A 288,358-nucleotide genomic window follows, 5' to 3' on the forward strand; every position below is an offset into this window, starting at 1 on the left:
TTAAATTTGACTCTTGTTTTAAGTGACTATGATTTGTGCATATTTATTAACCCATGATGTTAGGTTCACTGACCAGCTAGGAATAGCCATGTCTATACACTGTGTCATTGATTATGTTTTAGAAACACAGGGGCATATTATCAAAGACAGGCGATACATTATCGCCGCTTTTATCGGCAGGAAACTGCTGATAAAGCGGCGATAATGGCCTTGATAATATGCTCTATGAATTCCAATCGAAGCCCATGTTAGATGTGGACACATCTAACATGGGCTTTGAAACTTACTTAAGAACTATGCATCAATAATTATGAAAACTTTTTTGTTTAATTTATTAAAAGTAATTTAACTATATTTTTTATAAAATGTTTTGTTATGCTAATGTTGAAATGGAAAACTATCTTACAAATATTTTATGAATTAAAATATGTAAAATGTTTATAAATTATACTAAATATTAAATTATAATCATTTATATTTTTAACTATTTTTAATAATTTAATTTAACATTGTTTTCTATGCTGTTTTATTTAAAGACCTTAACTCCATTATTTTCTATGAAAGGGGGTTGTAATTCGAGTAATTAGACATGTTTATTGCTAGATTTACTCTAGTTCTAGTCTCCAAAATAACATCATCAGGGTCACCAACTTGTCAGTCACACGCCCATGTAAGCCCAACGAGCACGCCTTAACTTGTGTCCTACTGAATGCCAGATCACTCCCTAAAAAACAAATACGAACTCGCCGACTTCTTTGATCAACATAAGCTGGACATCATGTTTCTTACCGAGACATGGACTAATAGTTCCTCCGAACCTGACTTGAATATTGCTATAGCAACAGGCTACTATCTGTTCAAAATTGATAGAGAAGGACAACAAGGTGGGGGGTTGGCTTTTGCATATTGCTTAAATATTAAACCTGCATTTCAGATATTCCCCAACTGAAGGAAGAAGCCATTTTGTTTACTTTTAAATGCAACAATACAACAGCTTTTAATGGGCTACTAATCTATTGACCACCCGGTCCTAGGAATCCCTTCATTTCCTCCATACTGTCTGTTATGGAGTCTTGTATGGAATACCCCAATTTCTCCATACTGGTGGATTTTAACTTTCACCTAGATTCCACCGAAAGTCGCGACACCATCAACTTAACTGATGGGTTAAAGAGTTTAGACCTAAACCAAGTTATCACTGAGCACACTCATATTGGTAAACATACTTTGGACAGTAGCTTTACCAATTATGCACAGATTAAATTCAGCAGGACGCTACCTATGAAATGGACAGATCATAGTGCTGTTTTCTTTGAATTATTTCCCATTGGACCGCCCATTAGAGAAACTAATAATGACAGGATGGGCGCATCGCGCCAATGGCGGCAAATAAATACCCCGGACCTGGAATTTTCTTTACGATCCCATAGTCTCTGTATAGATACTGAACCAGATTCCGCAGCCCTGAATTTCAATGGCTGGATCAACTCTGCAGCAAAGAAACTAGCCCCAGAGGCGCACACAGGCACTGGCAGAAGACTACCATCAGCCCCATCGTACACCTCACATATTTCAAAAAACATCTGAAAACTCATTTATTTAGGCAAGCCCTGTAGACCATCGGCTTTTATTTTTAGCTGACATCTGAATCCTCTCTCGCGCCAGGACAGTCTCGACTAACAGTGCGCGCTACAAGTAACTATATAACATAACATAACATAACATTGCTGAGTTAAAAGAACTAAAGAAAAAATGCAGAGCTAAAGAACGAGTTTGGAGGAAGGAATACTCTGAAATAGAAAAAAACACTATAAAGAGGCACTAATAAAGTATAAAGAGTCTATAATCTCGGCAAAATCACGTGTCTTCATCGAGAAAATGAGTGCTGCTAAAAATACAGCTAGAGAACTTTTTAAAACAGTCTCTGCCTTAGGCAAGTTTGGTAATAGCATACAGTCTAGTCCTAATACACAGTTCTTCGACAAATTAGCAGAGTTCTTTCACGATAAAGTGAAAAAGGTTTACGATGAGTTCTCTAACGTCAAGGCCGGAGTCAATCTAGATGGGCCTAACAAAGATGGGGTGACCATATAGGTCTATTTACAAAAATTTAACTCCTTAACGCCAGAACGAGTCGAGAATCTCATAATGTCAACAAAATCGCGATCTCCATTGGATCCTTGTCCTGTTACGGTCCTTCATACGGTCCCTAGCATAGTTGCTGACCATTTAGCACCCCTTCTTAATAACATTTTGGTCGCAGGACACTTCCCTATTATCTGGAAAAAATCCCTGGTCATGCCTATCTTGAAAAAACCATCCCTTGATCCTATGGAGGTTAGCAATTATCGGCCCATCTCCTGCCTACCATGTCCATCTAAAATCCTTGAAAAAGCTCTTAATGTAGAATTGCTTTCTTTCCTAGAGGCAAACAATAAACTTGACCCGGCGCAATACGGATTCCGGCCCTTTCAAAGCACAGAATCTGCCCTGATTGCCGCCGCTGAGGAGATACGTGTCCAACTTGGCGAGGGATGGACTGCTATACTGATTTTGCCCGACCTCTCGGCCACATTTGACATGGTTGGTCATCAAATACTCATCCAGCACCTGTCCAAAATAGGGATTGTAGGCAAAGCCTCAGATATTCTTAGATCCTACCTAATTGACAGAGAACAAACTATAGTGACGGAAGAACACAAATCTCACCCCTACACTCTGCCATGCAGGGTGCCCCAGGGATCCTCACACTCTCCTACTCAGTTTAATGTTTATGTCACCCCATTGGACAAACTCATACGTTCTCATGGCTTCACTGCCATTTGTTATGTGGATGACACGCAAATAGTCAGGTCTTTATCGTCTAAGACGGAGGATGTGGCAATACATTTTAATGACTGCGTGAGTCATATTATTAGGTAGATGCTAGATAACTGCCTGAAGTTAAATACCGATAAAACCGAAGTGGTTATGTTTGGTAGGGATACCTCCCTCTGGAGCTTTTCCTGGTGGCCATAAGCAGCTGGGTACTGTCCGCGGCCTGTAAAAAGGTCAAAAACCTTGGGGTCATGCTAGATGACCACCTATCATTATCTGATCAGGTCAACAGCATCACTTCATTGTGTTTCTTCACGTTAAAGACCCTAAGAACATTTTTACCTTTTATTCCTATGGCCCTCAGGAAAACAGTCATCATTGCCCTGGTGATATCTAAAATTGATTATTGTAACGCGCTCTACCTAGGAGCAAAAGAAAAGTACTATACGCAAGCTGAAAACACTACAAAATGCATATATATATATATAGGAAGACTATGCTGTTAGGGGAGAGGGCCCTGCACATATAGGTGGAGGAGTAAACTCTACACCTAGATTTGTGTAAGGTTATGTGTATTTGTAAAGTGCACAATCACCTGTGAAGGTATCCTGGCGCTGCGCAGATGTGAGTTCCTAGACTTGCCTCTAGTAGGTTGGCTAATTGAAAAGCCATGTCTTCAGCTTCTTGCAGAATTCAAGAAGAGAGGAGGAGGCTCTAATGTGCAGTGGGAGGCCATTCCACACTTTGGGAGCGATGTAAGAGATCGCCTGTCACAGATAACTTGCACTGCCCTGTCCCATGGAGCACTTACTGTATATCTGATTTAATGCATACTCAATGAACAGCATTCAATGCAAACTGTACTTATAAAACGTATTCCTTTGTATGTTTGCTCAAGTATTACCACATGTTTGGCCCGGATCACTGAAATAATATCGACTACCAAAATATCGACTACCCAAAATATCGAGGAAAAAATATCTACAACCAAAATATCGAGTTTGTATGTACAAACAGGTAAGTACAAAAATATTGAGTACAAAATATCGTTTACAAAAATATCGTTGTAAAAAATATCGACTTTACTAAAAACAATGTTTAATTACATTAATATAAAAAATTAATTACTTAAATATAATTAACAATACTTAAAATAACTTTTAATAATTAAATACTTAATGAAAGTAAAAAAATAATATTTTTTTAATCATATTTCTTAAAACATATATATATATATAGTAACAAAATTTAATTAAATAATAGGCAATATTGTATATGTACCCCAAAAACCCAAAAATGACCCTGAACCCTAAAAATACCCCTTTACCCAAAAACTAAAAACTGACCCTGAACCCTAAAAATACCCCTTTACCCAAAAACTAAAAACTGACCCTGAACCCTAAAAATACCCCTTTACCCAAAAACTAAAAACTGACCCTGAACCCTAAAAATACCCCTTTACCCAAAAACTAAAAACTGACCCTGAACCCTAAAAATACCCCTTTACCCAAAAACCCAAAACTGACCCTGAACCCTAAAAATACCCCTTTACCCAAAAACTAAAAACTGACCCTGAACCCTAAAAATACCCCTTTAATTTAACATAATTAGCAATCAATTAAAATAAAGTAATTACCAATTACATTTTAATTAATTAACAAATATTTTTTCATTAACAATTAATTAAATATTACTACCAAATATTAAATTTACATATTTAATTAATTATAATTAAATTACTTCCCACCCTATTCCCCTATAAACCCACAACCCGCTACAGAAAATACATTATTTTAATTTACATAATTAGCAATTAATCAATTAAATTAAATTAATTACCAATTAAATTTTAAATAATTAACATATATTATTTAATTACCAATTAATTAATTATTACTACCAATTAATACATTTACATATTTAATTAATTATAATTAAATTACTTCCCACCCTATTCCCCTATAAACCCACAACCCGCTACAGAATAAAATTACACAATAATTTAAAAAAATCATTAATTAAAAATAATTATAAAATAAAATGACACTTTTCACACATATTATAACATAAAAACACTATAAATAATTAAATATTATTTAAAAAACTATATTTTTTACTATCTAGATTATATACTTGGATATTTTCACTGTCTATATTATTTACAGTCGATATTACTTCACTTACCTTAAAAACGATATTTTGGCTGTCGATATTCTGTCTAGTCGATATTTTCTCCAAACGATATTTAAAACTCGATATTCTGTCCAAACGATATTTTGGAGTCGATATTATGTCTGTGCACCGTTTGGCCCCTATTGAAACTATTTAATATCACATTCAGCTAATCATAGAAAACCAACGTTGGTTTTCATTACACATCCATTCCTCAAGTCAGCACTAATGCCACACGTCTGTTAGGCATGACCCATACAAATATCTGTTTGGGGAGGTAAAGCCTTCTTTGGTGTTCTGCCCGACTCCCTCTGAACATTTTGCTCTGTCCCTGAGCATGAGCTTGCCCTGTTCCCCCTCAGATTACTGTCCTTTTCTGCCCCTTCAGTGCATTTAATAATTTTCCTTCACTGTCGCTGGGACTACTGTGGCTGTGACACATGTAATTAATAAGACTTCTCAAAACCATTGTAGTGACATATTACCCTGAATAAACCTTTCTTTTGAGCCTACAGTTTGCTCAGCTCCCATTTGGATTTTGCATTATAGATCAGAATCTAGAGGAGAATCTACTGGCAGTTATATTCTAGATGTACTACTTCCCTCAGAAATGGAGGATTTTCTATTACAGTCAAGCCTTAATGCAAGTTTCTAATAGATTCACTATCACAATACCTGCTTACTTCGATACTGTGAAACATTTGCGGTACTATCATTTATGTAATTTGCAGGACGTTTTACTTGTGGATGTAATACCATAGTTGATCTTTATTAACTTTTCTGTAAACAATGACTAGTTAGGATATGCTCCACTGTTCATTACATCCATGTATGTAATGCACACAATAATGTAAAAGTAACAACCAGAAATGAAGAAACCCACTTTCAAATATTAATTTGAGTTTGCAGCTTTATATAAGAATGGATAAGGCATGTAGTCTATCAACACAACTCTCACAACATGGTGACTGAAGATGAAAACATAAATATATAACTTAACAATCATACAAACAGATTTCTGTCTTGAGTATAAAAGCATATGCACATCTTAATCAATTAAACAAAAACATTAAAATAACTCAAAAGCATTATTTAAAAAGAGATTCTAGTTAGGTAAACATAGTTAGATTGTTCATTGATAACACTGTTAAATGCATGTACTCACACAAGCAATGTGTACTGGTATGGATGCAAAGATACAGATTTATAACACTGTCATAATCATTTCGCATCATACACTATGCAGTTTGTGCTTTTGAAACTATTGCCTTTTTTCTCACCGAGAGACGATTATATGGTGATTATATTTTTCAGTACTAAAATACTTTACATTCACTTCAATAAAACACAGACAAATAATTCTATTAATATTGTACAATGTTTCTGAAGACACAATGAAAATAGTTTGAACTGTAACTAAGGCTGCCTGGGTATGTACTGAATGTGAAAGACAAAGTTTGTATTTTGCACTTTTAACGGCACCAGCTGCCTACTGCCAAAATAAGAGATTACAGTTAATTTCTAAGGGTGCAACCTACTTAAAAAGAGAGTGGTTGAGTATTGTACAAGAAGTCATGAATAGATTTTTCATTAAATTGACAACTACTACCTCATTAGACATTACCTTGAAAAAATGACATCTTCTACCACTTTGTTGTTTGTCATTAATATACATAATGCCATTACATCAACTCCATCACCTTGGTCATAATTTTACCTCATCCAGTTCCATCAGCCCTGTCTGAACTATTACGTGAATAGTACCCCCAATAATCCCTTAAGGCATAGGGGATATCACATAAACATATACACTTAAAAAGCTGCTAGCCTATTTAATTACTACCCCACCATTATTTTAAAAAACTAAATATTTTATGATTTTGATTTGTTCATAGAACAGTCACGACAGTAATTTACACTGACTTTATTGATATGTACATTAAATATGATTACAATTACAACTTTTTATCATATTAATTTCATCAAATGAGAAAAAGAATAAGTTAAAACAAACCCCAACCAATTGAAAATCCATACCAACAGCGCAAAGCACATACTCCAAACACTACTCCCTCCCCTTCCAGAAATCCTCATAATAATACAAAGAGGATACCCCTCCTCTGTTTTCCATCAATGGTAGCCCCTGGCCAAGGCACATTGATGGAAGACTGAGGAGGGTTCTCCTCTTTGTGTTATTAGGATGATTTCTCATGGGGGATTTGATGAAATTCTGATGATGAAAAATTGTATTTTTAATCTTATTGAATGTGCATATCAATGAGGTCAGTGTATATTGATGTCAGAAATTGTATGTGAACAAATCAAAATCATGAAATAGAAAGTATTTTTGAGCTAATGGTGGGTTAGTAACGATCAAAGATTGATTATTTGTAGGCTTGCTGGTTTTTTAATGTACATTCCCATTAGCCCTGTCTACCTGTACTCATGAGGACACTGATGAACTATTAGCACCTAGGGTTGACGCATCATAACTAACATGAACAGAATCTATACATAAAAACTGCTTCAAATCGATCTTTCTAAACTGTTGGAATTTTGTTTAGAAATAACTGGGTCTTTTTTTTTACTGTATTTGAAATACATTGCATTACCCAGTTGAAACATTCACCACTGCCCCGCCTTCACTGTTTCTAACTCCACAATTTCAATCATCCTTCTCTTGCAATTTTTAGCCAGTACAATGTTGAAATTAATAGTGCTAGAACATAATAATAGCCTTTAAAGATAATTGTTGTATTTCTCTATGTTTACAGGACATTTTATTCTGAGTGTCACATAACTGTTGTCAAAGCCCAGTAATAAAACCTATTTAAATTAATTACATGTTTCCTTCGGAAACCATGTCTTTGTTTGATATATGCCCAGTCCCAAATGGAACACAGGGGCGCTCTGTCACATATCTAATTACCTAAACAGCATTTTGCTGGTCAATAACTTAACCCTTACTTTAACACTGCTAATTTTGCTTACCCGAAACATTTGCTATACTCATAACATAATGTATACCTGTCACTTACTTTAAACCTTATGCTTAATCTAAACCTGTTTATTACCCTAACACCTTCTCTGATAGTGCCTTCTACTTAGTAACATTAGTATCTTAATGATAAGGAAATGGTGTAAGGAAAAAGGTAATTGACAAGATGCAATTTTATGTAAGTGTAATAGAAATGAGGTTTAGGGTGCAGATAAATTACTACTCTGGATGCAGAAAATGTAACTTAAAAAATTCATAATAGGACACAATTTGTCATCTTCATCTTTAAGGTCTGCGTTTTTATAATAGAGTTGTTTCAGTTGTTTTCATACTTGGTGGATGCTTTTGAACTATTTAAAAATATCCTTGACAGTCATACCTGCTTTTTTAATCATCTTACATGTGGCCTTATGGATTGCAAATAAATTAATACAGTGCTATTTGACTGTCTGTTTATTTTGTTGTAAATCAAATATGTAATAGCTTGTACATTTGGAGTGAATGATTACTTAAAAAATAACAATTATTATTCAAATCTGTGATATGATAGAACTTGGTGTATTGTTCAATTATCTAATTAAAGTGCTTTGGCAAGTCACGGATTTAGCTTTGGTGAGATGCCAGGCAATTTTATAATGAAAATGTGAAACACAAACATGTTTAATTCATTCCTTTACACTAAAGTTGATGGGCAAATGACACAGATGGCATGGCAGCTTGCTGTCCCTACTCTTAAGTGGCATGAAGGCAGCACAGAAACTGAATTGTAATTAGGATCTTTGAGTTCTGTTCACTTTCTGTAGTTTCCAATTGTTGTCCTTTCCAGAGAGCCTAGGCCAAACTTAATAGGCGATTGGGGTCTAAGTGCGGGCCAAGCAGTGAACCCTGTAATTCCACTAGGAGTCAAAGCTTAAACAATATCCTTTCTGAAACCCTAGCATTTTGGTAAATCCACAATCATGATCGCACATGGTACAAATGTCTGCCTTTTAAGTATCATGTATGTACTTTCCATAACTTAAAGAGTCACCTCTTTTTTCTACTCTTTGTGTGACTGGAAGATCATAACTTGGTTTGGAGACCAAATAATCCCTTTGCATATTTAAAAACGTCCTGCATCTTTCATTTCTTTATTTATTTAAGACGTGTTCTATAAAACTGTCTTGATGGTTGTCTCAAACCCTAGACCACTAGTTATCAGTTACATTTATATAAAGGCTTGTTGTTTTCCAGTGTTTTTTTTACAGGTAGTGGACCCAATTTAAAAAGAAATGAGTGGCAGACGTATGCTTATAATTTTTCCAAAGTTCCTACTTTTTGTGGAATTCACCAAATTCTCATAACTAATGCACATATTATATGACAATTCTAAACCAGACAATGTTGTGCTTGAAGAATGTTTTCCAGTGTAGTTATGAATAAGAAATGTACCTTAACAATTGCTTCTTTTTTACCCACGTGGATTTTTTTTTAGGTAAAGAAAACACATTACCTGAAGCTAAAGTCTTTGATATGCTATTTGCAGTTATTCCAGTTTTTGATGGCACTATGAGCTGATTTAGTGATTTTTTCAGTTGAATTTCAATCCACTATTGTGGCAGATCTAAGCCCTTTCCTACACTGGCAAAGGGAAAGCATCTGGGCTGCAGAGGTTTCACCATCAAACTGGCTGTCTCTGCAAAAGGAGGAATGGTTTGGGTGGAAATCATTGATGCAAGTTCTGCTAATTCTGTGTAAGGTGCTGGAAATGTAACCACTTGGCATGGACCCTGAAATTGGATGATACCAGTTTAGAATCCTCATATCTTGCAGTGAGTGCTTCCTAGCATGTCAGAGCCACAATATGTACCTTTCCATGAAATCACCAACATTTTGCATGGCAGACTTTCATGGTATTAACTGCACCAAAACATGATGGTAGGTCTGCTACGGTTGATGGAATGGCTTAGCCACCACCACCATCACCACATTTGGCGGGGCTAGAAGTGTACATTGGTGCACCTGATGATGAAACTTAAAGTGTCTCAGTCAGTGGAACGTCTATTATGAAAGGACTGCTAAACTGGAGAGCTAAGCAACTGGTGGCAAGCACGGTGGAAAAACTACGTTTTTTGGTATGTTTTCTGTTATTGCCATTCTCTGAATGAGCCCTGCATATAGGAAAACACATTGTACGGGAATTCGCACAAGGAAGGTTTGTGAATTTGCATATAGGCCAGAGTTAGGGATGGTTTATGGGAAGGTGTAAGAGAAGGTGTTATGGTAAGGTATGGAATAAGGGCTACTGTTAAGATTAGGCTAAACATTTTGATTATAGTATGGAATTGGGTTAAAGTTAGGCTAAGTTGATAGCATGGGTAAGGGTTAGAGTTCTCGAAGATGTGAATTTTGGTATATGGATACTGCCAGAAGAAGGAGTAGGAGAAAGGGAGGCACCCAAGATGGTATGAGAATAATAGGAAGTATCACACCATAAAAAGGTAGAAACAACTTGGTGTAAGAGAAGTTAAAGTTATGGATAGGGCTAACAGGTTGGGGTTAGGTTATGGGTTAATGTTTGTCTATATACAATTCAAATTTATAGTGGTAAAAACATGACTATTTTACCTCTATATTTTTGTACTTCCCATTGACATGTCTATTTACCACTACATTTTATGTTCACTTCTTCACCCCCCTGATATTCATTTGAATTTTTCACATACAGTCAGTTTCCTATAGTCTTAAGTCCGATCTGTGAAATGCTCAATGATCTCGTGTCAGTGAATCTTGCTCTATGATTTGCCTCCACAAATAGGGTCTTTTGATCACCTAAAATGAGCTTACCATACAAAACGTGCTGTGAATAACGCTACATTAATCTTTAACAATGTAAAGACTTGATTGAATTAATTCTGGCTATGGTAAAGATTCATTTGACAGCGTGAATGACCAAGAAGGAAAAGTGAAGTTTCTGAATGTGGTGTACTTTGGTGTTCAACAATTGCTGTAACTCATACCCACAGTTTTACAGAAATACGTATCTTTAGTATAATTATTGCTTTCCTGTATGTTTCATATTGCATCACAACGGTAAAACTTTGTAAAACATTAATAATAATAATAATAATCATAATAAAACATATTAACTTAGTTTAATATAGCACACTTTTTGTTGCCAATAACAAGTGTTCCGCCTTTTTTCTCGTCTTAAGAGATCCACTAAAGTACTCATTTGGGCATAGTTCATAAGGAAATTTGCACCTCAAAGTTGACCTTTTCTGTGCAAAATGCACAGGCCTTTAACACAGAACACTGTGTTAAAGACAACAATATTTACAAGGCAGCATTAAGCCAAAAAAAGTGGCTTAGTACTACCAGGTAAATGGATCAGGCTCCTGCGCCACCGGTGCGTCACTTTTTGTGACGCTCCGGTGGCGCAGGGGACTTATAAATAAGCCTCTGTGTTTGTTAAAGCACATTTGCAAGACAATTACATGTTAAATATTCCACGTGCTGCTATTTCCAAAAAATGTCAATAATATACATTGTTATACAACAGTTGATCTTTGATTGTGACAGATCTGCTGCATTACGCTTGTGATTCTTTGTGAATTTGATGTGCAAATAATCGAGGGTCAATTTGAGCCACAAACAGTCAGCTGTCCAACCCCAAAGTCAAAATATTTCTACAAACTAAGAGCCCGGTGACAAGGGTAGATGTATACAGAGATGGTCATTGACGTTCCTCCCCCTTCTTCCCACCTACATCAGAACAGTCGCCCAGCCTTCCATATCACAGGATATGCAGACATTGAAAATTTCCCCCCCCACTCTGGGAGCACATTTCCAGTGTTCCATTGGAGGTTTAACACCCTAGGTATCTCAAACAGACACTTTGGCAGGAAAACCCCAACAGCTATGGTGGCAAACCTACAATGCTGCAGGACTTCCATTGACAGTATCACAGGCGACCAAGATCTGCCAGCGAAACTCTAAACCAGCTGAAGAGTTCACCTTCACATGCTCTAATTTAGCTGATGGATACATAGAAGATATTGACTAATACAATCAAGGATGAAGCATGTTAACATGTTTTGTATTCAGGTTTCTAACTAGGATATAATAAAAAGAGAGAGTATACTACTTCTTTCAGGGGTGGCTCCTCCGCAATGGCAGAGGATCTTTGCACCATTGGCAGAGCCAGCAGCTAAAAAATAAAGCGATATTTGATTATCATTTTATTTTTAAGCAGCTGGCTCTGCCAGCGTGTACAGGGAGGGGTGGGGAGGGAGCAGTAGGAGGAGTGTTATGTGCACTCTCTAAGTGCAAATGTGTGTTTGGCCGGCCATCTCAGGCTGACCAAAACACACATGCGCACTTAGGTTTCTCCGGCCTGGCTGCATTGAGCAGCGGGCTGGAGAAACCCCACAGACTCCCCGGTCTGACCAGTGTGTCTTGGACAGGGAGTCTGATTCAGCCCAAGTGCCTGCTGGGACATGAAGAGGAAGCATCCGGGGCAACGCTGGATGCAGCCGTCAACTTAAGGTAAGTATTATTTTATTTTTAATCCCCCCCTCGCTCCTTCTCCCGCGCATCCCACTTCCCCACCACACTGCCTTTTCTTTGTGGAGGCCGCCACTGACCTCTTTCTACCTTGTAATATTTTCATACTTTACTGCCCACAGTTTTTTTAAATGCACTCATATGACGCATTCACTATTTTCAAATACGTATTTCTTTGTCCCTGTTTGCTTCAAGAATGTGTTTTAGGCATAGAGGTCACTGAGACAACATTGGTATCACTTCTGTGGGCGCCAATAGAAGTTGGGAAGTAATTCCATTCCAGCCAATTATTTTTGGAATTACAAGCTGATACATTTTATTCATCAACAATGATCCCTGTAGAAGCTGGGCACACAGCCACTTGCCAAAAGCCCAGTAACTGGGCCAGTATTGGGAGAAAAATGCATACACAGGTGTGGTGATGTTTGAACCCCATGTTATTCTCCATTCCGGGTCAAAAACATGTAAGTGCATGGCAATAGAGTGGTGATACCACAAGGAAAGTGTAATTTTGGGTGTAGATTTATCTCCAACAACTCGAATTGGGTTCTATGTGTGTAATGAACGTGGTACACAAATAAAATGGTGCTAAAGGGGGGCACATTGATATTTCTCCTCTGATTTTTATTCTCTATTTAATTACAGGTTTAGAAATAATTTGTAGGTTTGAATTACTCTTTTTACTTCTGTACTCTCTTTAACTTCTTCCCTATACTAAGATATCCACATAAATTTAAAATACCATGCATGTTGCCATGCACAAAATATAAATCATCTAGCTGTTTAAAACTGAGAATAAATGTACCTGTTAATGAAACTCCAAATGAATACTAGCAGTTTGGACTGTTAAACTATTATAAAGAAATATTCTACTTATTGCATATCAAACCAATCTTTATATGTGGGGACGTTAACACGTCTGTACTATCTGCTTCTGTACATCTACTCTTGGAAAATGGTTTTAGGAAAATGAGGGAAATTAAAAGTAGTTTTATATTTCATGAAAGACAAGTGTGCTTATGCAACCTTGAACATAGTGATTTTGTTTACGAGTGTTAGCCTTCTGGGCCATGAAAATACATTTGCTATAAATTTAAAAATAATAAATCTGCGGGCATCTTAAACAGGGAATTTAAGTATATACTTATCCAATGTGATGTTCTAGTCCACCAAGTCTAGCACTGTTAACACGTTATCCACAGTGCGGTAAACACTCTTACTGTGAAACATATTTCTTGCTAACATGTTTTACTCTAAACTCTGTATTAAAATAAAAACTATGGCTGGCCCATATCTGTGCTAAATTATAATTCAGAACCAAAAGTGCTAAGCATAGAATCTATTATGCAATGACTTTCTTATGGGCTGCACCATTTCTTCTGAGTATTTCCCCATGGATGTCCAATATGGCTGACAGCAGCTGCAGTCTGTGGAAGCAGATCCTAGCTTTTCTCTGCAATGATGCACCAGTTTCCATGATCATAGCAGGAACTCAATATCTGGAGTTCTGGTACACATTCTTGAAGCAGAAAAGAGAGTTCACCTTCCCGAAAGACATGGTAGTAGCGCATGAACGCGTTACTGTCCAACATGTTGTCCCCTTCCTCTCCAACTGCCACAGCTGCATCCAAAATGGAGTCGTTGGAGTCTGTGGTAGAAGTTCTTTTCAAAATTTTACCTCCAGTGGATGTATCTGCTTCCCTATTGTGCGGGCAGGTATCTTCCACTCGCTGACACTGAAAGGAAACATTGTCACCGCTGGTTCGAATTATAGCATGGTGACTTCCGTTTAAACTTCGTATGCCCTCGGCGGCCAGGACCCACTGTGTCTTTTTCTGAGCCGTATTTTCCATAAACACCTCATCATCGTCTAAACTTTGTTCTTTAAACAAGGAGCCATGACGCCCCAAATCCAAGCTGCAATGCCTGCCAGGTTGGGTGGACACAGTGTTGCTTGCCCACTCTCCTATGTTTTTCAAAGGTTTCATCTTGTCAATTTGTCTCCTCAAGGCAGATTCATCGAGGGATCGGGAGAAGAACCACGACCGAAAAGACCTACCCAACGCACTGTAAAATTTATTTTCCTCATCTGAAATTTTCAGGCAGCAGCTCTCAGATGGTCCATAGTTGTTAGTGCTCTGAGACCGGTTGGATTGAACTTCCGGGTCGACGTCGTGCATGTTGATAGGTTCTGAATTGATGGCTGGCTGCAGGAATACATCTTGTACTCTAGTATTCTGCCCACCTTTGCCCTTACCTCCTGGCTGACTGCTTTCAGAAGAATGCCTGGAGAACAAGGCTCTGTTCCACGGCACAAACACATCTTGTTTTTCAAAACGTCTATTTTTTTGTTCCATTGCCCAAACATACAGCATTATCTGCCCGCCAGGCTTCAGAACTCTTGACATTTCTCTTATTGCTTGTATTCTTCTCTGCTTGGTAGAAAAATGATGAATCACTGTAAAAAGAAGCAAGAAAAAAAAACAGTGTTAACATTCCTGGAACCTTCAGATCACATCTGTCTATATCATTTTTTCCAATTCTCATTGTTTGCCTGCCAGTAAATTACGAAGATGGCAGAAAAGTCGTGCTACAAACTATTACAGAGCATGACCCCTATTAGACTTACAGAGGCTTGTATGGGTGGTGCACTTGCATTATTATGAAATGACCTAAGAATTAAAGAACAAATTAAAAGTAAGGGAACCTTGAAAATAACATACGTTCTACTTGCTGGTAGGGGTGGTGGACTTGCATTATTATGAAATAAAATAAGAATTAAAGACCAAATGAAAAGTGAGGGAACCTTGGAAACAGAATACTTTCTACTTGATTTCTGAAGTGTGCATCATACGCAAGTGATAGAGAGTTAACAAATGAACGTGGGATGGGAGTTGCTGAAACCAAGAAAGAGAGACATTGTTTGGCTACGTAACTAAGCTTTAGCATCAATTCTTTTTTTAGAAAGCAAAAGTTACTTCAAGAAAAATGCGGTAAGAAGCACAACAATATTCACAGATAGACAGTACACATTTAAATAAACTGAGCACACACTTCACATATGTGTACAGGCCAGAGTTACTTGTGCTTTGCGGCAGGTCTTTGAGTGTTATGCTGAGATTCACTATCTGACACAAATGAGAATTTATTTTGGATAGTTTCACAAAGTTTCACAAAGTTTGCTATTTACTTTGCATCAAGGGGTGTTCTGTGGGTGGAAAATGGTCGTTTCCATACAACCTCCCATGGGTTTTGACGCCAATCGCTACATACAAACATTTGTAAACAGCGATTTGCGTAAAACTCTTATGCTGCCTCAAGGCAGGTGGAATGAGGATAAATGTTTTTATCTCTCCTCGTTTTTGATACTTTGTATGCATGATATATACAAATATACAAAGCAGGAATAGTGTTAAAGGATAGTTTTTGTACTGGAAGTGACATTATGCTGATGAGAAGGAGACTTTCCTGAGGGCACCACTGACCTTGAGTGGCGAGAATTTTGATGTGGGCCCTGCAGTCTGTGAGGGATGCTTCTGCGTAGTCACCTTCTGAAAGTGTTAGACCAGGCATCCTTAGGGTGGTCTTCCCCCATACTTTTTGCTTTTCACTTCCACGTTTTACTGTCTTTTTTGTTGACCGTATGACTCTGAGTACTTTACCACTGCTAATCAGTGCTAAAGTGCATGTGCTTCTCCCATAAACATGTGTGTAGTTGATGTTACCCGAATAATATATTCAAATTACCTTTAAGTTCCTTGTAAAGTGGTATACCAAACCCAGGGCCTGTAAGTTACTTTCAACTAGTAGGCTGCAGAACTGATTGTGCCACCCACATAAGTAGCCTTCCAAACCGGTCTCAGACCAGCCACTGCCTAGGTGTGCAGTTTACTGACACTTCGACTTGGCATTTAAACTACTTGCCAAGCCCTTAAACTCCCCTTTTATTACATATTTCACCCCTAAGGTAGGCCCTATGTAGCCATAAGAGCTGAGTACTATGCAAGTAAAAGGTAGGACTTATACTGTTGCGTTTGCATGTCCTGGTGGTGAAAACAGCCTATTTAGTTTTTCACAACTGTGAGGCTTACCCCTCTAAAAGGTTAGCACCGGAAATTCCCTTATATCTTTTTAAGTGGTAGTCCCTGTTCAGAGAGGATTAGCTTTTTCATGTTTTATATTTTTGGCTTGGTAATGATAAATCCTCTTTGCTGATCAATTTGTATTTGACCTTACTGTTTTAGAAATTACACTTTTATAAAGTGTACATTTCACTTGACTTACTGCTCTGTGTGCCTGACAGCCTGTCTCAAAAACATGGCTGGGCTAGGTGACAGCTACATTTGGGCATTTCCTGCCACAATACAGGACACTCAACTGCGTCTACATTCACAAGCATCCTGATAGGTCTTCCTGTGCAGGGAGGTATGGGAGGGGCTCACACTCCACTTAAATAGGTAATCTCCTGCCTACACACAAAGGACTGATCACCCACCTCCCCCAGATTGAAAGGGGTCCTTGTGCACTTCAGAGGGCTCATTTGAAACCACCCCCTACATCAAAGTCACTTTGGGGTATAAGTACTGGGGTTCTGACCCCTTCAAATCAGACACTCTTTGGACCTGTAACAAGACAGTGCTGGATCTACATCTGCACATTGCCAGAAGGACTGTTGTGCTGCCAGGAGGGACTGCCATTCTGCTAACTGCACTGCTGTGTTGACCTGCTGCTTTTGTGCTGCAGAAGGGACTGCCACTTTGCTACCTGCCTTGTTGTGCTTGGCTGCTGCCTGCTACAGTTTGATGTGTTGAACTAAGCTAATCGTTATCCTAGCGGGCCAAGTTTACATAAAGCATAGTGGTCTAGAGGTACTGAGCGTAGAATTATCCTGTTTTGGGTGCTTCAAAATTCAGCACATCTATTTATTGATCTCCAACTGGGATCTTTACAACTGCACTCAATTTACCGTAAATAATTTTATATAAGTGAATGTGTTCAGTTCTGTATTTCCCTCTGTGCAATGTGCATAACTCGCAAAGTATTTAATGGGATCTTTACTGTATTTGGTCTTTTGTTATCCTGTGTGGAGTATTTTTGTGGAGTATTCATTGTGTTACTGCATGTGTGTTGCAATTGTCTTGCTGATTTGTGCCAAGCTTTTAGGGGGTGAGCACAAGTTATCTCAGCTGAATATCTAGCTTACTCTGACTAGAGTGGTGGGTTCTGGCTGAGCTGGGTGCATACATTAGCGGACCAGAAACCCCATTTCGAACACTGAGGTTCTAGAAATGACCTAACAGTAACAAGTTCTTCTGGTTTCACACCTTCATTTTGTGTTGAGCACTGGGATCTTCCACCACTAGACCTTCCCATTCCCCAGTTACTTGTCACCATTGTTTGGAAACACATTCCTGCAGCAGGTGCATGTGCAACCATGCTTTAGAGACCAATCGACATAGCCGTCTTGCCTACCAGTTTGATTATCAACCTCACTATAATAGGATGCGACGTCTGGTAAAAAGGAAGTGACCTTTGAAAATCCAACACTCGTTCCTGACTGGGGTCAGTATTGCCCAATACTGAAATAAAAGTTGCTCAGAAAATCGTTTGGGTCAGACTGGAGCAAAGGTGTTACTTTTTTTATATTGTTGAAAATACCAAATGATGGAAAAGGAGGACTATCTGTTTTGTGTTGGTTTAAGAAAATGGGATTGACTCACCCTTTTACCAGCTAGACATCTGGATAAGGCACAACATTAATTTGGCAGTGATGTAGATACCCTGCAACCACAGCTTAACCGTTTATAAAAAAAGCATGATTCTGTAATGGCCCCGTAAGGTAAAAGTTTAAACTGAGAACATTTTCCCGCTTACTACATAATTCAAGGACTGGCCTAGCTGGAAGTACAGGAATGTGGATGAAGGCATCCTTGACAGTGAGTGTGGTCATGTAGTCTCCCATGCACAGAAGTGGGAGGGTGTCTTGCAGAGCTCTCGTTTTGAAATAGTTGGACTTAATATGTACTGTTGATTAAATGTCAAGTCAAGTCAAAAGGCTTTATTTCGATAAAAACATATCATAAAAGCATCACATTATATATAAAAAAAAGCACATTATACAGTTAAAAACACAAATTAATCTATTTACACCAGGATTTTTACACCAGGGTTTTTCCCCTCTATTATGTCTGGTATTTACAAGTAGATAGCACATTAAAATACCGAAAATTTAAGAATCGAATTAAACATTTCATTTCATTTAAGCCTTTTGTTTCTGAGATACCATGCCCATGAAAGGAATTTTGACAGACTGCAAGCATAGAGTGGGCGTGGATCTGACGTTAAGATGCGCAATGCGACAATATGAGACCTAGTGCCTAGTGACCGACACAAAGGTTTTAGCCACCTAGTTCTTGGGTTCGTATACACTGGACATTCAAACAAAAAATGCGCTATGGTTTCTGGTCTAGTTGGGCAGAAAGGACAGAATACTGTAGTCTGGGCCGGAGGTTTCCAGCAAGCTGTTAGGGCACGTACTGGAAGAACACCGACCCTAAATTTAAAGTAAAGAGCCCTATCGAAAGGCTTCCATATAATATCCAAGTAGAGTTAGCGGATCGGCAGATCCTTGAACTGCAGGAAGTCATTCGTGAGCCTGCCCAAGGCATGGTCGGCGCTAGTTCTAGACGCAATCTAGTTCCAATAAAGATTCTTTAGAGTGGCCTTAGGGGGAGAGGACCTGCCAACCCATGCCTCGCTAAGACCCAGGTCCCCAAGCAACATTTTTACATTTCTTAGCCACTTTACTTTATACCAACCAGGTGAAGCCATGACTTCAGTTAGCCCCTTAGCATATTTGGCCAGTTCAGGAGTTCGCCATATCCGGGCCCATAGGAGCAATGGTCTGAACTTGGCCAAATCCCCAATCGGACGACAGCCTAGGTCAAGCAATAAAGGTGCCATTGGGGTGCTTTGAGGAAGCGACATAAGGTCCCTAAAGAATTTATTTTCGGACCGTGTTAAGTTAACTGTGCTGGTGGTGCCCCATAGCTCTGCCCCGTAAAGAGCAGAGCTAACGCCCTTAGCTTTGTAGATATCGATAACGGGGGCTATTGGTCTTATCGAACAGGATCGCTGTTCCCTAAGCAATGCCCCAGCTACCCTCTTGTGATTTAGGAGCGTTTTGCAAAGGTGGGCAGTCCACTGCATAGTATGCGATATGCGTATGCCTAAGTAATCAAACACTGTGACCCTTTCTAAGTGCACGGAATTCAATGTAGGTGGGCTAGAAAGTTTTTTCGGGGGATTCATCACCAGGTACTTTGTTTTTTCAGTGTTAATTATTAAGCCCCGCTGCGAGCAAAAAGCCTGGAAGTTGTTGAGAAGCTTTTGGAGGCCCATAGGGGACTTAGATATTAGGAGCGTGTCATCCGCAAATAGGAGGGTAGGTATTCGCTCGCCCGCCAGGGATGGTTCATCAGAAGGCTCTTTTAGCAGGTGCTCTACCACACCGTTCACGTATAGTGAAAAAAGGATGGGAGCGAGAACACATCCCTGGCGGACCTCTCTCTCTACCGGGATTCTGCTGGTTTTCTCGCCCTCTGTGCCCCATCTTATTTGGGCAAAGTTCCCTTCATGGAGCCTGACCAATATTGACAATAAGTAACGCGGGATCCCCAAATCCGCGAGCACCTCCAAAGGGTGCCTCTGGGCACAAGGTCAAAGGCAGTCTTTAGGTCCATAAACGCGAGATAAAGACTGCCTTTGCCTATAACCACCACCTTCCAATAAATGAGCATTAATCTAAACGCCTGCTCAACTGTGCCAGTGCCAGCCCTGAACCCTGCTTGGTAGTCAGAGAGGACATTGTTTTCATTGATCCATTGCAGTATTCTCACCAACAGCACCTTCCCTGCCACCTTCTGGGTTGAATCTAACAGGCTTATAGGCCGATAGTTTGAAGGATTATCTCTCAGGCCCTTTTTAAAAATGGGCACATATTCAGCCCCTTTCCAGGATTCAGGGATGGCAGCGCCTCTATCAATTGCAGTAAGCAGGGAATGGACCAACTTTCCCCATTTCAGTCTGTCCGAGCGAAGAAGGTCCCCAGGAATGCCATCTGGGCCAGCTGCTTTTTGGGGCACAATTGTGCTGATAGCATACTCAACTTCCTTAATTGTAAACGGAAAGTCATTAGGGTCACCTTGCAGAGGGCAAAAGCTAGATGAGGCCCAAGAGCTAGTCTCATATTGGCAGGTGTACAATTTAGAGAAATGGTCAAACCATACTTGGCTAGTGATGTTACATGTAATGAGCTCGCTATCTGGTCTATTTCTAGCTCTTATTGTGTCCCAGAAGCGCCTAGCATCCTTACTGGAACTAGCCTCTTTTAAGGGTTTGCCAGTATTGATCTTCTCACTCCTTCTTTGCGTGTGTTATGGCCTGCTTGTACTCTCTTCGGGCGCTCTGTACCACAGGTTGTGATTTCCCTTTTATGGCCTTGATCAAAGCTAGCTTTTTGAGTCTGCAAGTAGGAGTAAACCAATCGTGGGCGCCCTTTGGCTTCTGAGGGCCTATGATCTTATCCCCCGTGTCTGTTTCCAAAATAGTTTTCCTATGGTTTTGATGGTATCCTGGAAAGCAATTGTGACTCTACCAGGGAGCGGGTGAGCTAAGATGGTGTCTAAATCCCCTTGTAGGGTTGTTAGTGCTGCATCAATAGCTTCTAGCTTTGCTTGATCCAAGACTACTTTGGACCACTTGAGACGTCTCCCACAGTCTGATGGGTAAGGTTTGGGGGCAAGTTCCAGATTACTTGGTATTGTCTCTCTTTTTTTACCTGGCCATACACTCTTGAGGGTTAAGGAGAGTGGGTTATGGTCACTATCTACAGTGGGCAAGACAGCCATGTCCTGAACAAATTTCCAAAGGGTAAGATCGAGAAGCATGTAGTCAATCCTTGACGTCTTATTTACCCTGTTGAATGTATCAGTACCCATGGAGTCCGAGTCAGTACGGCCATTAGCAGCTCTTAACCCAAACTCCATGGTTAGAGCATTCAGCTGGATCACCCTGTTGATTAAATGGTAAAGTGATGAAGTGCTGCTGCACCTCTCTGTGAAAACCTGAAATCCGCAGTCAAGTATTGTGATGGAATAGCACACTGGTTTTTACTTGCCTGTAAGCAATGTCTGCTGTGTCTCACGAGTATTTAATCTTACAATTAGATTTAAACCTTCCTTCCTGCATGATGACTTGTGTTTGGATAAGTGTTAGACGTACGCTGCAGAAATTCTTTCAGTTCCTCCCACTAGTATCTGTCCTATTTTGACAGCAAAGCTACTGAGTTGGTGAATTACTAGTGCATTATTGTTCTGACAGCAACTTGCTTCCCAGAAGTGTCAATTCTTTTACTTTCTTTATCAGGAGGCACGGTGTCTCCAGAGCCTTTCTTTCTATGTGTGTGGACGGCCAGTAAAGTTGTGAGTACCACAGATGAACATAGATCCGGGGTGCAGGCTTGAATTTGTTCTTAACCTGTAGCCCAACTATCCGTATATACAGGGTCCTTGAGATTTATGACTGAAGACTAGCTTGGACTTAAACATGGGCATGTATTGATTCGATCTCTCAGTTTGAGAGAGTGTCTCGATTGATGAGGATGTCATCCTCCTCCTCTTCTCTTGAGAGGTAGAGTGTGGTGTTGTGAAGTGTTCAGTATGACTGTGTGGTATGCTGGACAAGGGGGCAGTGGGACAGCAGAAACATCGCAGTTTGAGTCAGAAAGTGAGTGCAGGGATGGAGATGGTGATAAGGCAGCAGTGTGTCAGTGATTGCAGCCTTTATCTTTTTAGCAAATGAGACAGCTTAGACTTCCTCTGAAATAGCTCCCTCAGAAGTTAAGTCCATGCTCTATCTTTGCTGGCTATGTGTGTTGTGGAGGACAGACAAGAATATGGCCTGTGACAGAATCAATGCGGAGGGTGCCTTGTCAAATGTCCTGTTGTGGTGTCTGAGGGAAATGAGTGCCTTCTGCACTATGCATAGAAACGTTATCTGTCCTCAGTGTCAATGACCTTTTTCGACTTTGAGGCTGACTTTGGTGCTGATGAAGAGTTAGAGGTATTTTGGCCTCGTGGTTCCTCCAGAGTCAAGGCTTGGGTTCACTGGCAAGCAGTGTTGGGATCTACATTTGATCCAACTGCATGGGTCAAGCTATTTTGAGAAGGGTTACCTCCATTAAGGCATGGCCATGTTCTGAAGTCAATTCCTTTGGATGGATTTGAAATTGTTTTGAGGCTGATTCTCAGAGGGGTAGTGTTCAGGTACAGTGTCCTTTCAAGGCTGGTGGAGTTCTATGCGATCCTTGGTGTTGAGGTATATTCATAATACTTGGTGCAAGATTTACTGGGTCCCTGAAAAAGTTGGTCTTGTACCAGGGGTGGCTCTAGGCTCATGGTGGCCCTGGGCAGGGAGCGTAGGTAGGAGGCCCCGGAAGAGGGGGTCCGAGCGGGGCGGAGCGCGGAGGCCAGTAAAGAGGGGTGGTTCAAGGTGTTTGGAAGTGGAAAAGAGCCGGAGGCCGCCAAATCTTAGCCAGGGGCCGCCACGCAAATATGTATCCATCCTCAGAGGATTATTATATTAAGGATATATATTGGCGTGGTGGCCCCTGGGGTTTGGTGGCCCTGTGCAGGTGCACAGCTTGCTCATGCCTAAGGCCGCCCCTGCTTGTACGTTTGAATCCGCCAGTCAGAGATGTGAAGGATTGTAATACTTTTGGGCCTCAGGACTGCTGGATGTGCTCCCACACTGTCGTCAGACTCACATCCTTCACTCTCTTTGGTAACATCATCAATTACAGACTCATTAAAGTCTTGATGTAGCATGCCTTTATGAGGCATATGTCTTCTATCTCTTCAGTGTTAAATAGTCTTTTGTGTTGCATGCCGAACAGACGTCACTGTAGTCCCTCAGATAAATGAAGTGCTTTCCATAGCCTATTCTGTAATGACTTATTTTCATCTCAACTGTCTTCTTGCTCTTTAGCGAGATTTCTTCTCAGTAGGTGCTGATCTTCAGACTTATATTTTTCAAGGTGCAGTATTTCCCGCAGCATTTGAAACACATCATAATAAAATTGTGTAAAAGACATGTAGGTGAAATATGTGCCCTGGTGCATTGTGGCTTTAATGAGAGGCACCAGTGGTCTGAAAGAGCTTCTTTGAAGAAAATTCCAAGCCAGCATTAGATGGCACAAGTGAGAACAGCATGTCATATACAGGTCTACAACAACAGTTGAGGAACATGAAATGTGTGCAATAATGCAACTGAATGGACCAAAGGTACAATTTCCAAATTATGAACAAGAGATTGAGAAGAGGTTGCAATTTAGCAGATGTAGTTTCAAATAATTTTAAAGTAATTATGCAATGCCTGAAGACAAGTTTTATTCAAGCTTGCTCAGGAGGGTGGAGGAGTTTTCCACTGGGTAGAGGAGAGGGTGACAGTTCCCTAGACAATCATTGAGAGCTCTCTCAAAAGAAGAATATACAAGACATCCAGTAAAGCAAGACCAGGACAGTAAAAAAATAGTCCATGGGGAGAAAACGTGGAACAAATGATGAATTGGGCATAGCTGGGAAATTAAACAGAAAAGTTGTGAATGACTTGTGACAGGGTGGGCATGAGGGGATATAGTAGAGGACCGGTCCCTCCATGCACTATAGTGGCAACCACCCACTCTGCTTTGCTTACTGCAACCTCATCTCCATATCTCACCAACCTAGCTCCGTGTTGTAGCTCTGCCCAAGGATTACTGCTTCCTCCTGTATGGTTCTCTGTAGTGACTCTATGGACTGCAAAAACACATCTACTCAGAATACGTTGAGGTGCTGGACTAGTGAGTTTGACTTCAGTATGCAGGCATGCCAAATTAAAACATGTATTGTGTTGGATAATGCAAATTGACTTCATAGAAGCATGGACAGACAGTAAGTGACGTCCATCTCCCCACTGCATCACATTACGCTGAGAGCCTGGGCAGAATGGAAGACACAGATGTTCAAAGCTAGCCAGGCTCAAGACGTCAGACACACTCTGGGGCCTGATGCTCAAGTGTGTACTCTCTCTATTCTCTTTGCCTTGTGTGCTGTCACCATCACCACTCATGCCTAACTGTGGGCAGCATGCTCCATGTAGTCCATAGTATGGTTCACCATGTCACCCAACGAATTACAGGCTCATTTTTTATGTTTACATTTATGGCTTATCATGCTGTGGGTTTGTGACATCCTCAGAGATGCCGACATGCTGCATACGTCCCCAGGGGCTGTGACAATCCAAACATGCAGAGAGCCCAAGTCACACTGTGACAACAACTTCCAGGTCACTCCTACCTGCTCCTGACCAACTTTCTCATTGGCTCCTGCCTAAATTGTCATTTGCCAGTGAATTAGGTGGGGTGCTACTAGTAGATTGATGGAGAATGGGCGGTTGAGCATTTCTGAAGGTGATCTATGCATTTGACTAGAATGTTATTTACTGGACATAACATGTATTTTATATTTAGAGCCCGTTGTTGCATCAGATTGGGGGATAAAACATATTTGGTGAGAAAGTACACTTTGCTGCAAGACTGTCAGATGGGTAGAGTGACAAGATAGTGGCGCAGGTGATGATGGGTTTAGGGCACAAACCAGCCAATTGCAGATTGTCACGTGCTACACATTCAGTCATATCTGGATTTTTATCCAATAGGTTTTTACAGTATGGGACTGAAGTTTTGCACAGCAGAAGTATTGAGCTAACTGTGTCAGCATGTAACGTGTTGTATGGCTCAAATGTACCAGGAGCCCTGTATCCTCTCCATATGATTTTTTCAAACTGTAAACATTGTTAACATCTCAGACCTGACTCCAGGTAAGGTGTCACACATGACCCCATACCCCTGGGAGTCTTTCAATCATTCCCCATTTCTTAGCAAATTATGTTTTGCTTCCTGGGCCTTGTAGATTTCTTAAACAACTCATTATGTTTGACCTAAATGCCTCAGCATCCAAAGTGCTATTGGCTAAATCCAGGGATTACAGAATAGATCCCACATGACATGGGGGAGTTGACAGCTTTGCCAACAATGATAGGGGTCTGTGCATCCTACCCTATTCTGTATATTCTGTTCGGGGCACCACAAAATGGCCAAAGGAGGATATTTGCCCACTGGCCAAATCAGAACAAGATGGATGTAAATACCATAGAAGCAAGACAGGGACTCTGGGCCTCGGATTTATATCAGACCATAGCAATACCATACAAGAGATACCTTTGTCTTCATCTGGCATTTGTGGAGTACACACTGTTGGCCCAACAGATAGGACCAGAGGATGGGCAATAACAGCTCCACAAAATGTAGGTCTTTTTTAATGTGGGTGGAGGAAGGAAATAACAGAATGTGCTGAATGATTTCAGCATGCTAAGGCACAAGCTTCACATAACCCTTTCTTCTCTGGGGCATCTGGTATGGTTCAGTGTTCCTTTTTTGAATGCAGGTAGAGGGCAGCAAAAGTAGGCACACACTTCCGTGGGTTTAATTTGAAAATCCTATTTCTGATATCAAAAGGGATTTTTTTTGTTAAACCTTTTTTGCGAAGATAGAGCATCACTACAATTAAAGATTGTTTACACCTGGAAAAAGCTTATAAAATCCCTTGGCTAAAGTATGTGATTTCAACCTTTAACGACTTGTTTGATATGGATGTGGATAAAGATCCTGCATGTACTATCACTTTGTCCAAACATGAGATTAAAGCTGAATTTCTGAGGGCTAAATCCAACAGGCGAAAAGCAGAATCAAGAGAATATACAACTCATGTTTTCTATTATTCTCTTAGAGACGATGCTTTAGGTATACCGATGTACCTTAATGCCATCAGCCGACGGTCCCATCAATTTGTCTTGACAAGACTTAGACTGGGCATTGTACACAATTTGGTGGCATTCCCCACAATGAAATGTCATTCTACTGTCCCCTGTTCGTGTGACGGTTTCACTAAACAAAGCACCTTGCATTTTCTGTTATTTTGCCCATTGTATAAAGCTCTGCGTATTTATTACCTTAAACCATTGTTTCTGAAATATATTACGTACACTACAGGAAACACTATGAAATTATTATTCTCACTTGCTAGCCCGGACCTTTGTTTTTTCACTGCAACTTTTATTTTAAAATCTATTACAGCAAGAAAAAGTATGGTTTTCAATTAAAATGTTAAGATCAGATTTATTTAACACTATATGCACCCATTAAGCTAACGGTATGGCATGTACTTCCCCTGTTGTTTGTAACTTTTATACGTGCAATGTTTTTACTTGTATACTTTTATGATGTTTTTCTACAACTATCGAATAAAGTTTATGAAACTGAAACTGAAACTGCATCACTACAGAAAAAGTGGTGGTTTTTATCAACCCACAGAAATCTAGAGGACCTTCCAGAGTAACCTTCAGGGGTATCCAACAATATCAACTATTGCAGGTAATATTCTATCAAAGCAACACTGACCATACTGTATTTCTATCACTAACTACAACATACTTTTGAAAAGAATGCTAACCCTGGCAGGGACACATATATTCCTAACCCCGTAGATTAGAACACTTCTATAAACATAGTAGTGATTCCTCTGCTGCATCTGCATTAGTAGCTTATAATGTGGAATTTATATTTGAGATTCTCAGCAATAACTACACTAGAGAAGAGAAATTCCTAATTACTTACCCCACCGGCCTAAAGAATTACCACCACATCGCGCTGCTATCTTTCCCAGCCAAAGTTCTAGAGAGAGCCATCAAACTCCAGCTCACCGAACACCTGAAATGAAACAACCTATTTGACACCTCTCAATTCGCCTTTTGCGCCAATCACAGCACTGAAACCCCCGCCCTGGATGCTGCAACCGACAACATCAGAGCCTCCTCGACCAAGGAGACAGCAAGGCTGATCCTGCTTGACCTCTCAGTGGCAGTCAACTCAGTATCCCACCACACCCTCATCAGACTCCACCACATTGACATCCAGCGAGACACTCTCAAATGGATCTCCTCCTTCCTCACAGGATGCACACAGAGATTACGCTTCGCGACCTTAACCTCCAAGCCCAAGAGCATCATCTGCGCTATCCCCCAAGGCTCCTCCCTCAACCCCACCTTGTATGTATATGTATGTATATGTATGTATGTATACATTGTTTTGTAACACGCACTGTTACTTGGGAGTATCCTGGCGCGGAGGGGAAAGGCAAAGATAGACGGGCAAGAAACATCTCATATACTGCTACTAAACAAGTGAGTTTTTACATTTTTCTTAAATTGGACAATGGATTGACTAGACCGCAAATGGAGGGGAAGATCATTCCAGGCTCGAGCCGCAACCACTACAACAGACTGTCCACCAAGTCTAGTACGCTTGAACCGGGGATGGTTCATTTTGAATAGAGAGGATGACCTAAGTGCCCTTACAGGAGCATAGAGAGTAAATCTCTTCATGAGATAGGCAGGACCTTGGTCGTGAATGGCTCTAAACGCAAGTACTAAAGCTTTAAAAAGAATGCGTTGGGATACTGGGAGCCAGTGGAGGCTGGACATATGAGACCGAACGCTCTGCCATCTAGGAACGTTAAAAAGAAGGCGAACCGCGGCATTCTGAATAACCAGGAGACGTTTAATCAGGTAAGCCGGAATGCCGCTGAACAAAGAATTCGCATAGTCCAGCCTTGCTAAGATGAGTGCCCGGGCAACAGTCTCTCTCGCCTCTCTAGGGAGCAGTGGAAAAAATTTCCTGAGCATTCTCAAGGTGGCGAAACACGTCCCAGTTAATTTCTTTATATGGACCTCAAATTTTAGATCTTCCCCGAACCAAATCCCAAGATTCTTCGCCGGACCACCCATTTCATTGGGGCATGGGATATTGGGGGGCCACAATGAGTTTTTAAAACTAAGAGGGAAGGAGCCATCAAAGAGGACCTCCGATTTGGCCTCGTTACATTTTTATTGGGCCAGGGTTAGCCACCGAAAGACTGAGGATAGGCAGAGATGGACCTTTGCGGTGTCCAGCTGATCATCAGGCCAGGTGAAGAGCAGCTGTGTGGCATCAGCATACCCTATAATCTTAGCCCCATACTGTTCCGCAAGGTATACCAAAGGGGTAATATAAATGTTGAACTGTAGGGGGCTAAGAGTGGATCCTTGTGGAACCCCCGTAAGGAGTGGTTTTGATTCAGAGGCATGAGGTGGCATCCAGACCTGTTGTGACCTGCCCGAAAGAAAACTCCTACATGATCCTGCTGTCTGACATTGTGTGCACACACAGACTCAACATCATATCCTATGCAGACAACACCCAACACCAGAACCAACTTTCGGAACGTCATAACTAACGTCTCCGACTGGTTGAGGTCCATCTGCCTGATACTGAACACGGGCAAGACGGCAGTTGTCATCTTTGAGAGGAACACCTCACCGTGGGGTGACACCTGGTGGCCCACATGCCTGGACCCACACAGACCCAAAAAGACAACATCCGCAACCTCTGCATCATGCTGGACAGCAAACCCACTATGAAGCACCAGGTCAATGCAGTATCCATCTCCTGCTTCTACACCCACCACATGCTTTGAAAGATCTTCATATGATCCCGATCAACACCAGGAAAACAGTCATGCAAGCCTTAGTCACCAGCCGACTGGACTACGTAAATTTACTCTACACTGGAACCGCCCAACTCCTCAACCGACTCCAGACCATACAGAACACTGCAGCAAGGCTCATCCTCAACCTTCACAAATGGACCAACTCATCCCCAACCTCAGAAGCCTCCACTGACCTCCCATTTCAGAAGAGATATCAGTTCAAGATGCTAACAGATGCCTTCAAAGCCCTCCACAGCCAGGGACCTGCCTACATTAACCATCAACTGACCTTCCACCAACCCGCCAGACAACTGCGCTCTTCCTCGCCCACAGCCGCACATCCGCCAAAGCTACAGCAGAGGTCATTTCTTTTCCTACCTTTCCCCAAGTCCTGGAGTGACATCCACCTCCGAACTTCACCTTCACTCGCAGGCTTCAGAAAGGGACTCAAGACCTGGCTCTTCAACTAAATATCTGCTAGACCAAAGCGCCTGGATACCCCTAGGGGTGTTTAGCCATGTTATATAAATACAGTTTGATTTAATTTGATAATGCTGAACCTGTTTATCACTATCTCGTTTGCAACTAGCCTCTAATTTCTATTAGGTTGTTGTCTTTCTTGTAGGTTTTTCAAGTCATTTTTCTAGAGAACACTTTTTTATTAATTCACTCAATCATCAGGCTATATGGACACATTTGTTAAGGCTGGGTGGTAGAACATATTTTAAAGCAGTTTCCTTAAAATAAAAAAAAAATGCATTGGTTGCTACACCAAAGTTGCCTTTGATCATGGTATATTACGTCTTCTTAATTCTATAATACTGCCTTATCACCTAATGATTCAAAGTCCCCATCACATTTTCCAATAGTCAAGAAGGTCTCCTCTTTTTTAATACTTTTCTATAGTGAGTTTTACTCTGCCCTCTTGAGCACTGACATGTTTTCAAATATGAGGCACTATAGCAACACGTGCCCTGCATTAAGTATTTAATATATGCATTAATTTGTTCAATCGTTTTTCTTTTCTTCTTTTATTTTAATTTGTCTTTCTTTGTTTCGTTACTCCTTTCTTTAGCTCCTTATTAGCATCTTTCTTTTTTCTTTCTCACTCTCTTTTTAACTAGCACTGAATACATTGTTCATTCATTCAGCACTGTCTAACCTCCATGTGACATTAATTACGTTCTTTTACCCAATACAATACAAACTATAATAATAGACACAACTAGGTTAATCAATTTCCAGTTCCAGGATAAGCACATTAAAAGTAGGCCCCTTTTTATCTTACCTCCAATTGAGATAATAGTGTCAAAGCACTGATTCCTGAAGGGAAGATTAAGGTTGTCACATACCATCACTTCAAGTTCATTATTTCTTGCAATGTCTACCAAAGGCGCACAGTAATCACAGCCTACAGTATACACGTCATTGTTCACACCAAGATACTTCCCAGTTCCACAACCTATAAAACAATGAAAAAATAAGCAATTTTAGAACATTCATTTCATTCTCGTGGTGTCATTCCGTGGTATCAATCTTCAGTATAGACAATATCCCATTAACTTTCATGAGATTATCTATAAAATCAAAATACATTAAAACATTATTGATACAATATGAATCAAATATACAAAGACAGTACACAACAAATATTTGTAGAGAGACAGAACTTGAATATAATCAAAAGTAACTTTTTTAGCTGAGATTTCTGGCCTATGGGGAAGATCCACTCTTCTCTATAACCAGGTGCAGATACAATCCCTTTTCTGCAATCAACATAAGCATTACGTATTGACATGGTAGACCAGTTGGTAGAGCCATACACTTTAACCCAGTTGTATTTTATCAGTTAGAGGTGTATGATTAGTTTGGGATTTTGAGCGATTTTAGTATCCCCATGTAATTACTGCATCTTGTTGGTAGAACCGCCAACACCCCCTATTCCTATCTTTGAGTCCCACAGTCTAAATGCTCGGCAAGAAGTGACTGTTGTTTTACCATTTTCCATTTACTTTTATACCATCAGGTATCAGAACTCCCTGGAATTACCCACCACAGCTGCACCATAGCTACCAGTCAGCTCTAAATGAATCCTGTGTGTACTTTTAAAACCTCTTGTTTGGGTTTAGAACCTTCTGGGGTACCTGCTGAATGTTTCCCTGTATAGTTCTCAACTAATATCTTATCTACCCAAGATACATTTTAAAATAGGGGAGTAACTAGTCCAGTTTCTAAAACCTTAGGAAAAATCTAGATGGTAGTGGAGGACAAATCGATTCAAGTGCTGAGACATTAAACAGTTGAATTTACTTGCACTCAGACAAAAAAGTAAATTATGCAGTCACTGAAGAAACTCTAGACCTTTATTGTATTGGAGTAAACAGCAAATGTCTACTCGGGCTATTGTAGCATGCATTACATTTTAATGTATTTCATTGCACATTCCTCAAGCGAGCGAAATGTATCCCTGTATCAGGCCTGCACTCCATTGCGGTCAGCCTGAATGTTTGATTTTGTCCTGGTCCAATGCAACTAGATATCCCAAGTAACACTTCTTGCTTCTAAGTGCTATTTCACAGCTTATTCTTCAAAAATTCATAACTCTAGTATACTTATTTTTGTTGTTTTGGTCTTATTTTATTTATCAAATTAAGTACTATTTTTCTAACCTGTTGTGGAATCTTTTTGAGAGCTGCTTTCACTGTTTTACTGTTTGAAATGTTGCATAAATACTTTACACATTGCCCCTAAGTTAAGCCTGACTGTTCTGTGCCAAGCTACCAGAGGGTGAGCCACGGTTAATTTAGGGTTTGCCTGATCTTACTCTGATTAGGATTGTGCTTGCTGCTTGACTAGGGCTTATACCCCAGTCTACCTACAACCCAATTTCTAACACTGGTTCAACTAGCAGGGGACATAAATAGATGCATGAAAAATAATTCAAACACAGTATACCTTAATCTGCACAAAATGCAAGTTGCAACCCACCAAATGATTAGTTTGAAAAAAGGTTCTGCACCTTTACCGTGGCTGACAATGTGACAGAGCAAAGGCTGCGGGTGTCTCTGTAAAGATAAGAATTATACATATTGTGCATGGATCTCACCAGGATTATTATTAGCAGGAGCTCAAATGGACATCATCTCCATAAACAGGGTGCAAAGTCAAAGAACGATATATCTCCTGTGTGTCTTTGGAGTGTTTTCCACTTAGCAAGGCAAAGGCGTTTTGGAAGAGTCATTGGGGGGTAATTTGGCAAGAGAGACAGACTCCTTTTGCAAGGTTTCCTTACCTATACTTATGGAAGCAACACTGAACTTTCTATTCAACAAGTAAAGGTGGTACCAGTGTAAATGGGAGGTTACTATCTAGAGTCCCTTGTTGTAGAACTTAAGAGTAATGGAGGCTGCATCTTCCACTGATTGTTATCTTCATTGAGTTTTACTCTGTACCGAAGGTAGAAGTCGATCTTGAATTCCATCAAGAAACACTCCCACTACGAATAAGTGACTGACTTAAGGTTGCAGCACAACAAAGTCAATGGATGCATGAGGCTGGTTGGGAGAGACCGAATGACCCATACATGGTTCTGGCAACCAGCTAGTTCAATTGGTTGAGGGACATATCATTAAGTCACAAACATAATGTAATATAACATACAATGATACACATTTGTAGAGCACAGCTTCACCCAGAGTTTTCTCCTGATGCTATTGACAGATGACAGATGTATAGTGTTATTTATCTGAATTTGCACTCATTTTAATGGCTATGGAAGAAAAAAAGACAAAGTGTACAATTCAGCATTTAAACTTAGGATCATGGATAAAACACTTGCTTTTTGAATGTGTAAGTACGTCCATTACCAGCTTTATGCCACCCGATTCATTCATACATCTTGATTTATACATATTTAACACTCAAACTTTTTTCAAACAATCACTGGATGATGTCATCAGTGATGTCATCAGTGATGTCATTTGAGATGTCATCAGTGATGTCACTGACCACATCATGAGTGACGTAATATATGACTTCTTTTCACATATGCAGTTACTCACCCATATACCACTGGGAAATCCATTCACTCACCGACACAGCCATACGCACACTCACTCTCCCATACAGCCCCTCACAGACGCACTCATGAACCCATATACCCAGGGATTCACCCACTCATACATCCATGCAGGGAGTCACACACACCCTCACCCACCCATACAAACACTCAGACACCCACACAGGTTCTCAGACAACTAACCAATAACCCATATAGACACTCATGTACCTAATCACCAATCCATGCAGCCACTTACACACCAACTGACAGGCTGATACACACATTCACACTGATTAGTTCCTCACCCATACATTCACTAAGACATGTTTAATCATTCACTTATACAGTCAGTCATGCAAACAAGGAACCTAAAAGGTATCCCCCCAGATGCTCTCCAATCTAAACTCCAAGCTCAACTCCTTCTCATTTCCGACTCACAAAATGCAAATGGGCTCACTGAACTCATCAATAATACTGTCACTGGTATTCTTGACGAACTGGCCCCGCCTCAACTCAAAAACCAAAGAAACACCCCCTCAAACTCTTGGCTTAATACTGAGTTAAATAGTGATAGACGGGCACTCAGACTAGCGGAAAGAACTTGGAGACACCAGCCCTCTCCCTCCCATCTGGCTCAACTTAGACGTGTTAGATCCACGTAGAAAAAACACATCTTCAATCAAAAGGCATCCTTCTTCCGCACTCAACTAGATTGTGCCAAAAACAGACATCAGGGAACTCTTCAATATAATTCGTAATCAAACTTCCCCAGCACCTCCTAATATGACAGCCTCCTCAGCCAGATGCGACGAAATGGGCCATTTCTTCTCGGAAAAAATTGCCAAAATTGATCAATCCTTCCTTCCCACACAACCGCCCCCCAACCCGCTCCATTACGACCCCTCTGACCCTCCCACTTCTCTACACCCCCCCAACCACTTCACTTGCCTCCCTCCTACCACTTCACCGGCTACCAACTCCCCTAACTCACAAATAAAGAAAAATGCATCCAAGCTCAACTTCCTCCAGTCACAGAGCTAGAAGTCCTCAAAATAATTGGCAATCTTAAACTGTCCTCCCACACAAAAGAGCCTGTACCCTCCAATCTTGTCCCCACCCTTAAACAGATCATCGCCCCATTCTGGACAAAAATGATCAACACCTCTCTCTCCACGGGCTGTGTCCCCACCTCCCTTCAACTTGGACAAATCTCACCCATAATTAAAAATCCTAATGCTGACCCAAATGACCTAAACAATCTCTGCCCTATCACCAACCTCCCCCTTCTCTCAAAGGTCCTTGAAAAATGTGTCCTACTACAACTTGCCAAACACATCGAAAACTTAAACCTACTCGACCCCCTTCAGTCTGGCTTCAGGAAAGGCTGCAGCACCGAAACAGCAATGCTCAATGTCATTGATGACATCCATCAATCACTTGATAATGGCGAGACCTGCCTTCTTATCCTCCTTGATCTCTCTGCAGCGTTCGATACAGTCAACCATTCAGCCTTACTCAATGTTCTTAGGACCCGTTTCAGCCTTAACGACACCTCCCTCAAATTGTTCACCTCATACCGTCAACACCGAACTCAGCAAATAAAAAATCATAATTGTCTCTCTAACCCCTCTCCTGTCTCCCTTGGAGTCCCCCAAGGATTGATTCTCTCCCCTTCAGTCTTTAACCTCTTTATGGAACCCCTCACTCTCATTCTTAAACAAGCAGGCATCAACTACCACCTATACGCTGATGACACCCAAATCTATAACAAGATTAAAACTCACGCTGACATCTTACACCTGAAAAACTCCCTTCACAAGATTCAATCCTGGTTCCAGTCAAATCATCTCAAACTAAACCCAAATAACACTGAAATCATCCTCTTCTTCCCTAAAAAGAACCGTATCCCCTTTCAATCATGGATTTCAGACCTTAACGCACTCAACTGCTTACTCACACTGTCCAACTCTGTCAAATCTCTAGGCATTACTATCGACAACACCCTCACCCTTAACGTTCACATCAGAAACTCTGCCAAAGGAGCCCTCTTCACTCTCCGTCACCTCAAGAAAAATCAAACCATTCTTACCCATCGATAATTTTAAACTTGCAGTTCAATCACTGGTTCTTTCACGTATTGACTATGGCAATGCCATCCTCAACGGAATCCCCAAGGTCCACCTTGCTCCAATTAAAGCTGTGCTCAACCTTGCAGCCAGGCTCATCACAGACTGCAAACGCTTCGATCATATCTCCCCAGTTCTCAAATCTCTTAAATGGCTCCCTATCGAAGGGAGATCAACTTACAAAACGGCCTGCATTACTCATAAAGCCCTCCACCAAAACACTACGCAGTACCTATCCAAGAAACTCCTCATCGCTGGTACCACTCGTCCTCTGAGAAGCACCAATGCTCTCCTCCTAATCCCACCTCTGCATAAAAAGAAAACCACACAATCTTGCTCTTTCTCTGGCAATCCCCCTACTATCTGGAATACTCTCCCGAAAAACCCCTCTTACGCCAGCTTCAAAAAAGACCTCAAAACCCACCTCCTTAACCACTACTCGGGATCCTAACCTGTGCCCGACTCCTGATCCCTTTCTCTATACCATATTCGTCTCAGTAATATATGGCCCTCTTCCTGTACCCCACTCTACCTATATTACCTGTATTGTATTGCTCCAACTCCTGTTTCATGCCTCCTGATTTTGAAATTATGTTGCATTTTTACTTTGTTATTATGCTTTTTACACCATGTTTGCCTTAAACTATCCTGATCATGTAAAGCGTCCTGATACCTCTGGGTCTAGCCAGCGCTATATAAAACTTTTAAAATAAAAATAGGTATATATATATATATATATATATATATATATATATATATAAGTATATATATATATATATATATATATATATATATATATATATATATATATATATATATGTGTATGTATGTATATGTATATATATATATATATATATATATATATATATTCACTGAAAAAACCATAGGTTATAGACCATATATAGTTAGGAATTAGCATTTACAAAACCTTATTTTACTCACACAAAACCATTGAAATTCCATATATAGTTAGTTGCACTAACTATATATCGCGCACCCGCAATCCACTGCTGATGATGTCACATATTACATCATTCATGACATGGTCAGTGACATCACTGATGACATCACTGATGACATCATCTAGTGTCTGTGTGTTTTTGTAAAGTTTAAATACGTTTTACATATTGAAGAATGACTGGATGGATGGAAGACTGAGTGTGTGTGTGGCTGGCTGGGAGGTGTGTGACTCTGTGCATATCAATGTGTACTTGTATCAGTGATTGTATAAGAGAGTAAGTATGTGTTAGTATATGTGTGAAAAAGTATGGTGTTCTGTGTTTAACTGTATAGATGAGGAAATCGAAGTGTGATTGATTCTTCACAGGACTGACTAGGTGTATGAGTGCATATGATAGTGTTGTAATAATGAGTGACTGTATGTATGAGTGATTGTATGGGTGAATGAGTGAATGTGTGTGTAGACGTAGGAATCAGTGAGTGCGTATGTAGTAACTGGTATTGGTGTGTCATGATGTCATCAGTGATGTCATTTGAGATGTCATCAGTGATGTCATTTGAGGTGTCATCAGTGATGTCATCAGTGATGTCACTGAAGTATGGTGTTCTGTGTTTAACTGTATAGATGAGGAAATGGAAGTGTGATTGATTCTTTACAGGACTGACTAGGTGTGTGAGTAACTCCATGGATGAGTGGCAGTGTGTGAGTGTCTGCATAGGTGTATGAGTGCATATGATAGTGTTGTAATAATGAGTGACTGTATGTATGAGTGATTGTATGGGTGAATGAGTGAATGTGTGTGTAGACATAGGAATCAGTGAGTGCGTATGTAGTAACTGGTATTGGTGTGTCATGATGTCATCAGTGATGTCATTTGAGATGTCATCAGTGATGTCATCAGTGATGTCATTTGAGATGTCATCAGTGATGTCATCAGTGATGTCACTGACCATGTCATGAATGATGTAATATGTGACATCATCAGCAGTGGATTGCGGGTGCGCGATATATAGTTAGTGCAACTAACTATATATGGAATTTCAATGGTTTTGTGTGAGTAAAATAAGGTTTTGTAAATGCTAATTCCTAACTATATATGGTCTATAACCTATGGTTTTTTCAGTGAATTTTCAAGGTTTTGTAAATGCTAATTCCTAACTATATATGGTCTATAACCTATGGTTTTTTCAGTGAATTTCATTGGTTTTTTTACAGCTAATATCTGTAGCTGTAAAATGTATTTTTCTTTAAATCCAAAAATATATTTTATATGTTTATGAATAATTTTTTTTTAAAATATTTTTTTTTCTTCGTTCCCGCTTCGCGAATCGGGAAGCTTCCCGTTAGCTGACCTTGATGCCGCGAAATAGACCGCGAGCCGGTAAACGTTTCTTTACCGCAACTGCCGCGTTAGAAAACAACATCGTGACGCCTCCCGTCCGCATGACGTTTCGCGTTGTCGCGTGATACGTCATATGACGTGCTACGTTAGCGAACTGGTACGCGAAGCGAGTCGCAAAGCGCAGGTTTCTGGAAGCAAACCGGGAGGCCCTGCAAAGCGCTTAACGTAAACACAGCAGGTCATGTGACTTGGTAATAACACTTTTCATTGGTTCATTTCACTTTTGGTTTCCTAATGATGTAAGACTAGGTCATATAATCTAAAATGAACACTTTTCATTGGTTGAGAACTCTTGTTTTTCCCAAATGATGAAAATCCCTCCTTCTTTCCTCACTCTGACTTTCATCATTGTGAGAGAAAGACCCTTTGTGATCACTGAGCAATGGCTTCTTTAGTAGCTTCAGCTGGTGCTTCCCCACCACCTCCACCACATCCAAGGAAGAGTGGACCACCTGCTCAAGTTATAATTCAACAAGAAGAGGAAGAAGAGGAACAGGACGACGAGCACGAAGAGAGGCAGTTTTTGCCTGAGCAGCCCAGGACGTCTCACCGGAAAGAAAACTTAATTTGGCAATTTTTTAAAATTCCCAAAGGTCAGAAAAAAGTAAATGCAAGATACGTAACTTGCCTTATATGTCAAGATAGACTGTCCAGAGGAACCGAGAAAAAATACAGTTTCGGAAACTACACAATGCATCGCCATATGACTAGGTGGCATCCTAACAACTACAGTGCTGCACAGTTTCGGAACGACCTAGATAATCTCCCTATTATGGCCAGAAGATCTGTTGTACCGGAAGTAACGGGACCAGAGGGCAGGGAGATGGTGCCAAATATACAAATGAAATTTGGTGAAGTAAAACACATCTGCGTATTTTGCGATGGATTCATTTGCTACGGAGAAAGAAGCATCACTCTGATCAACAGAGCTATTGACTATCATATGCAAGTTTGTACGAAACGCCCAAAATAATAAATACTTTTTTTTTGTTTTGTTGCTCCTGTTGAGCCCTTTACAATGAATCGTTTTCATTGCCCCCTCCAAGAAAAACCCAAAAAAATATAAAACTGTTCAGAAAAATTCAAAAAAAGTAAAAAAATGTTCCGAAAAATAATAAAAAAAATATAAAACAACAAAAACAATAAAAAAAAAAGTTCTTTTCAGAACTACCTCCCCGTTATTAAAAAATTGGTACAATATTTGGAACTGTGCCAACCTCTATTTCTCTTAGTTCGCTTCCCAGTTCGCTCGCCGGTACGCGAACCGGAAGCGAACCAAAAACAGTAAGTATAAGGGAAGGAAACAGACACTTATGTTAAAAGAAAGACAGCTATAGGGGAGTAAACTAGAGATACTATTACCCGTAATCCACTGCTGATGATGTCACATATTACATCATTCATGACATGCTCAGTGACATCATCAGCAGAGGATTGCGGGTTTTTTGGCAACGTGCCTTATCCACGGTTTAATAACGCTGCCTTTTGCTTTATATAAGTTTTCAAATTGTATGAAATATATACCAATAGGTCGTTATGAACCTTTAGGTAGTGCTTTTCTTCATGAGGTCTGGTCGCTTCCATACACATACAGATGTTTCAAAGATGATCAAGAAGTTTATCTGAATGGAGAGGAATGCACTGAGACGCCAGATCATTCACTAATGTGTAGGCACATACAGTTACACGGTTCATGCAACAAACACCGACCAAATATGGCTTGCGTGTTGCAAGGCACGCCAGTTCCTGCTATCATCCCCACGTTCAAGTTGTTGGAAAATGGTAGTTATTTGATGCTCAATAATGAAGATTGTTCTGGGTTAATTAAAAGTATTCCTTTTATCGTAACAGTAAGTGAACGGGTTATTTGCTGCAGAAATGTTCTATTTCCTCCCACACATAAACATAGGGAGTTTTCAATCTCGCCACAAATACCAACCTTGGGAGCAGATTTCAACGGCATGACAAGAATAAGAGCTCTTTTGTCTCAGAGAGAGGTGGCCTTGAGTTCGGCCCGTGAAACTTTCGTGCTTCACATAGCGAACACCCGTACAGAGGTGCAGACCCTTTTCAATTCAGATTTGCCTTTCCATTTCAGCAAGATGGTTCGGACTATCTCTAACGCATCCTCCACAAAGGCCCTGGCGCACTTTTTTAAAGTTGTTACCAGTGGTCTCGTGACTTCATTTGAGAAAATCTTTGGAGTCATCCCTGCTTTCTTTCATTGTATTTTTTCCACTCTGCTTCGTGGATTGCCATTTTTACTTGCATTACCAGCGGACGCTCTTGTGCTTCTTTACATTTTTAAATATGGATGTCCCTCCTATGCAACCTCCCGCCCTGCAGCTGCTGACACTGTTCCGCAATCGCATGCTAGAATATTATGGCACAATGCCGTTGGCGATATTAAGCACGGCATATGGATTATCTTTTCGATTCTCCTACTTCACCTGTGTCCAGCCTGTATTTCACTGCCTGACCTGTGATTTCGATTGGGCCATTGATTTGTGTCTCTGCGGACCGGTTTCTCCTGACGTCGACTTTAATCAGCTGATGACTCCTATCATTACTCACGAGTTGGTTTGTCCTGGCGAACGGATTATGGCTGTGGCATTGATGCATGGACTAATTGGTCCCTGGAATTTACTGGCGGCAACACAGTCTTTCTTGGAACAGAGCTTTCTTGAAAACCCACCGAGCTGTCCTCTGATGGTGATAGAGGATCCGGTGCTGGGAGAGCACGTATGTTCTTTTCCGCTTTTAAATTGGATGGCTGAACTGTTTTCGGATGAAGACGGTGACTTCCTATTGGAGGCTGTTGCAGCTTATTTTGCATACACAGTTATGTCATAGACCTTTTTCATGTTTGATATGCTGAGTACTAGCATTTCATTGACAATTCATTGACTTATTTGTCAAGTTTTTATTATTTACCTTGCCTATTGGCTTAAGACTCGATAAAGTACTTGGCTGTTTTATTTTTCTTTAGCATTAAATTTTCCTAGTTTTTAATGCTTTACCTTGCGGACCGTCCACATATAAACTTGCAATCTGCTCTCATGAGATGGCACTTCTATTATCTTATTCAGTTCGTTTCCGGATCATGGGGAGGTGTCATCTAGGTCCTGGATATCTTTACACCGTGTTAAGTTAGCATGGGCTCATTACCGGTTTAAACGCCATTTTTCCTTTTTTGCAACTTCTGCACACGACACTTAGTTGTTGCTTTAGCTTTCAACCTAGTAGTTCATCGTGGTTTACATGAGAATAATATGTTATTGCTCTACTATCTGCTTTGCTTGTTAAACTATATCTGTACAGCGAGTGCTAAAGTTTCAAGAACAACACGATACAGAATTGTTATGAGGTCTGATCTCCACGACTTCATACTCATAACATAAGTGCAACTTCTGCCAATTCTGGGCATGAGGCGGGTTTTATATTGCTTTGCCGAACACACATACACAACACTTGATGCGGTTCACATGAAGAGAGAGCTGGTGTATGCTGATGTGATTCCTTCAAATCTAAGACACTAAAGTATGGGCACGCCCTAAACCAACACAAAGAGACCTTCTTAGCAAATAATATAATATGTGTATTAGGGAGGGTGAGATATAAGCAGCCGCGGGCCGTGGAGGGAGTTACGGTGAGGCAGGGAGGCGGGGAGGGGGAGAAGCAGGGAGGAGCCCTCTCCACCCTGCCCCTCCCCCTCCCCGCCTCCCTGCCCCACCGTAACTCCCTCCACGGCCCGCGGCTGCTTATAAGTGTTGCTAACTCTTATTCATTTACAGCATGTTAACATACTGTCACCATTCGCTTTTTATGTACTAGTAACTATGCTGGTAATTTTGCTACTGATAATATGTGTACTTGTATTATCTAAGATACTACGCCTGAGAAGACGGCATTAGTAAATAAACATTTCAAATACACATGTGTTCTTCTTAACTCCATGTTCTGGTTTCTAAGAAATATATAACGACCGACTGTTCATGAGTTCCACGTATCCTGAGGTACTATAAGTTCATATTCTGGATTGTCTAAACATTGAGAGTTTGTTATATCCAATGTGACACTGTACCTAGCTTGCTAAGGGGTTTTTGATTACTAAGGTGAGTTTTGGGACACCCTAATTCGCCGAGGTTCCAATCCTCTGTCCACAGTTCTGTGTGAGAACAGAAACCCTGCGACAGGGGCACCCCCGACCCTTGCTGGAGCTTCATCACACTTGCGATACAACTCCAGCAATGCGCCACCTTTACGGCACAGATACATCACGCATCTGTGCTGTTTTTGCCCCATGATGCGCCGCATTGTAAATGCAGCACACCATAGGTGACGGAACAGCGGCACAGAATGACTAACACATCCCTGGTGATGCGCCAGTCATCATAAATCTATCCCTATGCTTCTTATCTTGTTAGAGATGAACCGCCATATGTATCATCAAAGTTTTTTGCATTTCCTAAATAGCGAACTTTAAGGAATAAATAGCGATTCTTTACCATTCCTAGTTTGCGATGAGCTATTTGCTAATTACAAATTACCCATTCATTTCCTTCATTTCCATAGGGCGGTTGGACTCACTTTTAGCTCGAACGGCTGAATGGATTTCCACGAAACTTGGCAAAATTGTAGGGACTGGTAGCCCGATGTGCCTTTGCTATGTCTCAAGATATATGCTCCAGTGGTTTTTACGAAAATTAACTTTGAAAAATATATATTGGGCTACATTGGCCTATATATATGTTGGAGCCCAAATGTAGCCCAATGTAGCCCAATGAAGCCCAATGAAGCCCAATGTAGCCCAATGTAGCCCAAAGATGGCCGCCAGAGACGAAAAAAAACAAATGTAGCCCAAATATCAGCCAGATGTAGCCCAACTATAGCCCAGTGACAGAATGACCAATCAGCGTCGCAAACCTCCGTTACGCGAAGCGGAGCGCTGTTACAGATATATATCTTTTTTTGAACGTTAATTTCTCAAAATCCACTGGAGCACATATATTGAGACCTAGCAAAGGCACATCGGGCTACCAGTCCCTAATATTTTACCAAGTTTCGTGCAAATCCATTCAGCCGTTCGATTATTATTATTATTTTTTTTTTTTTTGCCCCGCGGGGCCCTTTTAAAACCTCCACATCAAACCTAGGGGGTCAGCGAGGATCTACTATTCCCCCTTATGGTCATTTGCCCCTTCGCTTTCGCCTCCTCTTGTCTCTCGATCCTACCGAGAGACAAGATGGCGGCCGCTACGGACTGTTTGGAATGTTGACAGACGCCAGAGAACCAATCAGCTTCGCTTCACAAAGCTCCGTTGCGCGAAAAGTACGCGTCCTGGAGCGCTGCCCGGTCCGCTGTTACAGATATATATCTTTTTTTAAACGTTAATTTCTCAAAATCCACTGTAGCACATATATTGAGACCTACAAAAGGCACATCGGGCTACCAGTCCCTACAATTTTGCCAAGTTTCATGCAAATCCATTCAGCCGTTCGGGCTAAAAGTGAGGCCAACCGCCCTATAGAAAACTCAATGTTAAAAACACGTTTTGGGACCCCCCTTTTTTCTCGGCCCCCCCTTGACGAACCCCCCCCAAATTTTCAAGGGCTGCTCAGAAACAAAATGTGCCATTTTCCTGAAAATTTCAGCCAATTCCGTCCACAAACGCCAAAGTTATTAGACATCGAATTTTCAAAAATCCCATAGAGAAAAAATCCTAACTATATATACCTACTGGCGACCGCCAGTAGGTAATATATATATATATATATATATATATATATATATATATATATATATATATATATATATATGAGTCAAATGAAGGGACTGCCAGTATTTAACCACATGTTTCTCTGGGATTGGCATGTGATCAAGTCCGGGTTCCCCGGACGAAACGCGTCATGTTGCCGTTCCCATCGATGGAATAAAGCACTTCACTTTGACTACGAAAACCCTCGTTGTGGTCTGTACCTGGTTTTGTGTTGGAGCCGTTGCCTGGTTGCTTGCACTGCAGGATTGTGGAATCCATATATATATATATATATATATATATATATATATATATATATATATATATATATATATATGAAAACCAAATCCTTTCTGCAAAGCACACGCAATTCTCCGCGCTGCCACACCTTCAGGAACGGACCACAACAAAGGTAGTTTATAAAGTGCAATTTATTCCATAAGTCACAACATGACGCGTTTCGGCCAGGTTACCCCAGCCTTGATCACATGACATGTCAGAAAAAACCATGCCCTTAAATCTCATTTTGTCTGCTCACAGTCCTCCCATTAGTAATAAACAGTGAAAAAAGACACAATCTGAAAGTGCAAGTGCTCACATTTCCGAGTATAAAAAACTGTCATCATTATTGTGATTAACAATTTAGACAGTTTCATAAATGTAAACTCCTATAATCAATTTAGAAAAAATCCAGGGCAAGTGCCCAATTTCTGTTTGAAAAGGAGAAATTTAAGCATTTTCATACTGCACTAAAATAAAATGGGAAAGAGCAGTCCTCATAATGAGTACACCCAGTGTAGTGTTAATGAAGCATTGCTAAATAATTAGCCTAACTTCTATTAAAACAATTTAAAAGAACGGATGCGACTATACTATAGTAATTGAAACAGAGATATAGAAGCATGACATAGCCTGCCCACAGAAATATCTTTAGTCAAGATATAAACTAAAGGATCAAACACATTAAATTTGAAAGATGAACAACATATATGTATCAAGAAATAGATTAATCCCAGTTTAGTGTATTATTAAATATCTATTAATTCATGAAGTTTATCAAACAAATTACCCTTCCTGATGAAAAATTCAAATAGTAAAACCAGAAAAACTAGTAAGACCAATAAATAATTCCTCAATATATAAGGTTTCTCTAAAATCCATTAACTACAATAAATAGATACAAAAAAAACCAAAAATGTAATTTCATATATATACACATATCCACAATAGGATTCATTAATTAATTCACCAATCATAATGAGTAATCGTAGCAGCATAAGAGAACAAAGTAGACAAAGATTAGTAAAAATATTAGTAAAAATATTATTTTCATCCGCATATATATCGAGATACAAATTATTGTTCAGAAAAAAACAACTATTTACAAGAAATGAACCAAATCTTCCCCTGTATTGAGTCCATTCGGTATTTTAGTATTGAGACGAATTATGTATTGACTCTCCAGTTGGCGTACTTTTTTCCCTCTATCACCACCACGAATAGATTTTGGAACAGAGTCAATAACATAATATTTCAGATCCTCCAATTTGTTCTGATGCACTAGTTTAAAGTGACGGGCAACCGGATAAGTTGGATCCGAATTCACGATTGCCCGCAAGTGCTGGAGGATCCTATTAAAAACAGGGAGTTTTGTACTGCCAACATAGGCAAGTTGACAGGTGCACTCTAATATATAGACCGCATAGTCTGTTTTGCATGTGTAATAACCATTTATTTTATTGGGCATGTTAGAAAAGGGGTCAACAAAATATTGTCTGTTGGCTCCAAACTTACATGCCCTACATGAAGTACACTTTACAAAACCTTTCTTATCTGTCAACCAATTTTTCTTATTGGTCACTTCTGGACTAGTTTTTACCAAAGCATCCCTCATTGAGGGTGCTCTTCTAAATGTAATAGTCGGTTGGTTTTGCAGCTTGGGGGATAGTGTGATATCAGTATGTAGGATGGGCCAATGCTTACTGACAATTTTCCTAATTGCCTGATCCTGATTACTAAAAGTAGTAATCAGTCTCACTGTAGGTTTTACCGTTATATTTTCCAAAGCCACATCTGGTGTCCCACTATCATTTAAAAGATTATCCTTGTTTAGTTTATCCATGGCAGCTTGTAAATCTTTTTGATTATATCCTCGCGCCCTGAATCTCTCCTTAGATTCGTCTAGACAAACCTCTAGATCCTGTTTCCTACTGCAGATTCTCTGAATACGGAGAAACTCCCCATAAGGAATACTCCTAATAAGGTGTTTAGGGTGGGCACTGCTCGCATGGAGAATTGAATTACCTGCTGTATTTCTCCGATGTAATTTAGTACAAATGGTCTTATTCTCCACAAAAATTTCCACGTCCAAAATTCTACCCTACTGTCGTCACTGACTTGTACTGTAAATTCCAAATTCAGAGAATTGATATTAAGTCTGTTGACAAATTCAAGTGCCGACTCTTTTGTGCCTTTCCATATAACGAACACGTCATCAATTAACCTCCACCATTTGATGACATGTTCAGAAACATCTTCCGCATGAGTCCGCATGAGGACGTGCTTCTCCCACCATCCAACGTGCAAGCACGCATAACTGGGGGAGAAGCACGCCCCCATCGCAACACCCCGGAGTTGATGATAAAGTTCTTTATTAAAAATAAAGAAATTGTTCGTTAGGCATAATTCAGTCATACGGAGCAACATTTTATTGTGTTCGTTATAGCAAATGTTTCTGTCAGACAAAAAATACTCGATAGCATTCAGGCCATCCTTGTGATTTATGCTGGTGTATAGGGAACAGATGTCCATCACCAATAAATGATAGCCATCCTCCCAAATCACTTCTTCAAGTTTCTCCAAAAAATGGCCTGTATCTCTGATGAATGAAGGCAAGTTTGCAACATAATCATGGAGGAAAAAGTCTATGTATTTGGACATTGGTTCAAGTAGGCTGCCTTGGGCGGAAATAATTGGACGTCCTGGTACTGGGGTAACCTGCTTGTGCACCTTAGGCAGTAAATATAAGGTTGGAATGATGGGGTAATCTGTTCTTAAAAAGTTGTACTCGTCTTTGTCTATTAAACATTCTCTTTTCCACTGAGATAATTCCTTAAATATCTGATCTTTAACCTTTAGTAGAATGAGAAAAGCTACCTGCTTGTAGCATAAAGTGTCTCTTAGCTGTTTATTCGCTTCCTCAAGATATGCATCACGTGGCCAAAGAACAATATTCCCGCCTTTATCGGCCTTGTTAATGATAATATTCTTTTCTTTGCCCAATTTATCAATCAGGCGGGAATATTGTTGCTCTCTATAGTCTCCCTTCCTGTTTGTAGAGATGCATTTTTTGTGGAGGGTTTTTAAATCACTAATAACACAATCCCCAAAAATGTCAATGGCATCCCTTGCCATAATTGGCATAAATGTAGATGGTGCGCGAAAAGGAGTAAGGGCAGCACTAGAACTTGAAATACCCATGCTTAACAAATCATCTTGTGTATTAAGAACAATATCATCATTTAAATCTGCCAGAACATTTGCTGTGCGTAGCGAACTCACATCAGCGACCTGAAATAAAGAACTTGGTTTGTTAACTGCAGTAATAGAAATCGCTTTTGAACTTGCTTTTTTAAGTTTGTGGAACTTGACTAATTTTAACTTTCTGATAAATTTAAAAATGTCAATACGAGACTGAACATACTTATAATTACTTTTTGGACAGAAAGAAAGTCCCAACGACAAAAGTTGAAGTTCTGCAGTTTTTAATTCAAGTTCTGTCATATTCATAACAGTATTAGCTGTTGATGCGTGCGCCGTTTCTGACTGACTTTTTGGAGTCACTAATTCCTTTTGTTGAAGCCTCCGCGCTTTCCTCCTCTCTTTGCGTTGTTGGTTGCGCCTCCGACATTTTGGGGTTGTATTTGGGGCACTCTCTGGGGTACCCTCGGCCTCAGGGTTTGACGGCGATCCTCTACCATAAACCCCAATTCTTCCGAGGGAGTGAAGCTCTGGGGTTCTTGCAAGTTTAAATGCTGATCAGTTTCAACAGAGTTGGATTCCACACTGCTGGATTGCACACTTTCGCCTGAAATAGATGCAGCACCATCATCCATATTTTGATTGATTGAGATTAAAGGAGGCTGAACCTTATTACCTGCTAGTTTTTTTTACATTGTCAAATCGTTTAGCAAACGTAAAAATACGTCCAGTCTCATAGTCGCGTTTGTCACTCGCAAATTTGGTTATTTTTCTATTCATTATTGTATTTTCTTGTTTATCGAGACGCTTTTGAATTTCATCTCTTCCTTTCTTTACCACATCCTTTTGGTCAAGTGCATCCAATTCTATGATTAATAACTCAATTTCCGCCGCAATCTCAACTCTGTCAATTTCAGCGTACTTAACCAGCATCGTAACCATATTCATTGAGCATTCCAAATTATTTACTGCCCACTCCTTAAGCATCAAGGGATTAGGTTTATCAAATGAAGGAGCTATCAATACACGCAAGCCCCTTGGCACCCTTCCAGCTTCTTTATGATTTTCGCTCCCACCACTTAGTGAGTTCATTTCTTTGTAGTTTTTCCAATTTCTTAAGCAGGCTTTTGACATCCTTCTCATCTGCTACTTGTGTTAATTGTTGTTGGCCGGTTCCAACATTAACCGGCATACTCGCAAACATCGCATCCGCGCGTTCATCATGGCTTCTGAGCACATCAGTTGTGGACGCCATAGCGTATTAAATGGGGAAATTACAGCTATGCACAGTTTATATATATAGAGGACAGGAGATCCCTTGGCAGCGCACGCTTGATCCCAAGCGCACCAACTATACAAACAGGAATCTCCCGCTCATCTTTAATCTTCACACTCGCTAATCCAAAGGCAAATACAGACTCCTTCAGCACTCGGAGTGCACCGCGGCTCACCTGATCAGAAAGCCGACCAGGCTCGCGGAAACAAAGACACCGCGATCCACACGGCTCCCTCGCACCGGCTTACCGCTCACTCTCCCTGTGCTCGGAGTTGCCTCGCTTTCCGCCTTGCGGGGAGCTGGACGAAAATACCACTTCCGGGTCAAAAGAGATTATCGCAAAGCGATAGTAGCCGCCATAATCCAGCCTCCACCGTGAAGAGGGTCCGTTGAACACGCCGACAGCCACAGCGTGTTGAAATCAATGAAAACCAAATCCTTTCGGCAAAGCACACGCAATTCTCCACGCTGCCACACCTTCAGGAACGGACCACAACAAAGGTAGTTTATAAAGTGCAATTTATTCCATAAGTCACAACATGACGCGTTTCGGCCAGGTTACCCCAGCCTTGATCACATAACATGTCAGAAAAAAACACCCCCTTAAATCTCATTTTGTCTGCTCACAGTCCTCCTTAGTAATAAACAGTGAAAAAAGACACAATCTGAAAGTGCAAGTGCTCACATTTTCGAATATAAAAAACTGTCATCATTATTGTGATTAACAATTTAGACAGTTTTATAAATGTAAACTCCTATAATCAATTTAGGCAGGCATCAACTACCACCTATACGCTGATGACACCCAAATCTATAACAAGATTAAAACTCACGCTGACATCTTACACCTGAACAACTCCCTTCACAAGATTCAATCCTGGTTCCAGTCAAATCATCTCAAACTAAACCCAAATAAAACTGAAATCATCCTCTTCTTCCCTAAAAAGAACCGTATCCCCATTCAATCATGGATTTCAGACCTTAACGCACTCAACTGCTCACTCACACTGTCCAACTCTGTCAAATCTCTAGGCATTACTATCGACAACACCCTCACCCTTAATGTTCACATCAGAAACTCTGCCAAAGGAGCCCTCTTCACTCTCCGTCACCTCAAGAAAAATCAAACCATTCTTACCCATCGATAATTTTAAACTTGCAGTTCAATCACTGGTTCTTTCACGTATTGACTATGGCAATGCCATCCTCAACGGAATCCCCAAGGTCCACCTTCCTCCAATTAAAGCTGTGCTCAACCTTGCAGCCAGGCTCATCACAGACTGCAAACGCTTCGATCATATCTCCCCAGTTCTCAAATCTCTTAAATGGCTCCCTATCGAAGGGAGATCAACTTACAAAACGGCCTGCATTACTCATAAAGCCCTCCACCAAAACACTACGCAGTACCTATCCAAGAAACTCCTCATCGCTGGTACCACTCGTCCTCTGAGAAGCACCAATGCTCTCCTCCTAATCCCACCTCTGCATAAAAAGAAAACCACACAATTTTGCTCTTTCTCTGGCAATCCCCCGACTATCTGGAATACTCTCCCGAAAAACCTGCGTTGTAACCCCTCTTACGCCAGCTTCAAAAAAGACCTCAAAACCGACCTCCTTAACCACTACTCGGGATCATAACCTGTGCCCGACTCCTGATCCCTTTCTCTATACCATATTCGTCTCAGTAATATATGGCCCTCATCCTGTACCCCACTCTACCTATATTACCTGTATTGTATTGCTCCAACTCCTGTTTCATTCCTCCTTGATTTTGAAATTATGTTGCATTTTTACTTTGTTATTATGCTTTTTACACCATGTTTGCCTTAAACTATCCTGATCATGTAAAGCGCTCTGATACCTCTGGGTCTAGCCAGCGCTATATAAAACTTTTAAAATAAAAGTAAGTAAATATATATATATATATATATATATATATATATATATATTACCTACTGGCGGTCGCCAGTAGGTATATATAGTTAGGATTTTTTCTCTATGGGATTTTTGAAAATTCTATGTCTAATAACTTTGGCGTTTGTGGACGGAATTGGCTGAAATTTTCAGGAAAATGGCACATTTTGTTTCTGAGCAGCCCTTGAAAATTTGGGGGGGGTTCGTCAAGGGGGGGCCGAGAAAAAAGGGGGGTCCCAAAACGTGTTTTTAACATTGAGTTTTCCATAGGGCGGTTGGCCTCACTTTTAGCCCGAACGGCTGAATGGATTTGCACGAAACTTGGCAAAATTGTAGGGACTGGTAGCCCGATGTGCCTTTTGTAGGTCTCAATATATGTGCTCCAGTGGATTTTGAGAAATTAACGTTTAAAAAAAGATATATATCTGTAACAGCGGACCGGGCAGCGCTCCAGTACGCGTACTTTTCGCGCAACGGAGCTTTGTGAAGCGAAGCTGATTGGTTCTCCGGCGTCTGTAAACATTCCAAACAGTCCGTAGCGGCCGCCATCTTGTCTCTCGGTAGGATCGAGAGACAAGCGGAGGCCAAACCGAAGGGGCAAATGACCATAAGGGGGCATAGTAGATCCTCCCTGACCGTTTAGGTTTGATGTGGAGGTTTTAAAAGGGCCCCGCGGGGCAAAAAAAAATAAAAATAATAATAATCGAACAGCTGAATGGATTTGAACGAAACTTGGCAAAATTGTAGGGACTGGTAGCCCGATGTGCCTTTGCTAGATCTCAATATATGTGCTCCAGTGGATTTTGAGAAATTAACGTTCAAAAAAAGATATATATCTGTAACAGCGCACCGCTTCGCGTACTTTTCGCGTTACGGAGCTTTGGGAAGCGAAGCTGATTGGCTCTCCGGTGTCTGTAAACATTCCAAACAGTCCGTAGCGGCCGCCATCTTGTCTCTCGGTAGGATCGAGAGACAAGAGGAGGCCAAAGCGAAGGGGCAAATGACCATAAGGGGGCATAGTAGATCCTTGCTGACCCCCTAGGTTTGATGTGGAGGTTTTAAAAGGGCCCCGCGGGGCAAAAAAAAAAATAATAATAATAATCGAACGGCTGAATGGATTTGCACGAAACTTGGTAAAATATTAGGGACTGGTAGCCCGATGTGCCTTTGCTAGGTCTCAATATATGTGCTTCAGTGCATTTTGAGAAATTAACGTTCAAAAACAAGATATATATCTGTAACAGCGCTCCGCTTCGCGGAGATAAAATTATATCTGTATTACCTAGCTGTTGCTAACACCAGTTAGCGACGGCTAGTAGGAGATAGCGATCATCTTGGGCCCCACTTTGCATGTGAGTGATATTTATCACTAATGACATGCAAAGTGGGCATGCCAAGATGTTAGCGACTGGAAACAGTCGCTAACATCGCTATCTCCTATTATCAACTTTTGGAAATATTCGAGATAAGCGCGAATATCTCCAAAAGCTAGCACCTGCCCTGAGCAGTTCTTAGCCATGTTATCCAATGGGAGGTGGATAACATGGCTAAGAGCATTAGCTCGGTAATGCATGAATATCGCTGAGTTTTCAGCGATATTAATGCATTGCGGTAGTTTTTTATCGTATTTGCGATAAACCTTGATAATAGCAAGGTTTATCTGCGATAATTTCTGACGGTAAAAAAATCGTTGCTAAGCATCGTTAGGGATAAATATCGCTTAACTTTGGTAATATGCCCCAACGTCTGTTAACGTTCGATTCGAAGGAAATCAGGAAGTGTTGAAAAACATTGTCTGCGCCATCTTGTCTTTTTTCAAATGCCACACTTTTGTCGTGCACGGCAGCCATTTTAGATGCCTTGACCAGACCCACTCTGTGCACGCTGTCGATCCTTAGCATGGCTCCCCACCCTCGCAAGCATCTCCCCCAGGCAGTGGTCACCCCCGCTCTCTGTCTTATGCATGGGTAATAAACCTCCCCCCATCTGCGCTGCTCTTCCCTGAGAATCACACCCTGTGCCCGCCCGACACCTCCCTTTCGCCCTATTCACTACCGCACCCTCTGACACTCCTTTTCCTCTGTGTCCGATTGTCCAGGCTGGTCCTAGGGTATCAGCTAGCCCTGCAGATGTAGTTTATGGCCACAGCTGTAAAGAATCACCCCTCTTCAAAGGAGTTATAGTAGATCAAGGCCCACACTCGATGAGATCCGTCACAGCAGAAGCGTTGCTATTATCTGAAAACCATCCTGTATTGTGATTGGGGAGGGGACCGAGCCTGAAGCGGAAGATTCCAGGGATGACTCTTTGTACATCAAAGTTTTTACAATTATGTGTCACATTAAAAATATATAGCACTCCGACAAAGTAGTAAGATTATAAAACTTTAATAATTTATAAATATATACAAGAAAACAAAAATAGTAATAACATATAAACATTTTTAGGGAAAAACAACGAAGTAGCGGTCGGCTGTGCGAATAGTCCCAACGCAGCACAACGTCCAGATTTCCGGCGTGGGGCGTCGCGGGGGGTGGGTCATCAGTAGCAAACTGTTGTGCGAATAGTTCCAAGGCAGCAGAACGCGTTGAAATCTAGATGACACGAAAGTGATGTCTAGTAAGTTGCCACCCAGCAAATAACGGCGTGGGGCGTCGCGGGGGGTGGGTCATCAGTAGCAAACTGTTGTGCGAATAGTTCCAAGGCAGCAGAACGATGGCACCAAGGTGATGTCCAGTAAGTTGCCGCACTGGTTTTGGTATCCTACAATGCTGCTCCGAATAACGGCGTGGGGCGCCCCGGGGGAGGCGGCGTGAACGGGCCTCTCCAGGTGGAGTGTCATCTGTTGTAGTGGGGCGCCCCTTTACCGTTTCAGTTGCCATTCCGTCCGTTTTTGGTCCACAGTGTCAAAAGCCGCAATTCAGCTGAGTTGCGCCCACTCTTGCGGTGCAGCGATAGGCGGCTGTCACAGGACTCTCAAAATGGCGGCAGGCTGTTTCCTTTTTGGGCCTGGTCCACTGAAATGGCCCTGGGACACCTTGGAAATCGGACGCTTGTCTGCTAGGTCTTGGACCCCATTCTCGAAAGCGTCCCCTCCGCCTTGAGAATTCATCAAAAGTTTTGGGAGCCCCGACTCCCGCAGGCTTCCGGTGGGGAGCGGCTGCCATGATTGCTCGCGGAATGACCACGACGGAGCCACGAGATGGTGGTGCTCTCATGCTGACGCCAGCTTCAGTCTGAAACATCCAGAAACAAGGTGGGGCTTTCATCGTTTGGGAAAAAAAAAAAGTTTTCATCCAATGAAAAGTGTTGTTTTTAGGTCATATGATCAAGCCTTCCATCATTAGGAAGCCAAAAGTAAAATGAACCAATGAAAAGTTTTATAAACAAGTCACATGACCTGTTATGCGGCATAGGGTATAAAATGCGGAGAAAATACGTTGGCACGTGAGGCGGCGTCAGTAGCGGACCGATGTGCGAATAGGCCGAAGGCAATACAACGCGCCAAGATCCGGATGGCACCGAGGTGGTGTCCAGCAAGTTGCAGCACTGGTGTGGCCATCCTACAATGCTGAAAGTCGGCGTGGGGCGCCCCGTTGGCCTGTGAGTTTGCGTCAGTAGCGGACCGATGTGCGAATAGGCCGAAGGCAGCACAACGCGCCAAGATCCGGATGGCACCGAGGTGGTGTCTAGTAAGTTGCCGCACTGGTGTGGCCATCCAACAATGCTGAAAGTCGGCGTGGGGCGCCCCGTTGGCCTGTGAGTTTGCGTCAGTAGCGGACCGATGTGCGAATAGGCCAAAGGCAGCACAACGCGCCAAGATCCGGATGGCACCGAGGTGGTGTCTAGTAAGTTGCCGCACTGGTGTGGCCATCCTACAATGCTGAAAGTCGGCGTGGGGCGCCCCGTTGGGCTGTGAGATGGCGTCAGTAGCGGACCGATGTGTGAATGGGGCCGAAGGCAGCGCAACAATATTTTCGGAATAGAAGACACCACTAGGCGCTGAGATGCCAAGATCCGGATGGCACCGAGGTGGTGTGTAGCAAGTTGCCGCACTGGTGTGGCCATCCTACAATGCTGAAAGTCGGCGTGGGGCGCCCCGTTGGCCTGTGAGTTTGCGTCAGTAGCGGACCGATGTGCGAATGGGGCCAAAGGCAGCGCAACAATAGTTTCTGACTGACACCACAAGGCGCTGAGATGCCAAGATCCGGATGGCACCGAGGTGGTGTCATAGTTGAGAGTTCTGAGCAGCGGTTGTAACACTGTCTGAAGCTTATTTGCAGCTGCTGCAGCTTCACTACGCGTCAAGATCCGGATGGCACCTAGGTGGTGTCTAGTAAGGTGCACTGGTGTGGCCATCCTACAATGCTGAAAGTCGGCGTGGGGCGCCCCGTTGGCCTGTGAGTTTGCGTCAGTAGCGGACCGATGTGCGAATAGGCCGAAGGCAGCACAACGCGCCAAGATCCGGATGGCACCGAGGTGGTGTCTAGTAAGTTGTCGCACTTCTGTGGCCATCCTACAATGTTGAAAGTCGGCGTGGGGCGCCCCGTTGGCCTGTGAGATGGCGTCAGTAGCGGACCGATGTGCGAATGGGGCCAAAGGCAGCGCAACAATATTTTCTGATTTGAAGACACCACAAGGCGCTGAGATGCCAAGATCCGGATGGCACCGAGGTGGTGTCTAGCAAGTTGTGGCACTGGTGTGGCCATCGTACAATGGTAAAAGTCGGCGTGGGGCGCCCTGTTGGCCTGTGAGATGGTGTCAGTAGCGGACTGATGTGCGAATGGGGCCAAAGGCAGCGCAACAATATTTTCTGACTGACACCACAAGGCGCTGAGATGCCAAGATCCGGATGGCACCGAGGTGATGTCTAAGTTGCGGACTGATGTGCGAATGGGGCCAAAGGCAGCGTAACAATATTTTCTGTATGGAAGATACCACTAGGCGTTGAGATGCCAAGATTCGGATGGCACCGAGGTGATGTCTAGCAAGTTGCTGTACTGGTGTGGTCATCCTACAATGCTGAAACTCGGCGTGGGTCGCCCCATTAGCCTGTGAGATGGCGTCAGTAGCGGACCGATGTGCGAATAGGCCGAAGGCAGCACAACGCGCCAAGATCCGGATGTCACCGTGGTGGTTTCATAGTTGAGAGGCACTTCATCTGCAGTGGGGCGCCGAGATCCGGATGGCACCGAGGTGATGTCTAGCAAGTTGCTGTACTGGTGTGGTCATCCTACAATGCTGAAAGTCGGCGTGGGGCGCCCCATTAGCCTGTGAGATGGCGTCAGTAGCGGACTGATGTGCGAATGGGGCCAAAGGCAGCGCAACAATATTTTCTGAAGAGAAGACACCAAAAGGCGCTGACATTCCAAGATCCGGATGGCACCGAGGTGGTGTCTAGCAAGCTATGCAGTTGAGTTGTGTGCGCACTTGCGGCGAATAGGTCGAAGGCAGCATAACAATGTTTTCTGAATAGAAGACACCACAAGGCGTTGAGATTCGGTTACCACCGAGGTGATGTCTAGCAAGTTGCCACACTGGTGTGGCCATCCTACAATACTGCTCCGAATAACGGCGTGGGGTGCCCGAAGGGGGGGGGGGGGGAGCCGGCGTGAATGGGCCTTCCTAGGTGGAGGCTCGTCTGCTGTAGTGGGGCGCCCCTTTACCGTTTCAGTTGCCATTCAGCTGAGTTTCGGCTGGTCTTGATGCTACAGCGACAGGCGGCTGCAAGAGGACTCTCAAAATGGCGGCCTGTTCTTTGGATTTGGGCCTGGTCCACTAAAATGGCCCTGGGACACCTTAGAACTCGGACGCTCGATTTTATTTTCCTTTCCTGTACATGCAAAAAAAGGTAAATGCCCGGTACGTTACACGCTTCATCTGCCACGATGAACTCTCCAGAGGAACCGAAAAAAAATATAGTTGTGGTAACTATACCATGCATCGTCATATGGAGAGGTGGCACCAATTAATTATAGTGCTGCATAAAAGAGAGATTTGGAGGAGAACCCCTGACCTGCTAGTACATTCATCAAAGAAGTGGCACTGAGAGCTTCAGAGGCAAGGGAAACGGTCCCAAATATTTAGAAGAACTTTGGAAAGATTAAAATGACATGTTTAGATTGTGGCAAATTAATTTCATGTGGACAGATGAGTGTTACTCTAATAAATACAGCATATGAACATCATCATAGTCGATGGTTGGTAGAGACATTTTGACTATATCCTGGACCTGCCCGTCCTCGCCCAAAATGGCGCCGGAATAAATGGGACTCGTAACTCCTTGTTGTGTACTGGTTGCAGAACCTTGAAATCACGAGATACGTATGCAGTTTTGAAGCACATGGCGGGCGGGGACGAGAATTGATTGAATATTTCGACATCCCTATTGATATTAAGTTCTGATGTGTTATTGATTACTGTACTGTTGAAAGTTCGAATTAACGTCACCCATGGTACTTGCCCGCAAATGTATATCTAGATAATTTTATTGTAACTGGCCCTGTCGTATTTTAATTATAAAATGTACGTCCACCGATTCCGTAACTGTTAGACACCTTAGTTCTTGCAACCTAATGGCCCGCCCGTTACGTTCCTCTACAGTGTAAATGTCTATTCATCATATATGATTACAGTTTGCTCCGTGGCAGGCCCACGTGGTTATAGGCTCGTATTTGTATAATGAAATTTTCACAATAAAGGTTTTTAAAAGAAAACATGGTAGTAGTATATACATTGGTAAAGTTTTTAATAATAGTCACTGTTTTAGAATCATTAAAAGGCAAGTGAAATAAAGCAGACCAATTACATGAAGGGTAAAAGGTATAATACGAAGGAACGCAGTAAAGATAAATGGTCAAGGGCTGTTGTGTTTTCTATTCCTGCAACATAAAGTGATCGATAAGAATCTCATATTCAGGCGTATCGGCGACTAAGACAGCAGGTCGACCCTCTTTTGCTCAACGGCTCCGTCATGGGACGAAGAAACGCTCTTTTTCTCGAAAAAAGAATATATTTTACTTGCAGGACAGTTGTAAAATTTCCGGGAAAGTACATTAGCCTGGAACATTATAACATATATTTAAGAAAAAATAATGTTCGGAAGTAATGAAAAGCGTAATTTTTAGGTCATATGACCAAGCCTTTCATCATTACAATAAGAAAAGTAAAATGAACCAATGAAAAGTTTTATTAACAAGTCACATGACTTGTTATGCTTACGTTACGCGCTGCGCGCCCCGGATGACTTCCGGATGCGCTAACGCGGCGCGTCATATGACGCATTACGCGACAACGCAGGTCCAGAATATAGTCAAAATGTCTCCACCAACCAGCGGTCGGAACACAACCCCTTTCAGCAGGCTAAATAGTTCTGTTAAATGACAACAGAAGGGACAGGCAACAAGAACCATCAGTCAAAGAGGGGAGGGCTAGTTCTTCTCTACCGGGTTACATTGGGGCGCTACCGGAACTGATCGAATCGGTAGTCTACAGTGTTTCTGGATGTTTCAGACTGAAGCTGGGGTTAGCATGAGAGCAGCACCATTTCGTAGCTCCGTCGTGGCCATTCCGCAACCAATCATGGCAGCCGCTCTTTATCGTTATTTTGGGCAGGGTGGGTGGCGGAGCCGAGCTGTTTTGCAGCCATCATTGTGTGGAGTTCAGTTCATCTCACTAGTTTTGTATTTGTCATGAGGGGTTGTTCCTAATGTTTCTATTTTAGCGAGGTCAAAAAGAGATCCCATTAGTGGCCTACTGATTTTGCTCGATTCCTTTTCTTTTTTTTTACACGATTTTTCGTTATCTGCAAAGACTAAACAGAGTATTGCGACTCTGTGTTTGTTTGTAAATAGAGAATGAACCAAAGAGAACTAATTCTAAAACAGTAAATACTTGGATAACAATCAATCAAATGGAGAGAGAAGCAGGCACGACGGATTACAACGGGGGCAAAGGCCTGCGTTAACTACCTTTCACTATCTGCAAAGAGAGAGTACTCCTAATAGAAATGAGGGGGGGGGGGCACCATTCAAAGCAGATCAGTGTGCATAAACACGAAAATGTTTTCACTTACCACGTACTTGACATTCGACAGCTTATGATATTTGCTATTAAAAAACCATTGAAATTCACTGAAAAAACCATAGGTTATAGACCATATATAGTTAGGAATTAGCATTTACAAAACCTTGAAAATTCACTGAAAAAACCATAGGTTATAGACCATATATAGTTAGGAATTAGCATTTAAAAAACCTTATTTTACTCACACAAAACCATTGAAATTCCATATATAGTTAGTTGCACTAACTATATATCGCGCACCCGCAATCCACTGCTGATCATGTCACATATTACATCATTCATGACATGGTCAGTGACATCACTGATGACATCACTGATGACATCACTGATGACATCACTGATGACGTCTCATTTGACATCATTCTTGTGCTAATACGATAAACCTCTTCAGACTCTAATATAACCTTAGATACACTCAGTGTATACAGACACTCACACACTGCCACTCATCCATGGAGTTACTCACACACCCAGTCAGTCATGCAAAGAAACAATCTCACCTCCATTTCTTCAACTATACAGTTATACACACCTTACTTATTGAAACATATACTAACACATATTTACTCTCTTATACAATCCCTGATACAAGTTCACAATGATCGATACAACCACTCACTCATTCAGTGGCTCTCATGCACAGTTATTTATATATGCCAACTCTCACATGTACTGTGTTTTACATATGTACTTACTATGACATGTAGCATTGAGATATCCATTCACTCATCAATACACTCATGCACACAGCCAACTGCCCATGTAGCTGTTTCCACATGCACTCTTGAACTCATACACCTAGTGAATAAACTGCTCACACATCTATGCACAGAGTCACACACCTTCCAGCCACCCCCACACAAACTCAATCTCCCATAGAAATACTTGGGCAACCAATTAATAACACATATAGCCTCTCGTATAGCTAATGATCAACACATGTAGCAGTTTACATCACAACAGACATAATGATGCACAAATTAAGACAGTTTAGTCACTAACCCATGCATTCAGTGAGACACATTTAATCACTCACTCATACAGTCAGTCACGCACCTACTAAATCCTTCATCCAGACACTTATACATCCACTCATTCTTCAATATGTAAGACATATTTTAACTTTACAGAAACATACAGTCACTGGATGTTGTCATCAGTGATGTCATCAGTGATGTCATTTGAGATGTCATCAGTGATGTCATCAGTGATGTCACTGACCATGTCATGAATGATGTAATATGTGACATGATCAGCAGTGGATTGCGGGTGCGCGATATATAGTTAGTGCAACTAACTATATATGGAATTTCAATGGTTTTGTGTGAGTAAAATAAGGTTTTTTAAATGCTAATTCCTAACTATATATGGTCTATAACCTATGGTTTTTTCAGTGAATATATATATATATATATATATATATATATATATATATGTATATGTATATATATATATGAGTCAAATGAAGGGACTGCCAGTATTTAACCACATGTTTCTCTGGGATTGTCATGTGATCAAGTCCAGGTTCCCCGGACGAAACGCGTCATGTTGCCGTTCCCATCGATGGAATAAAGCACTTCACTTTGACTACGAAAACCCTCGTTGTGGTCTGTACCTGGTTTTGTGTTGGAGCCGTTGCCTGGTTGCTTGCACTGCAGGATTGTGGAATCCATACATATATATATATATATATAGAGTGTTCAGTGGAGTTTTGCCAATATCTACACTGGAGCCCGGTAATGTGTATGGGACAGGTGAGGAGGATTCTGGTAATTGCAGTCTCAAAGAACAGAACGAATGAGACCAGGCTGCAAAGGTAACCTTACATGAATGAATATTGTGCAAAGCGTTACTATGAACAATTGAACAAGGAAGGTACTAACCTCTGCAGCAGAGACAAACTGTGGAAATTTAAACCATCACGAACTTTGATGCCTGTCCCCTTTAAACCGGAACATTAAAGACTGTGGTCCCTCTTCAGTGTTTTAAGCTACGTTTTTTTAAAAATCAGTAACGAACCCATTGCTGGAGCTGTTGGCATTTGATGAAGAGTCAAGAGACTCGAAACGCGTTATGCCTAAACTTTACCTTGAATAAAATCCATTTGGACGAGTATTGCTGGTGTGGCCTGGATTGCGTCGCAGAAGCAGCGCGTGATGTTGTATGCATATATATATATATATATATATATATATATGAAGCTTTCGGGCATTTGTTGGGACAGTAATTGCACGGCGGCCCTGCCGTGGGAAGCTGCACCATCCACAAGATTAAAAGGAGGCTGCGTGGTGGGAATTGAGCTACTGAAGGGAATGAGTTTGTTTGGGACAAGACTACAGATCCCAGGAATCATTGTGAGCACTAGGCATGGCCCACTAATGGGCGGTATTTAACTGTTAATCAGTTTGATTCAAAACTCCCTGCGCAACATGCATACTTACAGGTGACCTTTGAAAAAGAGAGGAACTCTCTAAACGCGTCAGGTCAAGGAACATTTACCCAGGAATTAGGATGCAAATTTTCTGCTTTGAAAATCAAAACTGTCTGATTTTCATCTGCTGTTGTGCGTGCTTCTGAAGCTTTCGGGCATTTGTTGGGACATATATATATATATATTACCTACTGGCGGTCGCCAGTAGGTATATATAGTTAGGATTTTTTTCCTATGGGATTTTTGAAAATTCTATGTTGAATAACTTTGGCGTTTGAGGACGGAATTGGCTGAAATTTTCTGGAAAATGGAACATTTTGTTTCTGAGCAGCCCCTGAAAAAGTGTTTTTAACATTGAGTTTTCCATAGGGCGGTTGGACTCACTTTTAGCTCGATCGGCTGAATGGATTTCCACGAAACTTGGCAAAATTGTAGGGACTGGTAGCCCGATGTGCCTTTGCTATGTCTCAAGATATATGCTCAAGTGGTTTTTACGAAAATTAACTTTGAAAAATATATATTGGGCTACATTGGGCTATATATATGTTGGAGCCCAAATGTAGCCCAATGTAGCCCAATGAAGCCCAATGAAGCCCAATGTAGCCCAAAGATGGCCGCCAGAGACAAAAAAAAACAAATGTAGCCCAAATATCAGCCAGATGTAGCCCAACTATAGCCCAGTGACAGAATGTCCCAGAGTGTTTTAAAGAACAACTAGAACGCTAACAGTCTTACTTATGACAAAAGTATGGCACACCTGAAGTCATCTTGATTGGAATAAAGTGGTAACACTTAATACATTTAATTTGAAAAGGAACAAAGTAAGGGGTTTCATTTTGCCATAGAAATGTTATATATATATATATATATATATATATATATATATATATAATATATATATATATATATATATATATTACCTACTGGCGGTCGCCAGTAGGTATATATAGTTAGGATTTTTTTCCTATGGGATTTTTGAAAATTCTATGTTGAATAACGTTGGCGTTTGAGGACGGAATTGGCTGAAATTTTCTGGAAAATTGAACATTTTGTTTCTGAGCAGCCCCTGAAAATTTGGGGGGGTTCGTCAAGCGGGGGCCGAGAAAAAAAGGGGGTCCCAAAACGTGTTTTTAACATTGAGTTTTCCATAGGGCGGTTGGACTCACTTTTAGCTCGAACGGCTGAATGGATTTCCACGAAACTTGGCAAAATTGTAGGGACTGGTAGCCCGATGTGCCTTTGCTATGTCTCAAGATATATGCTCCAGTGGTTTTTACGAAAATTAACTTTGAAAAATATATATTGGGCTACATTGGGCTATATATATGTTGGAGCCCAAATGTAGCCCAATGTAGCCCAATGAAGCCCAATGAAGCCCAATGTAGCCCAAGGATGGCCGCCAGAGACAAAAAAAAACAAATGTAGCCCAAATATCAGCCAGATGTAGCCCAACTATAGCCCAGTGACAGAATGTCCCAGAGTGTTTTAAAGAACAACTAGAACGCTAACAGTCTTACTTATGACAAAAGTATGGCACACCTGAAGTCATCTTGATTGGAATAAAGTGGTAACACTTAATACATTTAATTTGAAAAGGAACAAAATAAGGGGTTTCATTTTGCCATAGAAATGTTATATATATATATATATATATAAATATATATATATATATATATATATATATATATATATATATTCACTGAAAAAAACATAGGTTATAGACCATATATAGTTAGGAATTAGCATTTACAAAACCTTGAAAATTCACTGAAAAAACCATAGGTTATAAACCATATATAGTTAGGAATTAGCATTTAAAAAACCTTACTTTACTCACACAAAACCATTGAAATTCCATATATAGTTAGTTGTACTAACTATATATCGCGCACCCGCAATCCACTGCTGATCATGTCACATATTACATCATTCATGACATGGTCAGTGACATCACTGATGACATCACTGATGACATCTCAAATGACATCACTGATGACATCACTGATGACATCTCAAATGACATCACTGATGACATCACTGATGACAACATCCAGTGACTGTATGTTTCTGTAAAGTTAAAATATGTCTTACATATTGAAGAATGAGTGGATGTAGAAGTGTCTGAACAAAGGATTTAGTAGGTGCATGACTGACTGTATGAGTGAGTGATTAAATGTGTCTCACTGAGTGCATGGGTTAGTGACTAAACTGTCTTAATTTGTGCATCATTATGTCTGTTGTTCTGTAAACTGCTGCATGTGTTGATCAGTAGCTATATGATTAACTATATGGGTTATTGATTGGTTGCCCAAGTATTTGTATGGGAGACTGAGAGTGTGTATGGGTGGCTGGGAGGTGTATGACTCTCTGCATAGATGTATGGGTTCAAAAGTGCATGTGGAAACAGCTGTATGGGCGGTTGACTGTGTGCATGACTGTATTGGTGAGTGAATAGATATCTCATTGCTACATGACAAAGTAAGTACATATGTAAAATACAGTACATGTGAGAGTTGACATATATAAATAACTGTGCATAAGAGCCAGTGAATGTGTGAGTGGCTGTATGGATCATTGTGAACTTGTATCCAGGATTGTATAAGTGAGTAAATATGTTTTAGTATATGTTTGAATAAGTAAGGTGTGTTTAACTGTATAGTTAAGGAAATGGAGGTGTGATTGATTGTTTGCATGACTGACTAGGTGTGTGTGTAACTTCATGGATGAGTGACAATCTGTGAGTCTGTGTTTACACTGAGTGTATCTAAGGTTATATTAGAGTCTGAAGAGGTTCATCGTATTATCACATGAATGATGTCATCAGTGATGTGATCAGTAATGTCAAATGAGATGTCATCAGTGATGTCATCAGTGATGTCATTTGAGATGTCATCAGTGATGTCATCAGTGATGTCATTTGAGATGTCATCAGTGATGTCATCAGTGATGTCACTGACCATGTCATGAATGATGTAATATGTGACATGATCAGCAGTGGATTGCGGGTGCGCGATATATAGTTAGTACAACTAACTATATATGGAATTTCAATGGTTTTGTGTGAGTAAAGTAAGGTTTTTTAAATGCTAATTCCTAACTATATATGGTTTATAACCTATGGTTTTTTCAGTGAATATATATATATATATATATATATATGATATTACCTACTGGCGGTCGCCAGTAGGTAGTTATAGTTAGGATTGTTTTCCATAGGGAAATCACAATATTCTATTGGGAATAACTTTGGCGCCGGTTGAGGAATCTGCCTGAAATTCTCCTAATTTGCCTCGCGGCTCTCCGCTCCTTCCCTGAAAGTTTGGGGGGGATTCGTCAATCGGGGGCTGAGATAAAAGGGGGGTCCCAAAACGTGTTTTCCCCATGTTAATTTACATAGGGCGGTTGGACTCACTTTTAGCTCGAACGGCTGAATGGATTTTCACCAAACTTGGCAAAATTGTAGGGACTGGTAGCCCGATGAGCCTTTGCTATGTCTCAAGATATGTGCTCCAGAGGATTTTGAGTAATTTAGGTTAAAAAAATATATATATCTATAAGCCCGCCCCGGTACGCGCACCAGGGCGCTTACCAGCGCGCTACGCGAGTTCGCGTGCGGAAAGCTGATTGGCTCTCGGGTGTCTGTAAACATTCCAAACAGTCCGGAGCGGCCGCCATCTTGTGTCTCGGTAGGATCGAGACACAAGAGGTGGCAAAAACAAAGGGGGAAATGACCATAAGGGGGCAGGGTAGACCCCCCTGACCCCCTAGGTTTGATGTGGGGGCCATAAAAAGGCCCCGCGGGGCAAAAATAAAAAATAACATTTTTTTCGATTTTCGCGTGGGGAGCGCCCGGTACGCGCACCGGGGAGCGTACCAGGAAGCGTACCACGGGGGAAACCAAGTGAAACAGTAAAATAATAATTGAAAGTGCTTAGAGGTAGGGTAGCTCTGCATAGAGTTGCTGTGTTGTGTGGGTGATATAAGTACCAGCATGTAGGTACCAATGCAGAGTTTTAAATTCAATGTAGACTGTCTCCTCTGTAGATAATTTGCATGTTGTTATAGAAGTTATTGTGGTATATGGAATCTATACTATAGTCTGTCAGGAAAGCAGAAACAACATGGAGGCAGGAGATGAAAAAGAGATGTCAAATACACATTGGAGATAATAAAGTGGGAGAAAGGAAGTAACTATGAGCAAAATTACTATGTAACACAAAAAAGTTGCACAGTATACTATAAGTCTCACTTTATATTATAATCATTTTGGTACTATTTCATGAATTACATATAAAAATGAATAATGTCTCGAACAATTTTTGATTATTAAATATAAATTTATTTTTCTGATTCTTTTTCAAAATTTAATAAAACTTCTAACAATATATTGTCTGGAATGTCCTCATTTTCATTCTGTGATTCTATTGCTTCCACACACTCAAGTAATTCATGGTCCAGAGACTCATCCATAAAGTCAAAGTCATCATTCTCAGAAATATTTTCTTCAGCCCAGTGGATGTAGCTATGTCCAATAATCCAGACAGAATACATGGTAAGAGGAGGTTCTGGTGCAGTCAGATGAAGTGTGGGAATGAAATGGCAGTTGGAACAGTAGGAGTTTGCAAAAAAAAAATACCTGTGGAGTTTCAGTGCTGTTGAATCACAAGCAATGATTGGTGGATTCAGATAGTTGAAAACTGAAAGTTAGGGTGCATGGTTCTGTTTTGTGAAAGAAGCAATTTGAATGGTTAAGAAAAAGTCATTTAAAGAAACATTGCACTGGATAAGCTGGGGTATTGAGAGGTCAAACATCCTTGCTAAGTTCAATTGCAACATTGTAGAATAAACTTTTAAACCTGAGAGCTGAGTGAGGAGGGAGTTGCTATGGTAACAGGTAGAAAGGGCTGAGGGGGAAGGGTGTTGATTTGAAAATAGAGAGGGAAGAGTTTTGATTGGTTACCATGAGGAATATGTGTGTAGAATTAGAGGTTATCTGTGCCATTCATGGTTGCAGTGCCTGGAGTACATACCTTTTGCTCTGCTAAAGAAATATTGGTGTGTGTGTCTGACACTGTTCTCAATCTCCCAAAGCATTTGTAAAGGTAAGTAATGATTTATTTAATTTAGATAGAGAGTTGTATACTGTATGGAGAATATTTGGAAGCATATTGTGGTTTTTAAATGTTGTTTGTGTCATGCTTTTTGATAATGCTTGGTAAAAGGTTTGTAGTGCATAGAGGAATTGTATTTTGTAAAATTGTGAAGTTTCAGTAGTGACATGGAATGCTTGTACATAGGACCTGTGCTGTGTTTCTTAAATGTGATGTCAAAAACGATTTTGGGGAAAATGAATGGCTTTTACATTTTTTAGAAGGAATAAATAGTGTCTGCATGCTGAAAGAAATAAATTTGACCTTTTCACAATGATGTTACCTGTGTTAACTCAGTGTAGGAAGCACATTGAGTTTCTTTGCATAGAGGAATTGTATTTTGTAAAATTGTGAAGTTTTAGTAGTGACATGGAATGCTTGTACATAGGACCTGTGCTGTGTTTCTTAAATGTGATGTCAAAAACGATTTTGGGGGAAATGAATGGCTTTTACATTTTTGAGAAGGAATAAATAGTGTCTGCATGCTTAAAGAAATACATTTGACCCTTTCACAATGATGTTACTTGTGTTAACTCAGAGTAGGAAGCACATTGAGTTTCTTTGCTGTTGGTTTGTGTCATGTTTTTTCAGAATGGTTGAAGTTTCAGTAGTGACATGGAATGCTTGTACATAGGACCTGTGCTGTGTTTCTTAAATGTGATGTGAAAAACGATTTTGGGGGAAATGAATGGCTTTTACATTTTTGAGAAGGAATAAATAGTGTCTGCATGATTAAAGAAATATATTTCAACCTTTCACAATAATGTCACCTGTGTTACCTTAGATTAGGAAGTAGATTGTGCAGATGAGGTGAGGCATGTCCAGAGGGACAGAGGAGGTGAGGCCTGTGTTCAAGACTGTAGTGGGAGAGAGGCCTTTCCTGGGGAGCGTAGGTGGTGAGGCCTGTGTCTAAGAGTGCAGTGGACTAGGCTTCATGAAGCCTATCACCCACTGCACTCTTAGACACAGGTCTCACCTTCTTTGTACCCGTGGACAGACCTCTCTTCCACTACACTCTTCAATACAGGCCTCACCTCTTCTGCACCCCTAGACATTCCTCACCTCATCTGCAACCCTGAATAGACTTCAACTAATCTGCATCCTTAGACAGGCTTCAGCTTATTTACACCCTTGGACATGCGTCACCTCATCTGCACCCAGTTACCATCAATTATACTCAATACATTGAGGCCTGTCCAGAGGACACAGATGAGGTAAGGCTTGTCCAAGGGTCAGAGGAGGTCAGTCCTCTCCACTGTAGTCATGGACACTGAATGCTTGTACATAGGACCTGCACTGTGTGTCTAAAATGTTATTTAAAAAAGGATTTTGGGGCAAATCAATGACTTTTAGATTTTTGAGAAGGAATAAATAGTGTCTGCATGATTAAATAAATATATTTCAACTTTTAACAATGATGTCACCTGTGTTATGTCAGATTAGGAAGTAGATTGTGCAGATGAGGTGAGGCATGTCCAGAGGTACAGAGGAGGTGAGGCCTATGTTCAAGACTGTAGTGGGAGAGAGGCCTTTCCTGGGAAGCATAGGTGGTGAAGCCTGTGTGTAAGAGTGCAGTGGACTAGACTTCATGAAGCCTATCCCCTACCGCACTCTTAGACACAGGTCTCACCTTCTTTGTACCAGTGGACAGACCTCTCTTCCACTACACTCTTCAATACAGGCCATACCTCTTCTGCACCCCTAGACAATCCTCACCTCATCTGCAAGCCTGAGTAGACTTCAACTAATCTGCATGCTTAGACAGGCCTCAGCTTATTTACACCCTTGGACATGCGCCACCTTATCTGCACCCAGTTACCATCAATTATACTCAATACATTGAGGCCTGTCCAGAGGACACAGATGAGGTAAGGCTTGTCCAAGGGTCAGAGGAGGTCAGTCCTCTTCACTGTACTCATGGACACTGAATGCTTGTACATAGTACCTGCACTGTGTGTCTAAACTGTTATTTAAAAAACGATTTTGGTGCAAATCAATGACTTTTAGATTTTTGAGAAGGAATAAATAGTGTCTGCATGATTAAATAAATATATTTCAACCTTTCACAATAATGTCACCTGTGTTACCTCAGATTAGGAAGTAGATTGTGCAGTTGAGGTGAGGCATGTCCAGAGGGACAGAGGAGGTGAGGTCTGTGTTCAAGACTGTAGTGGGAGAGAGGCCTTTCCTGGAGAGCGTAGGTGGTGAGGCCTGTGTCTAAGAGTGCAGTAGACTAGGCTTCATGAAGCCTATCCCCCACTGCAGTCTTAGACACAGGCCTCACCTTCTTTGTACCCCTGGACAGACCTCTGTTCCACTACACTCTTCAATACAGGACTCACCTCCTCTGCACCCCTGGACAATCCTCACCTCATCTGCAACCCTGAATAGACTTCAACTAATCTGCATCCTTAGACAGGCCTCAGCTTATTTACACCCTTGGACATGCGTCACCTCATCTGCACCCAGTTACCATCAATTATACTAAATACATTGAGGCCTGTCCAGAGGACACAGATGAGGTAAGGCTTGTCCAGGGGTCAGAGGAGGTCAGTCCTCTCCACTGTACTCATGGACACTGAATGCTTGTACATACCACCTGCACTGTGTGTCTAAAATGTTATTTAAAAATCGATTTTGGGGCAAATCAATGATTTTTAGATTTTTGAGAAGGAATAAACAGTGTCTGCATGATTAAATAAATTTATTTCAACTTTTCACAATGATGTCACCTGTGTTATGTCAGATTAGGAAGTAGATTGTGCAGATGAGGTGAGGCCTATGTTCAAGACTGTAGTGGGAGAGAGGCCTTTCCTGGGAAGCATAGGTGGTGAAGCTTGTGTGTAAGAGTGCAGTGGACTAGACTTCATGAAGCCTATCCCCCACTGCACTCTTAGACACAGGTCTCACCTTCTTTGTACCTGTGGACAGACCTCTCTTCCACTACACTCTTCAATACAGGTCTCACCTCTTCTGCACCCCTGGAGAATCCTCACCTGATCTGTAACCCTGAATAGACCGTTTGCTTTTTGTCATTGCTTTGTTGTTTGGTAATAGTGGTCTATAATGTGCTATTTTTTTCTTTAACACAGATTGAAATCAAGATTTCAAGAGTAAGGGAAGATGCCCTCAAGGCAAAGGAGAAGGAAAGATGATAAGCGGAAAAAATCAAAAACAGCAACGGAATTACAGCACTCCTCCACAACAAATGCTTCAAAAAACAGGAAAAAAGCTCCTGGTAAGACAACTAAGTCTTTCTTACGGAACATATGTAGATTAAAATAAAATGTTGGACAGCATGTAGAAAAAGAGAAGGAGAGAGCAAATTTGAAAAGGAAGGAGAGGCCCTCAAAAAATCTTACTACTGGAGCAGGAGAGAATAATATGTATAGGAATAGAAGGCAGAATCAGTTTAGAGACATTCGTAAACGAATGTTTCGCAATAGGGTGGTTTTAAATGTGTTAAAAAACATTAGTAAAGGTAAACAGAGAGCTGCTTTTTATAAGAAAAAGAAAAGTGTAGAGAAGATTGTTGATCAGGCTTTTGAAGTTAAGAAAAAATTATGTATTTTAATAATCAATAGAATTAGGACACTTAACAAGACAATTGATGTTTTCAAATCAAACAGTAGATGGAAAAGAGTAATTAATTGGACTCATTTCTGTAAAGTTTTTTCAGGAGAATGGATGCACAGTTCAAGTTGTGAGCCATTTTTTAATGAGGAGAGTTACTTCCAGGAGAATGATTTAGTGCATGCAGTTGACACCAGTGGTCGAGCATATGAGGTGAAAGACGGTTGTCCGATTGAAAAAGAGAAACTTGTGCCTAGAGAACCAGAAGAGGTGTTAACTGATGAAGTTTTAGGGAGACGTACTAAGGGTCCAGTGTACACTTGGAAGTGTAGTCGTATTTGTAGTGTGCGACAGGAATCAATTGATTTGTTTTGTAATTTCTTACGTACATATAGTAAGAAAAGTCTAAAACAGAAAATGAAGTTGTTGCAAGACTTAGATCCTTCCAGAGTGAGAGAAAACACAGGTTTGCAAGGGCATTCACTGGCTTGTCTTTCTAGAAAAGTCTGTCAGAGTGTTTTTCATCATTTTAGGATGTTAGCAGTGCATCACACCAAAATGAGGAAATTAGTGAGAATGTTGTATTATGCAAAAAGTCCAGCACTTAAGCTTAAACAATTAAACAGTGCTCTTTTGCATGGAACTGACTTAGATGTGAAGAAGATTTGTGAAGAAATTGAGATTTCTTATTTTGGTGAAAAAGAGGACAGTGTAGAAATTGACACAGAAATTCAAGGTAATGTGGAAGATAATGTACAGATTTCAAGTACAGAAAAGTTTGACCAGGAAATTACCAGGTTTAAGGTGAAATCAAGTGAAAGGCCAAATTTTACTTGTGTGTGTTGTCGACGAACTCATTATAAGCATCAAACTAGATTAGTTGATTTATACGTAAAAAGTGAAAAGATAAATAATTATGAGTGGATGGATTTTGCAACTTATTTGTGGGTGGAGAATTGTTTTGATTTGAGTTCTGATCAGCGTATTTGTAAATATTGTTATGATAAATTAAATCAAAACAGAATGCCTGCTAGAGCTGTTCATACTGAAGTACTGGGTTTTTCGGAACCCAGCGGTGCCAGGGACAACACCCTAAGACTTCGAGTTCTTCCTGTTTCAGACTACAGAAACACAGAGTCTTCTAGGTGTCAAAGATCGAATTTATTGGCTGCAGCCAGTAACAGGTATCCTAGAAGTACAACACGGTGTATATTCTCAGGAGACTGCTCAAACTTACAAAGCCAGCCTTCTCTTTTATATAAAATATTATGCTTTAGGCAAACATTCCTTATTTTACAGTTGACCATTCACATATTTTCACTACAAAGAAAAAGCAGATTTATGATGACAAGCCCAAATTTCAGTTCGTCCAGCCCACAATCAATTACCCGGCAAGGCCCAGTATTTTCATCAGATATCGACGGACCCCCAATAAAAACGGGCACCTCCTCCTCGTAAAGCAAGTCATAAAGAAAGAAACAGGGACAGGTGTGTGTAAGATTAGGCATGGTTCGTGTGCGATGAAAGGTTTATGGCATGTTGTGCCTTGATACTATCTCGATCGGCCACTGGGAGTGGAACTGACCGAACAGGTTTTGCCTTGGGCAGTGGAGTCAGCTTGCCCAGGTCGTGCAGGAGTCAGCAAAGGTGTATGTGTCCTTCAGACTCGTTTTTGGCCTTAGTCATCGGCCTATGTGAGGGCAACACACAAAATGGCTGCCATACACAAAATGGAATCCGAGGGTTCAGGACGAAAACTATGATTACAGGGTGATTTCGTCACTCGAACATAAAGAAAATGTTTGTGCTTAGTCTACTAGTCATTCTCGGTCTGCTGATATCAAAATCGTCATGATACGACGTTGTGTATGGCACGGGTCAGAATTTTCAGTACCACAATAATAATCTGGAGTTGGTAGACATCCCTCTTGAATTGATGGATTTAAATACATATGAGTCTATTTTGAATCAATGTGTCCATCCTTTTCAGGCTATTGTTCGCATGGAGCCTAAGATAGGGAAATTGCCTCCTTCAGATTTACAGAGAGGATTAAAGGGAAGAGTTTTTTATTTGCCTCTAGATTTCAAGAAAACTATTGATACCATTGGTGTAGAGAAAGTGGAAGAGGAACCTCTGGTTATTCTAGTTAATGGGGTTCCGACAAAGAGTAAGAAAATCTGGCAGGATTTAGTGGATGTTAGGAATGTCAAAAAGGCAACGTTGTATTTGGTCAAAAACAATGAGTACTACAAACATGTATGTGTTGAAGCAGAGGAAACAGCTGCAGATGAAGAGAGTGATTGTTCAGCTGGCCAAATTGAAAAAGTTGATGTGTCTAGAAGTGAAGAAATATATGAACATTATACTGTTCATCCTTTGCATTCCAAAGAAGTGATGGGGAATGCAATTGACTTATTTCAAATGTAAGCAGCAAAAGGAAGTCCCATTAGTGTATTGGAAGAAAGTTTGGAAGCTCGTTGTTTTCCACATTTATTTCCGAACAGGTCGAGGTGGACGATATGACGATCGACCACTTCAAATTCCTGCATCTGAATATCGAACTGTAAGATTATATGCTGAAGATCCAAGGTTTCGTCAATGCATTCCCTATTTGTTTCATCTACTGTATGAAAGTGACTTGTCTGGGCTTTCTTATGCAGTAAACCATATACTGAAAAGTGGAGCACATCTGCAAAATGTTTCGGCGAGGGACTTTATGGAGAAAGTGAATCTGCAAGATAATATTTTGGAATCTCATTTAATCAATCTCATGGCATGTCAGCGTGGTACAATTGAGTATTGGTACCGTTGTCATGGGGAATTGAAATGTATGCTAAGAAACTTAGGAACTCCTACATGGTTCCTCACTCTTAGCTGTGCCGAGTATGCATGGGACGACTTACTTCAATTTCTACGAGAGGCAAATGCAAATATACAAAATATAGAATTCAAAACTGCTGGATAACTGTGTTCTTTGGATCCAGTGAATGTTTGCAGATATTTCAATCATAGATTTGAAGCTATGATGTCTTTTATTACCAACAAAAAAAATCCTCCCCTTGGAGAGGTTTTGGATTTCTTTTGGAGAAAGGAGTATCAAGCGAGAGGTGCTCCTCACATACATATGTTGTTGTGGATTAAAGATGCACCCAAATTTGTAACAGATTCGGATGAGACAGTGATGAGGTTCATTGAAGAGTATTCAACATGTGCTGTCCCGAAAACTACCGAAGAAAACAGTTTAAGGCAACAAGTTTTACGCTTTCAATCCCATCGTTGTGGAAAGTACTGTCGTCGAAAATTCTGAAACAAGGACAAGTTCTATACAAAATGTCGTTTCGGGTTTTCACGACCAGTGATTTCTAAAGGAAGAGTAAATAATTTGATGTCTTCTCTGTGACATACTGTGACGAGGAAATCACCAAAAAATACATACAATTTAAAAAGAAACGAAGAGTCCAAGTACATCAACGACTACAACCCAGTGATTTTGTCCATGTGGAATGCTAACATGGATATTCAGTTCGTTGCTGACAACTCTTTTGCTGTGGCTCGATATGTGACGTCTTACATCACAAAAAAAGAAAAGACAGAACTGAAGGAAATGTGGGAGGACATTTCACATGAAAAGAGTATAAGCAAGAAATTATACAGTTTCAGTTTGAAGATGTTGTCGCATCGAGAAATTGGAGCATATGAATGTTCTGATCGGTTATCATCACCAAGTCTCTACGCCAAGTCTAGAACAATTATTTGGGTGAGTCTAGGTCTTGCTGCAACACGAAACTGAGTTTTGAAATCTGTACAAGAAATTGAGTATTTGGCGGAGAAAGAACCAAACAGTACAGATATTTTGAAGACAAACATGTTGGATACCTACTATCCAAATAGAAGTAGTCATCTTGAGAACAGTTGTTTGTATGAAGTTCTGCAAAACTATATTTATAAGAGGACCATCAGAGAAGATATCAACAATGGAATATATGCTATCATTGGGTGTGAAGGATGTCTAGTGAAGCAGAGAAAAGGCCATTTGATTAATCATCGAAAAATGAGTTGCGAAAATCCAGAGAAAAGGGAATTTTACTATTTAGCTATTTTGCAACTCTTTAAGCCATGGCGTACAGAAGACGAACTACTTGGAGATTTTCTCTGTTACGAAGATTCTTTTAATGCAACCAAGGATACCATAGAATGTCCTGTTTTTCCAAATTATCTGCAAATGTTGAACGAAGAAATAGAGCAAGAAGCCACAATTGCTGTAGAGATTTCTAGAGACAGTTCTCAAGACAGTCAGAGTTCTGCCTCATTGAGTCAGGATCCACTAGGGGGACCAATTATCCAAAATGAAGCTCCCACTGCCATGGATGAGGTGGAAAGAGCTATGGAACAAGCTCAAGATGATGTAGTTAACTTAGAAGATTTAGTGAAACAACTAAACATTGAGCAGAAACAGATATATGACGAAGTCACAGAACAGATTGAACATGGATTCAATCATGAGAAAAAAGAGTGCTCATGTACATCATTTAAGCCTGTTCAACTGTACGTGAGTGGAGAAGCGGGAACTGGAAAAAGTTTTCTGATTAAAGCAATTGCAACTTATCTGCAGAAAAGGACTGAATCACCGCTGTCTTGTGTTGTTACCGCTCTAACTGGGCTGGCAGCACATAATATTAAAGGGATTACTTTACATCGTTTACTGATGCTGCCAGTGGAGCATGATAACAAATTGCAATACCACAAGCTATCTGGAGATGCGCGAAGTTACCAGAGTCCTGAAGAAAATGAAACTTCTTATCATTGATGAAGTAAGCATGGTCTCAAATCTAATGCTTGCTTTTGTGCATTTGAGAATGCAAGAAATTATTAGAACAGAGTATGATGTGTTATTTGGAGGGAAACACATTATTGTTTTGGGAGATTACTGCAGTTGACTCCAGTGAAAGGACAACCAGTGTTTAAAATGGTCACGCATGAAGATACCAGGAAGTGCCAAGGAAGCATTGGAAACGTTAATATATGGTTAAATTTCAAATATGCAGAACTGCTCCAAAATATGCGGCAGGCAAAGGATGAAGATTATAAAAATATTCTACAAGATGTAAGAATCGGAAAAGTAAGTCAGCATGGGAAAGAAGCTTTACATGGACGATTAATTTCAAATTTGTACCCAAATGAAAACATCCTTCCAGAAAATATTTTTAAGAAAATTAACGAGAAGAAATCTGGGATATGTTTGATGCCAACTCTGAAAGAATGTTCCTTGTTCAACAACAAAATGTTAAAGTTAGAAAATGAAGAGATAGTGAAACTGGAAGCTATAGATAAAATAGAGCATATGGGAGCAACAATTATTTTGTCAGAAAATTTGAAATCAAAATTGGATTCATTAGAGAAGACTATATCTAAAACTGCTAGTTTTGAAAAGACTCTGACTGTGTGTTTAAATTGTCGTATCATTTTGAGAAGGAATTTAAATGTTGAAAGAGGTCTGGTAAATGGAGCAATGGGTCATGTTGTTGGTTTTGTGAATTACAAAAATAGAGATGGAATTGAAAATTTAAAAATTAAATTTGATGGCATTGACGAAATAGAACAAATTTGTCGTTGTTCAGCTGGATTTTTGCTTGTGAAAGACTTATGTTCGCCGAAAACAGTTTCCTGTTTGTTTGGCATATGCGGTGACAATCCATAAATCTCAAGGTTTAAGTGTAGATAGCGCTTTGGTGAACATTGGAAGTTCTGTGTTTAAAGAGGGTATGACATATGTGGCATTATCACGAGTCAGAACTTTATCAGGATGTACTCGATTGAGTGTGATGAAACAAAGATTTGTGCTGATCTAGATTGTGTTAAAGAATACAATAGGTTAAGAAGAGAGTATGCTCCACATTTGCCTCAATATCCTCTGTTTGAAAAACGTGTGGTAAGCCGAAAAAGAAGAAATGAGAATAATTGCAGTGAGGTAGTAGCAAAAAGACAAAAAGTAGATGAAACTGTAATTGTAAGCAGAAAGAAAAAGGATTCTGTTGAAGATGTTGTTGGATTTGAGTTTGAAAACAGTTCTGGTGTCAACTGCTATGCTAATGTAGTGGTTAATGTTGTTTTTTTTCTTCAAAATTTACAAGAACAGATTATTGAAAATTGGGATCAAACATTCTGCAGTTTATTGAATTCTGTGTTTGAGAAATGTAGCAGTGATAGAGCAAAAATAGAAAGTGTTTCAGAAATTCGAAATCTTCCAGACATATGTTCTGGTCAAAATCAATTTTCACAGAATATTCAGCAGGATTGTCAGGAATTTTAATGTATATGTTTGATGTTTTGGAAGATGAAGGTGTAGATATAAAAAATCTTTTTAGCCTTTCTTATCAATGGCAGCATGACTGCGACAACTGTAGTTTATCAAGTAGTACTACAATAGACACTGAAAGATTTATATATTTGACTTTACCAGACTGCAAATCAGTGTCTTTTAATAATCTAGTTAAAGCAGCTGATCACAATATGGTGTGTACCCAATGTAAGTCTGCAATGCTGTCCACATTATTTTTACAAACTTATGGTAAATATGTGATTTTAATGTTCCAACGATGTAGACCTGATGGAAGTAAATTGTCAACTTCTATTAAAATTTTTGTGGCTTCTCAGTTATCAATTTCAGGAAGAACCTTTGCAGCTCTAGCTATTATTTATCATGACGGTCCTTCAACAACATCAGGGCATTACACATGCTATTTAAAAAGTCGTAAAGGTTGGACCCAGTGTAATGACACTCATTTGACTTTCAAACAACGTTTGCCTTTTGACTTAAAAAATTCATACCTAGTGTTTTTAGAACCAAAATTTAAGTAAAGGTAATTGGCCTATGAAGACGGGAGCAGTTAATAAAGGTTAGTTTGCTGTTTAAAATTATATTCTGAGTAAAAGTGATCAAGATAATATAAAAAATTGACTTGTCATATAGGTACTGTAAGTGGATCTCATAGTAAGTGATATCAGTATTATACAAAATGATGAACATGAGTGAGTCAGAGATGGTTTTACGAATATTTAAATATTGTGAATATGTTGTATGAGCCTTTCTTTCAAAACATCGGACAAACGGTAAATTCACAGTTTCTTTTAATTAATTTGAAAATATACTCATACATCTGACACTATTTGGCCTTAAGGAAAAGTAAAGGAATGAGCAAAGAGTCATGACTGAAAAAAAGGAGTATATGAAAATAATGAAAATATTTCTGATGTTCTTGGAGCTTTTCTTCTAGAAAGTCGATGAAATGGATGTTTTAATAAACAGCAAAATACTTTCCAACGAAAAGGACCTTCATGATATACTATTTGGCCTAAAGGAAAAGTAAGTGAATGAAGGATTAGTGTACATTTGTGATTTTTAAGTTTCTAAGGGTTTTTTTAAAACACAATCTTTTAGATTGTGGTTTTTTTTCCCGCTGTCATATGATGAGTAGTTTGAACTCACTGTTTTAAGTGAAATTCAATATATTCTGAGAACAGCAAAAATAAACTATGTAACATGTTGTACAAGTTATTCTATAGTTTGTATTCTGTAATTTAAATTGTATTCCCATTGTCTCACACTCACTTTCCTTTTTCCACCCTCTTTCAGCTCTTTTTACTCACTTATAATGTCTTTCTCTCACTCTCTTTCACCCCCGTTCCTTTACTCCTCTTCTTTCACAACCCCTCATTCTCCTTTCAACTGTCTGCATCCCTTCTCTCCCTTGCATAACTATTCAGCTTTCAGTCTCTCTGCTTTACTTCCCTTTTCCGTCTTTTCCTCCTTTGCTCTTTTAGTAATTCCTCTTTACTCACTCAGCAGTATTGTCACACTCTGTCACTATAAATCACCCACTCTTATCTTTGTTTGCTCCTTTCTTTTGACCTCTTCTCTCTATTTTCCATTCACTACCTCAATGTCCTTAGTCCCTCACTCTCCTTGTGTTATGTTCACTTGTGTTTATCTACCTTCTATCATTTCTCTTACAAAAACTTCACTGCTCCTCTCTCATCGTTCTTCATTCCATTTCTTTTACTCTGGTTCCATTACTATCCCTCATTTCCTATCTTTCAGTGTCCTTCTCTTTACTTTCATCACCGAATAATTTTCTCTCAGTACCACTGTTTTAGTCCTCTTCTCCTCTCTTTCCTTTTTTTGCTCCCTTACTCATTTCCTTTCCTCACTCATTGTACTCCACTTCACTCAGTTTTTCTCTTAGTCTCTCTGTCTACTAACTTCCTCACTCCTTTTCCCTCAATCCTTCTATATTATCCTCTCTCCTTCATCCCTTCACTCTATGACTGTTCTTCACTTACTCTCAGTTATTTTCCATTCCTCATTGTTCTAAATGCATCCTTAATTAGACTCTTTTCCGTCTCAGTCATTATCTTTTTACTTACTACTGTTTCCTGATTTAGTTTTGCTAACTCACATTCTTTTAGTATCTTTCTTACCTTCAGTTCATTTCTCTGTTCTTCTCTTCCTCTCTGTCAGTGAATCTATATGCCTTACTCTTAGTAATTTGCTCTCCTTCTATTTCTTTTTCTCTCTTTTTGTCCTTCTACCTTACTTTATTTCTCTTTCTGTGTCCTTCACTCTTACTTTATTTCTAAATACACTGTTATGATTTTTAACCTCTTCATTTGTATCTTTTATTTTAAAATAGATATTTTACTAATTATAACTTATTTTTCTTCTCTCTTTCACAGATACAAAGTGTAGTAAAAAAATGTAATAAAAGTTACATTTATTATATGGTAAGTGTGACTAAAAAAATGTAGTTTGTCATCACCCTTTGCTTTAACCTCACTAATATTTTCTCAACCAACCTCACTCCTGTTTCTTTACTCTGCTTCCGTCACTTATTCTTATTCTCTATGTTTACTCCCCTTTCCCTATTTTCCCTCTCACATTCAACTTCTTTCAGTCCCCATTCTTTAGTTCACTTACCCTCTGTTCCCTTCCTTTGCTCCCTCACTAATTCTCTTTTTCTTAATTATTTACTTTACTCCTACACACAGACCTCATCCCCCCAACACATACACATACCTCTGACATACACCTCACACACACACCACACATACACCTCACACACACACACGCACCCCCACACACACTCCACACACACACACATCCCACACACATCCCACACACACACACACATCCCACACACATACCCCCCACACCCACACACCCCCCACACATATCTCACACACCCACACCTCCACCCACACCGAAACACCCCACACACCCACACACACACCTTACACACCCACACCCCCACCTACACCCACTGACTCCCTATAAGTCACCCACACTGCCTTACTTACCTTTCTTTGCTGTTTCACTCAGACCCTTTCAGGCACTGTTTTGTTTAGTCTCTCTGTCCTTTCTCTTTGTCACTCCCCATGTCTTATCCTAATTCAATTTTTTCACCCTCTTTCACCCCTCTTTACTTACACTCACTGCTCTTTTCTCACCCTCCCTCACCGTTGTTCATTTATCCCGGTTCCGTCACTACCCTTCATTCCTCATTTTTTACTGTCCTTTCTTTTTCTTTCAACACCCACTCACATCCTCCCACTACCTCTACTTTAGTCTTCTTCCTCTCTCTTCCCTTCTTTCGCTCCCTTATTCATTTTACTTTTCTCACTTTCACCCTATTACACCTTCTCTGTTTTTTGCTATGTAATAAACAATTTCTCTGTGTTGCTCCCTCTAGCTCTCTTTCTCTTAACATTACTCTCTCTGTGTTCTTCCCTCATGCTAACTCCTTCATTAATTTTTTTTTTCTTTTTTTAAGGTGCGCGCCCCGGTGCGCGTACCCTAAGGAAAAAAGATTGACAGAGATTCTTTAAAAATATAGGTTTATTTTTATAAATTAAAGGTAGTTCTAAAAAGAACTGTTTTTTTATTCTTTTTGTTGTTTTATATTTTTTTATTGTTTTTTTGAACATTTTTTATTTTTTTTGGCTTTTCTGAACAGTTTTCTATTTTTTTTGTATTTTTTATGGGGAGAAACAAAAAACAGGGAATTGTAAATGGCTCAACTGGAGCAAAAAAAAATCAGGAAAAAATTAGGTGTTTTTCGGGCACTTGTGGTTATCACCAGCACAGAGGAAAGTTTTAGACTTTGCTCACCATAGCAAAGTGTCTTCCCACAAAATTAGCACACGATTTGAAAATCACCAAACTTGGGTTGAATTACAGACATTGTCTCTCTTGCCTCTGGATCCGATGGAGTGGGTTGCTTTCTTTGGGAGGTGCTTGGTGAAGATCGTGAAGGGTTTCTGGCCATTTCTTGGACCTCTGCCCTAGCATAGTTGTTGGGATGCTTCCGCTCCATATGCCGAATCATGGTGTAATTACCAAATGAATATTTCCTATTAGGGTTCCCCCTTGAAAGTTCCATGCCACAGATTAGGCAAGTCACCTTTGGTGCATTGACTTTCTTTTTGCCCTCTGGAATGGAAAAAAACTCCCATACTATGTGCTCCTTTGGCCTATATGGGGTATTGTCTTCTGGGAGGTATGTCCTTCTACGCTCCTCGTCCTCCTCCTCCTCTTCTTCTTCTTGACCACCAATGTGATGTTGTGGTGGTCCTCTTGGTGGTGGTGGTGGTGGTGCAGATGCTCCAGCTGCTGCTGCTACTGTAGCCATTTTAAAGTAGAAAAGATTAGAGACAGATCTCCAAACAGGTCTTCCTCAGTCAAAGGACAAAGTCAGAATAAAGAAAAAAGGTGGGGGCTTTCATGATTTGGAAAACAAAACTGTTCTGGACCAATGAAAAGTGCTATTTTCAAGTCACATGATCCAGGCTTTCATCATTTGGAAACCAAAACTGATCTGCACCAATGAAAAGTGTTATTTTCAGATCACATGACCCGACGCGCTTACGCTACGCGCCCCGGGGCGTGCCCATAGTCGCGCGCTGGGGCGCGCCCCGGGGCGAGTAGCGTAAGCGCGTCGGGACCTTGCGCGATCGTATTCGCTCGCGTGCTTCCGGGAGCGCTTACGCAGTGCGTGATATGACGCATCACGCGGCTACGCGATACGTCACGATGTTGTTTTCGTCCGCGAAAATAAAGCTAACAGGACGCTCACCGGTACGGGCCCCGGGAGCGCATCGGTACGCCGGGAGCGCTCCGGGGCAAAAATTTTTTTTACAAAAAATTATATAATTATACAATATAAAATTCGGTATAAAAAATATTACTTTTCATACCTATAGAGATTTGCTATTAAAAAACCATTGAAATTCACTGAAAAAACCATAGGTTTCACACCAGTTATAGTTAGGAATTAGCATTTAAAAAACCTATTAAATTCACAGAAAAAAACATAGGTTTCACACCAGTTATAGTTAGCTGGAAGTTTTACTCGCATAAAACCATTGAAATTCCCACGTTATAGTTAGTTGGACTCACTATAACTTGCGCGTGCAATGCACTGCTGATGACGTCACATATTACATCACTCATGACATGGTCAGTGACATCACTCATGACATCACTGATGACACCATCCTTGTGACAGAGTGACAGACCTCCTTTCACTGTAATGTAACCCTTGAAACACATATTCAAAAATAGAAACTAAAATTTTCAAAAAAATGGAGATACCCATACCACTTCAACAACCAATTCAATAACTCTACCATCTATATACACATGCACTAATTCACCAACAGTTCTATATAGTCACTCATACATATACTCACTTATCATATGTAGTGATACACATATACATCCTGTTACACACCGACAGGCATCCAAAAGGTACTCACACACATACTCACACATGCAAATAAACTATTAAACATCCATTTATTTGCATATACAGTTATACACACACTACCACTTTACTTCTAAGGAAACTTACACATTCTTAATCTCTTAAGCAATCACTTATAGAAGCACATACTAATTTAAACAGGAACTCTTAAAATCCCTCACGCTCACATATACTCACTTATATACATTAATATTCACATATACTAGATTAAAACATATGTAATTACTGATAAAGACACTAGTGAGATAATCATTCACTCACTAACACACACATATACACACTCATCCCCCCATACAGTCCTGCACATATGCTGTCTTCAAAACACATACAAAGAGAGTCAGTCATTCATGCATCCATGTGCTAAGTAATACCCCCACCAAACCATACAGACACTCATACTGATACTAAGAAAAACATCTAATAACCCATATACATACACATGTACCTACTCACCAACCCATGGAGCCACTTATACAGAAAGTGAAACAATAATACATATATTTAAATATTTAAACAATACTCACTAATATTTATTTTTCAGAAAGACACACATTCACTGGATGGTGTCATCAGTGATGTCATGAGTGATGTCACTGACCATGTCATGAGTGATGTAATATGTGACGTCATCAGCAGTGCATTGCACGCGCAAGTTATAGTGAGTCCAACTAATTATAACGTGGGAATTTCAATGGTTTTATGCGAGTAAAACTTCCAGCTAACTATAACTGGTGTGAAACCTATGGTTTTTTCAGTGAATATATATATATATGTATATGGCATAACATTTCCTCGAAGAAGTAATCAGAAGCCAGAGGGGTTTCCAGGGTCAACAAACAGCTTTATTCTTTCTGTTTACAGTGGCGGCGAATGCATTTCGGCAGTGGTGCCTTCTTCAGCGCCCTGCGCTGTAACGAGTCCATCACCTGAGTGCTGCTTCCTGTGTGTGGTCTGTGTTAGCACTGGTGCCCCTCCCCCTGATGCAACGGCACACCTGCGGTAGTTCATGGGGTAGCAAGGAACTACCAATCCCAGAGTGCACTGTAAAGGCGCTGCTGAGTTAGTGGCATGGGTGAGTGGGACAGACGGTAGGTCCGTGCTGACAAACAGGTAAGTGGTGTGGGTTTTCTCAGTCCAAATTGAAGTCCACATCTGTGTCCCTGGGTCCCCTCGTGCCGCTCGACCAGTCCTCACAGGTCCGCTCATGGGTGGGGGCTGCCAAGTAGAGACATCACGCCCCAGCGAGGTAAAATACCTCAGTCCATCTATACAAGCCTGCAACTTCTGGCGGTCACCGGAATAATCGTTACCACGATCTGTAGCGCTGTAAACAGCCGAATGCCAAGGAGATTCCGGGACACTTGATGAAGCAGGGCCTTCCGTATTGCGCCCCTGACCAGCGCAAAATATGTGGCATAACATTTCCTCGAAGAAGAAATCGGAGGCCAGAGGGGTTTCCAGGGTCAACAAACAGCTTTATTCTTTCTGCTTACAGTGGCGGCGAATGCATTTCGGCAGTGGTGCCTTCTTCAGCGCCCTGCGCTGTAAGGAGTCCATCACCTGAGTGCTGCTTCCTGTGTGTGGTCTGTGTTAGCACTGGTGCCCCTCCCCCTGATGCAATCGGCACACCTGCGGTAGTTCATGTATATATATATATATATATATATATATATATATATATATATATATATATATATATATCCGAGCAACAATCCTACTGGATCGGCAATGGAAACCAACAATCCACGTGTAGGTACAGACCACAAGATAGCGCTGATTTACTTAGAAAAGAGGTTTAATGTTCGTCTGTCCCCAGCATGACGCGTTTCGGCTGCGCCACGGCAGCCTTGATCACATGACCTCAAGAACCAATGAGTGCATTAAATACTGTGTGAGCCCCACTTCTGAAAACGTCAGCAATACATAGATATAAAGGAAATACTAGTGGAAAGGAGCTATTATTTACAACCACATACTAGTTAATCTAATTGTCGAAGGAACATGTTAAATTGATAATTATTAAATTATTAAATTTTACAAAAAATATCAAACAGACTGTTTACCTTATACTTTTTAGACAAAACCCAAAAAATATGTCAATGAATATATGTACAGCCATTGGTCCTTCTTTTATCTGTTAGTCAGAGATGAGCATAATTTAACTCTTCATAATCTGACTAGTCAAATAATCACAAATATTGCCAGCGTTTCAAAAGAATTGTTATCGGACAAGTGCTCATGTTTAAACTATATAAAGTGCTAAATTAGTGCGCAAAGTGCTATAAGTGAATTAAAATCAAAAGAATGCTATTTCATATGAACATGGGAATGCATTGGTGATGGCATGCTAAATACAATCTCTATTTATGAAGAGTTACATGCCAGCATTACTCCAGAAGCAACTGTACTATGAGTAAATCATAACTGAAACCCAATCAGATCACGACAGTGCCAAGTCACAGGCTAAACATTGTGGCATAGTGCCCTTATTTCTATACTGAAAAACAAAAAAACAAAAAAACAAAACAACCTCAAGAATACTGCCCAATAAGGACCCATTATTCTTATTAACTCATGAAACAACCCTAGAATACTGCTGGGGATGTAAATCATAAACATTAATAGAAGCTAAATACTGCTATATACTAGAATATACCAGACCCAGCCATTCGGACAATCATTTTACTAACTTACTGAACTGTGAGAACACTCCTAGATGGAGATGAAACAGAAGGGTGTCCTAAAAAATGGATGATAATCTACCCCATTAAAGGAAACAATGGAGATCTTCCCCTGTATTTAATCCATTAGGGATCCTGGTATCCAATAGCAGAATGTATTTGGTTTCAAGCTGTCTTAAAGCCTTCTCCCTGTTGCCCCCCTGATGTTTTTGGGTACGGCATCAATGATAAAATACCTCAAGTCATTAAGATTCTTGTTATGGATTAATTCAAAATGCCGGGCGACAGGATAGTTGACATCTGAATTTACCACGGCACGGAGATGCTGAAGGATGCGGTTAAAGGCCTGTAGTTTGGTACTCCCAACGTACCTGAGCCCACAGGTACATTGGAGCACATAAACCGCAAAATCTGTGCGGCAGGTGAAGTGTTCCTTAATCTTAATAGGATTGGGATCAAAAGCCGACAAATACTCACTGGTATTCACGCCGAACTTGCAGGCTCTGCACGAGATGCATTTAAAAAAGCCACACTTGTTGGAAATCCGTTGAGGTTTAATTACCACCTCAGGACTAGATTTAACCAAAACGTCCCTCATGGACGGGGCTCTTCTAAAGACCACTGAAGGCTCTTCTGATACTAGAGGAGCTATGGTGATATCAGTTTTTAAAAGTGGCCAATGCTTTTTCAAAATCCCCCTCACCTTTTTATGATCACCATTGAATGTGGTAATTTGGCTGATGTCCCTACTAACTGTCTCAATCTCCCTGTTGTCAGGGCTTACAGTCAAATCAGTGTTAATTGAGGAGAGATAAGCCTCCCTGTCCAAACAATTAGCTTTTTCCTTGGCATTAAACAACAAGGAGGTGTCATACCCTCTAGCCTGAAATCTAACAAAGGCCTCATTTTGACAGTGCTCAAGACCTGCTGTGGTGCTACATATCCTCCTCATCCTTAAAAACTCACCATAGGGGATGCTTCTAATCAGATGGTTTGGATGGGAGCTACTGGCGTGCAAAATAGCATTGCCCGCTGTGGTTTTCCTATGCAAGCGGGTATGTAGCCTCCCCTCCCCTCCCCTATATAGATCTCCACATCCAGAAATTGAATGAGATGTGTGCTAATCTGGGAGGTAAAACATAGGTTCAGACTGTTGCTGTTGATCTTGTCGACAAATTAATTCGCTGATTCCACTGAACCCCTCCAAATCATGCAGATGTCATCAATAAATCTCCAATAGTGTATCATACAATTAGGGAAAAATTCATCGAGTGTACTCTTGAGGACATGCTCCTCCCACCACCCTACATGTAAACATGCATAGGTAGGAGAGAAGCATGCCCCCATTGCCACTCCTCTCAATTGTTGATAAACCTCCCTGTTATACAGAAAGAAATTGTTGTTAAGACACAGTTCTAACATTTTCAACAACATGGTGCTATGTTGACTGTAAGAAATACTGCGTTTGCTCAAATAGTATCTAACTGCATTTAGTCCATCCGCATGCGAAATACTAGTGTACAATGAATTAATGTCTAAGGCGATGAGTACATAGTCTCTCTCCCAATTGATGCCATTGATTTTAGACAGACAGGAAATGGCCAGTGTCCATGATGAAAGATGGTAAGGCCTCTACATATTCATGCAGGAATTAATTCACATATCTGGAGATAGATTCTAACAAACTCCCCTGGGCAGAGATGATGGGTCGCCCAGGTACCGGAGATATTTGTTTGTGGATCTTCGGAATTAGATAGAAGAACGGTGTGACAGGGAATTCATTCTTTCGGAAATATATATGTATATACAAACACAATGGGGCTTGCCGGTAATCGTATTTCAAAATCTTTTCGCAAAATTCGTACATACGCTCTCAGGAAAATGAGTCCAAACCCACAAATGCTGGAACACAGGTTTATTCCACACAACGCGTTTCACCTTGCGGCTTGTTCACGTTTCAGAATGTTGTATATATATGTATATATATATATATATCCAACCAAAGATGCCCCTAGCATTGAGGACGCCACTCCGCAACCTTGAAAAGCTGCTGTTTTAAATAAAGGGATTTGTTAATCCATCTTGTGCGGAGTGGCGTCCTCAATGCTAGGGGCATCTTTGGTTGGATATATATATATATATATATATATTACCTACTGGCGGTCGCCAGTAGGTATATATAGTTAGGATTTTTTCTCTATGGGTTTTTTGAAAATTCTATGCCTAATAACTTTGGCGTTTGTGGACGGAATTGGCTGAAATTTTCAGGAAAATGGCACATTTTGTTTCTGAGCAGCCCTTGAAAATTTGGGGGGGTTCGTCAAGGGGGGGCCGAGAAAAAAGGGGGGTCCCAAAACGTGTTTTTAACATTGAGTTTTCCATAGGGCGGTTGGCCTCACTTTTAGCCCGAACGGCTGAATGGATTTGCACGAAACTTGGCAAAATTGTAGGGACTGGTAGCCCGATGTGCCTTTTGTAGGTCTCAATATATGTGCTCCAGTGGATTTTGAGAAATTAACGTTTAAAAAAAGATATATATCTGTAACAGCGGACCGGGCAGCGCTCTGGTTCGCGGACTTTTCGCGCAACGGAGCTTTGTGAAGCGAAGCTGATTGGTTCTCCGGCGTCTGTCAACATTCCAAACAGTCCGTAGCGGCCGCCATCTTGTCTCTCGGTAGGATCGAGAGACAAGAGGAGGTCAAAACAAAGGGGGAAATAACTATAAGGGGGCATAGTAGATCCTCGCTGACCCCCTAGGTTTGATGTGGAGGTTTTAAAAGGGCCCCGCGGGGCAAAAAAAAATAATAATAATAATAATCGAACGGCTGAATGGATTTGCACGAAACTTGGCAAAATTGTAGGGACTGGTAGCCCGATGTGCCTTTGCTAGGTCTCAATATATGTGCTTCAGTGGATTTTGAGAAATTAACGTTCAAAAAAAGATATATATCTGTAACAGCGCACCGCTTCGCGTACTTTTCGCGTTACGGAGCTTTGCGAAGCGAAGCTGATTGGCTCTCCGGTGTCTGTAAACATTCCAAACAGTACGTAGCGGCCGCCATCTTGTCTCTCGGTAGGATCGAGAGACAAGAGGAGGCCAAAGCGAAGGGGCAAATGACCATAAGGGGGCATAGTAGATCCTCGCTGACCCCCTAGGTTTGATGTGGAGGTTTTAAAAGGGCCCCGCGGGGCAAAAAAAAAAAATAATAATAATAATCGAACGGCTGAATGGATTTGCACGAAACTTGGTAAAATATTAGGGACTGGTAGCCCGATGTGCCTTTGCTATGTCTCAATATATGTGCTTCAGTGCATTTTGAGAAATTAACGTTCAAAAACAAGATATATATCTGTAACAGCGCTCCGCTTCGCGGAGATAAAATTATATCTGTATTACCTAGCTGTTGCTAACACCAGTTAGCGACGGCTAGTAGGAGATAGCGACCATCTTGGGTCCCACTTTGCATGTGAGTGATATTTATCACTAATGACATGCAAAGTGGGCATGCCAAGATGTTAGCGACTGGAAACAGTCGCTAACATCGCTATCTCCTATTATCAACTTTTGGAAATATTCGAGATAAGCGCGAATATCTCCAAAAAGTAACAGCTGCCCTGAGCAGTTCTTAGCCATGTTATCCAATGGGAGGTGGATAACATGGCTAAGAGCATTAGCTCGGTAATGCATGAATATCGCGGAGTTTTCAGCGATATTAATGCATTGCGCTCGTTTTTTATCGTATTTGCGATAAACCTTGATAATAGCAAGGTTTATCTGCGATAATTTCTGACGGTAAAAAAATCTTTGCAATGCATCGTTAGGGATAAATATCGCTTAACTTTGGTAATATGCCCCAACGTCTGTTAACGTTCGATTCGAAGGAAATCAGGAATTGTTGAAAAACATTGTGTGCGCCATCTTGTCTTTTTTCAAATGCCACACTTTTGTCGTGCACGGCAGCCATTTTAGATGCCTTGACCAGACCCACTCTGTGCACGCTGTCGATCCTTAGCATGGCTCCCCACCCTCGCAAGCATCTCACCCAGGCAGTGGTCACCCCCGCTCTCTGTCTTATGCATGGGTAATAAACCTCCCCCCATCTGCGCTGCTCTTCCCTGAGAATCACACCCTGTGCCCGCCCGACACCTCCCTTTCGCCCTATTCACTACCGCACCCTCTGACACTCCTTTTCCTCTGTGTCCGATTGTCCAGGCCGGTCCTAGGCTATCAGCTAGCCCTGCAGATGTAGTTTATGGCCACAGCTGTAAAGAATCACCCCTCTTCAAAGGAGTTATAGTAGATCAAGGCCCACACTCGATGAGATCCGTCACAGCAGAAGCGTTGCTATTATCTGAAAACCATCCTGTATTGTGATTGGGGAGGGGACCGAGCGTGAAGCGGAAGATTCCAGGGATGACTCTTTGTACATCAAAGTTTTTACAATTATGTGTCACATTAAAAATATATAGCACTCCGACAAAGTAGTAAGATTATAAAACTTTAATAATTTATAAATATATACAAGAAAACAAAAATAGTAATAACATATAAACATTTTTAGAGAAAAACAACGAAGTAGCGGTCGGCTGTGCGAATAGTCCCAACGCAGCACAACGTCCAGATTTCCGGCGTGGGGCGTCGCGGGGGGTGGGTCATCAGTAGCAAACTGTTGTGCGAATAGTTCCAAGGCAGCAGAACGCGCCGAAATCTAGATGACACGAAAGTGATGTCTAGTAAGTTGCCACCCAGCAAATAACGGCGTGGGGCGTCGCGGGGGGTGGGTCATCAGTAGCAAACTGTTGTGCGAATAGTTCCAAGGCAGCAGAACGATGGCACCAAGGTGATGTCCAGTAAGTTGCCGCACTGGTTTTGGTATCCTACAATGCTGCTCCGAATAACGGCGTGGAGCGCCCCGGGGGAGGCGGCGTGAACGGGCCTCTCCAGGTGGAGTCTCATCTGTTTTAGTGGGGCGCCCCTTTACCGTTTCAGTTGCCATTCCGTCCGCTTTTGGTCCACTGTGTCAAAATCCGCCATTCAGCTGAGTTGCACCCACTCTTGCGGTGCAGCGATAGGCGGCTGCCACAGGACTCTCAAAATGGCGGCAGGCTCTTTCCTTTTTGGGCGTGGTCCACTGAAATGGCCCTGGGACACCTTGGAAATCGGACGCTTGTCTGCTAGGTCTTGGACCCCATTCTCGAAAGCGTCCCCTCCGCCTTGAGAATTCATCAAAAGTTTTGGGGGCCCCGACTCCTGCAGGCTTCTGGTGGGGAGCGGCTGCCATGATTGCTCGCGGAATGACCACGACGGAGCTACGAGATGGTGGTGCTCTCATGCTGACGCCAGTTTAGTCTGAAACATCCAGAAACAAGGTGGGGTTTTCATCGTTTGGGGGAAAAAAAAAGTTTTCATCCAATGAAAAGTGTTGTTTTTAGGTCATATGATCAAGCCTTCCATCATTCGGAAACCAAAAGTAAAATGAACCAATGAAAAGTTTTATAAACAAGTCACATGACCTGTTATGCGGCATAGGGTATAAAATGCGGAGAAAATACGTTGGCACGTGAGGCGGCGTCAGTAGCGGACCGATGTGCGAATAGGCCGAAGGCAATACAACGCGCCAAGATCCGGATGGCAACGAGGTGGTGTCATAGTTGAGAGTTCTGAGCAGCGGTTGTAACACTGTGGAAGCTTATTTGCAGCTGCTGCAGCTTCACTACGCGCCAAGATCCGGATGGCACCGAGGTGGTGTGTAGCAAGTTGCCGCACTGGTGTGGCCATCCTACAATGCTGAAAGTCGGCGTGGGGCGCCCCGTTGGCCTGTGAGTTTGCGTCAGTAGCGGACCGATGTGCGAATAGGCCGAAGGCAGCACAACGCGCCAAGATCCAGATGGCACCGAGGTGGTGTCTAGTAAGTTGTCGCACTTCTGTGGCCATCCTACAATGTTGAAAGTCGGCGTGGGGCGCCCCGTTGGCCTGTGAGATGGCGTCAGTAGCGGACCGATGTGCGAATAGGCCGAAGGCAGCACAACAATATTTTCTGACTGACACCACAAGGCGCTGAGATGCCAAGATCCGGATGGCACCGAGGTGATGTCTAAGTTGCGGACTGATGTGCGAATGGGGCCAAAGGCAGCGTAACAATATTTTTTGTATGGAAGATACCACTAGGCGTTGAGATGCCAAGATTCGGATGGCACTGAGGTGATGTCTAGCAAGTTGGTGTGGTCATCCTACAATGCTGAAACTCGGCGTGGGTCGCCCCATTAGCCTGTGAGATGGCGTCAGTAGCGGACCGATGTGCGAATAGGCCGAAGGCAGCACAACGCGCCAAGATCCGGATGTCACCGTGGTGGTTTCATAGTTGAGAGGCACTTCATCTGCAGTGGGGCGCCGAGATCCGGATGGCACCGAGGTGATGTCTAGCAAGTTGCTGTACTGGTGTGGTCATCCTACAATGCTGAAACTCGGCGTGGGTCGCCCCATTAGCCTGTGAGATGGCGTCAGTAGCGGACCGATGTGCGAATAGGCCGAAGGCAGCACAACGCGCCAAGATCCGGATGTCACCGTGGTGGTTTCATAGTTGAGAGGCACTTCATCTGCAGTGGGGCGCCGAGATCCGGATGGCACCGAGGTGATGTCTAGCAAGTTGCTGTACTGGTGTGGTCATCCTACAATGCTGAAACTCGGCGTGGGTCGCCCCATTAGCCTGTGAGATGGCGTCAGTTGCGGACCGATGTGCGAATAGGCCGAAGGCAGCACAACGCGCCAAGATCCGGATGTCACCGTGGTGGTTTCATAGTTGAGAGGCACTTCATCTGCAGTGGGGCGCCGAGATCCGGATGGCACCGAGGTGATGTCTAGCAAGTTGCTGTACTTGTGTGGTCATCCTACAATGCTGAAACTCGGCGTGGGTCGCCCAATTAGCCTGTGAGATGGCTGTTCTTTGGATTTGGGCCTGGTCCACCAAAATGGCCCTGGGACACCTTAGAACTCGGACGCTCGATTTTTTTTTCCTTTCCTGTACATGCAAAAAAAGGTAAATGCCCGGTACGTTACACGCTTCATCTGCCACGATGAACTCTCCAGAGGAACCGAAAAAAAATATAGTTGTGGTAACTATACCATGCATCGTCATATGGAGAGGTGGCACCAATTAATTATAGTGCTGCATAAAAGAGAGATTTGGAGGAGAACCCCTGACCTGCTAGTACATTCATCAAAGAAGTGGCACTGAGAGCTTCAGAGGCAAGGGAAACGGTCCCAAATATTTAGAAGAACTTTGGAAAGATTAAAATGACATGTTTAGATTGTGGCAAATTAATTTCATGTGGACAGATGAGTGTTACTCTAATAAATACAGCATATGAACATCATCATAGTCGATGGTTGGTAGAGACATTTTGACTATATCCTGGACCTGCCCGTCCTCGCCCAAAATGGCGCCGGAATAAATGGGACTCGTAACTCCTTGTTGTGTACTGGTTGCAGAACCTTGAAATCACGAGATACGTATGCAGTTTTGAAGCACATGGCGGGCGGGGACGAGAATTGATTGAATATTTCGACATCCCTATTGATATTAAGTTCTGATGCGTTATTGATTACTGTACTGTTGAAAGTTCGAATTAACGTCACCCATGGTACTTGCCCGCAAATGTATATCTAGATAATTTTATTGTAAGTGGCCCTGTCGTATTTTAATTATAAAATGTACGTCCACCGATTCCGTAACTGTTAGACACCTTAGTTCTTGCAACCTAATGGCCCGCCCGTTACGTTCCTCTACAGTGTAAATGTCTATTCATCATATACGATTACAGTTTGCTCTGTGGCAGGCCCACGTGGTTATAGGCTCGTATTTGTATAATGAAATTTTCACAATAAAGGTTTTTAAAAGAAAACATGGTAGTAGTATATACATTGGTAAAGTTTTTAATAATAGTGACTGTTTTAGAATCATTAAAAGGCAAGTGAAATAAAGCAGACCAATTACATGAAGGGTAAAAGGTATAATACGAAGGAACGCAGTAAAGATAAATGGTCAAGGGCTGTTGTGTTTTCTATTCCTGCAACATAAAGTGATCGATAAGAATCTCATATTCAGGCGTATCGGCGACTAAGACAGCAGGTCGACCCTCTTTTGCTCAACGGCTCCGTCATGGGACGAAGAAACGCTCTTTTTCTCGAAAAAAGAATATATTTTACTTGCAGGACAGTTGTAAAATTTCCGGGAAAGTACATTAGCCTGGAACATTATAACATATATTTAAGAAAAAATAATGTTCGGAAGTAATGAAAAGCGTAATTTTTAGGTCATATGACCAAGCCTTTCATCATTACAATAAGAAAAGTAAAATGAACCAATGAAAAGTTTTATTAACAAGTCACATGACTTGTTATGCTTACGTTACGCGCTGCGCGCCCCGGATGACTTCCGGATGCGCTAACGCGGCGCGTCATATGACGCATTACGCGACAACGCAGGTACAGAATATAGTCAAAATGTCTCCACCAACCAGCGGTCGGAACACAACCCCTTTCAGCAGGCTAAATAGTTCTGTTAAATGACAACAGAAGGGACAGGCAACAAGAACCATCAGTCAAAGAGGGGAGAGCTAGTTCTTCTCTACCGGGTTACATTGGGGCGCTACCGGAACTGATCGAATTGGTAGTCTACAGTGTTTCTGGATGTTTCAGACTGAAGCTGGGGTTAGCATGAGAGCAGCACCATTTCGTAGCTCCGTCGTGGTCATTCCGCAACCAATCATGGCAGCCGTTCTTTATCGTTATTTTGGGCGGGGTGGGTGGCGGAGCCGAGCTGTTTTGCAGCCATCATTGTGTGGAGTTCAGTTCATCTCACTAGTTTTGTATTTGTCATGAGGGGTTGTTCCTAATGTTTCTATTTTAGCGAGGTCAAAAAGAGATCCCATTAGTGGCCTACTGATTTTGCTCGATTCCTTTTCTTTTTTTTTTACACGATTTTTCGTTATCTGCAAAGACTAAACAGAGTATTGCGACTCTGTGTTTGTTTGTAAATAGAGAATGAACCAAAGAGAACTAATTCTAAAACAGTAAATACTTGGATAACAATCAATCAAATGGAGAGAGAAGCAGGCACGACGGATTACAATGGGGGCAAAGACCTGCGTTAACTACCTTTCACTATCTGCAAAGAGAGAGTACTCCTAATAGAAATGAGGGGGGGGGGGGGCACCATTCAAAGCAGATCAGTGTGCATAAACACGAAAATGTTTTCACTTACCACGTACTTGACATTCGACAGCTTATGATATTTGCTATTAAAAAACCATTGAAATTCACTGAAAAAACCATAGGTTATAGACCATATATAGTTAGGAATTAGCATTTACAAAACCTTGAAAATTCACTGAAAAAACCATAGGTTATAGACCATATATAGTTAGGAATTAGCATTTAAAAAACCTTATTTTACTCACACAAAACCATTGAAATTCCATATATAGTTAGTTGCACTAACTATATATCGCGCACCTGCAATCCACTGCTGATCATGTCACATATTACATCATTCATGACATGGTCAGTGACATCACTGATGACATCACTGATGACATCTCAAATGACATCACTGATGACATCACTGATGACATCTCAAATGACATCACTGATGAGATCACTGATGACATCTCATTTGACATCAATCACCACATCACTGATGATATCATTCATGTGACAATACAATGCATCTCCTCACATTTTAATATAACCTCTGTTTCACCCAGTGTTAAATACAGAGTATAATTTTTGAAACCATTGACACACCAATACTAGTTACTACATACGTACTCACTGATTCCTACGTCTACACACACATTCACTCATTCACCCATACAATCATTCATACATACAATCACTCATCTTTACAACACTATCATATGCACTCATACACCTATACAGACACTCACACTCTGCCACTCATCCATGGGGTTACTCACACACCTAGTCAGTCCTGTAAAGAATCAATCACACTTCCATTTTTTTTGTCTATACAGTTAAACATAGAGCACCTTACATTTTCAAACATATACTAACACATACTTACTTTCTTATACAATCATTGATACAAGTACACATTGATCTGCACAGAGTCACACACCTCCCAGCCAGCCACACACACACTCAGTCTCCCATACAAATACTTAGACAATCAATCAATAACCCATATAGTTAATCATATAGCTACTGATCAACACATGCAGCAGTTTACAGAACAACAGACATAATGATGCACAAATTAAGACAGTTTAGTCACTAACCCATGCACTCAGTGCGACACATTTAATCACTCACTCATACATTCAGTCATGCACCTAGTAAATCCTTCGTCCAGACACTTATACATCTACTCATTCTTCAATATGTAAAACATATTTAAACTTTACAGAAACACACAGTCACTGGATGATGTCATCAGTGATGTCATTTGAGATGTCATCAGTGATGTCATCAGTGATGTCATTTGAGATGTCATCAGTGATGTCATCAGTGATGTCACTGACCATGTCATGAATGATGTAATATGTGACATGATCAGCAGTGGATTGCAGGTGCGCGATATATAGTTAGTGCAACTAACTATATATGGAATTTCAATGGTTTTGTGTGAGTAAAATAAGGTTTTTTAAATGCTAATTCCTAACTATATATGGTCTATAACCTATGGTTTTTTCAGTGAATTTTCAAGGTTTTGTAAATGCTAATTCCTAACTATATATGGTCTATAACCTATGGTTTTTTCCACTGCTGATGATGTCACATATTACATCATTCATGACATGGTCAGTGACATCACTGATGACATCACTGATGACATCTCAAATGACATCACTGATGACATCACTGATGACATCATCCAGTGACTGTGTGTTTCTGTAAAGTTTAAGTATGTTTTACATATTGAAGAATGAGTAGATGTATAAGTGTCTGGACGAAGGATTTAGTAGGTGCATGACTGAATGTATAAGTGAGTGATTAAATGTGTCTCACTGAGTGCATGGGTTAGTGACTAAACTGTCTTAATTTGTGCATCATTATGTCTGTTGTTCTGTAAACTGCTGCATGTGTTGATCAGTAGCTATATGATTAACTATATGGGTTATTGATTGATTGTCCAAGTATTTGTATGGGAGACTGAGTGTGTGTGTGGCTGGCTGGGAGGTGTGTGACTCTGTGCAGATCAATGTGTACTTGTATCAATGATTGTATAAGAAAGTAAGTATGTGTTAGTATATGTTTGAAAATGTAAGGTGCTCTATGTTTAACTGTATAGACAAGAAAATGGAAGTGTGATTGATTCTTTACAGGACTGACTAGGTGTGTGAGTAACTCCATGGATGAGTGGCAGAGTGTGAGTGTCTGTATAGGTGTATGAGTGCATATGATAGTGTTGTAAAGATGAGTGATTGTATGTATGAATGATTGTATGGGTGAATGAGTGAATGTGTGTGTAGACGTAGGAATCAGTGAGTGCGTATGTAGTAACTAGTATTGGTGTGTCAATGGTTTCAAAAATTATACTCTGTATTTAACACTGGGTGAAACAGAGGTTATATTAAAATGTGAGGAGATGCATTGTATTGTCACATGAATGATATCATCAGTGATGTGGTCATTGATGTCAAATGAGATGTCATCAGTGATGTCATTTGAGATGTCATCAGTGATGTCATCAGTGATGTCACTGACCATGTCATGAATGATGTAATATGTGACATCATCAGCAGTGGATTGCGGGTGCGCGATATATAGTTAGTGCAACTAACTATATATGGAATTTCAATGGTTTTGTGTGAGTAAAATAAGGTTTTTTAAATGCTAATTCCTAACTATATATGGTCTATAACCTATGGTTTTTTCAGTGAATTTTCAAGGTTTTGTAAATGCTAATTCCTAACTATATATGGTCTATAACCTATGGTTTTTTCAGTGAATTTCAATGGTTTTTTAATAGCAAATATCATAAGCTGTCGAATGTCAAGTACGTGGTAAGTGAAAACATTTTCGTGTTTATGCACACTGATCTGCTTTGAATGGTGCCCCCCCCCCTCATTTCTATTAGGAGTACTCTCTCTTTGCAGATAGTGAAAGGTAGTTAACGCAGGCCTTTGCCCCCGTTGTAATACGTCGTGCCTGCTTCTCTCTCCATTTGATTGATTGTTATCCAAGCATTTACTGTTTTAGAATTGGTTCTCTTTGGTTCATTCTCTATTTACAAACAAACACAGAGTCGCAATACTCTGTTTAGTCTTTGCAGATAACGAAAAATCGTGTAAAAAAAAAAGAAAAGGAATCGAGCAAAATCAGTAGGCCACTAATGGGATCTCTTTTTGACCTCGCTAAAATAGAAACATTAGGAACAACCCCTCATGACAAATACAAAACTAGTGAGATGAACTGAACTCCACACAATGATGGCTGCAAAACAGCTCGGCTCCGCCACCCACCCCGCCCAAAATAACGATAAAGAGCGGCTGCCATGATTGGTTGCGGAATGGCCACGACGGAGCTACGAAATGGTGGTGCTCTCATGCTAACCCCAGCTTCAGTCTGAAACATCCAGAAACACTGTAGACTACCAATTCGATCAGTTCCGGTAGCGCCCCAATGTAACCCGGTAGAGAAGAACTAGCCCTCCCCTCTTTGACTGATGGTTCTTGTTGCCTGTCCCTTCTGTTGTCATTTAACAGAACTATTTAGCCTGCTGAAAGGGGTTGTGTTCCGACCGCTGGTTGGTGGAGACATTTTGACTATATTCTGGACCTGCGTTGTCGCGTAATGCGTCATATGACGCGCCGCGTTAGCGCATCCGGAAGTCATCCGGGGCGCGACGCGCAGCGCGTAACGTAAGCATAACAAGTCATGTGACTTGTTAATAAAACTTTTCATTGGTTCATTTTACTTTTCTTATTCTAATGATGAAAGGCTTGGTCATATGACCTAAAAATTACGCTTTTTATTACTTCCGAACATTATTTTTTCTTAAATATATGTTATAATGTTCCAGGCTAATGTACTGTCCCGGAAAATGTACAACTGTCCTGCAAGTAAAATATATTCTTTTTTCGAGAAAAAGAGCGTTTCTTCGTCCCATGACGGAGCCGTTGAGCAAAAGAGGGTCGACCTGCTGTCTTAGTCGCCGATACGCCTGAATATGAGATTCTTATCGATCACTTTATGTTGCAGGAGTAGAAAACACAACAGCCCATGACCATTTATCTTTACTGCGTTCCTGCGTATTATACCTTTTACCCTTCATGTAATTGGTCTGCTTTATTTCACTTGCCTTTTAATGATTCTAAAACAGTGACTATTATTAAAAACTTTACCAATGTATATACTACTACCATGTTTTCTTTTAAAAACCTTTATTGTGAAAGGAATATGCTACTTACCAGTATGCATCTGTTCTTGGCATAGAGGGCTGCAGAGTGGTACATTTATGAATAGATCGCCATCTGGTGTTGGGCTCGGATGATTGCACTTTGTTTTTCTTCTGGAGAAGTCTTTGTCGTCATAGGTGACTCCTCCTCTCAGTGTTAGTGCGCATGGGCATCGGCTCCATCCTTAGATTGTTTTGCCATAGTAGGGTTAGATGGAGTAGTGTAGTGTAGTACATAAAGATATGCCCATGTAAATGTATCTAAATAAGATAATGTTGGGACAGACACAGGTTTCCGGGGAGGCAGGGAGGGCATGTACCACTCTGCAGCCCTCTATGCCAAGAACAGATGCATACTGGTAAGTAGCATATTCCGTTCGAGGCATATGGGCTGCAGATGGTACATTTATGAATAGATTGTACAGCAGTTACCTCCCTAGCGGTGGTCACCAGTGTCTGTCGCAACTGTCTGAAATAGAGTTTTTAATACAGCTTGGCCCACTCTGGCTTGTTGTGCAGCCTGTACATCAACACAGTAGTGCTTTGTGAATGTATGTGGTGTAGACCAAGTTGCTGCTCTACATATGTCATCTAGGGGAATGTTCCCTAAGAATGCCATAGATGCTCCTAGTTTTCTTGTGGAATGAGCTCTAGGAGGAACAGTTAATGTTCTCTTTGCTTTAATGTAACATATTTGTATGCATCTTACAATCCATCTTGCGATGCCTGCTTTAGAGATAGGATTGCCCTTATGTGTTGGGGAAAATGCTACAAATAGTTGTTTAGTTTTCCTGAAACCTTGTGTTCTTTCTATGTAGTATGAAATGGCTCTTTTAACATCTAGTGTATGTAGAGCCCTTTCTGCCACCGTCTGTGGCTTTGGAAAGAAGACTGGTAATTCCACTGGCTGATTGATGTGGAATGCTGAAATTACTTTAGGCAAGAACCTTGGGTTTGTTCTAAGAACCACTTTATTCTGGTGTATCTGTAGGAATGGTTCTTGTATTGTTAATGCCTGTAACTCGCTTACTCTTCTGAGTGAGGTAATGGCTATAAGGAATGCCACCTTCCATGTAAGGAATTGTATTTCGCACCTATGCATAGGTTCGAAGGGTGGCCCCATTAGTCTGGTGAGTACTACGTTGAGGTTCCAGACTGGGGTAGGTGGTAATCTTGGTGGAATGACTCTTTTAAGACCTTCCATGAATGCTTTTATCGCTGGTACTCTGAACAGTGATATGCGCTGCCTGTTTTGTAGGTATGCTGCTATAGCTGCTAGATGTACTCTGATAGATGTGTACGCTAGATTACATTGCTGCAAGTGTAACAAGTAGCAAATAATCTCCCTTGTTGATACGTCTAGAGGGTTGATATTGTTATTAGTGCAGTGTATAGCAAACCTCTTCCACTTAGCTGCATAGCATGCTCTGGTGGTTGGACGTCTCGCTTGTTTAATTATTTCCATGCAATTTGGGGGGAGATTTAAGTACCCAAATTCTAGGATTTCAGGAGCCAGATCGCTAAGTTCAATTGAGTTGGATCTGGGTGCATTATCTCTCCATGGTTCTGTGTAAGGTGCATGGGTAGAATTCGTAGCTTTTGATGTGGCACTTGTGAGAGTTGCAGGAGCGTGGTGAACCACGGCTGTCTTGCCCACGTGGGTGCTACTAGTATCATTGTCATTGAATGTTGTTGCAATTTCCTGACCACTAATGGGATTAGTGGGAGAGGGGGAAAAGCGTATGCAAATTTGTTGGACCAATTTATCCATAACGCATTGCCCTGCGACAGGTGATGTGGGTACCTGGACGCGAAGCTTTGGCATTTTGCGTTCTGATGCGTGGCAAATAGGTCTATCTCTGGTTGTCCCCATCTTTGGAAGAATGGCTGCAGTATTTGTTGGTGCAGTTCCCATTCGTGTATTTGTTCCGACTGTCTGCTTAAGATGTCTGCTATCTGGTTTTGAACTCCTGGTAGGTGTTCGGCTAACAGATAGATGTTTTGAGGAATGGCCCATCTCCAAATCTCCTGTGCCAGTCTGGATAATTGGAGAGAGTGCGTCCCCCCCTGTTTTTGAATATAATACATGGCTGTCATGTTGTCTGTTCTGATCAGGACTGCTTTGTGGATAACATGTATCTGAAAGGCTTTCAATGCTAGAAACACTGCCAGTAGTTCTAGATAGTTGATGTGCAGTGTCTTTTCCTGCACACTCCACCTTCCTTGTACTGTGTATTTGTCCATATGTGCTCCCCATCCGGTGAGCGATGCGTCTGCTGTTATTGTCACCTGTGGAATTGGCTCTAGGAACGACCGCCCCTTGGTAATGTTTGTTCTGTTCCACCACTTCAGAGAGCGGTGTGTGCGGTCGTCTACCAACACCAGATCCGTAATCTGTCCTTGAGCCTGATTCCACTGTGTCGCTAAGCATTCTTGTAGCGGACGCATTTGTAGTTTTGCATATGGTATTAGCAGTATGCAGGATGACATCATGCCTAGTAGCTGCATGAACACTCTCGCTGTTAGTGAGTGTTGTGGCTGAAATCTCTGAATGATTGTAAGCATTGCTTGGACTCTTATTGCGTTGGGGTACACTTTGGCTTTTTCTGTGTCTATGGTAGCCCCCAGATATTGTTGAACTTTGTTTGGTTGTAGGTGTGACTTTGTGTAGTTCACCGTGAACCCTAGCTGGTGTAGTAGCTGAATTGTCTTTTGTGTGTGTTGCAGACACTCCTCTTGCGACCTGGCTTTTATTAGCCAGTCGTCCAAGTATGGGAAGACATGAATTTGTTGTCTTCTTAGGTGAGCTGCTACCACTGCCAGGCATTTTGTGAACACTCTTGGTGCCGTCGTGACACCAAATGGGAGGACTTTGAACTGATAGTGTTGTCCTTCTACCACAAACCTGAGGTATTTCCTGTGGGCTTTGTGAATAGGGATATGAAAGTAAGCGTCTTTTAGATCCAGTGTAGAAAGAAAGTCCCCTTTCTTCAGTAAAGGAAGTACTTGTTGGAGCGTGACCATGTGGAAATGTTCCGAATTTATGTATGCGTTGAGAGGTCTTAGGTCCAGTATTGGCCTTAGAGACCCATCCTTTTTGGGGATTAGGAAGTATAGTGAGTATACTCCTGTTCCCTGTTGGTGCTGTGGAACCTTCTCTATGGCATGCTTTCCTAGCAGTGATATTACTTCCTGTTTTAACAGTGTCAGGTGATCTTGTTTCATTGGACGCTGTTTGGGGGGGATGTTTGGTGGGGTAGCTGTAAGTTCTAGGCAATAACCATGTTGGATAATTTGTCTTACCCACTTGTCTGATGTGATGTTTTCCCAGACAGGTAGGAACTGTGATAGGCGTCCCCCTACCGGTGTTATATGGTCTGGGGGAAGCTCTATGAAGTCACTGTTTTGGGGTTGGAGAGTTGCGGTTGTTGTTGTTTCCGCGACCTCTACCCTTGTTGTTGTTACCCCTGTATCCACCTCTAGAATTACCTCTGGGTGATGTAGGTGTAAAAGAGGTTTGCTGTTGGTTTGTACCTGTACTTTTGGATCCTCCTCTATAGGTGGATCTACGAAAGGAACCTCTTTGTGTCGGCTGCTGCAATGCTCCCATTGATTTAGCCGTTTCTGTATCTTTTTTCATTTTTTCTAGGGCCTCATCTGTCCCTGTGCCAAAAAGTGTTTTCCCATCAAAAGGTTGATTAAGTAACGAGGTTTGTACCTCTTGTTTGAATCCTGACACTCTGAGCCATGCATGTCTCCTTAGCATGATGCTTGTATTTGTCGACCTTGCCGCAGTTTCTGCCGCGTCTAGGGCGCACTTTATTGAAGTGTTAGTAATTAACTTCCCTTCTTGTATAAGTTGATCAGCTCTCTTTTGATGTTCTTTAGGGAGATGTTTGATGAGTGTTTCTAACTCATCATAATGCGCTCTGTCATACCTTGCAAGTAGTGCTTGCGTATTAGCTATGCGCCAACTGTTTGCCGCTTGAGATGCTACTCTCTTGCCAGAGGCATCTATTAGTTTAGACTCCTTGTCAGGAGGTGGCGCTTCTCCCGTAGATAAAGAGTTTGCTCTCTTGCGAGCGTTTGTGACCACTAGTGAGTCTAGAGGAATTTGTCCCTTAATGTATATTGGGTCCTTTGGAGCTGCCCTATATTTTTTATCAATTCTTGGGTTCAATACCCTAGCCCTCACTGGGTCTTTGAATATCTCTGATGTATGACTGAGAAGGCCTTTTAGCATTGGTAGTGTTCCTGATGTTCTTTGTGCAGTAGGTAGTGTCTCTAATAAGAAGTCCTGTACTAGAGGTTCTGTATGTAGGTCTACCTTATGAAATGTTGCTGCTCTAGTAATGAGTTGTGCAAACCCAGTATTGTCATCAGGAGGTGAAGGTTTTGAGGGATATGACTCAAGGTCGGTATCATTACCTGATCCCACATTATACTCCTCCCATGGGTCTGCCTCCTCTGGGATTGTGTCCTCATCATCCCCAGGGTGTCCCCCCTCCCCTGTGTCACTTTCTCCATCTGTTGTAGGTGTAGATGGACGTGTGGGAGGAATATCTGGCCTATTGTGAGGAATAGGCGGAGATGGTGTGTGAGGTTTGGGAGAAGGGGGAGGAGTTGTATTCGTCCCCATTGTTCTCTTCTTTGGATGAGCCTTGTCGTCCAAATGTTCCTGTTTCCTCTTTTTAGGTAGCTCTGTGACTACCTTGCCAGTCTTTGGGTCAATAAACAAAGTCTTTTGTTTAGGATCCGTTCCGTGTTCCTGTGTCGGTACCGCAGTTTTCGGTTCCGAAAGGTGTTTTTTCTTTGAAATGTCCATTTGTATTTTCGGTGCCGAAGTTTTGTTCGGATCCGACTTCTTCGGTATCGAAGATGTCCCTTGTGTCGAGGGTGTTTTCGGCGCCGAAGCGTGCTTCGGTGTCGACATGGACTGCTTCGACTTCGAGCTTTCCTTTACTTGGTGCTTCGGTGTCGATGTGGTTGGTTTATCGGAACCGGAACCACTATGATGGGGGACCGAGTGTTTCGGTTTCTGTTTCGTTGCCGGGCTCGAAGGCGGGGCGTTGGAAACTTTTTTCGGTTGTCTGACCGGGCTCGAGGGCGGGGTCGACACCGTGCGGGGTTTGTTTTTCGGTAAAGGGACGTCGTCACTCACGGTTTGTTGGACGTCGATTTCCTCGACGTCGGACTCGTCCGCTTCTGACCCCGCCTCGTCGGCCTCTTCTTCCTCCTCTTCTGGTTGCTGGTCCTCGAACAGCTCCGGGATTGCTTGTGACTGCATTCTCGATACCTCGTGTCTTCGGGCTCGACGGTTTCTAATCGTCGACTTTGACGAGAATGCTGCACAGGCCTCACAGTCCCTGGATTCGTGTTCAGGGGACAAGCAGAGGTTGCACACTTCGTGTAGGTCCTTGTGTGGGAACTTAGCACCACACGTTGGACATTTTTTGAATGGAGTCCTTTCCATGGACCCCGGGCTGGACTACGTCGAGTTTCTCGTAGTCGTCGTCCTTCGAATCGCGTCGGTATGGGGTGCAGTCGCGTTCGATAACAATACCGTCGATTTGGAAAGGAATACGCGCCGGTTATAACCTTCTTTGTTGAAGTCGGTCCGGAGCGCTTCGATCCTCATCCGAACCCGATGGCGGAAAAAAACAATCTAAGGATGGAGCCGATGCCCATGCGCACTAACACTGAGAGGAGGAGTCACCTATGACGACAAAGACTTCTCCAGAAGAAAAACAAAGTGCAATCATCCGAGCCCAACACCAGATGGCGATCTATTCATAAATGTACCATCTGCAGCCCATATGCCTCGAACATTTCATTATACAAATACGAGCCTATAACCACGTGGGCCGGCCACGGAGCAAACTGTAATCGTATATGAGGAGTAGACATTTACACTGTAGAGGAACGTAACGGGCGGGCCATTAGGTTGCAAGAACTAAGGTGTCTAACAGTTGCGGAATCGGTGGACGTACATTTTATAATTAAAATACGACAGGGCCAGTTACAATAAAATTATCTAGATATACATTTGCGGGCAAGTACCATGGGTGACGTTAATTCGAACTTTCAATAGTACAGTAATCAATAACACATCAGAACTTAATATCAATAGGGATGTCGAAATATTCAATCAATTCTCGTCCCCGCCTGCCATATGCTTCAAAACTGCATACGTATCTCGTGATTTCAAGGTTCTGCAACCAGTACACAACAAGGAGTTACGAGTCCCATTTATTCCGGCGCCATTTTGGGCGAGGACGGGCAGGTCCAGGATATAGTCAAAATGTCTCTACCGACCATCGACTATGATGATGTTCATATGCTGTATTTATTAGAGTAACACTCATCTGTCCACATGAAATTAATTTGCCACAATCTAAACATGTCATTTTAATCTTTCCAAAGTTCTAAATATTTGGGACCATTTCCCTTGCCTCTGATGCTGTCAGTGCCACTTCTTTGATGAATGTACTGGCAGGTCGGGGGTTCTCCTCCAAATCTCTCTTTTATGCAGCACTATAATTAATTGGTGCCACCTCTCCATATGACGATGCATGGTATAGTTACCATAACTATATTTTTTTTCGGTTCCTCTGGAGAGTACATCGTGGCAGATGAAGCGTGTAACGTACCGGGAATTTACCTTTTTTTGCATGTACAGGAAAGGAAAAAATAAAATCGAGCGTCCGAGTTCTAAAGTGTCCCAGGGCCATTTTAGTAGACCAGGCCCAAATCCAAAGAACAGGCCGCCATTTTGAGAGTCCTGTTGCAGCCGCCTGTCGCTGTAGCATCAAGAGCGGCCGAAACTCAGCTGAATGGCAACTGAAACGGTAAAGGGGCGCCCCACTACAGCAGACGAGCCTCCACCTAGGAAGGCCCGTTCACGCCGCCTCCCCCCCCCCCCTTCGGGCACCCCACGCCGTTATTCGGAGCAGTATTGTAGGATGGCCACACCAGTGCGGCAACTTGCTAGACATCACCTCGGTGGTAACCGAATCTCAGCGCCTTGTGGTGTCTTCTATTCAGAAAATATTCTTGCGCTACCTTTGCCCCATTCGCACATCGGTCCGCTACTGACGCCATCTCACAGGCTAATGGGGCGCCCCACGCCGAGTTTCAGCATTGTAGGATGACCACACCAGTACAGCAACTTGCTAGACATCACCTCGGTGCCATCCGGATCTCGGCGCCCCACTGCAGATTAAGTGCCTCTCAACTATGAAACCACCACGGTGCCATCCGGATCTTGGCGCCTTGTGCTGGTTCCGGCCTATTCACACATCGGTCCGCTACTGACGCCACCTCACAGGCCAACGGGGCGCCCCACGCCGAGTTTCAGCATTGTAGGATGGCCACACCAGTACAGCAACTTGCTAGACATCACCTCGGTGCCATCCGGATCTTGGCATCTCAACGCCTAGTGGTATCTTCCATACAGAAAATATTGTTGCGCTGCCTTTGGCCCCATTCGCACATCGGTCCGCTACTGACGCCATCTCACAGGCCAACGGGGCGCCCCACGCCGACTTTCAACATTGTAGGATGGCCACACCAGTGCGACAACTTGCTAGACACCACCTCGGTGCCATCCGGATCTTGGCGCGTTGTGCTGCCTTCGGCCTATTCGCACATCGGTCCGCTACTGACGCGAACTCACAGGCCAACAGGGCGCCCCACGCCGACTTTCAGCATTGTAGGATGGCCACACCAGTGCTGCAACTTGCTGGACACCACCTCGGTGCCATCCGGATTTTGGCGCGTTGTGTTGCCTTCGGCCTTTCGCACATCGGTCCGCTACTGACGCCGCCTCACGTGCCAACGTATTTTCGCCGCATTTTATACCCTATGCCGCATAACAGGTCATGTGACTTGTTTATAAAACTTTTCATTGGTTCATTTTACTTTTGGTTTCCTAATGATGGAAGGCTTGATCATATGACCTAAAAACAACACTTTTCATTGGATGAAAACTTTTTTTTTTCCCCAAACGATGAAAGCCCCACCTTGTTTCTGGATGTTTCAGACTGAAGCTGGCGTCACCATGAAAGCACCACCATCTCGTGGCTCCGTCGTAGTCATTCCGCGAGCAATCATGGCAGCCGCTCCCCACCAGAAGCCTGCAGGAGTCGGGGGCCCCCAAAACTTTTGATGAATCCTCAAGGCGGAGGGGACGCTTTCGAGAATGGGGTCCAAGACCTAGCAGACAAGCGTCCGATTTCCAAGGTGTCCCAGGGCCATTTCAGTGGACCAGGCCAAAAAAGGAAACAGCCTGCCGCCATTTTGAGAGTCCTGTGACAGCCGCCTATCGCTGCACCGCAAGAGTGGGCGCAACTCAGCTGAATTGCGGCTTTTGACACAGTGGACCAAAAGCGGACGGAATGGCAACTGAAACGGTAAAGGGGCGCCCCACTACAACAGACGAGACTCCACCTGGAGAGGCCCGTTCACGCCGCCTCCCCCGGGGCGCCCCACGCCGTTATTCGGAGCAGCATTGTAGGATACCAAAACCAGTGCGGCAACTTACTGGTCATCACCTTGGTGCCATCGTTCTGCTGCCTTGGAACTATTCGCACAACAGTTTGCTACTGATGACCCACCCCCCGCGACGCCCCACGCCGGATGCCGAAATCAGTGAAATCTGGACGTTGTGCTGCGTTGGGACTATTCGCACAGCCGACCGCTACTTCGTTGTTTTTCCCTAAAAATGTTTATATGTTATTACTGTTTTTGTTTTCTTGTATATATTTATAAGTTATTAAAGTTTTATAATCTTACTACTTTGTTGGAGTGCTATATATTTTTAATGTGACACATAATTGTCAAAACTTTGATGTACAAAGAGTCATCCCTGGAATCTTCCGCTTCAGGCTCGGTCCCCTCCCCAATCACAATACAGGATGGTTTTCAGATAATAGGAACGCGTCTGCTGTGACGGATCTCATCGAGTGTGGGCCTTGATCTACTATAACTCCTTTGAAGAGGGGTGATTCTTTACAGCTGGGGCCATAAACTACATCTGCAGGGCTAGCTGATACCCTAGGACCGGCCTGGACAATCGGACACAGAGGAAAAGGAGTGTCAGAGGGTGCGGTAGTGAATAGGGCGAAAGGGAGGTGTCGGGCGGGCACAGGGTGTGATTCTCAGTGAAGAGCAGCGCAGATGGGGGGTGGTTTATTACCCATGCATAAGACAGAGAGCGGGGGTGACCACTGCCTGGGGGAGATGCTTGCGAGGGTGGGGAGCCATGCTAAGGATCGACAGCGTGCAGAGAGTGGGTCTGGTCAAGGCATCTAAAATGACTGCCGTGCACGACAAAAGTGTGGCATTTGAAAAAAGGCAAGATGGCGCAGACAATGTTTTTCAACACTTCCTGATTTCCTTCGAATCGAACGTTAACAGACGTTGGGGCATATTACCAAAGTTAAGCGATATTTATCCCTAACGATGCTTAGCAACGAATTTTTTACCGCTAAGCATCTTCAGAAATTATCGCAGATAAACCTTGCTATTATCAAGGTTTATCGCAAATACGATAAAAAACGACCGCAATGCATTAATATCGCTGAAAACTCAGCGATATTCATGCATTACCGAGCTAATGCTCTTAGCCATGTTATCCACCTGCCATTGGATAACATGGCTAAGAACTGCTCAGGGCAGGTGGTAGCTTTTGGAGATATTCGCGCTTATCGCGAATATTTCCAAAAGTTGGTAATAGGAGATAGCGATGTTAGCGACTGTTTCCAGTCGCTAACATCTTGGCATGCCCACTTTGCATGTCATTAGTGATAAATATCACTCACATGCAAAGTGGGGCCCAAGATGGTCGCTATCTCCTACTAGCCGTCGCTAACTGGTGTTAGCAACAGCTAGGTAATACAGAGATAATTTTATCTCCGCGAAGCGGAGCGCTGTTACAGATATATATCTTGTTTTTGAACGTTAATTTCTCAAAATCCACTGAAGCACATATATTGAGACCTAGCAAAGGCACATCGAGCTACCAGTCCCTACAATTTTGCCAAGTTTCGTGCAAATCCATTCAGCCGTTCGATTATTATTATTATTATTTTTTTTGCCCCGCGGGGCCCTTTTAAAACCTCCACATCAAACCTAAGAGGTCAAGGAGGATCTACTATGCCCCCTTATGGTCATTTGCCCCTTCGCTTTGGCCTCCTCTTGTCTCTCGATCCTACCGAGAGACAAGATGGCGGCCGCTACGGACTGTTTGCAATGTTTACAGACGCCGGAGAACCAATCAGCTTCGCAAACCTCCGTTACGCGAAGCGGAGCGCTGTTACAGATATATATCTTTTTTTGAACGATAATTTCTCAAAATCCACTGGAGCACATATATTGAGACCTAGCAAAGGCACATCGGGCTACCAGTCCCTAATATTTTACCAAGTTTCGTGCAAATCCATTCAGCCGTTCGATTATTATTATTATTTTTTTTTTTTGCCCCGCGGGGCCCTTTTAAAACCTCCACATCAAACCTAGAGGGTCAGGGAGGATCTACTATGCCCCCTTATGGTCATTTGCCCCTTCGCTTTGGCCTCCGCTTGTCTCTCGATCCTACCGAGAGACAAGATGGCGGCCGCTACGGACTGTTTGGAATGTTCCCAGACGCCAGAGAACCAATCAGCTTCGCTTCACAAAGCTCCGTAACGCGTAAAGTCCGCGAACCGGAGCGCTGCCCGGTCCGCTGTTACAGATATATATCTTTTTTTGAACGTTAATTTCTCAAAATCCACTGAAGCACATATATTGAGACCTAGCAAAGGCACATCGGGCTACCAGTCCCTACAATTTTGCCAAGTTTCGTGCAAATCCATTCAGCCGTTCGGGCTAAAAGTGAGGCCAACCGCCCTATGGAAAACTCAATGTTAAAAACACGTTTTGGGACCCCCCTTTTTTCTCGGACCCCCCTTGACGAAGCCGCCCCAAATTTTCAAGGGCTGCTCAGAAACAAAATGTGCCATTTTCCTGAAAAATTCAGCCAATTCCGTCCACAAACGCCAAAGTTATTAGACATAGAATTTTCAAAAATCCCATAGAGAAAAAATCCTAACTATATATACCTACTGGCGACCGCCAGTAGGTAATATATATATATATATATATATATATATATATATACAACATTCTGAAACGTTTTAGAAACACTCAGTAACTGGATGATGTCATCAGTGATGTCATCATTGATGTCATTTGCGATTTGATCAGTGATGTCACTGACCATGTCATGAGTGATGTAATATGTGACATCATCAGCAGTGCATTGCCAGGGCGCGTGTTATAGTTAGCTCAGCTAACTATAACAGCTGAATTTCTCTCATTTTGTATGAGTGAAATGTCAGCCGAACTATAACGTTCCTGAAACCTGTGTTTTTTCCCGTGAATATCTAAGGTTTTTTAAATGCTAATGTCTAACTATAACATCCATGAAACCTCTGTTTTTTCACTGAAAATAAATATAAATATATATATGTATATATATACACACACACACAAAACAAATTGTATTTACCTGTAAATTGTAAAGAAGACTTATGTCTTTAGCATGCATTTCTTTACCACGAAAATGCAAGTATTTTATAGGGAAATATAAACCTATTATGTATATATATAAAGGTTTTATCCTTACATGTAAAATATTTTCAAACGCAACCTTGATCACGTATATGCCTTTACCATTCATGCCTGTGCAGTGAAATATGTTGTAAAGGCATTCGTTCTAAAGGCATATGTGTGGTAACATTTTGAATTGTAATGGTAATGTGTTTTAACAGTACTTGCATTGTTACAACCGTGTTGAAATGGCATGCATTGTAATGGCATGCATTGTGACGTTATACATTTGTCTGCTGTAAAGTCATTGATCCACTGAAATAATTCAGTTACAGAAAGCGCTGCCAATAAACCTCTGCCAACCCTTCCTCCAGAAAGCTCTGCAGTTGCGCCGTGTCAAAGGGTTGCCTTCTGTTTCCATTCAAATAGCTCTGCCGATCCACCTCCTACACAAGACATTACTACAAAAATTGCGATGCTCTCATCTTAATTCCGGTAGGCTGGACTGCTAATTGCTTTCGACTACTCACACCAAGACCACACTCTGAAAGGCTGCGACATTCCTCTCTGTCTGTAGCAGCATGTGTGTGATCTGAGGGAAATACAAAAGTTGTCTGAAACCTCTACCCATGAAAATACACCCCAGCAATGCAGATATACAGGTGGGGGGACGGGGCAAACAACAATGCAGGAGGGGGTGGTAGGGATAGGCAAGTAAAGATGACATGGCAAGCAATGCATGGGGTAGCAGAAGGAACGTGACAAGCAGCAACACAGGAGGGTTGAGGGAGGGACGGGGCAAGCAACACAGTGGAGTGAGATGGTCTGCAAACACATGCACACTTATAGAGTGCTGCAAGCAAAAGAAAAAGTAGCTCCAGAAGCGCGAGTAGTGGAAGGACACTGGGCAAGGAAACAGTTCTTGGGCCATGCTTAAGGGAAGGGACAAACATATGAAGAATAAATGCAGCTGGCACACATTGACCAAAGAGAAGAGAGGACATTTGAGTGACAATGACTCAAACCAATGGTAAGCAATGGGCAGGCTCTAAGCTCTCTGAAAGTAAACAAAATGTCTTGTAAATGAAAGTGCATGTGCAGCCCCAGGCAAGACCTGAGAAGAGACTTATTTGGAGTTTGGCGGATGCAGGAAATGTGCTAAAAACCAGTCAATGACCGGTCTGCCCAATTTAGATTGTAAATCGCGTCTATGCACTCAAAATATGGCAGATTGCACATCGGCCAAACTCTCAGTTAAAGCCGCAAAGAACCAAGAAAAATGTTATGTCCTTTTCAGACAGGTATCATTGTTTATAATGGAGGTTTGTTCTGTGTACTTTACAATTCAACTGTAAGGCATCTGCATGGTACATGACTTACATTAAGGTTATAAAAGTATAAGTTGCTCCTGCTCGTCTAGTACTGAAGTGCTTGTGTGTCTTACAGTAAGTGCAGTTTAGCCAGCTGTTTTACTCAATTATTTGAATATATTCTGATTTGGTCTGCCTTTACTCCTTCAATATGCCATTATCATTTCCTTTTTTGCATTGGTAAGTACCTATTTTGGACCGCACTCACTAGAAACTTTCACATTTAATCACAGAAAATAAATTTATGCATGGAAACATTCTGACAGTTTTTCACACACATAGGTTTGGATTTCTGCATAAATACACTATTTTATCCTTAATTGTGAATCTTTTAAATGCTGACACTGTATACCTTCCATGAGTATATTATAATGGAATTTGTTCACAGCTCCTCAGACATTTGTGTCTTAGGCTCAAATGTAAGTGTATTTTCGTCATTCAAATGAAATGCTATGAATCATCTGAAGTCCTTGACACCATTTTATGTAAAGAAGCAAGCACTGACAGAGTCAGTAGGTCCAGCTTATAATTCATTGATGAATATCGGTGGTATTGTGGACAGGAGAGAGAGCAAGAATGAGTCAATGGGTGGATAAATGGATGCATGACGTCAAGGTTCGGACCACACATTTCCATCTCCAGTGGAGCAAGTAAAGGATGGGATGGTGGGATGGGGTGGGGTAATAGAGGTTATAATCCATGAACTGAACCTAACCATCACAATTGTGCGTCTTTTTTCACGACAGGACTACATAGTGGAGGTAGCAAGGGTGCAGGTGAAAGGGATATGGTGTGGTGGAGTAAGTCACTGCAGATATGGGGAATGTTAGCTTGATTTATTAAGTTTGAAAGTCTGTAATGTGTGTGACAAAGTGAGAGCAAGCAAGGAAAGTGGTCATTGCCAATCACTAATTGTCGAAAGAATCCTAAACACCATAGAGTACAGAGAGAGTTCCAGATTCGGGGAAAGGATAGCAGAAAGTTGGAGCTGGGTTCTAGTCCAAATGGGTTAAACAGCAGGTTTCCAAGCTGAATCAAACAAGCATTTGCAATGCAATAGGTCTCGCATTAGGAAAGTTTGAGCCATTGGTATTGTAAATGACACAGTTTTTATTTATGTGTTGGTTTTGAAAATAGCGAAATTAATAGCTTTGTCATTTACAATGCCAATAGTTTTAACTTTCGCAAATATGACACCTATAGCATTTGTAATGCAATATGTGTTGTATTTACAGTGCTTGGGACCTCAAGCCAAACCTAAAAATAGAAGGGGCTAGTGAGTGAAAGGCATTGTGTAAAAAGTGAAAGGCATTAACCTTTAAACAGATAGGAAACGCAGATACATCAGAAAAGATATCTTCTCTTCCACCGTTATATGGGGAGAATCATTCTCAGCTCTCGAGCAGAAAGGAAACATTTACCTGCAAACACACGAGTCTTTTCAATCTACCAACTGAGTCAGAAATAGAAGCCATTAATTCTGGACGTGGTACCTGCTGCGGAGGTCACAGGTCCCCTGGTTGCATATTTCACCACATTATTTCAGATCGGAAATGCTGCAGTAAAAGGTTATTCAGGGATGAAGACTGAGCAGGCCTCTAAGCAGGGGTCTGGCAGGGGGTTGTTCTGCACAGCTAGCAGCAGCCATCGTCCCCTGACCCCTAGGACTGAACATACAATGGCAGAGCCAGCTTATAGTCATCCACGCCCAGAGCCTCAACAAGAGGAGTTAGTTGAGGACATGCAATTTTATCAATACCGTGCCCCTATACGAGTGATATCACCTTAGTCTAACCTGTTTTGATTGTTTTCACCACAAGCAGTGTTGATGTATACAATCAACACTGCTTCTGGTGAACACACACAGCGTGAAATTATATATTTTGACAGTTCAGGCCCTATTATTTACCCAACCATGTGGCAACCCTAGATAAGAACACCTGGCCTAGTAGTAAAAGAATGACGGATGAAGGCCAAAAACGAAAATAATATTTTAATCCCCCCCCACATTTAACGAGGCTGCTTGCTCGTAAGGAGTTTTCATAGTATTGGCAGCACTATCCCAAGCGAGCCATCAGGTCTCGGTGCGCACATTACAAAGAGGCTGGAGAGTCTCGTGTCAAATATTAGTAGCATGCCTTCCCGTGACGCTCTCACGATATTTTCCTGCAAAAGAGTACGTCTCCCAGAAGACCTGTCTACAATTGAAGCTGCGTTTCACATCTGATTAGGTAGAGCAACTAGCTCACCTATCCACAGGGAGACAGATAAACATGTGTCTCCCGGAAGCAGTTCTCGCATGCCACTGCTGTGCGTGCAGGGCCAGCCTTAGGCAGGTGCAAGGTGTGCACCTGCACAGGGCCGCCAAACCCCAGGGGCCGCCACGACAAGGATCAGATACATGAATCATACATATTTGTGGCGGCCCCTGGCAGGATTTGGCGGCCTCCGACCCCGGCTTCCACTTTTACTAACAGTTCCAAAGCCCTGACAGTGAGTCCTGCCAGAGCTCACTCAGACCCAGCAGTCAATAAATAGTAACTTTATTATTGTCTTAAACTAAGTTTACGGATAAAACCACCGATCGTCTTCACAAGAATGACTGTAAAACTCTTCAAAACGTGTCAGCGGCGCCGGAATTCATATCACGTTTTATTTGATATTGTAATCCATGAGAGCCTTTGTTTTTCCTACATGGTGTGTTTCTGTAGCTGTGTCCGTGCCACATATGACTCTTGTAGGATGCACTCTGAACTAAGTCTCCACTAGGTCCCTGGGGGAGCTCTGGTTCTGGGTGGGTGTGGGGTGAGTGGGTTTATAAAGGGCCACGACTGAGAGCTCTGGGCTGGCTGAAGGCAGAGCGAGTGTCTCACCGTGCCTGCCAGTGGGACACAGGTGTACAGTCTCAGACGACTTGCTCATGCAATCCTTGGCCTCTCGGCAGAGCGTGCTGAGCGATGGTTGCGTATATACATTTAAATGTAATTCTAAAGGAACGTTTGAGAAGGAGGTACAGCAAACGAAAATAAAATGCTTTATTTACAGGTGAGGAGGGAGAAGGCATGAAGAGGTCGGTCGTGGCGCACGCGTGACGTGCACAAGAGAGCAGAGTGATGAAGGGGACGGTGTCACACACAGCGAGAGTGCACAAGGCAGTGTTGTGAAGGGGGGAGTGATTGTGTGATGTCTGGACGCACTGGCACAAAACTCTGCTGCTCTGCAGGGGGCCTGCATGCGTCGAGGAACAGGACTTGAGGTCTTATATTGTATGTAAGCCATGGCATGAAATGCACAGATCCAGCCTCTTGGGAAGAATTTCTAGTAACGCTTTTTTGGCCTCGGCCGTCTCACGGACACCCTCCCCCCTTTTCAGCCATCTTTAGGCACCGAGTGAGATTGCACCCAGTGGGTGAGCGGGCAGAGGCAGTGAGGGGGGAGACCTCATTTACCACGCAGTCTTTAAAACCACCAGCCTTTACAACAAGGTTACAAATGCAAAGAGAACAATTGATGGACAGCCACACTCTCTGTCCCTTCACACACGTGTACAGCACACACTCTGCCCCCTCAAGCTGTCCAGGCTGATGAGGGATGGCCAAGTCTAAACCGGGGTGCACTCTACAACGGGAGGAAAAGTCGATCTGACGGGAGGTGAATGGACACAACTCACAATTCCGCCCCCCTGCGTCAGAGATCAGAGTGAGCCGCTCCGGTTGCGCGCGCTGACGGTTAAAAACATCCCTTGGCTCGTAGCCCTCTCCCCCGCCCCAGCAGACAGTGCCCGCGCGGAACACCCCTCCTTCTCCACCGGTGGGCGCTGACGTTCAGAATGAAATGCAACACATTCATAGCTGCCAAGGTTTGAGATTGCTTATGAGTGACATTTCCATAATTTCAGTGTAATTATGAGTGACATTCAACGACTTTGAGTGACACTTTCTCGAGACCAAAATCAAGCAATGAAGATGAGGGAAACATATAGATATCAGAAATTCTAACCATTTGAGCAACAAGAAACTCTAAAATGATTTTAAACTGCTGCAAAGCACCAGGGAACTAAGGACACTGCAGGATGGATGAGTGTGCTTGCCAACCTTGCAAGACATCTCACATTAGTTTCCCTTTTCTTTTCACACACTTTTATTACTAATGTGACTGGTAGCGCCCCCTCTCAGTCCTGCATGAAATCAAACTCAACCATGGACATCTGGTGTTTGACATCATGACAAATTAACCAACTACATGTGTGCAGCAAATAAAGTAGTGTGATGAAAAACCAATTTATCAAAAACAAGTCTGTATCCATATCCTAACAGGCATTGGTACAGCATCGGTTTCGCCTATGTGATTAATAATGAGCTGTTTTTGTTGTACTTTGTAGCTTAGTGAGCAGTTGTGCAATATGTTAGAAAACTCAGTTTAAGCGTTATGACTTTTTTCAACTCATAACAAAAAACAGCTTATTATTAATCACATAGGTGAAAGCGATGCATTACCAATGCTTGTTCATCAGAGATACGACTAACTTAGTTTAACATACATTTTTGCAACAACCTGCAACTTTTCTTATTTTTTTGTTTCTACTTTGCTCACACCTAGTTCCAAGATCCAGACTAGATGCATCTTGTGGGTACCTGTATTAAGGCTACCCACTTGGCATGGACTTCGACTATCTGCCCTGGTCGTAGTGGCTGCTATGGATGCTGCTAGTGGCCATGCTCGTGTTGCTGGTGAGATGCTATTTTGGGGGTTATTTGAACAAAAAGCAAAAGCTTATTGACAGCCAGTCATAAATATTCAGGCCACCAAAGAGGGCACGTCCAGAAATATGAGGCATGTTGCTTGAGCGCTGCAGCAAGTCTTTGCAGACGCGAAGGGAAAATTCGCTCGTTTCATGTCACTGTAAAGGCCACGTGGTCTTTCTGGTCCACAGCAGAGGGTCTGCGGGGTCCCCTGGAGATGCCTCACCAGGCTGATTTATCTGGGGCGATGATATTAGAGAGAACTTCCCTAGCTGGTTAAAAGTGCCCGTGCATGCAAATGTACAATTCATGTGCGTTTGTATTTCTATGACACACACGTAACTGGCAATCATTCTGGAACACATAACACTTACCGCAAGCATCACCGAGTCATGCCTACCTTCCATACTTCCTCCGGAGGTAGAATTGAGGCTCCCAGAAAATAAAGATGCGTTGTATGACGCACCAGATAAGATATAAGGCATTATTATCGGCAACTCCAATGTCAAACTCCAATCACCTTTATCGCTCTGTAAACCGAATGGGCTTGGCAACTAACTGTCACCTGAGAGTAACTAACATCACGCGCTGCCATTAATATTTGTGTCATATGAATATACAGGCTGCTACTTTACCTGATCCGTGGCTGAGAGTCCGGGGGACGGTGGCGCTCCAATAATTGCCGGCCATTCACACGCAGGGCTGGTTACAGGCAGGCTCAGGCCGTGGGCCTCAGCAATTCCTGTTTGCCGCCCAACCCGCCTCCAGTGAGATTCGCCCAGGCTGTCCGGGGAGAGTGCTAAGCGGGGCCCGACCGTCCAGTGACAGACTGCTCTGGCGGCCACTGCAACCCGGGTCCCGACCCTAACTCCTCTCCATCTCGCGGTCTCCCTCGGATTCGTAATTCATAACAAGGGAGCCCTGGACGAAAGTGAGGCCTGGAGCGCAAAGGGGGCGGGGCAAGAAGAAACAACGTGCACCCGCGAGAGCAGCAGCCGCAGCCATCTGAAGAGCCCCGGTAAGGATCGCCAAAGTCCCTCTCTCTCGCTCATTGTGAGCCTGGGACTGCTGCGTGGGCCCCTGGGGGCGAGGAGATGCGACTGTAGACCCTTGTGCCGTAACCGAGATGCACACCGGCAGAAGCACCCGGCTGTAATGAAGAGTGCAGCGAGATGCGCGTCGGGGGGGGGCTAAATAAGGAGGTAGGCACAGCGCGCCTGTTAGGGGGGGGTGTATGCGTGCGTGTCTGTGTGTGTGCAGGGGGGTGGGGGGCGGCAGCGTGTGTATGTGTGTGCATGCATGCAGAGGGGTGGGGGCTGGCTGTGTCTGTCTGTGTATATGCACGCGCATGTGCACGGCGCGGGACGGAACGTGCGCGTTCGCGCACACAAATCTGCCTTTCAAGCTCGTAACACCCTCTTGTCCTTCCTTCCCCCGAGACAGGCAACATTAGGTCTCCAGCTGGACACCTGCATCCTTCGGATGCAGTTTACCAGCTCGACCTAAAAAGGGGACCTGATCATTTATAAATGTTCATTTCATAGTCATCCCTGGTCATAATATTCTTTGATACAATCCGAGTATGTGAGGACTGTTGTGGATTTCCAAAAATATAGGGTGTACAATTTTAAAGTCGATCAAACTGTGGTAAACCACGGTGTCTCTGGGTCGATGTCCATCAATTATCAGACATCTCATTTAACATAACTGGAGAATCCAAAGGTCTGAAGCTTTGCCAGAGGACATTTGTCTGGATACCCATGTTTGGAACTAATAGTGTACAAGACTGGGGCAGGCCCACAGAATATGAAAAATATCATTGTCCACCTTACCACATCTTCCACAGTTTAAACCTGGACTCATGTATGTCAAGTGTAACCTTTGCAATGCTATTTGTGCAGAATCTTTAAGTAGTTAAACCTGAGTTCTGCCTTTCACCACCCTTTATCATGAAGTAATATGATGCCGGTAACATATGTCATCATCAAACTGGATCACACGTTTCTCCTGCCATTTAACTGTAAGAACTTCTGCCATAGACATTGATAAAGTGATGTTGTTATACAAGCTAGAATCCATTCCTTTGTGATGTCACCAAGCTTGAAATATATCTGGACAGAAGATGTAAGGAGAAAGTAGTAGGAAGTCCCTAATTTGTCCCTAATGCAGTAGGGCAGTTGACTGTAGTTCCAAACCTAGGAGGTCTGTAGATAGAATTCTGTTTGAAGGGAAGAGAAACATTTCAGGTGGCCGTCGTGTAAGAGGCCTTCCAAGACACATATCCCTGCCATCCTCCCACACCTGCCAATGGAGCACTGAAGCTCTTTCAAAAATATGTAAGAGTCTATTTTTATGAGCCTATGATTAGTGCACTATGCACAACTGTAGCATGAGTGATGGGCTTGGGCTTCTGAGGTTTGGAGGGGCCTTTCTACACGAAGTATAATTAAGTCTTTACAGACAGTAACCTGGTATTGATTTGAGACCACATTGGTTTATTATTCATAATCCAAGATCAGACATGGAATGTGTTCTAGTGGTACGCCATGTGGTGTGTTTTCAGGTGTGGTGGACAGAGTCCCCCACTCACAGAAGATGCATTTAGTTTAGAGGGCTTGAGTCTCAGGCTTGCTGCTCCCAAATTAATTTTCAATTAAATCAGTTTTTGAGAGGACAAAGTTACAGATGGGCAGGGAGAGCATTGCGAAGGTACACTTAACCCCTTCGGGGCTGATGACGAGCTGGGCTCGTCATGGAGTAGGGCGCTCGCACGCTCATGACGAGCCCAGCTCGTCATGAGCCCCACCCTCGGGGGAAGCGCCAGCGCTCCCACCGAGTCTGCCCGATCGTTAGAATTTCTGCTGGGATGGCAGGGGAAGACCGTCTCCTGCCTCCCCCCGCCCTCCCCGCCCGCGTCATCAATAACGTCAGCGCGCGAGGCGCGCTGACGTCACTGGGGGTTCCTGTTGTTTACCGACGCGCAGGGAAGCCATTTGCTTCCTGCGCGTCGGAGGAATCAGAGGTTTGTTTTGTGGCTGGGGCAGGGGGGAAAGTTTTGAAAAGGCCATCGAGTGAAAGGAAAGGCTTTTCCTTTCACTCGTTGCAAGTTTAGAGCATTCCTGCTGCACGATCGTGCGATCGTGCAGCTGGAATGGTAGGGAGTTTTTTTTTTTTTCTTTTGTGGTCAATTTCGTTGTTCGGGGAGCGGCCCCTTGGGGAAGGGTCGCTCCCCTTTTTGGGGTAACAATAATTTTGAATTGTTTTCATGCCTCTGGTATGAAAAATGTTCATTTGTTGAAAAAAAAAACAGATGGGGTCATTTTCAAAATGTGAATGTAGTGCTGATTTTATTGAAGGATGCAAGTGCCTCTGTCCTTCATCTCTTTTATTTTTTGTGTACCTGAAGTGGCTGAAAAACACACCTGTGCTGCCTAGGCAAAGCTCACTAGTGTTTTTGGGCTGATGAATGTTTTTTTTTGTGTGCTGCTTTTCAAACACATGCTTTGTCTCCAGTGACCATGTGTGTGTTACTATGCCATGTGCGCAGGGGTCCCTTGAGTGAGCTGTCCATCATAGTGGGAAGCTCACAAATGTTTTTGGGCTGATGATTGTTTCCTAAATTTGTGCTGCAACTCGAGCGCCATCTTTGTCTCCATTGACCATGTGTGCGTTACTATGCAATCACACAAATGTGCGCAGGGGTCCCTTGTGTGAGCTGTCCTTCATAGTGGAAAGGTCACAAATGTTTTTGGGCTGATGAATGATTTCCTGAATTTGTGCTGCAACTCGATCACCTGCTTTGTCTCCAGTGACCTTTGTGTGTGTTATTATGCCATTGCACCGATGTGCGCAGGGGTCCCTTGAGTGAGCTGTCCATCATAGTGGGAAGCTCACAAATGTTTTTGGGCTGATTGTTTTCCTGAGTTTGTGCTGCAACTCGAGCGCCATCTTTGTCTCCAGTGTCCATGTGTGCGTTACTATGCAATTGCACAGATGTGCGCAGGGGTCCCTTGTGTGAGCTGTCCATCATAGTGGGAAGGTCACAAATGTTTTTGGGCTGATGATTGCTTTCCTGAGTTTGTGCTGCAACTCGAGCGCCATCTTTGTCTCCAGTGTCCATGTGTGCGTTACTATGCAATTGCACAGATGTGCGCAGGGGTCCCTTGTGTGAGCTGTCCATCATAGTGGGAAGGTCACAAATGTTTTTGGGCTGATGAATGTTTTCCTGAATTTGTGCTGCAACTCGAGCGCTTGCTTTGTCTCCAGTGACCGTGTGTGTTACTATGCCATCGCACCAATGTGTGCACAGGTCCCTTGAGTGAGCTGTCCATCATAGTGGGTAAATTTAGGAAAGATGGTGCACTCCGCTAGTTGGTGGGCGTTGCCAAACGGGGATCTTCTGTGTGAGTTCACATGCCTCTTATGTGTATAAATGTTCAGAGACTGATGAGAGCAGCAGATGGGGAGAAAGAAGCTCCTGGTCATAGGAACTGTTTTTGGATTGCGCTTGTGAAAATCAAGGATGCAAGTGCCTCTGTCCAGCATCACAGTTAACCACAGTAATTCTGTTGTCCCCCTCCCCATGAGAATCCCTGATGACGTCAGCGCGCACACCACGCGCCAACATCTTCAGGGATTCCCAGGCGGTCGGGAAGCCATTTGCTTCCTGCGCCTGGAGGTGTTAGGTTGGTTTTGAGATATTTGAGGGGGGTTTGCAAAGAGGCATCAGGGGAGAGGTAAGTGAATTTCCTCTCTTCTGATGTCTCTTTGCAGGGCATTTCTGGCTCACGGTCGCGCACAGCATTGCGATTGTGCGGTGGAAATGCCCCCACTAGCACCAGGGATTTTATTTTAGATTGTAGGAAGTGACCCATTGGGCAAGGGTAGCTTTCAGGTGGGTCGGATTTTAAATTTAGATTTTCTGGCCTCCCCCCCGGTGGGCAAATCAACCCGTACTTTTGTCCGTTTTGCCCTTTTTGATGGCCCATCTGTGTGGATGTGATTTGGGGGTAAATTTGTGTATTGTTTATTCATTTGTTATGTTGTTTGTGAAATGTAGTATTAAATTATTTTTCTTCTTCTTTGTTTTTGATGCAGGCTTTTGCTGTTTGTATTGGTGTAGGTTGTGGTTCGGTTAATGCTGGTTTTGCAGCTTGTGTAGTTGCATGTGCTTGGTAAGTAAATGTTTTTGTACTATTTTTCCTAGATAAATGTGTTTTTATGAAAAGTGAGGTTATTGCTGTTTGTGTGGCTTTGTGTTTCTTGATTGTTAACTTTTTTTTTGTATTGATGTATACTTTGTCTAATCTATACTTTTTTTTTCTTTCCAGTGGGATTTCCTTTCTTTTTGCTGTGTTTCAGCAGAGTAGGTGCTGGTGAGTCTTCTTATATTTGGTTAGATTTGAATTGTTTTTGAGTGTATTGATTTTTGTGTGAAGACTCTACCTTGTTTACTTCTTACTTTGCACAGTGTAGGTTGTTGTTCACTTGTGTGTGTAGTCTTCTTGATTTGTACGGATAATGGCTGCTCGCAGGATTACTGCTAAGCAGGTTGTTAGTTTGCTTTTTGAGTCTTCCTTTGACCATGGTCCAGACACTGACTCCGATTCGGAGCATGAGGTAGGTGCAGAAGATTCAGGCAGTGAGTTTTCTCTTCGCATGGTATCATCGGATGATGATTCTTCTTCTAGTGCTGATGAAGTGCCTGTGGTAGAGAGGGACATTGATGTGCCGGTAGAGAGGCAAGAGCCATGTGAGCGGCAGCCTAGGTCCTCAAGGTTTCCCTTTTTTTCTCGTCGGGAACAGGCAAGTGTGGTAAAGGCTGCGCCCAAAAGGTTTCACATTGCTGTGGTGCGCCAAAGGTTATCTGGTGCTGTTGTAGAGCAGCATGAGGCATCTGGTGCTGCTAGTCTTTCTGTTGTTGTTGAGCAGCAAGTGGCATCTGGGGATGCGAGTTCTTCTGTTGATGTTGAGATGCAAGAGGCAGCTGGGGATGTGAGTTCTCCTGTTGGTGAAGAGATGCAAAATGTATCTGGGGATGCTAGTATTCCTGTTGGTGTAGTGATGCAAGAGGCATCTGGGGATGCTAGTGTTCCCGTTGATGTAGTGCAGCAAGAGGTATCTGGCCTGCAGGCTAGGGTGGCTTCTTCTCCTCATGTTAGTGATGACGTCTGGGTTGCCCCTGGCATGGTGCAGCCGGAATTGCCAGACTTCACTGGTGTTCCAGGGTGTAGAGTGAATACTGACAATTTTTTGCCAATTCAATTTTTTCAGTTGTTTTTTTGACGATGAGTTTTTGCAGGAGATTGTGGAGCAAACTAATTTGTATGCAGAGCAGTATTTGAGGGACCACAGTGCCAGCCTTAAGCCCCATTCTAGAGCTACCCATTGGTCTCCCACATATGTTGAAGAGATGAAGAAGTTTTTGGGATTAACTTTTTTGATGGGCTTGCTAAGGAAGCCATCAATGTCTTCTTATTGGTCCACTAGTCCCTTGATGGCAACATCTATATTTCCAGCAGTTATGACTCGTGATCGATATATGCTTCTTCTTCGCATGATGCATTTTGTTGATAATGATTTAGCGTTGCCACGCGATCACCCTGATTGTGACCGTCTTTTTAAGATTCGGCCTGTCCTTGATCACTTTGTTGATCATTTTCCTGAGATCTTTGCACCTGGAAGAGAAATAGCTGTGGACGAGTCTTTGGTATTGTTCAAGGGCCGCTTGGTTTTTAGGCAATACATTCCTAGTAAGAGGGCACGCTATGGCATCAAACTGTATATGCTGTGTGACAGTGAGACTGGATATGTTTATAATTTCAGGGTGTACACCGGTAAGGATTCCAGCATTAACACTTCTGCTTGTCCGTCCACTTTTGGAGTGACTGAGAAAATTGTGTGGGAACTAGGTAGACGATTATTTAACAAAGGCCACCATTTATATGTAGATAACTTCTACACTAGTGTGCGTTTGTTCAAGGAGTTGGCCAAAGTGGGCACTGTTGCATGTGGCACGATGCGCAGTAACCGGAAAGGTTTCCCAATAGAACTTGTTTGCAAAAGGCTTGTGCGGGGACAGTCTACTGCATTGCGATGTGGGAAGCTTCTAGCTGTGAAGTTTTCAGACAGGAGAGATGTTTACATGCTGACTACTATCCATGACGAAAGCACTGAAGCTCTGCCAGTTCGGGGTGAGACTGTTGAAGTGCGTAAACCTGTGTGCATTTTAGATTATAATAGGCACATGGGTGGTGTTGACAGAGTAGATCAGAGGTTGGAACCTTATGCTGCTCTTCGAAAGGCTTACGTTTGGTACAAGAAGTTGGCTATCCATCTTTTCCACTTGGCATCCTTTAATGCTTTTGTTGTTTTCCAGAAATCTTGTCCTGAGTCAAAGATGCCTTTTGTTAAGTTTCAGGAGACTATAATAGGCAGCCTTGTACTAGTGGAACAGGCAAGTGTGCCAAGATTTGGAGTGGTGGAGGAAGTGGCTAGACTGAAAGATCGCCACTTTCCAGAATACATTCCTCCCACAACTGCAAAAGACAATCCCACTAAAAGATGTAGAGTCTGTTGGCGAAGAGAAGTGCGGAGGGAGTCTCGTATGCACTGTCCTGACTGTCCTTCAAATCCTGGATTGTGTGTGCCAGCTTGTTTTAAATCGTACCACACACAAAATAAGTTTTGGGAGTTTCATTGAGCTTGTAAGTGTACTGTCTGGTCTGTTTTCTGTAATATTTTTTAGTTTGCTTTTAGGTTTGCATTAGTGCAAAGCATTTAGTTTTTGAATTTGTGTTAGCAGATTTGTAGGTTTCTACATTTGATTTGTGGTATTTCTTTAAAAAATTCTAATTTCGATGGTGGTGTGTGCAGGATTGTGCTTGGATTGTTGGTGTGCGTGGACTGGCGCTTGGCTGGTGGTGTGCGTGGTCTGGTGCTTGGCTGGCATAGTGCATGGATTGGAGTTGTGCTGGGGGGGTGAGTGGATTTTTGCTTGGCTGGCGGAGTGCATGGTTAGGTGCTTGGCTGGTGGTGTGAGTGGATGGCGCTTGGCTGGTGGTGTGCGTGGTCTGGTGCTTGGCTGGCATAGTGCATGGATTGGAGTTGTGCTGGGGGGGTGAGTGGATTTTTGCTTGGCTGGCGGAGTGCATGGTTAGGTGCTTGGCTGGTGGTGTGAGTGGATGGCGCTTGGCTGGTGGTGTGCGTGGTCTGGTGCTTGGCTGGCATAGTGCATGGATTGGAGTTGTGCTGGGGGGGTGCGTGGATTTTTGCTTGGCTGGCGGAGTGCATGGTTAGGTGCTTGGCTGGCGGTGTGAGTGGAGTGGTGCTTGGCTGGCGGTGTGTGTGGAGTGGTGCTTGGCTGGCGGCGTGTGTGGAGTGGTGCTTGGATGGTGTTGTGTTTGTGGAGTGGCGCTTGGCTGGTGGTGTGCGTGGAGTGATGCTTGGCTGGCGGTGTGTGTGGAGTGGTGCTTGGCTGGTGTTGTGTTTGTGGAGTGGCGCTTGGCTGGTGGTGTGCGTGGAGTGATGCTTGGCTGGTGGTGTGTGTGGAGTGGTAGTTGGCTGTCGGTGCGCGCTGAGTGGTGTTTGGCTGGCAGTGTGCATGGTCTGGTGCTTGGATGGTGGTGTGGGTGGACTGGTGCTCGGCAGGCGGTGTGTGAGTAGTTACTTTCTGTTGGTCAATACACACACTGCTAGTTGAGTGACACTCCACACAGTCCATCATTTTGTGTAGTTGCAGTGTCAGAAATGTGGGCGTGTGAAAGTGATGGGCCCTTGAATGGCGCTGTTTGCTGGTGTGAGTGTTGAAATGTGATGGGTCCGCGGCTGGCGGTGTGAATGTTTTGTATGTGTCACGCGTACAAAAGGTGTATGAATGGCCTGTAAAGAGGTTGGTGCCTTGACGTGGCTTTACAGCTCACGAGCTGTGAGTCAGTGGTTCAGTTTATCATACTTTCAATTATACGCAGTGTATTTCATTTTTGATGAAATTACTTGCGTATCCAATTGTATGTACTGAATCATCACTCACCCTCGTGCCAAATCCAACCAGTATGTGTGTGTGCTTGCGGATTAGATGGGTGTGCAGTAATAATTGTTTTTTTCTCTTTCTGCAGTAGGGTGTACCTTGCCCCTTATTGTGATTGTTGTTATGTGTTGCTTTTCCATTCGGATGGTGTCAATGGTCTGGTTTGTATCAGGTATGAAAGGTGCGTGAATGGCCTGTAAAACGGTTGGTGCCTTGTCGTGGCTTTACAGCTCACGAGTTGCGAGTCACTGGTTCAGTTTTTATGCATTTATTTATTGACAGAGCATTTCATTTTCTTGAAATATCTTGTTAATAAAATTTTATGTACTGAACCATCACTCGCCCTCGTGCCAAATCCAACCTGTACGTGTGTGTCTTTGAGGAATAGATAGCTGTGCTTGAATGTTTGACTTTTGAGTAACTCTGTTAAGGTGTGGTATCCTTTTACTCGGGAGAACAAGGGGAACGCAGGGTGGTAGGACTTTTTTGCCGGCACGGCGATCCCACGCCAAAATGTTTGGAAAAGTGCTATTTTTACCTATTTTTAAGGTTTGCAAAGAGTTCTGGGTAGGAAAACATTGGGGGACCCACACATGCCGTACCTCCCTGGACTCTCCCGGGTGTCTAGTTTTCAGAACTGTTTGGGTTTGCTACTTTCCAAAGAACACCACCCAGCCCCGGGCCAAAAACTCAGGTGCCCCCCCCCCCAAATCAAAGTTATATTGCTTCAGGGTATTTTATATTCATCACCGTTAGATTTGGACCTTTTCCTGTTGCAGCCACTATGGCTACCCACGCAAGTGAGGTACCGTTTTTATCGGGAGACCTGGGGGAACGCTGGGTGGGAGGTAATTTGTGTAAGACCAGTGATGCCACGCTTTCCCAGACTACAACGTGTGAAAAAATTGATTTTTTTCTGCTAAAATTGAGGTTTGCAAGGGATTCTGGGTAAAGGAACGTTGGAGGATCCACGCAAGCCATGCCTCCTTGGAAGTCCCCGGGTGTCTACTTTTCAGAAATGTGTGGGTTTGGTAGGTTTCCATAGATGGCTGTCTCGCACGGGGCCAGAAACCCAGGTAACCCCTCTTGCAAAAGCTGGTTAATTTAGCAATGGTGAAAATGTTAAGTCCACCAGCTTTTGCAAGAGGGGTTACCTGGGTTTTTGGCCCCGTGCGAGACAGCCATCTAGGGAAACCTACCAATCCCACACATTTCTGAAAAGTAGACACCCGGGGGCTTCCAAGGAGGTATGGCTTGCGTGGATCCTCCAACGTTCCTTTACCCAGGATCCCTTGCAAACCTCATTTTTTGCTTGGAAAAAATCAGTTTTTTCACACGTTTCAGTGTGGAAAAGCGTGGCATCACTGGGCTCACACAAATTACCTCCCACCCAGCGTTCCCCAAGGTCTCCCGATAAAAATGGTACCTCACTTGCGTGGGTAGGCATAGCGGCTGCTTTAGGAAAAGGCCCAATTCATACTGTGGAGACCAAAACATTACCTTTAGCCAAATAATCTTATTTTTTGAGGGGGTCACCTGAGCTTTTGGCCCGGGGCTTGGCAGGCATCTTTGGAAACTACCAAACCCAAACAGTTCTGAGAACTAGACACCCGGGGGAGTCCAGGGAGGTATGGCATGCGTGGGTCCCCCAATGTTTTCCTACCCAGAAACCCCTGCAAACCTGAAATTTTGGTCCAAAAACCCACTTTTCCATACTTTTTTGGGTGGGATCTCGCTGCCGGAACAAATGTCCTACCACCCAGCGTTTCCCTTGTTCTCCCGAGTAAAATGATACCTCACTTGTGTGGGTGGGCCAAAGGCATGTGACTCAGGCTGGGGTGCTTAATTTGTAAAACTTAAATATGACTAAAAACTACTTTTTTCAAAATTCATTTTTGGCGTGTTCTGCTTTGGGGCACCCACACAAGTGAGTTATCCTTTTACTCGGGAGAACAAGGGGAACGCAGGGTGGTAGGACTTTTTTGCCGGCACGGCGATCCCACGCCAAAATGTTTGGAAAAGTGCTATTTTTACCTATTTTTAAGGTTTGCAAAGAGTTCTGGGTAGGAAAACATTGGGGGACCCACACATGCCATACCTCCCTGGACTCTCCCGGGTGTCTAGTTTTCAGAACTGTTTGGGTTTGTTACTTTGCAAAGAATACCACCGAGCCCCGGGCCACAAACTCGGTTGCCCCCCCCCCAAAATCAAGGTAGTTTTGCAATGAGGTAATGTAAATTCACCACCATACGATTTGAACCGTTTCCTGTTGCAGCCACTATGTCTATCCACGCAAGTGAGGTACCATTTTTTTCGGGAGACCTGGGGGCACGCTGGGAGGGTGGAAATTTGTTGATCCACACAGATTCCAGAACTTTCCACCACAGAAATGTGAGGAAAATGTGTTTTTTTGGTCAAACTTTTTATGTTTGCAAGGGATTCTGGGTAACAAAACCTGGGGGTAGGCAGACGAGTCACCCCATCCTGAATTGCCCTGGGTGTCTAGTTTTCAAAAATGTATAGGTTTGCTAGGTTTCCCTAGGTGCTGGCAGAGCTACGGCGCAAAAACAAAAGGTAGTCTTTTTGTCCGAATCGTGCTAAATTTCACTGGGAAATTGAGGTGCGACCATGCTGCGTTTTGCGCTGTTTCATGTCGCAGCCACTATGCCTACCCACGCAAGTGAGGTACCATTTTGTTCGGGAGACCTGGGGGCACGCTGGGTCGGTGGAAATTTGTTGATCCACGCAGATTCCAGAACTTTCTACCACAGAAATGTGAGGAAAATGTGTTTTTTTGGTCAAATTTTTATGTTTGCAAGGGATTCTGGGTAACAAAACCTGGGGGTAGGCAGACGAGTCACCCCATCCTGAATTGCCCTGGGTGTCTAGTTTTCAAAAATGTATAGGTTTGCTAGGTTTCCCTAGGTGCTGGCAGAGCTACGGCGCAAAAACAAAAGGTAGTCTTTTTGTCCGAATCGTGCTAAATTTCACTGGGAAATTGAGGTGCGACCATGCTGCGTTTTGCGCTGTGTCATGTCGCAGCCACTATGCCTACCCACGCAAGTGAGGTACCATTTTTTTAGGGAGACCTGGGGGCACGCTGGGTGAGTAGAAATTTGTTGATCCAAGCAGATTCCAGAACTTTCCACCACAGAAATGTGAGGAAAATGTGTTTTTTGGTCAAATTTTTATGTTTGCAAGGGATTCTGGGTAACAAAACCTGGGGGTAGGCAGACGAGTCACCCCATCCTGAATTGCCCTGGGTGTCTAGTTTTCAAAAATGTATAGGTTTGCTAGGTTTCCCTAGGTGCTGGCAGAGCTACGGCGCAAAAACAAAAGGTAGTCTTTTTGTCCGAATCGTGCTAAATTTCACTGGGAAATTGAGGTGCGACCATGCTGCGTTTTGCGCTGTTTCATGTCGCAGCCACTATGCCTACCCACGCAAGTGAGGTACCATTTTTTTCGGGAGACCTGGGGGCACGCTGGGTGGGTGGAAATTTTTTGATCCACGCAGATTCCAGAACTTTCCACCACAGAAATGTGAGGAAAATGTGTTTTTTTGGTCAAATTTTTATGTTTGCAAGGGATTCTGGGTAACAAAACCTGGGGGTAGGCAGACGAGTCACCCCATCCTGAATTGCCCTGGGTATCTAGTTTTCAAAAATGTATAGGTTTGCTAGGTTTCCCTAGGTGCTGGCAGAGCTATGGCACAAAAACAAAAGGTAGTCTTTTTGTCCGAATCGTGCTAAATTTCACTGGGAAATTGAGGTGCGACCATGCTGCGTTTTGCGCTGTTTCATGTCGCAGCCACTATGCCTACCCACGCAAGTGAGGTACCATTTTTTTCGGGAGACCAGGGGGCACGCTGGGTGGGTGGAAATTTTTTGATCCACGCAGATTCCAGAACTTTCCACCACAGAAATGTGAGGAAAATGTGTTTTTTTGGTCAAATTTTTATGTTTGCAAGGGATTCTGGGTAACAAAACCTGGGGGTAGGCAGACGAGTCACCCCCTCCTGAATTGCCCTGGGTATCTAGTTTTCAAAAATGTTTAGGTTTGCTAGGTTTCCCTAGGTGCTGGCAGAGCTACGGCACAAAAACAAAAGGTAGTCTTTTTGTCCGAATCGTGCTAAATTTCACTGGGAAATTGAGGTGCGACCATGATGCGTTTTGCGCTGTTTCATGTCGCAGCCACTATGCCTACCAACGCAAGTGAGGTACCATTTTTTTCGGGAGACCAGGGGGCACTCTGGGTGGGTGGAAATTTGTTGATCCACGCAGATTCCAGAACTTTCCACCACAGAAATGTGAGGAAAATGTGTTTTTTTGGTCAAATTTTTATGTTTTCAAGGGATTCTGGGTAACAAAACCTGGGGGTAGGCAGACGAGTCACCCCATCTTGAATTGCCCTGGGTGTCTAGTTTTCAAAAATGTATAGGTTTGCTAGGTTTCCCTAGGTGCTGGCAGAGCTACGGCGCAAAAACAAAAGGTAGTCTTTTTGTCCGAATCGTGCTAAATTTCACTGGGAAATTGAGGTGCGACCATGCTGCGTTTTGCGCTGTTTCATGTTGCAGCTACTATGCCTACCCACGCAAGTGAGGTACCATTTTTTTCGGGAGACCTGGGGGCACGCTGGGTGGGTGGAAATTTGTTGATCCACGCAGATTCCAGAACTTTCCACCACAGAAATGTGAGGAAAATGTGTTTTTTTGGTCAAATTTTTAAGTTTTCGAGGGATTCTGTGTAACAAAACCTGGGGGTAGGCAGACGAGTCACCCCATCCTGAATTGCCCTGGGTGTCTAGTTTTCAAAAATGTATAGGTTTGCTAGGTTTCCCTAGGTGCTGGCAGAGCTACGGCGCAAAAACAAAAGGTAGTCTTTTTGTCCGAATCGTGCTAAATTTCACTGGGAAATTGAGGTGCGACCATGCTGCGTTTTGCGCTGTTTCATGTCGCAGCCACTATGCCTACCCACGCAAGTGAGGTACCATTTTTTTCGGGAGACCTGGCGGCACGCTGGGTGGGTGGAAATTTGTTGATCCACGCAGATTCCAGAACTTTCTACCACAGAAATGTGAGGAAAATGTGTTTTTTTGGTCAAATTTGTATGTTTGCAAGGGATTCTGGGTAACAAAACCTGGGGGTAGGCAGACGAGTCACCCCATCCTGAATTGCCCTGGGTGTCTAGTTTTCAAAACTGTATAGGTTTGCTAGGTTTCCCTAGGTGCTGGCAGAGCTACGGCGCAAAAACAAAAGGTAGTCTTTTTGTCCGAATCGTGCTAAATTTCACTGGGAAATTGAGGTGCGACCATGCTGCGTTTTGCGCTGTTTCATGTCGCAGCCACTATGCCTACCCACGCAAGTGAGGTATCATTTTTTCGGGAGACCTGGGGGAACGCTGGGTGGGTGGAAATTTGTTGATCCACGCAGATTCCAGAACTTTCCACCACAGAAATGTGAGGAAAATGTGCTTTTTTGGTCAAATTTTTATGTTTGCAAGGGATTCTGGGTAACAAAACCTGGGGGTAGGCAGACGAGTCACTCCATCCTGAATTGCCCTGGGTGTCTAGTTTTCAAAAATGTATAGGTTTGCTAGGTTTCCCTAGGTGCTGGCAGAGCTACGGCGCAAAAATAAAAGGTAGTCTTTTTGTCCGAATCGTGCTAAATTTCACTGGGAAATTGAGGTGCGACCATGCTGCGTTTTGCGCTGTTTCATGTCGCAGCCACTATGCCTACCCACGCAAGTGAGGTACCATTTTGTTTGGGACATCTGGGGGCACGCTGGGTGGGTGGAAATTTGTTGATCCACACAGATTCCAGAACTTTCTACCACAGAAATATGAGGAAAATGTGTTTTTTTGGTCAAATTTTTATGTTTGCAAGGGATTCTGGGTAACAAAACCTGGGGGTAGGCAGACGAGTCACCCCATCCTGAATTGCCCTGGGTGTCTAGTTTTCAAAAATGTATAGGTTTGCTAGGTTTCCCTAGGTGCTGGCAGAGCTACGGCGCAAAAACAAAAGGTAGTCTTTTTGTCCGAATCGTGCTAAATTTCACTGGGAAATTGAGGTGCGACCATGCTGCGTTTTGCGCTGTTTCATGTCGCAGCCACTATGCCTACCCACGCAAGTGAGGTACCATTTTTTTCGGGAGACCTGGGGGCACGCTGGGTGGGTGGAAATTTGTTGATCCACGCAGATTCCAGAACTTTCTACCACAGAAATGTGAGGAAAATGTGTTTTTTTGGTCAAATTTGTATGTTTGCAAGGGATTCTGGGTAACAAAACCTGGGGGTAGGCAGACGAGTCACCCCATCCTGAATTGCCCTGGGTGTCTAGTTTTCAAAAATGTATAGGTTTGCTAGGTTTCCCTAGGTGCTGGCAGAGCTACGGCGCAAAAAGAAAAGGTAGTCTTTTTGTCCGAATCGTGCTAAATTTCACTGGGAAATTGAGGTGCAACCATGCTGCGTTTTGCGCTGTTTCATGTCGCAGCCATTATGCCTACCCACGCAAGTGAGGTATCATTTTTTTCGGGAGACCTGGGGGCACGCTGGGTGGGTGGAAATTTGTTGATCCACGCAGATTCCAGAACTTTCCACCACAGAAATGTGAGGAAAATGTTTTTTTTTGGTCAAATTTTTAGATTTGCAAGGGATTCTGGGTAACAAAACCTGGGGGTAGGCAGACGAGTCACCCCATCCTGAATTCCCCTGGGTGTCTAGGTTTCAAAAATGTATAGGTTTCCTAGGTTTCCCTAGGTGCTGGCAGAGCTACGGCTCAAAAACAAAAGGTAGTCTCTTTGTCCAAAGAACGTAAAATTTCACTGGGAAATTGAGGTGCGACCACGTTTCATTTTGTGCCGTTTCCTGTCATAGGCACAAGGCCGACCCACACAAGTGAGGTACTGTTTTTATCGGGAGACCTGGGGGAACGCTGGGTGGGTGGAAATTTGTTTATCCACGCAGATTCCAGAACTTTCCACCACAGAAATGTGAGGAAAATGTGTTTATTTTGTCAAAATCTTAGCTTTGCAAGGGATTCTGGGTAACAAAACCTGGTGGTAGGCAGTCGAGTCACCCCATCCTGAATTCCCCTTTGTGTCTACTTTTCAAAAATGTATAGGTTTGCTAGGTTTCCCTAGGTGCCAGGAGAGCTAGGGTGCAAAAACTACAGGTAGGCACTTTGCCAAAAAAGGGTCAATTTGTAACTGCTAAATTTAGGTGTGACCACGTTGCATTTTGCGCCGTTTCCTGTCGCAGGCACAAGGCCGACCCACACAAGTGAGGTACCGTTTTTATCGGGACACTTGGGGTAATTCAGATTTGTAAATCAACTGTTATTACCAATTGAGCTTTCATGCATTTCTCCCTTTGAATGAAAGACATTGTGTAAAAAAAAATCTTTATGAAAAATGACCAATAATTCTCATGCTAGTATGAGTATTCCCAACTTTGAAAATGTGCAATTATATACTGTTTCTGAACTCTATAATTTGTACCCAATTCAGAAATACATAGGTGTCTTTCATACAGATTATTCCATGTATACATTTTCCAAGACAAAGTGCACTATACCCAGTAAAGGAAAAAATATCATTGCAAGTTGCTGCTCAGTTTTTGGATCTGGGTTCGTCGGGTTCTTGGTGAAACTACAAGTCCTATATATCCCCACAACCAGGAAGGTCTAACGAATGTAACGGTATATTGCTTTCCAAGAGCTGTCAAAATTAGAAAAAGTTTATAGGTGAAAACGTTGAGACAAAAGGCTGTTTTTTTCAACAAAATTTCAAATATTCCAATATCTAACTGTTAGTTTCTATAACGAAACCTTCATGGATTTAGACAAATGACCCCTTTCTGAATTCAGATTTTTGTCTACTTTTCGAAAATGTAAAGCTTTCCAGGATCCATTATTGCTTTCAAACTCATTTCTACCATTAACTGGAAGGAGGAGGAAAGCTCTAAAAATAGCAAAAATAGGCTATGTCCCAGAAAAATGCCAAAACTGAGTGAAAAATTTCGGTTCTCTGACAAAAGTCTGTCATTCCCTGAAAGCTGAGAAAATGGAGATTTCAGCCTCACAAACCCTTTTGTGATACCATTTTCAGGGAAAAACCCAGAGGCTTTCATTTGCAGCCCATTTTTCCCATTTTTCTGAAAAAAACAAAAAAATCACTATATTTTGGTTAATTTATGGGACCCCTCCAAGGGAATCCACAAACCCTGGGCGCCTTTAGAATCCACATGATGTTGGAAGAAAAGGACGCAAATTTGGCGTGGATACCTTATGTGGTCAAAAAGTTACAAGGGCCTAAGCGCGCACTACTCCAAAACGCCAAAAAAAGCCTCAGCACAGGAGGGGAAAAGGCCTAGCAGCGAAGGGGTTAAGACTCATTGCTACCATCATCTTGACTGATTGACGCTTACCCCAAAGAGACAGTTAAAGGTATGACTATTTAAAAAAGTCAGCCAATGTTTAAGTCACTAAAGGTTTGGACATTATCACGTACCATATTTACGATGCATTGAGTGATCAGAAATTGTTCGCGTATTTCACATTCCTCTGACCCAGCGAAAGGGGGGGACATCCAGAATTTAACTCGATGTGGCCTTAGATGTTGCCAGCACTTGTTTCTTTCTCAATAGGTATCCCGAAAATTCAGAGAAGTCATCAATCAAGGACATGGTGTTGAGGATTGACAATGTAGTTCAGACAGCTTCAGCAACATATTCTCTGCATATAAGATTTTCCACAATCTTGCTGGTGTTGCGATAGTTTTGACAGTGGGTGACTGATTCAAGTTCCAAGAAGAACAGAAGGGGTGACAATGAGCAATCCTGGCAGGCACCTCTCCTAACAGGGAATATGTCAGAAATCTGAACCTAGTCTTGGCCCTCTCCAGAATTCTGAAAATGTGGACCGACTCCACTTGAACAAACATTTTCTCCAAGTCAGGGAGAGGGTAATCTGCTCATCATCATCATTGTCTATGTTCTAGCAGAGGATCTGGTAGAGCATCAACATATTGTCTCCCAAGGATGTACAGTGCACTTAACTATCCTGTGTAGTTATGAATCAGCAAAGATATCAATGAACCAAGTCTGTGCGCAACACCCTTCATCAGTACCTCAGAGAAATAAACCATTAACAGGTGCACTGAAGAAGATCCTTGTCTGGTTTTGAGAGTAGCAACATAACTGCCAGATTGAGCTCAGCTTGCAATTGGCCTGTTTGCTCAGAATCTAGAAATGCCTTGCATAACAGCTGCAAAGTCTTCGACATATTGGGCTTATAAAACTCAATCAGAAATACCAGCTCCACCCTGGGACTATAGTTTTCCCTAGCTTATCTACCAAACATTTGCTGTCTAAACTCTCCTTTTACTCTTTATCTAGGTATGGAAAGGTAATGTCGACTAGAAAATATTCTTCTTGGGATGAGAGATCATGAATAAAGTTGTAATGGTCTTTGAAAACTCACCAATGATAGCGGGTGAGTGAGAAGTACTTCTTAAGTGGCACAGACTACACGAAAGGCAGATCTTTGTCGTAGGTGTAGCAAATGTAGTGCTAAGTGTTGGAAAATGACTCTCACTGAATGCTCACCAAAAACGTTTTGCTTTCCTCATCATTTTTGCTGATTCTTTTTATTGGCCTTAGGACTCTGTGCACTTTACCACTGCTGACCAGTGCTAAAGTGCATGTGCATTTCCCCTAAACATGACGGCTTTGGTGTATACCTGATTGGCATTTATGTTGTACTGCTAAGGTGTAATATCGGTGTGGTGATAAAAGAGAAAGTAGGCAGAAATGTGGTGTACGCTCAATAAGGATTTATTGAGTCAGGTTGAAATGATCCCATCCAACATCAAGCCCTGCAACCGTCAACTGAATGGTTGCTCACATTCCATGACCCTTCACATTCCACATTCCATGTTTCTAACATAGCTACAGTAATAACATTCTAAAATCAGGACACTACATCATCTCCCCCTTCTCAATGAAAACAAGAACAACAAAATAGACCTTAAACAAACTGAATAAAGTTCTGCACAATGTAAATATGTCTAAACATAATCTTGAAATTTGGCTTGCCGTTGAAGTACTCTGCAAGGCCTGGGAGACATTTGTTGTGAAACAACACTAGAACTTATAGACACTTCTGTTGGTTGACACTTAGCCACTCTGTTTAAGTTCCAAACTCTGTGGTCACTTGTTTTAATGGCATTCTTGAAAACCTTTATTACTTTAAAAGGTACACCAAATTTCGAGCTACTTTTGCCCAAGCAAGGAGATTTTATTTTCACCCAATCACCCACAGAAGCTTCACTGCCTTCCTTTTATAATACCATCTCTTCCTTTTCTCCTTAACTGCACCTTCTCTTTCCTCTCCAGCCTTCCACACAATCATACTTTTCGTTAACCAATAGTCTTTTAGAGGAAACCCAAGAGGGACAAACTTCCGTGTTCGGCACCCTCTTTTTGAACAAGCAGAAAGGGGACACTCCTGTAGAAGAGTGTGGGGTAAACCTGTACTCTCTCACTTTCTTTTTTATGAATTCCTCCCAATCAATTCCATTCACTAAATCCTGTTGTATGGTTTCTTTCAACACCTTCACAAATCTCTCAACAATCCCATTACTTCCAGGATGATAGAGAGCTGCTTTCTTGTGTTTAATGCCCCTAGAGGACAGGAACTCTTCCCCCACGGTTGAGGTGAATTGTACACCATTGTCAGAAAGCAGTGAAAGAGGAAAACATTCCCTTTGGAAGAGACCATCCAAAAATTCCATGACAACAGAAGATTCCACAACCTTAACTTCTGGCCAACGCGAGTACATGTCCACACACACCAAGACATACAGCTCACAAGACCTTATTTTAACAGGCCCCAAAATATCTAATGCAATGTCCAACCAAGGCCCATCTGAACTCTCTCTCAACACCATGGGTTCAGTTCTACACTTCAAAACCTTATCACTGCACGCACACTCAGTGCACTTTCTAACCTCCCTTTTAATCCAGACATCCATTGCTGGTCACCAATAAGCTTCCCTTAGCCTCTCTTTGGTCTAACTATACCCATATGACTGGCATGAGTATTTTTCAATAATTTATCCCATAAGGCATGCGAAGGAATCAATCTACTACCTCTCATTAGCAGACCATCCACAACCGACAATTCATCCTTAACCTGCCAAAAACCCATCAACTCTTCATCACAAACTTTCTTTTCACACCAACCCTTTGAAACCATAGTCAACACCTTTTGTAAAAGAGCCTCCTTCACTAAAGCCTCTCTCCGATCACTTTCAGAAACTATACAATCACTAATCAAATAAACATCAACTTATTCTTCGAACTCTTCACCACCAAAACAATCACCTTCTACCACATCTTCTTGATCACTTCCCAACCTTGACAAACAATCAGCAAGAATATTACAAACACCAGAAAGATATGAAACAAAAAAATCAAACTCCTGCAACACAACAACCCACTTTCAAATGTATTAGACCCCGTGCAGGAAAAAACAGGGTACCCCCTCGCATATCTCCCCCCCATCTCTGAGGTAAGATTGAGCAATAAACGGGGCAAAATTAAAGCCTGGAAATTTGATGAGGCTGTCAAGGGTATTGAGGTTAGAGCAAAATAAAGTGACGCTGATGTTAGTAGAAGGAGGGGAAAAGCCAAGAAGTGTACGCCGCCCCAGATAAAAGTTACGCCTTCACTGAAAACATACTATAAGGTCATGGCCACCAGTACTGCTTCAGCACCCCCAAAATCTCTAAAATCTCCTTTAATCCCTATACCTAAACAAATTAAAGCAGAGCTAGGGAAACTCACTATTTTTGATATCAGTTGCTCGAAAATAAAATAAAATCCGTGAGTGGAGCAGCAAACAAAACTTTTAGTGATTTGGAAGTTATAGAAGCCCCTATGACCATACATCCGGATGTAAGTCTGTCAAATAAATATTCAGCTTTGGCAACTAGCAATTCTGAAGTATGTGCCACGCCCCGACTATCTGCAGAAGAGCAGAAAAAGCAAGGAGTTCCAGGGGAAGAATCAGGGGGAGTAGTAAATAGTGATATCATCTCCAGTGAAGCTCCATGAACAATCTCAGCATGTACCAGCAAATCAGACGTCAGTAAATTAGATGTGACTTCATCTACATTAGCAGATATTCTCCTGACCATGAAGGAGGAAATAACTAACAGATTCACTGTCTCAGAGAACAATCAGGCAGAGATGGCTAGTTGTTTCTCAACATCTGAAGCAAACCAGGCGGCAATTCTTGCTTCATGCGAAGCACTAGCTAAGAGATTGGACGACGTCACTCTAAGAACAGAAGCTATGGAAAAGGAAATTCCGACAATGAGGGATTCGCTGCGATCTATGGAAGTGGAAGTAGCAAAATTGAGCGCACAGAATCGAGAGTTAAAAGAAGATATTGAACGCCTAAAAAATCATTCCTGGCGGAACAACCTAAAACTGCTGAACATCCCTGAAGCTCTTGAAGGGGCAGACCTAAAGGGGTATGTGATCTCGCTGTTGAAGGGAACTGTCCTAAAAGGTGCCGAAGATGTGGACCTGGTTCGAGAAATCCAAAGGGTACATCGTGACCCCTTCCGAACCGAGCAACCGAGAAAAAGTTTGATAAACTTTTTGACCTATTCAGTAAAGGAACAGATCTTTTCTTTGACCCTGACGGAAAGGTCAATTGCATTCAATAGCTCTAACCCCTTCATCTTCCAAATAAGGTCCAATATTTCCCACGTTACGTCAACTAGACAGTGGGAGTTGGGGAAAAGGTTAGAAGAGTTGAATGGACTGGGAGCAAAGGCACAGTTAAAATTCCCTGCACACCTTCGGGTGATGTGGAGTAATCGTATGCATCTGATCAAATCTGGAGAGGAGGCTGATGCTCTGATTGTGAAGATTAGGGAGGAGCAGGGAGTGAAGAAGCAGAGGTTTTGGTATATTCCGTTTGAATAGTGATAAGGAATGGAAGGAAAAAAGAGGATAAAAAAAGAAGGAAACTATTTTTTTTTCTTCTATATTTGCGGAACAAATAGTATTTCAGAGTGACGTATTTGTAGGAACATATCCTTAGAAAATATTGCATCCCGGGAGGGGTGATAGAGCCAAATAGGCTTAGCCTATTGGAAGGGAGGGTTCCCTCATGGGGTAGAGGGGTACAGGCACAGGGGCTTAGGGGAGGGGGTGTAGGGGGGACACTTGGGTGTGGAGCATTGGGTAAAAACTAAAAAAATACTCTCAGCTCACCACAGTCAGGAACACAAGCTTGATAGGCAAGAGAAGAGATGGTGGGGGACCAAGGACTAAGGGGTAAACAGAAAATTTGTATCACTTGGAATGTTAATGGAATGAGGTGTCCCCGTAGGCAGAGATTAATTCTTAAATATCTGGAATTGTCAAGTGCTCAAATCTGTCTACTACAGAAGACCCATCTGAGCCTAACAGAAAGCCGACAAATTTTTTCCAAAGTTCATTGGATAAAATATTTTACTGTGCCCCATCAGACCACACACAACAGAGCAGTAGCAATACTGGTGAAACAAGGCATTTCTTGCACTATAAGGGAATCCAAACAGATACATCTGGGAGATGGTTAGTGGTTAAAATGGCATCAAACAACGTAGATATAATATGTGCTTCATTTCATGGCCCTAACGTTGATGACTCTTCTTATCTGCTCAAATTACAATCAATATTGACGTTGGAGTCACCGCCTTATATTCTTGGTGGAGATTTCAATGTGCTATTGAATCCCATAAATGACAGGTCTAATTTGAGCCACTATATAGGGGCACCCAAGATACGTCGAACGTTGCTAAATATGATCCACGACTTAGACTTGGCGGATGTTTGGAGAGCCAAGGAGGGTACCCATCAGGGCTTTACATTTAACAGTAAGAAGTCTGGACATTCTTCCAGGATTGATTATGTCTTTACAGACAGACAATACCTTACTGATAATAAGGAGATAGTCGTTAAGCCTAGTCACCTTTCAGATCATGCTCCCCTGCAGTTTGTGTTTCAGAGTAGTGGATTGCAGGCACAGTCTAGATGGACATTAAAGAGAGCCATGCTTCTTAATTCGGAAGTAATTGAATCCATCAAGTCCTTTTCTTTAGAATTTTTTCTACATAATATTGGGTCCTCAACCTTTGATTGTATCTGGGAAGCCTGTAAAGCCTGTTTAAGGGGAAGACTACATGGCATTATATGTGCTAAAAATAGGGCAGAGGCAAAGATATTGAAGGATATCGAGGGAAGAATTAGTCAGCTTGAGTTGGATAGAGTTGGATAGAATTGGCTTAAATAGTGAAGACTCGGAACGACTCTCGCAAATCTCACAGGAACTAGACGAGGCAAGACAACAGTATAGAGGGAAATTGGATGCGAGATGTAAAGCTCAATGGGATTCAAGTAAAATGGAAAACTTTGAGTACAGGGAGAAGGCAGGAGCATTATTGGCTTGGAAAGCCAGAGTCGATCTGGCTAAGAATGATATTAAAGAAGTAATCATAAATAGCAATGGGGAAACATCAAGTAAAGTAGAGGATATGCAAACCTGCCTCCTTTCATTATTTTCAGACCTATATAAAGAAAATATCGCTCCATCCTCTGAAACCGTGCGCATATGGCTGAGCAGTAAAATATTGCCAACTTTATCCGAGGAGGGCAGGAACAGCTTAGATGCCCCTATTACTGTGGAAGAAATAGCAGAGCAGATAAAGAAATCAAAAAACGAAAAAGCTGCAGGCTCGGATTCGCTTCCAAGTGAAGTCTACAAACATCTAATAGATGACCTCTCTCCCGTGTTGGGTATCATTTTTAATTCTGTTTATCCATCTGCAGGCAGAGTCCCTAATTCATGGAAAGAGGCAATTATTGTTTTGATTTTGAAGCCAGGTAAAGACCCTCTACGGGCGGACTCCTATCGGCCAATCTCCCTGCTGAATGCTGATTACAAGATCTTTATGGGCATTCTAGCGGGGAGATTGGCTAAATTGGCACCCAAGTTGATACATGTAGACCAGAAGGGGTTTGTGGCCGGAAGACACATTGAAGATCAGACCCACCTCTTAATTGGGAATGTGGATCTAGCCATACAAAGATCGGAACCCTTGGCCGCGGCCAAGGGGTTCGACAGATTCTGTTGGGTGTATCTTTGGGTGGTCCTGGAGGCAATGGGGTTTGGCCCGGTATTCATTCAGACTTTACAGAACTGCTATAAGGGTGTTTCTGCGTGGGTCCTCCTAAATGGCTTATTAACATCTGGCTTTAATATACAGCGGGGAACCAGGCAGGGGTGCCCTATGTCCCCGTTGCTGTTCAATTTATACATCGAACCCTTGGCACAAGCCATAAGGCTTGACAAATCAATTGCCCCATTCCAGTCTGGGCCTTATAGCTCTAAATTGGCCCTCTACGCAGATGACCTGATATTATATACTAGTGATCCAGATGCGGCATTTCCTCGGATTGAGGAGCTGTTCGCAGAATTCGGGTCCATTTCAGGATATGAGGTTAACAGATCAAAAACAGAGGTCATCTGTTGGAATTTAGATCAATGGAGGGGCACAGTGAGCTCTGAGTTCAGATATCTGGGGATATATATATATTGTGAAGGAATTGGACAAAATCCCCCAGTTAAATCTAAATAGAATAATCAGAGAAATAGACCGTCTGTTTAGTAGATGGAGGAATCTTCCATTAACCATCTATGGGAAAGTCAACCTTGTGAAAAGGGTCATTCTCCCCAAGCTGTCTTATCTATTTTCTACTATACCTTTAACGTTTCCAAAAAAAACATCAGTAAGGTGCAGAGTAAGATAGCAAGCTTGGTTTGGGGGGGCAAAGGGGTCCGTTTGACTTGGAAAAAGCTCAGACGAAGATTGCTTAAAGGGGGGCTGGCTCTTCCCGACATTAGCCTGTATGCAGTGGCATTCCAGTTTAAGAGCATTCGGATGCTACTTATTAAACCAGATGAGACATCCTGGGGCAGATTGTTGAGAGAAATGGTGAGAGTTGAAGGGGGAGGTGGAGGTGAGGCCTTCATGTATAAGTTTGGATCCCCGAGATTCTTCAAGCGGGTTCGTCTGAAGGTGCTAAAGGCAGCCCTGGAGATGTGGTACAGGGTAAGGGTCAGCAGGGGGATCGGTTATTATTCAGATTTAGCTCCTGTTTGGGATTTACCCGGAACTCCGGATTGTTTGAGAGAAACCTTAGCAATATCAATAAAGAGGGCAGGAATTACTACTTGGACGGAATTGATGGATGTCGAGGGGGTACATCCATGGGAATATTTGAGGACAAAGGTAGGGACCGGACTATCTAGATTTAAATATCTCCAGTTAGTGTCCTGGTATGTTGCGGAACGGGATGAGATAAAAGGTAATGGGGAAATTGAGAGGCTGTGTCAATCAATCTTACCAGTTAAAAAAGAAATATCTGTGTGGTATAATTACCTATTAAAGGTTGAAGATCTTGGGATTCCTCCCTCAGAGGCGACTTGGAGCCAATTACCCATGGCATTGCAGGCAGAGTCTCTGTTTGAACCATCTTTAAAGACATTATATAAGTTTATAAAAACCAACCTGCTTGAAAAAGAACAATTTTTTGTCGCCAATAGACTTTATTATACTCCCTACAAAATTGCAAAATGTGCCCCAACACCTCCACCTAAATGTCCGAGATGTCATATCCCGTTAGCAAACGACATACATATTTTTTATGAATGTAAAGAGTTGGAACATTTTTGGGAAGAGGTGGGGGATACACTGCTGGGAGTTTTTAAGACCAGGGTGGAAGTCAATCTCTCCCTGGTCTTATTTGGAGATGATGGTCTTTTCTGTCAGACTGCCTCGTGGCAGGAGAAAGGTCTCTTACTTTATATGATCTTACTGGCAAGGAGAGAAATCTGCAGGAGATGGAAAGACCCCATCCCCCGAAAAGAGAGGACTGGCTTAAAGCATTATTTGTCATGGCCCGGCTGGATTATGAGAGAGTAGAGGATAAGCCATCTAACATCTGGCATCCTCTAATGAGTTGGGGAAGAAATCTAAGACTCACCCAGTTGGTCCAATGATTACACCATGTCCCCGTACTAAAAAGGGGAGAGGTCAGGTGACCCAAGTGAATGCGGTAAGCCAAGTGGTCCCCAGTTAGAGAACATGGCTGTACAAGTTCCGCAACGACTTGACAAGGTGAGATGAGGACAAAAAAAGAAAAAAATTAAGATGTAAGATGTCCTCATCACACACATTCGACCATGCAAAGTCACATCCTTTTTTTAGAAGATCTCCTAAATTTCTTGTGACCCCGCAAAATTAAGCACAAACTTGTGATAAAATGCCATCATTCCCAGGAATTTCACAAGTTTGTCTTTATTTTGTGGAGATCTGAGATTGCAAATAGTGTCAACCAACTCTGCCTTAGGCTTAATTCCATTCGCAGAGACTTGGTGATCCAAATATTCGATTTCAGCTTGATCAAATTTGCACTAATTGGCCCGTAAAGTTAATCCAGCATCACTCAACTTTTTCAGTACTTATCTCAACCTAACATCATGCTCTTGAGAATCCACACTAAACACCAGGACATCGTCCTGATATATTTTAACACCTTCAACACTCTTGGGAATGCGTTAAATGACCCACTTTAAGACTGAGGCTGCTGAGATAAGGCCAAATGGCATTCTCAAAAACTTGAATGTACCAAAGGGAGTGATGAAGGCTGTAAGATTCTGTGAGGAGGGATGTAATTTGACCTAATGATAGGCCGAAGTCAAATCAAGCGATGAAAAATGTTTAGCTCCTCCAAGAGGGCACGACATCTCACAAATGTTAGGTAGTGGACAGTGATCCACTACCACCACCTTATTGAGCTCTCTTAGGTCCACACAGAGTCTGTCATCTCAATTGGCCTTTCTGGCCATCACTAAGGGAGAAAGCCATTCAGTTGCCTCAACCTATTCTATATTCCCATTGGCCATTAATTTATTAAGCTCCACCTTCATACTCTCTTTCACCATAAGGGGAACACTCCGAACCTTTGCCACTTTAGAAAGGGAACCATGTAGCCATGGCCTATACTTCAAATGCTTCTAATGGGCTGCAGCCCTGATTGTGCAACCCACAGACGTTGCATTTCAAACCTGTCTGTGGCCTGCTACTGCAGTGTCTATGTGTGCAGTTTACTGCCACTTCGCCTTGGCCTTTAAAACTACTTGCCAAGTCTCAAACTCCCCTTTTTATTACATATAAATCATCCCTCAAGTAGGCCCCAAGTAACCCTAAGAGCCAGGTACCATATAAGTAAAATGTAGGACATGTACCTGTATTTGTTGCATATCCTGGTAGTGACAAACACAGAAATTAATTTTTCACTACTGTAAGACCTACCCCTCTCATAGGTTAGCATTGCGAATTCCCTTATAACCTTTTAAGTGCTAATGTCTGATCAGAAAGAAGTAGCTTTTTCATGTTTTATATCTTTGGAATGGTAAATATATATCCTTCTTACTGGTAAAGTTGGATTTAACCTTACTGTTTAAGAAATGCCACTTTTAGAAAGAGGACATTTCTGTGCACTTACTGCTCTGTGTGCCTGACAGCCTGTCTCCAATACACATTTGGGCTGGGTGATAGCTACATTTGTGCATACCCTCCAGACAGCCAAAACACAGAGACATCAACTGAATCGGCGTTCATCTGCATGTTGATGTTTCTTCCTGGCCAAGAGGAATGGGAGGGGCACACACTTCTCTTGAGTAGGTAGTATCCTGCCCATACACAACGGGCTGATCAGCCCCTACAGATAGCCTTGCAGACAGGACTTGGTTGAAAGGGATCCTTGTGAACTTCAGAGGGCTCCTTTGAAGTCACTTCCTACATCAAAGGCACTTTTGGGTATACGTACTGGGACTCTGACCTGCTCAATTGAGACACTTTTTGGACCTGTAACCAGACACTACTGAATCTACATTTGCACATTACCAGAAATATGCTGTACTGCCAGGAGGGACTGCCACTCTGCTAACTGATCTGCTGTGTTGGCCTGCTGCTTGCTGACTGCTGTGCTGCAGGAGGGACTGCCACTTTTCTACCTGCCTTGTTGTGATGGTCTGCTGCATGCTACCTTTTTGTGTGCTGAACATAAGAGTGTTCTCCAAGGGCTTGCAGGCTGGCCCCCTGTTCCTGATGCCTCCAGGCCATCAAAGACTTCAACCTCTACCGAAGGACTGTACCATAGGGGATTCCAGCAATTAAACTTCAACTATCTGGGCCTGTTCGTCAGCTTGTGCTGCTCCAAATTGAGCTTCTCGGGATGAGAGACACTGCATTGGCCGCTTCATCCTGACTCAGGGAAGCTGGTGAAAATGCTTGAGTGCACCACCATGGGAACGCTCTGAGTGCCTGTGACCAGCGACACTGCACTGCCAAGGAAAGCACTCTCTGTATGGCCCCTCCTGGTTGCCTTGACAAGGAGAATCTCTGTGTCAGTGCAGTTTGCCCACATGTGGAGCTCCGACGCTGTCTGCCGACCTTGACCAATGCAACATAAGGCCCCTGTGGCTTCCGAAAGGTACTGTAAATCCAAGCCCGGGACCGGGAGGAAACTCTCCTTTGCTGCACGTGCCAGTCCGAGAAGGACCAGGGCATATTTCTCAACAAGTGCTGGTTGGGCATGACCTGTGTTTCTAAAAACCCAGTGATCCACTGCCTAGATCAAGTATATGTTAACCTGCATATGCCCTAACATTACCATAAAGGATCAACTAGTAGTGAATGCACTTTGAGCACTCTAGTTCCATTGTGCATTTAATGTAATAACTTGAATTGTACGCATCTGATTTTTATCTTTTTGATCTTATTTTGTTTAGATTATAATAAACTATATTTCTAAACAACCTATGTGAAGTCTTTTTGTTGTGCATTCATTGTGTTACTATGTGTGGGAGTATTGCACAGATTTTTTACACAATACCTCTTTTGATAAGCTTGCCTGCTCTGTGCAAAGCTACCAGAGGGTGAGCACAGGTAATCTCAGTTGTGTATCTAGCTTGCTCTGACTAGAGTGGTGGGTTTTGCCTGGTCTGGTTATATACCTTAGCCAACCAGAAACCTCACTTCTAACATTATGAGTATACCAACCTTCCTCCCTGCTGACTGAGCAAGTCGGTAGATGAGGCATAATAGTTAATGGACATATCCTTATTAGTGGAAGTATTTATTTATTTATTTATTTTAAACATTTATAAACCACACAGCTACCCAACAGGGTTTCCCGGCACTGAGCAGGATGAGAGAGGTTGCGGCAGGATTGCAGGAGGGAGTTAAACCTGACTATGAAGGAAGGGGCCTCATTTATGAAAAGTGACGCATTGCTGCGTGAAAAAAGCGATGCGTCACTTTTCATTGCGCCCTCCTTGTGACACCAATGATGCGTCATAAAATTACAGTATGATGCATCATTGTGCAAGGAGTTACAGATACGTCAGTATTTCTGACGTATCTGTATGGCACAAAAGTGACGCATTGCTGGAGTGTGTCACAAAAGTGACGCAACTCCAGCAATGCATCCTTTCACATGGGGCAAGCCCCATGTGAAAGGGCCTGCGTCAGTCTTACGCCTGCTGTGAGGCAGGCGTAAGATATTGACGCATTTGCATCCTAGAAGTGGCGCAGTGAAATCTTATAGATTTCACTGCGTCACTTCTACGACCCTTTCTTGCGTCAATACGCCCCCCTTGCATACATTATACCTGGTGCAGGTATAATGTGGAGCAGGGGTTTACAAAGTGACGCATCTACCTAAATGTGTCACTTTGTAAATATGGCGCAACAAGGCGCATTTTTTACGCCACTGGTGCGTCACAAAAAGTGACGTACCAGTGGCGTAAAAGTGACGCACAGCCTCATAAATGAGGCCCGAATGTCTTTAGCTTTTTATGGAAGGCTAAGAGAGACTGACAGATCCTAAGTTCCAGAGGAAGAAAATTCCACAATTTGGGTTCAAGGTAAAAGAACGAGCGGGTCAGCCGTACTCTAGGAACTGAAAAAAGTTAAAGGCTGACCGATCTCAATTGGTGGGAGTGTAGGTAAGACTGGACAGGGCTTTGAATGTATGAGGGTGCCAAGCCATGCTGAACTCGAAACATATAACAAAGGGCCTTGAACCCAATACGTTTGTTAACCCTGAACCAGTGGAGTTGATGGAGCAGAGGAGAGACAGAGGCGTGACGGGGCAGCTGAAAAAGCAGGCGAGCTGCCGCATTTTGCCCGTCAGGGACGTAGACCAAACCCTCCATCAATACCACTCCTTGAATGCAAATTTTAACAAAAATATCCCTCGAGCCCTCTCCCCATCCTCTGAACTGTCACACGTAATTGCTTCCTAAACAATAGAGCCCCCCAGGCCTTCTGTGAACAATGGAAGTGGGCAACCCTGGCCATTGTGTCCTTCGTTACAAGCGTATAGGACCATACCTACAAAGTCCCTTTTCAATTTAGCTGTCTCGGAGATGAAAGATTCTTCTGGATTAACATGATTTCTGGTGAATTTGAAGATAAGAACTTAGGGGCCAGATGTAGGTATCCAAATACCGGTCGGTAACGGCCGAAAATACAGATTTTCGGCCAGTTACCGACCGGTATTTCGATACTGAGATGTAGAGCATGAAAAAATACAGATTCGGTAATTTTACCGAATCGGTAAATTTACCGATTCGGTAAATTACTGAATCGGTAAAATTACCGAATCTGTATTTTGAAATGGAAGTAGCACTGTAAACAGTGCTACAGGGCTTTAAGGATTCGTTATTTACCACCATCTATTAGTTGGTGGTAAATAATGTATTCCTATGTAAATGCAAATATGTGCATTTACACCTGTGCCATGTGGCACACATACATGCCCTAAGGGCCCTAAGGGCACATACATGCCCTAAGGGCATGTATGCGTGCCACATGGCACACAAGCACTAATCAGGGGTGCAACAGGGTGTCAAAGTGACACCTTGCCACCCTTGAATATTTCACAATTTTACCGAATCGGTATTTACCAATTCGGTAATTGACATTCATTCCTATGGGCCTCCAGGCCCATAGGAATGAATGGCAATTACCGAATCGGTAAATACCGAATCAGTAATTACCGAATCTTAACGATTCGGTAAAAAAATACTGAATTATTACCTACATAGGTTTTACCGATTCTAAAATACCGAATCGGTAAAATGTGGTATTTTAGAATCGGTAAAACCTTTTTACCTACATCTAGCCCTTAGTGTTTTTCAGTGAAATGATGCACTGATCTTTCTGCCTTGTCCTGGACCAAGGGATATATTTTGCCCTGGAGGCCCAAACAGATAGACTGGGTGAAAAATTCATATGGAGTAGATAAGTAGCATGTGGGAGCACCACAGGACTACGAATGTCCAGAGTATGTGAAATGCTAAGACAGGTTGGTACAGTGTACTTTCAAGTATATGTGCTAGATAAATAACTTCTTGGAAAATGAGAAAACAATGGAGACTCTGAAGCGTGATAGGGCTGGGCTAACAAGGCCTTTTAATATGTACTGCGGGCTGTGGAGCATAAAAGCTGGGATTTGAGAAGGGAGGGCTATCACCCAGGTGAAAGAGAGCTCTACAGCGCAATATCTACCAAATAGAGAGTGCACTTAAAATAGGAGTCAATGTTAACAGCACAAACCAGTGGAAGTCCCTATCCTTAACACTTTAAACAGGCAAGTTACACACTCAGACTCTGAAAAGAATAAAGGCAACATATGAGGGCAGAACAAAGAATTGAAAGAGGTGAGAGTGAAGGAAAGGAGCGCAAAAGGTATGGTATATATACATGGGACAGACATTGAGCATGGCATGGGAGCAAACAAGAAAAGATTCCAATAAAAAAGTAACAAGTTCAACCTCTGCAGTGCTCAACAAGTACTGTGGCGCCATGTGGACTACATGTCAAGAGTTGCGTCTGCACCAATCCCCTCTAAACAGCAAGGTCTCACAACAGAGAGCATAGTCCTTGGGGCCAGTGCTCAGCGCACACTGATTGATTTGGAGTTTAACATTTCAACGATGGACATCGAATGTAAAAAAGATATCATTAAACTGCACTACATGATGACCAAGGCGGGTCATGACACATTCAGGGAAGCGTTAAAAGCAGTTTTCCAGGACAACAACAGCCTCTGGGCTAGGTACCTCTCAAAGGCAAATGAGACACTGGGCTGGCCCCCAGAGAGACTATACTCACCACACCTCCTACCGTGGCCAGCCTGAAAAGCCTGCTAAAACACAGGGCAAACACATCTCAAGGTTACAGGACCTCAAACGAATCAGGCACATCCCTGGCGCAGAGGGCCTCGCCTACTCACACAAAACTACAGTAAGTCAACCATATCTGAAAGCAGGGCTGGGGAGGACAGCCCTACAGAACGTACTGAGAATTAGGCTCCTCACACCACCAATTCGGGACTACAGAACCCACTGGAAACACAGATTTCCTGGAAATAAGGGATGCTGCCTGTGTCAATATCACACAGACTCAGCCGCGCACATCATTTGCTGCTTCCCAGTTTTACTGGGACAAAGGCGACTATATCTAAGAACTCGGCTTTTGCAAAATGGAGTGAAAACATGCAAGAGGCCATAACGCTTGTTTTCACCATCACGGAACCGATGGCCCTCGCAAGAATTGGCAAATTCCACGCAGAAGTAGAAAGGATCTTAAGAATAATCCAAGTAACAGAGACAAAAGTCCGCAACTTACAAGCTGCTGTTCATCAAAAGTCGCAGTAACATCGATTGGAGGAGGTCCCCATACAAACTGGACACAACGTTCTACCTCACGCACAGCGCACCTTTGATTTTGAAGGCGCACATTGGCATGCATGAAGGATTCACCACTGTAGGGGCCCGCATACGGTTCCGATTCTCCATCTAGCGCCCTATTTATCTCTGGCATATTCTCTTGGTGAGGTCCTTTTGCACTTCCATGCACCAAATAGACCCACACTTCACACAGCATGCAATCGGCGATCCCAATATCAGTTTTTAATCGATCCGTGCAGAGTATCGCTTTTTATCGGCTGCATTAACCTTGACACTCGCCAATGCACAACTTAACCCCGTGCATGCTTCTACGCCACAACATTGCACGCCCGAGCACTCCATAGCTTAGAGCTTGCGTAGTACAGTTTCACCCTGTACTCGCTAAATAAATAACTTTTGAACCCACATCTCGGGAGGCTGCTAACTTCACTTGGCGATAAACGCTACAACTCCTCAAATTTTTCTATGCCATCATTTTACGGCGCAATTTATATTGTCTTTTATATTTTTATATTCAGTGTCTTTTTTTATGCTATCGCTCTAGAAAAAGATTTTAAGTAATCATACAATAAAGATTAATTCATTCATTCAGTGCCTAGCGCAGAGATAGGCAGTGCCCAATAAACACCCCTATAAAATGTATTGACCAGTGAAGGACATTCCAAAGCAGGGGGGGGGTAGTCTCATCAAGTTCAGTCCAGGCTACGGTTTCTGGCTTAGGTAAATGTCAAACATGCATTGGGCCACAACCCTCCCCAATTTATCTGAAATGTGCTTAAGGTGTGTGAAAAGTTCTAGGCTGGTTCGTGTCTATGTTGCTTGTCACTGGTCCCAAAGAGAAATGTTCCTTAGCCTCTTAGTTTTTTTGTGACTGCTTTCAGTATCCATGGGGCCTCCCAGAAAGGACTCCAAGAAGGCCACCAGGTCTTCTGGTTCGTAGAGCTCCTTTTCCTGGCTTTCGCTGTGATCAACATGGTAGCAAGCTTGAGCAGACGATATCTCATAATAGTTCTCCCACAGGAAATATAATCCAATATGAAAATATTGTGGTTCTCATTAAGTCATAAAAAACGGGTCCAATTTAAGTTTGGCGGCCATTATGATTTGCCATGCTTGCTGGGGTCTGTAAAGACAGGACGGGTTGGGCTTCAAGTGCCAGGATTAGGCAGACGCTTTAACTGTACCCTGAGGACTCACTGTAATTCTAAAGGAGGTGAGAATGTTATGCCCCATAATGGGAGGAGAAAGGTGCCCAGGAATGCCATAATACCCATTCCCTAGACATTTTACGGGATACCCAAAATACTGATATTCCCCCCCTACTTTTGTCTTCCAAGTCTACAGTCTTCTTGTGGAGTGCCCACAGCTACTGGCCCCAATAAGGCATCTTACTGAGCTGGTCTAGTAGTTGTTCTGCTGCAGTGAGGTAACATTCAGTCCTTCCAACCTGGCCTAGAATGAGGCAATGTTAGTGCAAAAAGATTTGTTGTCTGTATGTGTGCATGATAGGCCTAAGCCGAGTTCACGGAGTTCTGCTACGCGGAACTCCAGAAAGTGACAGAAAAACGTGTTTGTATCACATTGGAAAGTCAGCCCGAACAGCACAAGAGGGCGCTGCTTCTTTCTGCAGCTCGAGTGGATGTTCTACTCGAGCGGCACCTTCCACAATGCAAATGAAGGTTTCTCAACACAAGCAGTAGCAGCCATCTGCGACCACCCGCTGTGAGAAATCTCACCACGAGGTGATCTGGAGTAAGATTTTACTCGCTCGCACTCGCCAACTTAACGTTGGTAAATATGAGCAAGGAAAAAACTCTGCTTCACTACGCGGAGTGGAGTTTTTCTGAACTTTGCACACTGTGCAGACGCAGTGTGGGAAAAACTCAGATCACTCCGCGAGCAGAGAGGAATTTCATGCCCAGGCCTATTGTATAGTGTGCACCTTGCTCCAACTACATGGGCATTTTAATGAAGGTGAGTTCTCTTAGGTTTGTTTTCATAGTGATCTCAACCGTGGCAAGTACATACTGAGCAGCTTAGTCTTTCCTAAATGTCCAGTTGAGGTAAGTCAATGGCAGAAGCCAGGTATAACATGCTAGGAATCAGAGTAAGTAAATAAGTAAGTAAGTAGTTTATTAACCGTGTGATTACTTAAAATCTTTACAATATAAAAACACATAATCAACACCCCTCCGGCCCAGCTCCCACCAGCCTCACTGCCTCCCATCCCTTGAAGTTAAAACGCACTGTGCTTGCAAGTCCTCCAATTATTGCTTGGACCCTTCTTAGCCGACAAGCGGGATAGTACATTTTAATTGCGCTAACTTTTCCTTAAAATCGTTTAAAAAGTGTAAATTCTCTACCTTTAAGATAAGGATTTACTTCTGTTATGCAAGCTTTGCCCAGGAACCTGTTAAAAGTTCAATAGATACAAGTCTCTCCCCTCCCGGCCACCAATCACTTAATTACCTAAAACACCCCAAAGTGGCTAACAGTAGTTTCTTAAAACACATATCTCTCTTCTTCCCAGATGTCCCACATCGTAGGTCCTGAAGAGACCCTATACCCATGCTAAAGTCGAAGCGCCGTCGACAATTAAGAAAAGCGAACCTTTGAATATAGCACTCTATGATTGTATAGATGTTATGTAATTTGATGAAAGAAAGTGGTCGCTTTTGTGAACAACAAATTATTGAAACCTTGCACATATATTTTTTTCAAATATGTTATTCTAATGCTATGGTTCATATTTTCACTTGGGACACTTTTACACAACTGTAAATAATTTTGCTTTATGTATGAAACTATTTACTACAATTACATTTTTTCAATACAACTCATTGAACAACTATATTGGTGTATTGGTAGTTCTTTCTCTGTGACATCCCACTCAACCCCTGTTCTAATATACGTAATGTACGTCCTTATTAAATCATTATTCAGTATCTATTCCACAGGAACCACTGTTCTTCTTAAAATATTTAACTACCTTGGTTCCGTTGTGAGTAGGGTCCCCTTGTTTTTCCTTTTTGATTAGAGACAGGTGGCAGATGTCTGGGGCAGTGGTGTGAACGTGGGAGTCCCAACTAAAGCCTCTAGTGGACTTGGTGGGATGGAAGGACACATGGAAGTTTCACCAACCCCATGGATACAGGTTACACCTACTATTCCCTAGTTCATTAATTCTTCTCCATGCTCAATTAAATGTTCTCCCCAGGAGCTTCGCACATAGGGTGAGGCCACAATATTGCCCTGTGGGCTCTCGGATCATTCCCAGAAGGCCATCTGGCTCTTAATTGGCTCATGCCGACCCCCATTCCGGTGGAAGCTTTCCCCATGGCATCTGCAGGATCAATCTTATCAGACCCACATCCACAGGCCCGGCATGAACACTTTTAGCTCAACAAAGAGACAGCTTCATCTGCGGATATGCTATGGGAGGCGATTATGCCTACCATCTGGGAAGTTGATATTAGTCATGGTGCAGCGGATCATAAGCAATGAAAGCACAACCTAATACAGTTGGAGGCCCACATTATGGAACTGTAAAGGCAGGGAGGGGAAGACGGTGGGGGCCCAGCGCATAGACAACTATGTATTGCCCAACAGCAGAATTATGGAGAATTGATGGAGAAGGCACACTGTGCATGGTTGGCCAGAGCAGAATTTACCAATTTACCAATGGGGCAACAAATCGAGGAAGGTCCTGTATAGACAATGTCGACAGGCCACGATGCAGACCCAACTTCCCATGGTGTGCGATGTCAATGGTGGGTGCTCACAGATCCAGCTGCATTAGCGAGCAGCTTTGCCAATTTTTACGAGACCCTATATACGCAGAGGGAGGTGGTAAACGCTACACAGATTGAGAGATTCTTTGATGATATGCCCCGAGGGCCCTGCCAACTGAGGCGCGGAGGTCCTTGGAGACCCCTCACACTTGAGGAACTGACAGCTGCATTGTTGGAACTACAGTCCGAAAAGGCACCTGGTCCCAACGGATTCCTGTGCAAATTTTGTAAAGCACACATGTCCCAACTGGGCCCAAACTACCTGGCAACCGTCAGACTGGCAGTTCAGGTGGCATGTCTGCCCCCGGATTGGAGACATGCTGAAATTGTTGTATTTCTGAAACCGAGCCATTGCTCAGAACATCACGCCTCATACCACGATTGAAGCTGCTGCCGCCGCTGTACTTGCTGTTTTTACCTCGTATTCTGCTTCTAAAAACATTTGTTATCAGGCTGCTCTGCTTTTAAAAATATTTGTTATCAGGCTGCTTTGCGAATTTTGCACATTACAGATCGGAGGACAACAGCGAGTTAGGCTGCTCCTCATTTCCTTCACCCCCCAGTTGCTGTTTGTGTTTTAACATTTGATTTTATTAATTGTTCAGCGCCCTTGCACATTGCACTTTACCCCGAGGACAACAGCAAGTTAGGCTGCTTCTCTTATCCCTAGCTCTTCGGTCCACGAATCCCGGGCTCCGGTCCACCACGGCTGTGTGCCGATTGTGTGGAGAGCCATTGGGAGGCAGGCGGACCAACCAGCGTGATCCCTGTAAGACGGAGGGCGGCGCCAGGAGCCCGCGCCTCCTGCTACCCCTCTACTTAAAGCAATGTGTTGGCCGAGGCGCAGCGGACGGGCGCAGCGGGCGCGCCAATGGCGCGCCGAAGGTGCGCCTAAGGTAAGCCCGTCTGCGCCCAACCGCGACCAGCCGGGACCAGGGGCCAAACCCCCTGTTGGTGTCGCTCAAAAGCTGCCCGCACATGTACGTTATTCCCGTAGCGAGCTCCTATCCTTTGCAGATAAAGGGAATAAAGGGGTCTACAATGAGGGGTCCTGCATTCAGATTGGCCCTGGCATGGCTCATGGACCAATCTCATGTCGCTCCTGCAGATGGTCCAGTATGGGGCAACCACAACTTGGCCATCAGTCCAAGTACAACGGCATTAATCTTCTTTGCCTATATCTCAACGCAAAATCCTTACCTAGACACTCTTTGGATATCTGGGACCTACTTACTTAAAAAAATCCTGATCTGGTCTTCATTACTGAGACTTGGTTATCTGACAGTAAGGCTCCAGATTTAGCTAATGCGATCCCTATGAACTACAAAATCATTAGGCAGGACAGATCTGGAAGTCGGGGAGGGGGGGTCGCTGTCATTTTCAGAGATCACCTGACCTGCCTTTCAGAGCCGGTTACAGTCTATGACGAACATCAAGCCTTATCCTTTCAAATACTTCTTGAAGGCCATACCATCCTAGCTGGAGCGGTAATTTATAACACGCCAGGACAACAAGCCAATATTGGTGCTAAATTGCTTACCCAACTTTTACCTCTCTGCTTAAAACATAGAAATTATGTAATTATCGGAGATTTTAACATTCATTATGAGAAAAAGGAGACCTCAGCGGTGACCCAACTGGAATACGACATGGAGATTCTTAATCTTAAACAAAAGGTAACGGGCCCTACTCACATAGCGGGCCATACACTAGACCTATTGTTCACCAACATTGATACCATTACTGTTGTGGAGGTCCTGTTCCTACTTTGGTCTGAGCACTTTCTTATAACTTTTATGTTAAACTTACCAATCAAATCACTTAAACCCAGGATAGATCACTTGATCTCAAAACGAGCTTGGAGATTGATTAATGAGGCTAGTTTTGATACGCATTTCCAAGAGGCTAACATCAAGTTCAGTGATGACTCATCAGTATGCTTGGATGCAGTATCGCTAGACTCTGGAATACTTCAAGTGCTAAACAAGTTAGCCCCTATTAGGAAATCCAGGACACGAACACATACGGAAAAATGGTACACCCCCAATTAAAAAATCTTAAAAAAGAATGCCAAAAACTTGAGCATTCATGGACACAGTCCAAAGATAGCGCAGCTAAGCTAAGTTACGTGATCAAGCGGAAACTTTACAACCTTACTTTAAAAAATACGAAAAGGAATCACTTCTCACAACGCATTTATGAGAATTGCAACTCAGCTAAGGAGCTTTTTAAAATAGTGAAGGAGCTTAGTAAACCCGCTAGCACCTCTCAAACACTTGTCCCTTCAGTAGAGGCATGTGAACGAATAAACACTTTTTTCACTGAAAAAATAGGGAAAATGTATTCGACCTTCAACCCCCAACATCTCCTAACTAACACTGATAAGCCTCCTGACACAGAGATCACATCTAAAATTGCACTTGATTCCCCAGACTCACAACCTTTACCAACCCTAAATAGTTTTGAGTCATTTACAACAGACGAGGTCCTAAAAGCTATGGGCACAGTTAAATCTGGCTCTCCACTGGATCCATGCCCTCACTTTGGGCTAGATGTAGGTAAATCTATTTTACCACTTCTTAAATACCGAATTTTACCGATTCGGTATTTAAGAAGTGGTAAAATAGAGGGGGGGAGATTTAGGTAATTCCAGATGTGGAATTACCGAATCAGTAATATTCGGTATTTACCGATTCGGTAAATACCGAATCGGTATTTCCTATTGATTCCTATGGGATTCTGTAATTACAGAATCGGTAAATACCGATTTTAGCAAGGGTGCAGGGGGTGTCACTTTGACCGCCTCTGGCACCCCAAAAATTGACATGTGCGCCATGTGGCACACAGAAATGACCTATGGGCATGTCTGTCTGTCACATGGCATAGGTGTGCATGCACACATGTGCATGCACACCTGAATTCGGTATTTTAACACCCAATTGGATTGGGTGGTAAAATACCAAATTTGTAGGGCCTTTGGGACTCTGAAGAGTCCCACCTACATCTGAGATTTACCGAATTGGTAAAAATACCGATTCGGTATTTTACAGAATCGGTAAATTTACCAGTCCGTAAATTTACAGATTCTGTAAAAAAGTGCCCCTACATACCGAAAACCCATTTACCGGTCGGTAACGGACGAAATCGGCCGTTACCGGTCGGTAAATGGCTCCTACATCTGGCCCTTTGTGTTTTCAAAAATTGCCCCTACACTTTGTCCCTTGGTCACACAACTTTTTAATAATTCCCTTAAAACTGCAACTTTCCCGGACACCTGGAAACACGCGTCAGTGGTACCCCTCCTTAAGAAGGCTGGATCAGACATCTCTAATCCTGAAAACTACCTTCCCATCTCCCAGCTCCCCTATTTTTCCAAAGTTCTAGAGAAGCTGGTCAATGGACACCTGACCAGATGCCTAGAGACAAACCTTCTCCTAGACCCTTCACAGACAGGCTTTAGGGCTAATAATAGCACGAAGGCAACGCTGCTGGCAGTGTCGGACAGTAGCAGGTCTGCCATCGACCAGGGTGGGGCGGTGGCGCTGATACTGCTTGACCTGTCAGCGGCGTTTGACACGGTCTCCCACAACTGCCTGTTGAACATTCTCCGCAGTAAGGGAGTTAAATCCATCGCACTAAATTGGCTACATTCCGTTCTGAGCAATCGTACCCAGGCAGTACACATGGGACAATTTCACTCCAAATCGAGCCCCATCGGTTGCGGAGTCCCCCAAGGTGCCTCATTAAGCCCCACTCTCTTCAATGTTTATATGTAATCTCTAGCCAATATTGGAAGAAAGTGGGGCATTGGCATCTGCTCTTACGCAGATAACACGCAACTGATGGCGGCTCTGGATGAAAAACTGGAGATGACTAAATCTAAATTGCACAACTGTCTCTCAGAAATGGCACAGTGGATGCATTCACATTGTCTAAAGTTGAATGCCGGGAAATCCGAGATCCTACTATTTGGTGGCGCTAAATGTCTATGGGACTTCACGTGGTGGCCACCCTCACTAGGATCAGCCCCCACTCCGAAACAACACGCTAGGAATTTAGGTGTCATTATGGATGATGCCCTTTCTATGAAAGAGCATGTGCGAGTTTTCTGCGGGAAAGGTTTCGCAATCCTGAAGCTACTGGCTAGACTGTTTCCCTGGATACCCCTGGACTGCAGACGTGCTGTCACACAGGCTTTGCTGGTTAGTCCTCTAGACTATGGTAACGCGCTCTTCGTTGGTATGAATGAGCACCAGTTTACACGTCTACAAGTTCTACAAAACTTTGCAGCCAAACTCATATGTAATAAAGGCAAGTTCGATTCTGCCTCGGACTGCCTAAGAAAACTTCATTGGCTGCCTATGCGCCAAAGGTCTGTTTTTAAGCTGCTCTGCCATGCCCACAGGGCCCTCTATAAAACTGGCCCCATCATCCTCCAGGAAAAGATTGAACTCTATGTCCCTACTAGGAACCTACGTTCCCTGCAGTCCGCCCTAGCAAGAACTTAGCGCATATATAAAGCTAGGACTGGTGGACGCTCTTTTTCCTATCTGGCTGCAAAGAAATGGAACGAGCTCCCCCTTGACTTGAGGCTCACCACCAATTACCTCCTGTTCTGCAAGAAATTAAAAACCCACCTATTTCCCAAATGTTAATGTTCATTTCAGTACAGCTCGCAGTAGTCTCAGTACTGGTATAAGCGCCTTGATATCCTTCGGGATGAGTGTTGCGCTCTACAAATACCATAAATAAATACCATAAATAAATATCACTCAATATCCTTCCTAAATATGGTAAAGCTGCTGACAAAAGTCCTGGTTAACAGTATGATGTCCCATATGTCAGACTTGGTCCATCCAGATCAAGTGGGCTTTATGCCCCGCCAGGCAACACACCATAATATGAGATGGGCTCACAATGCAATTGCTGCAGTCAAAATCTTGGGCAGGTTGGCAAACCTGCTGTTAGCAGACACAGACAAGGCATTCTACTTGGTTAGCTGGACGTATCTTTTTATACTTTTGAAATTTTTTAATCTTGGTCTGCATTTTCTGTCATACGTTCGGTTACTCTATACCAATTTGACACCCTCTGTGTGAGTGGGTGGTAATATCTACCCCCCGTTTATATCAGACGTGGCACTAGACAGGGTTGTTCCTTTTTGCCCCTTCTGTTTGCGCTAGCCATCAAGCCGTTAGCCACCTGGATCCACGTAGAAGCCCTGTCCGGGCTTTGAGTGGACAAGGGAAATATCTGACCGTATCGCATTGTATGCGAATGATGTCCTATTCTTCCTCACTGACCCACATAGATCAGGCCTCAGGATCCTTCAGATTATGCAGATTTTTGGAAAGACCTCAGGCCTATATCTGAATGTTCGTTAAAGAGAAGGGTATACCCTAAATCACTGGGACCTGGGTGTAAAGCAGTATAGAACATAGTGGTCCCAGTACTATTAAAACCAAACAGTGTAAAAGAAAAACAATACAGTTGTATAATAAACAATGAATCAAACAGGGAGTTAAATAGTGCTCAAGTGTTATTTAATCACACTGAACACATGATGCAGATTTTTTGAAAAAATAATATACAGAAAACATTAAAAACCATCATTGGTGTGCCCGACTGGGTGGGAAGTGTGGGGAGGGGGGTGAGAATGGACGGTGACTTAAGTGAGGTAGCGAGGTGAGTGAAAAATACTACTAGTGGTTATCACAATCAAATTGTAGGGCATGCTATTCAATGCCACACATTCCTAACATAGTCCATATCGAAATAAATAACAATGAAATTACACAGCCATGTAAAGCAGAAACTCACAGTGCGGCATGCACTATTGCCGGTACTGGCATCAGCAATGTGTCGACGTTTCAACCCTTGAAAATATGTAGGTGTTCTTTGAACCCTTACTGGCGGGGTCTTCCTCAGGACAGAAGTATAAGTGAAAGGGGAAGGGCACCTAAAAATGAAATGAAAGGGCGAATTGTCAGGTCCAAACTTAATTAACGCCTTCGCTGCGGGGTGTTTTCCCCCGCTATGCGGGGGGAGGGGGCCGCGTGCGGCACCACTGTGCTTGTGACGAGCTCAGCTCGTCATGAGGCACAGTGCAGCTGCACTCATGACGAGCGGAGCGCGTCACAACCACATCCGTTTTTCGAACGTTCAGCACAGCGGGGTAATTATCCCCGCGTGCAACGTTCCAACGGCCGTGACGAGCTCAGCTCGTCATGAGTGCAGCTGCACTGGGCCTCATGACGAGCTCAGCTCGTCATGAGCATAGAAGAGGTTAAGAGGAGGACATAAGCAGGTGTGAGTCACTGTAATTACCGTGTCTGATTTACAGGAGAGTCCTCATAGGAGCAAGGTGTCATCGAGGACGGTAGGGCTCAGTGACTCCAAGGTGTAGGAGGGAGAGAGTGATGAACACCTGTAGGAATAAGGTGTCTGTCAGTAGAGCCACAAATAAATTAAGGATCATTGGATAGGTACCCAAACTGGGTAGTGAGGCCAACTTACTCAAACAATGGGATGAACCCCATGTTATTACTACACCATAGCGGTGTGAATACTGCTAGGAAAACCGTGGTCGACAAACCATTGATCAAAACATGAAAGCAATCCAAATTACTTCAGCTGATTAAATCAATTAATCTACAGAGGAAGCAGAGGAGGGAAACAAAATCAATGCTGGGACCCGGGTTGCATTAGCATCTGAAGTCAATGCTGTTAAATTAAAAAAGCCAAGCGCATAGTGAGACTATTCAAAAAGCATAGTTATGTCCGCCTGGTTAACCTTGACATTTTAAATGAAAAGGAACATCATGAGAGGCTTACGGGGAGAAGCGCGGTTCACACACAAGGTGATACTGCAGGCGCGCGGTGTTACTCCACTAGATAACAACTTTAAACGTTATGCTTGTGCCTCTCGAACTAGAAAGTGCGCGGTATAGCCATTGTGTTACGATGCATACCTAGAGTAGCCTACTTAATTAAAGTGTGTCATCCCTACCAAAGGGAAGAGAAAAACTTGAAAGTTCATGCCCACAAAGCACTATGGGGGTAAGACTGGTGACTAATCGAAAACTGGGAAAGAAAACGCAGTGCCGCAGCATTAAAGTGATTTAAAAAAGCCTACAGTGGGGGGCGGAAAGTTACAGCACTCACCCTCATTGCTAGACCTCACTTCCAAGAAATGGAAAGAAAGCGCAGTAAGAGCAGATGACACATTTAAGTATAGACGCAGCCAGCGTGCGGTGGGAGCCTATGTGACGCCCGGTGTAGTGCAGCCGCTGGATGCCGGTATGGACGCGAGTATCAAGAAGGGAAGACAGACTCTATCTTTCTAATCTCGGGATGCTGTGTGTGTGTGTGACATCAGCAATACCCCAAGCAGTACATTAAATTATGGATCATGAGCAAAGCTGAAATTGATCAGGAAATTCATATACAAAAACCATTGAAATGTGAAAATATGCCTTAATGGCACATTTAAACATGTCTCCTTAAATACACAACCCAATCCTGTCAAAACATGAAAAATGCGATGGCATGGATAGTACTAGGCATTGGTGTCTGATACGTTCATAAAATCAATTTTGAACATATATTAGCCCATGAATATAAAACATGGATTGATTCTTACAGAGTGACTGGTCGGTGCGTTCGAGTGTTGGTTCCTGACACAATAATCTGATAGACACTCACACTTAATCATGTTTCACAATCGTATTGTTAGAAAGGTCCAATCAATGCAAAGAAAGTGAACTGAACCATATTCTATCTATTGTGGCGAAATTGGAGGTCAATGTCTAAATCATATAATTATTTGCAGGACTTGGGGTTGGTCACCAAGGTTCTGAATGGCATCATTAAGTATTGAGACATGCCAGTTGAGCATTGCTGGGGGCCAGTTCATTCGGCTCATTTGAAATAGTGTCCAGACGTACCATCCATTTGTAATCTCGAATGTTTAAGATTGCGGAAATGTTGCCCCCTCTTCGACCCAATTCTGCTTTCTCTATCACCAGACACTGCCATTGGTCTGGATTGTGTCCCGTCGATGCAAAGTGTTCAACTAGTGGTGCCCCTACGACGGAGTACCGGATCCGACTCTAATGTTGCAGTATTCTTGCCTTGATCTTCTGTTGTGTCTGCCCTACATAGATTGACCCACATGGGCAGATTATGCCATAGATTACATTCATGGAGTTACAGTTAGTGAGGGATTGCAGAGCAATCGAGTGTAGACAAAGTTCTTAGTTGGAATTGTGGTCTGGCATGCTTTGCAGTGTCCACATTTGCAATGCCCTTTTACCGGTGGTAGATTCCAAAGTGATTAGATCGTGGGTTCAGTAGCGTTTTCCAAAAAGGAGTGGACCACATGATCTTTGACACTCATTGCTTTTTTGAAAGAGTGCATGGGTAGATTCGGTTGGTCAATGTCGTCTGACACTAGGTTCCAGTGTTTGTTGAGTACCTTTTTTATTGCATTGCTTCTTGTGGAAAAGGTTGTGACGCAGATCATTCTTTGTGACGATGTGTCATTCTTTTGCCTGGGGGTCAACAAGGTTTCCTGTGGGTTAAACCAGGCCCTTTTCTGAGCTCTCTTCACCAATCTTCTTGGATATCCTCTCGTCATCAAACGGATGCTCAGATCCTCAGACTCAGCCATGTATTCTGCCCTGTTTGTGCAGTTCCTGCAAATCCGTAAAAACTGCCCCACAGGGAGATTGTCCCTCAAACCCCGTGGATGGTGGCTATTGTATCTCAGGAGGGAGTTACACTCCGCCGGTTTCCAATACAACGTGGTATACAGCTTATTGTCTTCACAGCAGATTTTGATGTCTAGGAAGGCTATCTCTTTGGTATCTGATTGTATGGTGATTTTTATATCCTGGTCGCATTGATTGAGCCAATCATGGAACTCCCTGTTTGATTCAATCTTTATTATACAACTGTATTGTTTTTCTTTTACACCGTTTGGTTTTAATAGTACTGGGACCACTACGTTCTATGCTATATCTGAATGTTGGCAAATCTGTCATATGGCCACTGTAGGGGAGCTTGGCATTGGCCGATGGGTGGTGGATCTGTCGCAGAAATATCAAGGGGTCTTTCAATCAGATAATCAGAAGACCGCAATCTTGGCTCAATGACTGATAGAATACGGGACGAAATTAGATCCTGGAAGGGATTGCCGTTTTGTTTTTATGGGCGTTCTGCCATATTTAAGATGGCCATCCTTCCTCGCCTACTTTATCATCTGCAAAATCATCCTTATCCGGTCCTGCTGTTGTGGTTCCAACAGGTCAACACTATGCTAGGCAGTTTATGTGGAGGGGGGGCAAAGTGTCTCAGGTGGTACTTGGTATGCACTTTCAATCTACATAGTGCAGGGGCATTGCCATGGCTGATGCCCAGTCTGACCATGCGGCCTCACACCTCCAAGTGCTCATTGACTGGTATGGTTCTGGAGATGACCCAACCGATGCCGTAGAGCGTTGGCTACTGGAGCACTTTTCTCTACATACCTACCTATATAGCGGATCAGATGTTCGGGCCCTTCCCCCATCACGAGAATCATGATTCTGGTGTGACGCCAATCTCTTCATCGGATGGGATGGTGTGACCGCCTAACACATGAGACACTATTGGGGCGTGAAAGGCTACTTCCCCAACTGGCCGATCTCCAGGGATTTTGTAGGTCAGACCATATTGGGATGTCCTCCCTACATGATGTTATGCATGGCCTCACCCTCAAATCGTTTCAGGAATTACAGGTGAAATACTCTATGCCTCAAGGCCAGTTCTACAAATTCCTTCAATTCTGCTATGCATTAACGTCATATATAACAAACTCACAACCCTCCCCGATTTTAACCCACTAAATCTGATGGGGGAATTAGGTGACCATAACATTTTGAAATATATCAATCTCTCATTACGAATAGCAACACCACACTGGAGCCCTTCAATACAGCATGGCAGGTGGATCTGGGCCTCATTGATAATGATGACTTGGCTGAGGCCTTAGAGTAGCCCAGAGGGGCGTCCATTTTGTCGAGTTTACGATTAAATTAAAATATCTGCACAGGGCCTACTATTCCCGTAATAAGCTTTGAAGGGCAGGGTTGGTGGCATCCCCGGTATGCCTCTGTTGTGGCAATACCCATAGCATTTTCCGGCACACATAACGGATATGTGTATCCTCAGATAAGTTTGGGAAGTGAGTGATTGCATGCGTCGCCGAGGTCCTGGGATGGGAGCTTTCTAGATTCCACAGATTGACTTTCCTACATAGAACAGATGGAATTGAGGGCAACAGAAACAAGTGCCACCTCTTATTTTTTGGGCCTCACACTTGCCAAATGAGACATTGCAAGACTATGGAGGGCTAATACGCCACCCCTTGTGGGTATTTGGAAGAGGGAGTTGAACTTCTGTATGGGGTTGGAAGTGGCTGTCTTCAGATCAAGAGGATGCCCCCAGAAACATAAAATAATTGGCAGTGGTGGGCAGACACTGGGGCCTTACCTTAGAGCCTCCGATGTCGATGGCTAGAACTATCGACATAGAAGTGCAGACATATGGTCGAGACACGTGAAGCATTATATCATTTGACACATGGGTACATAGGACACTGCCCGGGACTGGAGCAAAGAGACACAGACAAGTTACATTGCAGTATGTTGAACAGTTTTATTTTTCTATCATTACATTTGAACATCATGCTGATGTATGCTAAATTATACATATGTATATGTGGTCATGTTGGGCCTTATTATACCAAAAAACTCCATAAAATGTGTTACATTTTTTTTATGGAATGGAAAAAAATCCTGCATTTTACTAGGTAGACTTAAACTTCCCAAATAAAATGGGGGAGCTAACTTTCCTGATTTCATGCGCTGCCATAAATCATTTAGTTTTAAATAAATGCAATGTCTTTTACTGTCCACGTCTGGCAAAATACAAAAGTTATGCTACTCTCTAGAACTCAAAATAATTTTTCCATTTACATATTTACACATACTTTTTATGTCCACTTCACCCAAATTTGGGATGCCATCTACTTTAATACATACCTGTACTTTATTAAAGCTCTTTATGGTTTATATGATATAAAAGTTCCATTTGATGTCATAAAAGTATTTCTAAAAAATGACATTTTATATTCTGGAAGAATTGGTCAGATAAGGGTCTATTAACAGTCTCATAGTTAGTTCAAAATAATATGTTGCTCCCCTTTCTCTGTAAAATTTGATACACCAGATATACTTTACTGTAGGACATTCTTCACTCTGCACTACATTCTATATTATCTTCTATATCTTCTATATTTATCTTCTACTAAGAACCTTTGGGCGAACACCAGTTTGATTCCTTATAGCACTGTGTCAGCAAAAGCTTTAATTATATATGAACTACTTAGTTCTCTAGGCTCTGCAAGACTAAAATTCAATATTGGGAAACAGAATAGGGCTGCTCATGGACTATAGATGTTTTGGACAAAATATGGTTGAAATCACATTCTACTGCCCTTTCAGACACTTTGTTACAGACTCTTGTTCACTTTTATATTCAGATATATTATACTCCTGACAAATTATACAAATTTGTCCTAGCATATGAACAGGATTTTGGAGATGCGATAGCCTTGATGGGTTATACATACATATGTTTTCTATTTGCTCCAAACTTATTGATTTTTGGAAAGAAGTATGTTTAAAAAATAATGCTTTTACTGGGATCTTATCAATCTTTTCTTTACAAAATCTGTTTGGGTGGTGTACATTTTATCTGGTCACAAAATGTATTGCTTGCGAAATTGGTTGATTTATTAATTGCATTTGCCTTACAGGTTTTAACTTCTAATTGTATAACAAAAGAAAATATATAAAGTCAACTATGGTGGAATCTAATCTGTCAAAGTCGTAGATTAGATACATATAATTTGTACTCAATTTCATTATCCATAGAACATGAGCAATTATAGTTACCAGTGACTAATTATTTATCAAAAACAAAACTCTTAATTTAGTTCTTCTTAGTTTATATATTTTATTAATTGTTAATTGTTAATAATATTGAATTATTACTTCTTCTTTAGAAAAATATTTAGAATATTCCATTTAGCATGCCTCATATGTATTTGCATGTATACCTTTTCACATTATTGCCACTTTTATAGTTTATTTCTCTTTTTCCCTCCTTTTCAATTCCTTTTCACTTTTCTTGTTTCCTACTTTTTCAATCTAAGACTATATATTTCTCTATTTCAGATATGTTGATGACCAAATCACTTAAGACATAATTAATACTCTTACATTGATTTCATATTAGTCTTTGTGCACAGGTTCAATATGGCGCTAGTTTTATTATATGATTTAATAAAGAAATTGAACTTTAAAAAGATGTGTTATTTAGGCTCCTAAATTGCACTGGAACTTAGATGCCTAAAATAGGGAGTGGCTCTGGAGACAAAATTCCAATTTGGGGGGAGTTCTGAAAATTGTTGTACTATTGCTTGTCAGTAGCTAATTAAGAATGCATTATATTAATTAAAATAAATGTCAGGAGCTGTGATTTCAAATGTACATACTTTAAAAATATACTAGAAAGTAAATTAAATTTAAATTCAAAGAATCAAAATGTAAAAGGATTTATGTAACATTCATTATAGTTTACTACATTAGTTGTAATCACCTCTGTTTATGTTTATCACAGTAAGTTAGTTGTTTTCATAATGCCAATGTCAATGTATGTTGCCACATCCGTATACAAATACCCACTCACAATCAAACTAGCTCAAAATGCGCACCTGAGTGATTTGTGTTATAGCACGAGACACAGAAACAGCTGCAAGAAGCGAGCACAAACATCAATTTTGCTTTTAAAGCAGTTACATATTATGACCTCTGGATTTGTCTTTGCTTTACCCTTGACGTTTTCCAATCCTATTTCTCCCTTCTGGTTCAGGACAGTTTAGCGTGCCCGTTTCCACCTTGATCGTTATTCTCAGACTCTACTGTTAGACCTGCCATCCTTGGCGTAGTTTCTTGTCTTTTTGCGTGTACCTCCTGTATTTTTTACTGTGTGCTGGACTTCATTTTTGCCGGTTTATGTACTCTGGGCACTTTACCAGTGCTGATCAGTGCTAAAGTGCAAGTGCCCTGTGTAAATTGTGATTCTGATTGGTTATCCATGATTGGCATTTTTTATTTACTGGTACGTCCCTATTAACCCCTTGGCCATGGCGGTAATTCTGCCACGGCGCTAGGGGGGAGGGGGGCCGCGCGGCGCCACCATGCTTGTGACGAAACCACTCCGTCATGAGCCGCGGTGGCGCTGTGCTTGTGACGGAATGGTTCCGTCACGGCCCCGCCCGCCTAATGGAACGCTCAGCGCAGGCGCAAAATCAGCGCCGCGCAGGCACGGCGGGTGGGCCGCGACGGAACCATTCCGTCATCAGCACAGCACCACCGTGGCTCGTGACGGAATGGTTCCGTCACGAGCATGCAAGGGGTTAAAGTGCACTATGTGTGCCCAGGGCCTGTAAATCAAATGCTACTAGTCGGCCTACAGGACTGGCTGTGCCACCCACATAAGTAGCCCAGTAAACTTGTCTCAGGCCTCCCTTTGCAATATCTGTGAGTGCAGTTTTAAACTGCCATGCAACCTGGCAAGTGCGACCACCTGCGAGGCCCTAACCTTCCTTTTTACTGCATTTAAGGCACCCCTAAGGTAGGCCCAAGGTACCTCCATGGGCAGGGTGCAGTGTGTGTGAAAGGTAGGACATGAACTAGTGTGTTTTGTCCTGATAGTGAAATACTGCCAATTTTGTTTTTCACTATTGTAAGGACTAGCTCTCCCATAGGCTATCATTGGAGCTGCCTTGTACACTTTTACAAGTGTAACTTTCAATTGGAAACAGCTAGAGATTTGGAGTTTGGGCTCTCTGAGCTCAGAACTTAATAACACATCATTTAGTAAAGGTGGTTTTTAAATTGAGTGTTTGAAAATGCCACTTTGAGAAAGTGGGCATTTTCTTGTTCAACCATCCTTGTGCCGCTGCCTGCCTGTAGAATCAACGTCTGGTTTAGTCTGACAGGGGCCTGTTTATGCATTCACTCAATACAGTCACAAAAAAGGGAAATGAGGTGTGCCCTACATATCCTGTTGGCCCATTACCAGGGTGATGGGTCATCCTGAGCAAGAGTGGTAGGAGGAGCTACCACCTGCACCTCAATAGGACTGTACCTGACCTCTCCCAGTGCTGTCTCCACCCCCCAGGAGTGTGTCTGGAGCCAAGACTAGGCAGGACAAGAACGTGTGCACTACAAAGAAAATCATTTGAAGTATCCCTCCTTCAAGGCCAAAAGGAGTATAGATATTCGACCTAACACTTCAAACTTTAGAACACTTCTGGAGTAAGAGGACCTTGCCAAGAAGAAGATCTGAAGAGCCTCTAGGAGAAGTACTGCCCCTTTGCTGTGTGTTGCTTTGTTGGGTTGGTCTGCAGTTGCTGCTTCTATCTGTGGGCAGTGGAAAGGACTGGACTCTTACTTTGCTGCATCCTGCTTAAGAAGGCTCTCCGAACAGGGAAATCAACAGTAACCAACAGCCAAAGAGACCATAAAGCAGGCCCAAAAACAGCCAAAAAGCCTGCCCACACATTGACCTGTTAGACCAGCCCATCGGGAACTGCTTGGCTGCCCTATAGGCCAGTCTGACCCTGCATGCTGCAGATTCTCAGTGGCCTAATCAGAAACCGGCTTAACTAGCTGCAGCAGCAAACTATCAGTTCAGCTAGACCAGAAAGGCCAAAGTAGGAGTGAGTCAACTGGTACAGGCCAGACATGTGGCTTGAAACACAGAGCAATAAGGCACAGGTGTTGGCTCTGATGCCCGTGCAGTTATTTAAATAGGCAGTCCTAGCAAAAAGCCTTAAGAATGAGAGCGAAAATACACAGAGGTAGCAAAAAAGCTGTAGCCTCCCGCAAAAATCAGTAGGGTGTAAAGTATGTATTAACTTACCTATGTCTGCAATAAAACTGCCAGGCTTTTGATCCAAAAGAAATTGACGAACTTTAGGCCAGGCCTTGCTCTGGAGGTCACTGAAATAGGAAGCTGTGCTTTCATACACTCTGTGCACGTGCTGCTTTTCTAGCTCGTTAGCCTCATGTTCCATGCTGGGAAGAAAAAATTATTTGGGATTAACATTCGATTTGGCTATTAAAAGCTGATGTGCTCTATGCAGAGATTGCATGCTTTTAGCTTGTTGGTGTACTAATCTTCAACAGTTAGCTAAAGAGATGTGTTAAAAATATCTACAAGAATAATCTACCAACTACATCTCTTGAGTGCGCTTAGTATTGTGCCACAAAGTGAGCAAATGTGAACTATTGCACAGTGTCCATGAAATTAAATGATTTTCAAGCAAGCGGCAGCCATAATAATCTAAGATTGCACTAGTAATATTCTTAGACTAGACAAGTTCAAGAAGTAAACTTTGAGGTGAATATTAGAATGGAGATGAGGAATCATTTTCTCCTTAGAGATTGTTTTCTGCAAGCACGGCTGTTTGACTTATCAACCTTGGGTCAAACTCACAAAGGTAATTTTCCAAACTGCTCTAGTACAAAAACATTTTGCACATGCCTTAACTCACAAACCAAACTATCACATGTGGTGCTACCGACATAGCTGCCGACTTTGGAACTGGTGCCCCAGGTTTGAGACTCAGTGTCGGCTTAACATCCAGTGATTCTGGGCAAATCACCAAAACTCCCCATGAATAAAGGAAAACATTAATCTGACCTTGTTTAATGTAATATGGTGCTCATTTAAAGTGCACAACTGCCCTGTAATCTTGTGTAATATAGCTTTTGTTCATGTAAAGCGCTCCAATACATTTGGGTCGAGTATCCACTACATTAAACAGCAAACGCAATTGTAATCCATGCATGCCCATGTATAGCACTGCACTTTAGAGCTAATTTCGATTTCAGTAGACAGATTACTCTGTCACAACAGTGGCGGATATATCATCCGCGAAATATAAGTCTCATAGGATGTTATGGGAATTGTTATTTCAATAGACAGGATATCATTACCGTTGAGATGGAGTAACCCGTCCGCCGAAATCTAAATCAGGCCCTTAGACTGAGCAATTGATAACTGGGCACTGAAGCAGAACAAACAAAATGGTAAAGTCCTTTGACATACCCGGGAAACATCCATTACAACGCAGTCATTACATCGCACTGCTTTTACAACGAGACAGCCTTTACATCATATGCCATTACAACGCATGACATTACAATGCATGTCACTAAAACGCAGGCCATTACAACACATACCATTACACCGCATGCCCTTACAACGCATTATAAGGTAAGTAATGGAGATTTTTTAGTTTTAGGGTGGGTATGGGTTTGAGGTAGATGAAAATAGTAATTTGTACCCCTACACTATCCAACACTTTCCCTACTGTTGGACTCACTTGAGTGAGAATAGTAATGTTTACCCCTACACTAAGCAACACGTACCCTACTATTGCCCTAAAAGAATTATGCATTGTAATTGTATGCGTTGTAATGGTATGTGTTGTAATGGTATGCATTGTAATGGTAGTTTTAAAAAATGCATTGTAATAGTAAAATCATGCGATGAAATGGTAGTTGCGATGTAAAAACCGTGTTGTAAAAGCATGTTTTGTAATTGTTTGCATTGTAACGTTATATATTCTACATCTCATCCATACTCATGATACATTACATACATGCCTGACAGGATTGGAGGAAACCCGGGCCTGTCACTAGGCAATCCTATCCATTACTATTCAATACATTGGACAATTCTAGAACCATAAATGGCATTCATCTCTGAAAGCTATAGAAGAGCTGGTAACATAACAGTTGCACAGCTTTTGCCTTAGCTAATGCTTGTTTACTTTCCAAATGTTTTATGTAAAACTATTACAAAAACAAAAATTCAAATATAGCTACCAGTGAATGTAAATGTATGTATGTAGCAGAAACTTACGCTCCTCATCCGCCAACCTCCTCACGGTCCCTCGCACATACAAGGTCTCCTGGGGAGACAAAAGATTCGCTGTTGCCTCGGCATGACTGGAACACTCTCCCTCCACAAATCAAATCCTGTCCATCACTGCTGGCCTTCAGGAAACTACTAAAGACTTGGCTATTCACCCAATGAGCAGCAATCCGCCTCACTACCACCTCCTCCGTCCTTAGCGCCGAGACACCCATGGGTATTTTCGCGGACTACAAATTGCCTTAATAAAATGCATGTGAACGCACTGCTGGTCCTCTTTAAATGTTTTGTAAAAGTGTAACAAAAAAAGTAAAGATGGTCAATTGTGCATCTGCACTGGCAGCTACTTCTGGAAAGGTTTTTAAAAAGTAGAACTAAAAACATTAAAAGATGGCCACTGTCACTGAGCACACATAGGCTGCCTTCTTTGAATGGTTTCAAAGCCGATTCAATGATGTGCTGATTGTAGTACTCAGGCAGGATGCCCATGACAATGTCTGGGCAGCTGCCAGGCCGTTGCAAAGCAAAAAACAAAGGTAAAATAAAATATATTTATTATTTTATTTTCTTAAAAGAAAACAGTGGCCTCCCAGTACCTGGCACTAATGTGTACTATTTTCTGTGTGACTGACAATATTGCACTTGAGCAGTATGCCAACACTATCACAGAATGGAAAGAATGGCTGAAAAGGGTAGACTATTGCCCCATATCAAAACTCAAGCTTAGGTTGGTTAACGGGTAGCAACGTAAGCACAATAAACACTTAAATGGTTCACGTCCACACTTAAATAGCTCACAATAAATTAGATGCTCCAGTCAGTACAATTTACTCAACTGAATAGAACTTTTATTCAATTAAGTTCAGTAGGGCAGTAGGTATGCAATTAATAGCAGTCAAATGCAAATTCATCCAGAGTGGTGAGCAGAGCTTCACTATCATAAAACCACTATTATCTATAGTGCACAGGAAAAGGTCAGTGAAGGGAATCTCTGTACAATTGATCCTCAGAGTTGCCACGTTCTAGGTGTCTGGTCTAAACAGAAAGAGGGCTTGTTGAAGTGAAGATGTTGATATTTTGCTAATGTTGTCCTCGTGGCTATTTTTTCCAATTTACTCCGGTTGCAAGCTGCTTGTGAATCTCTCAACCCTTTAACGGCAGAAACGTATGGTACCAATGACATGTTGAGGAAAGAGAAAAGTAAACTCACTAAAAAAAAGGCTCTTTGGATATCATCTAGAAAGAGCCCCAGCCACTTTACTCCTGGATCTAACTATATATGTAACATGAAAGTCACATTATACAAAGAGGTATACCCATCGTGCCTTTCTGTTGTTTCTGTATGGAAGTTTTGTAAAACTTGTAGGTTGTGATGTTCCTTTCTGATAATGAAGGGCTCACTGGATCCAATTAGTTAATTACTCCACTTCAAGTAACCCTGTTTCATAGTCAACAGCTCTAATATGAGCATCTCATTTCACAAGCAGTCAAAACATGAGCATGGTAGAAAATCACAGGCTTAAGACAATCTTGTTCTTTTTTTAATAGCACAACTACAAATGGTCTATCTGGGGCATTGGTTTCCACAATAAGCTATGTGTAAGGTTTAAGAAGTCTTAATATAGAAGCTTCAGTAAAGGCCTTTTTTAACTATTGAATTGCCAGCCAAGTATTGATATCAGCTATATCCTTTTATTTCTTCAATGTGTTGGGTTTTATTTTATAAGCAAAATTCTCATTAAATTGGGAATAAATATTTTTCAACCATAAAAGATGGTGTTTTTGCCATAGTAGTTTGCTATGGCTACCCCAGGATGTCAGTCATCTTTTTGGATCCATAGAATCACTCTGAACTGAGAGATGATACCGCAAGAAATCAATATACTTTCTTTAAAAGTGGCATTTTTGTGTTTCACAAGAGGATTAAGCCGTAGGAGATCCAGGACAAATATTATGTGTTTGATGATCCTTTATATAAGCCAATTCACAATTGTAGCAGTGGACAAGATCACTGCACCCCCAATATTTTCCCTCTGTTTCTCATAAGGTGCTCTCTTTGATGAACCCAACTATAAATGGCCTCAAAACGGCCTCAAAAAGAGATTGTGCAAAAGCTCCAGATCCAAAGTCCACAATGCAACGGATGAAACGCTCCATTCAATCAATTCAACCTTTCTAATCTCATATTATGAACAGTGGCACAATCATCTTCATAGTAAAAAATGAGCAAAAATAACCAAGTTCAATAATTTGTATATTTAATATGATATGGCTTATTCTCAAAATGTTGTTGTCAAACAAAAATGATCAGCCTAGCCATCACGTTTCGTTCCTACATTCAGAACTTCTTCAGGGATTTGAAATACATACTTTACAATATTTTTATTGTATAAATATACAGTAAAATTATAAAAACAAGCTGTAATCATTTGTATATACATGTGTACCTACAATTCCTGGCATACAATATTAGAAACGTTTTAATGCACAACCAAATAGGCATTCATGTATTAATGTCAATAAAGATGGTTGCCAAAGTTACTTATGGAATTTCGAATATTGTTATCAATTTCCATTATACATTTGGGGCAAGAGAAAATAAACTCTACAAATGGAATTGAATAATTAGTTAAAGCGCATTTATGTATTGTCAGTAGTAACTCAGAAACCAAAATGCTAGCATTAACGATTGTTTTTCATGCAACTTATCAACTCTTAGTTGTTATCATTTTTCAGTTTGATTGTTCATTTTAAGCCTGAGGAGCAAATATTTTGCAACTGATTCCAAATTAATAGTTTGATCTCATCATCCTGCAGTCCTAAGTAACGCTCAGTAGCCAAAAGGTTTCTTACATAACAGTGACTGCATAAGAAGATGTGACATTTAGGGGTCGATTCCGATTCGGGAAACAAATCCGTATGATGATTCGAATTCGTAGCCGTTTCCGTACGAATTGTACAAATCCGTCCGAATTGTGTAGTACGATCCGTAGTAAAAAAATACGTCTGAATCGTTGCGAACCGTACGAAAAGCAAGGGAAGATCGGTACGATACGGACCCTGAAAGTGAACCATACGAATCGTAAACATGCTGTACGACCCGACAAGTATGATCCGGACCGGGGAATGAGTACGCGATTCGTACGGTAAACGTCACGTATGAGAAATTCGTATGGAGAGCCACACAATCACATAGGGTACAGTTCATACACCCCATGATCGTAGGGGTACGGTTCGTACACCCCATGATCTTAGGGGTACGTATCGTACACCTACGATCATGGGGTACAGTTCGTACACCCCATGATCGTAGGGGGACGATTCGTACACCTACGATCATGGGGTACGGTTCGTACACCCCATGATCGTAGGGGTACGGTTCGTATACCTGCGATCATGGGGTACGGTTCATACACCCCATGATCGTAGGGGTACGATTCGTACACCTATGATCATGGAGTGTACAAACCGTACCCCTACAATTATAGGGTGTACGAACCGTACCCATGATCGTAGGTGTACGAACCGTACCCCTAAGATAATGGGGTGTACGAACCGTACCCCTACGATCATGGGGTGTACCAACCGTACCGGGGGTCTGTTTTGCACACACTTCGAGTCGAATTCTGCTTTTCCGAACATTTTGAGCTCTCGTAAAAAAAGAGTTGTACGGAGTGTTGACTGGATGAATCGTACTTGCTGGGTCAGAAAATGATGCTTCGATCCGTACGGACATTGTGTACTGCGCATTCCGAATGCGATTCGTGCGGATTATTGAGTCGTACGGGCTTTGGTACGATTCGGATGGAGAACTGCTTTGGGTACGTATCGTACTACATCGTACGTACGGGACGTTCGAGTGTACGATTCGTATGGGAATAATGCTCCGTACGGCTATTCATACGGGATTTTACCGAATAGGAATCGTCCCCTTAGTGTGCAGTTTACTTTGAAGTCTCTCATTTGAGTTTATTCTTTACCAATTGTGTTAGTAGCAACTTTCTTTTATTTAGTCTATTATTTGTTGCAACCTGTTTATAAATAACAAGACATGCATCAAAACAGTGGAAATTTAAATATTAAAATCATAAAGAGCCACTAATTTAGCAAATGTCTTAATTTTTTGTTATAGACATTGTTTTTTTATTTGCAATGTTAGAACAAACAGCAACTATGTTTTTTAATAGGTGCCAAATGGAATGGTAGTTTCAATTGAGGCCTTTGAGTCCAAGGGCTTGAATTAGAGTTTGGCAGACAGGGTACTCTGTCGCAAAAGCAACGGAATTCTCTGCCAGCCAAACCCTTTGTCTGACCGCCTCATTTGGAGACAATCAGAACTTAAGTATTCTGCCAACTAAACCCCTGTTAGCTCTGTCAATGGAATACTTCCTCCGATGGAGTAGGGGCAGTCAGATGAAAGACATTACACCTCTCACCCTAATTAGGGTGAATCGTATAATGTCTTGTTTTTCTGTACATCGCTGCCAGGAGCGACAGAAAAGAAATTATGACTTCCACTCTCTGGGAGAAAGAAACTCCCAAACGTTAGGGGTCATTATTTTTTTGCTTTTCAGATATAAACTCTAACAAGAGTTTGTTTTTGATAAACAAACAAAAAAAATCAACATTTGGTGAGCTGCTGTTAAAACCGACAGCAGACATCCACAAACCTTTTCATACATTTAAAGAAACTGCAATGACAGCAATTCCATCCATTTTGTAGATATGACTGCTGGGCTGGTGGTTATCTCTATATTTGACGGATAGTACTCCATCAGGATGGAAGAAGTAATGTGCTTCACCATCCTGATGGACTGAGTTCCATTCATCAAATTCTAAATCAGGCCCTTAGTCTCTTGGCCTCATTCAGAATCGAGATACACTCTTCATGCCACACAATCCAATAAGGCAAAGGCCTGAATTAAGGGTCCAACTTCACCTTGAAAGTGATCCAATAACGAGAACAATCCTTTTCCACAACAGTCGAAAGAGCAAGCAGAAGGGAGCCGTTGCACAGCTTTCATTTCTTTCCTTACAGGGAATAGGCATTGGCATTTTCTAATGGTCTCTGGGGTCTCAAATGACATGACCTGGATCAATACAATACAAGAATAACCCTGTCATATTGCAGATCTGCTTTTCAGCATTTGGAAGAGGACCCTCTTGTAGAAACTATTGGCATAGGTTCTTCAACAGGTAAATTAGGATCTGTGATAGTGCTTTCTGGTCTCTTGGTTACCTGAATTGAGGGTACTCCTCTGAATGCTGGGATATGTCCCCTCTTTTTCTCTGTCTTTCTTGCAGACAGTAGTCAATGAGTAACGAACTATTAACCAACTCTTTCACAGAAAAATGGGCAGGAAGACCGCATTAGCTCACACTTACTTTCATGTGGGTCCTTTTCACCCAGCCTGTCTCTCTAGCTAACTGACGGAAAGAAGCAATGAAAAGTTAAGACCTTCTGACTACCTGGTTTTATATTCCAGAGAATCCATTCAACAGAAATTTGTCACCCAGGGCACTGAAAAGCCTTTCAAAATGTACTCAAAGATCAAATTGATTATCCAAGCATGCATTAGGGAAGGGCAACATCAGAGAAGCCTGGTATAGGGCTGCTCCCATAAAGGAGCTAATAAATTATCACATCATAGCCGAATCTTGAGCAAAACATGTGGTGAAAAGCAAAATGTACAGTGAGGGAGTCCATGAACTCTTTTAGTATAGAATGATCGCTCAAAAATAACAAAGCGCATTAGAACTTACCACCAGCATGCCAGGGTTTAGCAGCCATGTTTTGTCGCAATACAACAGTTTCCAAAAGTAATTATCGGAGCTCCTGTGTTTGATGCTGTTAAGGTGCAACCCATATTTGGGTCCATAGCTCTGGATATTAGGAGACACTGGTATAGCAACATAAGTACAGGATCCATAGGACTATCCAACTGTTATTGTTCTGTCTTGTCCGATATAAGCATGACTCCCTTCCGTAGCCAATTTACATTACCATATAGGACCATGGGTGATGGGAGCAAGTGCTTCCATGAAAGGAACACAAGTAGTTAGGCTTGTATGAAGTTACATCAGAAGAAATGTGTGGCCAGAGAAATGTTCAGAAAAATCATAGGACTTTATTCTTCAGGTAGAGGTAAAAAGAAACTTCAGCTGGAAAAAATATATGTACAAAAATGTAGCCACCGAGCGAAAACACCTGAAGAAAAATACTATTAAACTGCTTTCCAATGCAGTCACCAGCTAGTTAATTTACCCTTTAAAGGTTTCATTTGGAAAGTTCCAATTACAAAAGAGGAATTGAAATAAAGAAAGTTTGGTTGCCATCTTGTCTTGGAATGGGAAGGTAGAGATAATTAGCAGACTTTGGAACTGGGGAACTAGGTTCCAGTCTCGGTATTGGCACAACATCTGTTGATTCTGGGCAAATCACTTAATCTCTCCTTGCCTAACAAAAATTATAAAGGTGACCTTCTGTAAAGTAACAGGTGCTCACCTAAAGCGCCCCTTTACCTTTGGGTCGAGTGTGTACTATATAAAACTTTCTAAAAAGAGAAAAGTTCTTCTGAGAAAAAAATCATCGCATCCACCTTCTTGGAATGAGCTGAAGAACTCAGAGGAGGATTGACCATGTGTGCTGCACTGGGTACGAAGAAGATATTTGTCATCTCTGCCCTGAGGTCTGATGTCCCTCAGTAAACCTAGACCCAACCCAAGACTCAGCCTCTATCGGATGCCCTCACACAACACAGAGATTAGTGCCGGAGGGCAGACAGCTAACCCTGACTGATGCCTCAGAGTCAGGAGGAGGAAGTGGTGATATATCGATCCAGGGAAGCAGGAGTGCAGCCCACCACTCTGACAGGTGAGAGCAGGACCCGAAGTTCTCAAGTCAAATGCAGGTGATGAGGTTCTATTCTATTCCCTCCCACCCCCCAGCATCTGGAAGCTACCCAACACAGCTGAATTATCATATCAGACAGGGACTGCTGCTTTGCTGGACACAGAATGTCAGGGATGAAATAGAGAACCATCTCCTGTGAAAATATGTTTGGCTGTGTTTTACAGTGGATTTAACATTGTCTAGGTTCCTTTGCTCATGTGTTCTATCTCGAAATCTCCAGACTAACTTGATGGAGCTAGCATGATACAGAGAAGGCATACAAAAAGAAGTCTTCCTCCTGCTCCATGGAAGAGCATGTGAATCTAAGAACCAGATGTTTAACACCAGGTTTTCAGTGCCTCAAATAGGGAGGAGAGAACAGAGCAGGGGTGCCGGCAAGAAAAAGAGGGACAATTATAGTTTCTGGCTAGCATTAATCCTTTTGAAGCAGCCCACAATCCTGGGCCTACAACCATTCAGTTTAATCCCAAAATAGGATTGCATCATACTTCATGTGTCCCAACACTTTTAACACACACCTCTCACACAATAAGTAAAAGATGGTGCCCACTTATAAAATGCTACGAAGATTTTATCAGCGAGAGCAGCAGGCAACATACTGGTATTTGGGTGCAGGTAAATAAGTTGCTCCCCTCAACTATAGATCAGTTAACACCATTAGTTATGTCATGAACACAGAAAGCTGTAGGTGCTGGCATGATCTTCGTCGCCAACTCTTGCACCCTGCATTGATGACATTCATTGATGACACCACAGCCAGGGCTAACTAAGGTTATTGATTTAGCTTTCCCTACAACTTAAGCGTAGCTATCCCTAAGCCAGTCAGACTCTAACTGACATGCTTAGAACGCTAGCCCTATACTTAGAACCCGGAACCCTTCTGCATTTCCAGTTCTATATGGCATAGTCACGTCACATTGCCTGCAGGCGTATAGCACTTGCTCCCCTTAACTATAGATCAGTTACCACCATTAGGTATGTCATGATCTTGCATAGGGGTAAAAGTAAGTTATGATGAAAGGAATGCTACCATAAGTAGATCCCTTTCATGTAGATCTCTACTTAACAGAGGGAAAAAAAATTGGAAAACAAGCAGGGGCCTTATGACATGGGACCCCAGTATGACAAATCTATCCATGTCATATAAGCTGATGAAAATGATGAAATGGCGATGATCATCATAGCATATGGATACTGCACAAGAGACTTTCAACGCTACAGAAATTATGACATTCAGAATGTTGCAGTATATATTGTTATGATAACTAGATGAACATTGGTAAAAACAAACAAGGAGTTTAATAATTTCCCATAATAACGATTTTCCAAATTCTTCCTTAGGGGGGTGGTATTGTTAAAAAAAGAGAAGTTGCACAATTGGAAGCAACCAAGGTTTGACAAGTGCCTTGTGTTTTTGTGTTATTTTATTTATTTTATTCTCACAAGTGAGTAATCTTGTTAAGTAGTTTTGTAGATGGGCGTGCTATATCACGGCATATTACTTCACAGGTTAGGTTGTATACTGTTCTGCATTCCCTTCTTGCATGGAAGGTATTGAGTTGAAAGGATTTTATGATAACCTTAAATTGTTTCAATATATGATGGCCCATCAGATTCCCAAAGTTCTTTTCTCCATTTCGCTTCTGAAGTCTGGGGTAGGACCTTCAGATATTCCGATCCCCATTTGTACAATGAAGCCAAGACTCTCTTAAAAGGTGAAACCCTGTTGTCTACCATGCTAACGCCAGAGAAGACTAAGGCTACAATATGAGGTCCCTGGTGCCATTCCTTTAAAATCTGCCTTCTCCACCCACAGGCAGTTACTCATAACAGATGTATCAGCATGTCCAAGTTGAGTCACAGGACATTGAAGGTGGATACCTGAGGGTTCTCGAAAAGAGTTCCTTCAGAAGTGAGAACTTCACAAATTTCGGTTCTATCATCCTTGTAATTCAGATTCTCCTCATAATTCCTAATTTCTCTGCAATTTCACATAGAAATTTCAGTCAAAGTCTTAAAGATAAAAGGGCATGAAAGGAGCACACATTTGTGAGTTTGGCATCTTAAGAAATATGCATAGTGTCCAAGAGATCATTAACAATGTGATTGTCAAACCACATATCAAGTGGCAGAAGCACATAACACACCATGTCACCCAAGTTAATGATAATATAATATGTGGTAATGTGTCCCTAAAAAGAGACACTGGAAACACAATTTGTTTATCACAAATGTAGTGTTGTCAGGTGGGCACATAAAAGTTACAGAGGGATATCAGCTACGTAAATAAGTCTGGTTCCGAAGACTCGACAGCCAAGTGGAAGAAATTGTGCAAGCTTGTCATCTTGGTCAATGTACTACGAAAGATAGGGATGTCGACGAGTTACACATGTTTCAATTGCTATATTCTGTATGGTCTGAGCTAGCATGTGATTTATATGGGCCATTAGATTCTGGACGATATCTGTTTGTTATCATTGATGAGTACTCAAGATTTCGAGTTGTGAAAATGGTGTAATCCACATCTACATCTGTGATACTTCCTCTCCTTGAAGATTTTTTCTACATGGGGTATACCCAAAATATTAAAGATAGACAATGGTCCACCTTTTAATGGAGTGAATTTGGAAAATGTCTTGAGTATATGGGAGTAATATATAGTAAAATTACTCCACTTTGGCCACTGACTAATGGAATAGTAGAAAGATTAATGGCTTATATAAAAAAATCTGTCACAAATGACCGTAAATCAAGCTTTATGTCAGGTTCTATGTGATTACAGAAATACACCTCATGAATCGAAAGGAAAATGTCTTTCAGAGTTGTTATTTGGACAAACCAGACAAGCAAGTTTGCCACAAGTGCCTTTGAAACGCCCTAAGAAACATGAACAAATTGCAAAGAGAGATGAGATGATGAAAGGAAAAATGAAATATGTAGCCCAAAGCAAACATGTTTAACCCCTTGGCTGCGGCGGTAATTCCGCCGCAGCGCTAGGGGGGAGGGGGAGCCGCGCGCTCTGTGCTTGTGACAGAGTGGTTCCGTCATGGCCCCGCCCGCTCAATAGAACGCACCGCGCAGGCGCGAAATCAGCGCCGCGCAGGCGCGGCGGCCGGGCCGTGACGGAACCACTCCGTCACCAGCACAGCGCGTCCGTGGCTGGTGACGGAGTGGTTCCTTCACCAGCATCGATGGTGTTAAGCAAGAAATTATTAGGTTGGAGATCTTGTTTTAGTAAGACAGCGCCAGATACAAATATCTATGTGCAGATTTCATTCATTTCCATTGGAAATAACATAAGTAAATGGGTCAGCAATCACTGCACAAAATGACAACCAAACAATAGTAAGAAACAAAGCACATTTCAAAAAGTGTATTACTCCAATTCAAGACCAACAAAATATAAAAGAGAAGGGTTATGTTTCTTTCAGAAGGACAGGAAGGACACTCAATAAACCACAAAAACTGATTGAACAGTGCTAAATTATTTTTTTATTCTATTTTCTTTATTGTTTCATTTTACCTTGCTTGTGTTTTGTGATGTAGTCATGGCCACATATAGAACGTTAGGGTTTGAAATAGAAAAGTGGTTAACAGATCTCAGGAGCAGAGCAGAAGTTGCTAAAGCGTGCCAGTAATAAACATGTTAGAACGATAAATCAGGCTCCACATTGTTACAACAACCATCCATTTATAAGCGACTATGGCAAATCATTGAGGAATTCCATTCCAAAGTGACAAGCCATGCATCCTTTCAATTGACACAAAAGCTGATAACACAGACAAAGAGGAGCATTTACAGCATCTGCAGCTTTCCCTTTCTACAAGAGCCTTAAACTGCACACACATCACCCTAAAAAGCCATATATATGTCTATTCATTTACTGCAATTGCAAAAGGGAAACCAGCCTTAACATACAAATAATACATGATGCAAGTTGCACTTCAGCATGTCATCCAAACACCACACACTGTCACAGGCAATGTTGCACCTCTTCCTTGGCCTCCATCTACCCAGGGCTCCCCATTTTGCTTATAATTGACCGCAGATCTCCTTTGCAAGCATTGCTGAGGGCATCCTACAATTAAACACCACAGAGCAAAAGTATAATATGGTATATGTACTGACACAAAACACAATCCAGAAAGCTATAGATGCGATCAAAGATTATACTAATGAATATCAATTCAATTCATGAAGCTTTATTCGGCACATATAAAATGATCATAAAAGCACATACAAGAAGAAAAACAAAAAGGGGTCGTACATATTAAAAAAGAAGAAAAAACACGTCAAATTTCGAATCACACATGATATAAAAATACATCAGTTTGAGGGCAATGAACAGCCGATAAAAGATACAGACATCATCATTTAAAAAAGCATACTTTTCCTGTTATTAATACACTTGATTAAAAAGGTTGCAGTAAAAAACAGATATCGACAGTTTGTAAGTTAAGAAGTAGACTCATTGCCTGATTAACTGTCAACTAATATCAATTCCAACAATATTGTGGCATACTAATATCAATGGGTGAATTATTGAAAGGTAAGTGCGTATAAGGAAGTATAGATTTCCTATTCCTAACTCCACATTTACCCACCTTGAAGATATATGTACCACATAGGTACATATATGTAGAATCAGGTATAGAAAATCGAGACTTACTTATCAGTCGATAATCTATTTTCGATACTCTGTCTCATTGATTTTGTTGATTCTATATTCATGGGGGCCACCATAGTCAGGCAGATATTCTTGCATCTTCATCTGGAAATCAGTAAGAGCCAAGGCCTCCCAGGAAAAGCAGATGACCTCTTACATGTCTGTATCGTGCTCCATAACATGGTTGTCAGCAGGTGACTAATCTTGGCTTATAGCAGCGAACCTCTACCATGGCTAATATCACAACTTCTATGGTAGGGGTTTGGAGCTGGAAATATGTTGATATGCACTTATGCCTGCACTATTTCTTCTGAGTTGTACATGGACACCAGGTACATTTATGGGAAAGTAAATATTCACCTCTGCCTCCTGTGGCCTGTCCTGTCATATTGTTGATAAAAAGCATTACATAATTCCTTCAAGTTTGCACAGCTTTCACATTGTACTCCTCGCACAGCTTTCATCCACATACTGTACTGTTAACTTGCATGTCACGTTGATTTCCCTCTCTATAACATGCTGAGACCCATGCAATGCTACTCACTCCTGCTGCGCTTGATACATTGAGGACTCATGTCGATTAAGTAGGACACTTTGACAGCATTCAGCAAGCTATGTGTGTCATCACTGTTTACCTCTGTCTTGCTCCACCTACTATTCTCCTCTGATGTGTATGACAGCAATAGCTCTGTGTTCTTTGCTGTGATATGTCCATCCTTCTAGCAGGAAATTCTGCCCATTGGCAAGGTGCCCTTACTGATGAACAATCAGTGTTAGTGTCCTTCCTATTCCAAGCCATACCTGATAACCTGTGACCCCAAAATGATCATCACAAGTATTTGCCCTATTTCCCGTGTCCACCTCATGCATGCCATCCAGTCCACTAACACCAACAGCCAATTCCCTTGCAGCTCTCTCAAACAGTGTGCCAGAATGTGTTTTGTCTGCTGCGTGGACCTCTATGCTTGGCCTTACGCTGGCTATATTGTGGCTCGAGGTACCTTCAAGCTGTGTTGGCATGAGATGTATTGTTGATCTTGGGTTTTTGGAAGCCCTCCTTTGGTGAAAGAGGGAGATGTCTAAAATGCCATGCCCGTAAGCCTGAGGTAAGGAGCGCACATTGACTGTGGTACATATAGCTGGTCAAAATTAACCACAAAGACATGAATACATATCCAGGTCATTGAAGTAGACAACAATATTGAGGTCATCAATGAAGGAGAATTGAATGGCGCAGGGGTTAGACATGTGTATTTAATGTGCCATTAGAGGCTGTTAATGTTGGTGATTTTCTGCAAAGCTGCTAATGGCCAGTATCAGATATGGAAAGCCATAATAGGAGTCCCCAAAGACTATTTTCTTTGTGACTGGTTGAAGCAGGACCTAGAGATTGTACTCATTGCTAAACGTGCTTCTGCAAGTAGGAAGAGCAGCATGTCATTGTTGTTGACAATTCCATCTCACACACATTAAACCAACCACGTAAGTAAACTTCAGAACCACTATAGACACAACAGAGCTGATTTAGGAGACATCTATCACTACACAGATGCACAGAGAGGGGGGGGCTTAAAGACAGTCATGTTGCTATGATACTGGACCTGGAAAAACTCCTGCCATAGACCTTGCAGAGTTGTGCCTAGCACTCACTCCTGACTCCAGTGCTACATATGATGCAAGCGTGATACCCTTTGGTGAAGATTGCTATCTTTCTTCTGTAATACTTTTTTTTTAGGAGATCTATATAGCGCAAACTGGACCCAAGGGCAGTGGATCACTTTACATGAGCACTAGATTACATTAGACATGGTCAGCTCTTATTTTTCCTTTAGACATAAGTGATTTAAGGGATTTGCCCAGAATCACAGGATGTTGAACCAAAGCTGGGACTTGAACCTGATTCCTCAGCTCCAAAATCGGCAACTCTAGCAATTAGGCCACATCTCCCAAATGGGAAAAAAGAATGCACATTGCAGAAATTGGCACTGACACATCCCTGCCAGTTGCTCCATTCACCCCGAGCCTACCTTACCCATTTAAGTACAGGCAGACATATATAGAGTATTAACAAGCACTGAAATTGTGGATCTATATCAGTCATGGTGGTTTCTGCAATTGAGCTCACATAAGTATACATACAATTACTTTTTAACTTCACGTCATATTGCTGAGCAACTGTGATGAAGTTTGAGGGGCAGTCATTTGAGCCCATTTCCGTATCAGACACATCTTGATAGGGTGTCTCATTTGCCAGCATGTGATCTTCGCCTGTGCAAAGATTTTATGTGGGTAGGCAGATGTCCCTTGTTCTTTTCCCAAAGATCTCTGTATTCGTATGTAAAGGTATAGGAGTTTCACATGAAGTAGATCTCCCCTGCAAGGGTGTTGATTTAATGTGTCGTAAAATTTGGCACCTTCCCAGCTGACACTTGTCTCATTTGTGGTGCCCTCAAGAATGCGGTCACTTGACGGTCACTTTTTTGTGGAGTTGTTGTCACTGTTCCTAAGGTCTGTCTGGTAAGCAATGACATAATTAATGCTTCATGATACTGGTGCCTTAAGATAGTAAACTGCCTTGTGGCGTGTTGTCCTCTTAAGGACTGTACTGAATATTCCCTTGCCTCACATGATAAGTTTGCAGGATTACCAGTGTGGTTGTATTAGCTCAGGCTTGTAGACACTTAGGAGTGTCCCAGGTTGGGTGTGGAATTGCTGCACGTGTATTCCAATTGTGCAGCATGTTCATTTTGTTTGTGATTTGTGGCACTGGTATGTACAAGACTAACACTGCACGAAGTGATGATGTTTCAATTGTGTTTCGACATGGTGCCCCAAGTGTACAACAGATCAGGGTCTTTGACCCTACTGGAGAGGTTAACTTCACTAGAGAAGGATGGAGACTTTAAATGCTTAGATAGTGTCAACTTGCAGGTTGCAGTAGGTAGTACCATTCCATAACATAGCACATCATCATGGCCATGCTACCGGAACCTGCAGTTGTTAAGTATGTGGTTGAAACTGTTGAAGGGGTGCCACTATGCCGACCCAAGATCAGTCTGATGACTGACAAGTAGGTGGCCATTCAGGGCTGACTTTAATGCTGGTGGCGCCCGGTGTGACAATCTTGTTTGCCCCCTCCCCCAAGATTCCCTCACTACCACACGGTAAAAGTGCCCCTCATCTCTCCATAGCCTATGTCACATACATTTTATTTGTTTTAAGGCACTGGTAAAGGGTGCCTTTACTCCTCCACTCAGCTATCAACATAAAATACAGATCTGTTCTTTGACGCAGGCATATTAACCCCCTGTGCTACTTTATGGCGGGTCAAAACAGTCAGTAGATACAACTTAGATCTGTCTCTCACTAGTTGGAACATTAATCACAATAGATATCTTAAAATGTGTATTGCTGCCTGAAAGCTAAACAAGGAACTCTGCAGTAGGTGCTTTTAAATCTTATGTTATTGCTAAACACAGCGCCCACCCATGATGTCAGTGCCCCCCTCCAGGTCGCCGCCAATTCACAGGACACATTATATTGCCAGTTTGTGACATTGATTGGGATGGTGTGATGATCGTGAGAAATATGACCATGGTGCTTCTTTTTGACACACCCTCAACTTGGGTTTTATGTTAGAATATTTTATACAGAATATCTTTTGACATACATATCATCACCTACATATTGTTTGCCGAAATATCGTCATGCGAAGAACTGTGAGCCCTGTTTTTTTAAGTAAAGTGCTTAGAGGAGTCGCCATCTTGAAAACATTTTTAACGTGTTACATGTTGCACGCGTGAGAACGCGCTCGTTGTGTGCGCAATGAACGCCACCATGGCCTTGACTGTTTGTGCTCAGCCGTGTGTGGGATGTGACTTGCAGCTTTTCACAGCATCCTTGAATTCGTCGACACGTCTGAAGTTTTCCTCGTACCTTGTAGAATAAAAACAGCCGACGTTGACATGGAGGAACTATTTGCTTTCGACATATATAAGTAAGGCATTTACCTCTAGAAAATCATTTGCTTGCATAATAAATGAAAAGATCCCACTGTCTGCAATCTGCAAAGTGAACACAGCGCTGCATGCATGACAAGGAGGACTCTTAACAATGCGCGTTAAGACTGCGTTCACATACTCTTTTTTTATCATTTTCTAAACCATCAAATCCTTTGTTGTTCTGCCTCGTATAGATTAGCCATTAAAGCTCTTAGGAAAGGTGATTGCCCGCTGCTACTTCCATCGTGAATCACTTTTCAATCTCCCACTGTTAACTCATGTAGCAGCTTGGCCTTGTACGTCGCAGTCCAATACACCTGAAAATGGCGCCCCAGATAGATGTTTAAGCCACAGCTTCTCTGTGATCGCTTGTGAATCACCCTGTGAGCGCCAGTTCAGTACAGAAAGGAATGTTAAGCCTGTGATTGCATCACCCGGCGGGCGGTTAAGTATCGCAACGCAGTTGGAGTAGTGTAAAGTGAATGAAGCCTGTTAACATACGTTGCTTCTTGGCCCATTTTGTGACAAAGACTGTGTAAGGAACAATATTCTGACTTCTATAAATATCACAATTCGCTGTTATGAAAAGGGTGATAAGGTATTTCAAAGGATATTTAATCACTTTTAGGAGGTAGCGCTTGGGAATTTGGTTGCGGTGCTCGAAGATGGATCAGTTGGGTAGGGGCAAATGGGCCTGGCTGAATGGCACGTGTGATGTGGCCGTGTGCCCGGTGGCTGAGTGGCGGTCTTTTCTGGGGACGGCGCGTGCACCGGTCGGGGAGATTTTCTGTCATGCATCTGGCGCGCGATTGACGGCGGGCCTGTTGTTGGCGGTGTTGTGCAAGGCCTTGGTGCGACTGGGTTTGGATGCCTCGGGCTTTGGGACCCACTCCTTTCGTGTTGGGGCTGCGACAGCTGCGGCCCGTTTGGGGTGGTCCTGGGACAGTATTAGGCAGATTGGACGGTGGAAGTCACGCTGTTGTGAGCGTTATGTGAGAAAGTGACCCGTTTCTAGTTCATCTGTTGGTTGCGGCATGCAGTTTGTGTTTCTGTGCTAACATATTTCTCTTCGTAGGTTGCGTGGGTGGACCGGGGACTAAGACGGTGACCTGGATTGTTGGGCACTCCTTCGTGCACTGGGCATCTAAATACGTGGAACAGCAGGTGTACGGCCGTAACCTGGGACTGAAAGCACAATTCCATGAGGTACACTGGTGGGGTAAAGGTGGCATGCGATGGGGGGCACTACTGCCCTGGCTCGCCGAAATGGTTCCGCAAAAGGGATGCCCGGACCTGTTGATTATTCACCTGGGAGAGAACGATCTGGTGCAGCTGTCAGGTTTGGCGCTTGTGCAGCTGATGCAGAGGGACCTGGAGGTATTGAAATCAAGGCTTGCAGGGACTTGCATTGCCTGGACGGAGTTGGTGCCCAGGAAAGTCTGGAGGGGGGCACGGAATCACGGGGCAATTGAGAAAGCACGGAGGAAACTCAACAGGGCAATGAGACTTTTTTCAGTTCAGACATGGCCATATGCAAGTCAGTCTGACCTTGTGCCTCATGGGAACACTCCAGCCCGAACTACCAAGCCATGCCTTCCCTGGACCGGAAACAAGCTTCCTAGGACCGGTTTCTGGCATTACAGCCGTCTTCAGCCAGGCTTGCTTGAATCCAGTGGCAAAGTGAGCAAGGGACTCACGTCTGAGCATACCCTGCCAACTTATGGCGGCCAAAGCGGTACAAAAGGGGGGGGTGATGGACGGAGCATCTGAACCAATCAAGCACTCACACCAGTCAACAGATCTGGGTTTAATCCATCACCGTTCTGTAGCCCACTCTGCCACCCCAGTTCAGACATGGCCATATGCAAATCAGTCTGACCCTGTGCCTCATGGGAACAGTCCAGCCCGAACTTCCAAGCCATGCCTTCCCTGGACCGGAAACGAGCTTCCTAGGACCGGTTTCTGGCATTACAGCCGTCTTCAGCCAGGCTTGCTTGAATCCAGTGGCAAAGTGAGCAAGGGACTCACGTCTGAGCATACCCTGCCAACTTAAGGCGGCCAAAGCGGTACAAAAGGGGGTGGTGATGGACGCACCCCCTTTTGTACCACTTACTTCTAAATGGCCTGGGGTGTTATAGTGGGGGAGGTCAGCGTGAACAGGCATCTCAGAACAATATACCTAATACAGGGTTAGCATTATCACACTTACCACTACAGAGGACAAGGCGCCAAACCTCATGAACAGCACTCACATCCAGTCCTACCCTATGATGAATGGGTGGGATGTTTAACTGTAAATGATGAACGACTGGCCATACGCAGAGTTGCAGCCGTCAGTGCTTGAAACCATGTTGTTCACAGCATCACTAGCCTACAGTGGATAGCACCATAGATTCCCATGGCATGGAAAGATTTTAGAAAGGTAAGCCCTGCGTCATATGTCACATTGCAGATGGTTGCTTTATTGCCTGGCTGCTGTCGCATTGCTCAGAATGAGACAGGGCAGGCAGCCTGAGACAGTTAGCCCAGACTTAAACAGCCCTGCCGAGTATCACGCATCAGGCGTTAGACTAACGCATTTCAGTGTGGTGATCCGCATCACTGCACTGAAATGCAAAGTCACACATTATAGCCTCCTCACCTGTCATGTCGGAGCGCTGCTATATTCAAATGCACCATACAAGCTACAGTGGTAGCACACTGAGCGCGCTGTGCCTGGCAGGCTTAGGGGCTCTGGCGCAGCTGCAAGAGCTGTACAGTGTTACAATGTATCACTTAGGACAGGAATGTGGCATTAGCGTTGTCACTGGCGTCAGAACGTCGGATTCATTGCTTGCAAAATGGCAACCAGGACATTGTAAGCACCTTTAGCAGCAGCAGCCAGCAGGTGGCATTTCTCAAAGTTTGCATGAGCTGCAGCCTGCACTAAGGCCGTGCTACTGGGCCAAGGCAGCATAGCACACCCCTTGCACCGCGTGGTGGGTGGTTCCCAGCGATGGACCCAACCGGCGGCTCAGGTACTAGCTGGCACACCGCTGGCCTGCCAAGGGCAATATGGAAAACAGCTCACGGGCTGCAGTGTGCGCACGCGGTATTCCGCAACCGGACTCGATTCCACCAGCCACGCCTGACTGTGTGTGTGTGTGCTCAGATCTCGGCTGAGACAGAATCATGTGGCATGAGGAGTCGTCAATGACATCCTTGAAAGAAGTAAGTGTGCCCGAGTCCCAGTACATTAGTTGCTTTAAGTGCGAAGGCCACAATTCTATTGGAAGGAGGGCCGGGCACACGGCAATACTTTTAAAATGTATGTAGCCTCGTAACGCGACTGAGGGACCCGGACAGTCCCAACCCCCTGCACGGACCACGGCCAGAGGCCCGGGGGGAGCCCAGCACACCACTGTGCTCCAGCCACCGCTGAGATATCACAGTGTCTGAGAAGAGTGTGCAGGCCGGCACAGGACGGAAGGCCGCAGCGCCATTGCAGCAGGAGTTGTTGTTGTGACTACAAGGTGGTCCTTTACCGAAGTGCTACAATGAGCCTCGCAAAGTAAGTGTGTGTCACAGTGCCCCTTGAAGTGTGTATAATCTCTCTGCTATTTGGTTGGCAATGGTATTGGTTATTAAATTAGCAGTTGTAGCGCGGTTATGATCCCCGACCTGCCTGCCAGTGCCCTCTAGCAGAAGTTCACACACAGTACGTGACAGAAGCCTGCCAGCGGCGTCTCATAGCAGAGCAGCATTGGATAACTCTCTGTGACAGCCTGCTGTGGTGGTATCTGTGCTTCTGAGATAAGGGAGGGGGGTGGCGGACCAGGGTATGATTCTTTTTGGGTGTCTGTGAGTCGAGGAGTAATGTTAAGTGAATGCTGCTTGCTGTGAGTGACCTATGTGTCTCAGCTGCCTGGTGCTCAGGTACTTGTCCGCGAGTCATCTGGGTTGACTCTCTTAATTTTAAATTTAGACACCTTATCTGTGCTGCAGTTTGCAGGGCTGGGCAGGTAGCGCGAACCGCTTTTGGGGTAATCATGTTACAGGGACTCTGCTCAGACACAGAACTGTGCATAGAGACTTAGGACCTCAGTGAATTAGGGTGTGCCAAAATTCACCTTAGTACCCAAAATCCCCTACCAGACTAGCAATCAGTGTCACATTAGCTATTCATCCCATAGCAAAGAAACCAATGATTAGACAACCTAGAACATGCAACTTAGGACCATCTCAGGAAGGGTGGGAAGTGAGAACATTCTTTTGGTATACGTTCATACCAGTCCACAACAGGAGTAAAATAGAGACACGGTAAGGTTAAAATGTTTATTTTAACGACGTGATCTCAAGCACAGTATTTTAATCAACATTATACATATGATTAAGAATAACACGGTCAGCATGGTTACAAGTCCATAAAATACAAAAGGATGAATCATATTACAATGATAGTGCAAACAGGTGATACAAGCACCTATTTGAAGCACCCTCCCCATCTAGGAAATATGTATTATAAAACTATAGAAGGTCTCTTGAGCTTTCTTAGGGGGACCCCATTTGCCTGTCTGATCGGGTAGTCTCTCTGCATGCCTGGAATCTTCCAAGTGTGTTCAATTCTGGCAAGTGTGCTATGATAAAGGCGCCAGAATCCTACTCGGCTGGCAGCTGCCAAATTGTTGTGTCTAGAATGTGTTACACGGACACGCCGATAAACAGGCTTGCACGTTATGATAACCTTGGTGGCTCAGCACTCACTGTACAGGCAGGGGGCACGATGTATGTCTAGAGATGTCAAAAAACAAACCCTTTCTCATGTATAGACCTTCGTGAAAGCTAACTCTGCAAAAACAGTTCAGCAGTGTCGTGTGCAAAAAAGCAGCAAAAGGGAAAATGGTGTTTAAACTCTTAATAAGCCATGCTAACTTAACATGTACGCAGAAAGAGGCCCATAAACCACACTACATTCATCATTTTTATTAGGGTTGAGGAGACTCGTTTTAATATACTACTGTGCCATGGCTGCCGGCTCACATTGACTGCCTTTGAGGCTGAGGCTTGCCCAGTATCTGTTCGTCTGCGGACGTGTCCACGAGTCAGCTGACTGTGTCACTTAAGTTTTTGGGGCAGGTGACAAGGTTTTGTTGAGGATCATCAGCTATAGCTACAACTGAAGGTAGCAGGGAGAGGTGAACATAGGATTGTGCCTATTACAGATTTAAAAATGGAGTTAATTGTCATGTTTTAGGTTGCTTATGTGCGATACTCCTTGTGTGCTGTGTTTCTATGTGTGACATTTCAATTTTTGAGTTATGGCACTTTCAGAGATATTAGAATAAAGCAGTTATGTACATGCAACCTAGTTTATTTAAGTAATGACTCACCTATATGCAATGAGATGCTCTAGAGTGGATGTCAAAACACCTGTGATGTTTATGCAACATTTACAATGAATAATGCATACACTAGTGTCATGTCATCCACACAATCACTCCGTAAAGCCTGTGTCCGCCGTTTTATCCTTTTACCTGCTTGATACATACGTGAGGGTGTTTAGATTTAAAAGTTTTGGTGATCTAATACTGCAGGGTCAGAGACCAGAAAATATTGCATGGGGTGGTATACACTGCCTGTAATGAGTTCTGTGCATGCCCATGTGCTCATCTCTGCTACCTCTGACTGGCTGTGCTGTTAGGGAAAGAGAAAAATTGGAGCACAGGGAGATAGGGCTTGACAGTCTGACTTCTGGTACCATAGTCAAACAAAGCATAACACAATGCTTAAAGCCTGCCATCATGTTTAATTTTGCTCGCAAGAAAGTGTCACTCACAGTCGTTGAATGTCACTCATAATTACACAGAAATTATGAAAATGTCACTCATAAGCAATCTGAAACCTTGGCAGCTATGCTTAAATGCATAAATTTTTGTAAATAAATAAATCTGTTTAATATTTTGTGCAGTAAACATGTAGGAATTTTAGAGGGGTGAAGCACCAGAGCCCTAACGGAGAAACCACCTGACTCCAAATCAGAATGTTACGAACCGTTTTGTTAGTTTTATTTTTTTATTTTTTTACCATTTATTAAGTGCACTGTTACCGGGCAGGTGTCCTGGCGCGATGGGCCGATTCATTACATTCTTTACTGGTTGTAAATTGCCACCAGATTTTTGTGCCTGTTCTTGGTACTGAGAGAAGTGTTACGCCGCAAACCACTTGAAACATTCAGAAAAATGGATGCAGAGTAAGAAGATCGAGGTAAAAATATCGAATTGCACAAATATCGTGGTAAAAATATCGTGAGTCAGGAATATCAACAGTAAAATTCTCGTGGTCAAGAATATCGATTTTAGGTAAGTAATATCGATGTGAAAAATATTGAAGTGTTTAATATCGCGTGTAAAAATATAGTTGTTAAAAATATAGAATTTTATGTATTTTTTTTTATTTCAAAGAGATTTTATTGGAAGAATAATGTTATGTATTTTAGTATATATTTTATATGTGTATGATGTTTGTTTTTTCGTATAAGAATTGTTTGTATTTTTATAATATTTTTATATATAATATATATGTGATTTATTTTTTATTGATGAGTTATTAATTAGTTGGTAATACATTTGAATTTGTTAATTAGTAATTAATTATGGTAATTGTGTAATTAATTTTAGGTATGTGTTGTGCTGTTTATAGGTGTAAATGGTGGCAATGGTAGGAAGTAGTTTATTTTTTATTGATAAGTTATTAATTATTTGTTAATTAATTCAAATTAATGTATTAGTAATTAATAATCTTAATTGTGTAATTAATTTTTAGTGTTTGTTGTGGATATTATAGTGTTAAGGAATGTGTACTAAATGAATGTTTATTATCTTTTGTCATTAATAATATATTTTATATTCATTGTTAATTAGGTTAATCATGGAAATAAATGTCAATAAAATGTTGATGTCTTTTTTAATGGTGTGGTGTTCTAAGGTAGGAAATAAAATAAATACATTTACGAGACTTTCCCTACAAAACATGTAGTTTCCATACAGCTCTTTGACAATCGTTAATAGCTCACTGGTCTATCTTAGGATTTTAAGTTATAAACTGCATGTAACAAATTGATTTCTCAGAAAAAAACAGTAACCCACAGATCTATTACATTATATGCACTTTGTGATCTGTATGGTACACGTTCTTTACAGCAGGCAGATTAACCCACTGTACTACCTTACCTTGAGTCAAAACTTCCACTAGACAAACCTCCCAACTCTCTCTCTAGGAAGAACCTTAATCACCAGAGTTATCTTGACATTTTTATTATTGCCTGAAAATTGCCGGGGCCAGGAATGCGGCAGCTGTTTTTTAAAACCATAATATACTTGAAAACACGACGCCCCCACCTGAAGTAAGGGCCAGGTGCGGTCGCACTGGTTGCTCTGACCTAGAAATAAACAACCAACTAAGACGGCCACTAACATAAGACTGATTGTCACGAAAATATCTGGCATCTCATAGGTGTTTTAGTAAAACCCTCACACACCAACCTAGTTGGTGTCATGCTTTATCATCGGGTCCCAGCTGAGTAGCAGAATGCTAATCAGCTGTGCTACGACATCTGTTTACTGTGGAGCAGGTTTTTGAAGTGTTAGTGAGTGTGATGAAGTGGAAGTGAATGTTAAAAATGCCTCTGGATACTACCTGTTAAATGTAAATTTTCCACAGCCTTAGTGGGCTGAAACTCTGGAATTTATTAAGGACACAGAGGTAAATATTATGCAATAATTCCTTTATTGCTACCACTCAGCAGCAAGAAGAAACACATCATGATCTTAGAATAAAGAATATAGAATCTCTAAGAACATTCCAAAACCAACAAAACTCCTTTACATCATATGCTCTTCCTTCTGACATTGCCTGCTAAAAGAGAAAAATTAAATCAAATTCCATATTTACAGTCTATAAACTTGAAACAGATCCAACAAATCAAAGTCTTCTTTCTTTTCACAAACGTTGACTTGAGAATAATCCCAATTTCGACCCATTCAGCTTGAATTTTGACCTGCCTAAATACAATACATATTCATTAGGGATTGGGTTACAACAAGGGAGCCCACCAAGGCTGTGGAAAATGTACATTTTATGGCATGACACGGAGGCCAACATTATGCATGTTCAAAGCATATCAACAATACATTGAGTGGCACTCTCAATAGGTTTAAAATAAAACTTTCTAAATACTGAATCTGTTGACCAATCTGCACTTTTCAAAATATTTAGCAAACTTCCTCCTAAAATGCGTGCTTTCGATGCAGCTGCTCCTCTAACTGAATGAGCACCAAATTTACTTATATCAATACCTGCTTCTTCCATTAGCGTTTTCACCCACCCACCAAAGTGGATGACGAAACAGCTTTATATGGATACCTGAAAGAAATCAATAATTGATCCACCCCAACAGGTCTTATAGGCCTTGTTCTGCTTTCATATTCTTTGACACAACGTACCACACAAAGTTTTTCCATATCCGATAGATAAGGATAAAAAACAGAAGTTGAATTAGTTTTTGTTCTTTGTTTAATATAAAAACAAATACCTTGGCCTGCAGCCAATCATGATGGCCGCTCTCTAGTGAAGCTCCGGGGACTTAATAATCCTACCTCACGGACACCAACAGTAAGTGGACAGCTGGGGGCACCGAACGCACTGTTTTGACGACCTGCAGGAGCTCCGAGACGTCGAGAGGTGCGACCTGCGTATAGCGGCCTTTGCATCTGCCTGCAGCCGGGGACTGGCATGGGCTCGAGATCGCCGATAACGAAGTGTGATCCGGATCGCAGCAGGACATGTGGCGGGCGCCCGAGCAGACTGAGGGGGCAGAACACGGACCGCATCTCCTGCCGCCGCGCTTCCTCACGGCACTGATCTGCCGCCTCGGGGGGGCCCGCAGTGAAGGGGGTTAGTGGCGCCCACGGGGGAAGGTACGGGCCCGGGTGTCAGGGCGAGCGCTGCCTAATCCCAGATATTCTAAGAGAACCTGAGGGCTCCGGACCAGAGTAGGGCCTGCAAGGCGGAGAAGGGAGGAAATAGTGGTGCTGCCACCAGGCCTGAACACTCTGCGGGCCCGGACCTCGCGGGACTTTCCAATTATTTCTCAGTGGAAAGGGCGCATAGAGTGCCCGGGGGTAAGCCTAAGCATGGGGCGAGCCTCAGATCTGTCCTGGCCCGCATTTTCAACTTCCACGATAGGGATGTTATACTACAAACTGCGAGGGTGGCCCCCCCATTGCGGATCCAGAACTCAGTGATCTCCTTCTTTCCGGACTATATGGCGGCTGTGTCGAAGCGGTGCAAAAGCTTCTTTGAGGTAAATAAAGAACTCAGACACAGAGAACTTCCATACTCCATGTTGTTCCGGGCAAGGCTGCGTGTAGTTGCAGATAGGAAGACCTGGTTCTTCGATTCACCGGAGGAAACTCACGACTGGCTCGAGGGGTGGCGGCGAGTTGAGGGATCAAGGCGGATGGAGAGACGGCAGCAGCAACGCTGAGAGGCTGACGATTTAACAGACGGAGAGCGAGGACAAGAGAAGGATGGTACGCAACAAAGCGGAAATGATGACTGAAGAACGGAGACATTGCACTACAGAGTTTGGCCAAAACAGAAAGATGACTACACGGTTTGATCACGGGCGAGAGGGGAATGACCATTTGTGGCAGTGGTATGGCTACTATGATCCTCACGATCATGGATGCTGGGCCAGGGACCAATGCGGCGAGACATTGCACTGGACTGCAGCAAGCCCCAGACACCAGTTTGTCTTTGAGGAGGGGATAACCTACGGAACTCCACGGACTTCGCACCCCCCCTTACATGCAAGTACTGGTGTCGGGATTGAGGCACTCTGGTAAGTTGGGGTGGCGGATAGTTGGGGGTCCGTCTAGCAGGGAGGCAGGGAGGGGGGTGGCTGGGGGGGAAAGTTCTAAATATTTGGTATTTTATGGTTTTATGTACATTCTATGGGTTTACCAAAACGCGATAATTGAACAGACGCAGGTAAAATGGGGGAGGACTTGTCCCCACTTGGTACTAGGTGGGATGTCTCAGCTGCATTTATCCCCTGTGGACAATGACTTCCCTAAAAGACACCGGAAGCAATACCTTAAGGAACTCTTCTTTGTAGCCCATTCTTTAATTCAGAAAGGTTTGGGGTTAGGGAGGGAGTTGGCCAGGAAAAGAAGATGGAGACGGTCTTCTCCAAATGTTGGGTGGGTGGGGGTCGGGGAATAGCGGATGGGTCTGTTTTTTTAGTTAAGTTTGTTTTCTATGTTAGTTCATAGTGAAAGTTCCAGGCATGCCGCATTCTTCCACATTGTCCAGCAACCACAGTACACATGCGAATCCCCAACACTAGTAGCACTTATTGTCAAGTATGACAGCACAACCTCGAGCAGCCCCTGGCCCTGGAAAGTACCCCACAACTCAGGTGACGCCCCTGACAATGCTTACTTGGAACGTACATGGTCTGGGTGACAAAATAAAGCGGGGTTTAGTTTTACAGAGTTTAAAGCGGTGCTCCCCAACAGTGGCCCTATTACAAGAAACGCACCTTACTGGTACTGCATGCAAGGAGTTGGACAGATGGGGGTTTAAAATGATAGTCCACTCGGAATTCTCCTCTGGCTCAAGGGGAGTGGGTATCTGAGTTAAAAAACAATCCCCACTGATAGTGCTCAATACAAAAACGGACGAACACAGTCGCTTTGCGGCCATAGTGGGTCAATGGGAAGGGCATTCTATAAATATAGTCTCCGTCTACATTCCTCCCGCACTGCATGGAATAACTCTTTCAGCTTTTAGTGAGTTCCTACTTGATCTTTCGGAGGGGGAACTGTTGATTGGGGGACTTTAATGCAATGTGGATGGTACCCTGGACCAGCACCCTGCGAAGGCTCATGCACCCGGCGTATCCCGCCTTGGGGGTTTCATGGAAGCACTTGCTGACATGTGGAGATGGTATCACCCCATGACACGACAGTTCACCTTCTACTCTGGGGTACACAATAGTTTATCTAGGATAGACTACTTCCTTGCTTCAGTGGATTGCTTAAAGAATATGAACAATATAGAGATAAGACCCAGAGGTATCTCTGACCACTCTCCTGTGGTACTGCAGTAAACATACCACCACACTACTAGGCGATGTATGTTTCCCATCTTCCCTGGCTACTTACAGGTCCCACAAATCAAAAAAGCTGTAGTCTCCGGGACAAAACACTACTTCCAGGAGAATGCTATGTCAGTCGATTCCCCAACCACTCTGTGGAAGCGTACAAAACGGTCCTCAGGTGGCAGGCCATTGTCTCTGTTGCGGGGCACAAACAGGAGAAACAGCAGGAACTGCACGATCTAGAACTAGTATTACAAGAAGCTGAAGCCCAACGTTCTAAAGATTCAACACCGGCTACATCCCAGAAATTGTGTCTTGCGCAGCAACAACATAAGGCATTCCTCGAAGACCTGATTAGGTCGCGTTTGACGGCCACCCAGCATAAGATATATGAAACCGGGGACAAAGCAGGGATGCTTTTGGCATGGCTAGATAAAAGGGAACAGAGTAATAGGTGGATAGCGAGGATTCAGATGGAGGAAGGGCAAATTACAACAGACCCGCACACAATAGTTCGCACATTGGCACAACATTTCCAACAGGTATATACGTCATCCTCCGGGTGGACAGTAGAAGAGGCACTGTCGTACATAAAATATATAAACATGCCTAGGCTTGCCCCAGATGCAGCCCTCGCACTTGAGGCGGACCTCAGGATACATTCGGGCAAAGCAACAGTACCTAACGGCATCCCTGTTGAACTCTATAGGAAGATGGTGAGGTCTATTGCCCCACACCTACTGCACATGTATACCGACTGCTTGCAGCGAGGCAAGTTGCCGCTGGATCAGCTAATGGCCACAATAGTGGGGATACCCAAGCCAGGAAAGCCAGTTAAAGAATGCACCTCATATCGCCCAATATCATTGATTAACGCGGAGGCCAAAGTTCTTGCAAAACTGCTGGTGGTCAGACTGACACTACACCTTACGACCCTGATCCAGCCGGACCAGTCCGGCTTCATGCCAGGCAGAAATAATGCACTAAACTTGAGGCGCCTGCACGGTGTGATGGCACGTATCCCATACCTTCAGGAGCTGGCGGTCATACTCTCCCTGGACGCTAAAATGGTATTTGATATGGTCGAGTGGCCTTACTTGTTCGCAATGCTTCATCACTTGGGCTTCGGCCCTAAATTCTGCGCGTGTATCCGTCTCCTATATACCAATCCGGTAGCTATTGTAACGGCTAATGGACACATCTCTGACGACTTTCCTCTGGCACGGGGCACCCGCCAAGGCTGTCCCCGCTGTTTTTTGCGCTGGTACTTGAGCCATTGTCAGCATGGATTTGGTGGGAGCCTAGATAAAGGGTATCCGATGGATGGGAGAATGGGAAGACCGCATCTCGTTGTATGCGGACGCCGTCTTATTATATATGACACTTCCCAAGCGTTCCATACTGGTCCTCCTGAATATATGTGAACTCTTTGGACGGGCATCGGGCTACAGTATCAACTGGTCCACATCTATACTATATGTCCTACACGGCCCACCACCACTGCTACCCAAAGACTGTCCACTCTTGATCACGAGCGAAGCATTTAAATATTTGGGGATCTAAATCACACCTAACCCAGACGACTTCTTTAAAGAAAAACTGTCGCCACCGCTGAAGCGCCTTAAACGGGATACGACACATTGGGGAAAGTTGCCGCTAATGCTGTTGGGTAAGGCAGCGCTGTTTAAAATGATGACGTAGGTGACGTTAACACCAGAGCCCAGGAGATGCTTGTTAAATATGTGGGAACCCAATGACCTTACACACCCTGGGCAAGATTGGACCACGCTGGGGATAATGGTTGCTAAATGAAATATTGCGCAGAAATGGGGGGCAATGGAGGTGCTGACACTCACCGCGTGGTGTAGAAACATGGATGCGACAATGGTGGCAGAAAGAACGGTATTTATTAAGCGAGGTTGCCCTCGAAAATGGAGCAAGATCTGAGGGGCCTGGAATGCATTCAGGGTAAATAATTGTGAACCACCAGAGGAGCAGGTTGATGAAGATTTGGGAGATGATTTCTAGGGAGGGTGAAGTTTATGATATGCGGGGTTCTGTTAGCGAATATGATGCCTCAATTATCAATGTGACAATGTACTGGGATTGTAACTTGGTGGTTATTAATGAATATGTACATCAACTGGAAGAACTATGCCTTGGTGATGCTGCCTATAATAAAAAAGAATTAAGAAAAATAATACCTTCAGGAGTAAAACATCTGCTTGTTATTTCTAAGACCCTAACATCTGAAATCCTTCTAAAGGAAAAAAGGCACAACAACATAGTAAGTTTAAAAGTCAAATCTTTTAAACCCAAAAGCCTATTATCATCCCATGACTCAAATACTCGCAAGATAACCGAAACATCCCAAAAAAGTATACCTTGGACCAGGCGGAATAACCAACCTAATACTTCTCAATAATCTTTTAACCATAATATCCTGACCAACAGTAATTCCATTCACCAAAACATGCCCTGCAGAAATTGCAGATCTATGTAAATTCACAGACCTATATGCTACACCTGTTTTATACAACCCAGTTAAATAGTTCAAAACATTGACTACATCTGCTGATATGGGATCCAAATCCCTTTCCACACACCAACCATTCCACTTATTTCATGCTGACTTATATACCTTCCTTGTTCCTGGAGCCCAAGATTTCTCAATGAGTTTCAAAGCTTCAGATGAAGGTCCTGGCTTACTCAAGACTCTCCTGAAAGTTTCCAAGCTAGCAGAAGAAGTTGACCTGAATCCACCAAATTGTGAGACTCTCCCAGAGGGCCCGCAAAATCCCTTGAAACATAGGTAGAAGGATTGGAAGATCCACATTCATCTCCAACATAGGGTATCAAGCTTGTGAACTCCAAAACGGAGTTATCAATACCACCGTTTCCTTCCACTTCCGAATCATCTCTGTAACTCTGCTTATCATTGAAAAAGGTGGAAAAGCGTATGGACGTGGACCTCTTCAATCCTGCAGAAAAGCATCTATTCCCATTGCTTCCGGATCTGGATGCCAACTGAAAAACCTTTCTAGTTGTGTGTTTATCCTGTTCGCAAAGAGATCTATCTGAAAAGGACCCCAAAATTGGTTCAATTTCAGAAAAACCATCCTATCCAACATCCAATCGCTGAAATGGTAGAAGTTCCTGGAACACCAATCTGCCACAGAATTGGGATTCCCTAGAATATGTTCTGCTTGAACAGAGATATTACTTTCCAAATACTACTCCCAAAAGACTCGCGCTATATCTGCTAGACCTTTCCAACGTGGTCCTCCCATCCTGTTGACATATCGCACTGCAGAAACATTGTCCATCCTTAAAATGACTGAACATTTTGTAGTCTGTTCCCCAAAACAATTTATTGCGAAAGATCCTGCTAATAATTCTAAACAATTATTTATATGTAAATTATTTTCCTGACTTGTCCATCAACCTCCATTACTTAACAAACCGCATCTTGCACCCCAACCTTCCAGACTTGCATCTGATTCTACAATAAGATCTGCATTCTCTTCAGAAATTGCTTGCCCATTCCACGCTTCCATATTTCTCAGCCACCAAATCAACTCCTGTCTCGCTTCCTGCGAAAGGCATACACTCTCTGAATATTTCAAATCATTCCTTAAATGGAAAGCCTTCAATCTCTGTAAAGCCCTGTAATGTAATGGACCTGGAAAAATTGCCTGAATCGTAGAAGACAGAAGCCCTACAATGCGAGCCAACATTCTTAAAGAGATTTTGTTCATTTTCAATAAATTTTTTAATTCCTTCCAAATTCTCTTTAACTTTTCCCTTGGAAGCCTTCAAAACAGCGTCCTCCGTATCTACCACAAAACCTATAAATTGTGTCTGTTAACTGGGTACACATTGAGATTTCTTCCTATTTATTACAAGGCCTAGAGACTCTATCAACTCTATTGCTAACGTCGTATGAGAAAGAAGAGTATCCCTGTCCTGAACCATTAACAAAATATCATCTAGATATATTATCATTCACACACCCCTCTCTCTCAGAAAAGCCACCACTGGTCGAAGTACCTTTGTGGAGCACCACGGTGCAGATGATAGGCCAAAAGGTAGACACACAAACGTCCACATCTGGTCTTTCCACACAAACCTTAAAAATCTCTGATGTTCTCTCCAAATCGTTATTGTAAGATAAGCATCCTTTAGATCCAATCTTGTCAACCAATCCCCTTTCAATAACACATCCTTCAATAGATGTATTCCCTCCATTTTGAAATGGAGATAAACCCCCCAATCGTTCAATTGGCGTACATTTATTACTGGACGCATACCCCCTTTGTCTTTTTTCTCCACAAGGAAAATATTGCTTATAAACCCTTCCACGTTGTCTCTCTCTTACAATTGCTCCTTTCTTCACTAAATCTTTTATTTCTAAGTCTATCAGTTCCAATTGTTCCTTTCTGAAAAGCATAGGATTTGGTATTCTTTCTTGTACAGGATTCGCTGTAGATTCTATCCTGAAACCTTGAACAGTTTCCAACACCCAAGGATCCTTTGTTATTGACCTCCAAATCTCTAAAAATTGGGCAAGTCTGCCGCCCAATTTTAAGTGGATAACAGAAAGGTCTTCATTTACCACTCGAGCCTCTTCCTCGTCTCTCTCCTCTGTTATATCTTCCTCTTTCATGTTGCCGTTGTGGAAAAAATCCTCCTCTGAAATATTGTTGACCCTGGTAGCCTCTTCCTCCAAATCCACGTGAAAATGAGCCTCTTGTGATTCCTTGACCTCGGCCAGGGAACCGGCTCCTCGTTCTCCCGGCCGTGCCAAAAACACGCTCATTAAAAACCTTCTTTATCTCGCTTTGAGATTTTTGTAGGCTGCTAAACGCCCCTACATACCTTGATAAATCTTTTATAAATTCATCACCAAAAAGGAGGCCCTTAGCCAAAGGAACTTCCTCTTTAACCGCAAGGTCTACCAACTTTGGGTCACTCTTTAGTAATAAACTCTTTCTTCTTTCAATAGATATAGCCGTATTGGCGTTGCCCAATAAACATACGACCCTTTGAATCCATTCTCGAAGTTCTTGCACATCAATATTATTTTTTCCAACATAGGCCTCTTCTGCCATGTCAAAAATGTTTTAAACTGGGCCAACTACATCTAATAATCTATCTTGACAAGATTTTAACCCCCTATCAATTCCTTTCCTTGGATCACGGCCCCCCCTATGCAATAAAAGCAATTATTTTCGAATCAAGTTCTGGTGTCATCAACACCTTGTTATCCACTATGGGTCGTGGGCACTCGGATCTAAGTCTGACCCGGACTTGTTTAGGGATTTCCCTTCTGATCCAATACTCCAAATATTTTACAACATGATCAAAAGGTGACAACTCTGGTGAAAAGGGATGTTTAATAAGTAGTGGATCAAACATGTTATCTCCCAAAGGATCTTGAATACTCTTACTCTCCGTACCTGAAATAGCATCTTTTCTTACTCTTTTAACTTGAATCTCCTCTTCAGAATCAAAATCTGAAGTACAACTAAGTTCTACCTCAGCACTCTCAGAGGAATCTTCACACACCACATACTTATGTCTGCGCATACTTTTACTTGCTTCATCACTTGGGCCTCTTACTTGCCCCTCTCTATTGCACGAGGCTTCCACTAATTGCCTGTCAGCACACATGCTCTATCAAAGTAGTTCTTGTTTTCTTACCATGTTCCTCTCTGGTAGAAACATGTTTTCTTTTTCTTGAAGCTTTCTTACCAATTCTTTGCGCAGAATCATTCTCCTGAGACGAATACAAACTTTCCTCCTCTTGTCTTCCTGTCTTATATGCAGTCATCAACTCTAATTTCTTTTTCATCCTTAAAGAAACTTCAGTAGTTATGTTTTCTATAGCCTGATTTATCTTCTCTTCAAGAGATCCTTCTCCTTGTTCCATAATTAAAATACCTTCATTAACAATTAAAAACCTTAAATCCTTAAAATATTATCTTTCTTAATAAACTTCTAACCTCCAAAATCTAACTTTCCTATCTGCAAAAATGAATAAAACACTCTTTCCCGTTAAACGATCCTAATTTCACTTCACCACACTGTAAACAGACTTCCTACGCATCAAAAATATTTCTCTCATGAAGAGCTGTGAGAAAATGCTCCAAGTCTCCTTTGTGACGTCGTTGCTATGCAACCGACGTCTCTATTGAAGCCCGAAGAGACAAACTTCCATTCAACCCTGCGCATACCAGCCAAATGCGCGTCTCGCTGAAGGTAACAGAAACCGTGTAAGGAAAGCTTTCCTCGTCACGGTAAGCGCGCGAGCCTAGCTCGCGTCTTTCTATTCAAAAGCGCTCACGCGTAACGCGCACCTAAACCGAAATAAATACAAAGCTCCATTAACCTTTATTCACCCTTCAAAAAATACATAAACTAAGTTTAATTTTCACTCGCTAGCATAAACTAAAGCACTCGCTAGCATAATCATATGTTTTTTACCTCTAAATCCTATCAATAGATTCTTTTAATTTATAAACGTGTTAAACTAAGAAGCTTATTTAAGTATTACTTACCTCAATATCATCCTAAAAACACTCGTACTGTTTTACAAAGAAATAATAAATATTTTTCAAACTTTTATATTATTTATATTTATTTCACTTTTTACTCATTTTTAAATTAAACATACATTTCCCCATAAACATTACATTCACTTAAACAAAAATATTCTTGAACATTTACCACACCAGCTTCTTTAATTTTCATTAAATTAAATCAACAATTTTGAAATAGTACTTATCACTTTGAGCAGCAGCAATAAAAGAAGGAAGAGCATATGATGTAAAGGTGTTTTGTTGGTTTTGGAATGTTCTTAGAGGTTCTATATTCTTTATTCTAAGAACATGATGTGTTTCATCTTGCTGCTGAGCGGAAGCAATAAAGGAATTATTGCATAATGTTGGCCTCCGTGTTGTGCCATAAAATGTATTCTTAGTGATCCAGGATACCATTAAAAACTAGAGAGTGGATAACAGGTACTATGGGTAGCCTTATATTTATCCAAGAGCCAGCCCTGCCCACACGTTATAAAAGCACTCCAATAGGGTACTGTGCTACCCATCAGCAAATGCTTTTGGTGCCTCGCCAAGGATATGATGTACTATGTTTGCAGACAGTGCATGTATTTCTAGGTCTGGGTTTTGAGAGTATCGCTGTTAAACAGACCTACTGATAACAATATCCCCTTTCAACCACTGACTTTCTTTAGCTTGTCTTGTTCAGCCACTGGCTTTAGACTTTGTTGATCATGTCTTGGCTCAGTCCAGTGGAGTAGTCATCTCTCACCTAATGGTATTGGCTGCTTTGGTGTATCTCTCTGCTTCAACTTGACTATTTACACTGAACTGCATGAGAGACTACATGAAAACTATTGGACTTTGTCCGTCCCTGCTGACTCCCTTCTGTGTGTTTCACTTTAATGTCTCAACCGTACACGCTTTTTAGCACATTCAACCAACACCTAAAGGCATTGCCAATGTTTGTTTTCTGGCTCCAAAGAAATGGTGCTCAAAGTAGAACTGAGCCCCAGGAGCATGTTATGCTGCTATCCAAAGAAGGAGCCCCTAAATTCTCAAACCTCTATGCACTGTACCAATCCTGCCTTTTTTTCATGTAGCCTAATTAAATAAATCAACCCCCTTATTCCTCGCATTGGATTTAACATTTCTTATATCCCCCCCCTTTCTTTCCCTCTCTCTCTTCTCTTTCTCTTTTCCCTTATTCTTAAAACATTTTAAATGCATGTACCCTTTGTATAGGTTTTACCTTTCGAGGATGGTTTTGTAAAAAAAAGGTATATTGTTACATATACATTTTCATTTTTATCCTCTTGCTACATGATTTTGTACTGATGTTCTACTTTGTTTATTATCTCAATAAAGCATTCTATACTAAAAAGAAATCAACCCCTGGAGAGTTTGAGTTTTTTAAACAGTACTAAACCAATACTTTTCTTTTGTTTATATTATTTCTACGATCAAATAACTGGGAAATCTTGAGACCTTTGTAAATCAGTGCTCTCATCAGCGTACCAAGCAGTTGTTATAATGGCTTTTAAAAGACAGACAAGGAAAACAATTTGCCCAAGCCATTTGTGTGCAGTAGTACAGCTACTGGAAGCGAGGAAGTTATCAGCTGTTTTCTTGCTGCAGACAGCATGAGATAAATGCTGATGATTTGTTTGGCAGCAACTGGAATCTTCCTGGAAGGGATTGCTGAAGCGGTGTCATTCAGTCCCTTACAAACACCTCACTCGGGGACATGCTTCTATTGAAAACACAGTGCAGATTTCTGGCACAGGCATTCGGCCTGCCAACTAGAGTGCTGCCCTCCGTGTTAAACACCAGCAGGAAGCATGGGCACAGAGCTTCTGAACTGCTTTCCTGTGAAATCTATGTAAGTGCCCATGTAGGGGCGCATCGGCGTAGCAAGGGTGCAACAGGTCCTATTACAAGCAAGGAAACTGGATCCCTCTCTCCTGTTTTGGCAGTAAAAAAAGAGCTACTAATTAGGACACTTTGGATCCCTCACATCCCTGTACCCCACTATCACTGCACCTGCTGCACAATTAACATTTACGTCCCAGGGAAATGGGACCCAGTGTGCCGCTGATGCACTAAAAACAGCTACGTCTCTGAGATATGGACCCAATGTGCCGTTGATGCACTAGTAACAGCTACATCCCTGGGGAATGGGATCCAGAGTGCCCCTGATGCACTAGAAACAGCTACGTCCATGGGATATGAGATTCAATGTGCCCGTGAAGCACTAGTAAAAGCTACGTCCCTGAGAAATGGTGCTCAAAGTGCCCCTGCTGCACTAGTGACTGCTACGACCCTGAGAAATAGAGCCCAATATGCCACTGCTGCACTAGTAAAAGCTACGTCCCTGAGCAATAGGGCCCAATTTGCCCCTGCTGCACTAGTAACTCCTACGTCCCTGAGAAATGCGGCCCAATGTGCCCCTGCTGCAGTATTAACAGCTGCGTTCCCTAGGAAATGGGACCCAATGTGCCCCTGCCGCACTAAGAACAGCTACGTCCCTGGGAAATGGGACCTAATGTGCCCCTACTGCACAAAAAACAGCTACGCCCCTGAGAAATGGGCCCAATGTGCCACTGCTGCAATAGTAACTGCTACATCCCTGAGAAATGGATCCCAATATGCCACTGCTGTACTAGTAAAAACTAAGTCCCTGAGCAATAGGGCCCAATGTGCCCCTGCTGCACTAGTAACTGCTATGTCCCTGAGCAATAGGCCCCAATGTGCCCCTGCTGCACTAGTAACTGCTATGTCCCTGAGAAATGGATCCCAATGTGCCCCTGCTGCACTAGTAACTGCTATGTTCCTGAGAAATGGGGCCCAATGTGCCCCTGCTGCAGTAGTAACAGCTACGTCCCAGGGAAATGGGGCCCAATGTGCCCCTGCTGCACTAGTAACTACTATGTCCCTGAGAAATGGGGCACAATGTGCCACTGCTGCACTAGTAAAAGCTATGTCTCTGAGCAATGGGGCCCAATGTGCCCCTGCTGCACTAGTAACAGCTGCGCCCTGGGAAATTGGGCCCAATGTACCCCTGATGCGCTAGTAACAGTTACGTCCCTGAGAAATGGGGCCAAATGTGCCACTGCTGAAATAGAAACTGCTATGTCCCTGAGAAATGGGGCCCAATGTGCCTCTGATGCACTAGTAACAACTACGTCCCTGAGAAATGGGGCCCAATTTGCCTCTGATGCACTAGTAACAACTACGTCCCTGATAAATGGGGCCCAATGTACCCCTGCTGCACTAGTAACACCTACGTCCCTGAGAAATGAGGCCCAATGTGCCCCTGATAGACTATTAATAGCTGCTTTCCTGAGAAATGGGTCCCAATCTGCCCCTGCTGCACTAAAAACAGCTGTGTCCCTGAGAAATGGGGCCCAATGTGCCCTTGCTGTCACTAGCAACCGCTGCGTCCCTGGGAAATGGGACCCAGAGTGTCCCTGATGCACTAGTAAATGCTTTGTCCCTGGGAAATGAGACCCAATGTGCCCCTGCTGCACCAGTATCAGCTGCTTCCCTGAGAAATGGGGCCCAATGTGCCCCTGCTGCACTAAAAACAGCTGCGTCCCTGGGAAATGGAACCCAGAGTGTCCCTGATCCACTAGTAAAAGCTTTGTCCCTGGGAAATGAGACCCAATGTGCCACTGCTGCACTATTATCAGCTGCTTCCCTGTGAAATAGGGCCCAATGTGCCACTGCTGCACTAGTAACTGCTATGACTCTGAGAAATGGGGCCCAATGTGCCCCTAATGCAATAGTAACAACTACGTCCTTGGGAAATGGGGCCCAATGTGCCCCTGCTGCACTAGTAACAGCTACGTCCCGGGAAATGTGGCCCAATGTGCCCCTGCTGCACTAGTAACAGCTACGTCCCTGAGAAATGAGGCCCAATGTGCCCCTGCTGCACTATTAACAGCTGCTTCCCTGAAAAAATGCGTCCCAATCTGCAGCTGCACCACTAAAAACAGCTGTGTCCCTGAGAAATGGGGCCCAATGTGCCCTTGCTGTCACTAGTTACCGCTGCGTCCCTGGGAAATGGGACCCAGAGTGTCCCTAATGCACTAGTAAATGCTTTGTCCCTGGGAAATGAGACCCAATGTGCCCCTGCTGCACTATTATCAGCTGCTTCCCTGAGAAATGGGGCCCAATGTGCCCCTGCTGCAATGTTAACATCTATGTCTGGGAAATGGGACCTAGTGTGCCTCTGCTGCACTATTAACAGCTATGTCCTAGCGAAATGGGGCCCAGTGTGCCCCTGACGCACTTGTAAAAGCTTAGTCCCCGGGAAATGAGCCCCAATGTGCTCCTGCTGCACTATTAACAGCTATGTCCCTGAGAAATGGGACTCAAAGCGCCCCTATTGGGTGAAACAATATAGTCATACCAGTGTTGCAGTGGCCTCCTTCTTACCCTAAGGCCACTGCACCAGCAGGGAGAAAAAGTGTAGAGTCCCTGTTTCGTACCTAGCGGATTAAATTCACTAAAGTTATCATTAATAGAAAAAGGTATAGCTTGCAATAAGGTCAGACTTTTATACCAATCTGAATTAGAGACACATTCAAGGCAAAGTGGACAACTGAACTAATAAATCAATAGAGATCTTTAAGTCAATATACCAAACAACCAAATTTTATATAAAAAAGATTACAAAATGTATTTGTACCTCCCAACCGGGTTACAATCTAAAACAAAATCAATAACAAGAATAAAAAAGGTTTAAAACAACCACCATCGGTGGTAATACAATGAGTATCTTGAACAGTCAAAGTCAAAACAGTCGACGCGGCGTTTCGGTGCTTTTTGATACTGGACACCTTCTTCAGGACATTAAAACATTTGACTCCATATCTGTGATTCTGACAGGAATTTGTTAAGAAACGTTTCAATTGATTTCTAATGGGTTAACATTTCGCTGGAATTTCATGTTTCCATTAGTCTCTTGTCACAGAGCTAGATATTTCTGTGTGCACGGAGGGGCCACCGATAGTTGTAGGGGAGGAGTAATTTTCTTTCGACCTGATTTGGTGTATTGTAGGTCTTTTTACACTCTGCACTTCATTGGCATAAGATAAATATTTGGTAATTATCCAGATCCTCTCTTCATGATTAGAAGAAGAAATCTCGCGTTAAAACTGCGGCCTCCCTGCTCCTCCGTGCTCGTATCTTCCTGGGGATTCTTTCTTCCTGGGGAACTTTAGTGAATTTAATCCGCTAGGCACGAAACAGGGACTCTACACTTTTTCTCCATGTAACTACCCCCCTCCCTGCGATAATTTTCAGGGGTACCTCCTCTTGTTATCACCTTCACTGCACCAGCAGCACACTTGAGTCAGGTCATAAAGAGTTATATCTGACAGCATCTAGCCCTGCCCTGAGCAGCACCCAACAAGATCCACAAATGACTGCATATAAGTAGGCAACTACGTCTATTCGACCAAAGAAAACGTTCTGAGTGCCAAATAACACACCCCTTCCCGGCCTTTTAAGATACCCCTTTACACCGTGCTTCGGCTATCACTCAAAGGCCGAAGGAGACTTTCACTGTGTGTTTAACGGATAGATGATAAATGAACATGCCTTGAAAGACAACAGATGCATGCAATGCCCACTGTGGGTCCCTCCGACATCCTCTCAAACACTGAATTATTCAATCGTCGTACCTACATTGTCTCTTAACATCTTCTTGCGCCTTTGAGCGAGTTATTGTGTGCAGCACAAAAGGCTGTAGTGTGTTTCCCTTCAAAGACTTCCAGTTTCCTGTGAGTGACACGAAACTCCACTGGTATATGAGCAAGCACGCAGAAGAAAATGGGGAAGGTCAAAGAAATGTTCATTTTAAACTCAGGGAAGCACACCCAACAGTTACAAGATAAAGAGAGATGGAGAATGGAAAGAGGCCAGTGTGAGAAAGAAAGGATAGAATGAGGGCTAAAGAATGTGAAAAAGAAAAGGGGAAAATATAGACGACTTTCAGACCCAGAGAAAGTCAGAGAAAGGAGGGAAAAGGAGTGCTAAACAGACAAAGCGAGAGACGGAAAAGAAAAAGGTGAGGATAAAGTCAGAATAAGGAGATGAGACTCAGTAACAAATAAGAAACATTATTTGAGAAAAACAGAAAAGACAGAGGAAGAGAAAGATATGAAGACAAAAGAGGGGCACAGAGAGAAAAGTGAGAGAGACTGAAGAGTGAGAAAGTGGGGTCACAGAGAAATGAGAACAAGAAATAGGAAAATTAGTAAGAAAGAGTGAGAAGCAGAGGGAGAAAGATGATGAATGAGACACTGTTAGGCATATGTCAGTGTGCCCCCACCCCCTCGGTGTCACCACCAAAACCACAATCACTTGTCACTGTACCAGTCCATGATGTCATTCAGATCAACTTTGGTCCACTCCTTTATTTGCTCTTTTAGCAGGTCCCTAATACTCAGCAATCACTCAAACTTTTATCCAAGCAGCCCCAGATGCACATCGCAAGGTTCCTCTACCAAAGAGACAGGTACACACACCTTTCTGAACAATACTCCTTTTCAGTAAAGACCCTTCGCTCCAGAACTGCAGCTCTCAAATCCGGTATATCCACTTGATCCAAGATCTAATCTACTGCTTGGAACGTCTAGGTGACGTGGGACACACATTTCTATAGTGCATTGTACCCAACGGTCTCGGGGTACTGTCAACATCTACTCTTTCCTCATGAAAATATCACTCACTTGAGGATCTCTGCTACTAACTTTGCTTCCTCTTTTTCTGCAGGAATATCAAGGAGCCCCCTCCTAAAGTTCCCATCACATTCATTTGCCCTACCACAAGTTGTCTCATTCGTTTTCTCCTCTACTATTCAACTACCAGTGCTGAAACCCTCTGACGCCTATTTTGCTTCACTTCGTTGTTTAGCCATTCCTTAGTCTCTGGCACTTATTCAAGATCCTTAAAATTGCCAACTGCCCTACAGCTGGTAATGTCCTATTGACGAAACCAATAGAGCTTGATTAATGTTCTAATTTGTGTAAACCGAGTAATGCACAGATACTTATAAACAATTTTCTATGTCACTGTGTATACTGCGGCACAGAACCACCACAAGATTTTTTGAATAAAAAAATAGGGCACAGAAATAGGACGCACTGAAGAGCCACAAACAGTCTGTGCACATTTACATAAGCCTGTATTTATTTAAGCTAGCACATTAAAGCTAGGCATAAGGGCTTTGCCAATTCTTGGTTCTATCATATATATATATATATATATATATATATATATATATATATATATATATATATATATATATATATATATATATATATATATATATATTCACTGAAAAAACTATAGGTTTCAGGCCTTATATAGTTAGGAATTAGCATTTAAAAAACCATTGAAATTGCTCCTATATAGTTAGTTGTACTAACTATATTTCGCGCACCCGCAATCCACTGCTGATGATGTCACATATTACATCATTCATGACATGATCAGTGACATCACTGATGACATCTCATTTGACATCACTGATCACATCACTGATGACATCATTCATGTGATAAAACGATGCACCTCCTCACACTCTAATATAACCTTTGATACACCCAGTGTTAAATACAGACTACCATTCTTGAAACCATTGACACACCAATACCAGTTACTACATGCGCACTCTCTGATTCCTAGTATACTATACTGATGTATAGTCATTTACATATGCCAACTCTCACATGCACTGTGTTATACATATGTACTTACTTGGACAAGTAGCACTGAGATATCCATTCACTCACCAATACACCCATGCACACAGTCAACAGCCCATACAGCTGTTTCCACATGCACTTTTGAACTCATACACCTAGTGAATCAACTGCTCACACATCCATGCACAGAGTCACACACCTCCCAGCCACCCACACACACACTCAGTCTCCCATACAAATACTTGGACAACCAATCAATAACCCATATAGCCACTCATATAGCTACTGATCAACACATGCAGCAGCTTACACAACAACAGACATTCTGATGCACACATTCAGACAGTTTAGTCACTAACCCATGCATTCAGTAAGACACATTTAATCACTCACTCATACAGTCAGTCACGCACCTACTAAATCCTTCATCCAGACACTTATACATCCACTCATTCTTCAATATGTAAAACATATTTAAACTTTACAGAAACATACAGTCACTCAATGATGTCATCAGTGATGTCACTGACCATGTCATGAATGATGTAATATGTGACATCATCATCAGTGGATTGCGGGTGCGCGAAATATAGTTAGTACAACTAACTATATAGGAGCAATTTCAATGGTTTTTTAAATGCTAATTCCTAACTATATAAGGCCTGAAACCTATGGTTTTTTCAGTGAATTTCAAAGGTTTTTTTATATGCTAATTCCTAACTATATAAGGCCTGAAACCTATGGTTTTTTCAGTGAATTTGCAAGGTTTTTTAAATGCTAATTCCTAACTATATAAGGCGTGAAACCTATAGTTTTTTCAGTGAATTTGCAAGTTTTTTAAATGCTAATTCTATTAGCGGATAACGTTTAAATATGTTAATATCCTTGTGGGACCACCTGAGCAGCCCTAGGGGGTCAGGGTGCTTCTACCCTGCCCCCTTTTTGCATTCTACACGCTTGTTTTTCTGCTTCTTGTGTGCCTCGGTCTACCTAGCACAAGATGAATGCCAACACTTCCTTGTTAGAAGTGTTGACAGCCAATGAGCATGCTGCTTTCCTGTGAAAGGCATGCTGATTGGCTGCCACTGTCTGTCAACACTCCAAACCAGGAAATGTTGGCAGCCATCTTGTGCCTCGGTAGAACCAAGGCACTAGAAAGCAGTGAAACAAAGGTGCAAAACATGCAAAGGGGGCAGGGTAGAAGCACCCTGACCCCCTAGGCCTGCTCAGGGGGTCCCACAAAGCCTCCCCACAGGTCCCTCCCCCCCCCCACAATTGTTTTTTTCTGGAAAATCGCGGGGTACGCGCACCGTACAGAGTACAGTAAGCTTACAGTAAGCTTACTGTAAGCTTACTCTACTCTGTACGGTACGCGTACCATACAGAGTACCCCCACGATTTTCCGAAAAAAAAAATATTTTTTTTGGGCCTGGGGGGGGCCTTGTGGGACCGCTTGAGCAGGCCTAGGGGGTCAGGGTGCTTCTACCCTGTCCCCTTTTTGAGTTCTACACGTGTGTTTTTCTGCTTTCCTGTGCCTCAGTCTACCGAGGCACAAGATGGCTGCCAACAATTTCTGTTTTGGAGTGTTGACAGACAGTGGCAGCCAATCAGCATGCAGCTCATACTCGGGAAGGTACAGAGTACAGTAAGCTTACAGTGCACTCACGGTGTGCCACCCATAGATATATAATTTGGGAAAATTCAATTTTCTCAACAACTCCTGGAGCAATTTTCAAATATATATATATATATATTCACTGAAGTTACAGAGACGTTATCGTTAGGCTCAGATTTAAAAACAACAAAGTTACATGGAGGTTATAGTTAGGCTCAGATTTCACTCGTACAAAGACAGTGAAATTCAGCAGTTATAGTTACCTGAGCTAACTATAACTTACGCCACCGCAATGCACTGCCTATGACCTCACATATTACATCACTCATTACATGGTCTGTGACATCAATATGTGAGGTCATAAGCAGTGGATTGCGCTGTCGTAATTTATAGTTAGCACAGGTAACTGCTGAATTTTACTGGTTTTATAAGAGTGAAATCTGAGCCTAACAATAACATCAAACACACAAGGGCCCTCGGGGCTATTAAGAGAGGTAAAAAAGAAGGAAAAAGAGGCTGACCAAGAAGGAGGTATCCCTTTAAAGGACGGTTTCCCTCACCCACCAAAGGTGGCATTCTTTATCATTGGGAATCCTCCTCGCACAAAGATACCTAGTCATTGTGCAGGCTGCAACCCCCTCGCTGCGAGGGAGGAGCTCAGGGACATTTTAGTTTGAGAGGGGTTATCACTAGGACACAATGTGAGCTAGCAATGTGTAGTGAGAGGTGCAGTGCTAATAGTGAGGTGAGTTAAAACTAACTACAAGGTTTACTACATCCTTTTATTCTGGTCACCTTATGCTAGGATTGAAAACAGCAAAACAAAACTGGAAGTACGACAAGAAACATTAGATCAATTCGTACTTAGTTAGATCGACATGTTTCAGAATGTGACCTAGAGAGTGTTGTGGCTTTCTTCAGGAACTAGGGTGAGCTACTGCTGTGTAAGTGATATTTAAAACTGTGAATAAGAATGTTGACAAAAATGGCATTAAGTCAGTAAATAGAGTATGATACTAAACCAGTGATCATGGGGTAACCAGAATGTTGGATGCACCTTTAAGGGAATGGAACAAAATACCGAGCAATTTTATGAGTAAGTGTAAAATTTAAATAAGTCAGCCAATTATTCTTGGTCAAGGAACACATAATACGTCAGTGATTATAAATGCTCGAGAATTCCAAATAACAAACACAAACAAGGAAAGTCGTAGCTAGTGGAACCTAGTTACTAGTGTTATCTTAGCTACTGTGAGGCTATATCATGGAACTACATTAAGGATGAAAGGCGCTCACCTGCAAGAGTCAGGCAAAGTACCCCAGCTATCCATAGCAAAAATGCTTACGGTGCAAGCGCATCTCCAACCGATATAATAAAGGTTGGGGTGTTAATTTTATCTAGGTTCAAAAAGGTTTTATACACAAAGCAACAAGCATGAAAAGGGTGGAGACCATGTCTCCTCCTATATGTGTAACAGCAATGCAATTTGTAATAGCCATAACCACTCCATAGTTTTGGTCGTAGACAATGGAATCTTTCTAGAGGTAAAGTACACTGAAACTGAAGTAAAATTACAGCAGGGCACTAATGATCCAACCGAACAGAGTGGTCAAGGAAGTTAAAGAGTTAAAGGGCCTTAGGCTGTTAGTATGCACTAGACTAGTCAAAAGGTTCAATAAGAACAACCATATCAAGTTTGTACATATAGCATCTGGAGAGATCCCAAGCTAGTAAGGGTCATGCACAATGTAAATAAAAATTAGTTGTGACTAACGGCAAAAAGGAGGTCAGGTGCAAAGCCCTGGCAATCCTGAGGCCATGAGGTATATTTACAGGGCCTTCGGTATGGAAGCTCAAATTTGAGTGATCTCAAAGAAAAAGCGTGCAGGCAAAAAAGTCTGAGATCAGGCAGGAAAGGATGAATGGAACATAACCCAGGCACATCGGTGTATGGAAAGAAGTATAAAAACTGCACAGTAGCGCAGTGTAAATAACAGTGTTTAAGGATGTATCATAACACCGCGAAAGGTAGTGTTGCCAATCTCCAAAAGTGTAGTGTCACAAAACGGAAGGAACATGCTGGGCGCCTGCACACAATAGTGGTGGCTGAGGGAAAATTGTCTATACACACCCGGGATGGTATAAACTACCCACGCTCAAAACATTCTGTTACGGAGTGAAGTACTGTGTTAGAGGGTATGATAAACACAGAACGGTGTAAACCATCCTCACTCTAAACACTTTGTCATGGAGAAAACAATGAGTCGCCAGGACATGGAACACATGAGTTACCATGTTAGAGGGAACCTAAACTAAGTCTACTAGGTGCACAACTGCACAAGATGGGGCAGTAGGTACTCACCAATCTGTTTGGCTCGATACCAGGACTCGCTGCTGGGAAGACAGGATAGTCGGCGTATATGGCATCCTGTATGCAATTAATAGTGTAGGTTAGGCCAAGTCACCGATAGTTCCTGAAATGAACACGGGAGTCGATGGGAACCCGTTGGCCAATGGGCGATATTGAAAACCTACCGCAGGTAGGGAGATCGAGTTCGAACATGAACTGTGGATTATGAGGTTGTTGTTCCTTTTTCCTTCTTTCTTCCTCCCTTAATAGACCCGTGGGCCTTTGCGTGTTTGGTGATTATTATTGGGGAGTTCGCCCTGGCTGGTCTTTAAATCTCCTCTGGCCCCCTCCTCGTGTATAGACCCAATGATAACATTCCGGTAACCTTAGTTTTTTTTACTGAATTTCTGCGGGGTTTTTTTAAATTCTATTTTCTAACTATAATGCCCCTGTAATCTTTGTTTTTTACAGTGAATTTATAAGGTTTTTCAAATTCTATTTCCTAAGTAGACATCCCTGTGACCTTTGGTTTTTTTAAGTGAATATCTATTTTTTATAGCAAATAGTCAAGTTTGCAGAGTGGTGGAGAAAGGGGGAGTGGCCTCCAATGTCCTCACAGCAATCACTCTCTGTGGGACTTACTGGAGGTAAAAGGAGGGCTTGTTGGCCACCAAGGACCCTCAGCATCCAAGGGGACATCATCCCCCAACCAGCAGTGTTCCAGAAGGTGTTTGGAGAGTGGTGGTGAAAGGGGGTGTAGCCTCTGAAGACCGCTCTGCAATCCCAGTGTGTTGGACTTACTGGAGGTACCAGGAGGGCTTGTCGGCCCCCTAGGACTCTCTGGAGCCAAGGGGACTTAATTCACCAACTAGCAGTGTGCCAGGCAGTGCCTTTGCAAAGTGGTGGAGAAAGGGTGCATGGCCGCCGAACTCCTCACACCAATCGTGCTCTGTGGGACTTACTGGAGGTAACAGGAGGGCTTGTTGGCTCCCAAAGACTCCCTGGAGCCAAGGGACTTCATCCCCAACCACCAGTGCACCAGGAAACATGTTTGCAGAGTGGTGGGAAAAGGGACGTGGCCTCTTAAGTCCTCTCAGCAATCCCACTGTTTGGGACTTACTGGAGGTAACAGGAGAGTTTGTTGGCCCCCAAGGACCCTCAGCATTCAAGGCGACTACATCCCCCAAATAGTAGTGCACCAGAAGGCACGTTTGTAGAGTGGAAGGGAAAAGGGGGTGTTAGTAATGGGGGTCTCTAGTTGTCAATGGTTTGCACCTTTGTCCAAATAGGGATTTTTACCACTCGTCAGGGAAAGGGGGACACACTCATAAAAAAAAACCTGCTCACCCCCTGGGTAGCTTGGCACAAGCGGACAGACTTATGTCAGAGGCAGTGTGTAAAGCATTTGTGAACACATACAGTAACACAGTGAAACACGCTACAATTGGACACCACACCAGTTTAGAAAAATAAGTATTCTTTATCCAAACAAGACCAAACTGCAAAAATCCACAATACAGTATATTAAATAGGCTCTTCAATGGTAGAAATAGTTCAGTTCAATGCGAGGTGTAAATGCGACACTTTTCCAACAAAATACCTTAGATGCGTCACGCAATACAAACAAAAGGGCTGCAGGGAAGGTGATGCGTCAGTTCCTTGCTTTAGGGGAGGCGGCACACCTGTTCCTTACTGCAGCGCAGGGGAGGCAATGTGTCTGTTCCTTACCAGAGAGGAGGAGATGCATCAATTTCTTACTGCGTTCGGTTACGATGCGACAAGATGGTGCCTCGATGCGTGGCGATGATCTGCTGCAATGCGGCAAAATGGCGGCATGATGCGATGCGACGATCCGGTCGATGCGTGAACGTTTGCAGCCTCACGGCAGATGCTTCGACAATTTTCTCGGTGATGCGGTGTGGATGCAGCGTGCCTCTTCTCCGGGGCTCGGTAATGCGTTGGGACCAAGTGCGGATGCGGCACGCTTCTTCTCCGTGACTCAGCAATGCGTCGGGAATCAGTGCGGATGCGAGACACTTCATCCTCGTTGCGTCGCTCTTCCAGCTCCCAACAACAAACAGTCTCTAGAGGTCCTAAACAGCAGCAGGCACCTCTTTACAGGTTGGAATTCAGGGGAGCTTGGCGTGAAGTCATTGTATCCCTGAGACTACAGACAGGGGGCAAGCTAAATTTCAAGCTGTTGGAGATCTTCCTCAAGATGACAAAGCAAACACCAAAGTCCTTTTCTCCTTTCCTTGGCAACAAGTAACCAATGCAGGCCAACCCCAAACAGCCAACAGCACAGGGGTAGTAATCTTCCATCAGCTTCTCCGGTTTCTTCTCCTTGGCAAAGGTTCCTCTTGATTTCCAAGAATTGATCTAAAGTTCTGGAGACTGGGTTCCCCTTTTCATACACACAAATCTTTTGTCTCTGAAGGCAGAGTGTTTCTCTACCCAGCCAAAACCAGTTCTGTCCTCTCTGGTGCAGCTTCCTGGCAGGAGGTAGAGACAGCATTGTTGAAAGCAGACCTGGCCCAGACAGGTGAATGGAAGCAGACCTGGCCCAGGCAGGTGAAAGGAAATCTCCTCCCCCTACTCTAAATTCAACCCAGGTCCCATTCAGCCCAGCCCTGACTCATCAGACTGCTGGAGCCGCAGCCCTCTCCAATCTCCTGTCACTCACAAGCCAGACATGCAATACACAAACCTAGCAGAGGCACACTGGATAGTTAGGCCAGAAAATACCTACTTTCTAAAAGTGGCATTTTCAAACACAGAATGTTAAAATCACCCACACTAAAAGATGTACTTCTTTTACATTTCTGAGTTCAGGCATACTAAACTTTATTTTCCTATCTTGTTCCCTGGGTCAGTTATGTTTATAAGATGTTATAATCAAACTGCCCATTCTGTCCTATGGGAACAGATAGCCTTGCAATAGTGAAACACTAAATTGGCAGTATTTCACTATCAGGACGTGCCACACACATCAGGGCATGTTCTACCTTTCACATACAATACATCCTGGCAACAGGGGTACCTTGGGCCTACGTTAAGGGTGACTAACATGCAGAAAAGGGAAGGTTTAGGGATTGGCAAGTGTTTACACTTGTCAAGTCAACATGGCAGTCCCAGACTGCACACAGGCTCTGCAATGGCAGGCCTGAGCCACATTTTACAAGCTGCTTCTGTGGGTGGCACAATCAGTGCTGCAAGCCGACCAGCAGCATTTGATTTACAGGCCCTGGGCACACATGGTGCACTGTACTAGGGACTGACAAGTAAATCATATAGCCAATCATGGAATAACTAATTCATACAACAATTTACAATAGGGGTCACTTGCACTTTGGCACTGAACAGCAGTGGCAAAGTGCCCAAAGCATCTAGACCAGCAAAAACAGATGAGGCAACAGCAAAAAGTGGAAGGGAGACTCACTCCAATGGTGCAAAGTCTAACAGGGGGCAGCATGGCCTCCAACCACCCTCTCAGCAATCACACTATATGGGACTTACTGGAGGTAACAGGAGGGGTTTTTGGCCCCCAAGGACCCTGAAGAGGCATGGGGACTTGAGCCCCCAAATAGTAATGTGCCAGGAAGCACATTTGCAGAGTGGTGGGGAAGGAGATGTTGCCTCCAAAGACATCTCAGCAACTCCACTGTGTGGGACTTACTGGAGGTCACAGGAAGACTTGTTGGACTGCAAGGACCCTCAGCAGCCAAGGGGACTTCATCCCCCAAACAGCAGCGCTCCAGGAGGCACAACTGCAGAGTGGTGCAGAATGAGCCCAATGCCTTTGACATTGTGCCAGTAGCTTTTTTTATTATAAGGGAAGGGGGCCTTGTGGCTAATTTTGGCCTTGGGGACCCCACCCCCCAAGCCATGTCTTTTATTTATGGGGAGGGGGAGTTTGGCAAACCCACAGGGGTAAAAGTGTGACTACTGATCTCAGGATGAATTACATTCACTGAGAGGCCCACAGAAGGCCCATTCTTACAGTGACATAGATGCAAAAGGCCAAAACTGATCTGGAGTTGTCTGTGCTCCTGTTTAAAAGGGAGGGGTATGCCTTAGAAGTTCTGGGAAGACTGGTGCTATACGAGCAGGACAAACGCTATTGGCATATGGCTGGTCTCTGTCATCTGTAGTGGCTCTTGGAGCTGAAAAATTATGGACTAGAATGCATCATAAAGAACAGTGTTCCACTAGAAATAATTTTAAATATAACTAAAGCATGATAAAATTGGCCAAGTTTCAATAGATAATCAGCACAATTTCACCAGCAGTCAATATTTTATGTTGAGTGACAATATGTCAAAATATGAGTACAGTCAGTCTAGTCAACAGTGAAATCGATACAGGGGCTCCAAGTGACGGTGCAGAGTGAGTTAAAAATAAGTGTGCCAAACATTAACCAACATATATTACAATGGCAATTTTTACACTAGGTACAGTGATTCAAAACCACAGAACAAAACAAATTCTTAGAATCCCAATGGAATGAACATTTGGGTTTACGCAGTCTATCAATAAATGAACCAGGTGGAACCTAATCAACGTTTCAACCCCTTAAGCTGACTACCACACGTCTTCATCAGGACAGCAAGAAATTGGTAGCAATCTGCAAGAAATAACACAGAGATAGTCTCAAACTCAATGTATGTTATACCATGAAAATCAATTTGTACTCATCCCACCTAACCCAACTAATGAGGTCTTTCTTTAGAAATCTGCATATATGGTGGATAATAGAGTATAGGGATGAGTAAACCAATTGGCCAATTAGTAAGAAAAGAATTAGACAAGGGAGGAAAAGATAGAGGCAGGGCTTCAATTATGCTGAATTGAAAATTCACCAAGTGATAAACAAAAGTGCTAAATGCAGGAAACCACCCAGTCGTGGCAATAAACCATGTGAGCTTCAAATGGAAATTGGCACAACATAGCAAACAAGACAAGTTCCTAGGTCACAATGTCATCATTATTCCATTCAGAGACCGTCAATTCTAAAACCCAAGCACAGTCTATAAGAGTGGCCACAAACCGTAATAAATTGCGCACTTGTTTGCACTAAAAATACATGCTTCCACTCAAAATACATGACGGCCTAGAAGTAGATAGAGTGAAACAAACAAGCGAAAATAGTAGCAGAGCAAACCTAGTTATTCTCCATAGCTCTGTGTAATATGCTTATTGTTAGCACAAACTAAGAGAATTAATCTGTTTTAAGTACGATATATCCATCAGAAAGCGTGGCCATGGATATGAAAACAAAAATGTAATGGATACCTGTACATGCTTGCTCAAAACTCGGAACACTGTGAGGCCCACGGAGTGAAGTGAATCCCCGATGGAATTAGAGAGTGGAAATCCCGTGGCAAGCGGAAAGTGTGTCAAAGACTAGAACGTGTATTGTAGGAGACAACGTACACTGAATTGCCAGAGGATGGAAACAAAGGAAGGACATACTAAAAATGGGGGAGCTCACAAGCGGCTGGAGCATGCAGAGCGTGCTAAAACAGTACCGCTTAAAAAACATGCACAAATCTGTGGCACATGCAACATCGAGGGTGATATATATCAAAAGAGCAAAGACTAGTTCAATGGCTGTGTGTAGAAAAATGCAAAGAATGTATTCTATAATATTCGTGCAACACACATCAGCCATATGAACAGGACTGGTTCTAGAGGGTGGGCCACACCCTCCCAAAATAGCCCGGTAGCCCACCTAAGGCCCATTCACAAGTAGAAAACAATATTTTGTTCTTTTATTCAATGGAAAAATATAACACAGGTTGCATCTTCTCTATCAAAGCCTAATTGTACAGCTTTCATGTATAAAGACAATGTGTTATGCTACAATAAGTGACTGGGGACAAAGGTGAGGTCCCAGTGGATGATTGCTATTATTTTGCATGTGTTAATAGAAGGGGTACCGGAGACAACCTCACTATATGGTGAGCACAAGCTCCCTTAAAGTAATTAAAAGATGAAAACAATTTTATGACAGAATCTTCATGGACCGAAAACAATTTATAGACTCTTTATTTTGTTTATCATAATTTATTATTTATTCCCATTAACTTAAAATCATTCTCTACAGCTTGCTGATCTGTACTAGTTCAAATTCTGATTTAAATATGTTGTTTGTGTCCTTCTGTTCTCCAGTTTTGGAAGCTTGTATGGCAACAAATCAACAAGATTTTTAAGATTACTATTCCCTTTTCCTTTTCAAACATTTCCTTGGGAGGTATAGATCCTCATTGGTCTCAGCTTGCTCCAAGTCATAACTTAATACATTTAATGCTGGCTGTTGCTTTTCATTTAATAATGTATAATTGGAAACAGGGTCACATTGATACTTTTAGGTCTTGGTGGAATGCTATCTGTTTTAATCATAGGCGGATTCTAATTATGTTTCTCCTATAGCCTTAGCTATAAAGAGAGATCTTTTATGGCTCCCAATAACTAATGTGTTATCTTAATTTAGCTTTCTTTCCAGCTAAACCATTTATGGGTCTGCCGAGGAACAGACACAACCTTGAGTTCATTTCTTTGTCCATTTTCTTTAATTTTATTACAGTTTTATTAATGCAAATATCTGATGCTTTCTCTCTTTCAAGTATGTCTACAGTTTGTATTATTATTTTTGTCTATATTATTCAGCTAACATTTTCCCTCGATCCCATCACTCCCGCATGTGAACACTCTTTTTGTATTATATGCACTTCAACAGTTTTTACAGCATAAGATGTATATTTATCTCTATCTATATCTTTTTCAGCAGCTTTATTGTACGCTTTATGTCAGTCCTATTATCGGTTAAAAACCATAAAAAGGCATATATACACATTTACAGGTTAAAATGGAGAAATTTAAGCAATAATACATTGCAATCCTAGAACATAATATATTCATAAAATGGTTAAGAGAATTGTGAAACTACAAATATAAGAAAGATCTACATGATTTAAGATGGCACTCACAATGAACAGTCCCTCGGCATTTTATTTGTAGGAACCTCATGTATTACAATATTTGTGCTACTACAAGAGCGGTAGTTTGAGGGCTTTCATTTTTTAGTTTTGCGCACCTTAAGTACCACATGGACAGGAGGAATCTGGCAGTTGCAAACACTGTCAAGGGGGTGTTGTCATATTTAAGAATTCTGTATACCTCCCTGTAGTCCCTAAGACCCCTGGACTTGCAAAGTTGGATGATCCATTTGGCTCTTGCCTTAGAATAGGAGGGGCAGATGAGCAGAACGTGCAGATCTGTCTCTCTGCTACCCTCACACCCTGGGCAAGAACTCGCTGTGCGTGGGACATTTGACCACTTGTGTGTTACAGCCCTGAGAGGCAATGAACCATGTCTAAACTGAATGTATAATTTCTTAGCCAGAGGAGGCTGGATATCATCCAAGAATTTCTCGAAATAGGGGTGGGCCTTGATATCAAGAAAGGTGTTGGTCAACCTACCCATAGAGGAGTTTGTTAATATGAGTTCCATTAGGTAACGCTTGAGTTCCAAGCTCAACGATTTCTTGGTAATCAAGACGCAGGTCTCCTCAGGGGAAGACCACAGGTCCCTCATGCCAAGAACCTGACAGAGGTGCTTAATGTGGTTTAACCAGGGGATTTTCCCCACACCCTCTCTGGATAGGAGATCCCTTAGGTCCTCCCTATAGCTTAAGAGCTCTGGGGTGGACCATAGTCGTCTCCAGTACAGCAGGGGACGATTTGAGGCAATCTCCTGTATAGGTACCAAACCTAAATCCAACCGTAAGGAGGTCAGGGGGGTACTCGGGGGAAGTCTCAGAAGACGTCTGATAAAGCTATTCTCAGTGAGGGATAGAGGGGCGACGCTGGCATGTCCCCATAAGTCTGCACCATATAGCGCACCCCCTCTCGCCTGGGCTTTATAGATTTCCATGGGCGGACCCAACAGTTTAAGAGAGGTCTCGTTAAAGACCTTTAGGATACCGCCAGATGATTGGGCCAGCTTCAGGTTAGCCTTAATCATGTGAGACCCCCAATCCATTCTATCTTTTAGTGTGACGCCCAGGTAATCGAAGGTAGACACTCGATCCAACATCGTTCCATCCAAGTGGGGGTGGGCACAATTGGAAAGTTTGGTATTATAAACCATGAACTTGGTTTCGGAGAGGTTAATCTCCAAATTCCTCAATCTACAGAAGGAGCAAAATGCTTCTAATGTTCGCTCTATACCCATCGATGATTTTGATAGTAGAAGGGTATCATCAGTGAACATTAGGGCAGGTATCTTACGACCTGCTAAGCTTGGAGAGTCTAGGTCTCTCACTCCCAGTAAGTGTTCAATCAACCCATTGAGGAAGAGGGAGAAGAGCGAGGGGGCCAACACGCACCCCTGCCTCACTCCCTTTTCCACCGGTAACGGAGCCAACAACTCCCCATTCCTCCCGTACCTCACCCTTGCATGTGTACCTTGGTGCATACGTTTGAATAGATGGCACAAATAGGCCGGGGCACCCATCTCTAGTAGTATTACCCAAAGCTTATTCCTCTGGACCAGGTCAAATGCAGAACGATGGTCCACAAAAATCAGGTATAAACTACCCGCCCCCAGGGAAACCGTCTTCCAGTAGACCAACTTTAATCTAAACAGTTGGTCGATAGTGGAGACCTTTGCACGAAAGCCCGCTTGGAGGGAGGTTAGGATGTGATGATCATCCATCCAACTCTGCAACCTTGTTAATAGGAGGCGGGCAAATAATTTCTGGAGGACGTCGATCAAGCTAATGGGGCGGTAGTTGGCCGGGTCAAGAGGGGAAGCCTTTTTATGAATGGGTATAATTTCAGCGCCCAGCCATGTAGGAGGAATCTCCAGGCCCTGCAGGATGGCATTGAAATATACCCAGATGTACGGGGCCCAACCTTCTGTTCACTCAGGTAAAGATCACATGGGATCCTGTCTAGGCCCGGTGCTTTCCCCGGAGTCAGACTTCTGAGGGCCGCCTGGATTTCAAGCAGGGTGCAGGGTGGGCAATCAAGACCCGAGCCCTCCAGGTGGACTAGTTCAGATGTGCTATTTTGAACAGCTAGATCTACTGGAGATACAGGGTCACTGAGTGAGTAGAGGGGCTTAAAGTGGGGTAGCCAAACCTCTTCACTAAGATTAGGAGCAATAGCAGACGACCCCTCTGCCGACTCTGATCGAACTAGATTCCAAAAGGACCTGTAGTCTCGAGCGTCCAGGGCTACTTTAATGCTTTCCCACCTTGCTGCCTCCCACTCCGACCTGGCCTCCATGGTCAGTCTTTTATATGTTTGCCTAGCGTTTCTGATACTTGACTGGGACCCTGATTTTACCTCCTTTATTAGGTTGTTTTTAGCCACCCTACAGTTTTTATTGAACCAATGGACTTGCTTTTCTACCCTTGGCCTCTTGATAACAGTGGTATAAAAATAATCAGCCAAAGTACAGAGAAGCTTGTTATGAATGCACTGGAGAACCTGACGATGGGGCAGATCGCAATTGGGGCTCAAGAGGTCGCTAGCCTCTGCTAAGGAGCATGCAACACGATGGTATATCTCAGCTAGCTTATCGGGAGCTAACGCGACCTTTGCCCACCTAATACATCTGCCACCTGCCGCTATAACAAGATTCGAGTTAGTAATAGTCTCTGCTGCTCCCAATTCGTTTCGATGACCCAATGTGTTATATAATTCTAATGTCAATAGGTTGTGGTCACTATCAACCCTTGGGATAACAGAAAAAGCTCTCAGTCGGGTCCAGAATTCTACATTAACCAAGATATAATCAATGGTCGTGCTTTTCCCTGGTCTGTTAAAAGTACTTGTACCCGGGACGTCTGGAAGGAGTCTGCCATTGCAGGCCCTAAGGGAGTGTGTTACAACCAGCTTGTTGATCGTGTGAGCCAAAGGCGATAGTGCATTCCGGAATAAGCCAATTATCATCCTCATCCGAAGTTACAGAGGGGATCCCGAGAAGCGGTTCAAAATGGCAATTAAAATCCGCGACAATAATTTTATGGTACGACGAGGGAAATGAGAGAAAATGGCCCTCTAGGGCCTCTAAAGTAGATAAGCCCAGCTGGTGTGATGAGGGGCGTAAGTATATGTTAATCACTGCCAGCGTCAGACCATCCAAAAAAATAAGTACATTGCAAAGAATGTCCGGGCAATGGGAGTCTATTACCTTGACTGAGCACCCCAAGTGCGCAGCAGCCCAGATACACAATCCCCCCCCCGAGGGTCTTCCCCTGGGTCCCTGCACAGCCGGTACATGGAATGTCGCCAAACCTACCCTAACTGGAGCAGACAGCAGCCAAGTCTATTGGAACAGACACAAATCATAATTATCCTCAACTCTCCCTACTCCGGGTTATGCAGCTTAGACCATAGCCCTGCTACATTCCAAGACCCGATTAGTGGTCTACGACTCACCACTCGGGCTGGGGAATCTTCGGTGGGTTGGGACCCATTACAGGGTGGAGATACTATATGTGTATGTATATCCAACTCCCCTTCGCCTCCTATGGGACCGATGTTTAGGGATGATGGTAGTGTTGTCAAACTATCTACCTTATACCTTGTGACCAACTCGGGAGCCCCACCTCATCACTCAGACCCTCCTCAACAGGGCACCAGGGTAGATTCGAAACCATTCCGTCTGGGCCCGGGAGAGGTGGTAGTCAATCCATATTGCTCAAGGCACTATATCTGTTGGTCACAGGTATATTATAATCTAATTCCCGTCCGCCTTGATGGGAATAGGTTGGTATAGGCCTACCCGGTGCTAAAGCTCGTGGGTAAAAATACCCCAGGTGGCAAGTATTAATTGAACCCGTGTTAAAAGGCCCTTCATTTCCTAGTATATGTTTAACCACTCCAGGATCCCTAAAATTCACAATTACACAGTCGCCAGAGATGTCTTTGGGTCTGGTCCCTAACCAACTGACTCTTCGAGCAAATAATATCTCCCCCTGTCCCGATCCTATTAAGGGTCTATATCTGTTTAGCCAGAAGATGATTTTATTCTTTAATTTGGGATATGTTTCACCTCGTTCGCTAACCAGTAAAGGTACTCCTGTGAGCACCACCACATACGGAGATGCTTCAGGTGGTAGCTGGGGGCAAGGAGGAGATTCTTGGGGTCCATTTTCGAAGGGATTCAAAGCAGGGATAAAATGAGACCTACCCGGTTCTGGGCGCTGTTTTCCAGGGGCTTTTGGGGTAGGGGGTGGAGCACAAGGTATCAGACCTGATGCGGCTGAAAGCACATTGGGTCGAATAGCTAGACCAGAACCAGTCGAGGCAGAGATAGGTTTCTGCGTGTATAGAGGGGCCTGGTCGTGTGTAAGGTTCTCAAGGCAAGTGCTATCGCCTGGATTTATGCCTTTATTGGCCGACTTTAGTTGTACCTAAAGCCACTTTAGTGGCAGAATTCCCCATTAAGGTGGCTGTCTGTACTCCACCTAAGCCTTTGTTATTTATCAATTAAACTAGTTTATCAATTCTGCAAGACAAGGTTTTAAAATGAGAGTTGATAAGCTGTTCCATGTGGCCTGGAGATCGATTAATAGATGAGTAGCCCAGACAGGAGGTCCTATGATGGGGAAAGGGGGGCCAGAGTCGGACTGTAGAGGACCGGGTGTAGATACTATTCTCTTAGCAGGTTTTTTAGCGGGTTTCGATTACTTACTTCTACCACAAGGTTTGTGGGCCTTTATGCCTGCCGGGGTAGGAGGGGATGGTTCAACCTCTATAGAGAGATTCACGTCTGGCACAATCTGAGCGCATGGTAGCTCAGCAAAAGAGGGCATAAAAAAAGACGTAAATTCAGGGGGGTTGACTGTGGCTACGGAGAGATCCCCGTAGACAGGGGGGGACATAGCAGGAGTAATTGAGAGTCGCCTTTCCGTATTCTCTATAGCCGTTGCCACCACCCCTATAGTTTTTTAGAGCATTTTATCGATAGTTGTTAGGCTCGGCAGTGGTTGGGTCGTAGCCCCTGTTTGCCTAGTCATGGGGCGAGAAGTTGTGGGGTTAGGTTTGCCCATGCTGCTCAGCTAAGTACTTAAGCAATTATATTTTCAAATATTCACAATTTTAAGAAGCGAATTAAATTTAAAAATGTAAGAACAAGCAGTAAAAGATAATAGAAAGTAGGGCCTAACAGCAAAACCGTCTAATAAAGACAAGACACTATCAGGCCAAGCTTTGACTGATTAAGAAATTATAGTCATTACCACATCAATAAAAGTTTCAAGCCTCAAGTAGTCGCTTCCAGGGGAGCTTGGGGGGGTGGCCCAGCCCAGCCTCCTTCTGCCCCTGACGGCCACAGACGGCCCGCCCTTTGCCCAGGCTTAACCCGGCGCACGCCCGTGCGCGTGCCACGGGGCAGGAAAGGTTTGCTGAATAAATGCCCCCAGATGTCAAGATGGAGGGGCTTGAGGTCCGCCGGTCGCTTGTGGGGCGTGGAGTCCTCAGGCTGCTTGCCCCCGCTGGCCCACACACTCGCCAAACAGAACGAAGCGTCTCCCTTGGAGCGGGAGGCGCGAGCTGCAGTTAAAGCCCCCAGGTGTCAAGGGGGAGGAGCCCGAGGTCCGCCGGTCGCTTGTGGGGCGTGGAGTCCTCAGGCTGCTTGCCCCCGCTGGCCCACACACTCGCCAAACAGAATGAAGCGTCTCCCGTGAGCGGGAGATGCGAGCTGCAGTTAAAGCCCCCAGGTGTCAAGGGGGAGGGCCTCGAGGTCCGCCGGTCGCTTGTGGGGCGTGGAGTCCTCAGGCTGCTTGCCCCCGCTGGCCCACACACTCGCCAAGCAGAACGAGGCGTCTCCCGTGGAGCGGGAGGCGCGAGCTGCAGTAAAAGCCCCCAGGTGTCAAGAGGGAGGGGCTCGAGGTCCGCCGGTCGCTTGTGGGGCGTGGAGTCCTCAGGCTGCCTGCCCCCGCTGGCCCACACACTCGCCAAACAGAATGAAGTGTCTCCCGCGGAGCGGGAGACGTGAGCTTCAGTTAAAGTACCCAGGTGTCAAGGGGGAGGGGCTCGAGGTCCGCTGGTCACTTGTGGGGCGGGGAGTCCTCAGGCTGCTTGCCCCCGCTGGCCCACACACTCGCCAAACAGAACGAAGCGTCTCCCGCGGCGCGGGAGACACGAGCTGCAGTTAAAGCCCCCAGGTGTCAAGGGGGAGGGGCTCGAGGTCTGCCGGTCTCTTGTGGGGCGTGGAGTCCTCAGGCTGCTTGCCACCAGCTGGCCCACACACTCGCCAAACAGAACGAAGCGGAGCGGGAGACGCGAGCTGCAGTTAAAGTCCCCAGGTGTCAATGGGGAGGGTCTCGAGGTCCACCGGTCGCTTGTGGGGCGTGGAGTCCTCAGGCTGCTTGCCCCCGCTGGCCCACACACTCGCCAAACAGAACGAAGCGTCTCCCGCGGAGTGGGAGACACGAGCTGCAGTTAAAGCCCCCAGGTGTCAAGGGGGAGGGGCTCGAGGTCTGCCGGTCTCTTGTGGGGCGTGGAGTCCTCAGGCTGCTTGCCACCAGCTGGCCCACACACTCGCCAAACAGAACGAAGCGTCTAGCGGGAGACGCGAGCTGCAGTTAAAGCCCCCAGGTGTCAAGGGGGGTAAACATCACTTACAACGAAACTTTTACAACGCACTACCATTACAACGCGGTCATTACAACGCAAACTATTTACAACGCATTGCGCTGGGGGGCGCTCTAGGATAGGGAATAGGTTAATTTACTATCCAATAACCTTCCCTAGTGTCCATGGGGACTGGAGTTGGAATAGTAAATTAAACTATTCACTATCCAACACCCAAAAGCGCTATGCATTGTAATGGTATGCGATGTAAAAACCGCGTTGTAAAGGCATGCGATGTAAAAGCATGCGTTGTAACGTCATACATCCGTCAAGGGGGAGGGAAGCGAGGTCCGCCGGTCGCTTGTGGGGCGTGGAGTCCTCAGGCTGCTTGCCCCCGCTGGCCACACACTCGCTAAACAGAACAAAGCAAACGCTTTATGACGTATTTCATATTTATTCATTTTTGTTATATTTTGTTGTTACTTCTTATGCCAATACTGAATGCTGTTCACTGTCCTCAATAAACTCAACCTTAAAAAAAAACTGTTGTGCCTGCCATCGTGGTAGCTGTTGTTAGTACTGTGGACCCTGCTGTGATTACAGCTATGGTGGAAGGTGCTTGCAACTATTATTACAGTCACTATTAATATTGTGAGAATGTCTGTGGTGGCAGCTGTTGTGGCAAGTGTTGTGACTCCGCTTGCTGCTGCTGCGGTCCTTGAGGTTGAGGAAGTTGATGTGGATGCTGTTGTTGATATTCATGTCACTGCTCTGCTCTCTGACCATGCTGATGAACTCGCTTGGTCTCTGCTGTCATTACAGCTATTGTCCAACCACACCACCCTAACACCAGCCTAACAGACAACAGCTACCCATGGGTGTTTTTCATTCATTTCCCCCGCGTGAGCACTCAGTTTCTTTTAGGTTCCTAGTTAATACATACTATAACATTTAGGCATAGACACGTACAAGACAGTCTTCAAAGTGAACTCCTTCCAAACTATCCCTACCTGGCAGAAGACTCCCTTATCTGCAGTACGTCCTCAGCCAACCAATCAATCAATAAATCAAAAACATGTATAGAGCGCGCTACTCACCCGCGAGGGTCTCAAGGCGCTGGGGGAAGGGGGGAAAGGGCCGCTACTACTCGAAAAGCCAGGTCTTGAGGTGCTTCCTGAAGGAGAGATGGTCCTGGGTAAGTCGAAGGTGGGCGGGGAGGGTGTTCCATGTCTTGGCTGCTAGGTAGGTGAAGGATCTTCCTCCGGTGGTGGTTCTGCGGATCCGTGGGACAGTGGCGAGGGCGAGGCTGGCGGAGCGGAGCTGGTGGGTCGGTGTGTAGAACGTGAGGAGGTTGTTGCGGTATTCGGGGCCCAAGTCGTGGAGAGCCTTGTGTGCGTGGGTGAGGAGTCTGAAGGTGATCCTTTTGCTGACGGGGAGCCAGTGCAGGTCCCTCAGGTGGGAGGAGATGTGGCTGTGTCTGGGGATGTCCAGGACGAGTCGTGCTGATGCGTTCTGGATGCGCTGGAGTCTTTTCTGTAGTTTGGCAGTGGTCCCAGCGTAGAGGGCGTTCCCGTAGTCCAGACGGCTGGTGACGAGGGCCTGGATGACCGTCTTCCTGGTTTCAGTGGGGATCCAGCAGAAGATCTTACGGAGCATGCGGAGGGTGTTGAAGCAGGAGGAAGTAACGGCGTTGACTTACCTGGTCATCGTGAGGGAGGAGTCAAGGATGAAGCCCAGGTTGCGTGCGTGGTCCGTGGACTTGGGGGGGTGCCCAGTGCAGGGGGCCACCAGGAGTCGTCCCAGGCGGAGATGGATGGGCCGAGGATGAGGACTTCCGTCTTGTCTGAGTTCAGTTTCAGACGGCTGAGCCTCATCCAGTCCGCGACGTCTTTCATTCCGTCCTGGAAGCTGGCTTTGGCGGTGGCGGGGTTGTTGGTGAGGGAAAGGATCAGCTGGGTATCGTCGGCGTCAGAGATGATGTTGAGGTTGTGCCTGCGTGCGATGGCTGCGAGGGGGCTCATGTAGACATGAGCACGCCGCAGATGATCTTGGTGGCTTCTGCGAGGAAGGGCGGGAGACGGACTCTTTGGGTTCTGTCGGAGAGGAAGGAGGTGATCCATTCCAGGGCCTTTCCTTGGATCCCGGCGTGGTGGAGGCGTGTTGTCAGGGTGCGGTGGCAGACCATGTCGAATGCAGCTGAAAGGTCGAGGAGGATGAGGGCGGCGGTTTCTCCGTTGTCAAGCAGGGTCCTGATGTCACCGGTGGCTGCGATGAGGGCGGTCTCGGTGCTGTGGTTCGCTTGGAATCCGGACTGCGATGGGTCGAGGGAGACGTTCGTCTCGAGGAAGGCTGTCAGCTGATTGTTGACGGTTTTCTCGATGACTTTTGCGGGGAAGGGGAGGCGCGAGATGGGGCGGAAGTTCTTGAGGTCTGTGGGGTCTGCGGTGGGTTTCTTCAGGAGGGCGCTGATCTCTGCATGCTTCCAGCTCTCCGGGAAGGTGGCGGATACGAAGGAGTTGTTGATGATGTCCCGGAGTTAGGGTGCGATGATGGAGTCGGCTTTGTTGAAGATGTGGTGTGGGCAGGGATCCGCTGGGGAGCCCGAGTGGATGGTGTTCATTGTGTGGGTGGTGTCTTCCGTGCTGACCGGCGTCCAGGCGCTTAGGGTGGTGGTGGGCAGCGTAGGTTCAGTGGTAGGGTTTGCGATCTGAGCGCCGAAGCTGTTGTGTATGTCGGCGATCTTGCGATGGAAAAAAGTGGCGAGAGAGTTGCAGAGGTCTTGCGATGGCGTGATGTCGTTGTTGCTGGCTTCGGGGTTGGAGAGCTCTTTCACGATGTTGAAGAGGTCCTTGCTGTTGTGGGTGTTGTTGTCCAGTCGTTCTCTGAAGGACGATCTTTTGGCGGTGCGGATCAGCTGGTGGTGTGTGCGGATGGCGTTCTTGAGGGCTGGCATGTTTTCCGTTGACTGGTTGTGGCGCCAGGCCTTCTCCAGGGCACGGCAGGATTTCTTGGAGTCTTTGAGATCGTTGGTGAACCATGCTACTTTCTTGCTGTAGGGATTGCTTGGAGGGTTCTTCAGTGGGGCAAGGGCATCGGCGCAGTCTGTGATCCACTGTGTGAGGTTGCGGGCTGCTTCGTTGGGGTCCGTAGTGTGGGTGGGAGGGTTTTTTGCTCAAGGAGGTGGTGAGTTGGTCGGTGGTGATCTTGCTCCAGTATCTTCGGGGGGTCTGTTGCGGACGGTGGTGGGTCGTTGTCTTCCTGAAGTTGAAGTATACGCAGCTGTGGTCGGTCCAGTGAAGCTCGGTGGTGTGGCTGAAGGAGACGAGGTTGCTGGCGGAGAAAACGGGGTCGAGCGTGTGGCCGGCGTAGTGGGTGGGGGTGTTGACCAGTTGCTTGAGTCCGAGGTTGGCGAGGTTGTCTAGTAGGAAGGTGGTGTTGCTGTCCTTGTCGTTCTCCAGGTGGAAGTTGAGGTCTCCTAGGAGGATGTAGTCGGAGGAGGCGAGGGCGAGCGGGCTGATGAAGTCTGCGATGGCTTCGCTGAAGTATGAGCGTGGTCCCGGGGGTCTGTAGATGAGGGTGCCTCTGAGGGTGGTCTTGGGGTTGGTGTGTGTCTGGAAGTGAAGGTGCTCTCCAGCGGTGAGGGTGTCGTTGGTGTTGGTCGTGATGCGGATGGTGTTTCTGTGAGCAATTTCCTGGGGTACATTTCTCGCATTTGACATGTAATTGCTTAATGTAATAATATATTTATTATGTGTTCTGGTTAGTATGTGTCTAAATCTTTCTTCCACCAAAACTTCATCCATTCCACAAAATGTATCCATTCAAAGTGATAAAAACTCTTAGTTAACGTGGATTTGCTATGTACAGTGTTTCTTGTAGAAACAAACACCTGCGCTTTTCAATAAATGCTGTAAAAATGCCCTCGTTCGCCACCCATGGTAGATAGAAAATGTTCCGGGTTTTAAAATCCCGGTCGAAAGTGTAAGCACACAGGTACTCACTCTCGGCTGTTTTATTTGAAAGAAAGGTGCGAGCACTTCTTTGCAGCGAGGCAAACAAGTGCGTGGGATGGTCGAAAAAATACGACCGGTACGAAATATGCCGGGGAAGCAGCAACTCATACCGAGGTTCACCCAAGGGTCGTAGGACAGACACGCTTTGAATCACTGATGCGCCCGTTCTGCGCTCCTCCCAGAAGGAGAGAACAGCCTGTGCCAAATAGAGGACATAACTGAATGAAAACCCCAGCGCCCGGTGGGAAGAGACTAGGTACCAGGCAGAGGACTAGACAGAGCACTAAGTGAAGAGGGAGAGCCTCGAGGAAGGCGATGCTCATCCTTAAAAGTTGGTGGGAGCTGGAGGAGGAACCCCCCAGATGAGAGGAGCACGATGGAAACCTGGGTGCGCTTTGCCGTGTTGCCTCTACCTGCCTCTCTGCCCCGGTCACTGGGAATTACATTTGCCTGTTTGTTTTCCTTAGCGAGCAAGCTGCTAGCTTGACTTCTAACATTCATTCGCACAGAGAGAACCCCCAAAGCGCGCTTTAGCGGCATCGGTGTGGAGTTGAGGGGGACGATAACAGGTGCCGGTCTCTGCCCACCACCCATAGTGCCCGCCCACTTGTACCAGTGACCCCTGTACCTGCTGCTGCCCTGGCGGGGGGAGCCCGCCCGGGCCCCGGCGGTTACAGCCCGCGCCGGCATGGAGCATCCTCCCGGAGGACTCGCCGTGCCTCCCGCTGTCCTCGGCTCCCAGGCGCGTCCTCCTGTCACTCCGCCCAGCTCTGCCCTCCCCCTACCTCCTCCATCCTCGGCTGGCTCACGCCTGGTCCTCCACGGTGGGGAGAGAGGCGGGCGGAGGAGGTGGGCTCCCTCCCTGCGTGTGCCAAGGGAGGGGATATGATGTGTGCGTGAGCCAAGCAGAGGAGGTCGGGCAATGGGAGGAGAAACGGCATCATCCGGCCCTGGCACGGCGCATGTCTGCCTCAGTGTTCATTTACCACATAGATCCCCGCACTTGCACGGTTGCACCAGAGAACCATGCCCAGTTGCCACATATTTGCATACACAGTGACTATGATTAATATTGTGTGCGCTGCATGCTTGGTGTTGGTATATTTTCTTCAGAGCATGTTTATTTTTGCTCAGGTATATTTTAAATAGTTAATAATCTCTACTTTTCTGTATTTACGTAGATAAAACTTATTATAGAGGAATATATCTGCTTTATTATACTTCATTACTGGAAATGTATGCTTATGTATTTATTTTTTCCGTATCTTTCTTCTACATTTTATCTCGATAAAGTTAATAAATAAGTTTATGGTGGCTCGCGATTTCCAGCTATTTGTCATTGACAAACAACTTTAATATTTCTTTTTTCTCCTGCACAGTTATTGCAATATAATCACATTAAACAAGCGAGACAACCGAAGTATGTCTGAACTGAAAGTGGTCTTCACATTGTTTTCTTCAGTATGTCTGAATCGGATATTGACCGCTCATCTTTCTTGAAAGGATAACCATATCACATGAAAGTGCAGAATTACCGTTAATCTCCACGAGTGGAATATACCATAGTGTTTGTATTTGTATTTGTAATTGCATTTATATAGCGCTTACTACCCCCGATGAGGCGTCAAAGCGCTTTTTCGGCGAGAAGCACACTACTCCGCAACCAATAAAGGAGTAGTGGTGAATTAGTATAGTGAAAAATGAAAGTAATTTGAGTGGTGGATATGTTATCACTTAGCTGGATTAAGAAGGATAGAGGAGGGATAGAAGAGGGAAAAGGTTTGCATTTATATTGCTCTAGCTACCCCTGATGATGCTGTGTTAAAGCATTTTTTTCGACGAGAAGCGCAGAGATGGGCAAGTCACACTACTTGTCGTAAATGCACAAAATCTTTCATTCTGAAATTTGTTCCTCACACTTAGGCGGTGATTATGCCAATGATAAATGTAGCACAGGTATACTTTTGGGAATGATGACAACACGAAAAATATGAATGGAAACATACTTTTGCATGGCTTGTGCACAATTCTATAGTATGGAACTGTAGCACCAAACTATCCCCGAACTAATGGATAATCTGTCCAAATAAAAATTGTCACAATACCTAAATCTGCTCAATCAGAAGCTCTCCATGGTTCACATTTAAAATGCATGACCCAGTCAGTTGTGGTAACATGATGTGAGAGATATTGCATAGATTTTCACACACCAGTCTCTATCTTCACCATGAATTGCTCATTTACAGTACATGCCACGGGCTACTGTTTCTGCCACACGCAGCATAACTTGTCACCATACAACATGTGTTACCGTGCAGTATAATCATGGACTAAAATCATGCATTTCAGAACCCCGTTTAGAGGGCCATGGTGCAAGCAGGACCTACTGGGCCCAACGTTGGTGGTTGAGGCCTTTAACTCCTGATGTCCAGGGGCCTCTGACCTACTCTTTATGATTCTCTTATCAGCCCCATTTCATTTCTGAGATGTCTCCAGACCCCTTCATTGTGACCTCATGTGGGGGGAAGATGGTCAGACATTGTGACCTCATGTGGGGGGAAGATGGTCAGACTCAAGCACTTCTACATTCAAGGCCAGTAGTTTTGGGCTAAGAGATCTATATAAATATTATAAAACATTAGAGGGAGGCCTTCCTAACCCGGCACTTTACCAGAGTGTGAGAAGCTTTACCCGGTATATGATGTCCACTAATGTAAGTGGGAACCCTGCACCAGACAACCCTAATGGTGATTTAAGAGGTCTTGGACAACCTTAGAAAGCTCTCAAAGTGGTAGCTGTGGAGAGCAGCCTTCAGGCTTAGTCCAGAAGGAATGTAAAGCAGCTTATTTTATCAGAATGCAATCTTATATGTACAGATTAAGTGAGTAAGAACCACCCAAGGTATTTATAAAAATATGTAGTTAATATATAATACTCTCTAACACACACATATCTCCTACCTGGAGATATGCACAATGCCCACAATAATTTGCAAAGAATAAATAGCACAGAATACACAGAGGACCCCCGGGGTGGGGGGCAAACCATATACTAAGAAAGTGGTATAAGAACCACGACTCAGGTCAAGACAATGTCGAGAGGACGTAGAAGTGCTGGGGAGCCAAGGAACCACCTAAAGTGAGTGACTAGGAACCCCACTGAGCGCCTGTGCAGTGTGGGAACACGACCACGTGCTCTGTATAACTCAATGTGTAAGTCCCGGTGGGAATTTTAAAGATTAAGGGCCCTTCCCAGTGGACCATAAAGAAACCCTGTGGAAGACAAAAGGTCGGAGAGCCACTCCACCAGTGGATACCCTAGCACCCACGTTACGGACACAAGGAAAGCCGGGTGCATTGGTGTGAAGTGATGTCGGAAACCGCTCCCGATCCAATGGAGGATTGCAGAAAAGTGCCACTGCTGAAGGAGGAGAAAGTGTCCGGTGGAATCCGAAGGAGGATTCTAGTTGACAGGTACATGCAAGCAGAGGGGACAGAGTCTATGTCACTCAGGAGTAACCAGATCTGGAAAAAGAATGCCTACCAATGTCGGGAGTTGCATGAGAATTGACAATGACCTTGACTTTGCAGCTGTGACGACCAGGCAATGCTGAGGAAGACCAGGAGCCATGCACAAGCCGTCCCACATTGGATGACGAGTGCTGAGGGGTCGGTATTTGGCGGGAGCACCAACAAGCCTTGGCAAATGCAACAATCGCAGACGTCGAAGGAGGTGCAATGTCGGGGCCAGCAAGGTACAGGGGACTCACCACAAGCAGGGGAGTCAGGGCAGGCCCGAGCCATCAGGGGAGCCCAAAAGAAGCAAAGATAACCCTCAACAGGACCCATATGCCCGAGGCACTTGAGTCGCAAGAGGACCTCGAGCAGGTCTCCAAAAGATGCAGGCCATGGTGCAAACAATGTGATGTGGATAAAGACTTTGATCACTGGAGGGGCTTGAGGTGGGGGCTACTGGGAGTTCAGAAATCTTGGTGGAAGGAAGCCAACAAGCCTTTGCAGCTGCAAGTTGATGTGGTGCACAAGGGGTTCGATTCCTGTGGCTCCCAGGAGGGATACTGGACTCAAACTTGGTGAGAGGACAGGGCAGGCCTCGAGAGCTGTGGTGAATTACTACCTGTGTTGCAGAACCTTTCATAGTCTGGAGGACCTCAGGATCAGCGTACTGGTCAGCTTAGTTGTGGTGCCTGCAAATGCAAGGAAGTGACTCCTTCACTTCAAGGGAAGTCTTCACTTCAGGTGTCTTTGAGGCCCACAGTCCTTGGAAGGTTCCTGTATGGTGCACAGGCACAGACGATGCAGCAGACTGGAAGGGAGACGAAGTCGAAGCCCAAAAGAAGTCCAGCAAAGTCCAGAGTGCCCAGACGGTAGAAGAAGTGGTGTGTTATCTGAATCTTGTCCCGTGACAAATCTAGGGACCCACCCACAGGTAAGCCCTTAAGTACCCTAAGGACAGGGTTGGGATGATTCAGGGGACCCTCCCAGGGGAGGGTCTGACAGGAGGGAGGTTACTCCCATGTCCTTTGTCCAGTTTTGCACCAGAGTGGGCACCAATAGGCTCCTAGAGCTGGGTTGAACTGGACTATATACGGGGACACCAAATATACCCCTCATGTTATGTTATGTTATGTTATGTTACGTCTATTTATTGTGCGCACAGCTACTCCAGCCAAGGAGCGTCCTGGCGCAGAGACAAGGTAGCCCGTAACACAACGAGAGGCTAAGAACAGAAACTAAGAAGCAGCTAGAACAAGAAGGTTTTTATAGCCTTCCGAAAAGTCAGAAGGTCCTCCAGCAAGCGGATTTCAACAGGGAGGGAGTTCCATGCTGACGCAGCCATTACCCTAAACGAGCGGCCTCCCATGCGGCTGAGCCTGAATCTGGGAACCACCGCAAGGGCCAGACCTTGAGAGCGGAGGCAACGGGCAGGGACATAAAAAGACAGACAACTCGACAGGATTTCCGGGCCTGTACCTCTCAAGATTTTAAAAGCAAGGCACAAGACCTTAAAGAGGATGCGCTTCCTAACCGGGAGCCAGTGTAGGGAGCGAAGGACACCTGTCACTGAGCAGAATCTGGGCAAACCAACAATCGCCCTCGCCGCAGCATTCTGAACCCGTTGTAAACGGGTTAGTTCAGCCTGGTTGGCCCCAGCCAGGAGAGAGCTGGCGTAATCCAGGCGAGAGATGATAGTGGCCTGGATCACCAGCTGCCTGGTCGGGGCATCAAAGAACTTGAGAACAGGTCTCAAGCCCCTCAGGAGACCGAAACAGCAGGCCGCAGTTCTTTTAGTATGGCCTATAAAGGAGAGGCCCACATCCAGCCAAACCCCCAGATTTTTCACTTCCGATACCGGGATCGGAGTAGGACCCAACTCTGGGGGCCACCAGTGGTCACCCCACAGCTCCCCTCCCTTCCCGACGACCATCACCTCTGTTTTAGTGGCGTTTAGCTGAAGGCAATTGCCTGTCAGCCAGCTAGCCACCGCCTTCAGTCCGGACTGAAACCTGGGGGCCTCAATTTCCGCATCCCCGCTGAGAGTAACCGCCAGCTGAGTGTCGTCGGCATATGAGACCATAGTGAGGCCCCACTGCCTAGCGACATCAGCCAGCGGTCTCACGTATAGATTGAACAACGTGGGACTCAGCGAGGACCCTTGCGGAACCCCCATGGCCAGTGGTTGGTAGTTGGACTTGAAGGGAGGGATGGCAACACAGAAGGAGCGGTCGTCTAAAAAGGAGCGGAACCATTGCAGCACCTGACCGCCAATACCAGTCTCCTCGAGTCGACGCAGGAGGATGCTGTGGTCTACCGTATCAAAGGCGGCGCTAAGATCTAACAAAATAAGCGCCGCCGTTTTGTGGTAAATAAATAAATAATACCTCTATTTTTGGGTTAAATAAATGAATAACAGATAGCTCAATAAATAAGAGTCAAGATTCGAGGTAGTAGGAGTTTTGCAGGTTTAATACAGCATAAGGACAGGAACAGGACAACCTGCATAGGAATAGGATGGCAGGGCCCAGCAGCTGCTGGGGCTGGATCTGGAATGAGCGCGCTAGGAAGGATAACTTTTTAATAACAGTACATGAGCATATATACATAACGCAAACACATAGCATTACATCGCAATAGGCGTAGCAGTGGGAGGAGCAATAGGCGTGACGCGTTGCAGTCGCGAAAGATAAGGGTGAAAAGAGGTGTAACAGGGCGTATACATAGACATGTGATGCAAACGTAACAGAATATGTTATGAATGGGGTGGAAACATGGAGGGGGCTACCTAAGGAGCCGGGACCTCTGACCTGATGGTGCGCGCAAGCTGGCAATGACGTGTTACTAGGAGAAGCTGGGGGCTTCGAACTCTGTGCTAGGAGCAGAGACTGAAGTCTGGAGAGTCAGGGCGACATGTACCTAAGCAGTATCTAGTATCTGATGTTTAGAGAACATGTTTGATAGAAACTAGAAGTTATCGGGGTAAAGGCGAACAGACTCTAAGACTGGAGCATGCATTATTCTACATGTAGTGCGTGATGAAGAATATTAAATGACCATTAATACAGTATTTCTCTAACGTGGAGACGTGAAGGCTAGACAATGACGGAAACTATTGATGCGATTCAGTAGCTTTAGGAATGCAGAGAAGGAGGGCTGGACTGATAGCTAGAATCATAACATACTCTTGGCAGAGCCAAGCTGAGCCGGGCACTGCGAGGCAGGAAGTAAGTGAAGGGTCGAGGATACAGGTGGGGGCTGTATCGCTCCTCAGCGAGGGCTTCAGGAGACAGGAGCTGAATCTGATGTCCAGGCCCTTTTGAGGCCTAGAAACGGGGACTTTACAATGGAATAACGTGCACACTGAGAAACGTGGCAACGTAACTTTACATAGGCCTGATATTCGTAGTATTCACGAGAACTGGAAACTGACATACTAAAGGTGGACACAACTATAATTGCGTCTTTAATCGAACATGGGGAATAACATATGCATATTAATCATGCACAGATAACATATGATGGAGGACTCGTAGGGACACAGAACATGGCAAAATTTACTTTTCCACATTCCCTCCTTGTCACTACGTTTCCATCAGGAAACATCAATATTCATGATACCATCTATCATTTCATACAGTACCATTTGCTCGTCTCGAATTTTCTGGGAACGTGTTTTAGAACGGGGCTTGGGACTAGGAATACAAGATGTAGCACAAATGCCGCAAATCGCAGGGCCACATTGTATACAGAGGCAGCAGCTAAATATGATCGCTACTGCAATACCTAGGAAGGACAAGACTTTCCATCCCCAAGCGGAAATTATATTCCAGAACCAACCGGACCATGTCCAGGTGCCTGGATTTTGGTGTAACAGATGGGCAATTTTATGGAGTCTGGTTATAGCTGAATAAACAGACGGCGCGTTATTTGGAATGAAAATGCAGCAACTAGATCCGATGACTCTACAGGCCCCGCCCCTATCGGCCAGTATGACGTCAAGGACGAGACGATTCTGTAAAACGACAAATCTCATAGCAGATTGCTCTTCAGTTAAGTTACCTAGAGCAGAGGCAGTCTCATTGACTACTGCCTCAAGGGTTCTTGTTAACCTACGGATTAGCTTACTATTCTGGATAGGTCCTATAAAGAAGAAGAAACCTCTGTTGAAATCTGTATACTGTTCTAGGGCAGTTTCAGTATAATCGACAATGGGGGACTCCCTTCTATGTCTAATGTGTACTAGATGTGTGTTTCTATGATAATCAGATGGGGCTAGGAAAACTGGTGGCAGTAGGAAGGCAATGTAACAGGTTCCCTCCCAATCGAGGGGCAGACGAACATATGCGGTCTGACCACAAATAAAATAAGAATGACGTGAAGCTTTGAAAATAGATTTCCCACTGTCACTATACTTGACAATAGTAGTACAATCACTATGTCCTACATGTACGGAACCATTATTTCGGACACATAATTCGCCTTTGACTGGTAGTACTGAAATAGCAGGTAAATCTGGAGTGGAATCAGACTGAACATTCAGGACCATGAAATTCGAAGAATAGTTACCTAAATTGTACACTTCATTTTCTAGATCTAACCCGGTTCTGTGGGGGAGACCTTGCTTGTCTGGAAAACATGTACTGTTAAGAAAAGACATATCTGTTGAGGATGACGTTAACGTGGACCATGCTCCACATGAACCATTATGTGAAAATGGATAAGGAAAAAGTGGCAGAACTCCCTTCGGTGTCTGGAAAGGGGGGAGTCGACCACACACCCAACAATTAGTGGCATTGCTGGTCTGGTGTGAATAATGTAACATGCGGATGAAAGAATTATTTCGCATAGCGAGGCGGTAAGAGAGTTCATGAGGAGGCAGATCACTAAACGTGTGTTCTACTGTAACATTAGCAGACTTATTTACATGAGAAACTGGAGAATACAGGTAAAATGCATAACTGGTGCAGGAAATCATAATGCTGAGAAATAATATGAAACATAGAAAAACGATACATCGGATTGAGTTTTGACTAACTCTCTCACTATGGGGGTCTATTTTATACATGTCAGAAACAGTCTAACCGTTTCACCTAGGGGAGGACTTAGACAATCAAACTGGCTGACTTATTTTACTAGACCGGAGTTTCAACTTATACTCCTGCTGCGGAGTTTTCTCTAACGGGGAAGGGTTCGTAGCAATGTCTTTTGCGGGACAGTCCTTAAAAATAGTACTCTGGCAGTCCTTTGAATCCCGGGAAATGTTCTTTGAGACTGGTTTCAGTCCATAAAACTTCTTTATATGTGAAAGGTGCACCCAGCCTTTGCGACCCTCCAACTTCACGGCTGTACGGGTGGCGAGGAGGACCTGTCGGGGCTCCTTCCAGCGTGGCTCCAGCGGACTTGAGCGGTCAAAATTTCGGACAAGAACCATGGATCCTGGAACGATTTCATGCGGTGCCACCTCGGTATTGTCTGGAAATGCGGCGGCAACCTGTGAACGACAAGAGTTGAGGGCAGACATCAAGGAAGCTAGGTAATCTGTCAGCATATTACTTGAAACATCGGTAATACTTCGGGGTCTAGGTGTACCCCACATGTTAGGGGGGCGGCCGAAAACGACCTCATACGGGGACAGACCTGATCTGGAATGTGCGACCATGCGCATATAGAACAGGGCAACTGGCAGAGCTACTAGCCAGTCCACACCTTTCTCTTTACATACTTTGGCAATGCGGATTTTCAGGGTCTGGTTATGTCTCTCTACGAGACCTGCTGCTTCAGGGTGGCGTACACAATGGAACTTCCACTGGTACCCTAACAACAGGGAAACATGCTTCATTAACTCTGAGGAGAATGGCTGGCCGTTATCAGAATATACGACCCTAGGGAGTCCATAACGGGGGAAGAACTCACGAACCAACTGCTTGGCAGTGGTCGCGGCTGTGTAATCTGGGACTGGATATGCTTCTGTCCACCTGGACAAAGCGCATACAACTACAAGGACATACTTGAAACCTCGACATCGCTCCATCTGAATATAATCCATCTGGAGGACTTCAAAAGGGTGGTCAGGGGGTTGGAATCCACCTTGTTCCACCGGGACACTTTTACCTGGATTAAACTGACAACATATCATACAGGTACGGACTTTCTGCTTGGCTGCAGCTCGTAAATGCTTGTTGAACCAAATATTCTGGATACTGTCTAACATAGCTTTTTCTCCTAAATGTGCTGGACTATGTGCGGTATTGATAATGACTTGAACCATAGAGTCGGGGAGAAACCAAGTGGCTTTTCCTTTCGTTAACCATCCTTGATCTGTCTGGACCCCTCCTTGTTCGGACCATTTCTTGATTTCTTCGGGAGTAGCATGTAACTGGATATCTATGACATCTTGAGTCGGGTCCTTAACTGTCATACATGTAGTCGGATCTGGAGTGTGTGTCATGTTAACTGGAATGTCTGGAGTCTGTGCTGTAAGCTTGGCTGTGCGATCTGCTAGATCGTTACCCTGGGAAATAATGTCAGTAACTTTCGTGTGTGCTTTGCATTTCATGATAGCAATAGATGTCGGTAAATGTATTGCATCTAACAGAGCTTGAATAAGGAGATCATGCTGAATCTTGGTTCCATGAGAAGTCATGAAACCTCTCTCCTGCCAGAGCACTCCAAAGTCGTGTACGACTCCAAATGCGTAGCGCGAATCTGTGTAAATATTAACTTTCAGGTTCTTGGCGTGTATGCAGGCTTGAGTCAGAGCAACTAGCTCTGCTGCTTGAGCGGACAGGGTGTCAATACGGTGTGTTTCAATAACTTCGGTGTCGGTAGTCACTGCATACGCGGCGACTAGTTCTCCTGTATTTGTTCTCATACATGAACCATCCACATAAAGTGTCAGGTCAGGATCTGGTAACGGAATATCTGTCAGATCTTGTCTTGGCTTGGTCGTGATGTTGACTACTTCCACACAGTCATGTGTGGCAGGATTTGGATTAGCTGATGGTAACAGTGTAGCAGGATTGAGAACGTTGCAGCGTCTGATTTCTATGTGTGGCTGGAACAGTGTCAATTCATAACCTGTTAAACGTGCAATTGTCAAGTGCTGAGTTTGTGTTCGGTTTAAAAGAACTTCCACGGAGTGTGGAACTTGTACTGTCAAGGAATGTCCTAATACTATGGAATCACTTTGTCTGATAGCTAGTGCTGTGGCTGCAACTGACTTGAGGCACGCAGGCAGAGCCTGGGCTACAGGATCTAATGTGCTCGAAAAATAAGCACAAGGCTTGTATTGTCCTGCTTGATCTTGTGTGAGAACAGATAATGCTGTACCTTCACGTTCAGTGACGAAAAGTGTAAAAGGCTTACTGTAGTTTGGTGTAGCTAGAACTGGAGCTTGACATAGGGCTTTCTTTAACTCATTGAAACTAAGTGTATGTTCAGATGTCCAAGGGAGGACAGTCGATACGGCTGTCTCCTGTGTCGTTAACTGTATCAGTGGCTTGGCTAGAAATGCATACTGAGGAATCCATTGTCGGCAGTAAGAAGTGAGGCCGATAAAGGCACGTACCTCCTTCAGGGTCTTGGGCTGAGGAAGACTCGCTATTAACTGGATACGGTCTGGTGTCAACTGCCTACCCCTCTTGGACAGTAAGTGTCCTAAGTAGACCACTTGCTGGACACAGAATTGAAGCTTCGAAGGGGACACCTTGTGTCCCATCTCGGCTAGGAAATACAGAACTGTGAGTGATGCTCGCTCGCAAGCACGTTCAGAACGGGCTGTGATCAGGAGGTCATCGACATACTGGAGCAGGGCAGTGTCAGTTGGCATGTGAATGTTGTCTAGTTGTCTCTTGAGTGCTTGACTGTAAATACTAGGACTTTCTGTGAAACCTTGAGGAGCTCGTGTGAACATATAGCTCCTTCCATTTAAACAAAATCCGAAAAGGAACTGGCTGTCTGGATGAATGGGGACACTGAAAAATGCGTTATTGAGGTCTATGACTGTAAAAAATGAGGCTTCTGAATCAATGGCTGTCAATAGGGAAGAGATATCTGGGACAACTGGGTACTGGGGAATAATATATTTATTAAGCTCTCGTAGGTCAATCACTAATCGATATACTGGGGGTGCATTTGGATCAGTACGTTTCATGACTGGAATGATCGGAGAATTGCATACGTTGGAGTCAGTTTCTACAACCACTCCTTGAGCGATGAGCTCGTCAATAATTTTGGATAAGGCTGCTACAGCCTCAGGTGGCAATCTGTACTGTCTGATTCGTGGTAACACTACACCTGGCTTGAGAGTCACACGATGGGGTGTGATTTGCATATAACCAACATCAGTTGGACCTTGCGCCCATAGATGCTGTGGAACATTAGACAATCTAGGATCAAAATCTCGTAATACATAGTGACCCTTGAAGTCACGTAGGAACAATCGTATTCCCTCTGGGGAACAGCATATAACTGCACCTAATTCTTTCAGGGTTTTAATGCCTAACAGGTTTTCTGGACATGACTTAGTAAGTAACAGATCAGTAGTACGGGACAATGGACCTACTTCTAGAGTAACTGGCTTTGATATTTCATTTACGATAGGTTTTCCTGAAAATCCAAGGGAAACATTTCTTGAGCCTGAGAGCGGAGCCCCTGGAACTTCGGCGTGACTAATTGTGGTCCTACTTGCCCCTGTATCAATCAAAAACTTTCTGTCTTTCCCTAATACTTGACTGTGAACATAGGGACCTTCTTGATCTACAGGTATCTCAATGAGAGGCAAGCCTACCTCCCTCTCTAGGCTGTTTCATGAATACGGTTGATACTCTGGATACTCGGACTGTGCATACTGATACATCTGCTGTGTAACATGCTGTGTTGCAGCGATAGGCTGCGGAGCTGTAACTGTCTGTGGTGCATTCTGTGGCTGAGGAGTCTGTGTAACTTGTTCTTGTCTAGGCGGACGTGGTCTTTCTTTAGTCTTACCGGTAGCTATGTTGTGTTTCAGAACTGCACACTCGTTTATAAAATGACCTGGCTGTTTACAATAATTGCAGTTCCCTTTAACGGGAGCTGCAGGATGACTGGCTTGATTCGGACCCCTCTTCTGGCTGTCTTGTGGGATAGATTGTGCAACTAGTACTTTCATTTTCGTGTCTTTCATACGCTTTCTCTCGTGTTCTTGCTCTTCCCTGATTCTATTCTGGTGGTATTGGAGCATCTGCAACATCTGGGACGGGGTATTAGCTTGCCAGGTACTTTCGACTTTCAAAACTCGATTTTTAATTTGTGGACTTGAATTCTCGACTAATTTAGTAACAAAAAGATGAGGGTATGACTCACTACTTGTCTTGAGGCCACTATTGATGCTAAAACATTTCTCAAATCTAGAATAAAAATCACTAATGTCTTCGTCTTGTTTTTGTTTACAGGCTGAGATTGCATCCCAGTCTTCTTTTCTAGTTGTCAATAATCTGGGTAAAACTTGAATCAATAATTCAGGTAATTCTTTACATTTCGCTCCAAGGCCGGTACCTGGTACTCGTGCCTTGTCTTCAGCTTCTAGAACTGCCCAATCGATCTTTTTCTCTCCCACCTCCCAATCTTTTTCCTTGAGCTTTTCATACACCCCTGCGGGCAGCAGAACCTTTAACATTTTAATTATATCTGGATACGTGTATTCTCCCATACGGAGCATGTCTTTTAATTCTCGATGGAACCCTGCTGGATCTTTATCATGACAGGGGATTAATTTTTTCATCTCTAAGAGTTCCATCTTTGTGATCGGGGTGTAAACAAACACTCGTTCTAGTTCGCCACCCGTTCCTCTAACTGGGTGGACTTCTCGTAACGGATTCTGTCTCTCCATGTAAAATGGTTTACTTTCTGGGGGTGAGACATGAACAAAATGCGGGTTCAAAAACGTTCTATATTTGTGACGCTGTTCTAGAATGACACTAATTAAATCGGTACCTAAACCTTTCCATCTATACTGGAGTAACTCGTTCAGGATATCATGTAACGGGCCTGGATCAGAGTGCTGACCCTCATACAATGTAATGAGGTGCTGAATCATATACATACCCGCCAGTCGTTGCTCGGCTGGGGGCATTTTCAGAAACATTTGTGCCACTATTTCGTCTGGAAAAGTGGTAGAGTCAGTAGTCCACCGGACTGCTGATCGGGCTAGTTCTTGTTCATGCATAGTACTTAACTCACTATAACCGATTCGTGATTTCAGAATGTGATCGGTAGCTTGAAACACTTGTTCTAGAGAACCTTGTTCTGGTGCTGGATGATGGAAAGTTGACTTGTGTTCTAGGCGTAAATGGCGATCTGGAAATCTAGATTTTCCTACATACGCTATTCTGTCGGGATTCTCGTCCTCAACCTCTTCTGTAGAAGAGTCATTTTCTTTCTCGCTTACTTGTGCTGCTTTACGTTGATCGTGTAACCTTATTATTTCTTTACGAATCTTCTTATACATACTTTCCATAGCACTGATAGTCTTGTGCTTACCCTCGGCTATATTATCACTCCACTTTGTCAGGGTTCTCATTTCGGCTTGATCTTTGGACGGGTAATCTTGTTCTCTTATTAGACAATTAATCAGAAACTTTAATATCATGAGCTGGGTCTCAGCTTTCCTTTGAGACATGGCCTCGCCAATGCTTTCTGGATCATCCCCGGTACGGATGAAACAATATATTCTGTCTAGATCTTCTTTCATATTCGGTAGGGTGACTAGATACTCGGCCACCTTTCTTACACGTAATGAATATAAAACCATATTATCCTCGCCTGGGACTGGATCATAGCCGCATTCATTAAGGGCTTTTCTTATTTCTGCTACAGACTGATGTCTGGGCGTACGCTGTGACGCTTGTGCATGTAATTCGGCTGACGTTAAACGCTTATGTGGCGGCGGGGTTTGAGGAGTACCTCCCCCTGCGGCCCCTAAACTAGAATCATCGACTGATGCTCTTCGTCCTGGCAGAGTGGGAAATGGAAATGCAGGCTGGACTTGTATGGCGGGCTGGACCGGGGGTACCGTAACAGGTACTCCCGTGTCTGGAGGAGCGGGAAGTGCCTGATTTACAGGGACTGGCGGAGCGCGAACAGGATTTGCATATTCTGGGACTGTGTCGTCCAATTAGGACGAAATGAAAATATCAGCTGCGGTCTGTTTGTGACGTAGCTTGGTCGGAACTAATGGTGGCGGGAAATTACTGGATGCCTCCGGGGTCGCTTTTGGCAAGCCCTCGGCAAGAAGAGGATACATACCCTTAATAAGGGCATGCCTCTGTCTATCTGACTGTTCGGTTTTAACTCGTTCACCAATCTCGATTAATTCCCTTTCTTGGGCTCGTTCCAAGGATTCTCTACTTAATTCTGACTTTCTGATTTCTTTTTCGGTTCTTTTATGAGATTCTTTGCGCCATAACTCGATGGCATCTTTCTGTGACTGTCTGGCTTTCTTTTTCCATAATGCTTCTTCTACTCGCATGATGCACTCGGCATCCCATGTGCCTGATACAGGCCATCTATACTTTTCCTCTAACTGTTTGGTATACTCGACCCATAAGTCTAGATACAATATGGCGCTTATGCCATGCTTCTGATACATAAAATGACCTGGACTGTCCCTAGGCGGAACAGGAACTGCTGCTTCCAGCAGACCTTTTCTAGTTCTCAACTGACGCAGTTTTGAAAAGAGCGGCATGACTGAACTATAATCTGGACACAATACGATACACAATAAACACGATAACTACTTCACACTCATTCCACGACATCAAGATACATGAAGAACATTCAGAATAACAGTTCGAACAGAATACTACCTGGAATACGGAAAACAGAATACATGAATTTTCTCGAGAACAGAACTGACTAGAACAGGAACTAGATGCACTGCTGAAACAGTACGAAACTTACCGGTCTCATACAGAGACACGTCAGGACCCGCATCCACCGAAGTGGACACTTCGTTTGTGGGACTGTGTACCACCAACCCACGGACCAGAGTCAATTAGATTGACTCTGTCTAGATACTACCCCAGTAACGGTACTCACCGGGCAGCAAGAACGGAAGGCCTCAGACTGGACGGGACTGCTTGGACGCCGGACGGACGAACTTCGGACTTCTGTTACGGGTGGACCTCCGGATACCTCGGACCTTGGACTCTCGGCTTGGGCTCTGGTCGGGACTCGCCGCGTTCCTCCACCGTCTCGTCTGGATGCTGGACCGCCTCCTCCGTCTCCTCCGTGGGCCTGAGGGATACTTGAAGCAGAAATATCTGCCGGTGCGCAGAAGAGTTCCGTCACGACTGCAGAGGGTCAGGGGGTCGGCGTGGCTTCACCGACGCGTGGGGAAAGGGCAAGTACCTGTTCGGGCGCCATTATGTGGTAAATAAATAAATAATACCTCTATTTTTGGGTTAAATAAATGAATAACAGATAGCTCAATAAATAAGAGTCAAGATTCGAGGTAGTAGGAGTTTTGCAGGTTTAATACAGCATAAGGACAGGAACAGGACAACCTGCATAGGAATAGGATGGCAGGGCCCAGCAGCTGCTGGGGCTGGATCTGGAATGAGCGCGCTAGGAAGGATAACTTTTTAATAACAGTACATGAGCATATATACATAACGCAAACACATAGCATTACATCGCAATAGGCGTAGCAGTGGGAGGAGCAATAGGCGTGACGCGTTGCAGTCGCGAAAGATAAGGGTGAAAAGAGGTGTAACAGGGCGTATACATAGACATGTGATGCAAACGTAACAGAATATGTTATGAATGGGGTGGAAACATGGAGGGGGCTACCTAAGGAGCCGGGACCTCTGACCTGATGGTGCGCGCAAGCTGGCAATGACGTGTTACTAGGAGAAGCTGGGGGCTTCGAACTCTGTGCTAGGAGCAGAGACTGAAGTCTGGAGAGTCAGGGCGACATGTACCTAAGCAGTATCTAGTATCTGATGTTTAGAGAACATGTTTGATAGAAACTAGAAGTTATCGGGGTAAAGGCGAACAGACTCTAAGACTGGAGCATGCATTATTCTACATGTAGTGCGTGATGAAGAATATTAAATGACCATTAATACAGTATTTCTCTAACGTGGAGACGTGAAGGCTAGACAATGACGGAAACTATTGATGCGATTCAGTAGCTTTAGGAATGCAGAGAAGGAGGGCTGGACTGATAGCTAGAATCATAACATACTCTTGGCAGACTCAGAGGCAGAGCCAAGCTGAGCCGGGCACTGCGAGGCAGGAAGTAAGTGAAGGGTCGAGGATACAGGTGGGGGCTGTATCGCTCCTCAGCGAGGGCTTCAGGAGACAGGAGCTGAATCTGATGTCCAGGCCCTTTTGAGGCCTAGAAACGGGGACTTTACAATGGAATAACGTGCACACTGAGAAACGTGGCAACGTAACTTTACATAGGCCTGATATTCGTAGTATTCACGAGAACTGGAAACTGACATACTAAAGGTGGACACAACTATAATTGCGTCTTTAATCGAACATGGGGAATAACATATGCATATTAATCATGCACAGATAACATATGATGGAGGACTCGTAGGGACACAGAACATGGCAAAATTTACTTTTCCACAGTTTGACCAGCATCCAACCTTGCCCGAAGATGTTCCACCATCACAAGTAACGCAGTTTCCGTACTGTGCCCAGCACGGAATCCGTTTTGTGTTTCATTCAGACTGAGGGGCACTGGCAAGCACACCCACCCGGCCACAATACACTAAATCCTGTCTGGGAGGTGGTCACTCCTCCCTGTGACAGGATGCTTATTGTTCTGCCTTTCCCTGCTCGAGCTTGGCTCAGCAGCGGGAGGGCAGAATTGTGTCTCTGGTCGGCAGCAACCATTGTGTGCTGTCGGGGTCTAGAAGGCTGGCACCAGGAACACTGAGAGTCTAACGGAGGGTTCTTTCAGTGCTTGGAATCATACCTCCTTGATACCAAACATGTTAGGATTAGTTTCAGCCAATTTTGAGATAGTCATCGTGTAATTACGCGGTGCCCCCCTACATACTATATGGCTGTTTCACTTACAACCCTGGAGAATGGACTCCGTAGGCTGTAAGGGTAATCTGCTCATGCAGGGGCACCCTCACACTTAGATTAAGGCACTCTGCCTTCAGGATTGCAAAGGCCTCCTATGGGGTGACTTATAGGATTTAAGACAGGGACCCTACATATAGGAAAACTTTATATTTAGTAAGTGGTGGTAGCACCAGCTTACACAGGATGCAACGGCAGGTCTGTAGTTCCATTTTAAATGGTTTCCCATGGGTGGCATAATGCATGCTTCAGCCCTTTGGGGACCTCTGTGTTACCTTTGCCCTGGGTACCTTAGTACCATATAATAGGTACTGATAAGGGTACACCAGTATCCAGCATGAGATGTACCTAAGTGCTGAACATAACAATTTAAGGGAGAAAGCAGATAGACTGGGGTCCTGATTAATAGGATCCCAGTTAGACCGGTCAAAAACAGCATCACAGCAAGAAAAACCTCTTGTATTGTAATGGGTAGCTCTAGATCAGTCCTCCCTGTCTCACGGTGGCGACTGGCATGTAAGAAGGGTAGTGGGGCAGGAGGGAACACAATAAAAGCTATCAATTAAAAAAAATACACTTATCTTTGGTCCTGGCGCGACATCCTCCTCGCTCGGGTCCAGGCAGGAAGGCAGGCTCCAGTGCTGGACCAGGAAGCCACTGTCACCAATCCTGGCCCTGCTTTCATGCAGCATGAAAGCTGCATCAGTAGTAGAGGGACCAGCCTCTCTCGCCACTCCCGAACGCACTGTAGTCCCTTGCTGTCTCTAACTCAGCTGGCTAAGTCAGCTGAGTTAGAGAGGTTTAAACTGCGCAGGTATTTGGGCCTTCACAAGATGGCCAGCCAAAAAGACCTGCTCAGTTTAAACCTATGTGCAATTCCTATCACTGCTTACTGCTGCTGCCAGACTGGCTCGGCTCTGGGCAGGGTTTGGAAAAATAAAATGGTTATAAATGATGGTGCATATTCTCAAGGATTTATCGCCGAGTTATCAGCACTTTATCACAGCCAAAGTGGCGATACATTTATCGCCCTATTCACAAGCTGGTGCTAAAAGCCCAGTTTACCTGCTATAGCATCCGCGACAAACATCGCCACAGATAACACCGGCAACTATCGCTAATGAGATGCAGAGTAGGCGTTCCCGTGCAAAAAGCCATGACCACACCACTCCGCAACATTCTCAATGACCAGCCAGATCGGCAATAAGATCACAGAACACGCGATAAGGCATGTTAGCACCAGGAATGTTACACCTGCTCTCACCTGGTGTAAAGTCGGATGACAGCCTGCACCAGAAAAGGGAGCCGAGCCCAGAGCCATACCTGAAGAACAACAGCTGCCATGGAGCCACTGATCATGCAGCTGGAAGCCCCAACAGGGCCATAACACCCACCACCACCCCCCCTAGGACTCCCCCACCCCCGGGAACCCCTCCCCACTGCAAAGAAATGTAACATCAACTTCACAAAATCATGTACAAAAAAATTTGCCTGATGACGCACAATCACAACAGGTAACATGCATGTTTAGTCACAAAAATGAGCATCACACATTCACCTTCGAATTACCAAACATAACCTTTTATTAAAAAAAACTCAAAACAACATTTATGAAGATTCATGGCGGGTTTCCTTGGGACAATCTGTAGGTCAAAACCTGCAAGCCAAAAATCCAGAGAAGGTGTGTCATGCGCTCATCAAAGGACAGAGAGAGAGATACAGAGAGAGAGATAGAGAGAAAGATGGAAAGAGAGGGAGAGAGGGAGAAACACGGAAAGAGAGGGAGAGAGAGAGGGAGAAAGATGGAAAGAGAGGGAGAGAGAGACACAGAAAAGAAGAGAGGGGCAGGGAGAGAGAGTGCTGACATTGCGCACCCAGGCCTCACTGCCCACCTGCTGCCACCGGTGTGTCTCCACCCACGTGCCGGTATAGACTGCAGTTCACCAGGTCCCTCATCTGAGAAAGATCCCTCATCTGAAACAGAGTCCAGATACATTATTGGAAGTATATATTCAACTGCACACGCCATCATCGCCTGTCCGCCCCTGCGCACCCAGGCAACTGCACCCCAGCCCCTCCTGCCACCCAGCAGTGAATGCCCACCCCTGTGCACCCAGGCAGCTGCACCCTAGCCCTCCCACCACCCAGCGGTGCGTGCCCGCCCCTGCGCACCCAAGCAGCTGCACCACAAGTCTCTCCCGCCACCCAGCGGTGCATGTGTGCACCTGCGGAGCCAGGCCTCACTGCTCACCTTCCTCCACCGGTGTGTCCCCAAGAGGGCCCACCATGTGCCAAGGCAAGCCCCAAGCCAAGGGCCCATGAACATGGCATCCTCCACATGATGCAGCCCCACTCCGTGGGCCATCAGGTCTCACACCTGATTCTGTGTCTAGATTTCGCTATGGCAGAGGACATATCAGTGCACACAGCATCGTCGCAGGCTGCACATCCGCTCAGCCCTTTAGGTGCCACTAACTCTGTGATCTGCAAGGCAACACCATGTGCTGGTAGGCACGCACTGCCCACTGGCTCAGGCCTAAACTGCAGTCCAGCAGGGCCCTCAACGATCGTCACCAGTCCGGACCGCCAGGACGGAGCATCATCGCAGGCTGCACACCCGCTCAGCACTTAAGCTACCTCAGTGCATCAAAAGTCATCGTCCCAGTGTGCCTGTGCCAGCCGCAGTGTATCTGGTGCCACCAAGTCTGTTCCACGCAAGTCATGGACACTCTATGATTGAGTATCGTAGTGCGGACGCCATCAAGTCAGATCCGGCCCTGGTGAATGTGATGTTGCAGTGCACTAAGCCCTCACGCATAAATAATAACCACACGGATACACCCAAAAAGACAGTGGAAATGGCGTTGAGCACGTGCGCCTGGCCCTTTTTATTGGTAGGGTCACTTGCCTGTGACGCGTGTGCTGGATGGGTGTGGTGTGGGTGTATACCAGATGTTAGGGAGTGGCTGTGGCATGCTGACAACTAGACTTGTGATCAGCAGATCACCACAGGGAAGACCTGGGACATGTAGCGTTGTCGTCCACCCCTGTGAGCGTAAGCGGAGTAGGCTGGCCTGGCGTATGCCAGTCCAGCGTAAGGGTGTGAACAATGACCTTGGGGCTCTGGGTGTGGGTCCGTCCTGGGCTGGACAAGGAAGTAACTAATGCGTGTCCCCCTGTTTCAGTGCCGGCGCCACCTGGACCCCAATATGTCTAGGCATGGGCGGATTTTGCGGATTCGCAATCCGCGAATTTGCGAATTTGCGGATTGCGAAAATCCGCAAAATCCGCGAATTCTCGCGGATTTTGCGGATTCTTTTTTTTTTGTGTGTTCGCACGGGTTTCTGCAAGTTCGCGAGGGTTTCGTACAATTTCGCAAATTGCGAACTTACTTGTCGGGTCGCCAGTTTTGCGAACTTGTTGTTTCTACGTGCCCAGCCTGTTTGCAAGCCTTTCTTCATCACTGCCACCCTCTGTCACCACTGGCACTCTCTTTGTTCACCCATGCCACCCTCTGGCTCACCCATGTCACCCTCTGTGATTAAGTCATTCGGCATAGGAATAACCTCATACGCCGATGACACTCAATTAGTCCTGGCTATTCACAGAAATGGAGCTGCAGTGGCCGCTAACTTTCAGGAAGGAATGAGAGCGATCTGTACCTGGATGGACCAGAACTGCTTAAAACTAAACTCCGATAAGACGGAGGTCATGCTCTTCGGTGAACTGACCCCGTCTTGGTCACCAGTTGGTGGCCAGCAGAGCTGGGAGATCCACCTCTCCCGGTGCTAAAAGTTAGGAATCTCGGAGTCCTATTCGATAATAAGCTTACTTTCCTTAGCCATGCCAATGCAGTGGTTTCAGCGTCCTTTTATACCTTGAGAATGGTAAAAAAGCTTCTTCCGTTTCTTCCTCAAAACTCAGGTAAAACCCTAATGTCTACGCTAGTCCTTTCAAAAATTGATTATTGCAACGGACTATGGCTGAATGCACAGGAACAAGTCATGAATAAATTACAACTAGTGCAAAATGCTGCTGCGAGAATTCTAACTGGTACACCGAAATTCTCATCCATCTCTCCCATTATCCGCCAACTACATTGGCTGCCTGTCAGAAGTCGCACAAAGTATAAGGCGTTGTGCATCATTTATAAAACATTGAACAAAATTGGACCTGACTTCCTAAAAAAATCTATCACTTTCCATAAACCCAATCGTTCCTTACGCTCTGCGGCATCTCAGCTACTTGATATTCCACGCACTAGGAAAGCAACATGGGGTGACAAACGCTTCACAGTTGCTGCCTCGAAATTGTGGAATCAGCTCCCCCTTAATATCAGATCAAGTTCTTCCTTGCTTATATTTCGGAAGCACATAAAAACTTGGCTTTTCAACCAGTAAGTCCCTGTGGGAGCTCCCTGCAATCTTAACGAACTCCAGCGCCGAGACACCGCAAGGTATTTGTGCGCTTCTAGAAATTTTATAAATAAATAAATAAATAAATCACAGCACCCTCTGGTTCACCAGTGTACATTATTGGGGGAAAGCAAAGCACTGCCATCCTCTGTCAACACTGGCACTCTGGTTCACCCATGCCACCCTCTGGCTGGCACACCCATGCCACCCTCGGTGTCATCACAGCACCCTCTGGTTGACCAGTCAGTGTACATTATTGTGGCAAAGCAAAGCACACCTGCTAAGTGCTTTAAGTTTTGCAAAATTAAATTACAACAACACCTGTCCTGCCCCAACTGACATTAATAAAGGCTGGCACCTGCTTGTCTGCTCCCTTTACTTTGTGTTGCAATGTAAATTTTTTTAACAGGATCTTTGTTGGCAATGGCATACTTGTAACTATTCTGTGACTGTCAGAGCAGGGTCACACAATAGTTGCAAGTAGGCAATCGAATTCTGGAGGGCCCCTTCAGGAAGCACTACAGGGAATGGTTACACATGATGAGCTTGAACTTTTGCACCTGCTCATTGGTTTTGCTTTTGCAAAAATCGTTTTTCGGTAATTTCGCGCTATTCGCGAGGCGCGGCGTCGTGCGAAATCGACCGTGGAAGCCGCGAACTCGTGCGAATTACCCCAAGGTCGAGTATGGGCGCCGCCATTTTGTTTGCGTGACGTATTTCCGTTTCCGCCCGCTATGTGTAATCTCGCGGAATGAGCGCCTTGCGAATACAAGTTCGCACGAGTTCGCGAGAGAAATCGCGTGCGAACTTACTTACGCGCACGTGATCGGGCCGCCATCTTGTTTTTCATTTATTCCTATGTGTCTGGGCATGGTGTTTCTATCCTCTCTATATCTCTGCCATCCTTTGCTTGTTTTAATATTTTTTTTATCTATTTAACTTATTATTTCTTGATATTTACAAGCCATTCATTGCTAACTAGGCGTTGTAATAATCTCTGCGCCAACTCATATGCTTCATTCTTTCCAGCATCCTTTAATTTTGAAGACACCACCTTGACTTGGTGCTCGAGCTTCAGCAACAATGGGATAGCTTTGCTCAAAGAACAGTCCTCCCTGCTGACTTCACGCGTGAGGACCTCAAAAGGACGAAGCATGTCTGTCAGGCTTTTAACTAGCTGCCATTGCTCCACCGCTAGCATCATTTCTGTCGTACCACCACCCAGGTTGTAGACATACTCATTGACTACTGGAAACAGCTCATGCAGACGCTCAAGCATGTAGAAGGTTGAGTTCCAACGTGTTGCCACCTCCTGGATAAGTGCTTTCACTGGCATACTACGTTCATTTTGCTTGCGCCTCAGCTCCTTCCGGGCCTTAAAAGAATGGTTGAAATGTGTGCATATTCTTCTGCAGATGGTCAGCATTTTGTCGACTGCAATTTCTTTTTTCAAGAACTTTTGCACGACCAGGTTTATACAGTGCGCCAAACACGCCACTCTGAAATAGTCACCGTCCTCCATGGCCTTAACTACATTGCTGCCATTATCAGTAGAAAAATAACCAACCTTGCATTTTCTTGGGGGCAGCCATTGCGAGACCTTTTTGTTAAAGTCATCCAAAATGTTGTCTGCAGTATGAGTTTTCTCCATGCCAAACATGGCTAATGTCGCATGTTTACGAGCACCCTTAAAAATCTCGACCAAGTCATCACCTGCATTTATCTGTTTTGCAACCCCTGAAAAAGAGACCCAGTGTGCAGTGATGCACATGTAATCAAGGGCTTGGCAACTGGTCCACATGTCTGTTGTCAGGTGTATAGTGTGAACAGCACTCTTCTGCAAAGCTGCCCCAACCAACTCAAGCACCTCTTTATGTAGTGCTGGAACAGCAACCCTGGAAAATAGAACCGGCTAGGAACCTTCCATTTAGGGGCCAGTGTTGCCACGAGTTCAAGGAAACCCACACCTTCGACAAACGAAAAAGGGAGAAGGTCCACCGCTAGCATTTTAGCCAGCTTAGTGTTATACAGGCGCACAATTGGGTGGTTGCGTTGAAATGGCGCATCTGAGGAGAACATGGCTGTAATGGTGCGCTGGACAAATTTACTGGATGATGCTGATGCCTTCTTCGACCCAGTTCTGCTCAGTGTTGACAATTTCCGCATTGGTGTGTCTCCCAGACTCTCAGTGTGCCTCCTATGTGTTGCGGAGGGTGTGGTGCTGCCAGGGGTACTGGGTGCAACCGGACAAATGTCTGACGCTTCTTCTACCTCCCCGTCATCTTCAGATGAAACATCTAGTACGGGTATATTTTGCCCACTTGCCCTTTGGGATTGCTTTCCCTCGATGTTTGCTAGGTGCGCAAACCATTCCATACTGTGCCTTCTTTGAAGATGACCTATCTGGCATCCGGTACCATAGTTGGTACCAGGCTTACCACGGCTAAGTCTAGTCTTACAAATTGAACTAATGGCTAGGTTATCATACTTTGCATGGACACTAAAAAAGTTCCAAACTGGGGACTGGAAACTTCTGGTTTTGCCGCACGAGGTGATACTGCCAATGCCAGATGAAGCAGTGGTGGATGAGCCTTGCAGACGTCTACTGGGTTGTGCAATTATTGCAGCAACCCTACTTGAGGGAGTCGAGCTGGATGGAGTTCCCCTCTGGGGAGAAAATATGGGAGCTGTAGGTTTTGTTGAACTTGTTGTACTACTTGACTGCGTTGGTGGTGCTACCAGTGCCACGTCGCCAGGGTCACGCTCAGCATGACGTCGGGATAGGGTATAAATGTCTGTCTGCTGCATGGCCGGTGTGGCTGGAATGACGTGTGTGATGACTAGGTCATTGCTGTCATCCTGTTCAACAACATCAGAATGCACCACTTCATCAAGTCCGACGTTCGGATCCATAAGTATGAGCTTTCCGGGGCCCTTCCTTTTAACATTTGATACCTTTCTCAGCTCATGGTGTGCCTCCCTCTCAGACGTCGGAGATGGTTGCCAATCTAGATCCAGATCATCTGATGGAGGGGGGCTTGAAGAGGAACTTCTACACACCCTCCTTGATCTTTTCCTTGCTGGGGAGCTGGGAGAAAAGGAATCATCAGGAGGAGTGGCTTCGTCTTCCTGACATGATACCCCGGCTCCAAAGTCAATTTCCTCCTGTGCCCCTACTTCTGGAAGAACAACCATTGTGGGCACTTGCACCGCTCCATGCGCCGCTACATGGGCCTTTTCACTGACCTCTACTTGCAACTCTCCATGGACCTCTCCTTCTCGGCCTTCTCCTTCTCGGCCTTCTCCTTCTCGGCCTTCTCCTTCTCGGCCTTCTCCTTCTCGGCCTTCTCCTTCTCGGCCTTCTCCTTCGCGGCCAGTTCCTTCTCGGCCAGCTCCTTCTCGGCCAGCTCCTTCTCGGCCAGCTCCTTCTCGGCCAGCTCCTTCTCGGACAGCTCCTTCTCGGCCAGCTCCTTCTCGGACAGCTCCTTCTCGGACAGCTCCTTCTCGGACAGCTCCTTCTCGGACAGCTCATTCTCGGACAGCTTCTTCTCGGACAGCTCCTTCTCGGACAGCTCCTTGCACATGTACTTGTGCTTGTACTAGTAGCCCATGCAGTTGTTGTTGCGGCTTTGGTTGTTGAATAGTACTTGTGAGATGAGTTACAACCTGTGTTGATTGTGTGCTGCTACTTTCTTGCGATGAGACAACATCACTGGTCGTTGGTGATTGAACCAGAAAACAGGCTACCTGTGCAGCACTCATGGTGGACTTTTGTTTTTTCCACAAAAATTTAGTGGTCGACCCACCAGTCTCCTTGGTAAGTGGTGCCACTTGCTTCTTCTTCTCCTTAGTAGAGGCATCTTCCTTGCAAGAGGAGCTACGGGCACCTCTTTTTGGAGCCATCTTCTTCAGATGTCGGAACAGCAGGCCGCAGCAGGATTTCTTCCTGGCACTGATGCTCAACGATAGTTATTGACTTTGTGCACCTAAAAGCAAACGAAGACAGAGGAACATCAGTTAAATATATGTTGCATATGTAGCGCTTCAATTAATAGTTTGCAAGTAGGCATTTATGAATACACACGTGCACACCACAATATGGAAATATCAAAAATAAGAATTGCTAAATTTTTGGGAAACAGGAATTTAACATTGATCCAAGAGAGCACACAGAGAGGGTTGTAGTTTCATGTACCACTGACTCCCCCTGGGCACAATGGGTGAAAGCAAGGCAAAATGGGTGCAGGCCTATGGCACAAAGCTCACTGCTTGCCTTCAAAATGGCCGCTTGACCCCCATCCACATGGCCAGGACCATGCCTCAAAATGGCCCCCACCAACATAGCCAGCCGCCAACCCCTACTCCAAAAAGTCAAAAAACACAACACAAATCACCACAATCCAATCCCATCCATCAAGTTTCAGAAGGTTTATGCTGCCTGCTGGTGGTTGTCTGGTGCAGAATTGCAATTTTTGCAATTTCGCGAGTGCGAGATTGTTGCTTCACGACGCGAACGTGGCGAAAAACCCGCAAAATCCGCGAACAGACCGATTCTGGGCCCCCTGGGCATAATGGATGAAATCAGAGCACACTGGGTGCAGGCCTATGGCACAAAGCACACAAACTGGCTTAAAAATGGCCCCTAGACCCCCACCCACACGGGACCAGGCAATAAAATGGCCCCCACCCACATAGCAAGCCCCCAACACCACCCCAAAAAGTCGTAAAACACACAAAAATCACCACAATCCAAGGCCATCCATGCCCTGCCCAGAATCATGTTAAAATTCAACAAAACAGTTGTATCATGCATGCACCCATAACTAAGCCTGGTGGTTTTCAATTCATGTGCAGAATTGTAATTTTTACAATTTCGCAAGTGCGAGATTGTTGCTGCGCGGGATGCGAGCAGTGCGAACACAAGCAAAAAAATCAGATTTTCGGTAAATCCGCGGGAGTTCTAGGCCCCCTGGGCATAATGAAAGAAATCAGAGCAGACTGGGTGGGCCTAGGGCACAAAGCACACTGCCTGACTTCAAAATGGCCGCTTGACCCCATCCACATGGCCAGGACCTGCAGGACCATGCCTCAAAATGGCCCCCCACCAACATAGCCAGCCCCCAACCCCACCCCAAAAAGTCGAAAAACACACACAAAAATCACCACAAACAAACAACATCAACTTATCAACTTACTTGTGAAATCAAATTTCGAATCCAAAAGGCCTCAAATCCAAATATCCAGCAGCATCCACAAAAAGTAATCCTTCCCAGTCAAGATCGAATTCAAAGTGGCCAGGAAATGGACTAAGCAATGGGAGGAGCTTGCTGGACAGGAACAGGAAGTTGGAGACTGGGCCACTTCCTTCACCCGTCCCCAATTGTAATTTTTGTAATTTCGCGAGTGCGAGATTGTTGCTGCCCGCGCCGCGGACCGCGAGCAGTGCGAACACAAGCAAAAAATCCGCAACGCGCGAATTTGCGGATTTTCGGTAAATCCGCGAGAGTTTGCGGATTGCGGATTTACCGAAAATCCGCAAAATCCGCGAGCGGAACGGATTTTACGCCCACCCCTAAATATGTCACCCTGTGACCCAAGTCCCACAGCATGAGCAACATGGACGTAAGGGGAAATCACTGACCCTACATTCATCCATACTTCCAAACTTGAAATATCATAGACATGACACATCTGTGTGATTATGAATGTTTAATGTACATTCAGTGGAGTGTTGCAGCTGGAGCAGTACAGGTCCATGCAAACCCCACTTTCCAATTGTGGCCCGTGGAGGGCCAGCCAGAGTCCTTCAGGGAATGACAAGTCCAAAGAAGAGGAGGAGTTCAGTCTGCAGTCTGATTGCTGTGTCATTGGCGATCAAACAGAATATGACAGTCAGTATCGAGGTTCAAGGTTAGTGTCGCAGAGTGTATCGGGGGACAGTGGGAGGTGATGATGCAGAGGGCAGAGGACCAAGCAGAAACTGGCCAGGTGGCGGAGATGAATACTACAGTTTTCTTCTTACCAGTAAGTCAGATTCATCCGCATCTTCGTCCTCTGCTGTTTCATGCACTCACGGGTGGGCGGTGGTGTTCTGTCTCCAGCACTGTGTGGCAGTGATACCTCAGGGGCCAGAGGTGCAATGTCTGCCGCACTGTGTGGCACTGACACATTAGGGGGTGGAGATGTGTATGAAGTGGTAGCAGCAGCATACATCAGCACCAGGCCTTGTGGCCGCAATGCCATGAGGATGGTCCTAAGGTCATTGAGGAACCCAGCTACCTCTTGATGTGTGCAGCCGTGGCAGCCTCTTTTTCCACCTGCGTCCACTCCATGGTCTCCATTAACCGCCGCATGTGTCCCAACTCCCGTGTGACATCGCTAGAGCCACTCTGACTGGACAGTTGTTCTAGTCTCTGAGTAAGGGCTTCAGCGATGTCAGCCATGGTCCGTTGGAGAGCATGGAGCGGACTGTGGGTGTCCGCTAGGGACTATGAGTGGTCCCTGATGGGACTTAGACACCCACTTATGGCATCTAGTTCGGCTGCCATGCAGTCGAATCCCACCCGCAACCGTTCAGTCTGCTGCTCCCGTCACCCCAACACACGGTGTTGGAATGCCATGTGGTCTTCGTGGGGGTCCTGGGAGGCAGTTGTGGTGGTGAGTGCTGCCTGCTGTGTGGTCTGTGCAGGGGGTGGGTTCCCCTCGATGCAGCTGGGTTGCCCAGCTCCTGGAAGTGGCCTGCGGAGGCTCTCGACAAGCTGTTGGAGCCTGTCGAAGTCGAAGGTGTGGTGGTCCTCTTCGTCATCAGAGAAGAGAGGTTCGGGCTGCTCTGCAGGAGATGTTGGACTTCCCTCTGCAATGTGAAGGGGAGATGCAGTTTAACATTGTGTTCACATGTATGTTGTCGCATTGTACATGTTTACCTACAGACTGCATGACAGTGTACATTGTGGCTGCTTGGGAAGAGCTGGCTATTTGATGAGGGACAGTGGACATTTCGACAACATCAAGGATGTGTGTTGGTACTTGTACAGTATCAACTCACATTTCCCTGCAATGCCAAATGTGATTGGCCAGTTTCTACACACATGCAGCACCAGTTGTGTCCTGTGTTCTGTTGTCGAAGTGTTGCGGTTTGTACCACATCATTGTCAATGTTGATGTGCTCTGCATGTTATGTGTGTGTGCTGCTTTTGGGGTGATTCACCCCTGCAGCTCTGATTTTGCTGCCTCTTCTCCCTTACATGCAGTGTGCCTTTGACTTCTGCGCTTGTACAGTGCTGAAATGCTGCATACTTGGGTATATTGGTCTCTTGGTGGGAGTTCGGGGTCTCGGGCATAGGTGGTCTGCAGATTTGCTCTACTTAATTGTGCATGTGTGCCATTGTGCCCATCTCCCCCGTCCCCCCAGTCCCTGGTCGTTACTCACCCTGGTGTTGTTGTGTCCGGTCATGTTGAGCCGTGTCCGGTCCCCCAACCCCTGCCACCGTCTCCCCACTGATGACTCTGGACACAATTTCCTCCATATTGTCCAGCTCCTCTTGTGGCGCAGGACTCCCACCTTCAGTCTGCATTGCTGCCTTCCGGTCGTTGGCAAGTTTCTGCTTGGTTTTGCGCTTGACGTCATTCCAGCGCCTCTTGACCTCTTCCGTTGTCCTCTTCAGCACTCCAACTACATTCACCTTGTCCACGACGGACTGCCATATTCCATTTTTTGTTGCCAATTACACAGTGGAGGTGATGAACAGGAGTTGATGGTGTTCTATCACCTCCGTTATCAGGATCCTGTTTTCCTGCAAACTAAACCGCTTCTTCCTACTCTTCTTCTCCTTGCCCTTCCCTGACTCTGAGGTCCCAGGCTGGTCCTCCGGGGGGCTTGTGGGGTTCTGGTTGTCCTCTTTACTTGCTCCGGCAACATCCATTCTGCTTCGCTGTCGTTTGGCTTTTGTTTATATGTTATTTTTCTACTTTTATGGTGCATTTTCCTGACTGAAGTGTGTGAATTGCAGGCCTGTTGCTGGTTTTCGCTGATTTTTATATCGCGATTGGAGTCATCACAGCTTTTTTTGCGTTCGTGTTTCGCATTTTTGCTGCTTCGTATTGACTTTATCGCGGACATTTGACGCGTTGTCGTGGGCCTATCGCATGGTACCGCCGTGCTGTGAATACAACGTAAACACAGCGTTATTTTCCCGTGATAGACTGCGATAAGGAGAGTTGCATTAAGCTACTTTTGCGGTAATTATCACACGTTCTTGAGAATATCCCCCTAAGTTTATTATTATTTTATTTTTCCATATCTAGGGGCAAATTGGCTAGTGGGGACATTCCTCTGCCTTAATGGAGGAGCCGCCCCTGCTGTCTCAAAGAGCTGCGTGAGCACAAGGGGCAACACATGCTCATCCATCTCATCACTAGTACCAGTGGCTGGCTCCTTATATAGACTAGGACAATACTCAAACAAAACCATATAAATCTGTTGCTGAGAGTAGCGTACAATGCCACAAATGTCATTGACTGCACAGAGGGGTATCCTCCTATTGTCCCCTTTAGACAGTCAGGCCAATAAGAGCCCTGATTTGTCACTCTGCATTCTCTTGGTAGTCTCCCCTCACACAATTTCAATTCAATTTATTTATTTATGATTACGGAACTCTCAAGAGGTCCACATAAAAAGTAAACATAGTAAGCATTCAAATAAATCATGAATAAAATAAATAAGAAAAATACATGATAAAACATGAATAACATCAAATATACAACATTGATCAAAATCGCTAAAAATACCGCCTAATACAGATTCAAAAAACATTTTAAAAAATTGTATAATTTGAAACAGAACATTTCATTAGGAGGATTATTCATGGCAAAAATAAAATCAGAGGCAGATAAGATATTCAATTGCAGACAGATGGGTCTTAGCCATTTACGCCTGAACGACATTAAAGCAGGGCAAACGAATATAACATGCAATAAGTCTTGAATATTCACGTGACATAGGTCACAAGCGGCTGAAGAGCCATTCCATCTGGATAAGAGCGCTTTCAAAGGAAGTAAATTCTGTCTTACTAAAAACATAAAACGCCTAACGCCATGAGGAATATTCCAATGAACATAAGATTGTGCTTTCCTCACCAGACAAGAGTCAATAGCAGGATTAATGCCCTTTTTCAAAATACGAAGCTCTCTTTCCAGTCTAAACCCTAGTTCCCAAGAAGTAGATTTCAAAAGGGTTTTTAACTGATATGGCGATAAGGAAAATAAAACAGCTTTATCTAATTGTAAATGACTCACCGCATATCTAATTTTTTTTATAATTAATGAATAATCATTAAGGCGACCCAGTAACTCATTTTTTATTAAATGTCTTAACGTGCCTGGGTCACTCGTTGCTAGGCTGAAAACCCAGCGCACAATCCCAGCAAGACCTTGGACCCAGCTACTACGTAAGCCGAATTCCTGTCTAAGAGCAGCTGTAGAACTAGCTGTATTGACAGATAAAAGGCTACGTAAAAATTTTCCTTCCGTGGAGTTTAAGAAACTCCAGCTTTTTATTTCAGTTAACTCTATACCATAGAGTAAGGAGGCTGGGATTTTAGCTCGATATACTTCCAGCAATATCGAGAAATGCCTTCTGCCTGTAGCCTTATATAAGGATATCAAACTCTTGCCCTGAACAATAGCTTTCCGGATGTTATTGGCTATATGAGCTTTTTCACTTTAATTGCTCATGACAATTTTACCAAGAAAGGTATAGGATTTCACAATTTCCAATTTTTGGCCCCCCACTGTCCAGGAGAAATTCACAAATTTGGATCTCTTCCTACCAGACATACACATCACTTTACTCTTGGCAGTATTTATCAATAGATAGTGTTTTTCTGCAAACTTATGTAGAGCCTGCAGGCGATTATTCAGCCCAATAGGCGTTAGATCGAGGATCAAAATGTCATCAGCATACATCAGACGCACAATTGGGGAACCCCCCAGGATTGGAGCGATACCTGTACTTGCAGAGAGAACCTGGGGTAAATCAGCTATATAAAGGGAAAATAGCAGAGGAGCCAACACCCTTTCAACTAGGATGACACTTTTCCTTCTAGCAGTATCAAGGGCCTCAAGTTTAGGTCCATCATCTAATATTTCCTTTTCTAGGGACTGTAATGACCCATCCATCTCCATCAACTCCTGCTTAACGGCCTTCTTTGTACTGACTGTTAGGCAAATATATTGACCCCTGACTATTGCTTTAAACGCTTGACACTCCATAGTGAGTGAAAAAGCACTCACTTTGTTTTCCTCTAAATATTTATCAATTGTTTCACCCAATGTGGCCCAAAATACAGAATATTCAATTATGGCAGCCTGAAGGTGCCATGTTGGAATGGGTGCCAGCTGCCTGTCACATTGAATGGTTAATATATAGAGATTGTGATTGGATACGGTCCTGCCCAGATACTCAACATTGCGCACATTGGTGATCGGCTCCTACAAGCAAATCAGTCATTCTAAGCATACATGTAAGTTGTATACTAGCGTAAAGAAGGAGTAGCCCACCTTTGTGGGTTCCTAATCCTTCATGCATCTGTCAATGACGTACAGTGCAGCCAATACTGCACGGCCTTAGCCGTTTTCGTGGTCAAGGAGTATGGAAGCAGGAGGTAAGAGCGGTTCATACACTTATCCAGAATGCCATTAAGGACAAACCCAGTGCCACCAGCTGGTGGGGTCAGAAAAATAACCAATGGGGTACTGCAACACAGAATTGCAATTGGCTAATGTTAGGAGCATATAGCGACTCCAGAAGTACATAACTACTATATTGCTGTCTAATAGCCCATCCAGCAATACAAATAATCGCTCCCTGTCACAATAAATGCTTATAGCATCGAAGGGAACCCCAGTGCACACCCCTATCAGTGTCCTCCTTTCCAATAATAAAACTAGTGACTAAAACCTATCTACTCCATCTGCACTGCAGCTTAACTCCCTCTCCTTCTAATAAATATGTTTCCTACAGGAAAGCCACATGAACGCCTCTTCATTTCAAGTATGAGACAAACTATTTCTTTGCTGCCGTGGTCATCCCCCAAATGTTCCAGAAGATGAAGCTGAACTCATGCATACCCATAATTCAGTTATCAGTATAAACTAAACAGTGTCTCTTACCCTCCCTCTTCTCTCATACGTTCTGTTGGGTCCCCAGTCGAGTCCTTCAATAGCCCCTATCACTGCCCAAATTATAACATCTGATGTTTTGGATCTGGATCTCTACAAACATCATAAAGGAACAAAGAGGAGAGCAAGGGTTATGTTCACCGAGGTGAACGGGGAGTACTCCTGTACCCCTGGGTGTAACTGTAGAAAAACAAAAGAAGGAGTACCACCAGCAAGCAATCACAGATTCCTATTGGGGTGGATGGTTTAGACAAAAGGCAAAAGGTCTCCTTTTGTTAAAAACCCCTCACTCATCTCCTAGTGATGACATGCTTCATCATCGGGGTCCACCCTAATGACCTAGCGTCATCAGGGTGTGCTACAACACCTGATTACAGTGGAGCAGGTTGTGAGTGAAGGTGCGTGAAAAAAGAAAAAAAGGTAAATGTGTTAAAAATTGTCCTGGTTTGAACTTGAGGAAAATAAATTTTTTATTAGCAAGCAACTGGACAATGTTAAAATCTTGGCGAGATAAAGTGAGGGCAGCAATGAGCCCGTGTATCTCTGTATGTGTTTGGTCTACATGTTTCAACCATGAAGGTTATAATTAACCAGGTTTTCTTCAGGACCACAAAACCAGGAGGGTGGACGGTCTACGTCCCCTAAAAGACGTACCCAATCCTACACTCTGGGACCACTGGATGGCAAAAGTGTGCCCGTGGTATCAGCTAGCACCTCAGTGGGTGAGCTCCAAAAATCAAAATACCTGTAAAGGAAGATGCGGACAATTGTCAAATATTGGACATTGTACATGCCTGTTACGTAGTGCAGTGCTTCAACATTGTGCCTGCATGCTGTCACTCCCAATGAGACTGTGAATTGTTTTGTAACACCAATCAATGTGGCGCGACAGGGGTAATATTCAGCTCCGACCTTAGTTCGTGAGAAGGAGGATGTGAATGTGACCAATGGGGGGGCGGTGGATTTTAACTGCGACTCGCACACTATATAACTAAAAGTGCTGTGTGTTCATATAAATCTACACAACTTCCACGCGTCTCAGCAATTTTGGTGGCGTGGTACTATCTCGCATACCGACTAGTGTGTGCGAGGACATATCAATTTGATGATGCATGCACTGCCATGCTAGTTTACTAAACATAAAACAAACACACCAACAATACAAAAAACAAACATAGACCAAGGCTCACTCTCAATAGAGCGATTGTAGACTTCATAGGGCAGGGGAGGTTACCCTTGCATTGAAACGTATTCTGAAAAAGAAGGCGTTTCCAAAATAAGGCGTTAGTGCGAGGGAGACCGGCTTTGAATAGCCGTGTCCTGGAGGCGCGTGATGGCGCTCAATGCGTTAGTAATGCCCTACTGTTACGGGCATGGTTAACTGGATTCTTACTTACAGTTAAGCTGCGAGGTCTCTGGCCGGTAACCTACTTCCATCCTCAGCCCCGTTAGTATTGAGCTGGGCGTCAGAGGTAACAGTTATTGCCAGCGCGCTTCCGTGATGGGCGGGGTTTTCCTCCCGATCACGTGAGCAGTATCTAGGAGACCGGGAGAGCCACAGATACGGTGGCTGTACTGGGACACGGTAGTATTCACCACTGTGTGTTCGATCCTCGGTCTGGGTACTAAGAAAGGGTGAATTAAAAATAGGAAACGGAACAAAATCCCTGACATGAATTGCATTCAGTAATAGGGAAATGTTGAATAAAAAGGATGTAATTACATATAATGGTGTCTAGGAGGCATCATACAGGCATAATCAAAATAGTCGAAATGTGACCAGATATTGTCAGACAAGGGGAGGGCAGTGCCAGAATCGGAATGCGAAATTATATTCTCAGAACCTTGTGAATTAAAGGGACTAGTGTAATAATGGCATGATTTCTGAATACCCATTAAAGATTACTATAGAGAATATACAGGGGGGCACTAGGAGGGACTGTAGATATACCAGGTAGGGATTAGTGATATTACATCATATGACTCTCGTTTTGTGCGTTCGATGGACTGCCCTGTAGGGAGGCCATATGCTGGGATATAGGTACTAGAGAGGTATCAAATGGTATTATTTTAGTACTGATGCCCACGGAATATTATCATTGAGGCCTGTTATGTGAGTAGATAGTCTGTAGACCCAACGTTGTTCTTTTTCATACAGGAGTTGTTGCGAGTTAGGGCCTGTTGGGATCTGTTCAATGATGGTCCACCTCATATCATTGGGAGTGCGGTTTACATCTAAAAAATGGTCCATCAGTTTTGTTGCATTTTTCTTGCAGCGTATGGTGCTGCGGTGTTATGTTATGTTATGTTATGTTAAATTAATTTATTGAGTGCGCTAACACCATTAGGTTCCTTGGCGCTATACGGAGAGAGCAGAAAGAAGGTACAAGCAATAACATAACAGGGGAGAACCAACTAATAATACGCTTCAGTGAAGAGGTGCGTTTTAAGGGAAGATCTGAAACTGGAGTAGAGGGAGGACAACCTAAGAGGAAGAGGTAAAGAGTTCCAAAAGGACGGGGCTAAAAAAGAAAATCTAAGGCCACCGTGTTTCTTCCGCTTGAATCTAGGGACAGACAGTAGAGCCATGTGAGAAGACCGGAGGGTGCGGGAGGGGACGTACTGATGAAGCAAGGTAGAGATGAAGGAGGGACTATGGCCGGTGAGAGATTTGAAAATGATGCAACCAAGCTTAAATTTACAGCGGGCAGAGACCGGTAGCCAGTGGAGACTTTTTAAAAGGGGCTGAACGTGTTGATCTCTGGGCTGATGGAATATCAGGCGGGCAGCCTGATTTTGTATCAACTGGAGTCTCCTAAGTTGGTATGCAGGAATGCCTACGTACAATGCGTTAGCATAGTCAAGCCTAGACATAACTAACGCAAGCAAGGCCAAGATAAGGGCGTCAGTGGTAAGTAGGCGAGAAATTTTACGTATTTTCCTGAGCTGGAAGTGGCTAGAGGAAACTACAGCGCTGATCTGGGGTGTCATGGATAGGTCGTTACTGATGACAACTCCCAGACTTTTAGCTGAGTTGACAGGACAAGGGGGACTGCCAAGACTGGCAGGCCAAAAAGAAGAATGCCAGGGATTGGAGGGTCCCCCGACAAGCACCAACTCGGTCTTGTCGGGGTTCAGTTTCAGGTGGTTTGTGCCCATCCAATCGCTGATAAAACAGAGGGTGTTTTGGAAAGTGGAAATGGATTTATCCCCGGAGTCGATAGTGAAGACTAGTTGAATGTCGTCCGCGTAATTGAACGCGGAGACATTAAATCGACGGAGGGAACGAATTAACGGAGCCAGGTACAAATTAAAAAGGAGAGGGGATAAAGAAGAGCCTTGTGGGACACCACAGGTCAACTCGACCTGAGAAGCAGAAAACTGGGACAGCCTGACAGCTTGATGGCGGTGGGTCAGAAAGGAGCGGACCCAATCCAGGGCGATGCCCTGGATGCCAGCCTCTCTGACACGGTCGACCAGAATGTCATGGTCGACCGTGTCAAAGGCGGCCGACAAGTCCAAAAGGACCAGAGCCTGACAGGTGTTAGAGTCGGCGCCCCTGCGTAATTCATCCATCACAGAGAGGATGACTGCTTCTGTGGAATACGCAGGTCTGAACCCAGCCTGTTGGGGGTCCAAGGCACAAGAGTCCTCTACAAACAAGGAGAGGGTTTGCGTAACATGGGACTCCAAAACTTTGCTGAGGAAGGGAAGGAGAGAGATTGGGCAATAGTTGCTCATGGTGGAGGGATCAGCCGTAGGTTTCTTCAGGATAGCAACCACCTCTGCCCGTTTGAAGGATCCCGGGACCACCCCCGTGGTCAAAGAGTTGTTTAAAAGGGCTAAAGGGGGATCCGGGCAAGAAGTGAAAGCTTCACGCAGGGCCGATGGGGGGCAACAGTCGCTGGGGGAACCAGAAGAGATTTTAAACAGAAGGGAAAGGAAATTATCTTTAGAAATGGGGGGGAAATGGGTTAGGGTATGAGTGTGGGGAAGATAGAGGGGATTGGGAGGGGAGGAAGCAGATGAAACATGGCCAGAAATGCTAGTTTTGATTTTAACAATTTTGTCCACAAAAAATTGATTCAAAGAATCACACAGAGGCTGGGAAGGGAGGGGGGCAATGGTGACTCTCGCCGGATTAGATAATTCCTCAACAATAGAGAACATTTCTTTGGTCTTGTTGGTGGAATTCAAGATCTTGTTGGAAAAATAGCTGGATTTAGCCCGGGCTATAGCAGACTTGTATTCCCTCAATTGAGAGGAGAAGACAACTTTTGTCTGGGGGGTATATTCTCGACGCCAGCGTCTTTCGGCCTGACGGAGGCTGAGTTTCAGTGCCTTAAGTTCCTCGGTGAACCACCTATGGGCGTCATGACTACGACGCGTCTTGACAGGTTTTAGAGGTGCCACCGAGTCAGCGGCGGAGACAAGCCATTGGGTAAGGTTGTCTGACTGAGAGTCAATAGAAAGGGTGGGTTCCATGACAGCCGGGGCAGACAAACTCAGGAGGGAGGTAAATTGATTAAGGTCGGCCTTGTTCCAAATCCGTGCCCGAAAGTTGGAATCTCGAATAGTATTAGCAGGGAAGGGTTTGGCAAGGGAAAAGGTGATGAGTAGATGATCGGACCACAGACAGGGGAGAACGAGGGGAGTGGAAATGTCTAAGGAGGAGGTCCATACCTGGTCCAGAATATGACCTTTGACATGCGTGGGTGTATGGATATGTTGGGTACAATTGAGACCCAGCATAAGATCAGAGAAGGCATGTGAGTCAGAGGTTTCATGAGGGTCCGATGGCCAATAATTAAAGTCCCCAAGGACCAGAACATTGGTGTTGTTGATGGTTAGCTGCGAAATAAGCTCACCAAACTGGGCTGAAAAGTTTGGCATGAGTTGGGGTGCTCACAGATACGTTGCTTGACCTTCCTGGTAGTCATGCCGATATAGATCTTTCCGCATGTGCATGTAATCATATATACGACATTAGTGCTGTTACAGTTCGTGTGTTTACGTTGTTCCCATATTTTTCCTTCTTCTAAGTTCAATGTTTTTGTATTCTCCGTCAGGTGGCACACACTACAATCCCCGCATTTGAAGTGTCCAGTGACTGGTGGCAGATTCCACAGTTCTGTGATGCTGGGGTTCAGATTGGTGGGTTTTATTTTTGGTCTGGTGTTGACTAGGCTGTCTTTTATGCTTGGTGCCTTTTTGTAGGAGAAGAGAGGTTTGTCCCATTTTAGCATGCCTGTATTCAATATTGACCAATGTTTGTTGATACTTTTACTCACTTTATTAGATATAGTATTGTATGTCGTGACACAAGTGAGGGGAACTGGGTCATTGTGTGCCAATTTGTCTTCTAGGAGCGCGTCTCTAGGTTGATTCCTAGCTCTTTTCTGGCATTTCTCAATTATCTTGTTAGGGTATCCTCGTTGTTTTAATTTGCAAGTGAGGTCTTGTGCTTGAGTTTTGTAGTCCGATAGTTTGCTGCAATTGCGCCGTAGTCTGAGATATTGCCCGTAGGGCAGGTTTTCTCTGAGTGGGCGAGGATGAAAACTCTCGTATCTGAGCAAATTGTTCTTGGCTGTCGGTTTGAAATGTGTTTTGGTCATCAATCCATTCTCCTCCTTTGTGATTTCTATATCAAGAAAGATCATGTGTTGTCTATCATAACTGTGGGTAAATCTGAGGTGTGGATCGCAGGTGTTGATCCATGTGATGAAATTTTTAAGTAGTTCCTCAGGTCCTTGCCAGATTGCAATGACGTCGTCAATATACCGGCGCCAGAACTTGATATGCTCAATGTAGGGATTCTCCTCTGTCAGGATATAGTTTTGTTCAAAGTCATGGACGTATAGTCCGGCTACACTTGGAGCAAAAACACTGCCCATGGATGTGCCTCCTATTTGGAGGTACAGTGAACCCTCATATTCGAAGTAGTTTCTTTTTAGTGCTAGAGTAGCACATTGTAAGATGAATGGTTTTGGCGTTTGGTGCTCCCAATTGTTCTTATCCAGGATGGTTTGAAGGACATTCAGGGTGGCATCTTGCGGTATACTAGTATACAGACTCTCTATGTCAAAGCTGAGTAGGATGGTTTCATCGTCTACTCTCATGTCATTCAGGAGTGTCAACAGGTTTTTTGTGTCTTTTAGATATGTGGGTGTTGATTGCACGATTGGTTTTAGAAAAAAGTCGCAAAACCTTGATAGTGGTTCTAACAATGAGCCAATTCCTGAGACAATGGGTCTCCCCGGAGGAGGGATTTTCCCTTTGTGCATTTTAGGCACTGTGTAGAAATATGGGATTTTTCCTTCCGTTTTACTTAGGTAGTCTGCTTCCTGTTTGGAGATCCCTCCAGTGGCCTCTGTCATCTCTACAAGTTGTAGGATTTACGCTCTTAGGTCTTCTGTGGGGTCTCTTGGTAGGGGTTGGTAATTTTTGATGTCGCCTAGTAATCTTCTACATTCAGTGTCATAGTCAGTGTTGTTCATGACGACCAGGCCTCCTCCTTTATCTGCTGGTTTTATTATGACAGAGTTGTCATTTTTCAGTCTCATGATGGCATCCTGCTCTTCCCTACTATTGTTTTGAAATTGCTTGGTTTCTCTCATTTGTTCGATATCATTGAACACTGCTTGTTCAAATGTGTGGATTTCCACAGGAATGGTATGAGGTGGTGGTATGAACTTGGACTTGATTTTTAGTCCTGTTTCGTTAGGTGTCTCCTCTGTCTCATTACTTGGATGTTTTTCAAAGAAGGCTTTGAGTTTAAGTTTCTGGAAGAAATTGGCCAGTTCGCAGTGAAGTTTGAATTTGTCTAGGCGTGTCGTAGGTACGAAGCCTAGGCCTTTATTTAGCACTCTGGTTTCTGTCTCAGTAAGATTTTTAGAGGAAAGATTGGTCACTAGTTCCTCGTGTTGCTGGGACCCGCTTTGCTCGTTCCTGCTCTGCTTCTGGTGTTGTTGCCTACTGGATCCTCTTCCTCCCATTGCACATCATGCTTATCCTCAAAACAGCCCTACGCCTCTCCGAAAAAATACAGATTGAAATACAGGTAACGGAAGCACAAATAAAAACAAGCATCACGGGATACAAAAAGAAACTCGATGACCTCAACAAAGAGATGAACGAGTATAGGGATAACCTCACACAGCAAAAGGTATTAAAATTTCAGAAGGACTTGAAACGCTTCTCCTTTGTAAAGGCATATCCCTATTCGGATGCTGAGTATAAAGCCACAACAGGACCGGATCCAGACTCGGATGCATCTAGCAATACTTCCAACAGTTCCAACAACAGCGGGGGATCTGGAAATGGCAACCAAAGACAAAGACAAAGAGGTGGATTCAGAGGACACTACCAATGGCCACAATACAGCCAACAAAAAAACAACAAAGCTCTCGCAACCACAATTCAGTATAATCAAAGACAAATGTCTAAACAAGGTAGGTAACAGTTCAGTAATAAGCAACAGCAAATCCGTATGTCTTTTTTGTCTTGTCCTTCAGGAAGGTTGTTTATTAAATCCACATTCAGCCGACACGTGTTTCGTCGTGTTAGAGTTGAGTCAACACGACTCTTCAGGGCTGATAAAACAGAAACAGCGTAGAAATAACATATCTCACATGTATTACATGTTTCAATTCCAATGCGTTACATGACAGAAATAAGTCTTGAAGTGTGAGATTGTGAAGCCATATTTGCCCACAAGTTGTTTCAGTGTCTAGCATCACTTATCAGGAAGCTTGAAGCATGCATCTTCAAATTCCTTATTGACTCAAATCACGATACGTGGTGAAATAGTGAGAACGCATTCATCTCTTGTGCTCTTCTAAAGTGCCATGCTCACAACGATCCTACATTCGGAAAGACTCAGGGAGGACACATATCTTCCATTATTAAAAGGACAATGTGAGTGAGTCCGTGACTATTAATCGTTTAAGGTGCATTGGTTGGTGACAAAAAACATGCTAAAAAGGATCTGTCTGTAGACATCAGACATTTGCATACCTAGTGGAAGTACCCACTGGTCAGTAGGTCGGAATTATTTGAAGTTTCTGGCGGACAGTTCTGTGAGTAAAGAAAGTGAGGGAGGCATAAGAGTGAGGCAAGCAATAGTATGTGGTGGGTGATTCGAAGAGTCGTAGGAAGTCCTGCTTACCGGTATATGAGGATAATCAACCTCAGAGATAGGCGGTAATTTTCCGCTCTGAATCTAGAGCAATTAGTTAGTTTTCAGTGTTGGTAAGTTCCAACCAAGTTTGGTGACTGTAAGCAAGGGAATACTGTATAATAAAGAAAATTATGATAACTATTCGAGTGTTTGCTATAAGGCTCATTGAATTATACATAAGTGAACAAAAACGGGAAGAAGGCGTACCTGGATACGTGTGCGTACCAGACCCTACCGGGAGGGGATCCAAAACGAAAGTTCCCAGAAATCAATTAAGGTTTGATCCCTCTGTGGATTGCGAACTGTACGGACAATGAGAAAAATGTAACAGAAACAATCAGCGATAACCGCGAGAGAACTCTCGCTGGTTAAGCGTAGGAGAACGCCCGTGTTGTGGGCAGATCCAAATTACGCAACACTCACCGAAGTTACGGTATCCCTCCTCTGTGTGTTCCCGGTCGCCGTGTTTCGAAAGACGGACACGTGACCGGAAACCGGAAGTGCTTATATGTGATGTTCCCAAAAAAGACTAGAGCGGACATGGCAATTCTAGGTACTCCATGTTGGAGAGAAACGGTCTACTAAAAGTAATACGGAAAAAAACAGATCAGTTCTAAGGGAGCGAGTGCACACCGCGAGTGAACGAAAGTGCCCCGTACGTTAGTCTATAGGTGACATCATATTCATAAATAACACACAAACTGTTAAATGCAATACAGAGACAAATTTTTAAATCACATAATGTCCGTATTACAAAGGATGATATTTAAAATCATGAATTATACGGTGAATGCTTTACATGTGAGGTAAATAGATAGCGTTCCGATATTAACCAAAGACATTGTCCAACAAGTTCTGCGCACCAATTCAAAAGGTTGTGGGTTAACCTATTAGCTGAGGTCAAACAGAACATTTATACTTATTGTACTGTTACAGAACCCTTGCCTAGTCAGGTGTTTAGTCGCCCAGAAAGAATTGTAGTTCTTGGTCATAGTTAAGCCCGTGTTCCACGCATCGAAGACGCATGATCCACGTGGCTTCCCTACGTCTCAGCTTCAGTTCTCGATTACCCCCTCTAATGTTAAGAGGGATTGTATCTATTCCGAAGAAACGTACCTTGACCTCATCCTCCAGTGGTTGACATTCTGCAATGTGTAAGGCCACTGGATATTTGGGATCCCTTTTCTGGATGGCTCTCATGTGTTCAGCCATTCTCTCTTTCAGGGGCCTGATGGTGCTGCCTACATAAATTTTACCACATAGGCATTCAATGATATAAACCACGAATCTGGTTAGACATGTAATGTTGTGTTTAATGTTATGTTCAGTTCCTTCGAAGCCCTTGAAAGTTTTAGTCCCATGTTTGCCCCATTTGCACATGGAACAGAAACCACACTTAAAAAAGCCAATCCCTCTTGTGGTGAGCCAGTCAAGAGAAGCAGTGTTATGTGGAACAGTAGGGCTGAGTTTGTTTTTAAGTGTGAAACCCCTTCTATATGTGATAGCTGGTCTCTCAGAAATCCATTCTTTGAGAGCAGTGTCTCCTGTCAATAAGTTCCAATATTTGTTGAAACTTTTCTTGATAACACTATTCAACGCATTGAATTCCATGATTATTCTTATCTTTTGGGTGGAGGAATCAGGCTCGGTACGTTTCTTCAAGCAATCTGTTCTTGAGGTGAGTCTAGCCCTTTTCTCTGCAGTTTTCAGTGATTTCGGGGAATAACCTCTCTTAAGGAACCTATTTTTCATGTTAGTTATACAACTCTCGAACTCTGTAGATTCACTGCAATTGCGTCTAGCCCTAAGATATTCACCATAGGGAATAGATTGTATCTGGTGTGTAGGGTGAGAGCTGCAAGCATGAAGGATGGAATTGCAAGCGGTAGGCTTCCTGTAAAGCCTGCTATGTAAAACATTGTCTTTAACATAAAACTCAAGATCTAAGAATTCCATCTTATCTTGGCTGTGTTGCATGGTGAATTTGATATCCCAAGTATTGTTATTCAGATAGTCAAAAAAGGATAAAAGTAGGTCCTCAGTACCTGACCAAAGAAGAAAACAGTCATCGATATAACGACCCCAGAATACAATAGAGTCGATGTACCTAGCTCCTTTAGTTCCCCAAATTAAATCTGACTTGAGTGCTCCCATAAATAAGTTAGCAAAGGAGGGCGAAAATTTAGAGCCCATAGCTATCCCCCTCTTTTGGCGAAACCATTTTCGGTCAAAGATAAAGTAATTGTTTTCCAGGATAAGTTCCATCATTTCTAACAGCATTTTCGTGTGAGCCCACAGCGAAGCTGGTCTATTCGAAAGTGTTTTCTCCATAGCTTGCATCCCTAGTTGTGGATTAATACTGGTGTAAAGAGACACCACATCCATCGTCACTAGTATCGTACCAGGCTGCCATTCGATGTCTGCCATTATGCTCAATATGTGTTTCGAGTCTTGAATATGTGATGGTAAGTTTTTAACTAAAGGTCCTATAAAAAGGTCCACATATTCAGACAGTTTCTCAGTCGGACCCCCTATTCCTGAGACTATGGGTCTACCAGGGGGAAAGGGAAGGTTCTTATGTATTTTAGGTAGTGTGTACAACCATGGAAAGGTGGGTTTGGAAACTTTTAGATAGAGGTACTCTTCGTCATCCAAAAGACCAGATTGCTTGTAATTGAGTAGTAGTTTATTGATTAGAATCGTTAACGGACCCATGGGGTTATGGGTCAGTTGTTCATAGCACAAATTGTCATTAAGTTGATTTAGGATCTCGTTGTTATAGTCCACGAGATCCATGACAACAACATTGCCCCCCTTGTCAGCCTCCCTGATGATAATATCAGGGTTGTTACTGAGAGCGGAGAGAGCTAAGCGTTCACCTTTTGTCAAATTGTCTTTATATTTAAATTTCATGTTCAAATTTTTAGTATTGACTTTATCTAAATCTTCAAGAACATGTCTATGGAAATTGTCAATGGCATTTCCCCCTGATAATGTTGGGGTCCATCTGGATTTGCATTTAAGCCCACTGGCCATCCCATAGTCAGTTTCAACGTCCAGCTCTTCTAACAATTTTTCCATATCATATGGACTTTCTTCTCTATCCGTTAAAGAAAGAAGCAGATGAGTTGTTTGAACATCTTTAATAGTCATTAAATCATTTTCAAAAACATTTCGAATGTTCTTAGAATGTCTTGAAGTGTTAGGTTGATCAGCAAAGTGTCTTTTAAGTTTTAGATTACGCACAAACTTGAAAATGTCAATTTTAGTTTTGCAAATGTCTCCAGTTGCGTAGGGATTAAAATTCAAACCCTTGCCAAGTAGAGAGATCATATCAGTAGTCAAGGAGAGAGAGGAGAGGTTGACTACTTGAACAGTATTATCTGGATCTGTTAGTTCCTCTGTGTCCCTGATCTGAGTTTTTTTCGATAGTCTGCATTTGCTGCTACATTTGCCTCTGTGAGTTTTGGGTCTAATACGCCCCTGGGATGTTGTGTTCTGTTGCCCTTTTTGATGCGCCCTATTTCTATTAAAAAAGGCAAACGTGTGGGGTCTGAGTTGTCTAACATCTCATTTTCTGACTCACTAAGTCCAGTAGAACTCAGTGAGGTGGTGCCAGAGTTAATCGAGCTGGCGGTTGTCGATCTGCCTGTCTGAGATCCTTGTTTCTTTCTAGGAATCATTGAGTCATATTTCTGATCATAGGTATAAACCCTTCCATTTCTATAATCTGCCTCGTCTCTTTTGATTTGACGGGCTTTCCTTGTTTTGATGTCTGCCTGGTGTTTAAGTAGGATTTCGTCTAGTGTGGTATAGTTCTTAATGGTGGACTCAGGTTTATTAAGATCTTTGATTTCTTGTTCAATAACAGCGATCTCTAATTGGAGTTTGGTGGTTTTGCGCTCAGCACTCTCTATAAGGATATCCATCAGATTGATAGAGTTTTGGTTAAGAGACTCCTCCCATTTCACTATCAGGTCTACGTCTAAATCGTCATATGTAGGAAAAGTATGGGAGCGAAGCCCTCTTGGTATTTGTTTATTCCGTCTATAATACTTTAGGGTGGTTCCATCCCACCACCGTGAGTTTTCTTGTTTTTTTAGTCTTTCCAACTTAATAAACTTATCCCTGAGACCCTCAACAGGCGCAGGACCTGTGGAGGCAGAAGCCTGATGTGTAGGCATCCCTTTAGCTAAATTGTCAAACAGATCAGCTGCCGCTTTGTCTCTGTCCATGTTAGGACAAAGAAAACTTAAAAAGTAGATACAGCCAACCTCCATTTCCTACACCATTCATGCCAGACCAACCATTCCCCATGTATGGATGGCAACCACCATTCCAACCCCAATTCTTCCAACCCAACCAATACCGCCCTCCTTTTCAAAACAGAGGCAGGCGCGGAAGGGCCCGGAAAAGAACCGGGAACAATGTGCAATGGGAGGAAGAGGATCCAGTAGGCAACAACACCAGAAGCAGAGCAGGAACGAGCAAAGCTGGTCCCAGCAACACGAGGAACTAGTGACCAATCTTTCCTCTAAAAATCTTACTGAGACAGAAACCAGAGTGCTAAATAAAGGCCTAGGCTTCGTACCTACGACACGCCTAGACAAATTCAAACTTCACTGCGTACTGGCCAATTTCTTCCGGAAACTTAAACTCAAAGCCTTCTTTGAAAAACATCCAAGTAATGAGACAGAGGAGACACCTAACGAAACAGGACTAAAAATCAAGTCCAAGTTCATACCACCACCTCATACCATTCCTGTGGAAATCCACACATTTGAACAAGCAGTGTTCAATGATATCGAACAAATGAGAGAAACCAAGCAATTTCAAAACAATAGTAGGGAAGAGCAGGATGCCATCATGAGACTGAAAAATGACAACTCTGTCATAATAAAACCAGCAGATAAAGGAGGAGGCCTGGTCGTCATGAACAAGACTGACTATGACACTGAATGTAGAAGATTACTAGGCGACATCAAAAATTACCAACCCCTACCAAGAGACCCCACAGAAGACCTAAGAGCGGAAATCCTACAACTTGTAGAGATGACAGAGGCCACTGGAGGGATCTCCAAACAGGAAGCAGACTACCTAAGTAAAACGGAAGGAAAAATCCCATATTTGAACAAAACTATATCCTGACAGAGGAGAATCCCTACATTGAGCATATCAAGTTCTGGCGCCGGTATATTGACGACGTCATTGCAATCTGGCAAGGACCTGAGGAACTACTTAAAAATTTCATCACATGGATCAACACCTGCGATCCACACCTCAGATTTACCCACAGTTATGATAGACAACACATGATCTTTCTTGATATAGAAATCACAAAGGAGGAGAATGGATTGATGACCAAAACACATTTCAAACCGACAGCCAAGAACAATTTGCTCAGATACGAGAGTTTTCATCCTCGCCCACTCAGAGAAAACCTGCCCTACGGGCAATATCTCAGACTACGGCGCAATTGCAGCAAACTATCGGACTACAAAACTCAAGCACAAGACCTCACTTGCAAATTAAAACAACGAGGATACCCTAACAAGATAATTGAGAAATGCCAGAAAAGAGCTAGGAATCAACCTAGAGACGCGCTCCTAGAAGACAAATTGGCACACAATGACCCAGTTCCCCTCACTTGTGTCACGACATACAATACTATATCTAATAAAGTGAGTAAAAGTATCAACAAACATTGGTCAATATTGAATACAGGCATGCTAAAATGGGACAAACCTCTCTTCTCCTACAAAAAGGCACCAAGCATAAAAGACAGCCTAGTCAACACCAGACCAAAAATAAAACCCACCAATCCGAACCCCAGCATCACAGAACTGTGGAATCTGCCACCAGTCACTGGACACTTCAAATGCGGGGATTGTAGTGTGTGCCACCTGACAGAGAATACAAAAACATTGAACTTAGAAGAAGGAAAAATATGGGAACAACGTAAACACACGAACTGTAACAGCACTAATGTCATATATATGATTACATGCACATGCGGAAAGATCTATATCGGCATGACTACCAGGAAGGTCAAGCAACGTATCTGTGAGCACCGCAGCACCATACGCTGCAAGAAAAATGCAACAAAACTGACGGACCATTTTTTAGATGTAAACCACACTCCCAATGATATGAGGTGGACCATCATTGAACAGATCCCAACAGGACCTAACTCGCAACAACTCCTGTATGAAAAAGAACAACGTTGGGTCTACAGACTATCTACTCACATAACAGGCCTCAATGATAATATTCCGTGGGCATCAGTACTAAAATAATACCATTTGATACCTCTCTAGTACCTATATCCCAGCATATGGCCTCCCTACAGGGCAGTCCATCGAACGCACAAAACGAGAGTCATATGATGTAATATCACTAATCCCTACCAGGTATATCTACAGTCCCTCCTAGTGCCACCCTGTATATTCTCTATAGTAATCTTTAATGGGTATTCAGAAATCATGCCATTATTACACTAGTCCCTTTAATTCACAAGGTTCTGAGAATATAATTTCGCATTCCGATTCTGCCACTGCACTCCCCTTGTCTGACAATATCTGGTCACATTTCGACTATTTTGATTATGCCTGTATGATGCCTCCTAGACACCATTATATGTAATTACATCCTTTTTATTCAACATTTCCCTATTACTGAATGCAATTCATGTCAGGGATTTTGTTCCGTTTCCTATTTTTAATTCACCCTTTCTTAGTACCCAGACCGAGGATCGAACACACAGTGGTGAATACTACCGTGTCCCAGTACAGCCACCGTATATGTGGCTCTCCCGGTCTCCTAGATACTGCTCACGTGATCGGGAGGAAAACCCCGCCCATCACGGAAGCACGCTGGCAATAACTGTTACCTCTGACGCCCAGCTCAATACTAACGGGGCTGAGGATGGAAGTAGGTTACCGGCCAGAGACCTTGCAGCTTAACTGTAAGTAAGAATCCAGTTAACCATGCCCATAACAGTAGGGCATTACTAACGCATTGAGCGCCATCACGCGCCTCCCGGACACGGCTATTCAAAGCCGGTCTCCCTCGCACTAACGCCTTATTTTGGAAACACCTTCTTTTTCAGAATATGTTTCAATGCGAGGGTAACCTCCCCTGCCCTATGAAGTCTACAATCGCTCTATTGAGAGTGAGCCTTGGTCTATGTTTGTTTTTTGTATTGTTGGTGTGTTTGTTTTATGTTTAGCAAACTAGCATGGCAGTGCATGCATCATCAAATTGATATGTCCTCGCACACACGACTCGGTATGCGAGATAGTACCACGCCACCAAAATTGCTGAGACGCGTGGAAGTTGTGTAGATTTATACGAACACACAGCACTTTTAGTTATATAGTGTGCGAGTCGCGGTTAAAATCCACCGCCCCCCATTGGTCACATTCACATCCTCCTTCTGTGGAAAAGTAAATTTTGCCATGTTCTGTGTCCCTACGTGTCATCCATCATATGTTATGTGTGCATGATTAAATATGCATATGTACTCCCCATGTTCGATTAATGACGCAATTATAGTTGTGTCCATCTCTAATATGCCAGTTTCTAGTCCTCGTGAATACTACGAATATCAGGCCTATGTACTGTCTACGTTGCCACGTTTCTCAGTGTGCACGTTATTCCATTATAAAGTCCCCGTTTCTAGGCCTCAAAAGGGCCTGGACACCAGATTCAGCTCCTGTCTCCTGGAGCCCTCGCTGAGGAGCGATACAGCCCCCACCTGTATCCTCGACCCTTCACTTACTTCCTGCCTCACAGTGCCCGGTTCAGCCTGGCTCTGCCTCTGAGTCTGCCAAAAGTATGTTATAGTTCCAGTTATCAGTTCAGTCCTCCTTCTCTGCATTCCTAAGCTACTGAATCGCATCAATAGTTTCCGTCATTGTCTAGCCTTCACGTCTCCACGTTAGAGAAATACTGTATTAATGGTCATTTAATATTCTTCATCACGTACTACATGTAGAATAATGCATGGTCCAGTCTTAGAATCAAGTCAGCCTTTCCCCTCCTAACTTCTAGTTTATATCAACATGTTCTCTAAACATCAGATACTAGATACTGCTTAGGTACATGTCGCCCTGACTCTCCAGACTTCAGTCTCTGCTCCTAGCACAGAGTTCATAGCCCCCAGTTTCTCCTAGTGATACGTCATTGCTAGTTTGCGCGCACCATCAGGTTAGAGGTCCCGGCTCCTCAGGTAGCCCCCTCCATGGTTTCCGCCCCATTCATGACATATTCTGTTACGTTTGCATAACATGTCCATGTATACGCCCTGTTACACCTCTTTTCACCCTTATCTTTCGCGACTGCTACGCGTCACACCCTTTGCTCCACCCACTGCTCCGCCTATCATATGTACTGTAATGCAACTGTTTTACTATATATGCTTGTGTATTGTTATTAAATGCTAGCGCGCTCATCCCAGATCCAGCCCCAGCAGCTGCTGGGCCCTGCCATCCTATTCCTATGCAGGTTGTCCTGTTCCTGTCCTTTATGCTGTAATAAACCTGCGAAACTCCTACTACCTCGAATCTTGACTCTTATTTATTGAGCTATCTGTTATTCATTTATGCATTCAAAAATAGGGTATTATTTATTTATTTACCACATAATGGCGCCCGAACAGGGACTTGCCCTTTCCCCACGCGTCGGTGAAGCCACGCCGGCCCCCTGACCCTCTGCAGTCGTGACGGAACTCTTCTGCGCACCGGCAGATATTTCTGCTCCAAGTATCCCTCAGGCCCACGGAGGAGACGGAGGAGGCGGTCCAGCATCCAAACGAGACGGTGGAGGAACGCGGCGAGTCCCGACCAGAGCCCAAGCCGAGAGTCCAAGGTCCGAGGTATCCGGAGGCCCACCCGTAACTGAAGTCCGAAGTTCGTCGTCCGTCGTCGTAGCAGTCCAGTCCAGTCCAAGGTCTTCCGTTCTTGCTGCCCGGTGAGTACCGTTACTGGGGTAGTATCTAGACAGGGTCAATCTAATTGACTCTGGTCTGTGGGTTGGTGGTACACAGACCCACAAAACGAAGTGTCCACTTCGGTGGATGCGGGTCCTGACGTGTCTCTTTATGAGACCGGTAAGTTTCGTACTGTTTCAGCAGTGCATCTAGTTCCTGTTCTAGTCAGTTCTGTTCTCGAGAAAATTCATGTATTCTGTGTTCCGTATTCCAGGTAGTATTCTGTCCGAACTGTTATTTTTAAATGTTCTTCATGTATTTTAATGTCGTGGTATGAATGGGGAATAAGTATCGTGTTTATTGTGTATTGTATTGTGTCTAGATTATAGTTCAGTCATGCCGCTCTTTTCGAAATTACGTCAGTTAAAAACCAGAAAGGGTCTGCTGGAAGCAGCAGTTCCAGTTCCGCCTAGGGACAGTCCAGGTCATTTTATGTATCAGAAGCATGGCATAAGCGCCATATTGTATCTAGATTGATGGGTAGAGTATACCAAACAGTTAGAAGAAAAGTATAGATGGCCCGTATCGGGTACATGGGATGCCGAATGCATCATGCGAGTAGAAGAAGCATTATGGAAAAAGAAAGCCAGACAGTCACAGAAAGATGCCATCGAGTTATGGCGCAAAGAAGCTCATAAAAGAACTGAAAAGGAAATCAGAAAGTCAGAATTAAGTAGAGAATCCTTAGAACGAGCACAAGAAAAAGAACTAATCGAGATAGGTGAACAAGTCAAAGCCGAACAGTCAGACAGACAGAGGCATGCCCTTATTAGGGGTATGTATCCTCTCTTTGCCGAGGGCTTGCCAAAAGCGACCCCAGAGGCATCCAGTAATTTCCCGCCACCATTAGTTCCGACCAAGCTACGTCACAAACAGACCGCAGCTGATATTTTTATTTCATCCTATTTGGACGACACAGTCCCAAAATATGCAAATCCTGTTCGCGCTCCGCCAGTCCCTGTAAATCAGGCACTTCCCGCTCCTCCAGACACCGGAGTACCTGTTACGGTACCCCCGGTCCAGCCCGCCATACAAGTCCAGCCTACATTTCCATTTCCCACTCTGCCAGGACGAAGAGCCTCAGTAGACGACTCTAGTTTAGGGGCCGCAGGGGGAGGTACTCCTCAAACCCCGCCGCCACACAAGCGTTTAACGACAGCCGAATTACATGCACAAGCGTCACAGCGTACGCCCAGACATCAGACTGTAGCAGAAATAAGAAAATCCCTTGCCGAATGCGGCTATGATCCAGTCCCAGGCGAGGATAATATGGTTTTATATTCATTCCGCGTAAGAAAGGTGGCCGAGTATCTAGTCACCTTACCGAATATGAAAGAAGATCTAGACAGAATATATCGTTTCATCCGTACAGGGGATGACCCAGAAAGCATTAGCGAGGCCATGTCTCAAAGGAAAGCCGAGATCCAGCTCATGATATTAAAGTTTCTGATCAATTGTCTAATAAGAGAACAAGATTACCCGTCTAAAGATCCGGCCGAAATGAAAATCCTGACAAGGTGGAGTGATAATATAGCCGAGGGTAAGCACAAGACCGTCGGTGCTATGGAGAGTATGTACAAGAAAATCCGTAGAGAAATAATAAAATTACACGAACAGCGTAAAGCAGCACAAGTAAGCGAGAAAGAAAGTAACTCTGATACTGAAGAGGTAGAGGACGAGAATCCCGCCAGAATAGCGTATGTAGGAAAATCTAGATTTCCAGATCGCCATTTACGCCTAGAACACAAGTCTATTTTTCATTCTCCAGCACCAGAACAAGGTTCACTAGAACAAGTGTTTCAAGCTACCGATCACATTCTGAAATCACGAATCGGTTACAGTGAGTTAAGTACCATGCATGAACAAGAACTAGCCCGATCAGCAGTCCGATGGATTACTGATTCTACCACTTTTCCAGACGAAATAGTGGCACAGATGTTTCTGAAAATGCCCCCAGCCGAACAACGACTGGTGGGTATGTATATGATTCAGCACCTCATTACATTGTATGAGGGTCAGCACTCTGATCCAGGCCCGTTACATGATATCCTGAACGAGTTACTCCAGTATAGATGGAAAGGTTTAGGTACCGATTTAATTAGTGTCGCTCTAGAACAGCGCCACAAATATAGAACGTTTCTGAACCCGCATTTTGTTCCTGCCTCACCCCCAGAAGGTAAACCATTTTACATGGAGAGACAGAATCCGTTACGAGAAGTCCACCCAGTCAGAGGAACGGGTGGCGAACTAGAACGAGTGTTTGTTTACACTCCGATTACAAAGATGGAACTCCTCGAGATGAAGAAATTAATTCCCTGTCATGACAAAGATCCAGCAGGGTTCCATAGAGAATTAAAAGACATGCTCCGTATGGGAGAATACACGTATCCAGATATAATTAAAATGTTAAAGGTTCTGCTGCCCGCAGGGGTGTATGAAAAGCTCAAGGAAAAAGAATGGGAGGTGGGGGAGAAAAAGATCGATTGGGCAGTTCTAGAAGCTGAAGACAAGGCACGAGTACCAGGTACCGGTCTTGGAGATAAATGTAAAGAATTACCGGAATTATTAATACAAGTTTTACCCAGATTATTGACAACTAGAAAAGAAGACTGGGATGCAATCTCAGCCTGTAAACAGAAACAAGACGAAGATATCAGTGATTTTTATTCTAGATTTGAAAAATGTTTTAGCATCAACAGTGGCCTCAAGACAAGTAGTGAGTCATACCCTCACCTTTTTGTTACTAAATTAGTCGAGAATTCAAGCCCACAAATTAAAAATCGAGTTTTAAAAGTCGAAAGTACCTGGCAAGCTAATACCCCGTCCCAGATGTTGCAGATGCTCCAATACCACCAGAATAGGATCAGGGAAGAGCAAGAACACGAGAGAAAACGTATGAAAGACACGAAGATGAAAGTACTAGTTGCACAATCTGTTCCTCAAGACAGTCCGAAGAGGGGTCCGAATCAAGCCAGTCATCCTGCAGCTCCCGTTAAAGGGAACTGCAATTATTGTAAACAGCCAGGTCATTTTATAAATGAGTGTGCAGTTCTGAAACACAACATAGCTACTGGTAAGACTAAAGAAAGACCACGTCCGCCTAGACAAGAACAAGTTTCACAGATTCCTCAGCCACAGAATGCACAACAGACAGTTACCGCACCGCAGCCTATTGCTGCAACACAGCATGTTACATCGCAGATGTACCAGTATGCACAGTCTGAGTATCCAGAGTACCAGCAGTATTCATGAAACAGCCTAGAGAGGGAGGGAGGCTTGCCTCTCATCGAGATACCTGTAGATCAAGAAGGTCCCTATGTTCACAGTCAAGTATTAGGGAAAGACAGAAAGTTTTTGATTGATACAGGGGCAAGTAGGACCACAATTAGTCACGCCGAAGTTCCAGGGGCTCCGCTCTCAGGCTCAAGAAATGTTTCCCTTGGATTCTCAGGAAAACCTATCGTAAATGAGATTTCAAAACCAGTTACTCTAGAAGTAGGTCCATTGTCCCGCACTACTGATCTGTTACTTACTAAGTTATGTCCAGAAAATCTATTAGGCATTAAAACACTGAAAGAGTTAGGTGCAGTTATATGCTGTTCCCCAGAGGGAATACGATTGTTCCTACGTGACTTTAAGGGTCACTATGTATTACGAGATTTTGATTCAAGACTGTCTAATGTTCCGCAGCATCTATGGGCGCAAGGTCCAACTGATGTAGGTTACATGCAAATCACACCCTATCGTGTGACTCTCAAGCCAGGTGTAGTGTTACCACGAATCAGACAGTACAGATTGCCACCTGAGGCTGTAGCAGCCTTATCCAAAATTATTGACGAGCTCATGGCTCAAGGAGTGGTTGTAGAAACTGACTCCAATGTATGTAATTCTCCGATCATTCCAGTCATGAAACGTACTGATCCAAATGCACCACCAGTATATCGATTAGTGATTGACCTACGAGAGCTTAATAAATGTATTATTCCGCAGTACCCAGTTGTCCCAGACATCTCTTCCCTATTGACAGCCATTGATTCCGAAGCCACGTTCTTTACTGTAATCGACCTCAAGAACGCATTTTTCAGTGTCCCTATTCATCCAGACAGCCAGTTCCTTTTCGGATTTTGTTTAAATGGAAGGAGCTATATGTTCACACGCGCTCCTCAAGGTTTCACAGAAAGTCCTAGTATTTATAGTCAAGCACTTAAAAGACAACTAGACAACATTCACATGCCAACTGACACTGCCCTGCTCCAGTATGTCGATGATCTACTGATCACAGCCCGTTCTGAACGTGCTTGCGAGCGAGCATCACTGACAGTTCTGTATTTCTTAGCCGAGATGGGGCACAAGGTGTCCCCTTCTAAGCTTCAATTCTGTGTCCAGCAAGTGGTCTACTTAGGACACTTACTGTCCAAGAGGGGTAGGCAGTTGACACCAGACCGTATCCAGTTAATAGCGAGTCTTCCTCAGCCCAAGACCCAGAAGGAGGTACGTGCTTTTATCGGCCTTACTTCTTATTGCAGACAATGGATTCCTCAGTATGCATTTCTAGCCAAGCCACTGATACAGTTAACGACACAGGAGGCAGCCGTATCGACTGTCCTCCCTTGGACATCTGAACATACACTTAGTTTCAATGAGTTAAAGAAAGCCCTATGCCAAGCTCCAGTTCTAGCGACACCGAACTACAGTAAGCCTTTTACACTTTTCGTTACTGAACGCGAAGGTACAGCATTATCTGTTCTCACACAAGATCAAGCAGGACAATACAAGCCCTGTGCTTATTTTTCGAGCACATTAGATCCTGTAGCCCAGGCTCTGCCTGCGTGCCTCAAGTCAGTTGCAGCCACAGCACTAGCTATCAGACAAAGTGATTCCATAGTCTTAGGACACTCCTTGACAGTACAAGTTCCACATTCCGTGGAAGTTCTTTTGAACCGAACACAAACTCAGCACTTGACAATTGCACGTTTAACAGGTTATGAATTGACATTGTTCCAGCCACACATAGAAATCAGACGCTGCAACATCCTGAACCCTGCTACACTGTTACCATCAGTTACTTCGAATTCTGCCACACATGACTGTGTGGAAGTAGTTAACATTACGACAAAGCCAAGACAAGATCTGACAGATATTCCGTTACCAGATCCCGACCTAACACTTTATGTGGATGGTTCATGTATGAGAACAAGTACAGGAGAACTAGTCGCCGCGTATGCAGTGACTACTGACACTGAAGTTATTGAAACACACCGTATTGATACCCTGTCCGCTCAAGCAGCAGAGCTAGTTGCTCTGACACAAGCCTGCATACACGCCAAGAACTTGAAAGTTAATGTTTACACAGATTCACGTTACGCATTTGGAGTTGTACACGACTTCGGAGTGCTCTGGCAGGAGAGAGGTTTCATGACTTCTCATGGAACCAAGATTCAGCATGGTCTCCTTATTCAAGCTCTGTTAGATGCCATACATTTACCGACATCTATCGCTATCATGAAGTGCAAAGCACATACGAAAGTTACTGACACCATTTCTCAAGGTAACGATCTAGCAGATCACACAGCCAAGCTCACAACACAGACTCTAGACATTCCAGTTAACATGACACACACTCCAGATCCGATTACATGCATGACAGTTAAGGACCCTACACAAGATGTCATAGATATCCAGTTACATGCTACTCCCGATGAAATCAAGAAATGGTCCGAACAAGGAGGGGTCCAGACAGATCAAGGATGGTTAACGAAGGGTAGAGCCACATGGTTTCTCCCCGACTCTATGGTTCAAGTCATTATTAATACCGCACATAGTCCAGCACATTTAGGAGAAAAAGCTATGTTAGACAGTATCCAGAACATTTGGTTCAACAAGCATTTACGAGCTGCAGCCAAGCAGAAAGTCCGTACCTGTATGATATGTTGTCAGTTTAATCCAGGTAAAAGTGTCCCGGTGGAACAAGGTGGATTCCAGCCCCCTGACCACCCTTTTGAAGTCCTCCAGATGGATTATATTCAGATGGAGCGATGTCGAGGTTTCAAGTATGTCCTTGTAGTTGTATGCGCTTTGTCCAGGTGGACAGAAGCATATCTAGTCCCAGATTACACAGCCGCGACCACTGCCAAGCAGTTGGTTCGTGAGTTTTTCCCTCGTTATGGACTCCCTAGAGTCGTATATTCTGACAACGGCCAGCCATTCTCATCTGAACTCATGAAGCATGTTTCCCTGTTGTTAGGGTACCAGTGGAAGTTTCATTGTGTACGCCATCCTGAAGCAGCCGGTCTTGTAGAGAGACATAACCAGACTCTGAAAATCCGAATCGCCAAAGTGTGTAAAGAGAAAGGTGTGGACTGGCTAGTAGCTCTGCCAGTCGCTTTATTTTATATGCGCATGGTCGCACATTCCAGATCAGGTCTGTCCCCGTATGAGGTCGTATTCGGCCGCCCCCCAAATATGTGGGGTACTCCTAGACCCCGAAGTATTACCGATGTTTCAAGTAATATGCTGACAGATTACCTAGCTTCCTTGATGTCTGCCCTCAACTCATGTCGTTCACAGGTTGCCGCCGCATTTCCAGACAATACCGAGGTGGCACCGCATGAA

At 43.7% G+C, this 288,358-nt stretch overlaps 1 protein-coding gene across 4 annotated transcripts; it reads right to left on the reverse strand.

The window, feature by feature from the left end:
• Positions 1-5,881: 5,881 nt before the first annotated feature.
• On the reverse strand, positions 5,882-232,192 carry TRMT9B (tRNA methyltransferase 9B (putative)). 4 transcript variants are annotated; one of them, XM_078678157.1, is made up of 5 exons: positions 232,014-232,185; positions 168,801-168,849; positions 166,791-166,945; positions 30,503-30,676; positions 5,882-14,990 (listed from the first exon to the last, which is right to left on the reverse strand). In XM_078678157.1, the coding sequence occupies exons 3-5, from the start codon at positions 166,942-166,944 to the stop codon at positions 13,975-13,977; spliced, it is 1,344 nt and encodes a 447-aa protein (XP_078534283.1). In that variant the 5' UTR covers position 166,945; positions 168,801-168,849; positions 232,014-232,185; the 3' UTR covers positions 5,882-13,974. The 4 variants fall into 4 exon arrangements, with proteins under 4 accessions (XP_078534283.1, XP_078534284.1, XP_078534282.1 ...); XM_078678158.1 differs by lacking the exons at positions 168,801-168,849; positions 232,014-232,185 and adding exons at positions 157,575-157,713; positions 158,082-158,181 and having other exon boundaries at positions 166,791-166,924; XM_078678156.1 differs by lacking the exon at positions 168,801-168,849 and having other exon boundaries at positions 232,014-232,192.
• Positions 232,193-288,358: the final 56,166 nt, after the last annotated feature.

Source organism: Lissotriton helveticus, chromosome 2_2 (assembly GCF_964261635.1).
Source record: "Lissotriton helveticus chromosome 2_2, aLisHel1.1, whole genome shotgun sequence".
Classification (NCBI taxonomy): domain Eukaryota; kingdom Metazoa; phylum Chordata; class Amphibia; order Caudata; family Salamandridae; genus Lissotriton; species Lissotriton helveticus.

Excerpts from the sequence above, each read along its gene's own strand:
- TRMT9B (XM_078678156.1), bottom strand. The coding sequence starts at position 232,075 with ATGCCGGCGCGGGCTGTAACCGCCGGGGCCCGGGCGGGCTCCCCCCGC. Across the intron at positions 166,946-232,013 it reads CCCCGCCAGGGCAGCAGCAG|CATGGAACATGAGGCTAACG; the intron begins GTACAGGGGTCA and ends TTTTCTTCCCAG. Across the intron at positions 30,677-166,790 it reads CAGTTTTATTGCAGACATAG|GTTGTGGAACTGGGAAGTAT; the intron begins GTAAGTTAATAC and ends ATTGTTTTATAG.